Below are 265031 nucleotides of genomic sequence, written 5' to 3' on the forward strand. Positions count from 1 at the left end.
TGCCTCTCGACTCCCAGCTGATCGGGAGGAAATGGGGATTTTGCAGTAACCTTCCCCTGCCACGCCCACCAAGCCATCTCCACCAAGCCATCTCCACCAAGCCACACCCACCAAGCCATGCCCACCAAGCAGTGGTGGGTTTCAAAAATTGTTCGAACCTACTCTGTGGGTGTGGCCTCCTTTGTGGGAGTGGCTTGCTGCCCATGTGACTGGATATGAAGATGCCGACGACACTTGTCAGAACCACCTTAAATTACCTCACACACAGCACTGGCATGCATAAGAATATGATGTAAGCTTGTTTTTTAAAAGGCATCTTTGGTTTGCGTTAAAACAACTTCAACACACGCAATGTTCTGATTGCACCACAAACGCAGTAGTCATCCTTACCTTTCACAGAGGCACTGAGTTTTATAAATATGAGCATGATAGTGTAGAATAATCATATTCAAGGACCAGTGGTGGGTTTCAAAAAATTTTGGAACCTCTTCTGTAGGTGTGGCCTGCTTTCCGAGTCCACTGGTGGAACCTCTTTTAACCAGTTTGGTAGATTTGACGAACAGGTTCTACCGAATAGGTGCGAACTGGTAGGAACCCACCTCTGCCACCAAGCCACACACACCAAGCCACACCCACCAAGCTATGCCACACACACCAAGCCATGCCTATCGAACCAGTAGTAAAAATGTTTGAATCCCACCACTGGCCGAAACGTTCCACAATTTTAATTGTAAATAGTTGAGGTAGTCCTCAACTTACAACCATTTGTTAAGTGACCATTTGAAGTTGCCACAGCATTGAAGAGGCTGATGTCTGTTTTTCACACTTATAACCGTAGCAGCTCCATGATCCAGGGGTGGGTTTCTGCCAGCATTACTACCGGTTCTGTGCCTGAAAATTTTTGTGTGCACACACCAGATGCATGCTCTGCACGCATGCATATTTGCACTTCAAAAGGTCTGTGCATGTTCACACCATTAAAAAGGGGGAAATTGCATTTTTTTCTCCAATGAAGATTGTTCTGCACATGTGCTGAACCCAAAATAAAGATGGTGGCACCCAGTATAGAGCTGTGTCCAGCGGAGTTGCTATCTATTCAGCCAAACTGGTCCGAATAGATAGGAACCCACCTCTGCCCTGGCACCATGATCAAAATTTGGATGCTTGGCAGCTGGGATGAATTTATGAGGGTTGCAGTGTCCTGGGGTGATGTTATGACTTTTTGTGACCTTCTGACAAGTAAAGTCAATGGGGAAGCCAGATTCACTCAGCAACCGTGTTACTAACATAACAATTACAGTGATTCACTTAACAACCGTGGCAAGAAAGTTCACAAAATGGGGCAATAATACACAATAACTGTCTTGTTTAGCAATAGAAATTTTGGGCTCAGTTGTGGTCATAACTCAAAGACTGCTTACAGTTAAGAATTATTTGTATTTTTTTTTCCTTTTTAACCTCCTTAATTAAAGTGAAGAATTGAAGTCCTTCAGGGCCCTTACCGACTGGAGTGCAATTTAAATTCTAACAGGTTAAGCAAGCAAGCAATGTTCCAATAAAACAGGGTAATTCCCTTTAAATATAATATCCACCACACACAGCAATCTGAGTTCCTTATCTGACAGACTTTAGAATAGAATGAGGGGGGGACCTTGGAGGTCTTCTAGTCCAGCCCCCTGCTCATGCAGGAGAGCCTATACCATTTCAGATAAGTGTTTGTTTAGACTCTTCTTAAAAACATCCAGTGATGGAGCAGCCGCGGTATCTGGAGGCGAACTGTTCCACTGGTTAATTGTCCTCAACATAAGGAAGTTTCTCCTTAATTCCAGGCTGCTTCTCTGTTTGATTAGTTTCTACCCATTGCTTCTTGTCCTATCCTCTGGTGCTTTGGAGAATAATTTGACTCCCCCTTCTTTGTGGCAGTCCCTCAAATACTGGAATACTGCTATCATGTTATCCCTAATTCTTCTTTCTTTAGACCAGGCAAATTCAAATCTTGCAGCTGTTCTTCATATGTTTTAGTGTCCATGCCTTTGATCATCTTAGTTGCTCTTCTCTGAACTTTTTCCAAAGTCTCAAAATCTTTTTGTGTAGTATGGTGACCAAAATCAGTTGCAGTATTCCAGGTGTGGTCTTACTAAGGCTTTATAAAGCTGTACTAATACTTCACATGATCTGGATTATGTGCCTCTGTTTATACAACCCAGGATTGCATTAGATTTTTTGGCTGCTGCTGCACACTGCTGGCTCATATTCAATTGATCATCCAAAATCCCTATCACAGTTATTGTTTTTGAGCAAGGTCTTGCCATTAAATGAGGAAGATTAAGTCAACTGTTAAAAAGTAGGTAATTTCAACTCCATTGTCTTATTCCAAGGAAATATAGTTACCAGGTGGTGAGATGAGCGGCTAATAATTTTTTACAAATAATAAAAAAACCAACCTTGATACCTCATTTCCTTGAATTCAGCAGAGCAATGCTCCTTTCGTACAGAATGGAATCTGGTTACCTGTCATAAATTTCTAAAATTGTATTCTTAATTTTTTTTTCTGTTTTTGCAATTGGTGGATGATTTTGCTACAAGAACACCTTTCCTGCCTTTTTTTTAAAGGAACTTTTTTTTTTTTTAGAAAAATAACAATTCACCAGCATTCAGTCCGACTCAGTATTTGTCACAAACACAATGGATTACTCTTATGTCACCTGAACCGTGAGCTGGGTAGCAATTACATTTGATAAATAAATAAATGAACAAAAATAAAAGCAACTAATTAAAAAGAAGTGGTTCACCAAATGATTACTTATAACGATACTGAACACCTGCAGGTATCAATTCAGGTTATGTTTGCAAGAAGTTTCTACTGATTTCAACAGAATGTATATTGACGTAAAGACAAACTTCGACTTACAACCTTTTGTTTAGTTACTGTTCGAAGTTACAACAGTATTGACAAAATCACTTATGACCACTCCTCGCACTTATGGTTGTCTCAGCATGCCCATGGTCACATGATGAAAATTCAGGTGTTTGTCAACTGACAAGTATTTATAGCGGTTACAGTATCTTTGTGTGTGTGTGTGTGTGTTTCATTATTGCCATTTGCAAACTTCCCAACCAGAATCTGACAAGCAAAGCCAGATGTGCTTAACCCCTCTGTAATTCACTTAATAACTTCAGTGATTTACTTAACTAATGGTGGCAAAAAGGTCATAAAATTGGGTGCGACTCACTTAATGACTAACTTCCTTACCAATCGAAATTCTGGTACCAATTGCGGTCATATTTCAAGGACTACCTGAAAATGCACTTAAAGGCCATAGCTTCCAAGCTGCGTGGGGTCAGCCAGATGCTGCCATGTATGTGCTATTCTTTCCAGGATTTAATCATTATCACTAGCACCAAAGAAACATATCTTTTTTATCGCAATGTCTGAGGTGCCCTTCTCAGGCATTTCCAGGGGTGTCATTAAAAAAAAAAATCAAAATGGCAGCCATGATGATGCAATCGAGGCTCCGGCTTTTTGTGTGTGGTGGAGATCAAAGAAATGATGCGTGTGACGGCCATCTTGACTTTTTCACTCTGGGGATTTCTGTCATTTTTAGATGCGTATTTCTCCATCAAGGAAAATGCCATGTGGCAGAAGAATGATATTGCCTGTTAACTTTTTCTTTATTAATCACAAGGAAATTAGTACAGTAGTTTCTCATCTTTTCTCATCTTCCCATATTTCCTACTATCTTCTCCTATTGGTTTCAATTATTGATTGAAGCTGATGTTTAAGTAAGTATAATTTATGACCTATGACCTATTACTTGTTGTTTATAGGTACACAGAGCATATGCACCAAAGACAAATTCCTTGTGTGTCTAATCACACTTGGCCAACCAAGAATTCTATTCTGTTCTTGTTCTGTTCTGTTTAACACTGCCAGTTGCAGACTTATTCTGGACACCGTTTACATTCTTTCCAAAGGCAAAAGCTATAAGTACAGGTAGTCCTTACAAACATTAATTTAGTGATTATTCAAAGCCACAACCGCATTGCAATAAGGGACTCATCACAGCATTCCCACAATCACATGAACAAAATTTGGCGCTTGGCAACCAGCATATATTTATGGCAATTTTAGCAACCTGGGGTCTCGGATTGCCATTTTGCGATCTTCCCAACCAGCTTCTGACACATCAATGTGAAAAGCTGCATTTGTTTAACAACCATATGATTTACTGAACAACTGCAATAATTTGCTTAATCATGGCAATAACAAAAAAAAATGGGTCTTAAAATTGTGCATGATTCACAGCTAGCAGATCTAGACTGCAAAATCCAGATGACAACCAGATGGCAGCAGAGAGTTAGGACTTTCTGTACCTGCCAATAAGGGTTATCTTGATTTTCCAGCCCAGATTTGATAGCTCTGGATAAGGAATTTTGTTGAAATGCAATAATCTATAAATGCAATTAGATAATACTATAACATATATGTGTATTAGGGATCCATTTTTCCAGCAAGATTGGTCCAAAATGTCTGGATTGTTCAAATCTTGCCAAGCTACAGGCAAACAACTTTCAGATATGAACCCATTTAAGTTCTAAGATTTGTAGCTGCATCCCATGCACGATTCATGGGCAAACCAGACTGTAAATGGGTACATTAAGATGCATCCTATTCAATTCTCAATATAATATGGCTCAAAGCTAAGTCAGAACTACTTTTATTGAACTTCTGATTTGCCAATGAATCTTTGTAATCATTTATAAGGCTTGATGAAAGTCACCTGACGAGGCTCAAAAGTTGTCTGATAGTGCACAATAAAAATGACCTCAGACAACTCCCAATTTATCTTCTACTCCAGAGTTTCTGAACCTTGACAATTTAAAGATATCGGGACTTCCACTCCCTGAATTTCCCGAGCCAACAGTGGAAGCTCACATATCTTGAAGTTGCCAAGGTTGAGAACAATCTACTCCAATCAAAGCTGTGTGGAGATATCACGACAGGCTTAATGCCAAGGCAACAGGAACATCTGGTGATGCCGCAATCAAGAAAGCAAACCCAGGATTATCTTTTCATTAACAGGTGGCACACACGAACTCCACAACCCCCACCATTTATACAATAAACAAAGCAAAACGGAGCACTGAAGTGTTAAAAAATGTAAGGTTGTGGTTAGTAGTCACACAAACAGTTTTATAGATAGTCTTCAACCTATGGTGACAATTAAGCCCAAGAGACACAGTTGCTAAGTGAGTTGTGCTTCATTTTACAACCTTTTTGCCACAGTGGTTAAGAGAACCACTGCAATTATTAAGTGAAATATGCATTTGTTAAAAAAATATGGTTTCGCTCAAAGCCTGCTTATTGGAAGTTGGCTGGGAAGTTCAGAAATGATGATCACATGACACCAGGACAGTGCAACTGTCATAAGTACATGCCGGTTGCCAAGCACTCAAAACGTTGATCACATGATCGTGGGGATGCTGCAATAGTCTCAGTTGTGAAAACTGATCATTAGCCACTTTTGTCAATGCTATTGTAACTTCCAATGGTAACTAAACAAATAAGTATAATTTTTTTATTGTCATTGTACTTAAATACAACGAAATTGGTTGTAAGTTGAGGACGATCTGGTTGTAAGTTGAGGACAACCAAGTATTGATGACTTGGTTTTACAGAAAGCGGTAAATATACACATCACAGACATACCGGAATTGTTAGAATTCCCAGAAGAGGGGAAAAAGTGTTTCTAGCTGTTCAGATCCGCCTTTCCTATCTCGTTGCCCACCATAGAAGTCTTCAGGCCCCAGAATTTCCAGTCAACATGGATCTTACTATCCATATTTGTTAGGACATTTGGTTAGGACAGTGATGGTTAACCTTTTCGGCACCAAGTACCAAAACTGGAGAATGCCAGAGCACCAGAACCTGGAATAAAGCAGCTCTCCAGTGCACATCTGCATTATAGAACCTGGAAGAGCAGCTGACAATGGCATGTGTGCCCACAGAGAGGGCTCGGCGTGCCATAGGTTCGCCATCACAGGGTTAGGATAAGCTACTTTATTGCTTTGATTTATGTAATCTGACATCCAAGGGCATCTTCCTAGAATGGGGGATGAAATACTTCAAGATGACAGCTGTTACCAGAAGACTGATGGTCCACCTTTTTAGGAAGTGCATTGAGATCTACAAACAGGAGGGGCTTCGACTGTAGTGGCCCAACTGCTCTTTTGGCTGTTTTGAACCCCCACCCCACCACCTCCAGATGCTCCTGCCTTCATGCTATTTCCTTGGTTTTTCATGATATGTAGAATGTTGTTTGCAAGGAAAAGGTGATTTAAGAGTTCCACAAAGTACTTGCCGTTCTTGAATGAAAACAAGGTGATAACCTCAGAGGTTGATGGCTTTGGAATCATGGTGGTGCAGTGGTTAGAATGCAGTACTGCCGGCTAACCCACTGCTCATTCCTGGTGTTCGATTCTGACCAGATCCAGATTGACTCAACCTTTCATCCTTCCAAGGTTGATAAAATGAGATCCAGATTGTTGGGGGCTGACTCTGTAAACTACTTATATACTGCTCCACAGTGTGAAGCACTGTGGAGCAGTATATGTCTAAGTACTATTGCTATATAAATGTCCTTATGGATGCAGGCCTGGATATCTTCAAGACCACCTTCTTATCCCAAAAGATCCAGGAGAAAAGACTTCCTGATAGTCTTTTCCCCAAAAGAAATTCATTCTGTGGGTACCTTATAAACAACTCTATAGATAGATCCCACTTTTTGTGAAAAGGAACTTTCATAAACCTGGAACACTGTCTCTGTAATGAGCTTTCACAGGACTATTGAAACATAGATTATAATGAGTAATGGATGACATTAAGATTTGGCTTGCCTATGGCGGATGGTTTTGGAGTTAAAATGGTTGGAAGCAGGGGTGAAATTCAGCAGGTATTGGAGAACTGGTAGTGGAAATTTTGAGTAGTTCGGACAACCAGCAAATACCACCTTTGGCTGGCACCAGAGTGGTCTGGCATTAGGGTGAGATGAGAATGGAGATTTTGCAATATCCTTCCCCTTGGAGTGGGGAGGGAATGGGGATTTTACAGTATCCTTCCCCTGCCATGCCCACCAAGCCGCGCCCACAGAACAGTAGTAAAAAAAAATGAATTTCACCACTGGTTGGAAGTCTATGCTGTTTTATTTTTTTCCTTAATAACGTACAGTATATTTCTGAAAGCTGCAGGAACAGAGCAGCAAAGGAATTACACAAATACAGTGACAAATATATAGTGAGTGATTTGGGGTAACTTATTATTATTGCTCTAAAATCAATAGTATTCCATGAAAACCGAAGTAAACAATTTGACATTTTCCATTAAATGTTCTATGTATTAAGTAGGGACCAGACATCCAATCCTATTTGTCTAAAATGAACCCAACTAAAAATCCTTTTTGTTTCTTCTTCATATTTCTGTGCTATTGAAACCTACATTTCAAGTTAAAATTCAAGTCCTGAAGCAGACTAAAAGTTTTCATCTTTATTAATCAACAGAATCAAACACATATTTTGTAGTAAAAATGCATGGTTTTTAACAAAAGAAAGTCAACTCTTCAAGATGACAATAAAGAAATTTAATGATAACACATTTGAAAATATTGCCAATGCAAGTATATGTCTATATTTATATCAACAATATATGTCCAAACACATATATTCAGAAGAAAATCACAGAGATTTGATTAGGATTGTACTATAAAGCATTTAATTCTGAATTCATTGAGAAATGAAGGTCTTTGTTTGCATAAAAAAATCACTTTCCGTATTCAGTAATACATCCCACTAATTTAATATATTATATTTAAATATTAAAGCCATATAAATTAGAGCTCATTGCTGTAAACATGCAGCACACATTAAAATGAAGTTGGTGGAACTGAGTTTTAAGTCCATGTGTGTTATTTAGGGAACAAAAATATTACCCTGTTTCCTCAAAAATAAGACCTTCCCGGATAATAAGCCCAATCGAGCTTTTGAGCACATGCGCTAACATAAGCCCTCCCCCCAAAAATAAGCCGTCCTCCAAAATATTGCAACACAGCAGCAGCCATGAGGTGACCACGGTCACTGCCTCCTGCACCTCAAAAATAATAAGATCTCTCTGAAAATAAGGCCAAGCACTTATTTTGGGGGGTCAAAAGAAAATAATATCTTGTCTTATTTTCAGGGAAATATGGTGCCCAGACTTAAACATACTAGTTTTAAACTATCAATGGGGGGGGGGTTTCCTGTAGGGGGACAGTGTATTGTTCTTCATGTGAATAAGCCAAAGGTAATGTTAAAATCATTTGTTCTTGCCCACAATACAGCTAGTCTGTGACTTACGATCATTTGTTTAATAACTGGTTACCATATTCCCCGAAAATAAGACAGTGTCACATTTTCTTTTGACCCCCAAAATAAACTCTTGTCCTTATTTTTGGGGAGGTCTTATTATTTTTGAGGTACAGGAGGTGGCGAGTGTGGTCACTTCATGGCTGCTGCTGTGTTGCAATATTTTTGGGGAGGGCTTATTTCGGGGGAGGGCTTATTTTAGTGCATGCACTCAAAAACGTGATTGGGCTTATTATCCGGGGAGGTCTTATTTTCAGGGAAACAGGATACAATGGCACTGAAAAAGTGACTTATATTATGCCCATTTTTCACACTTAAGATCATTGCAGCCTGTGATCATGTGATCTAAATTTAGATGCGTTCCCTCTGGCATGCATTTATGATGGTTGCAGTGGTCCTAGGATCATGTGATCTCCTGTTGCAACCTTCTGACCAGCAAAGTGAATGAAGAAGCAAGATTCACTTAACAACTATGTTACTAATTTAACAACCGCAACAATTCATTGAACAACAGTGGCAGGAAAGATCGTAAAATGGGGTAAAATTTACTTAACAGCTGTCTCACTTAGCAATGGAAATTTGGGACTCAGTTGTGGTCATAAGTCAAGACACTACCTGTACAAATGTCCTTACTTTTAACATTTTAACTATCGAAACGAGTTTGCCAGGTTCCTAAGAATCTCACTGCCGGCCTAAATTTTGTAACTTTAAAAATATGTAACAGCTGCCATGAAAAGTTGATTCTATGGCTTTGCCTTTTTCAAAATACAGATTGAAAGTTCATATTGTGACTTTAAATAAATATCATCTTTCCCTCCCAAAAAGAATGTGGGAGTTTTCATGGGTGAATCATCTGTGATATACAATGGAAATCGCTCAAACATATTTTCCAATGGAAATAGTATAGACGAGGGTGTGTTTAAAATGCTAAACATACTGATCCATTAGTAAGAAGTTACTGCGAAGTGGGAAAAGGAATTGAAAGCCACAACCACTGAAATGAGGAAAATCTTTTTATTACGCAGTGTAAGAAATAATAAACAATTATATTCCTGAGTTAGTAATACCCTCCAACCAAACTATTAGACATGGTTTATTGATGCTGGAGTCATGTTTTCCTACCTGAGCTGCCTACTTACAAAATGATTTTTTTAAAAATAATAATAATAAGAAGGTACCATATGAACTGATTGGATTGTCCAGTTAAAACAGCCACATTGATCAATTATTTCATTTTCATTACTCATTCTTTCCCCAAATCCAGGGAGTAAAACCTGTTGGTGACCCTTTGCTCCATTGGTGGGTTCCGACCGGTTTGGCCGAACTGGTAGTGGTATAGCGGCCTGAGTCACTGGAACCGGAAGCGACCCAGGCCTGCCACGCTCTGGAACTGGTTCCCGGGTCTCTTCTGCCATCACAGGGATGTTTCTGTGCATCTGCAGAACAGTTTTCAGTCAGCTGCAGATGCGCAGCAACACATGGCGGCACATTCCCTTTGCGTGTAGTGAGCAGTGAGTAGCGCATGTGCAAAACGCCCTCTTGGCCACAATACAGATAGTCTGTGACTTACAATCATTTGTTTAATAACTGGTTACCATATTTCCCCGAATATAAGACAGAGTAAACTGGTTAGGAACCCACCACTGCTTTGCTCCTAAGTAAAACAATTTTATATAAGTGAGCAGTGAGTAGCGTATGTGCAAAACGCCCTCTTGGCCACAATACAGATAGTCTGTGACTTACGATCATTTGTTTAATAACTGGTTACCATATTTCCCCGAATATAAGACAGAGTAAACTGGTTAGGAACCCACCACTGCTTTGCTCCTAAGTAAAACAATTTTATATAAGGCACATCAAATTTTCTATGACAACTTGCCATGGCCAACTCACCGTGGGAGAAGAGTTACACTAATATGGAAAAAGCGATAGAATTATTAAAGAAAGGATGCCAAAGGAGGGACAAAATGAGGTGTGAATGATACATTTTTCCCCCCAAAACTATTTTAACTAATTAAATTGAATTGTTGAATTGTCCCACAGCAAATTCTCCTGTGGTGAGTTGACCATGGCAAGTTGTATTGCGTTGAGTTGGCCATGGCGAGTTGTCTCGTGTTGAGTTGGCTGTTGGTGAGTTGACCATGGCAAACTAGCCTAGAGAGTTGGCTGCAGCGAGGTGTCCCATTCTGGTTTAGAAAACTGCCCTAGCATTGATCTAAAGCTACAGAGAATAAGTCAGCAGGTTTTGGAAAAGTACAACTCACATAGATTTGAAATGGCATTTTTACTCATAATTAACACCTATGAAAAGCACAGGGTTTTTGAGTACAACTGACACAGCAGCTTTAAAAAGTGAAGAGTTTCCCCCACTAACTTAGTCCAATATCTGAAATAGACAAGACAAACAGGCATGTTAATGATCAGTCTATATAAAGGTTTGTTATGAAGATTAATGGAAGATAGAGAATGTAGAATTATTTTAGTTTATATTCTTCATCCATATAATAATAATAATAATAATAATAATAATAATAATAATAATAATAGTTGCCTTTTAAAGTTCAGTGTGCGTCTCAGCTTCTTGACAAAGACCTATCAAGAGAGGGCAAAATTAGACATCAATGGAAGATCAAACAATTAGATTATCTCACAATTACATGTTCATATTTATTCAGGTTTCAGATACCCTTGATCATGATAGTACAATAGATTATTCACCACTGTTCAAAAATCATAAATCATATCTTGATACACATTTTAAAAGAGAGAGTTACTGATGGGTTTTTAATATCATAGTAGGTTTTTTTATTTTATTTTAAGGCTGTTCCAATGTATTCAATGATTTGACACAGTATTTTAAAACAGTGCAAGATTTTTCCAGATTTTTCAATATAACTTCACACATAATTATAGGTGTGTTAAGATAAAAAAAAATATTGGGAGTGAGCAGTATCTGAAAGTCCATATTTTGGGCAAATGGCTGGCATTAAAACAATGAGCAAATTTGTGATGATTGAATCGCTATTTAACATGATTGTTCTCTTTCTTTATAAATTTGACAGAAGTGTCTATTCTTATACACAACACACAAGTTTTCATTCAGTATTTTGCTTTGTTTCAATTTAATAAACAAAGAACTTTGGCATAAAAATATTAAATGCTCTTTGTAGAAGATTCCTGCCCATTTATCTAAAAATCACAGCCCCAGTTTTTAACAAAATTATTGGGAAATAAATCCCCTTCTTGCGCTGCTTATTTCTGAATCAACAGAGTTAATACTGGCATCTAATCTCTGACAACATAAATAGTCTGAGCTTGAATTGATTCAGTATTTGGCAATAGGAATATGTTTCAGATACTTTAGCAAAACAAAATAAACAAGGTTTTTTTCCTATTGTGACATACTTGGGGTTTTCTTATTCTTTTAAAGAGGTCAAAGAGATATAAATAATAAGCTAAAATCAGAATTACAAAATAACATCAAAGAAAAAAAAATAAAAAGGGCTATCGGAAAGAGATTGTCCTCAGATGACTGCTGCGTTTATTCCTAGAAAGCTTGAATTTACACAACCCATCATAGGGGAAGATTAATAAAACTCTGTATTTACTAGAAATTTCTGGGCAGGAGGGAGAAGAAAAGATAATTATAAAACTGTAAAGGCTCATTAAAAATAGATCAGTGGAGAGTACATCTTTATCTTCAAATCCCAAAGAATGTTATTAGAATACAGTGAAAATGTTAGCATCATTTGTATATTAACACTGAGTTGCATTGTGTAGGACTTGGTCGCCTTGTCTTGGGCTGGCAACCCATTTCAAAGGGTAGTCTTAGCAAGTTGCCTATGAAGCACTGAATTTGAAAGCTTTTGGAGCAATAATAGATGTGCCAAACTGAGCAAGTGAAATGGAAGCAAAAACGCCAGGCTTTTATAGAATAATAGAAGCGTTTTTCTACCCTTGTGAGACTTAAAAATGCGTTAATGGCTTCTGTTCAAGCTTCCTACATAGATAAATAAATTCACCTTTGGGATGAGAATGAAAAATTTCATCCAAAGAGAATAATTTTTCAGAGTTATGAGCACGTGAAGCCGATTAGAATAATGGAAACCTCTATATTACCTTAATGATAATAATGGGTTGGGGACAGATGGACATAGAGGCAGTCTATTATGTTGTTGAACCAAATTAACTGATACAAATCCAAGAATACTACATTCTTGACCAATGTCTTAATCCTATTGCTTCTAAACAGCATAATTACAAAATAATAGTGGGACAATGAAAATTGTCCTTTAGGCAAATTATTGTCTACCCAATTTCACTGGCACAACAATAAATTCTGAGTTATGCATTTATATTATTGTCAATGATCCTACAGCAAATCTTAGTTTCCAACTAAGGACTAAAATGTCTATTAACTTCAGAAACAATTCCTTTAAGTAGAGGAGAAAACATCTTCGTAAGAATAGATAAAGGCTGTTTTACTCTTTTGAATCCTTCCAGGCAGAAAGAGAAATATAGAGATTTTAAGTGAGATCAAAGAAATCTTTTGACAGATAACTGATCCATGGTTGTCTGTATATATAAAAAAAACCAACAACCTTCATCTTTTTAACATAGCTTGTGAAAGAGTTTTTGGCTTTTTAAAAAAATGAAACACCAGATGCAATCATCATGTAAACATGGAAGAAACACCACATATTTTTCTAGCTAAAGGTTGCCTCAGTTTGACAGATTACAGGATAAGGAATTAAATTCATAGAGAATTTATCATATACTGCTTTTAATAAGATAATGATGCTCTGCGTTTCTACCTCCCCTGATGAAAGAGGTACATAAATCAGTAAGTGCTTTGCAAGCCATCTTTTTTGTACACTATCACAAATATGTCACAATGGCTAAAGTGTGCCTTGTAAAACATTCCACAAAGACTGTTTACCTTTTGTGTTGTGGAGAAATTCATACTGACACAAATAGTCACTTCAACTAGGTCATTTCCCCCCCACAAATTTCATATCATTATGTTATACATATATTGCCTGGTGGAAATAACTAATAGCATTTAAAGAAGTTTATAATCAAAGCTATAATATGATTTGCAGAGATGAGTTGGTTACATTCAGCTCCCTCAGGGTTTCCCTACATTTTGTTAGGCTCTTTCGTTTCTTATGGGGAAATTTCTGGAAAATGTGATTTTTTTCCCCTTCCTAGTTTTGAGGCAGACATCAGCTAGTAAACACAAGTGCTAAAAAGCTGAACATTTTTTATAATTGGAATGAGTATCTATAATTCCCCCTTTTTTCCTTTTTGGAAAACCCTCTCTGTGCTTCAGCACTTGGAAGGGGATCTTTTAAAAACTTTCTACCTACTGAAGCAATAGAAAGAATGTATGGTCGTTTACTTTTCTTTCTGAGTTTTCACTTTAGCATATTTATAATCCTGTGAGATTTTACAAGGTCAGACAGAACTGCTGATCTTTCCTGTCATTTGTTTTTCCTTGTTTCTTGTAAATAACCTGCGCAGGCGCTAATAGAAAACTACGACCTCCTCCTCTTCCTTCTCCTCCTCCTCCTCCTCCTCATCATCAATATTTCTCTTCAGTTCTTCAATAAGAAATGTTTATGGTTTCTATTGGTCTCCGGAGCCTTTCTAGTCATTGCAGGATTTTGCCACAATCCTAAACACACTTTAGACTAAGTAAATTGTCTTAGAGGAGCAATCTAGCTTCACAGTTCTAAATATTATTGGAGGGAAATAAGTCCCACAGCTTCTAATCAAAGGTCACCAACTTCTCAAACCCTATTAAATTGAAGGAAGCCACATTACCAAAATGAGAATACTGCAGTTGCCTTGAAGTTATGATCTATAGTCAGATAGATGGTAGCCATATGAGCAGACAGGCAGGCAGATAGATACCGATCTGACCAAAAGATCCATTATTTTCACTATTAACCGGGGTAAGACCACAACCTCTTAGACTCAGCGTGATTCTACCACATTTATTTTTAAATGAATCCTGTTTATTTAAGGTTGCCATCTGGATAAGTGTGCATACAGTGCATCTAAGAACCCAATATATCACACCTTACTTTGTCAAGAACAAGAGGAAGAAAGACAACTGAAAGGGTATAGACTGGAGAAATTGGTGCCTCAAAACAAAAGCAAATTTGAAAATGAGATTAACATGCTGGAGGGAATTGACTCATACTATTCTTTCCCTTTCTTCCTGCTTATTTCTACACTTTTCTCTTTACTTTCACATTGCCTGAAAACTTTGGAAGGAAAACTGTACATGAGTTTTAAAAGTGACCCTGTGGGACAATTTGTTTCTACTATATTAAGGACATCAATTATATTATGATCAAGTGATAGATGAAATGTAAATAATTTATCTTTTATTTGCATTATAATATTTTTTTAACAATTACAAATTTCTAGACTATGTAAATTATTAATTTCTCCCCTGTATTCTTATGAATTATTTTATTACCCACTAATTGGCCCTGTTAACATTTGCTAGCGTTAACATTAGATGTTATCTCTCTAAATCAGCTTTTTAAAACTCACCTATTTTTACAATCTGCTCATTCAGAGGGGATAGCAACTTCATCCCATGTACATTTCCTGCTAAGACCCAGTTTGTTTTGTGGTCTTACACAAGTAGCTGTCCATAGTATTTCAGTTTATGTTTATTTAGAATTTGACACAAGAGATTGGATAGGCCTAAAACAACCTTCTTGGTTTTAGAATCAACTATCTGAAACTGAAGCCAAAATGAATAGATGAAGAGATTCTGGCAGGAATACCATCTCTTAAATTCTATTTCCATTATTGTCTTCATAATCGTTAAAAATCAGATGTTAACTTAGTTAAAGGAATTTAGGCAGGGAATTTAGCCAGCATTAAAATATTCTACTGGAACTCCAGATCCTGAAGTAAACCTGTCTAAAATATCTATTTGCCTATTCATCCAAAAGAAAACAAATCTTGTTTTGAATATGATTTCTTTTGGATGAATAGGCAAATATATTTCTTCTTTCTTTAACCAACTTTCCTTGGCACGGCATTCCTTAGCAATGCCCATGCATCCTCTTCAATCTAGAAAATATTATTTTCCAAAGTGTTTTGCTGCATCCCAGCAACGCATAAATGGATTGGTGGGGGCGGGGGGGTGGGAGAAGGAGAAAGGGGGGGGGAGAGAATTGCTGTTGAGAAAGAAGCACATGTTACATCAGACACAGTACCTGATTTTTCAATGCACAGCTTGTCAGCCAGAGAGTGTGACTCCCGAGTGATAACTGAGAATATTTCATCTTCATACTGTTCTATGATAGTCTCACACTGTAAAGAGGGAAAAACAGCAGCAAAGAACTAAACAAGGCCATTTACACAGAGCAACCAAAGGATATTGTGTCAAGAAAGACAATTTGGGATTGTCGCTTTTTTATTTCTTGGGGTTTTTTTGTGTGTGCCGAGGCAGCGTGCCTGCCTGATCGGGTTGTACTGTAACAGTACACAGCATTAACAATATATATTGAGATTTCATTATAGGCTCATTCAAATTCTATCTGTTGAAAGCAAATGATGAATGATTCCGCTTAATACAGTTTATTCATACACAGTTGGTTGAAACGGTTCTAGGGATTGATGCTAATACTTTGAAATGGACGGAATGGATAAAACGTATACAGTATGTGCATAAGGAGAAAGAAACTATTTCACTATATCACCAAATGATTACTTATTTTTCAAAATGAAGAACGTATCAGTGACTTCATATAACATCAGTCATATTTCTGATTTGGTCAGCATTGGGCCTTCTCCCAATGCAGTTTTTCTTGGTCACTTGGCCTTAAGCATTGGCTATAAGCTCCTGTCCCCAAAATCTACAGGGAATCCCAGCAAAGGAGAAACATTCTGTAAGATGACCTCAAAAATAACCAAGAAGCCAACTTTTATCACAAAAAGACCCGATTCTACCATAAAATTCTACACCCTACCCCAAGAATCCAGTTTTTAGGTTCAAATCTCATATGTGGTGTGCATTCTTAAATAAATACTGCTTCAGCACATGAAGTAAGTCTCCACGGATTTTGTAATGCAAATAATGTCTCCGAAAAATGAAAATTTAAAAATTAGTTCCTTAACATGCTCTCTTTTATACATGCTCTCTTACGTTTATTTAGAATTTTGCAAAACATTTTGGATGATCCTAAAACAACCTTCTTGGTTTTAGAATCAAATAAAAGGTAAAATAAGTAGATAATGAGATTCCTGCAGGAATCCCATTGCCCAAATTCCTTATTTGATCATTGTGGTAATTGCTGAAGATCAGTTATTAATTTAGTTAAAGAAACCAACTCTTGTTGGCAAGGAATTTAACTGGCATTAAAATACTCCACAAGAGCTCCAGACCTATTAGAATCCCGAAGTAAATTTTTCTAAAAGAACAAGACTTGCTTTCTTTCCCATAGGTCTAATTTTGGATGAGTGGACAAATATATTTCCAGATTTCTTTCATTTTTTCCCACAGGCCCATGTTGAAAATATTATTTTTCATGAGCATTTGTTGATGTTTGAGGCACAGGCCAGCTCAAGAGCGACACTCTTGTGTCAACTTGCTCTAGGACTCCATTCTAGCTCTCAAACAAAGTCCAAAGAAAGAAAACTGGAAAAAGAAACAATAACTAAACTCTCTATCACTCCAATAACCATCAGCATTTGAATTAGCAATTTTAAAATCTGAATGCAAAACCTAGCGTCACAATTTGTTTTGTTGCAGAACAGAGAAGTGGTCTTTAGATTCATATTGCTGAAAATCATGGAGGGTAGATTTGTATTGCTTTTCTATCGTTTATTTTTAAATGCTTTTCTATCGTTTATTTTAAAATTATTTCAACTTAAATATTTGATAACCCAAAGTGAAAATAAAGTGGCATTACCCATGCATACTTGTTCTGAAGAATATTGAGATCTATGTTTCATGGTGTTTCGCTCGCTTTAACCCATCCCACCCCATTCATTATTATTTAAGGCAAATTAACCCAGGGCCTGAAAGATATCCAAATACTATAAAATCCCTAAATTTAGATTCAGGGAAGCAAATTAATCTACAATATCAAATGTGAGGGTCAAAACAGTTCATCTCCCAAAGTCATTAGTATATTCTGCTGTCTTACCGCATATTTCAAGGGTTTATAAGCATCAGAATAAAAGAAATATTGTTTATATATTGGATATATTTCCTCATCCTTCCTCGGAGCATATCTCTTGAATATCTTTTTCTTAGTTACAGGATCATCCTCAAGTTTGTAATCATTCATCCGATCGCATATATTTTCCAAAATGTCTGTTAAGAAGGTCTCTGACTTTGCAAAAGGAATCTAAAGAAAAAGATTTACAGAAACATACATTTTTCAGATTTTACCAAAGCAGAATCCTGCAGGCGTACATAAACACAGAATCCTTAACCTGGATTGACAGTACAGAACAATGCCTGCAGATCTCCGTATCTAAATAATTATTGTCTGATATCGTATTACATATATAATTAAAAATGTCAGCTAAATCTAGGATGAGCCTGGAAATAATTAAACATTTAAGGTGATAATAAAATATTCCTTTTAGGCTGAAATTATACGTGCCATTGTAAGCTGATTTTAAATGCAAGAAGTTCTTAATTTTTTTTAAAAAAAATTGCAGCAGAGGTATATTTTATGTTCAAAACTCATAAAGAGAGAAACTTTGCTTTCCGGGTCTCAGTGAAGTCTTAATAGATTCCTTGTTAGAATGTGCTTGGTTTCTTTAACCAAAGCAAAGTTTCCAAACATTCTACCCCCCCCCCCCCCAACACACCCACACACTCACACACGCACACCCACACACCCGTCCATCCTTCAGTTAGTCTGACTTTCTGTTCGTCAAGTCACTTGCAGCTGTTTAATGCCTCCCAAGGGTTTGGGCAAAGAAAATAATCACTTACAAAACTGTTCTTCTCCCAGAATCTACTATTTCAAACAGCTGGCCCATGTCTTCGCCCTTTCCTCTTCCTTCAGAATTAAGCAAGAATTCAGGGGGACACATTTAGACACACACTACCTACGTACTTAGCGAGGGTCTCAGCAGTCAATGCTACAAGGGTCAAAGAGCACCCCTTGCTCTTGGTAACAGAGACAAAAAAACCTTCTCTCCCGTCTAGACAGGTCAAGGTGCACGATTGCTCCCATCTCTGGAACTTCTTCCGGAAGAGGGCGTGAATTGAAGCCAAGTGCACAGTAAACAACAGAGCTGCATCTTTTGGGCCTTTAGGAGATTTCCCCTCTTCACCCTCTGCTGATCAAAGGAGGAAGTTATCATGACAACCAGAGTCAAAGAACCTGAATCACAAATGAACTCGATTTCTTCAGTGTTGATATATCCCGTCCCCATTGTCTCTTTTCACACGCAGTATGAACCCTTCCGGTCTCAACGATTACATTACAGAAGGACTTTCATATGTGTGCTCCATTTACACAAAGGGGAGACCCTTCCTTCACCACCATCTGGTCACAAATCAGGGAAATAAAGGCAGGAGAATTAAAATTAACGCTTAGAGTCCCTTCTCTCCAACCCCCCCATCTCTTGTGCATCTCAAAGTAGGCCTTTCTTTACAATAGGCCTCCCTCCTTTTTACCTTGTCCTACCTTGTAGTTAGAAACCTTATAGAAATAGGAAAGAACAGGAAAAGCTCAACATTAACTACTCCAAAAGAACATTTGGTGGTACTGATCCTATGCAGATATAAAATATGTACAGAATAATTGTAGAAAAAAGAGGCATACACTCTACCCACCCCAATATATTTCTGAGGGACTTGCTTGCTTTCACGACCATTTTCAATAGCCTATTTTTTTTTCATTGAACAAAGTAGCTGCAACAAATAAAGTCCCAATATTTCTTCCCTTCTCCCACCCCCAACTATTTAAAAGGACCATAACTAAATTTAACGCAAGGCATCCAGATGGTGTTCCTGTTTTACAAAACTCCTAAGCAGAAAAAACTCTCTGTTTGCAGAGTTTTGCGTACAAGGAGATGCTGCAGGTACAAAATCCATACCCTCACCAAAATACACACATTAATAGATGAGGTTCTTAACACCAATTCAAGACGGGAAATAGCAGTCCTGCTTTTGTATAATTTTCTCGGCTCCCAGAGTTAAGCCCTAGAAGGCCACCGCAATTTATATTTCCACTTGCGTAGAGTTTTGAGAAAGATATATCAAATAGCCACCCGTGCAAAACCATCCCTCCCAAAGTTAAGTATACTTTAAAATTGCTTTAATAATAAAATTGGAAAGGGAGGGGGGGATTTAGGTTGGACAAGGGGCAGAAACCAAAAGCAATTCTATGAAAGCCCTAAAAGATTCTGAATGGTCCTTCTCAATAGACAGCTCCTATTGTAATCACCCAGGAGATGTGGGGCCTCCACCCTGGAAAAACTGCCTTAGAGATTGTAACCTCATTAAAATATGAATAACAAGTCAGCCATCATTCAAAAGAAAGAAAGGCATCTTATTCTGCATCAAATTTCACCATCATTTCAAATAACCACAACAGAGCAACATGGAACAACACCCCCCCCCCCAAAAAAAAACAAACCCCCTTCCATTTCCCTAACTGGATGTTTGTCGCATGTGGAAACAATGTTAGCAGTGGAGTAGATTAAGCCTAAACGTTTTCAAAGAAATCACTTGTGTTGCCAAATCTTCCAGAGCATGCCGATCACATCTTTAAAAAAACGAAGAAGAAGAAAAAAAGGAAGACTCTCAAACCAGCGGTCAGATAGCCTTTCCAAGATCACAAAACCTAAAAGAAGAAGAAGGGAGGGGGAAGTTAAACATCAACACACCTCGCGGGTGGAAGAATGGAGACACACCACAATTCCAAGATATTTTAGCCAATTTTAAGCCCCAGGATGGAGAATTCATTACAAGCAACAATGACACCTTCATAACAGTCAATTACATGGAAGCTCATGATCCAGTTTATTACTGTGTCTCTGCTAATTTCATCATAAATTTCTGCCTTGATAGAGAACGCAACTCACCAAGAAAGCAATTGGGATGTGGAAAGAAAAATAAAAACGTAACTGCTACAAATGGACAGTTTCCAAAACCCAGATAGCCAATCAAATATTTCTGAACACTACTTAAGAATTTTCCCCCTCTCTTCTATCCAGGTTTCACAATATATGATTTATGCCTGCTTTTGTGTGTTTGTGTATGTGTGTGTATCTACAATCATCCATAAATATGCACATGTAGAAGTAGATCCATACAAAAGTGAATAGAAATATGCATCTCTTTAGACTTTTCCATGCCGAAAAAAATCACCAGCTTTCTCATTGGGAACAATATTCCAATTTTCAATATTTATTAAGGGTCAGTATTTAAAAATGAAAACTCAATCGTGTGTACACACACACACACGCACGCACACACATTTGCTTTAGGCTAGTGCAGGAGAAACATGAATGCTGAACCACTCAAAAGGCTGATGGGATATATAATTAGCTATTATGTTAATTGAATCCACTGTGAGTTTATTGTATGAGATTTCTTCATATAATATGCAAATGATCTCTAAGGTTTAGTTTTATTAGACAATATAATTAGAAATCCTTTTAAAAGAGAGAATTCTAATGAGGTACAATAAAGGTTAGGAAAATATGTTTGCTATGTTGAGTTACCACCTGGGCTTGCTTAATTAAAATGAAGGGAGAGAGAGAGAAAAACTTTACACACCAGTCAGACCACCTCCCATACATACACGTTACACAAATGCAAAGTTTAAAACCTTAATTGTTATACTTCAGAAATTTAATTTTTTTTAAAATCATTTATTTGTCCTTTACCATTGATTCATAGTCTAACAGAGTTTCATACATTCCCCATCTATATTCTCTAGCTTTCTTCTTAAGAATCCAAGTCACTAGAAAAACTTCTTGGTATTATCTCTTTTCCAATCCAGTCCAGTTAAGTAGATTCTGGGAGACACAGAATATATCAATTCTTCACATTGGATGGAAAACGTTTGACCTGTTTTAGTCTGGCATTGTTAATTTTCAAAATAAAACCACAGAACCATCTATACATGCAAGGATAATGGAATAGGGGATTCATCTATAAAGACCGTTATTGTGCTGTTGATTAAGAGATAGATCCAAGTAAAGGAAGATACTTGAGTATTTGTTCTGTAACCTTCATCATTTCATTTCGAATAACAAATGCTGGTGTTCTAAGAGCTGGAATTAAACATCTGCCTGAAAGTAAAAGTAAGTATGTCTTGGCTTAGAGTTTCTGGAGTAAAGTTTGTCTCATGTAAACCAATCATTAGTTTTAAAGTTGAAACTCTTTTGACTGTTTTCAATATTGCAGAAAAATTACACCAATAACATTAATACAGAAGACACAGGCAAAACACACAGTATTTTAATCTGGGCTTCCCGTAACAGCAACTACACTGAATTTTATGAATATGATTATATATATATATATATATATGAATGATGTAATCTGATATCCTTTATTTAATATAATATTGGCCATTTTTTGTTTTTAATAGGTACCTTCTGCAATAAACACCTGGCACACCTAGGAAGGAGTAGAAGACCAACTATTTTTTACTTTTGGATACAATATTTGAGCGGCTTACTTTTTGGTAAGAAGCAATAATCCTGTTAGCCTAAAATTCAATTATTGTTAGCCGTAAAATGAAGACTTTGTAGAAAAAGGAATCTCCACCCTAACAATTGTACCATATCATACAGTGACTCCATGCTCAAAAACAAAGTTGAACCAACATCCTACTGATGTGTGCTTCACATTTTAAAATTTGTATTTGACTTATTTTTGGGAGCATATAGTACTTATATCAAGTTGTTCTTTTAATATGATCCATGATCCAACCAATTAAAATAAAAGTTTAACCTACATTCTCAGCCCAGACTCAACCACGCTAATTCAGAGATCAATTCTACCGGCTTTTATTATATGTTATATACTATCCAGTAATAAAGATGTAGCACATTAAAGAAGAATTATTTCTTTGCGATCAAGTGGGCAAATAAATTTAATTGCCGGCATCATCAAATGTATATATTATTGGTTTGCAATAGAAAAGACTTCTACATTTCCAGGTTGGAAATTGAAGAGCAACAAATAGCAAAACACTGTTTTAGACAAGTCATGTGTTTAGATGACATGTCATTTAATTTGGCATAAGAAGACTATTTTGGCTTTGCCTGGAAGCTACATGTATTCCAATAATACAAAATTCTGCATTGTAGAAGTTGCTAGTTTAAAGAAAGGAGAACTCTTCATAGTAAGAAAGTTATGGTTTTCATTCTGTAACAAAAGACAACAGACATCACTGCACTACAACCTTTCTTCTCTTTGACGGAAGTTTAGAAGTTGCCAACAAACATCCCAATTTGTATATTTGAAGAGTAATAGGTAATATGTGCTCAATAATTCTAAAAGTCATGGGGTAAGAATTCCATCTAAGTTATTGAATTCCACCCTCTACATTCACAGAAGCTGTTTCATTCTTTAAAGAACCATATTTTATTATTGCATATTATGAGTCCCCCCCACCTTTACAGAGCTGATTCCATCCAACTAAATGAAGTGAACACCATACAAAGTTCCACCAATGATTCTATCTCTTTTCCCAGTCTTTAGGGGGCCTAATTTAGTATAGGGACAATAAGGGACAATAATGGTGTATCCTTATCAAAGGTAGATTCTGCAGTATCAGCTATAAATGGTTTCTTAGGGTGACCTATGGCCCCGGCTGACAATGTATAAGATTTCCAAGAACAAAAGGAGGCTATCTGATTAGATTATTGATTAGAATAAAATGGGATTGACTGGTGCTATCCAGCTACAGTGAATTGAGTTTCAGTTCCACTGATCGAACATGAGACAAATTAGGTTTCATATTGAAGTCAATGGGATATTAAGTTGGTTAACCTTGACTAGTTATGCTAGTGTATTGTCAATACATTTTAATAGGTGATAACATAAGTGTTATACTGTTAATTTAGTAATACACTTGAAAAGGAAGGGAAGGGAAGGGAAGGAAGGAAGGAAGGAAAGGAAAGGAAGGAAGGAAGGAAGGAAGGAAGGGAAGGGAGGGAGGGAGGGAGGGAGGGAAAGAAGGAAGAGTTCTTCAGCCCAATACAGGTAATCCTTGACTTACAACAGTTCATTTAACCTTGACTAGTTATGCTAGTGTATTGTCAATACATTTTAATAGGTGATAACATAAGAGTTATACTGTTAATTTAGTAATATACTTGAAAAGGTAGGGAAGGAAGGAGGGAAGGAAGGAAGGAAGGAAGGAAGGAAGAAAGGGAAGGGAAGGGAAGGGAGGAAGGAAGGAAGGAAGGAAGGAAGGAAGGAAGGAAGGAAGGAAGGAAGGAAGGAAGGAAGGAAGGAAGGAACCCAATACAGGTAATCCTTGACTTACAACAGTTCATTTACTGACTGTTCAAAGTTATAACAACACTGAAAAGAGTGAGTTATGATAGTTTTCCACAGTTTTGACCTTTCCAGCATCCCCATGATCATGTGATCAAAATTCAAATGCTTGGCAACTGGTTCATATTTATGACAGTCACACTGTTCTGGGGTCATGTGATCCCCTTTGCAACCTTCTTGCATGCAAAGTCAATGGAGAAGCCGATTCAGTTAACAACCTAGTTACTAAGTTTTCAACCGCAGTTAACAACTGAGGCAGGAAAGGTCATAAAATGGGGCAAAATTCACTTAACAAAATCTTCTCTCACTTAACAACAGAAATTTGGGGCTCAATTGTGGTCTTAAATTGAGGACTACCTGTATACAGGTACACATAGGACTGTCCGTTTCAGCTGAACTTTAGTTTATTCCTTTCCTGGGCCTTGTGCTTTGGTCAATTAACATACTATCTGTAATTGTAAGTTATCTAACATGTGAAAAATAACCAAATGAAAACCAAACCAAGGAAACCAAACGCAAACTATATTTTCTGCTTCAGCTTTCCTCTTCTGCAAATTTAACATCTGTGTTCCTTAAGAGATTTGCTGAAGAGGCCTGAAGTCATCTTTGAATACAAGTAAGCAGTTCTCAGTTTTGATGTCCTCAAAGTTTCTAAGCAGAAGGGCTTTGGGGAACATTACAGCGCTAAATAACTGGGATTCTGGGAGCCTAAAACCAGCAGACTCCGCGTATCCATCCCCATAAACAAGCCACTTACTTACTGCTAAAGAAAAAGAAAGGCCATGTAAATAAGCACCTGTTGCACCCTGCCAAATCCCCTTGTAATATTTTCCTTTGTCATAAGTTTCTTGTACTTCCAGCTAATGATGTTTATGTGGAGGCAGAACCATCTGAATGCACAAGAGAGGTAGGAAACCTTGCAGTGGGTGAATTTGTAGCAGGCTGGCCCTGAGATTAGAGAAGAGCTCCACAGTATATAAAAATGTTCTTATGTTAACCTTGATATTCTGAGATGACATCAACACATCCATGTGGTTTTCTGGCAATAATACAGCAGTGATCTTCTGCATTATTTATTTATTTAGTTATTTGTTTAGTTATTTGTTTAGTTATTTATTTAGTTATTTATTTAGTTATTTATTTAGTTATTTATTTAGTTATTTATTTAGTTATTTATTTAGTTATTTACTTAGTTATTTATTTAGTTATTTATTTAGTTATTATTTTTTACAACAGGGAATTCATTTTCCAGTCCAGTCCACAGTCTTGCAATTCCTTGGCTTATCTTCCTTCCTTCCTTCCTTCCTTCCTTCCTTCCTTCCTTCCTTCCTTCCTTCCTTCCTAACTAACTAACTAACTAACTAACTAACTAACTAACTAACTAACTAACTAACTAACCACTTAACTACATATCTACATATACCCACACTCTCTTTTCCTGATCTGTGAAAGCATCCATTAATCCCTGAACTTTTTGGCCCTACAGAGGAAAAGGTTCAGCATCCATTTTTTTTCCATATTCCAACAAATGACACGGCCATTTATATATAACCCATTTTACAGGAAGAAATTAATGAAACCTAAGTATAAAGTAACAGAATAGCAGAGTTGGAAGGGACCTCGGAGGTCTTCTAGTCCAACTCCCTGCTCAAGTAGGAAACCCTATACCCTTTCAGAGAACTCTTCTTAAAAACCTCCAGTGTTGGAGCAATCCACAATTTCTGGAGGGCAAGTTATTCCATTGATTAATTGTTCTCACTGCCAGGAAATTTCTCCTTGGTTCTAGGTTGCTTCTCTCCTTGAATAGTTTCCATCCATTGCTTCTTATCCTGCCCTCAGGTTCTTTGGAGAATAGGTTGGCCTCCCTTCTTCTTTTTGGCAACCCTTTAGATATTGGAAGACTGCTATCATGCCACGCTCTCATGTCCTTTCTCACAATGAGTGACCAGGGATCACTCCTGGGATGTCAAATTTCTACCAGATCTTGAATGTCTACCAAACCATTCGTTTCCACTCCCTTATTGCCAATTTATTGTGTTCCTAAAAAGGATTCATACTTACTTTTTGCAAGAAGCTAGCTCTGTTTCTTGCTGTTGTTTTTTTAAACCTTCATATTCTCAATATGCAGAATGGTGAGCTTGGATGTAGGAGATTCCTGGAATATTCTCTGTCTCTTTAATTCCAACCTTATGTCGACTCTTCTACTTGTTTCACATTTCTCCAGGGTGAAAATAATAGGTTTCTAGGTTTCCGCCACTCCAGTTATTTCTGCAGTTTCATCCTTTTGGTCGGTCCTAAAACATGGTTATCATATTGGGTTGTCCTATCTATCCTACCTACTTACCTACCCACCTAAAATATTTCATTTTAATGGAACTTCTGCGCAATCAGCTTCTCCCTTTGCAGCTACTTATTTCAATGGCCATAATGTTTTCTTAAGGGGAAGGATGATTTGGTAGCTTTATAACCCTCCTTCACAGGAAACACTTGGATTTTTCTAAATAGGACCAGAAAAAAAAAGCCTCTCATATGAAATTTTTAAAAAGGTTAAAACCTTTCTTTTATTTCCCTTTTGAAGGGAAGAGAAAATTTTTGTTACTCTGGGAATTGTAACACCTTAGAATGGAGCAATGACTACCGTAAATGGCATTCTTGTTTCTAATGTTTAGCATTCAGAGATTGGCAGAAAAGAAGATAATTACCAATAATCTTCAAACTGGTCTTGAAAGACTGGGAAGTGGAAATGGGTAACCATGCATAACGGACAGAGACTAGATATTTTAGATAGTATAACCTGGGATGTAACTGTAATCTATTGGCAAGTTTAAGAAAAATATTTCCTATATTCCAACTTCGACACTGAAGTGTCACCTGAGCATCTGAAAAGACTTCAGATTTCGCACAATGGTTGTTTTACACAACAGCAATATTTTTTCAACTCTGGCAACTTTGAAATATCTGGACTTCAACTCCCAGAATTCCCCCAGCCAGTATGCTGTGACCTTCACTAACAGCATATTTATTTCCGCAACAGCATATTTATTTCCGGGAGGCTAGGGAATTCTGGGAGTTGAATTGTGTAATTAGAGATACACATGATATTACAAACATAAACAACCCCAGCAATTACACAGTACTTAGGCTGTCCCCCCAACTCATCCTCAAAAAATGAACCTACAACTAGTACAGGTTTTTGAGATACACAAACGGCTGACCTGCCTAGTGGGAAAACAGCTTTAATATTTGCAAGAAGACAGAAAAAAAAAACACAAAGCAACAATAATATTTTCAAGAAGTTATGTGTCTGCGTGGCCTGCATTTGGCAGCTGCAATAGCCAAAGTGCTGAAAAGGGAAGGAAGAACAACACCTAAAGAAATAGATGCAAAAGGCAAGTACTGTGAAAAAAACGTAGATAGAAGAATATAAAATTGTGCCTGGTATGAAGAATGTAGGGAGAAAGAAAGCAATTTTTCTCTCTCTCTCCCTAAATATTAAAACTTGAGTTCATCTATTAAAACAAAGTGTCAGGAGTATGTATGTACACACACACACACACACACACAAACACTTACATACACATACACACACAGGCACATACATGCACACAAAGACACATGGGTTTTCTCACCAGTTCTGACCTATCCCAGTTCACATCTGGCCTGCGACGGCTCCACCTTCTGGCCTTCCTTACGAGGCACGCTAATTTTGAAATTAAATGTTCTCAGCACCCACCTTCCATGGGGGAGGCTGCAGGCCCCACTCCTTCCTTAAGAAATGGGGGGGGGGGGGAAAGGCCAATCCTACCTTGAGCACATTGTGATAAATATCTTCTGGCATTTCCCCTCTGCAAACGTAGAAAGCAAATGCCCACTCTTGCCCATTATGCAGAAGGAGCCAGCTGGCCATGGATGTGAAAACCCAACCCAGGATCTTTGTATGGCTTGTGGATAAGAACACAGACAGCTGAAAGGAAGAGGGATGAAAGGTTTGCTGACATTCCAGTCAACCTTAGCCATCCTTTATTCACCAAAAATAATGGTGAACTGCAGGGGACTTGGCGCATGACCTCATTCATCCATCCTCTTTTGCTAGCCAGAGAGGGAGATGGAGAGAGAGAGAGGGAGAGAGGAAAAAAATAATAATAAAGCCCACTGCAATGGACTCAACCATTCAATGTGATTCTGGTTGCCTGCAAACGTTCTTCCGGTGATCACGCATGAAAGAGGAGGAAAAGCAGTTCGCATCCCATATGCATTTGCAAAGCATTCGACAGGGTAGCCTGTTCAAAGGATTACACTCTTGTTCAAGGCTGAGCGTTGCAGACCCACACTGGAAATACATCATGAATGAGAGGAAGGCAGATCATTAATAACAAGACATTCGCCTAATCGCTACTTTGTTTCCACCAGAAGCTCATCTTCTGAAGGATTCTTATTGGGCCTGTCTTGCCATCAGAAACCCTTGGTAAAAATAGCAAAACATCATGGACTTTCGAATTTAGGTATTTAGAAAGACAGGATAAATCGCGCCTTTTGGAAGAAACGTGGCCCTTTTGGAGAATAAATTAATGAACTTGTGAAATTTGGCCATAATGGTTGATGAGATAAGGAACTGAAGAGAATAGTAAATTTTCAACAGCAGCATCCCAGGGACCCATATTCGGATCTTTTAGACAAATACTTCCTTGGCAAAAGTGACTGTGAAGTATTGGCTCAGTAGAAAAATTATATGTCGGTGTCTTTAAGTGCTGCTGCTAAGTTACAAATTTCTGATCATAAGCCATCAAAATCATTCTGGGTTATTTTGTTCCTTTTGATTTGTTTCTGTTTGGTTAACCTAAAGCTAAGAGACATCCAAAAGACATTCCATTTGGGGGAAAAAAATCATGATCTTAATCAGTCACCATTAAAAAAAAAAAGAATATGCTATAAATAAGAAATGGTGTGCAAAAGTCTGAAGCCAGGCATGGCAAAAGAATTTACTGTAATAAGGATTGTGGATTGAAATCTTTCAAAAGTCTTCTAAATTATATTAATTTTCTTTAGTTTTAATGTTTATTTTTTACTTTTACATGAGTTGTTATAATTAGTCCATGAGTTAAAAAACAAAATCATGATCTTTCAGTGTAGTACACATGTTGTTGAATATTTTAATATGGCAAGCTGCCTTGGGAAAAACACTGTCTTGAAAAACTAGTTAAAATATACATTTAACAAGAAAACCTACAGGGGGAGAAAAGAAGGAATGTTGGTGGAAAATAACTTTAAAAAACAACCTTTGTAAGGAACCAGAATATGAAAATCCTGGATGTGGCAATTCATAATGTATTTGTGTGTCGGTGTGCAGTCGATTAATTGTTACTTTTTTAATTATGGAAGAGCAAGGAAAAAAACATCCTATAAATAAAATTATCCTATTTTCTTCATTAAAACAGTCTTGGGATTTCTTCAGCTACTATTATCATTCTTTTTCTCAACGTTTTATCATTATGCCACGAATGTTTATAGCAAGTGTTATTTTCTTTAACTAGCTAAAATTTCCTTTTTTGTGGATGTGTATTGAACATATAAATGAGCTCCTGACAAACCATTTGTGTATCCCCTCTACCTGTGCTTTAAAAAAAAGTGTAAATATATAAATGGGAAGGGGAGAAGCCATCTACTTTTTTTTTGGTGAGCCTTGATTCCCTCTTCTGCAAAAACTTCCTATTCTAAATGTAATTTCATTTTAAGACTTCTTAAATTGTAATCTCGTTTTTAAAAATAGGCATCGGACTGCTTTAGGTTACCCCCCCTCTACTCTTTCAGCTTCTGCCAAATTGGATGGGAACGATTTTTCCACTCCTTTTTAGAATAAACATTTCAAACCCAACTTGCATTCCTTCGCATTCTCCCGGAGAGCAAAATACAGCCAACATTTCTGTACAGACTTATCAGCTATCACTTAAGAGAGACAAAGTGGATTATCACCCCAGCTGTCAAGGAAGGCAGGCATCTTACACAACATTTACAGGTAGCAAAGGTCATGTTCCTATGACAGCCTTGGGGACTGGACACATTTCTCCAAAGAATTATGTCCTTTGCCGAAATAAACAGAGACTAATGGTTGATTTAAGCACTGAAAACAACTTCATGAAGGAAGAGAGGGAAGGAAAAAGCCAGGCTGAAAGAGAAGGAACACCAGAAGAAGATGTCAATGCATACATTGATAGAGATTATTATGTTTGCCCAGATCACCATCTCGTCTTCTGAATTGTCCTCCTTGCCACAGGAACATTAGTTTTCCACAAATCATGCAGGTAAACAAGACATAAACTTCTCCAACCTTTGAAACACGCGTACAGGACTGTTACAAATACGGGAGTATTTGAGTGTTACTCTCACTTCTACAATTCGTGGTTTGTGAAGGTACAGCCTCTCATCGCCCACCAATCCTGCCAGAAAAGCTTTTGCCAAACTATAGCTAGTCCTCAACTAATGGCCACAATTGAGGCCAACATTTCCATTGCTGAGCAAGACCGTTAAGTGAACTTTGCCTCATTTTATGTTCTATCTTGCCACAGTTGTTAAGCAAATCACTGCAGTTGTTAAATTAGTAAAACAGTTGTTAAGTAAATCTGGCTTGCCAGAAAAGATGATCATATGACCCCGGGACACTCCAACCGTCATAAATATGAATCAGTTGCCAAGCATTTGAATTTTAATCACATCAGCACAAAGATACGGCATTGGTTGCAAGTGTGAAAAACGGTCATAAGTCATAATTTTTTCAGTGCTGTTGTAACTTGGAAGGATGAGTAAATGAACTGTTGTAAGTTGAGGACTACCTATATAATTTCCCAACAAGATAGAAGGGCCACTATTAAATAGTGGAAAATAGTTGTAACCATTGCTTTGGATTTATTGAATTTAACTTAGATTTGAAGATGACCAAATTCAGGTTTTTGTCTTGATCCTTTCCATCTTTGGGATTGCAGCTTTTGGCCCAGCAAATGAAAGTTAAAGATGATCCTTCTGTCCACTTCAAAGCTGATCACCCCAGATTTAATGGTTGATGGGAAAATTATTGGCATATCACCAGTTTTTGGTCTGGTTTATTTTTTTTTTTAAAAAAACCAGCTCTTATTACAAACATTTACACCAATTCCAGCTGAATTATTTCCCATTTAGAACTAATACATCACTGTGTATGTTACGGAAAAAAGAAACTTGTTGATTTTCTTTCTGACAACCTTTCCATATTCTGGGAAGGAGGGGGAATTTCTTTTCCAATGATGGACAAACTTGTAGCTGCCTGTTTACACAACTGACTCTTAAATCTTTATGAGTCTGGGAACCAACTGTCCCCATCCTGGGCTAGGAGAATTCCAAGTATCTGCCTCAAGTCCCTCAGAGGTTTTCAGAAGAAGCAGTGTCCTTACATTTGGTGAACCCAACAGGCCGAATGTATTCCAGATGGTAGCATCGTGGTTCTCATTTTCTTCTCCAAAGAACCTACTCTTGATGCCCACTCGTACGTATCCTCTGCATATCTTCAGCCACAGCGCTACCATCTGCAGGTAGCAGGAACTTAAAACTGCATGGATGTGTTCGGATGCAAAAAGTAAGGCCGAGGATGCCACGCTTCCATTCTGGCATTCAGTAAGATCCCAAGGAGATTGATAGGATCTCAAGATGCTTCTATGGTGCTTCTGTTCCCATGGGTTGTACCCATGTCTCAAGCATTATATCTAACACATCTAGCTGGAAAGCTGATTAAAACGTGAAGAGGTCAATTTTGATATGAGCAAGATGGATCAGTAGTCTCATATCTAGTTTAATATAAGGTAAAGATAAAGCTTTGGTGTTAAGGTGGTACTGAATGGAGTGACTAGGATCTACAATTCCCTTAGAGCACGGCTCTCCAACCTTGGCAACTTTAAGACTTGTGGACTTCAACTCCCAGAGTTCTTCAGAGCCCCTGCTCTAGAACACAGGGAACCACATCCTTTTTATGTCTTGTGGATTTCATTTGTTCCACAAGTTCCCCACATCAGTTCTAGAGCACGGGTCTCCAACCCTGGCAACTTTAAGACTTCTGGACTTCAAGTCCCAGAATTCCTCAGCCAGCTACTGGCTAAGGAATTCTGGGAGTTGAAGTCCAAAAGTCCACAAAAGTTGCCAAGGTTGGAGACCCCTGCCTTAGAAAAAGGGAAGTTGGGTGGGTGATTTTGGGGCCATTATTTTTCCCAGCCCTAGACTAGGGAGTTGAAAAACATCTAGTTACCAACCTGCACTGGGTCAGTGTTCATTATATTATATAATATGGCGGTGATGAAATTCTACTGGTTCTGTGGGCGTGGCTTGGTGAGCATGGTGTGACTTGGTGGGCGTGGCTTGGTGGGAGTGGCAGGGGAAGGATATTGCAAAATCTCCATTCCCTTCCCACTCTGGGGCCAGTTAGAAGTGCTGGTTCTCTGAACTACTCAAAATTTCCACTACTGGTTCTCCAGAACCTGTCAGAACCTGTTGGATTTCACCCCTGTAATACGGATCTCAAATCCAGCAATATATTCGAAGATAATTCGAAAAGATATCAAAAAATATATGCACTGTGTGAGGACATATTTATATTAGATTTCAAGAGTAAATTTCATCTCCAGGGGAGACTGGAATTCCATCAGATGGAGAAGGAGCTGGAGCTTGAAAATATTGGATGTTGCATCATCCAAGGGTTAAAAAAAATGCTGAAATATGAAATTTATACGAAAAATATGGATAATATGACTTTGAATGGCATATATCCCATCAGAACTAAAATGTCATTATCCTCCATAAACAATTGGATTCAGATGTATTTGCTCTGCAATTTTTTTTTTATCCCATGTGGGAATGGAGTTTACAAATTAGGAAAGCGAAATAACTTCTACTCTATTTCAGAATACAAGACATGCTGTTTGTTACAGTTCAGGTTGAATTAATCTGCATTGGTTTTGTCTGGTATCTCATTACAGTCAGATGTTGTCAGGTGTATCTGCTCTGCTTTTTGGGAGAGATTTAAAAACTCAGCATTTGGCTGTGATGAATCAGCAGCTGAGTGTTTCCCTATTGCTCGCCCTTAAAATATTAGAATGATTTAGATCATGCAAACAACTGAATATTCATAGGCAACTAAAACATATTGGCAGGCCATTCTGGACCATCAAATAATTTGAAGATAGGTGTCACCTAGTTTATTTTCAATTACTGTAATTGCATTTTCAAAATTTCTCTTTACGCAAAATGGCATGGCCTGGAGACACGGATTCTTCAAGCCACAGACCAGATGAATGCATGGATCCTGCAAATATCCATCAGTCTTAGCTCTTTCGACCAATCACCAAGCAACTGTGAGTTCTAGCCCCACCGTAGCAGTGGTGGGTTGCAAATATTTTTACTACTGGTGTGTGTGCATGTGCAATGCTTCTGTGCATGTGCAGAAGCTTCTGACCTTGCGCAGAAGCATCCAGGCGGGTGGGTGGGGACTCCCACCACCACTACTTCCGGTTTGGCTGAACTGGGCTGAACTGGGAGCAACCCACCACTGCACCATAGGCATGAAAACCAACTGGTATGTTTGAGCCAGTCACTTTCATTCAACCCAATCCACATTACAAGATTGTTATGGAGAAAATAGGAAAAGGAAGATTAGCTACATTCACTACTGTCCATTACTTATAAAGAAATAAAGGTGGAATAACAATCTAATGCAAGTAGTCCTTGACTTATAAGTTACAACTATCATTGAGCTCAACATTTATGTTGCTAAGCAAGGCAATTATTAAGTGAGTTTGGCCCCCATTTTATGACCGTTTTTGCCACAGTTGTTAAGAGAATCACTGCAATTGTCAATTGAATTATGTAGTTGTTATGCAAATCTGGCGTCTCCCATTGACTTTGCTTGTTGGAAGCCAGCTGGGAAGGTTACAGATGGTTGATTATGGGAAATCACAATTGTCATAAATATATGTCAGTTGCCAAGGGCTCGAATTTTGATTACTTGACCATGAATGGTTGTAAGTTGAGGACTTCCAATAAACAAATGAAGAAACAAACAAAACAAACGTGCAATAAATAAAATAAAGATGTGTACAAAATACATTTATTAAGTATGTTTCTCCTTTAATTTTGCTAAACCGATCCTTTCGTTTGGCCAGCATATAACAACAAACGTGAAAGTAGAGAGTTCCAGTCTTTAAAATAAAACAAAACAGAATTCAAGAAATCTGGTCAGAATGAAGTCCGCTCATGTCTCATTGACATGGATTGAGTTTTAGATCAATCCCCCATCTCCCTAATTATGAATTGGTTGAGTAGCCTGAATTTGGAGATAAAGAGATAAAAACAAACCATTTCCGCCACTAGTGGGAAGCAGCGGATGGTCCTTGACCTTGATGGCATTGTGATGCCCTCTGATTCTCTCAACATTTGAAGGCTCCTGAGAGCCTTGATCGTTAGCGCTGCTGGGCAAATTGCCACAGGTTTATATTAAGCAGGTGTTTGATGCACTTTGGCAAGAGAAGAAAAAAGAGAGAGGGATGAAAAAGATGTTAAAAACAAAAGGTACAACACAATATTTTACAGGAACATTTTACAAGGAAGGTACCTTTAAAAAAAAAACTGTCTGAAAAGAGGCCCTAATCTGCAATTTATAATAGACTGACAGATGTGGACGAAGTTTAAAAACTAAGAAATCTGGCTAGCACAAGGTAAAGCAGTAGTCAAAGGAATGGTCTATGACAGCAATGGCTAACCTTTTTGTCCTCGTGTGCTGAAATCTGTGTGTGTGTGTCCATGGCCGTGTGTGTCCACACCCACAATGCAATGCGGTCCCCCTATGTATGCATGCACGACCCCCCCCGTTCCCCCCCGTGCATGCACTTGACACCCCCCGCCAGTGGTGGGATTCAGCCAGTTCGCACCTATTCAGGAGAACCGGTTGTTAACTTTCTAAGCAGCTCAGAGAACCGGTTGCTGAAAGAAATCTCTTTTTGTTTTTTCCCACTTTACAGGGCTAATCCTGTAAGGAAGGCAGGAAGGAAACATTCTGGTGTTCTTTCTAGCCTAATCTTTATTGCCCTGCTTACAGAAACTGCCTCTCCGGTTAACCCTTATTACATTGTAACAGCTCAAGCGAAGCGCCCATCAACCTGAGTGATGTTGAATTGACCACGCCCACACAGGCACATGACCACCGAGCCACACCTACCCAGCTGGTCATTAGGGCAGAGAACCAGTTGTTAAATTATTTGAATCCCACCACTGCCCCCCGCACTCCCTCTGTGCATGGGTGCGATCCTCCCATGGCCTGTTTTGGGCCTAACAGGCCTCCCTGAAGCCTTCTGCGACCAAAACCGGGCTGCCGGGAGCAGTGGGGGCACTCTGGCAGAGACCTAAAAATGAGATGGCTGGTGAGAGGCATGCGCGCATGCACAGTGGAGCTGAGCTAGGCGATGACTCGCGTGCCCGCAGAAAGGGCTTTGTGTGCCGCTTGTGGCAGGTGTGCCATAGGTTTGCCATCACGGTTTTAATGATTGATACTCAGATCTATAGATTAGTTTTGGTTGGTATAGTTGAACCTGAACTTTGATTAGAGCAATAGGGGGGTGTCACACATTTGCCCTCAGCATTTCCCACGCCTTTCTTTCTCCTTTCTGTTCCTTTCTGATGCTCTTGCTAGACGGAAAGAGGAGAAGGAAAGCAGAGGGAGATCAGGAGACGCCTCTCAACACCAATCCCCAGCAAGGCTAATAGCAAACGAGTGAAGAGCTGTCACTCAATAACATCTGGTGAGCTGCAAACTCTCCAGCTGTGCAGGAGATGAAAATAGGCTTTGAATGCAGAAATATCTAAATTCAACCCTCAGGTTAACAGGTGAGAAGAAAGAAATGATATATGGAATCCTACGGAGTCACTGCCAGCCTCAAAAGATCAGATTTAAACAACATGGTGTCCAAGTGACACCCCCAACAGAAAGAAGACTCCAAGGCAGGCATCTTCCTCAAAGTTCCATTTTATTAGAGATGTCACATCTGGGAAAACCCGAATCTGAAAGTTTCCAGGTTTTCCACACACAACTGAAAGTTCAAGTCCCTGCCCAGCACCCACATGTCCATCACAAGGCCCAATCAGGCACTGTCCCAACTGGAGATGCCTCCCAGTCACACCCCTCCAGGTGCAGGGCAAGATGACCTTGACTCTCTGAGAAAGCAATGTTATTTTCACTATATATATCTCCCATACTCCATATAATCCCCCCTCCCAAAATGTGGCAGGTCAGAAGGCCCAATGCAAAAGGTGGCTTCCAGGTCTGACACGTGATGCCCTCCAAATGTGAAGGTCCACCTTCCATGCAACACAGCCAACTACAAGCTAACTGAGAGTTGCAGAAAACTCAGCCTAGGACCAGATTGGGAAAAAAAGTGGACCAACATGCTGAAGGTAGCAATCATCAATGGCCGATGATCTTAGATTTGTAGAAAGTAAGATTTGTCAACTGGCCACAGCACTTATCTCTCACTACATTTCTCATTTACCAAAATGACAATGGTGTCGAAAATAGTCACTTATAACTGGTCCTAATGATTCTTGCAGGTCATGTAATTCATGTACGTGGCAATTGGAATGTACTTATTACGGTGCAGCTTCCTGGAGACATGTGATCATCATTTGTGACCCTCCCAACTGGTTTCCAACAAGCAAACCGAATGACAGAAGCAAGTTTTGGGATCCCCTCCATATTTCACTCCTAGGTAGCCTCTGGGAGGGGCTACTCTCTGGGAGTGCTTAGCAGCTACTGCCGCTCGAGCCCCGGCCACCTGCCCTGCCCTGGTCCTGGTTGAACTCCCAGGGCTCCAAGGGCGGGTTCTGGGCTAGCTATGGCTTCAGCTCCCCCCTCTGCCTGCTCAGCCCCTCCAAACGTCAGTAAGATGTACCTTCCAGACGCTCTTGGGTCAGATTTGGGGTTCACTAATAACAACTACAATGATTTGCTTAACAACCCATGGTAAAATAGGTCATAAAATCAGGTGCGACCCACTTAACAACTGCCTGCTTAGCAATGTAAATTGGGTCTCAATTATGGTTGTAAATCAAGATTACCTGTAGAATAGCCTTTCTATTATGGCTTGAAGTTTAGGGCTGGAGGAGACTTGTGGTTCCATCACTGGCACAATAAGCTTCCTTGCCTGAATGAGCTGTAGCTTTACTAAAGCCCTAATTTGGGAACAGTTTAAAGAATAAATAGGACAATTATTTATTCTCAATTTAAAACCAGTTCATAGGACTAGAGATGTCTTGAGTCCATCTCTCTACCATCTATCGCCGTGATGCAGGGGTGAAATCAACTTACCTTTACTATTGGTTTGCAAATGCGAAGTGGCTTCGCTTGCATGCACTACCTCCGCACATGCGCAGGACCTTCCACACATGTACAGAGCATCAAAAACTGGACGTCATGATGTCCAGGTGGGTGGGCGGAGCCTTCCACTGCCACCGCTACTAGTTCGCCTCAACTGGATAGGACCGGCTTGAATCGCATCACTGCCGTGATGATGGACCTATAGCATGCATGCCACAAGTGGCATGCAGAACTCTCTCTATGGGCATGCCAGCCGTTGCCCCAGTCCTGCTCCCCTGCGGATGCGTGCATGCCTCCCACTGGCCGGCTGGTCTTTGGGTCTCTGCCGTGCATGCATGGGGGGACAGGGTACATGCGGGGGACATGTGCATTCATATGTGGGGCACAGGGCGCATGTGTCCAGGGTTCTCGCATTGCATTTTGGGACCTTGCACTGCTTCCCCTTGCCCCTTTTTGGCTTCCAGGTTGGTGCAGGAGGCCTTCTAGCGCATGAGCCCGTTTTGGGCCTGGAAGGACTCCTGAACCAACCTAGAAGCCAAAATGGGGCAAGAAGGCACCATGCGAGGGCCCCCCCTGTGCTCCGTTTTGGGCCTGAAAGGCTTCCTGCACAAACCTGGAAGCCAAAAATGTGGGGGGGGCAATGCACGGGGGAGCACAGGCGCTGGGGGAATTTGGGGGGGTCACACATGCATGCAGGATGGCAGGGCATACGTAGGGCTTGGCACGCACATGTGAGAAGGCATGGCACATGCAGGGGGTCACATGTCCATGTGTGGGGTGTGGTGCATGGGAGGATCACACGTGCATTGCATTACGGGTACGGGCATGCGTGGGTGCTGTGACGCAGGCAAGCACATGCTTTTGGCATGTGAGGACAAAAAGGTCACTGATCTATTGCCTGGCTGCCCCTCTGCCTTCCTATCTGCTGGCCTATTTATTTGCCTCCCTCTCTGCTTATCCATCTATGTTGACCCTGTTCCCTTGAAAAGGAAATGGAACAAAATGCCCCCAATCCAGCAGACTTAGTCACAGTGACGAGCAAGCAGAATTCGCAGAATTTGAACCCAAGCAGTGGGTTACTCTTTAACAGTCTTGAACTGAGATTCCTTTTTGGGTTGGAACCTTCATTTGTCAGAGGAGACTCCACACACAGAGTCAGATGCAATCATGGTTTCATTCTGATTCTGTACTCAGAGGAACATTTGCTGACCCAACCTCCAATGGAAAGAAATATCTCTGAACTAAGAGAGGGATGTGTATGCGCCCGAAGTTGGAAGAGAATCTGTGTGCGTCAAGGTTATTGGCAGTCAGAGATGAAACAAACTGAAGGCCAATTCAGGGTCAAAGGCACCCTCCGTAAAATAAGAAAATATTAAAATAATATCTTAAATTATATCAGCCTCTCAGAAACCTACTGTTCTTAGGAAACATCTTGCGCTCTGTGCTGACATTTGTAAATTGCCCATTAGCAATAATGTGGAAACAGACTTTCTTTGTGGTGGCCCCAATTGTCTAGAAAACCATCTCTTTCGTAATATAGTCTGCATAAAGCTGAAGTGCTTTCTACATCTTAAAAACATATGCTTTTACATTGGTTCTCCTGCATTATTTTAAATGATTGTTTTTACGTTGAACAGCTAGTCTTCGACTTATGACTTAGCTAAGCCTGAAATTAAGATCATAAATACAGTGTACAAGCACTTATTAAGCAGGTGGCCCTGTGTTGGTGCCTGGTTTTGATTATTATTTTTTAAATTGATCGTCAAGTGAGTGACATGGTTAAATAAACATGGCAGTCATTATGTGAAGTTATTATACCAAATGCATTTTGGTACACTATACCAAACCAGATTGTTGTTGTTAGTTGTGAAGTCGTGTCCAACCCATCGCAACCCCATGAACAATGTTCTTCCAGGCCTTCCTGTTAGATATTGCCCCCCCCCCCGCTGACAGACTGACAGAGGTTTCCACCAAGGTCCTCTGTTCTGGTAGGAACAGAGAATGAATCCCATTGGTCAAGAGGTCTGACAGATCCCTTTAAAAGGGGATGCTGCTAGACCATTCTGACTCCGGATGTTTACTTGACTTGCAATAAAGAGTTGTTGTTACGGAAGCCATTGTGTGCCTCCTTCACCCGATCTAACACTGATGACGAAGGTGGGATTGGAAGGCAACTAGGATAACAAAGAGAGCAAACGAAGCCTTGCAGGTACATCCAGCCCAGAGCATCCTGTGCGGCATTGAGCAAGCCATTGTGGAACAACCAGATAGAATCAGAATGGCTATGCATGCCCCACCAACTCTGTATGATCCAGCCACTGAACACTGGGAATCGTACATGCTACGATTCAAGTGTTTCCTGGAAGCGAACAATCTCACGGGCATTACAGCCCATAAAAAGAACATGTTCCTGGGTTACTGTAGCCGAGAAGTGTTCGAAACGGCAAAAAAATCTCTCCGAACCAACTCCACTTCAAGCGGTGTCCTGGTCTGCACTGCAACAAACACTGAAGACTCACTACGTGCCTAAGCCATCTAAATATGTTCGCCGGCATGAATTCAACATCAGGAACAAGAAGGAGGGAGAATCCATCAATGGGTATGTAGCAGCGCTCCGAAAAGCCACAGCCTACTATGAGTTCTGAGACCTGGACGAGCTGATTTTGGACCACATAATTTGCGGTGTGCAAGACATCACTCTGCAGAGGAGGCTACTTGCTAAGTCTAACCTCTCTCTGCAGATCACACTTGATGAGGCTAGGGCGTCCGAATCATCCGCCAAGTTGACAGAAACCCTACAGCACCAGAGCACACCTCAAAATGCACAGAAAAGTACCTGTGTACATCGTGAGACCACTGAGCCCGAGAGCTCCAAAAGCGGGGAGGATGACAGCTACCGCATGAGCAGAAGCTGCGCAAAGCTGGCGCGAAAATTCAACTCCCAAACTCCACTCTGCTCCAGCTGTGGAGGAGACCATGCCCGAGCACCCTGCCGTTTTCGCGAAGCAACTTGCCAGCGATGCGAGCGAAAGGGGCACATCGCCAAGGTGTGCTGCAGTGAATTCCCTACTGCCATCAGACATCCCAGAGGGTCGCAAAGCCACCAACAGCGGTCCAAACCAGGGGCTTGGCAAAAGTACTCACAACCATCAGAAAGTGATGACAGAGTCGCCAACCATACGTCGGTCACACAAATCCGCTTCAGGCACCTGAGGAAGCTGAATGTCAATGTCTCGGTTAGACAAATCTGTAGCAGGCACCCCAAAAAGCTGAAGGTCACTGTCTTCATCGAGGACTCCCCATGCGAAATGGAGATCGACACCGGATCGTCACTGACCATAATTCCATGGTCAGTCCTCAAGCAAGCGATCCCAAAGGTCCAGAAACGTCATCTCCGAAACCCTGACGTCCGCCTGCATGACTACCAGGGGAACCAAGTCCCCATCGTAGGCCAAGGCACCTTCCGGGTGAGCTACAAATGTTTCAGTGGAAATCTTCCTATGACTGTGGTCAGCGGAAACCTCCAAAGCCTCCTGGGGGTTTACTGGTTCCAAACTTTAGGAACGGAAGTGACCGGCATCAACTCTGTGAAGGACGAAGACGCTGAAGCAATCTTTAAAGAGTTTGAGGACGTTTTCAGCACTGGCACTGACCCCATCTTTAAGGAGTTCAAGGACATTTTTGGTACCGGTCCTGGTAAGTACAAAGGAACCCCTATTTCCTTTAACTTAGACCCCACAAAAGCCCCAATTGGACTAAAGCTCAGGAGAGTACTCTTCACTCTCCGCCCTAAAGTAGACAAAGAAATAGACAAGCTTGTGAGCCAGGACATCTTAGAACCAGTAGATCACGCACGCTGGGAAATGCCAATTGTGACACCTGTCAAGCCAGATAGGTGTGTCCGCATCTGTGCGGACTATAAATGTACAATTAATAAAGTGTTACAACAAAGCGCATACCCTGTACCCATTGTACAGCACCTCCTTCATTCGCTCGGCAACCTTTGTGTGCTTCCATTACTTGATCTAACACTTCCTGTCCTCTGGAGTCCATTTAAGCTCACACCTACTGCTTCAGTGACTCCATCCAGTCACCTCCTTCTCTGTTGTCCCCTTCTTCTTTTGCCCTCAGTCTTTCCCAGCATTAGGCTCTTCCCCAGTGAGTCCTTCCTTCTCATCACGTTGTATTTGAGTTTCCTCTTCAGGATCTGGCCTTCTAAAGAGCAGTCAGGGTTGATCTCCTCTAGGACTGACCAGTTTGATTGCCTTGCAGTCCAAGGGACTTGCAGGAGACTCAAAACCAGATATACAATAGTAAATGTCAGAAACCAGGAAAAAAATGTCAAAAATCATAGACAAGTGACCACAGGACACTGCAAATTGCCATAAATATGAGCTTCAGCCCAATTGCAATCACGTGATTGCTGAGAGTGGGTGCAGCTGTCAGAATTTCAAACTTGAGTCATAAGTACCTTTTGGAGGAGATCTAGCATAATTTTGATCAGTCACTAAGTGAACGGTCATTAAGTGAGGATATCGGTATGGATCAAATATATAGGGGACATGTACTTTCTTTATTTTTTAAAGAGCTGATTCAAATCTTGCTTTTGTATATATTTCTATTAGAACTTTAGGAATATTTTAAAATGAAAAATAGAACAGGTAGTCCTAATTTCAGAACAGAGGACAAAATTCCTGTTGGTAAGCAACTGTTTAAATGGGTTTTACCCCATTTTATAACTTTTCTTGACACCATTGTTAAGTGAATCTGAGTTTCCTGTTGACTTTGCTTTTCAAAAGGTCATAAAAGGTGACCTCGGGACACATGCCAGTTGCCAACAGTCTGAATTGTGAATCACGTGACCATGGAGATGCTGCAGTGGTAATCTGTGTGAAAAATGGCCACTTTTTTTAGTGCCATTGTAGGGGCAAAATCCAGCAGGTTTTGACAGGTTCTGGTGAACCGGTAGTGGAAATTTTGAATAGTTTGGACAACCAGCAAATACTACATCTGGCTGGCCCCAGAGTGGGGAGGGAATGGGGATTTTGCAGTTTTCTTCCCCCTGGATTGGGAGGGAATGGGGATTTTGCAGTATCCTTCCCCCCGAAGTAGGAAGGGAATGGAAATTTTGCAGAATCCTTCCCCTGGAGTGGGGTGTGAATGGGGATTTTGCAGTACCCTTCCACTGGAGGGGAATGGCATTTTGCAGTATCCTTCCCCCTGGAGTGGGGAGGGAATGGGGATTTTGCAGTATCCTTCCCCCTGGAGTGGGGAGGGAATGGGGATTTTGCAGTATCCTTCCCCCAGGAGTGGGGAGGGAATGGGGAATTTGCAGTTTTCTTCCCCTGGGAGTGGGGTGTGAATGGGGATTTTGCAGTATCCTTCCCCCTGAAGTAGAAGGGAGTGGAGATTTTGCAGTATCCTTCCCCTGGAGTGGGGAGGGAATGGGGATTTTGCAGTATCCTTCCCCCTGGAGTGGGGAGGGAATGGGGATTTTGCAGTATCCTTCCCCCAGGAGTGGGGAGGGAATGGGGAATGTGCAGTTTTCTTCCCCTGGGAGTGGGGTGTGAATGGGGATTTTGCAGTATCCTTCCCCCTGAAGTAGAAGGGAATGGAGATTTTGCAGTATCCTTCCTCTGGAGTGGGGAGGGAATGGAGATTTTGCAGTTTTCTTCCCCCTGGAGTGGGGTGTGAATGGGGATTTTGCAGTATCCTTCTCCCTGAAGTTGGAAGGGAGTGGAGATTTTGCAGTATCCTTCCCCTGCAGTGGGGTGTGAATGGGGATTTTGCAGTACACTTCCCCCTGGAATAGGGTGGGAATGGGAATTTTGCAGTATCTTCCCCCAGAAGTGGGGAGGGAATGGAGATTTTGCAGTATCCTTCCCCCTGGAGTGGGGAGGGAATGGGGATTTTGCAGTATCCTTCCCCCAGGAATGGGGAGGAAATGGGGAATTTGCAGTTTTCTTCCCCCTGGAGTGAGGTGTGAATGGGGATTTTGCAGTATCCTTCCCCCTGAAGTAGGAAGGGAGTGGAGATTTTGCAGTACCCTTCCCCTGCAGTGGGGAGGGAATGGGGATTTTGCAGTACACTTCCCCTGGAGTGGGGTGGGAATGGGGATTTTGCAATATCCTTCCCCCAGGAGTGGGGAGGGAATGGAGAGTTTGCAGTATCCTTCCTCCTGGAGTGGGGAGGGAATGGGGATTTTGCAGTATCCTTCCCCCAGGAGTGGGGAGAGAATCGGGATTTTGCAGTATCCTTCCCCCAGGAGTGGGGAGGAAATGGGGAATTTGCAGTTTTCTTCCCCCTGGAGTGGGGTGTGAATGGGGATTTTGCAGTATCCTTCCCCATGAAGTAGGAAGGGAGTGGAGATTTTGCAGTACCCTTCCCCTGCAGTGGGGGGGGGGATGGGGATTTTGCAGTACACTTCCCCTGGAGTGGGGTGGGAATGGGGATTTTGCAATATCCTTCCCCCAGGAGTGGGGAGGGAATGGAGAGTTTGCAGTTTTCTTCACCCTGGAGTAGGAAGGGAATGGAGATTTTGCAGTATCCTTCCCCTGCCACGCCCACCAAGCCACACCCACAGACCTAGTAGTAAAAAAATTGAATTTCATCACTGTGCCATTGTAACTTCGAGCTGTCACTAAATGAATGATTGTAAGTTGAGGGCTATCTGTACATAAATACTTGCAAATAAGGAAGTGATCGATATATATGTTGCTTGAAATAGATCTATACTAGTCTCCCTTTATTTATTTATCAGCACAAATGCAACACAAATGTAACAAGGCAACATAAAAAATGGCTTTCTGCCTGCATGGCTCCCAGAGTGAGTCGATAGACAGAAAAGGGAAGCAGTGTTTGGGCATACCAGGGATTGTGACACAATACATACCTGTTTCCCTGACTTAGCTGATAAAGGAAGAGAGCATGTGACTTAGAGGCTAATATAACTGCCTAATATGTAATACAGCCCAGGTTCGATTCCCAGTAAGGGTATGGCTAGCTGATGAGAGCTAAATAGCTTGAAATAGTTCTATACTAGTCTCCCTTTATTTATTTATCAGCACAAATGCAATGTATGTATGTATGTATGTATGTATGTATGTATGTATGTATGTGTGTGTGTATGATGGTATATACGTACATATATATATACACATATACATACATATACATACACACACACACACACACACACACACACACAGAGTGCTTTCAGAAGTTTAGAAGAAAGAGCCCAGGGGACAGAACCATTGGAAGATGATCGCTTATATCAGTTTAGACCTTTGCCTCTCCTGAGATTTTCTGCTCCAAACGCTCCTCCATTATTCTGTCTTTATATGTTTAGGCTGGGGCAAAGGTTGCCCAGTCATAATCTTCTGCTTCCTGTTTGTAACTGTGTGGGCTTGTACCCCAGGTCCTTTTTCTCTGGTTACTCACAGCTCCCCATTGGATGCCTAACTATTTCTCTGAATGGTTTGAAATGTTCAGATTCTGTAAGAGAACTATTTGGTTATTTTACTTCTGGTGCAATAGTTCATATGTTGACCTTGCAAGCATCTTAAAATGTCCTGTCTTAGGCATGAAAGCCATCTGGATGATTTTTAAAATTTAATTTACCATATTTTTCGGACTATAAGAATGAACCAGAGTATAAGACGCACAAAAAGGTCAATTAAAAAAGAAGTTTTTGCGTTCTGCAGGCCTCCCAAACCCTCTGCACATCTTCTTTTTTGCAAAAAGAAAAGGGAATGCAGAGGCTTTGGGAGGCTTGTAGAGTGCTCCTGGGGGCTGAGGGGGCCCAAAATGAGCAAAACAGTTCATCCCCAGCCCCTAGGAGCACTTTGCAAGCCTCCCAAACCCTCTGCACATCCATTTTTGCAAAGGGGACGGGGTTTCGGGAGGCCAAAAATGCTGTATTCAGTGTATAAGATACATTCAGATTCTCACCATCTTTTTTTGGGGGGGAGGTGCATTTTATACTCCGAAAAATATGGTAATCCTTCATTATTTTTATAAATAACTCAAGTCTGCAAACATATCCAACACACCTTCATCCTATGAATTTATGGTCTCCCACTTTCTAGCCTGGTGCTTTAACCACTGGGCTAAACTGGATCTCTAAATAAATTTGGACCCATCACCAGGAGAGTGTTATAGTCTCACCTTAGACACACGGTTGTGTAGGGTTTTTAAATTATGTTTTTCCTATCTTTATTATTTTTTTTATAATTGACTCGAGGTGGCAAACATAAACAACATATCTTCTTTCTCCTATGTTCCCCACAAAAACCCTATGAAGTGAGTTGGACTGAGAAAGAGTCACTGGCCCAAAGTCACCCAGCCGGCTTTCATGGCTAAGGCAGGACTTGAACCAGGGATGGGATTCAGCCGGTTCAAATTGGTTGGAGCGAACAGGATACTAATTTTGCATCTGGTTTGTCAAACCGTAGTTTGGAAGTATTGGCTGGCCTCGCCCACCCCTCCTCTCCCAGTAGTCTCCACACAGCCTGTTCATCATGCCATGTAATTGCAGGGCCCGCACGGGAGTGTGAATAATGAGTCTCCCGGAAGTTCCAGAAGTGGGCCTGTTTCTGGCCTCCAGAGGGCCTCCAGAGCCATGGGGAGGGCATTTTCACCCTTCTAGAGGCTTGAGGAAAGCCTCTGGAGCCTGGGGAGGGAAAAAACTCCTCCCCTCACCATGGTGCAGGAGGCCAAGTAGACCATGTCTCCCATGACCATGCCCACCACCAACCGGGCAGAGAACCAGTTGATAACATTTTTCAATCCCACCCCTGACTTGAACTCACGGTCTCTAGCTTGGTCCCTATCCTCAGGCACTTCTCTCTACCAGAATGTAGGGAGCTTCTCTCTACCATACTTTCTGTTGAGAGGGAAGTTATCCGAGAATGGACTCCAGCACAAATCCAAAAGCTCAGAAGACTAAATCTCTGGTCCCAGTAACTGACCCAGATTACATCCTGCAACATTATCCTGGGAGATGTATATTTGCCTTCATTCATGGACATTTTTGCTCCCTTGAGTTATTAATAAAAAAATATTAATGGTGGGATGAAAAAATGTAATAAATAAATAAAATTGTGCAACATTATTCATGTACAGATATTTCTATATTGCCAGTTCCTAGAAAATAACAGAGATGTCTGAAGATTTTCTTCTAAAGCAGGGGTGTCAAACTAGTGGCCTGTGGACCAGATGGGTCACATGCAGGCCACGCCCACCCCAACTTTTTTTTCCCACCAAGGGGAAAAATGATGTGATACATCATGTGATGGCAACGTGATATGGCGAGTTTGACACCTGTGTTCTAAAGCATACGTTTCTGAAAGTGTGTATGTTTGCTGAAGTATGTCTATGGAAATTCTCAGTCATCCAGGTGATTGTTGTCTAAAAGTGCTTTTTCAAGAGGCAACTGGACTTTCTGATTTTTCTTTGAAGATGTTTCGCTTCTCATCCAAGTAGCTTCTTCAGCTGAAGTATACTATCTTAAAATGCTTCTTTTTAAATGTGGATCCCACTTTTGAGTAGAGATCTGCATGTACAAAATTCAGACTCACAGAAATCTTGAAGGAGCTGTATGTCGGAAGTCACTTTTCATTAGAATGTGTAAGTTCTACCTTCTCATTCATTATTTTGCTTATGATTGGGGCAGATTTGCCTTCAGTCTCCTGTGGTTTTGCCTTAAGGCAGAACAGTCTCACAGCAGATGCCCAAACCCAACTCCATTCTTTGAGAACAGAGTAAACAAAAGAAATTATTGGGCAATATGAGACGCTATGCCCAGGGCAAGTAGATAACTCCCACGAGTGGAGAAGATAAAGTTATGTGAGAGATAGTAATAAGTGAAGTTCCTGCCTAATCAAGGAGAAAACTAACTTTGAACTAAGGAGAAATTTCTGACAGTTAGAACAATTAATCAGTGGAATGACTTGTCTTCAGAAGTTTTGGGTGTTTCATCAATGGAGGTTTTTAATGACAAGCATTTGCCTGGCATGGTATAGGGTTTCCTGCTAGAAGACCTCCAAGGTCCCTTCCAACTTGATTATTCTGATATATCTTCTTACCATTTGTTAGATACCTTTTTGGTTCTGATAGACCCATATTATGATGAGGGATAAAAGGTCTGGAGGCTAAATTCAGGGGCGAAATCCAACAGGTTCTGACAGGTTCTAACAGGTTCTGGAGAACTGGTAGTGGAAATTTTGAGTAGTTTGGAGAACCGGCAAATACCATCTCGGGCTGGCCCCAGAGTGGGGTGGGAATAGAGATTTTGCAATATCCTTCCCCCAGGAGAGGGGAGGGAATGGGGATTTTGCAGTATCCTTCCACTGTCACCCCCGCCAAGCCACGCCCACAGAACCGGTAGTAAAATAAATTGCATTTCACCACTGGATAAATTGTATGATGGCCAATTGAAGGAAGTAGGTATGTTTAGCCCAATGAAGAGAAGGATTGGGGTAACATGATAGCACTCTTCCAATATCGGAGGAGCTGCCACAGAGAACAGGGAGTCAACTTATTCTCCAAAGGACCAGAGGGTACAACAAATAGCAGTGGGTAAAAGCTCATTAAAGACAGATCTAACCTGGAACTAAAGAGAAATTTCCTGACAGAGAAAACAATTAGAAAAAGCGATCACTTGTGGGTACTCCATCCCTGGAAGTTCTCAAAAAAAGACTGGACAACCGACTGGGATGGTATAAAGAGTCCTGCCGTGAGCATAGGATTCGACTAGAATTTCTCCAAGGTTCCTTCCAGCCTTATAATTCTATGTTCTGATTCTGTAGTACAACTTGTCAATGCAACAAGACCCCATTCTCAACATTTTTTTAAAAAAGTCCCCATCCCCAATTTTTTTTTTAAAGGCCCCGGGAAAAAAAGGAAAGATTCCTCAATTTCAAGGTTAGAGATTATTTTAAACCACAGAGGAAAATGAAGCAATTTAGTGGCTGCTGGCCTAACGCAGGAAAGGTTAGAAGATTAAAAGACCAACTGCTGTTTGGGTAAGTGGTTGATAATTGCACACCCTAGCAATTACTGGGCTGGGTCTCCTGTCTGTCTTACCTTTTTTTTTCCTCGTGAGCCATCAGGGTTGATTCGAAATGTCCCCGAATTTACAGTCCTTCTTGGTCCAATTTTCTTGATCTCATACTCCAGCTCATCAGCAAGAGCCTTACACGCTGTAGAGTGCAAAGGAAAAGAAGTACGGAGATACATCCTCATTCCAAAAAATTCCCAATAGAAAATATGACAGAGAGAGAGGAGGGGGGCAGGGGTGAAATCAGCTTCCCTTTGCTACTGGTTTGCAAATGTGAGAGTGAACGCACCGTCGCAACACTCACATGCATCACCTTTGCGCATACGCAGGACCTTCCACACATGCGCAGAGCATCAAAATGCTCTGTGATGACGTCTAGGCGAGTGGGCGGAGGCTGCTACTGAGTGTGCCTGAAAAGTTAAGTAGCGAGGGGTGAGGAAATCTGCTGTGCCACGCGATTTACATTAGCTGGAAAGCAGGAAATCCTACGACACTAGCTAATATAAATTGTGCGTCACAGCTGATTGTCGGAAATAGTTTGTCCGAACTGGTAGCATTTTTTTACTACTGGTTCGGGCAAACCAGTCCGAACCGGTAGCATTTCACCCCTGCAGGGAGGGAAATAGATACGAATACTGAGAAAGCTGTTTGCCGCCAAAGTGTATTCCAAAACATGTGCTTACATAGCCATTCAAACATGTTGTCACCATGAAATATTAATACATAGCTGGGCCAGAACCTCACTGTAGTTTTCTTCTTCTGAGGATAATTCTTGGAAAGAAGATTTGGACACCAGAGTGTCATGTGTAATGTTGATGGCACAGATGACAACAGCTATTTTATTCAAGTGATAATTCTTGTACATTGATAGAAGCCACATTTTTAAGATTGGTTGTGCCTGAGATATGCGGCTGCAGCCAAACCGTATCCCCTTATGATTTATTCCCTCGCAAACAAAACAAATATGTGTCCCAAAGAAATAACATAATTTGCTAAATTCTGAAATGTCTGAGGCAAACCAGATTAGAGATTCAAAAAGGCAATGTAGAGAAGGGAAAGGGAAAATTATGGTGTTTTTTTATTTTAAAGAAAGGGAAGCAGAGCCAGAGCTGACAGGTCTTAAAAAGTTTGCAAGTGATGGTATTGGCAGTGTTTATTTCAGTGTTTCCCAAACTGGCTACTTTGAGATGTGTGAACTTCAGCTCCCAGGGTCATTATAAATGCCCGTGATGGTTATGCAATGCTGGGATTTGAAGTCTAAATATTTCAAAGCTGCCCTGGTTTATTTGCAAGTAGTCCTTGTTTGTTCTGTGATTGTTCAAAATGACAAATGGAGAGAGTTATAACCCCTTCCCACGGTCAGGTGAAGCAAAATCTAGGCAATTGATAATTCACATCAGAAGTGTTATTCAGCCGGTTTGGACTGGTTCACCTGAACCAGTAGTGAAAACAGTAGTTGAAATCATGAGTGGGTCTGCCCCCTGGCACTCCTCACCCCCCCTGCCCCAGCAATATGCCATCCTATTGAGGCACATTTTCAAGCGGAAGAACATAACCCATGTTTACTGTCAAAAACAAAAAGGTACTTGGGAATTATGGTGGCAAGGTTAGATAAAATATGTGTGCATCAGTGGTGGGTTCTGGATCCCGTTGCAACCAGTATGGTGCAACAGAGCTGGGTGTCCACCATGTGCACGCACACAGCACGCGCATGCGTACTTACCATCTGTGATGCTCCAGCCACTGGGCGGAGCGTTGTGCAGGCGCCGTATGCTCCGTGCGTGTGCGCAAATGCCCCAATTGGTTCAAATAGCAGTAAGGAGAGCAGGCGGGTGAGCAGGCCTCCAGAGCACCATACCGGAACAGTACCTGGTGCTCCCAGCAGGTACCGGTATACCGGTTGTATCCCACCACTGGTGTGCAGCACCAGGGCATACCGGTTGTATCCCACCACTGGTGTGCATCTATGTGTGTGTGTATACACATGGATATGTTCATTCTAGAAGCTGGCAAAGCATAGGAAGGACTACAGGGCTGGCCATCAAACAAACACTTCTTTTTTCTTTTTAACTCAAAACTCATTTACAGGTAGCCCTTGGCCTACAACAATTCATTTAGTGACCATTCAACGTTACAACGGCACTGAAAGAAGAGACATGGCCATTTTTCACCCTTATGACCATTGCAGCATCTTCATGATCATGTGATCAAAATTCAGGTGCTTGGCAACTGACTCACATTTATGACGGTTGCAGAGTCCCAGGGTCCAGTGTTCACGTTTTGCAACCTTCTCACCAAGCAAAGTCAACGGGGAAACAGATTCACTCAACAACCATGTTACCAGGTTAACAATTGCAGGGATTCATTTAATAACCATAGCAAGAAAAGTCATTAAATGGGGAGGGGGGAGATCACTTAACAAGTGTTTCACTTTGCAACAGAAATTTTGGGCTCAATTGTGGTTGTAAGTCAAGGACTACCTGTATCCCCTTGGTTGCTTCATTTACTGTTTGGGTTTTATGTTTGCTCAACTTCCGAAGACTTCAGCAATTGGCATTCTTAGCCAAATGGGACTGGTTGCGACAGTTTGAAAATACTTTCAATCTGGTTTGTTGGAGAATTAAACTGAGCTATTTTTTAAAGCATCTCTGATGTTTTGGAAGTAGACTTTTCATTGAAAAGCTGTAGTTTTGCAGAATACACTGATGGTCTATTTTTCATTGGGTGAAACTCACATCCCATGTCTGCCATCCTTCAAGCGTTGGCTGTAACCTACAAATGCCTACATGGCATAAGGCCTGGTTACTTGAGGGACTGCCTGTCTCTGGTAACATCTGTCCAGCAGATGTTTGATCCTGCACAGCTGGTACACTCTGGGTTCCTTTGATTAACAATCCTATCTATTGGGACCCTAGAAGCACGCCTCCTTTGAAGCAGCACCTGCCCTCTGGAATGAGGGCCCTCTGAGACTGAAAGGTCCCTGAAGACTTCCAAGGCCTTTGGTAAGGAAGAAGATCCTTCCCTTCTTTGCTCTTGTTTGTTTTTTTGTTTCTTTGTTTGCTTGTTTATTGATTTATATGCCGCCCTTCTCCCAAAGGACTCAGGGCGGAGTACAACATAAAAAAAAACATATTACAAAAGTTAAAAAGGAAATTAAATAAAGTATCCAAAAACAAACCCAATTAATATTAACAATAAAAATTTAAAAATTAGATTAAAATTAACAATTAAAATTAATAATTTATTTTATTCTTTTCAGGCCAGGCTGGCTTGCTGGAAAAGCGAACATTTTAGGGCGTGTCAGAAAGACTGGAGGTTGGGGATTATACAAAGCTCCGGGGACAGCTCATTCCAGAGGGAAGGCACTCCCACAGAGAGGGCTCTCCCCCTGGAGGTCACTAGCCAACACTGTCTGGCCAACAGCACCCTGGGGAGGCCAACTCTGTGTGATTGCACTGGACGGTGGGAGGCTACTGGTGGCAGTAGGTGGTCTCGCAGGTACCCTGGGCCTAAGCCATGGAGCGCTTTAAAGGTCGTAATTAGTACCTTGAATCTCACCCGGAAAATAACCAGCAACCAGTGCAGGCCGCCTAAAAGGGATGTAACATGGAATCACCTAGGTACCCTCATGATAACCTGCACGGCCGCCTTCTGGACCAGCTGAAGCCTCCAGGTGCTCTTCAAGGGCAGCCCCATGTAGAGAGCGTTGCAGTAGTCCAGGCGAGAAAGGATGAGGGCATGAGTGACTGTGCACAGAGCATCCCGATCCAGAAGGGGCACAACTGACGTACCAGGCTCTTGCCATCTTCTTTCATCTATTCTTTATTATTTTCGTTTATTTAATTTACATCATGCCTATTATTTTTTATAAACACTTCAAGGAGGTGAACATATCTAATGCACTTTCTTCCTTCTATTTTCTCAACAGCAACAATCTTGAGAGACGGATTGACTGAGAGAGAGAGATTGGCCCAAAGTCCCTCAGTTGGCTTTCATCCTTAAGGCAGGACTAGGACTCACACTAGCCTGTGATTGGTCTAAAGTCATTCAGTTGCTTTCATGTCTAAGGTGGGATCAGAACTCACACTATCCTAGTGATTGGTCTAAAGCTGTGATGGGGAACCTATGGACACATGCCATAGGTGTCACGCAGAGCCCTTTCTGAGGGCACATGAGCCGTCGCCCAGGTCAGCTCCACTGTGCATGTGCGCATGCCTGTTGGCCAGCTGATTTTCAAGTCACTGCTGGGAGACACATGTCCGTGTGGGAGGGGAGCACTCTCAATTTTTTGTGCCAGGACACTTTAGGGAGGGCCTCCAGAGCCCGGTGGAGACTGTTTTCGCCCTCCTGGAGGCTCAAAGCAAGCCCTTTAGAGCCTGGGGAGGGCGAAAAACAGACATCTGTAAATTCTGTAAGTCCAGAAGGGAGGCCATTTTCGCTCTACCGGAGGCTTGAGGAAAGCCTCCGGAGCTTGGGGAGGGTGAAAACACCCTCCCTGGCGTGGTGCAGGAGGCTGAGTAGACCGGGCAGAGAGGTTCACACGCACATGTGCAGGGGGTGTTTGCACATGCACGTGCAGGGGGAGCGCATTGCATTGTGATTGTGGGAACATGTGCACAATAGCACATGCACAATTTAGGCACACGAGAACAAAAAGGTTATCCATCACTGGTCTAAAGCATGGGTGTCAAACTCAATCACTTCACATGATGTGATGTGACATATCGTGATTTTTTTTGCCTTTGCAAGGCTGGAGTGGGTGTGAGAACTGTGCATGATGCACCTGGCCCAGTTTGACACCCCTGGTCTAAATTCACCCAGTTGGCTTTCTTACCTATGGCAGAATATAACTCACCATTGCCTAGAGATTGACCCAAAATCACCTAGCCAGCTTTTAGGACTAGAACTCACTGTCTCCCAGTTCATGTCCTGCTGTCTTAACCACTATTATTTATAATGATTATTGTATTGTGATTTCTATCTTCAATTGCTGTCAACTGAGCCGAGGTGGCGCAGTGGTTAGGGTGCAGTACTGAAGGCCACTACAGCTGACTGTTATCTGCAGTTCAGCGGTTCTAATCTCACTGGCTCAAGGGTAACTCAGCCTTCCATCCTTCCGAGGTAGGTGAAATGAGGACCCAGACTGTGGGGCAATTTGCTGACTCTGTAAACTGCTTAGAGAGGGCTGAAAGCCCTATGAAGCAGTATATAAGTCTAACTGCTATTGCTATTGCTAACTGCCCAGAGTTATTGAAAGTCAGATAGCATTGAAGTTTAAATCATCATCATCATCATCATCATACTGAAGGTATCATTTAGTCTCTTTCTGCATTTTCAACAGGGTTTTGCCAGCCATTCTTCTTACTTGCCAGGAGATATTACTTGCACAATAATTTCCTTCTTTTCCCGTTCCAGCCCCTACCAAACCATGACGCGATGATACAACTATTAGAAAATTATCCAGTTGCGAACATGTCTACAGATTATCATTCGACCTTCACTGCCTGCAAGATATAATTTTAATGAAACAATTGCATCATAGCTTGGCAGGCAGAAAGTTTTCCCTCGCAACCTCATTTAACGTTTTTGCAATTTAGCTGGCTTTTGAGGCCAAGGGGATTTTTTTCTTTTTTGCTCTGATACCAGTGTCAAGGCAATTTTGGTGTTCTTTCATTAATCAGTTGGACAAGACATTGATTAGTTGATAGTGTTTTTAGCATTTTGAGGTAGCCAGTCTAAGTTCACCAGACAAAAGAAACCAGAAATATGAATACTAACATTACGCTTATTGTAGAGTTACGGTAACGGAATCTTGGAAGTCTGAATATGCCTCCCTTCTCTCTGCCTTTATTTGATTTATTTATCAATCAAATTTATAGTTTAAGTTCAAAGGAGCTAAGGGCCGTCTTATCTGAGATGATTACCCAGGTTACAGTTCTGTTCCTTTCTCTTATCTAGCCCAGTGTTTTGGTTGAAGCTCTTCCTCCTTTTTTTCTCAAGGTTAACTCTCATTGCTGATTACAGGTAAGTTAAAATGAAAGCAATTGGTTTTCAGACTCTTGGCAAGTGTTGAGAATGACCTAAATGCCAGGTGTCTCCAACTCCCAGACCACAGTAGCGGCCAAGCAAGAAAAAATGAAACCATTCCACATACACCACACACACAGTTGGTGGAAAAATTGTCTCCCAAGAAACTGGTCCTTGGTGTCAAAAGAATTAGAGACTGTTGCCCTATATGTTAGTGTGAAGATATCAAGTGGAGAAGTATCATGAACTATTTGCTCATTCCTGTGTTCAAAAGTCTCTCAAATCCTTCCTTCCTTCCTTCCTTCCTTCCTTCCATCCATCCATCCATCCATCCATCAACCCACATGCATACACACTGCAACTATTTCCTTTGAAATAGTTTTTCAAACTATTTTTCTTTGAAACAGGAGTGGGCTTCAAAAATTTTAGCAAGAGGTTATCTGCCCAGTTGCTGGATGGATGTGGCCATGGTGGGCATGAACTAGCTGGCCTCCTGCACCATGGTGTGGGAGAGGGCTATTTGCCCTCCCTGAGATCCAGAGGCTTTGCTTGAGCCTCCAGGAGGGTGAAAACAGCCTCCCCAGGCTCCGGAAGCCCTCTGGAGACTGGAAACGGGCTCATTTCCGGCCTTCCCGAACTTCCAGTAGGCCTGTTTTTCACCCTCCCCGAGCCTCCGCGCATGCCCTGCACTTATCTGCATTCAAAACGTACCGAGTGGAGGTTCCTGGGAGGGGAGGGGCAGGGTGGGCAGGGCCAGCCAGGAGTGGGATTTGGGGGTTCTCCGAACTGCACAGAATCTTAGATAGCGGTTCTCCCGAACCCCTGCAAACCCCCTGCAGCCCACCCCTTCTTTTGCCCTGTGCATCAGACTTCTTCAGACAACTTCCTACCAAGGATGGACTTCTTAAAGATTGTACGTTGGTTCCTCCTTAGCAGGAAGTATGAGAGAAAAAGCTTCCTACTTCCACTGACCCTTCCTTAAATAAGTTCTACCTGTGTTTGGACACCTCTCTTTGTCCTGTCTCCTGTTCTGCTTTCTGATAATTGTTTTTATGCAGATCCTGACTTGGCCCAGATGGCTACCCTTATAGCCAGCTTGGTTTCCCACCCAGAAAAATATGAATATTTCAAGTACTTACCATATTTTTCAGACTGTAAGATGCACCGGAGTATAAGACACACCATGATTTTGAAGAGGTAAATTAAAAAAAAAAACATTTTGCACTCTGCAAGCCTCCCAAACTCTCTGCACACCTTGTTTTTTGAAAAAAAAAAAAAAGTATGCAGAGCTTTGGGAGGCTTCTAGAGTGCTCCTGGGAGCTGGGGGGGGGGGGCAAAACTGGCCGGTTTTTTGCTCTTTTTTACCCTCCCCAGCCCCCAGGAGCACTCTGGAAGCCTCCTAAAGGCTATGGACATCCACGTTTTTGCAAAGTGGGCGGGGTTTTGGTAGGCCAAAAATGCTGTATTCAGTGTATAAGACGCACCCAGATTTTCACCCTCTTTTGGAGGGGGGGAAAGGTGCGTTTTATACAGTACTTATATTTTATCCAAGAAACACTCTTAAGGGTTATGCAATTATTTTTCATTTCCTCTTCCTCTCTTAAACTTTCTGAAGGAACTTGATTATCAGGAAAAGAAAGTGTTTTATTCCCTATTTGGCCCTCAGGATAAAAGAAGCATTACAAATGTTAATTACTAGAGAAATAGCCCTCTTATGCTATTTCTCCCATTCTAGATACAGGCAGTCCTTGACTTACGACCCTAATTGACCCCAAAGTCTAAGTGAGAAAGTTGCTAAGTGAATTTTGCTCCTTCCTGTGATTTTTCTTGCCACAGTTGTCACAGCAGTTGTAGTTGTTAAGTTAGTAACAGAGTTGTTAGTGAATCTGGATTCCCCATTGATTTTGCTTGTCAGAAGATTGCAAAAGGTGATCACATGACCCCAGGACATTGCAACCGTCATAAATATGAACCAGTTGCCAAGCATCTGAATTTTGATCATATAACCATAGAGACGCTGCAACCGTAAGTGTAAAAAATATCACTTTTTTCTGTGCCATTGTAACTTTGGACAGTCACTAAATGAACTGCTGTAAGTTAAGAACTGTCTCTATGGTCATGGAGGACCCTTCCAAAACTCTACTTCTCCAACTCAGTCTGTTCTGTTCCGGGATATGATCCTGGCAAATTGTTATTTGATTTCTGATTTAATAAGAGTCCGATTTCAGACCATCCACTACTACCCATATCTGGCTAAAATAGGGAACTACAAGGGAACAGGAAATTTCCAAAGAATTGAGAAAATGTGGAGTGGAAATGTTGCGATAGAGTGAATCAGCACCTCTTCAAGAAAAACACAGACTTCAGAGGATAATTAGAACTGCAGAAAAAAACAATTGCTACCAACCTGCCTTTCATTGAGGACCTGTATACTGCACGAGTCAAAAAGAGGGCTGTGAAAATATTTACAGACCCCTCGCATCCTGGACATAAATTGCACTGCACACCAGAACAACAAGACACAAGAACAGTTTTTACCTGAATGCCACCACTCTGCTAAACAACTAATCCCCACAACACTGTCAATAATTTACTAAGACTGTATTACTATTCTTCTTCCCTTCCTTCCTAGTATCTATCTCTTTCCACTTATGACTAAAATCATGTTGCTTGTATCTTTACAATTTATATTGTTTTATTTGTTTCCTAGTACGATTTAATAACTTATTAGTAACCTTGACTATCACTAAGTGCTGCATCTTTTTACTCTTGATGAATATTTTTATCCTCCTTATGTACACTGAGAGCATATGCACGCAAATTCCTTGCGTGTCCAATCACACTTGGCCTCTATTCTATTCTATTCTATTCTATTCTATTCCATTCCATTCCATTCCATTCCTGATATAGTATGCACTATACAAAACAGGGTAGTTTCCTCCATATCATCTGCGCCTGAATGCTGTTAGGTTTGCAAGTATTAATCCTGCTGACTGCATTGGAAAGATGTTTCTGTAAGAAGAACAACATCTAATTTTGTTTCTTCTTTTTTGTAAAAAAAAAACGTAGCTGGTTTAAAAATAGAGTATAGAATCCTAGAGCTGGAAGGGACCTAGACCTAGTCTAACCCCCTAGCCAAGGCAGCCCTGGACAAATGGTGTCCAGCCTATCCTTGAAAACCTCCAGGGACGGAGCACCCACAAGTGTGGGAGGCAAGCTATTCCATTGATTAATTGCTCTTACTGTCAAGAAATGTCTCCCTAGTTCCAGGTTTAATTTAATGAGATTCCATCCACTGCTGGTTGCCCTGCCCTCAGTTGCTTTGGGGAATAGGTTAACCCCCTCTTCTCTGTGACTGTGCTGTCCCAACAGTATATAGCTAATGTAGGAATTAAGAGCTGTCTTCTTTAAGAAACTACCTCATGGGAAATGTAACTACCTTAGGGGAAATGTAGGCAGAAATGTAGTTCCATAACATGTGACCACATCTGTGTTCCCTGATTGGGCAGTGGGGTACTCTGCCCGGGAAAAGTGATTTATTACTGGCCACTCTCTGGATCGCTTTGTTCTACCAGAAGCAGCTTTGCGCCAGCAGCATGGGTTAACTATACGTGGAGCTAACTGCATGCCCTGAGCTATCTGGATCACTGGGGCAGAAGAGTGACATCCCCTCAAGTACTGGAAGACAGTTATCATGTCATTCCTAATCTTTTTCTTCAACAGACTAGAGATACCCAACTCCCTCAAACATCCATCATGCAATATAGCTTCCATAAAATACATAAGTACTGCTTCCTCTTCCTCCTCCTCCTCCCTCTTCATCCTCTTCTTCCTCCTTTTCCCCATCCTTCCCCCTCCATCTTCCTTCTCCCCTTCTCCTCCCTCCCTTCTCTATGTGTCTTGTCCTTGTTCCTACAGACCTCATGCAAATACAGGTAGTCTTAGACTTATGACCATAATTGAGTCCAAAATTAGAGCTGCTAAACAAGCCATTTGTAAGTGAATTTTGCCCAACTTTATATTTTTTTCAGTGCAGTTGTAACTTTAATATTGCAGCAACAGGTTCACCACCCTATTTCTGGGTGGGCATGGCCTAGTAGGCGTCCTGCACCATGGTGGGGGTGGCATATTTTTACCCTCCCCAGCCTCCGGAGGCTTTCCTTGAGCCTCTGGGAGGGTGAAAGCTGTTTCCCCTGGGCTCCAGAGGCCGTCTGAAGGCCAAAAATAGGCCCGTTTCTGGACTTCTGGAACCTCTGGTAGGCCCACTTTCCCCCCTCCCTGAGCCTCCGCACGGTCCCTGCACTTACCTGGCATGATGAACGGCCTATTTTTCTACTTGCATTTTTTACATGCTTTTGAACTGCTAAATTGGCAGAAGCTGGGACAAGTAACAGGAGCTCACTCCATTATGCGGCGCTAGGGATTCGAACTGCCGAACTGCCGATCTTTCTGATCGACAAGCTCAGCGTCTCAGACTCTGAGCCATCACGTTATGTAATAGTAATTGCTTAATAATTCAGAGAAGAACAGCCATAAACAGTTATTATCAACCATTTTAAAAAAAAACCCAATACAAATGTTGTCAGACTGTATGTGGAAAAACAGTTTAAAGATTTAGGAGATGTTTTTCAATCCTCTAGAACAAGGGTCTCCAACCTTGGCAACTTTAAGACTTGTGAACTTCAACTCCCAGAATTCCTCATCCATTTTTCTGCAAAAAACAACAACATCAGAACCACAGTAGGGAAGGATGGCCATCAGAACTTTGAATCCGGGTTGAAAGTACTTTTTGTTAGGTTCAGCGTAACTTCAAATGGTTGCTAAAATATTGGTCATAGTGGAGAATTACTTCTACTGTAAAGCTAACTGTAACACAACAGATCCATTGTATGTCCAACATATAACTGCATCGTGAAACCAGTCTTAAGATAGGCTCATTTTTCTTGCAACTTAAATACTGCTCCGTGTCTGCCTTAAAATTAATTAAACCAGGAGCAGACAGCCTAGAAAGACTGATAAAGCTGTGAAATTCTCAGTTCAAACCATCTTTCAACTCCTGCCAAAGACTGGTGTGGAGGCTGGGAATAATTTAGAAAGGTTGAGAGAAGGTCAAAGAGCTTGTAATTGAAAATAATTCAGCCCAGATAGCAAACTGAAGCAAAAGCAAAAAAAAAAAAATAGCATCCTGAGAAATAAGCATTAGATATGAAGCATGGAAATAAATATTGAAATACGTAACTGATATGGCTTTATGGTTAATCAATAAACATCATTATTGCTAAAATAACTGGGTTTCCCCCTCCTCTTGGGACAGAATGAATATTACTTCCCATCGATTTTCCCCCAAATAAGCTGTTTGTATGTTTCTTGTGTGCCTGATGATTTAAACATCTAGCAGAAAATTGGGGTCATTGTAATAAACATGTTCATGAAAGAAAGCAGAAGGTTGCAAAAATCTTGCATAAACTAAAGCACAGGACCAATACAGGTCAAAATTCAGCTAAATGGACATGAGGAACAATTTACGGATAATCCTCGATTTATAACCGTTTAGCAGTTGTTTGAAATTACAACAGCATTGAAAAAGTGGTTCACAACCAGTCCTTGCACTTACAACTTATACAGCATCCCCAAAGTCATGTGATCAAAATTCAGGTGCTTGGCAATCAGCATGTATTTATGATGGTTGCAGCATATTGGGGTCATGTGATCAACCAGATTCATATAATAATCACGTGATTTGGACTTCTGGTTGACGTTGTGGCAGGAACGGCTGGAAAATAACGGAGCGCCACCAGGCTCCTTGAAATGCAGCCAGCAACTGCTTGCCAGGAGACCCCATAAGCTGTAAAGTATGAGGAGCCGAGGTGGCGCAGTGGTTAGGATGCAGTACTGCAGGCCACTTTAGCTGACTGTGATCTGCAGTTCAGCGGTTCAAATCTCACCAGCTCAAGGTTGACTCAGCCTTCCATCCTTCTGAGGTGGGTGAAATGAGGACCCGGCCTGTGGGGGTAAGATGCTGACTCAATTTGCTAAAAAAAAAATGTAATCCGCTTAGAGAGGGCTGAAAGCCCTATGAAGCGGTATATAAGTCAAATAAATAAATAAATAAATAAATAAATAAATTTTTATAGTTTTTAAGGACTAGAAAGCTAATGGACTTTGAGGAACAATTCTGGGGTTGATAAAAGTAATTAACAATTGGCTTTTGGGGTTTTTTAAGATATTGGGATATAGGAATATTCGATATATATTGAGTAATTTTAATAGATTAATTTTGTACAAAACGACGCAGCAGGAGACAACGAAGTTCTGTGAAGAAATGTTAATGATGGCTTAAAAGGTTTTATGAAAATGTGACGAAAAATCGTAAGGAGATGATGGATTGTCCAAAGATAAAGAAGTGAAAATAAAAGGCCATCCACAAATGGTGGGGAAAGATGAACAAAATATTCAGAAAATAGATGAGAAATCAGAAGGAGTGGTGGATGAGACAATCAAAATAAGCTACAAGAAAAAAAAGCAACGAAAAAACAATAGCAATAAATACTAAGAATTGAATAGATTAAGAGCTTATAATAGCACAGAGAAAAAAAAGGAAGACTTCCCAAAAATAATGAAAGGGTTATGGATGGGCATCCAAATGATGTGGCAGAAGGAGATAAGGGGGGAAGGCAGAGGAGACATTCAGTCCATGTAAAAATATGAGAAAGAAATATAGGATCCCAAGAGAGAAATATAAAAGAATAACCAAAAAGTCAATAAATGATGAAATTCTAAAAAGGCTGAGTGATGAAGGATAGACACATAATATCTTGTAATACTGTGATTGTATTAAAAACTAATAGAAACAAATAGAAAGTATAAATTGGGGAAATACTAATACATATATAGATATATAATAGAATTTATTATAACCACAAATATATTAAGGTTAGGAGGTGTAAGGCTGTGATTAGGTGTATTTAAATATATTATTATGATTAACAGTGTGCAAAAAATATACTGGAATTTATAGCTTTTAAAAACTACAAATTCAGGGGACTTAGAAATATAATCCCGGGACCGATTAAATTTTATTAATAAATGGTTTTATTGGTGTTTATAGAAAACTGGGATATTGGAAATATGGTGGAACTTGAGTAATACTTAAAATAATAAAATATTGGTGACTAAACAAGGATCACAAACACATTGTATGAAGAAATATAATGGATGCTGAAGTGTATTTTTGGACAAAATGATAAAGAATCATAAAGAGAGAATAGTACTGTTTAAAGATAAAGAGGTGAATATGGAAGAACCCCAACAAGTGTGTGTGTGTGTGTGTGTGTGTGTGTGTGTGTGTGTGTGTGTGTGAAATAAGTACAAATTGGGAAAAAGTATTACACATATTGATGTATAAAAGAATATATTATAATTATAATGAGCATATTAAGGTTAGAAGTTGGAAGATAAAAATAAAAATGATGTATATGTAATTGTATTATTACTTTAGCGCTGTTTAAAAAATGTATTGACCTAGTCATTACACTGTCCACAAAATATGTTGGTTGTTAAAGAAAAACTGCAAATAAAACATATACAAAAATAATAATAATAATAACCTCATGATTTGTTTAACAACTGTGGCAAAACAATTGTAAAATTAAGTACAATTCCCTTAATGATCTCATAGCTTAGCGATAGATGTTCTGTTCCCAATTGTAATCATAAGCTAAAAACTACCTGTACTATGTCCTTACTTCCAACTCAAACACGGTTCATGCTTTCACCCATACGCAACATATCTTTATCATCTTTATTCACAATTGCTACAGTTTGCCCAGAACAAGCGCTACCCCTTACTGCCTGAAGCCAAATTATTTAGGTTATATTTATTTATTAAGCTGTTCTTTCACAGCTGGGTATTCATAGCTGACAGCAATAAAGTCTTATGAAGTCCACAGCTGAAGTTACAGAATGCCTCACTTGTTTTTTGGATTTACTTGCATAGTAAGTAAATCTGGATTGCACTGAACACTTTCAGTTTGAAAAACAGGTTGGTTGATTAATTAAGCTAATGCATTAATGGTGTATTTGCAAAGCTCCATTTTTCCTCAAGAGCTGAACGTTATTATAGAGATCTCTTAATTTTATCCCAACAATATCTCTGTTAGCTACGTTTGGCTAAGACATAATGCCTAGGTAGCAATAGCACTTAGACTTGTATACCACTTCACAGTGTTTTACAGCCGTCTCTAACTAGTTTACAGAGTCAGAATATTGCCCCCAACAATCTGGATCCTCATTTTACTGATCTTTGAAGGATGGAAGGCTAAGTCAATCTTGAGCCAGTCAGGATCGAACTGCCAAAAGCTGGCAGTCAGCAGAAGTAGCCTGCAGTATTGCATTCTAACCACTGCATCACCACGACTCATGGATGAAGGTCACTCAATCAGGTCTGTGCATTTGAGGAGTCAAATTGAAGCTGGGTTTTATCAGAACTTAACTGTAGTCTCCGTATCTACAAATCAGAGATGGTATTCAGCCAGTTCTGACAAGTTTTGGAGAACCAGTAATGGAAATTTTGAGTAGTTCGGAGAACTGGCAAATAGGCTGGCCCCGCCCCCGCTGCCTCCCAGCCTCCCAGCTGATCTTCTTTTGTTGCCCTGAACAGGAGAATGGAGCTGGGAAGCAGGTTAGTGGGGTGTGGAGGGAATGAGGATTTTCCAGTATCCTTCCCCTGCCATGCCCACAAAGCTACACCTACAAAGCTGAGTTACGCCCACATAGCCACGCCCACAGAACGAGTAGTAAAAATTTTTGAATCCCACCACTGCTACAAATGTCTTGTATGAACAGAATCTTGAGAATAAATTTCTCTAAGGTGGTGACATCTGATGGGACATAATCATCCCTATCTAGACATGATCCTCAAAGGTTTAATTGCTCCTGCAAGCTTTTTAAGCCCCACATACAGTGGTGGGTTTCAAAAATTTTTAGAACCTCTTTTGTAGGTGTGGCCTGCTTTGTGGGAGTGGCTTGCCAGCCATGTGACTGGGTGGGAGTGGCTTGCCAGTCATGTGACTGAGTGGGAGTGGCTTGGCAGCCATGTGACTGGGTGGGTGTGGCCAACTTGTAAAATGTGGTGAAACTCACTTAACAATGCTCTTGCTTAGCAACCAAAATGTTGGCTCAGAAACTCTGGCATTTGAAGCACGCAAGTCTTAAAGCTGTCAAGTTACAAGACCCTTGCACCCCTAACCCTTTAGAAAAAAAAGCCAGGGGTGTTCAAACTTGATAGCTTTAAGACTTGTGGACTTCAACTCCCAGAATTCCTCCTCCAGTCATGTTGGCTCAGGAACTCTGGCATTGAAGTGTGCAAGTCTTAAAGCTGTCAGGTTACAAGACCTATGCACCCCTAACCCTTTAGAAAAAAAACAGAGGGATGTTAAAACTTGACAGCTTTAAGACTTTAAGATTCAGATAGGACTCTTAGAAGTGGGCGGGGCGATTGGTGAGCCAGCCAATCAGTGGGCAGCAGGCAGGGGAAGCGTGGTGTGAATGGGCAGGGGAAGGGAGCTGGAACCGGTTCTAAATGGCACGGTAGATTTGTGGAACCTATAAAAGAGGTTAAAACTGGCAGGCACCCCTGCCCACAAAGATCCAATAGTCATCCTTAGAAAAAATTTAAAAATGTTTCAGCTCTCTGGTAGTTTTATAAGAATACTTGCTTGCTTCCTCTCACACCGCAAAAAAATAAAATAAAAATAAAAATAAGTTGTAGAAAGGAATTGGTCTGAGCTGATCTGGAGCATTGATTTAAGGGAGATGGGATTGCCTTAAAACTTTGAATAATTCTCAAAGATGATTTGAACTTAAAAGACTTTAAATGGCTCTGAAGCGACTGAAAAGTTGGAAAAATCAGTGGATTTTTACACATACCTACCCAATTCAAATTTCAGATCAGGTTCTACTGAATTGTGTTGCCTTAGGGTTTTGATGGCAAATGCAACCCTTTGACCCGTGTCTCTTAGATCACCTGAGGACAAGGAGGAGACAGCATACCTGATCAATGATAACTGAGCTCTGACAGCTGTGACAACCAGTTTGTGAGTAGTAAGTGTTGTGTCTGCATAACCTTTTTTTTAAAAAAAAGATGAGCCATTTTGAGAGTGTGTAGAACAAGTTCGGTCTAGTGATGAAAGCATCAGGGCGGAAACCAGGAGATGGCGAGTTCTAGTTCCATCTTAGGCATGAAAACTGGCGAGGTGGCCAATCGCCAGGAAACTGTGAGTTCTAGTGCTACCTCAGGCATGAATGCTGACTTTGGCCATTCACTTTCTCTCATTCCAGCCAACCTCACAAAGTTGTTATTGTGGGGAAAATAGGAGGGGGAAGGAATATTAGATATGTTCTCTAATAGAATATTAGGTATTTTATTTATTTATTTTATTATTTATTTTATTTATTTTATTTATTTTATTTATTTATTTATTTTATTTATTTTATTTATTTTATTTATTTTATTTATTTTTTTTATTTTTATTATTTTATTTATTTTATTTATTTTATTTATTTTATTTATTTTATTTATTTTATTTATTTATTTTATTTTTTTATTTTTTTATTTTTTTATTTTTTTATTTTTTTATTTTTTATTTTTTTTTATTATTTTATTATTATTTTGTTTGTTTTATTTGTTTTATTTGTTTTATTTATTTTATTTATTTTATTTATTATTTTATTTTATTATTTATTTTATTTATTTTATTTATTTTATTTATTTTATTTATTTTATTTATTTTATTTATTTTATTTATTTTATTTATTTTATTTATTTTATTTATTTTATTTATTTTATTTTATTATTTTATTATTTTATTTTTATTATTTTATTATTGTTTTATTGTTTTATTGTTTTATTTGTTTTATTTGTTTTATTTGTTTTATTTGTTTTATTTGTTTTATTTGTTTTATTTGCTTTATTTGTTTTATTTGCTTTATTTGTTTTATTTCATCAAGCATGAATTAGATAACAGATATATGTGTAAACATGATTATGAATACATGAAATGGATACAAATACAAGGGAATTGTAGGACAGGGACCGTAGGCACTCTGGTGCACTTATGCATGCCCCTTAAAGACCTCTTAGGAATGGGGTGAGGTCGATAGTAGACAGTCTAAGGTTAAAGTTTTGGGAGGTTGGGGAAGAAACCACATTGTCAGGTAGTGTATTCCAGGCAGTGACGTGCGGTGAGGTTCACCGCCGGTGAGGCAAGCAGGCAGGACCTCTATATTCTCCTCCCCCCACCCCTCCAATCTTGGCAGGGTCCAAGTCGCTCCGGAAAAAAAAACCCTGCCCGCCTCTTGCCTTTGAAGGAGAGGAGGAGGAGGAGGAGGAGGAGGAGGAAGAGGAGGAGGAGGAGGAGGAAGAGGAGGAGGAGGAGGAGGAGGAGGGCACACGCTTGGGGAGGGGGGTAGGACAAGCTGCGGGGTTCATCTCCCCACCGCATAAGGATCAGAGGGCTCACTTCAGAGCCCGCCTCTCCAAGCACGCGCTCGCTCACTATAGCTGGGTGAGGGGGGCAGCGGGGGGCTTTAAGCCAACCGTCTGAATGCAAGAAATGAATAATCTCCCCGAGCAGGCTCACACACCAGAAGCACCGAGGAGGGGCAGCAGCGGCTGGCGTTGGCAGAGCCCCCTGCCTCCGCCCACCCTCGTATGCCAGGATTTTCCCTGTGGCATTTTGCCTCCCCACCACCAGCCGGAATAGTGCGTGTGCATGCGCCTTCCACCCCCTCACCCCAGCTGCACCTGAGGAGAGGGGGGATAGCCAAGCAGAGCCCTCCTTCCCATGCAAAGTCCTTAAAGCAGAGAACAAGCCCACTCTATGGCGGACAGGTGCGCTGGCACTTTAAAGTGCATGCCGCCACCCCACTGTATGGCAGGTCCCACTGAATTGCCGGCCCGGAAGGCATGCCAGCACTTTAAAGTGCATGCTGCCTCGGCCCGCCATAGAGCGAAACATGTCCTGGTTTGTGGCCGGGAGGCACGCTGGCACTTTAAAGTGCATGCTGTCGCCCCGGCCATACAGCGGGGCAGCGGCATGCACTTTAAAGTGCTGGCATGCCTTCTGGCCACAAACCAGGACATGTTTCGTTCTATGGCGGGCTGAGGCGGCATGGCTTTAAAAAATTAAAAAATACACAATACAAAATAAAAATAAATGTGCCAGCCCGCACGCCAGCAGAGGCGGGTAAAAACACACACACACAACACACACACACACACACACAATAAAAACAAATTACAATTACTTACATTACAAATAATTTTGAATCCCCCCGCCCATCCGATCCACATACCTTTTTCAGCTGTGGATTTCAACTCTCCTCTTGTCCGCCCACCATGATGAAAATGTAAAAAATTAAATAAAAAAGCAACTTACTTAGGCAAGGCTGGCAAGGCATGATTTGCTGCTCCCAGATCAGGGGGCAGGAGAACCACGTGCCTCCTTTGCACAAGAAATTTTTCGCCTTTTAACCCTTGCTTAACTCTGAGCTAGGGTTAAAAGGCGAAAATTTCTTATGCAAAGGAGTCCCATAGTTTTCTCGCCTCCCCCTACAGTTAGCACTAAGCAGACTCAGAGTCACTGTGACTCTGGAGTCTGGCAGCAACTACCTTAGCCTTTTTAATTATTTTAAAAATTCTTTTCTTTTCCTCATGACACTGGTGAGGCCCCGCCTCCCCTGCCTCCCCTGACTGCACGTCTCTGATTCTAAGCATTGACAATTCTGTCAATTGTCCAACTGTCAACCCAGAGGTGGGCTGCTGGGGGTTCACAGAGGTTCGGGAGAACTTCTAGTTAAGATTCTGTGCAGTTCGGAGAACCCCCAAATCCCACTCCTGGATGTCCCCTCCCCCACTTCCAGGAGTCCCCACGTGGCCCATTTTGGATGCAGATAAGTGCAGGGCACGTGTAGAGGCTTGGAGAGGGTGAAAAACAGGCCTCCCGGAAGTTCAGGAAGGCTGGAAATGGGCCTGTTTCCGGCCTGCAGAGAACCTCAACATAACTGGAGGCTCGAGGAAAGCCTCTGCAGATGGAGGAGGGCAAAAGCGCCTTCCCACTAGGCCACACCCACCATGGCCATACCCACCCAGGAACCAGGCAGAGAACCCCTTGCTAAAATTTTTGAAGCCCAAAATATATCTAATTATATACAATATAATAATAAATGTGAGATATAAATAATATTTATACCATGCTCACAAATTGCAAATTAATCCAGGGCCACCAAAAGGTTGCCAGTCTTCCTTTGCTTCATGGTAACCCATTTCTATATTTCACATGTTTCATGGCTAATGTTAAGCTCTTCCTCATTATTAAGCAGCACAGAATGAGCTTTCAATTGAAACATTTTTAATGAAAATATATAATCTATTTCTAGCAACAGCTGGTCATTATATCAATGGGAGTTCAATGCATGAAAATCTGAGTTGCAAAACAAGATTGGGAACAGTAAGAGTACAAAAGTAGTCCTTGATTTACGACCATGGGAAGTCTGCCCATTGTGGTTATTAGTTGTGATGGTTGTAAAGCAGGTCACCCACGTGACCAATCCAATGTAATGATCTTTTTGTGGTGTTGATAAACAAACAACACAGTCATTAAGTAAACCAATTGTTCACTATGGGTTGGTTTTGTTGAAAACTAGACGTCAATGCCATTTTAAGCAAAAATGTCATAAAATGTGGTCATGTCACCGTGGGGCCCTGAAAATAGCCATAAATGCAGCCATCAGAACTTCAGAACTTCAGAACTAGGCAAAGGAGGAGCCAACATCGCAACAACACAACGTGCGGTCTCGACAGTCCAAGACCGTCATTGACACTTTTGCCACTGGACGGTCCACCAGTACCTAAACCATCCCGGAGAGACAGTGATCAGGAAGACAAAGCCTTGCTGGTCTCAGGGACACCGCAAAGTCCCTGATTGATCCAAGGGAAGCGCTTCAAGCCGGCAGCAAACAGGCAGCCCCCAAGCTGACAAAGTTGGAGACGGCTCCGGAAAGAAGGAAGTGATAGTGAGTCCATCAGGTGAGGGGTTTTTTTTACTCTGAGAAAGATTGCCCAAAGAAACTTTTTTTAAAAGATAAATTAGTCCTCTAAGTAAAAGAATAAAGCGGCAAATTTAATTCTTATTGGACTGCCTTGGATAGTTTTTGTTCTTTCTTGTAACAATACTTTGTGGATTGAAGTGTTGCTATACGCACATACACACACACACAAAAAGAAGCTTGGAAGGCTAGAGTGGCAGTGGCTATCAGACTCCTCCTTTCTTTTTTTCTACTTCATTTTTTTTTTGAAAAAATTGTATTGTATTTTTATTGTATTTTATTATTTGTATGCCGCCCTTCTCCGGGAGGACTCAGGGCGGCGAACAATTCAAGGGGGGGAAAAAAGGGGAACATAAAATGATCAATATCCAGATGAGGAAACCTTAAAATTTCAAAACATCCTGGCTGGAATTCAAAATATTTTAGAAGGATTTGGATAGACTATTGTTTATCACAGCAAAAGATGATGGGGTTGGAGCCCCAAAAATTAAAGAAGAGAATGAAAATATAGAAGATAAAGAAGATAAAGTACAATAGATGAACTTATTAATGGAGCAAATATGGGTGAAAGTGGAAAGAAGGGAAGATGGAAAAGTGAATTTGACAATTTGGAGCTTTATCCCAGATTTCAAGATATAGGAGAAAAAAAGGGTGATTATGATGGAGCTAAGAAGAGAAAGCTATTCAGAAATAAGTTTGACAACCAAAGACAAGCTAATGTTAATAACAATTCAAGGGCAACAAGACTATTTGAGAGATCTTTTAAGCAATCAAGTACGGAGAGGTTTATAAAAACTTTATAAAAGAGCTGAAAAGAGAATTGACACAACAATTGACAAGAGAGATAAGACTGTTTTGCCATTGGAAAGATATAGGTTGATAATGAAAGTGGATGATTAAAAGTTAGCTAATTTTGGTGATTAATAAGTAGGGATTTTAGTACTTTGTAGATTGTTTTAGATTATCACTGAATGTTTATTCGTTAACATATAATTAACTATGACAATAATAATGAAATGATAACCGTAATTAGTATAAGTAACTTGGTTATACATTCTAAATTGGGACTTGGTGAAAAGACCTATAAATTTTATTAATAAATTTTTGTTTAGATCTTGTTATAAAAGTATAATTACTTTGGGTCTGAAGAGAGGAAATGTAATATAAATACTAAATAATTTTTTCATTAACCACAATAATAACAAGGAAATGTTAATTGATATTTTTGGTGATTAATAAGAAGGAATGTTAGCATTTTGTAGATTGTTTTAGATTTTTATTAAATGTTCATTTGTTAAGATATAATTAACTATAATAATAATGAAATGATAACCTTAATTAGTAAAAATAACTTGGATATAAATTGTAATTTGGGACTTAGAGAAAAGACCTATAAATTTTATTAATAATTTTTTGTTTAGAGCATGCTATAAAGGTATAATTTCTTTTGGGCCTGATGAGAGGAGAGGTGATATAAATAGTAAATAATTTTTAGTTAACTACATGCTCTTGCGCATGTGTGAGAACGGGAATGGCTGCCGAGCCTCGTTGCTCCGATTGCTACAAGACAGAAAAAGACCAGTTCTGGCGGCCAGGACCCCTGATATGGTAATTGAGGGGTTCCTGTGGGGGGCGCCAATGTTCGGGGCTGTCCAGGGAGGTGGCTGTTTGAGGAGGGGGCTGCCTCTGAGCGGCTCCGAAACGGCGTTATCTCCTCCGGCGTGGTTTCCCTCGTCGGCCCTTTGGAACAGCTGGGAAGCGGCGGCGGCGGCTCTGTGCGAGAGGCGGCGGCTTCGGCCCCGCTGCTTTGAGAGGCGCCGAACTTTTTCGCTGATTAGGCAGCACCGAGGGGTTGGTTTGCACCCCGAAGAGGGGGTGGGAAGCCCAGGAGAGATGTTTAGACCGGACTGGGAGACAGAGGAACTAGTTTCCTGTCCCCACCGCAGCTTTGCTAACTCCCCCCCCCTGCATCCTGGTGCGGCGTTTTTCTTCCACCCCGCCGCTGTTCCTGTGGGGCTTCACATTGCTGGACTATTTGCCTGCTAGGACTGGGACTGGAACTTTAGAAACTCAACGACAGGCCCTCGGTGGCAGCCAGTACCATCAACTGCTACCACTGCCTCAGGAGTGCTGTGCTGACCAGTATTATTGCCTTTTACTGAGTCACCTTACATCAGGCACCATTACTCCGGAGAGGCAGCGTATTAGGAGCGTGGACTCCCCCCAGTGGCCACCACTGGTGCCTTTTTTACTTCTTTGTCGTTGCTGTGTCATCTTTACCATCTTCTTAATTGGCACTTATCCACCCAGCCTACAACTGCAGCCTTCAGAGTTCAACATCTACGAACAAACTATACCGGCTCAATCAGCATTACCTCTTTCTGCCCTAGTGACATCACTCCGGCCATCCAGACCCTACATTCTGCTACACATTTGGCAACCCGGATCCAACATCTTTGGCGATCCTTTTAACCATCTGGACTTTTGGGACTTTTCGACCTTACCAGAGGGGGGGAAACGCCACCCTCCCCCCCCTGTATACCCTCAATGGATTGGAGCTGGGCTCTCAACTATTTTATTAACTATTTTATCAACTAACTACCATAGGAAGGGAGAGGAGCGGAGTACCTCTCCCCCTCCCCCCTTCTCACTTTGTTCCATCTTAGACTGCACAACTTAGTCTCCGCATTTTATGAGTGAGGTGTGAATGATGTGACTGTTGGTGTATGTGCCCACTTTTAACTCCTATCATTGTTGTATTCTCTCTGTGTTTTTTAAATTGTTAGTGGGGAGTGAATGGTGTTGTGATTATGTATGTCTGAATAGGCTGGGGCCTCACCCAGGCACCCTCTATACTGAGTGCTCTGCAGAGGTACTAGAGGGGCCTGGGTCAATCCCAGCCGCAGAATGCTTGTTTCGGAGGACCTGCCGGAGCACGCAGGGGTTATGGGGGTGGATAGGGGGACCACGGACACGGGAGTGGGCTGGAGCATTACGGTCTTAACAGGGAGGGGCAGATACGGCGGGGACTTTAGGGCAGGCCATTACCGGGGAAGGAGGGCTCGCTATGTCACAGAGATCCCTCCTTCCGGCCCTATGAGTCCCACTCCAAGGCCAGGTGGTATGAGTAATCAGAACCCTGGCCTCAGGCTGCTGTCGCTAAATGCCAGGTCTGTAGTTCATAAAGCTCCTCTCGTTCGGGACTTAATTTTAGACGAGAGGGCAGACCTGGCATGTATTACTGAGACCTGGCTGGGCCCGGAGGGAGGAGTCCCCCTCGTAGAGATGTGCCCAGAGGGTTTTCAGGTGCTCCATCAGCCGAGAGCTAAGAGAAGGGGTGGGGGTGTGGCCATTGTTATCCGAGAGTCTCTAGCACCTCGTAGGATCCCTGCTCCAGAGCTTGTCGGGTGTGAGTCCCTGCTGGTGAAGTTGGACCTCAAGGGTCAAGTGGGTCTGCTGCTAACGTACCTGCCTCCTAACTGCGTTGCAGCAGCCCTCCCCTCGCTCCTCGAGTCGATAGCCGAGCTGGCAGTTGAGTTCCCCAGACTTATGGTTCTGGGGGATTTCAATTTGCCTTCGCTCGGTGAACACTCTGATGGAGCGCAGGAGTTCATGGCTTCCATGACAACCATGGGCTTGACCCAAGTAATCCGAGGACCAACCCACTCAGCGGGTCACACGCTTGACCTCGTATTCCTCTCGGAGCAGTGGAATTGTGATCTTGGTCTGAGGGGTAGCGAGATCTTGCCCCTGTCATGGTCAGACCACTACCTATTGAGGCTTGACTTTCGGAGACCAAACCCCCACTGTAGGGAGGAGGAACCGACCAGGTGGTTCCGCCCCAGGCGACTTATGGACCCTTTGGGGTTCCAGACGGAGCTTGGGGTTATTCCTGATACTCTCGCCCGCAGTCCGGCGGGGACTCTGGTTGCTGCCTGGAATTTGGCAGCGATGAAGTCTCTTAACCGGATTGCGCCTCTACGACCGCTCCGAGGCAGTGGATCCTGGAGGGTTCCTTGGTTTACTGAGGAACTCCGGGAGATGAAGCGCCAAAAGAGACGCCTAGAGCACTTATGGAGGTCCAGTAAATCCGAATCGAACTGAGCATTTTTTAAAAAAAATATATTTTATTCATTTTCACATTCCATTTTACAATCACTTATATACTGGGTATTTACTATAAGAAAAAAAAAAGAAAATAAAAAAAAAATTAAAAAAGAAAACACAACTCATCATTCACAACCCCACCTGACACTTCCATCCTCCATACACCCCATCTACCCCCTCCAACTTTCCTTTCCTCCCTCTAACGCTCCCCTCCTACTTCCCTTTCCCCTCAAACCTTCCTTCTCCCCTTACTCCCAACACGCCCTCCTTGCATTCCCCTTACTCCTTCCTTACTCCTCCCTCCTCTTTCCCTCTACCTCCCTCCTTGGTGTATTCCTTTATTCAAGTGTTGTTTATTATAATCTGATAAAAAGTAAAATAGACCAAGGAAAAAAAAAATTTAAAGAAAGAAAAGAGAAAAAAAAAGGGGGAAAAAAAGAACAACCGTATATAAGTGCATTCTTGTTCTTATTGAGACTATGTTAACACCCACCCACCCACCCCCCAAAAATCCCCATCCCTACTCCTCCCGACTTCCCAGGGCCCACACCTGGCACTGCCTTCTATCTAAAGTATCTTATATTCATATGGATTAAAAATAAAAGTAATATATTAAAGGAAAAAAAAAAGAAAAGAACAAAGAAAAAAGAAAAGAAAAAAAGAAAAAAAAGAAACTCTTTGTGATGCTTAAATAGTGTAAGTCATTCTATCTATATTTTATTCTCGTCTCTTGCTTCTTTGTTATTTACCCCGACCTCCTGTAGACTCTCCCATTCCTCTTCCTTAACCTTGTATTCAGATAAACATTTATCCAAATTTGTATAGACATCCATATACAATCTAACTCAAAAATAATCCCTTCTAGTAAAATTTAAGCAGCGTGGATCATTCCACATATTCAAATATTACTTTACAGAAGAATAATCAAACTTTCCCTTTCTTAACCTTAATTTCAAACAATAATTCAAAATAATCTGACCAAACTTTCCCTTCTTAGTAAAGTTTAAGCAGCGTGGATCAAGTATTACTTTACACAAAAATCAGTTTGCATTCTATCTTGAAATGATCCCGACCAGCTTTCCCTTCTAATAGGATTTAAACAACGTAAATCATTCCGCATGCATTTTGCCCTCATCCTTTGCTTCTCTGATATTTACCACTATCAAATTTATGCAGACATTAGTTTAAAATTTAGCTCAAAATAATTTCACCAAGCTTTCCCTTCTAATAAAAATTAAATAGCATAGATCATTCCACATATTCAAATAATACTTTCAACAAGAATCAGTTTACCTTCCGTTTTAAAATTATCTCATCCAGCTTTCCCTTCTAACAGAATTTAAACAACATAAATCATTCTGCATTCATTTTACATATATACATTCAGTATCACCCCACCCATATACGTAAATCATTCCGCATGCATTTTACCCTCATCCCTTGCTTCTCTAATCTTTGCCACTATCAAATTTATGCAAACATTAGTTTAAAATCTAGCTCAAAATAATTTCACCAAGCTTTCCCTTCTAATAAAAATTAAATAGCATAGATCATTCCACATATTCAAATAATAGTTTCAACAAGAATCAGTTTACCTTCTATTTTAAAATAATCTCTTCAAACTTTCCTTTCTAACAAAATTTAAACAGCGTAAATCATTCTGCATGCATTTTACATATATACATTCAGTATCACCCCACCAATAAATTCCGCTTTTTCTGCCGGAGAGAGGTCGCAAACCCGCATTCAGTCCACAACTTTGGTAAATATTTTAGAATGTCTAAATCCTCAAACTCCACTTTTCTGCTTTTCCGAGGGAGGGGGAGCTACCCCCTCCATCTTGCAGCCATGTGGTCTGTTGCTTGCCTTCTCCTTCGGCTTGTCTCTCCTCTTTTCCAAGTGGATCAGGAAGTCCCGCCTTCAAAGTCTTGTAATAGAAATCTCGAGCCTCCGAAACAGAATTGAGACGAAGTCTTTGATTCTCAAATGTGACTGTAATGCCGGCTGGGGCCTCCCATTTATATTGAATCTGATGATTTCTAAGCTCTTTAGTTAAAAAGGTATAGTCCCTTCTTGCCTTTAACATCTGGAAAGGTATTTCTTTGAAGACAATCAAGTCCTGGCCATCAACTCTCAAAGTATTATTGTAAAATTTTTGCATGATCGCGTTTCTGGATTCTTTTGTGGAGAAATATATGATTATGTCCCTCGGGAGCTGTCGCTGTTCCGCTACCAACGAGTTCTGGCGATAGATTTTCCGAATCTGCCAATCAAAGTTAAGTCCCGGGCTTCCCACCGCATGGCTGAGGGCTTCAACAAAGGTCTGTTTCAGATTCTCTTGCTCCTTTTCGCGGAATCCTCTGACTCTTATTACGAATGCCTTCTTATTAAAGTTTATCATAACGAGCTGTTCTTGAGTGTCTCTAATTTTTTGTTGTAATATTTGAATATTAGTAGTCAAATTAGAATTAGCCTCCTCCAAACTTTCCAATTTATTCTCTATTTCAGCGGTATAATCTGACAGGGCAGACACGGCTGCAAACGTATTCGCCTTCATTTGGTCAATTTCGAACTGAGCATTTTTGACATCCTACACCAGAGATTACGTTCGGGCAATTAGGACGGCTAAGAGAACACATATTGCCTCTCTGGTTGCGTCTGCTGAGTCGCGCCCAGCCGCCCTGTTTAGGATAACCCGTTCCCTCCTAAATAGGAGGGATACGGGCGATCCGCTGCAGGGCAGGGCTGAGGACTACGTCCAATTCCTTGCAGACAAGGTTGCTCGGTTTCAGGCGGACCTGGACTCCAATCCTGCAGAACCAGCCGAGGCACTAAGGGATGATCTGGTAAGCCATCGCTGGGTTGAGTTTCAAGCTGTTACCCCTGAGGATGTGGACAAGGCGATGAGAGCTGTAGGTGCCTCCACATGTGTGCTGGACCCGTGCCCCTCCTGGCTGGTTGTAAACAGCAGTGAGGTGACACGAGGCTGGATCCAGGCAGATGTTACCGCCTCTCTACGGGAGGGGGTCTTTCCCCCCGCTTTAAAGGCGGCGGTGGTGAGACCCCTCCTGAAGAAACCATCCTTGGATCCAGCTGTTTTAAATAACTATTGTCCAGTCTCCAACCTCCCCTTTGTGGGGAAGGTTGTTGAGAAGGTGGTGGCCTTTCAGCTCCAGCGGTCCTTGGAGGAAGCCAGTTATCTCGATCCATTCCAGTCTGGCTTCAGACCTGGCTGCAGCACAGAAACCGCTTTGGTCGCGTTGACCGATGATCTTTGGAGAGCCAGGGATGGAGGCCATGCCTCCATCCTGGTGCTCCTTGACCTCTCGGCGGCTTTCGATACCATCGACCATGGTATCCTTCTGCGACGACTGTGGGAGGTGGGGGTGGGAGGCGCTGTTTTACAGTGGTTCTCCTCTTACCGCTCAGACAGGTCGCAGTCGGTGTTAGTTGGGGAGCAGAGATCGACCCCTAGGCCCCTAACATATGGGGTGCCGCAGGGTTCGGTCCTGTCCCCCCTTCTTTTCAATATCTACATGAAACCGCTGGGTGAGATCATTCGACGGCACAGGATAAAATACCATCAATATGCGGACGATACTCAGTTGTATCTGTCCGCCTCGTGCCAACTCAATGAAGTGATGGATGTAATGAGCCAGGGTCTGGAGGCTGTTAAAGACTGGATGGGGGTTAACAAGCTTGTGCTCAATCCAGAAAAGACCGAGTGGCTGTTGTGTTTCCCTCCCGCGAATTGGCCAAGTGTTCCATCTCTCAGGCTGGGGGGGTCAAATTGTACGCCTCTCAGACAGGGTTCGCAACTTGGGAGTCCTCCTGGACCCACAGCTGACCTTCGAACATCATTTGTCAGCTGTGACCAGGGGGGCATTTGCCCAGGTTCGCCTGGTACACCAGTTGCGTCCCTACCTGAACCGGGAGGCCCTCACAACAGTCACTCGTGCCCTTGTGACCTCTAGGCTGGAATACTGCAATGTGCTCTACATGGAGCATTGAAGAGCATTCGGCGACTTCAGCTAGTCCAGAATGCGGCCGCGCGAGCGATTGTGGGTGCACCTCGCTTCACCCACGTAACACCTATCCTCCGCGAGCTGTACTGGCTACCTGTTGATCTCTGGGTGCGCTTCAAGGTGCTACTTATCACCTATAAAGCCCTTCATGGTAGTGGGCCTGGGTACTTGAGAGACCACCTACTGCCAATTACCTCCACTAGACCGATACGATCGCATCGATTAGGCCTCCTCCGAATTCCATCTTCCAGCCAGTGCAGACTGGCAACTACCCGGAGGAGAGCCTTCTCGGTGGCTGCTCCGACCCTTTGGAACGAACTCCCCATGGAGATTCGGACCCTCACCACCCTCCAGTCCTTCCGCGCCGCTTTAAAGATCTGGCTGTCCCGGCTGGCCTGGGGTTAAGATTGTAGCTGTTGTGACTGTTGTGCTCTTTTTTTTAACATGTTGTATTGTCTACTGTTTGTCTTCCCCCCCCCCCTTTTGAATTGTGAGCCGCCCTGAGTCCCCCCAGGGAAAAGGGCGGCATACAAATAAAGGAAACTAAACTAAACAATAATAACAAGGAAATGTTAATGGATAATGTTTAATGATATATATGTGTGTGTTATACTAGTAAAACCAAATTGGATATAAGCTTTATACTGTGAGTTGGGGGGGGGAAAGGGGGGAAATGCTTAGACATCTTACTAACTGAATTTGTTTCAGAATATGTCATAAAGGTGTAATGTTATTGGAGGTTTATTGAAACTGTGAATGAATGCCAGTAGGTGGTTGTGTCTTTAAATACAAATGATTTTAGATAAAAACATATTTAAATAATTGTAATTAAATGAGAATTGTGGTATAGTGATAGTAAAATACATAAATTTTCTTTTTTGATTTAAAATGTACAATTCAATTTGAATGAAGTATATGTAAGCATTGTGGAAGAAACGCACGGAATGTATTTGTAAACAATCAACATGCTTTCTACAAGATGTAACGAAAAATGATTCCTTTTTTGTGTTTTTGTTTAATTAAAACAATAAACCTTTTTTAAAAAAAAATAACTTCAGAACTAGATCATAAGTGGTGCGGTGGAAGACCATAATTTTGAACATTTGCTAAGCGACTGGTTGCAAGCAGGAGTGAAATCCAGCAGGTTCTAACAGGTTCTGGAGAACCGGTAGCAGAAATTTTGATTAGTTCGGAGAACCGGCAAATGACACCTCTGGCTGGCCCCGGAGTGGGGCGGGAATGGAGATTTTGCAATATCCTTCCCCTGCCACGCCCACCAAGCCATGGCCATGAAGCCACACCATGCCCACCAAGCCACGCCCACAGAACTGGTAGTTAAAAAAAAAGAATTTCGCCACTGGTTGCAAGTCAAAGACTATGGTATACAAAATAGAGCTTTCTGTTTCTTCAGAAAGAACCAAAATCTGCCCTAAAATATGAAAAGCCTTGAACATTGAATACTAATCCCAAGTCACCTAAAATGCCAAGATAGATCAAAAGAACTACCGGTAATATAAAATTAAGTTTTCCCTTATAAAAACCTTACAGCAGAGGTGGTATTCAGCCAGTTCTAACAGCTTCTGGAGAACTGGTAGCAGAAATTTTGAGTAGTTCGGAGAACCGGCAAATAGGCTGGCCCCGCCCTCGCTGCCTCCCAGCTGATCTTCTTTTGTTGCCCTGAACAGGAGAACGGAGCTGGAAATCAGGTTAGTGGGGTGGGAAGGGAATGGGAATTTTGCAGTATCCGTCCCCTGCCACGCCCACAAAGCCACTCCACAAAGCCATTCCACGCCCACAAAGCTACACCCACAGAACTGGTAGTAAAAATTTTTGAATCCCACTATTTCCTTACAGCAGGGATGGGTTCCGGACGGCACTACTGCTGGTTTGCTCATGCTTGCGTGCTGTGCGCACATGCGATTCCCCAATAGAATCAATAGAAATTGTTCTGCACACGGGCAGAACTGAAATCCAAGATGGCGGTGTTGATGGTGGCGACTGGGGAATCGGTTCAGGGGGTGTGGCAGGCCTGGTTCACTGCCAGTTCCAGCCACCCAGGCTGCCAAACCACTACTGGTTCGGCTGACCCGGTCCATACCAGTAGGAATCCACCACAACCATACAGGGTATATTATTTGACCAGAAAGGCCATACGTCCATATGTTGCCTTTTTCCAGCAAAGCAGTCCAGAGATTTAACTTTCCCATGTTTGACATCACCTAGAAATGTTTGGTTGACAAAACCCTCCAAATTCCGGAAGAATTACGATATGGAAATTTATCCTCTTAGTGTAACTGCTGAGCGACTCGTCATAAGTCAAGTACTACCTGTACTGAATTTATCCCAGAGATATTCTTGAAGCAGAATCAGGAGATTTACTAGGATAAGAAAAGAGATGCAAAACACCATGTCCTCCTATAGCAGAAAATACTCTTCTGTCTTAGCTGACGTCCTTCTGCCTGGAAGAGGCATCTTTGCTACAGCAATGTGCCTTTTTCAACCAAAGCACATCTGTCTTTGGCCAACCCTGCCTCCTTCTGTTCACTTTCCAGGAAGCACAAGGTGGCCTGTCTCTCAAAACCTCTGCACCCGAATCACCCCAACCAGACTTTTCATCAAGAGATCTTTGGATTGGAGATTCCGCAGCCCTGGCATACATCAAGGGAGGATTTATTTCAGTATGTTGTTTCAACTACTTTTGTCAGGTTATCCGTCTCGGGAGAGATGTTCATTTCTTACAGCTCATTGTGCCATCTGTTTAAAAAACCAACCCCTCGTCTCCGTGCTAGGAGACCACAGATGGAGATTTTCCCCCCTTGTGTGCACAACTGTCAATGGATGACAAAGCCTTGTTGTTTGCAGCCAGGTGGAGTTGCTGGGGGAGGAGGGGAGAGCAAGGTGGGTGCTCCTGCACGCATTGAAACTTCGCCTCTAGGTACTGAGCAATGCACAGCAAACAATGCCAGTCAATTCCCTTTCTAAGTCATTTTTAACCTATCAAGTGAGCATCAAACTACCTGTAGATAAAGCAAAAGTTTATTTCTCTCTCTCTCTAGGCATATTTCCTCAAGAGGCAATCCTTACCATACTGAGCTGAAGTAAACGTAGGGGAATACAGCTTTTAATGAAAGAAATAAAAGGAAAAGGGTCAGCTTTGGCTTAAGGCTGTAAGAGGAGCTTGCCCATTAGTAATATCATGAGGGTCGTAAAGCAAGTCACCCAGGTAATTGACACAATTTTATGACCTTTTTCTGGTAATTGTAAAGCTACCCTGTGGTTGTTAAGTAAACCAATTGTTGGCTCTGGGCCAGTTTTGCCCCAAAAAACGAATGTGCTGGTTTCCACCAATAATGTTCTAAAATGGACATTCAACCATGGACCCTGCAAGGGTTCATAAATGTGATTCCATTGCCAGGCGTCTGAAATGTGGACATGTGGCTGCAGGGCAGAGAGGCCATCCTAATGTAAGTACTCCTGGGGAGGTTTGTCATAACTTTGAAGAGTTGCTAAATGACTGGTCATAAATTGAGGACTATTTGTACGCTTACTTATTGAGTAAGGTTGTTCTGTTACGTTGCGAAAGTGACTGTCTGCAAAGGCTCCTGGATTGGGGCTGAAACAGTGGTGGGATTCAGCCGGTTCGCACCTATTCGGGAGAACCGGTTGTTAACTTTCCAAGCAGTTCAGAGAACCGGTTGTTGGAAGAAATCTCCTTTTGTTTTTCCCCACTTTCCAGGGCTAATCCTGTAAAGAAGGTAGGAAGGAAACATTCTGGTGCTGTTTCTAGCCTAATATTTATTGCCCTGCTTACAGAAACTGCCTCTCCGGTTAACCCTTATTACATTGTAACAGCCAACGCGAAGCGCCCATCGATGTGAGTGACATTTAATTGGCCACACCTACCCAGTCACATGACCACTGTGCCCCACCTACCCAGCTGGTCATTAGGACAGCAAACCGGTTATTAAATTATTTGGGCTGAAAGGCAAAAACAGAAGTAGTATACTCCATCCCATAATTGGATAGACCGGTCCCACTGGAGGGGGGGGGGGGGGAGATCAGATAGATACATTCTTTGCATTCAAGGCAGCAAAAATTCTATGGAGATTTTCAGTCATCCAGGTCATGGTTGACCAAAGGTGCTTTTTTTCCCCCAAGAGGCAACTGGACTTTCTGGTTTTTCTTCGAAGATGTTTCGCTTCTCATCCAAGAAGCTTCTTCAGCTCTGATTGGATGGTGAGGAACAGTTCCAAGAAAGCTCCACCCTCATTTGCACTACTCAGGTGACCCTGAAGACACAGATATACCTGCAGATGGCCTCAACGATTCTCTAAAAGAATGCAAATGACCAGCTGTCTGCAAAGAGCATAAAACTCTTCAATTTCCCACCATCTAGCTGGATGGAAAGCATGGGTTAGTTTGCAGTCCTGAGTTATTTTTCTGCTTTGGATTTGCACACAGACTCTAATCACTCAATGGAGGGAAACAATGGAGGAAAAGAGGGCAGGTAGTCCTTGACTTATAACTGTTCATTTAGCAACCATTCAAAATGACAATGGCATGGGGAAAAAAGTGCTCACACTTACGACAGTTACAGCATTCCCACAATCTCGTGATTAAAATTTGGGCACTTGGCAAGCGGCATAATTTACAACGGCTGCAGCATTCCGATGTCGTGTGACCCCCATTTGCAACCTTCCCAGCTGGCAAAGCCAACGGGGAAAGCTGGACTCATTTAACGACTGCATAATTCACTTAACAACCACAACAATTCATTCAACTACCATGGCAAAATAAAGGTTGTAAAATTGGATGTGGCTCACTTAACAACTGCCTTAGCTTAGCAATGGCAACTCTGGTTCCATTTGTGATCATAAATTGAAGACCACCTGTAAGGAAAGGATGGTGGGGATCTATTGATACATCTCTGACTTTCAGTCTCTGTAAAAAAAGCTGTGCTGTTAATGGGACAAAGTGAGAAGTTATTGGCTTATTTGTGCCGAATTAACAAACCTGTAAACCTCAAGTCCTTTGGGTGCATAGGGAAATACTCAACTGAGACACTAACCTCCACAGAATACCTCGGGGTTTCGCTGTGCTCTCCCAGTATTGCTGAACAGGCCCAGAAGCAGCAAGGAAAACAAGGCCTGGAGGAATGCAGCCATGCCTTAAGCCTTAATCTGGAAAAACAGAGGAGACAAAGGTAAACCAATATGCTTGCATGGCTAGCCCAACTCTTTGTAACCTGCTGTTCTTTAGTGACGCTACAACGCTATAATTGCAGCTTCTAAAATCTTTATCCAATTCACCAGACCATCCAACCAGAGGTGGTATTCAGCTGGTTCTGACCGGTTCTGGCAAACCGGTAGCAGAAATTTTGAGTAGTTCGGAGAAACGGCTGCCCCTGCCCCTGATCTATTTGCTGCCTCCCCAGTCCCAGCTGATTGGCTGGGTCTTCTTCTGTTGCCCTGCACAGGAGAAAGGCGCTGGAAAGCAGGTTGATGGGGTGGGGAGGGAACGGGGATTTTGCAGTATCCTTCCCCCAGGAGTTGGGCGGGAATGGGGATTTTGCAATATCCTTCCCCCAGGAGTTGGGAGGGAATGGGGATTTTGCAGTATCCTTCCCCCAGGAGTTGGGAGGAAACGGGGATTTTGCAGTATCCTTCCCCCAGGAGTTGGGCGGGAATGGGGATTTTGCAATATCCTTCCCCCAGGAGTTGGGAAGGAATGGGGATTTTGCAATATCCTTCCCCCAGGAGTTGAGAGGGAACGGGGATTTTGCAGTATCCTTCCCCTGCCATGCCCACCAAGCCACCCCCACCAAGCCACGTCATGCCTACCAAGCCACGCCTACAGAACTGGTAGTAATTTTTTTTGAATCCCACCGCTGATTACAACACATCAGAAGGGCTGAAGGTCAAGGAAGTATAGCCTAGATTTTATAGGTTCAATCCTGAGACACACACCAGTTTTATAACTATCCCATACACATCATATCTTCACCAACTATGCAAATCATTTAATTCGATAAGTTTTTTACTGTCCTATTATTTTTCTCTTCTTTAATAATAAATAATTCTCATTTATTCTCACGTTCTTCTTTATTGCAAAAGCTGATCAAAGACTGCAATGAAGATATTTGATTTTATAACCATTCCCAAAGTTTTGACATGGTTGTTTAGTTTTTTGTCTCTTTGATAAAGTGCCTTTCCCTCTTCAAATAGAAGTAGAAAGAGGTGATTCCTAATATAATACCAGTTCTGAAATAATTAATAGGTAACCATATATCACTAGTTTGAAAAGAAAATCTTTAACCCCTATAAATAATGCTAAATGATTAATGATGGACAAAAGTTAAACCAGGGTGATTTCATCCTACAAAGGGCATTCTGAAGCATGAACTTCATGTGTTTTAATTATATTGCAAAAAAAACAAAAAACCCTCTGCTCTTTAGGCATGGTTCTGTGTCACTGTAAAAATTGCTTTTCAAGGTACATTTGAAAAGTTTCAACACACGTTTCAGACGCTTGATTTGCCTGTCAGTTATTTCTCCGTACTGAACCTGGCCCGCATTTCTGCAAAACACACCAACAAACCCTTATTTGCTATTTAAATTCTCCTTAACTGCACCTGTGACTGAAGAAAGCAAATGAGAATTTCCCCAAGGACACCGCTGACTACATCACAGCTGTTTGAACCTGTGGACTTGCCCATCAGTTCAAAACTCAAACATTCTGTTGTTTTCAAAGGATGACAGACGGTTGAATGGCACCTAATGTACTCAACATCATGACACAGATCTCCAACCAAGTTGATTTCATTCCCGGAACTTGTATCTATAGCAAACTCATGCTGTATTGTTTTATGAATTCTTTCCCTTGTCTTGGCAACTGTACCAGGCTTATAGTGCTAAAGCAGTGGTGGCGAACCTTTTAGTTGTTTGGTGCCAAAAATGCAAGGGCACACACACCGTAGCATGCACAAGTGCAAGCACCCATAATGCAAAGAGCGCCCCCATATGTGCATGTGTGCACAACCTCCCCATGCTCAAAGAGCCGCACTGCTCGCTTCCAAGCTGAGCTTGGTATTTCCTCCCGGGGAGGGGGGCGGGGGAGGCCGTTTTCGCCCTCCCCAGTCTCCAGGAAGGCCTCTGGGGTCTTGGCTCTGAAGCCAACCAGTTGGCCTGTTTTGCCCGTTTTTTGCCCTCCGGGGGGGGGATTCTAAAGCTTGGAGAGGGCGAAAACAGCTTCTCCCAGCCCCCCCCCCCCACAAAGGCTGAAAATCAGCTGGCCAGCACGTCCATGTTGACTGGAGCTGCGGGCTTGGGTGCCGGCAGATATGGCTCTGAGTGCCACGTGTGGCACGCATGCCATAAGTTCGCCATCACAGTGCTAAGGTGTATTATTTTCTTCCTTTCTTTTGTCTCCATTCATAATTCCAAAGTGTAGCTATCAAAGATGTGGTATGGGACCACATCCATCTAAGAATCCCCCCACCACAATATATTCTTCTATCCTGTCAAGTGTCTAAATCGTGATTCCTAAATCATGAACAACAAAGTTTTTCCACTGTTAAGCCACAAAGTGCCATCCTGGTGTTAGATGAAAGGGAATTTTATTTCTGATTAGCTGATAACCTGGCGTTGCCCGGGTATTTATTTATCCTAATCCATACATTTGTCCCCCAAAATAATCTCAGACCAAACATAATTTCTAATGCTGGATTTTCCCCCTTACCAGAGAGAGCCCCCTTATGGGGTACTATGAAGCTGTTACCATGACAACTCCACTGCACTGTACAGTAGAAGCCATTTTACAGCAGTACGGTAGAAGCCATTTTAAGGCACAACAGGCTGTATCTTAACAAAACACACACACCAAGGGATGTTAGGGGTGTCATACCCTCCACAGTATTTGTTTCCAGAGAGTAAGTCACCTGTGTACCAAGTTTGGTTGAAATTGCTCAAGGCTTCCAGAGTTATGCTGGAACATACATACACTGACAACCATTTTATATATATAGAAGAAAGAAAGATTGAACAACTTGCAAGTATTTGCACATTGATAAAGTTAAACTTTTGACATATATAAATAATAGAGCCCTGGGATATCTTTTGCCTCTGTCTTATTCAAATTTTAGCTCTAAAGTATCCAGGCAACAGCTTTCTCTTCTAATCATCGTGTTTTAGCTAGTTCATCTGCTTCACTGAAATCAAGGTTTCGCTCAGGTCTCCAAAGTTAATGAGGCATGAACCCACTTATGGAAAAAAGCAAGTATTTTGCATGCTGGTCACAGCCAAGTTTCAAAACAACCAGACTGCTTTCACGTCCACAGCAACCAATATGCATTTTATTTCCCAAACTATCCTTCAATAATGTAGGCTTTTTCCCCCCAGGCAATGTCACTTAGCAAAACCCTTCCAGAAGTTTCATTTGATGGAATCGGAGTATCTCTGCCAAGTTGCCCACAGAAGGAAGGTGGATCTGTACACACTCAAATGGTGGCAAAATGACTAGCAGTAAACTTTGGACAGGACCAACTATGACGTTTTCTGATGTTTGTAGTGATAAAAGGCAGGAATTCATTAATATGGCAGATTCCCTGCCTCGTGTTCTCCAGCTATATTGGAGCAGAGTCTCTCAAACCTGCAGCAAGCTTAACCAACAGCAGGTATGCCTGGAATGTGTTCAGGTGGGAAAGACTGATTTAGCATGTCACACAGTGAATACCCTTCTTTGTCCCACTGTATTAGCTGCAGTGCCCGGGGTAGGGAACATGTGCCAACAATGGATGTTGGTGAACTACAATTACCAGCATTATTCCCCATAGACCATGCAGGTTGAAGGTGTTGAGAATCGTAGTTCAGTATCTAGAATGCTGCAAGTTGCTTGCCTCTATGTAAGGCAATATCATGGCATTTTATATTGGTAGAATTTATTGAATGCAGGTGCAGTCATGGACTGCTGGTTTTGATGGCTATGCCATGTATCATGCTATATCATGATGGAATATTTTTTGGTTTTGTTCCTTTACACCGGAGGGGGGGATGTCAAACTCAAGGCCGACGGGTTGATGTGGCCCATGGGGCTGCCCTGGAAACAGCGAAGAACTGGCCTGCAGTGTGTCTGCCAGCAAAAATGGAGTTCCATTTTCAGCTATGACAGCCTCCTGCACACTTCTGACAGTGAACATGGAGCTTGGGAGGGCTGTGCGTGGCCCTGAGTGCCATTTTCACTGGCAGTGTGCTCAGCTCCCCCCCCACCGCTGCATACATGAGTGACATCGTGCTGGCCACGCCCACCCTGGCCATGTCCACTCCCCCTCCTTCCGAGTTCAAACACAACCCTGATGCGGCTCTCAAAGAAATCGAGTTTGACACCCCACCTTTACACTAAAATTATTTATTCAATATGATTATGTGGGATGAACTAACACAAGTACATCAACTGCATAAAAGAGCTGGACTTTTGCTTAAGTTCTCATCAAGACCATCACTAGAAAGCAATGCAGGCTAATCATGTCACGTGTGGCTTAACCCATATGTGGATTGCTCTGTGTGCAGAAGCAAGTATTGAATAAAATAATAAACCAACCATAAGAATTACGTTGATGTAGAAATCTGGGAGAAGGTATGAGCTAAGGCCATGTTTCCAACTCTGAAAATATCTAAAATTGGAGGTGTTCCAGATGAAGGGGACTGAATATCCGTCTTCCCTATTTGAAGTTTTAGGTCAATAAGCCCGAGAAGTTAAATTCCCAAACTTCTGTATTCCAGTTATTACAAATCAAGGTAATCAAAGAACTACTATGAACGTTGATGATGTTACCTAGTTGGGTAATGAAACGTCTCCAAGAAAGTAGCCAAGCTCAAAGAGCATCAAGAACCCTCAGCTACTGCAAACATCTCCACTATGTAGCCATGTTATAGCTCAAGACTTCAAAGCCTACTTTAGCACTATTGTTTGCAAGGTCCCAATAGGTATCTCCTACTTTTTTCCTGATAAGATTCTAAAAAAATTCCTACTCTTACAAGCAGATCTCTTGCAGTTTTCTTGCAGCTTTGCCCAGCATAAAACTCAAGTCTAGCCGAGTAGAAAATAGTTAAGTTTCACACTCCATGTTGGCTTTGTTGCCACTCCCAAGTACTCTTCCTGACTACTATTTCTCCTTAGAGAAATTCCTTGTACCTGAGGTGGAGTTAATGTAGCTTTTTCATTTCAGTTTCTCTGATGCAAGGACCCTTTTACTCCCTTGGAGTATAATCATCAATTGTTCCTAGCAGGTGATGATCTGAACAGGTAAGGTGACTGCTCAATTGTGGTAAAATTTTGATCCTATTGTGCTTTCCTAGCGTTGGGTCTGTAATCTTTCTCAGCAAAAAAAACAAAACAAAACACCACCCCAAAAACCTGTGATTTTTACAAAACTTGGTGAATTTAAAATGCTGTTTGGAAGTATAAAAAGGAAGTTGTAAACGATCCAGAACTGGTGGGGAAAAAAAACCTCTGCAATTTCATATTCAATACTTCAACTCAGGGGCGGATGGAAAAATCTGATAGGCTTTCTATCTAAACTACAGTTCTTTTTATTTTCAGAAATTCAGTTATCACATATAAAATTTTAATTCATTACAAAGCTCAGCTTTTGACTTCTCAAAGAATTGGAAAACCACTATACCCCTAAAGGGAGAGAGGAATCTTTTCACCTGAGCTTGTCATCTAGCTTTTCCAACAGAACTATTTGTAGTTTTATTAGTAAATTTCATGTACATTTACTGATGTTTGAATAATCCTTTGCCTTGAAAACAAAATCAAACAATTCTACCACTCTTATTGTATTTTATTTTTTGTGCAGTTAGGACACCAGGGAATAAAGTTATTAAAAATGACTGGATCCAGCTGTACTCAGTACAGGTTGATACTGTATTAGAAATAAAGAAAAATAAACTATAAATAGGGGGAGGTATGGATTTATTTATTTTTATTTGTAAGTTATCAAATTTACACAGAGAAAATATCTCTAAAAGAAAAAGAAATCAGCCTATACTTTCAGCCTAAAGAATATTAGATCTAGGTTTTCTCCTTAAGTATATGAAAATGATTTCAAATTTCCCACGTTTACCTTTAAAATTTAATTTCAACAATTTCATTTTAAAGCGTACTTACTTGGCAAAGATTTCAGCTTCTGCTTAAGCAAGCTCACAGCTCTAAGTTTCAGCCAGGACAATGTTTTAAAACCTGATCTTCCTCCAGAGAAGGTAATTTTATCTCCCTCCTTCTTCAGCATCAGGATCTCCTCAGGTCTATTTCTCAGTGAGAAATCCTATTGCTGTTATGATCTAATGAAATAATTCATGGACGAGCCAGCCAATGAAAGAGCAACATGTGGGAAAAACAGAACCCAGGAGCCAACTGGATATTGCATAAAGCTCAGGTGCCTGGAGCAAGCAGTAGAAAGGAAGAAGGGGAAGGAATGCTGGTTGCTATGGAGAATAAAATCGCCTGTGTGACATGTGCTCTTATTTACTAGAAGTTCATTAGAGCTGCATTTTCCGATCTTTACTTCCCAAATCCATAGAAGAGTATTTCCTCTTATCTCAGCCACTTTATGATATGTGGACTTCAACTCCCCGAATTCCCTAACCAGCATCTGTGAACTTCAACCCCCAGAATTCCCTAACCAGCATCTGTGAACTTCAATTCCCAGAATTCCCCAACCAGCATCTGTGAACTTCAACCCCCAGAATTCCCTAACCAGCATCTGTGACTTCAACCCCCAGAATTCCCCAACCAGCATCTGTGAACTTCAACCCCCAGAATTCCCCAACCAACATCTGTGAACTTGAATTCCCAGAATTCCCAACTAGCATCTTTGAACTTCAACTCCCAGAATTCCCCAACCAACATCTGTGAACTTCAATTCCCAGAATTCCCCAACCAGCATCTGTGAACTTCAACCCCCAGAATTCCCCAACCAGCATCTGTGAACTTCAATTCCCAGAATTTCCCAACCAGCATCTGTGAACTTCAATTCCCAGAATTCCCCAACCAGCATCTGTGAACTTCAACCCCCAGAATTCCCTAACCAGCATCTGTGAACTTCAATTCCCAGAATTCCCCAACCAGCATCTGTGAACTTCAATTCCCAGAATTCCCCAACCAGCATCTGTGAACTTCAATTCCCAGAATTCCCCAACCAGCATCTGAGAACTTCAATTCCCAGAATTCCCCAACCAGCATCTGAGAACTTCAATTCCCAGAATTCCCCAACCAGCATCTGTGAACTTCAATTCCCAGAATTCCCCAACCAGCATCTGTGAACTTCAATTCCCAGAATTCCCCAACCAGCATCTGTGAACTTCAATTCCCAGAATTCCCCAACCAGCATCTGTGAACTTTAACCCCCAGAATTCCCAACCAGCATCTGAGAACTTCAACCCAGTCAGCCAGCATTTCTATGGTCTTCAACTCAGAATGCTAGCTGGAGAACTCTGGGAGTTGAAGTCCACACATTTTACAAGACCTGAAAAGGAGAAACACAGAATGGACTTAAATGTCTGCTGAATTATTTCCCCCTCTAAGCATAGGGGCATCTGCAGGATGGGTTGAGAATAAATAAATAAAAAATCAAGATGGTGACTTGATGGTTGTGGTTGCTACTATTCATTTTTTTAAGCTGCCTTCTTTTATAGATATCCAGTCCAGTGGCGGGTTCCGGATCCTGTTGAAACTGGTACGGTGCAACGGGGCCCGGTGTCCACCATATGAACTCACACAGCACATGCATGCATCCCCACCTCCATGACGCTGTGATGCCTCCGCGATGCCTCCGTGACGCTCCAGCTGCTTGGTGGAGTGTCATGCAGACGTTGTATGCTCCATGCGCTTGGGTGGTAGCACCGAAGAGCTCAACTGCAGGTAAGGACGGTGGGGGGCAGGTGGGCCCTCCAGAGCACCATACCGGAATGCTACCCGGAGCTCCCGGTAGGCACTGGTACACCCGTATTAACGCATACTGCCTGCACCCACCACTGATCCAGTTTGATCTGCTACACCTTGCAAATTTCAGAATACAGGTGGGTTACAAGTAGTCCTAGACTTACAACGATTTGTTTAGTGACTGTCTGAAGTTACAACCGCCCTGAAAAAAAGTGGCTTATGATTGTTTTTCATACTTGTGACCATTGCAGTATCCCCATAGTCTTATTATCAAAATCCATACACTTGGCAACTGTCTCGTATTTATGACGGTTGCAGTGTCTTGGGATCCTGTGATCACATTTTGTGACTTCTTATGAGGTGACCTTTTCATCCCCTTTTGTGACGAGTGAAGTCGATGGGGAAGCCAGATTCACTCAGCAACTGTGCTACTAACTTAACAAATGCCATGATTCGCTTAACACCTGTGGCCAGAAAGGTAATAAAAATTCATTTAACAACTGCCTTGCTTAGCAAAGGAAAGTTTGGGCTCAATGGTCATAAGTCGGGGACTACCTGTACTCGACTTACAACCCCAATTGAGCCTGGAGTTGCAAGTCATGATAGCTGTTGTTAAGTGGTCACTAACTGTCTGTGACTGATTTTACAATGTTTTTTGCAGCGGTCATTTAACAAACGCAGCAGTTATTAAACACATCCCTTACAACCAATAGGTTTTGGGTTTTGTTTTTTTGGGGGGCTGGAAACTGAAAGCAAATGTCAGTTTCCAGCAAAAAACAAAAACAAAAATTGCCATCATGTGACCACAGAATGTTGCAAAAGTTGCTAAGTGCTCAAAATGTGATTGTGTGACTGTGGTGTCTGTCTGTCTATGGGAACTTCAAAACCAGGTTCATAAGTACCGTATTTTTCGGAGTATAAAATGCTCCAAGATTTTGGTATTTGGTATTTATTCGATTTGTAAGCTGCCCTATTCCCCGAAGAGACTCAGGATGGCTGAACAAAAACCAGGGGAAGGGGAAAAACAAATACAGAAAGTAAGACAAACAGGACAGTGATAACAACAATTTAAAAAAGCACAGCAAGCACAGCAAATTCGAGTAGGGGGGTGGGGGAAACTCAACCCCAGGCTTGCTGGGACAGCCAGGCCTTAATGGCTGTCCGGAAGGCCTGAAGGGTGGCGAGGGTACCAAATCTCCAAGGGGAGCTCGTTCCAAAGGGCCAGAGCAGCCACAGAGAAGGCCCTCCTCCGGGTGGTCGACAGCCGGCATTGGCCGGCAGTTGGAATTCGGAGGAGGCCTAATCTGTGGTATCTAATGCGTCTATGGGAGGTAATTGGCAGGAGGCGGTCTCTCAAGAGGCAAATTTGCAAGAGGCAAATTAAAAAAAAAGGTTTTTTGCACTCTTCAGACCATCTAAAAACGGCCCGTTTTTCACGAAAATGGGTCCATTTTTTGTCAAAAAAGTATGCATAGCCTTTAGAAGGCTTATGGAGTGCTCCTGGGGACTAGGGGAGACAAAAATGAGCAAAAAATGATCTGTTTTCGCTCATTTTTGCTCTCCACATCCCCCAGGAGCACTCTGGAAGCCTCCTAAAGGCTATGCACAGCCATTTTGGTGAAGGGGGCAGGGTTTTGGGAGACCAAAAATGCTATTTCAGTGTATAAGATGCACCCAAATTTTCACCCTCTTTTTTGAGGGAAAAAGGTGCATCTTATACTCTGAAAAATACGGTAGCTTTTTTATTTGGTCTGGTTTCATTTATTTTATTTATTTATTTAGTAAACATGGACATGAACACAGGAAATGGGTACAAATAAATGGGGACAGTAGGACAGGGATGGTAGGCACGCTGGTGCACTTATGCACGCCCCCTTACAGAACTTGGTACATTGTTTGTCATAACTTGAAATGGTCACTAATCAACTAATCATAAATCGAGGATAACTGTAGTTGTTTCTTGAGATATTTAACTATCCTTCATGCAGCTTTCATTAAATGCAGCTTGGTTCCCGTTTTCAGACCCTCATGCCTTTTCCCACCCAAGTGGCAAAGCCAAGACTGATGTGCAATTGGTTGTGTGCTCAGTTTCATCTGTGAACTTGCCTCTTGTGTGGCACAAATCACACCCAACAGATTGTGCACTGCATATGAATCTACTTGAGTGTGATTTGTTAATTTTGCTAATGAAATAGAAGCCAGATACCAAGATGCCAGTGGTGGGTTTCAAAAATTGTTCGAACCTACTCTGTGGGTGTGGCCTCCTTTGTGGGAGTGGCTTGCTACCCATGTGACCGGAAGGGAGTGGCTTGCCGCCCATATGACTGGATATGAAGATGCCAACGACACTTGTCAGAACCACCTTAAATTACCTCACACAAAGCACTGGCATGCATAAGAATATGATGTAAACTTGTTTTTTAAAAGGCATCTTTGGTTTGCGTTAAAACAACTTCAACACACGAAATGTTCTGATTGCACCACAAACGCAGTAGTCATCCTTACCTTACAGAGGCACTGAGTTTTATAAATATGAGCATGATAGTGTAGAATAATCATATCCAAGGATTTCAAAAAAATTTGGAACCTCTTCTGTAGGTGTGGCCTGCTTTCCGGGTCCACCGGTGGAACCTCTTCTAACCGGTTTGGTAGATTTGACGAATCGGTTCTACCGAATAGGTGCGAACTGGTAGGAACCCATCTCTGCAAGATGCCCATATGTGTTCCAGCTTAGTATACTCCAAAACAGAGTTGATGTATTAGTAATATGCAGCATATATTATATTAGCACTTAGCTCTTTCATGTTAAAAGCTTGAGAGTTTTAGTCAGTGAATTTACTTAGGGCACCTAAAAAGAGTCAAGGAATTAAATTTACACAATATGGAATCCATCTTTATTTATTTATCTATGTTTTGACAGCCTTCCTGCTCTCCCCCCCACTCAGAATGTCCTTGCAAACAGCCTGAGTTCACTAATCTAAGAAATTATTTTGCCATATATTCTTCTTGTTTATAACCAATCCCACACACACACAGACACTATCATAGGCAAATCCCTTGCTGGGACACAGATGTACAAAGTTTGTTGTTATGCCATTATCAGCATTGCTAGGAGAGAGATGACAATTATCACATCAGCTGCATGTGAGCAGTCCATGAGTTGCTTTCCTTTACAGTGTTTGAATTAATCTGTATTTTTATAGCTATTATTGGAATAGCTAGATAGAGCTTGCTGTTGATCGCTTGCTTCAGGAGAGTAGCAAACATTTATTTGAAGTGTAAAATTCCCAAAAGGCTTGGGGGTAAGCCATACACAAATTCTGCCCATCAAGGAAACTCTTTATAATACTAGTTCCTGAAAAGTTAGAAAGCCGCCACACTCTTTATGATGCTGCTTTAGTATCTTATTTTGAGTGAATTTATTTTATTGTTAGGTACATGGTGGCTCAGTGGCTAAGATGGTGAGCAAGTAGATCAGAAAGGTCAGCAGTTCGGCAGTTCGTATCCCTAGCGCCATGCAATGGAGTGAGCTCCTGTTACTTGTCTCAGTTTCTGCCAACCTAGCAGTTCAAAAGCACATAAAAAATGCAAGTAGAAAAATAGGAACCACCTTTGGTGGGAAGATAACAGCGTTATGTGCATCTTCGGCGTTTAATCATGCCAGCCACATAACCACGGAGACATCTTTGGACAGCGCTGGCTCTTCAGCTTAGAAATGGAGATGAGCACCGCCCCTTAGAGTCAGGAATGAGTAGCATATATGTGCGAGGGGAACCTTTACCTATTTTATTGTTAATTTGTTTTATTTATTTGTATTTATTCCACCACCATTATTTTTACAAATAGCTCAAGGTGGCAAACATATCCAATATACCTTCCTCCTCCTATTGCCCCACAACAACAATCTTGTGAGGTGTGATGGAGTGAGAGATAGTGACTGGCTCAATGTTACCCAGCCAGCTTTCCTGCCTAAGGCAGGACTAGAACTCACTGCTCCTGATGATTGGCCCAAATTCACCCAGTTCACTTTCAGGACTTGAACTCATGATCTTCCACCCTCTTAATCACAGGACTATCAAATTGTTTTTATTGGTTTTGTTCCTAATCTCTTAGGATGATAACACTTTTAATTTTTGTATTTTAATACTTACATATATATTAAAATAATGATAATTTCATAACAAAAAATTCACCAAATCCTTGAACATTTAAAATTCACTGGATTTTGCACAAACAACCCCCAAAATTCCCCATTGTGCTTGGAACTTCAGGTCTCTACTGATTTGCTGTCTCTAGGCTAAATTCAGACAGGAATGGCAAGATTTTTAGTGTCTGCGATGGGAAAGTAGATTCATCTGTATAAATTCTGTTCCTCTTCTTTTGTCCAGAAAAACAGATACCTGATGACAGATAAGATATGCATTTCTTATCAGTGTTGGCTTCAAAGGACCATGGAAATCACATTCTACAAATATATTTTTAAAATATTAAAATTGTAAAGGTTACCCCCTCACACATATGTGCTAGTCGTTCCAGACTCTAGGGAGCAGTGCTCATCTCCGTTTCAAAGCCAAAGAGCCAGCATTGTCCGAAGACGTCCCCGTGGTCATGTGGCCAGCATGATTAAATGGCAAAGGCGCATGAAATGCTCTTACTTTCCCACCAAAGGTAGTTCCTTAGGGATACGGTGGCTCAGTGGCTAAGACACTGAGCTTGTCGATCAGAAAGGTCGGCAGTTCAGCAGTTCGAATCCCTAGTGCTGGGTAATGGAGTGAGCTCCCGTTACTTGTCCCAGCTCATGCCAACCTAGCAGTTTGAAAGCATGTAAAAATGCAAGTAGGAAAAAAAATTGTGAAATGCATCCATAAAATATATATTGCTTCTACAAAAGCAATAGAGATAGATCTATAACTACGGTAAATGGGTAAATGCTTTGGGCTGCAAATTCTATGTCTGGAGAATTATCAATATAGGTAATACTTGACCAGTGATTTAGTGACCATTCAAAATTCTGAAAGCTACCTAGGAGCTGGTTTCATAGTTACTTTTCCACCCCCCCTGGTGGACACATCACTGCATTTTGGGCAACCAGCAAACAGCTTATATTTATGCCATTCTGGCTTCCTCTCATTGATTTTGCTTATCAAATGCCAGCTGGGAAAGTTACAAGCAGTGATCATATGACCCCAAGACAGTGCAACTGTCATAAATACATGCCAGTTGCCAAGTGCCCCAAATTTTGACCACATGACCACGGGGATGTTACAACAGTCGTTATAGTGTGAAAAATGATGTGTCACTTTTTTCAATACCATTGTAACTTTCAAAGTTCACTAAACGAATGGTTGTAAGTTGAGGACCGCCTGTATGATATTTTGCAGCAGCCCACGTGACCTTGATTTATGAGAGTTTTTCTGAAAACTGTTTATTTCTTGTTTCCAGGAAAGACCTGCCTTTAGGAAACAATGGTTCGCCTCACAGCTGCTGCGTTCGCTTAATGACTGTTGTGTTAGCTTAACGGCCTTCATCAAAGGAAAGTTGTAAGTTCAGCTCAGTCATATGATGAACCACTTTATGACCATAATTGCCAGGCTCAATTACAGTCATAAATTGAAGACTGCCTATAGTCCTTTGAGGGACTCCACTGCACGCAGCATGCAGCTTGCATATCTTTTCGCTCCGAGCGACCTGAAGGCACTATCTGATCCTAAGTTGAAAGCATATTTGTGTCATGGAAAATTCAGAAGAACAATACACAATGCTGGGAAGAAACACCGTGTTTATTGCGATCATCATAGGATTCCTGTTTTACAAGAAAGAAGGATTCTAGATCAGGGGGTCTCCAAACTTGGCAGCTTTACAACTTGTGGACTTCAATTCTCAGTATTCCTCAGCCAGGGCATGCTGGCTGAGGAATGATACCACTCTATCATATCCATGATACCACACTAATGTCCTGCGAAAAAAATCAGGTGGAACAACGGCTGATGACCTCTTTCTATCGGTCCACCATAGAAAGTGCCCTCACATATTGTATTACAGTATGGTATGCTAGTTTAACAGCTGTGGACAGGAAGGCACTACAGAGAGTGATCAATTAGGCACAAGAAACCATTGGTTGCCCTCTGACACCACTAGATGACATCCCCAGGTCTCGCTGCTTTAGCAGGGTAAGGAAGATACTCAGAGATGATTCACACCCTGGTCAGCGTCTCTTCCCACTTCTACCATCAGGCAGAAGACATCAAAGTATAGCCAGCCAAATAAACAGGTTTAAAGATAGTTTCTATCCTTGGGCTGTGAGGCTTTTAAATACAACCACAATCACTCCATGCACACACTAGTTTTTTTTCTTTTTCTTTCTTTTTTCATTTCTGTTATAATTTTGCACCAGTGAGTTTAAAACCAATTTCGTTGTATTTCCGTACAATGACAATAAAGATTATACTTATACTTAGTATTTTTATACAATGCATGATACCACTCTATATCATATGCTTGATACCACTCTAATGCATGATACACTCTATTGGAAGAAAGTGAAGAGGAACTAAAGAGCCTCTTGATGCGGATGAAGAAGGAGAGTGCAAAAGTTGACTTGAAACTCAACATTAAGAAAACTAAAATCATGGCATCCGGCCCTCACAATTCCTGGCAAATAGATGGAGAAGAAATGGCGGTAGTGACATATTTTATTTTTCTGGGCTCCAAGATCACTGCAGATGGGGAATGCAGCCAAGAAATTAAAAGGTGCTTGCTCCTGGGGTGGAAAACTATGGCAAATCTAGACAGCATACTAAAAAGCAGAGACATCACCCTGCCAAAAAAAGTGTGTATAGTCAAGGCTATGGTTTTCCCAGTTGCAATGGATGGCTGTGAAAGTTGGACCATAAGAAAGGTTGAGCGCAAAAGAATGGAGGCCTTTGAATTCTGGTGCTGGAGAAGACTCCTGCAAGTCCCTTGGGCTGCAAGTTGATCCAACCAGTCAGTCCTAGAGGAGATCACACCTGACTGCTCTTTAGAAGGCCAGATCCTGAAGAGGAAACTCAAATGCTTTGGCCAGCTAATGAGAAGGAAGGACTCCCTGGAGAAGAGCCTCATGCTGGGAAAGATTGAGGGCAAAAGAAGAATGGGATGACAGAGAATGAGATGGCTGGATGGAGTCACCGAAGCAATAGGCGTGAGATTAAATGGACTCCAGAGGATGGTAGAGGACAGGAAGTCCTGGAGGAACATTGTCCAAGGGGTTGGACACAACTTTGCAACTAACAACAACAAAACTTGGCAACTTTACGACTTGTGGACTTCAACTCCCAGGATTCCTCAACTAGCACATGTAAAGTTGCCAAAGTAGGAGAGCCCTATTCTAGATAATGGGAAAGCCAAGATTTTTATAGAAGTTGAGAGTTACAAGATGGGGAGTCCTTAGGATCTTATTTACCTGCCAGTTTGGGAAAGCTAAAAGCAGGTCTTTATCCATGTACCTGGAATTATTTCATTGGTGGGATTCAGCCAGTTCGCACCACTTCGGGAGAACCAGTTGTTAATTTTCTGAGCAGTTTGGTGAACTGGTTGTTGGAAGAAATCATTATGGCAGAGAACCAGTTGTTAAATTATTTGAATCTCACCATTGGGTTATTTATATTGTTATACAAAGTCCTTTAAGGAACGCAACACATCTGATGACTCCCTCCGTGTTGCTATTTCCTTATAAGAGCTGGCTTTGGGCTTTAATGTGAGCTGGTGAGGTGGCTTTTATTATTTAATTTAAATTGGATTTTAGAGAGGGATTTGTTTGTGGGCAGGGAGAGTCAATTTGTATCCAATAGCATTAGGAATAGGAGTTGAATTTTGACCCTGGTCCTGCCAAAAAGTAGGGAATATAAAGCATCATACAATCTCCATTTCTTTTGTTAGATCTATTTTTTCGCTACGCTTGAAATCCCAATTATGATGTCAGCAACATTTAAGTTCACACTGGGCTTAATCACAACATTTTTGCTCCCAAGGCATGGAGCATTTGAACATGCATATGAAAATGTGTAAAAGCTCAAGTTGAGGAGGATTTCTACTTTCATATTAAGTATCATTCTGTGTGTGGCAAATGAATCAGATCTCATCTCAAAAAAGGTGATTTTTCTGAAGGAGCACTACTGACTCTCAAACCTGCTTTTCATTTACTTCTCAGCCACAAAGCTCAGTGGGCAATTGTCTAAATGGCATTCAAATTTACCCTCTTGGCTCCAGCAAGAAAACAAGAAAAAGAGATTTAATCCCAGGACAAATTGAAGAAATAAAGATCTCTATATTTGAAAGAGGCTGAGATGGATAGTGGGGGAGTAAAACTGTTGAGGTCGTGATGGAATTTGGTGAGAGATTCAGATCCATAGAAAAAGATGAAAATGTCATTGACAAGTCTCAAATAAAGGAGGAATTTCAGGGAGCAAAAGTTGAGAAAGTGTTGTTCTAGATCAGCCATGAGGAAATTGAAGTATTGTGTACAAAGTGTGTCTACATGGCTCTGCCACTCCTTTGTATGTTATGGAAAAGATAAAACCAGTCTTTGTCTAACTACAGAACAAATCCATTTCCTTGATGTCACACTCAGAAAAACTATATTGTTACAGTAAATACATTATACAGGAATCTATGGATTGTCCTACTACCTACATGCTTCCAGCTTCTATCCAGATCACACAGTTAAATCTATCATTCACAGATAAGTTGTGTACAGGTAGTATGGTACACATATGATGTCAGAGTTCCAAATAGCATCCAAAACTAAATCAGAGTCCGAGGCAAAAGCTTCCTCAAAGTTCCAATTTATTAAGCAAGCCATGTTGGCACGTCTGGGAAAACCCGAATCTGAAGGCTTCCAGGTTTTCCCCACCGAGTTGAAAATTCAAGATCCTGCCCCTACACCAACAAGCCCATCACATGGTCCAATCTTCCACTGTCACTTCCACCCATCCAGTTCCGGCCAGGTGCAGAGACAAAGGATGACCTTGAGTTTCTAAGAAGCATGTTATTATGGCTACATATCACCAACTCCATATAATCCCTCCTCCCATTTTCCCACAATAGAAAATGAATAGTAGAAAGTGTGGTAGGCCCCAAGTCCAAAAGAAAAGATGGCTTGCAGGCCTGACATATGACTTGTCACCAATGGTGGATAAAACTCACTGGTGCCCTAAGCACTGACAACTCTCGGTGCCCCCACTTCCTTTGTACATATTGTACAAATCTTCATTGGTTTTTTCTTTCTTTCTCAACTTTGTGCTGCCCCCTTTGGCCTGGTGCCCTAAGCAAGTGCTTAGTCTGCTTAATGGTTAATACACCACTGCTTGTCACTTAGCGATTGTTCGAAGTTACAACAGACCCTGAAAAAGAGACTTACTATGTAGATTTGAAGTTCCATTGCCTATCTCCCTGGTCACAGGACTGCATTTGGGGTGCTTAACAACTGGCCCACATATATGACCATTTGTAGTGTCCCATAAGTCCTGCGACCACAACTTACAAAGTTTTTTTTCTCTGGTATTTCTCCAGAAACTGGTATTTAGCAATAGCAATAGCACTTAGACTTATATAGCAATAACAATAGCAGTTAGACTTATATACCGCTTCATAGGGCTTTCAGCCCTCTCTAAGCGGTTTACAGAATCAGCATATCGCCCCCACAGTCTGGGTCCTCATTTCACCCACCTCGGAAGGATGGAAGGCTGAGTCAACCTTGTGCCGGTGAGATTAGAACCGCTGAACTGCAGATAACAGTCAGCTGAAGTGGCCTGCAGTACTGCACCCTAACCACTGCGCCACCTCGGCTTTACAGCTCTCTCCAAGCCAGAGGTGGTATTCAGTGGAAATTTTGAATAGTTTGGAGAACCGACAAATATGCCGACCAGTTCTTCCTCCCAGCTGATATTCTTTTGTTGCCCTGTGAACAGGAGAACGGAGCTGGAAAGCAGGTTAGTGGGTGGGGAGGGAATGGGGATTTTGCAGTATCTTTGCCCTGCCATGCCCACAAAGCCACACCCACAGAACTGATAATAAAAATTTTTGAATCCCACCACTGCTCCTAGTGGTTTACGGTTCCACCACAAAACCGCGGTAGACTAAAGCGCGCTCGACGAAAGCGCGTACGTGACGTCATCACAGCGTGATGAAAACAGCACGCTGTGAGCGGTAAACTTAAAATGAACACGTAAATCTAAACCTAACCCCCCCAAACCTAACCCTAAACCTAACCCTAAGCCTAACCCTTAACCTAACCCTAAACCTAACCCTAAACCTAACCCTTAACCTAACGCTAAACCTAACGCTAACCCTTAACCTAACCCTAAACCTAACCCTAACGCTTAACGTAACCCTAAACCTAACCCTAACCCTTAACCTAACCCTAACCCTAACCCTAAACCTAACCCTTACCTTTATGTGAATCAGCTTGCTTTAATTTTATTTTAATTTTAATTTAATTTATTTTTAATTTTTTTTGTTGCGCTGCTGATGACGTCACGTATGCGCTTTAATCGGGCGCGCTTTAGTGGACCGCGGTTTTGACGGGTCACGGTGGTTTACAAGTGTCAGCATATTGCCCCCAACAATCTGGACCCTCATTTTACCTACCTCAGGGAAGCAAGGCTGATTTAATCTTCAACCAATCAGAATCAAACTCCTGGCAGTAAGCAGAACTAGCTTTCAATACTGCATTCTATCCACTGCGCCACCACAATTCCGATTTTCAGCCAAGAATGCTTAATAGTGAACAATAAACTTAATGATTGCAGTGTTCGTTTAATGACTACCCAAGAAATAATATATAATAATAAAATCAGACACTCTTACCCTCTTTACAACTATCATAACTTGCAACTGAAATTGCAGCCTCAATTATGGTCCTAAGTCAGGGTAACCACATTTGTTCTGATGTGATTTGTTCTGATTTGTTGACATGAAGTGTTAGTATTGCTATATGCTGCTTTGGGAAAACTACATTTAGAGTACTGAATTCAATTTTGGTCACTGCAATACAAAAACAGATGTTGAGGCCTTAGAAAGAGTGGAGAGAAGAGCAAGAAAGATGATCAGGGGACAAGGCTAAAACAAATGAAGAACGGTTGCTGGAATTAGCTTAATGAAAAGAAATACTAGGGAACACATAATAACAGTGTTCCAATATCTCAGGAGTTGCCACCAAGAAGAGGGAGTCAAGCTATTCTACAAGCACCTAAGGGCAGGACCAATAGCAAATGGAAACTTAAGAAAGAGAGAATTAAAGAGAAATTTCCTGATAGTGAGAACAATTAATTACTCACGCCTGCAGCCATATTTTCTTTTGGGTCTTTGGCCTTCCATACTTTCTCTTATTCTGCTATGCATTCTCTATTGTGGGAAAATGGGAGGGGGGATTGTAAGGAGTCACATACTATGTCGCCACAACAAAATTCTTTCTAGACAGCCAAGGTCATCCTTTGTCTCTGCACCTGACCAAAATTAGATGGGTAGAACTGCCAGCATGGCAGTGGGAGACTGGGTCATGTAATGGACTTGTGAGTGTGGGGGCAAGATCTTCAACTTTCAACTGGGTGGGGAAAACTGGGAAGCTTTTAGATTTGGGTTTTCCCAGATGTGCCAACATGGCTCTCTTAATAAATTGAAACTTTGAGCAATACTTTGCCTTGGACTATGATTTACTTTTGGATGCTGTTTGGAACCCTGGCATTAACCCGGATCTGAAAGCTTCCCAGTTTTCCCCACCCAGTTGAAAGTTGAAGATCTTGCCTCCACACCCAAAAGTCCATCAGATGATCCAATCACACACTGCCATGCTGGCAGCTTCCACCCATTTAATTCCGATCAGGTGCAGAGACAAAGTGTAATGGTTTGTTTCCAGAAGTTGTGGGTGCTCTTATCACTGGAAGTTTTTAAGAGAGTGGACAGCCATTTATCTGGAATGGTATAAAGCAGTGATGGCAAACCTTTTTCTCATGGAGTGCCAAAATTGTGTGTGTGTGCGCGTGCTATTGTGTCCGCATGCGTGCCCACATCAATTCAACCCCCCCGCCCACCTGCTCATGCGCGCGTGACCCTCCCCCCCATATATGCACACATGATCCCTCCCCAGGCTCCAGGGGCTTTCCTGAAATCTGGGGAGGGTGAAAACATCCTCTCCTGGGCTGGCCCTCTGGAAGACCAAATATCAGCTGGCTGGCGTGTGCATGTGTGCCAGAGATGACTGCTGGTTTGCCAGCATATATGACTCCACGTGCCACCTGTGGCATGCGTGCTATAGGTTCGCCATCATGGGTGTAAGGTTTCCCACTTGCACAGGAGGTTGGACTAGATGGCCAAGGTCCCTTCCAACTCTGCTATTCTGTTTTCTATATTTGTATATTAACTGTGTCATCTTCTCTCACTTCCACCCTCCACTCACCCTCCTGCAATTTAAGTCATATATTGACTTAGCCTTAGCCATTCCATGAATTGATAACTGAGCTGTCTTTTCATAAAATATGTTAGTCCAAAAAGATATTGTCAGCCTGTTCCGATTACATGTTTCTTCTTGAACACCCTTGGCTGACCATACTGGCTTGGACAAGGTGGGCCACCATGTTGATCTAGTAAGCCCTTCCCACCAAATTGTAATAGTTTCAATAGGAAAGAATATATATAGCTCAGGGTTGTTGTTGGTCCCGGATAGTGATCCCTTTGGCGCTCTCTGAACTTGGTTGCTTGCTTGTAGATGTCTCATGGCCCAACTAGAGAATACATTAATATTGGGGATTTCATTGTGTCTTCTGACAGCAAATTGATGGTCATGGATATGCTCTGCAGGGCTTTTATGTCTGTCCTCAGTGGTGGGATGCTACCGGTTTAACAACTGATTTAGTGAGCGTGCATGTCTAAAGCGCTTCCGCACAGCGCTGGAAATTGAGTATTTAGAAGCTCAGCTGCTTATTTTCCAAGTCAGGAATGGTAAGCAAAACAGCGAAGGGGAGGGGAAAATCAGCTGTGCCGTGCAATTGAGATGAGCCAGAAAGCAGGAAATAAAGGACAGGATAGGAAGGGGCAGGTGGGTGGGGCCATCTGATCATTGGCGCTACCGGTTCGCCCGAACCAGTCCAAACTCCGTTCTATATAGTGGCTGTTAATACACTGTATGTTGTAGATGACTCTTGCTTTTATTTCTTGCGCTAGTGGTCTTTTGGTTTACCCCCAAGATGTTTTTAGAAGATTTTAGAGATGATTGGTGTGCTACAGTGATGCTATAAACTAGTCTTTTGATTTTTTTCTGAGATGAAATTGAATATGGTAGTGTTATTGTTTTCATAGCTTATGTTGGTTGTACTGTAATGAGTTCAGAGATCATACTAATCAGTTATAATTCTTTCCAGCGTTGGAAGCAGGAGTTATAGAATCTTATCACAGACCAGAAGAACACAGAAGCAGAACTAATTCAAATCAGAGGTCAGAGCAGATCTCAAAACCCAGAGAGACCAAAACATCACCAAACAACCTAAAATGACACCTAACATCAAAAATGTCATAACTGTTTCCTACATTGTTTCCTAGTATGATTTGATTGCTTACTGGTACCCTATGACTATTGTTAAGTTCTGTACCTTATGATTCATGATGAATATATCTTTTCTTTTATGTACAGAGAGCATATGCACCAAAGACAAATTCCAATCACACTTGGCCAATAAAGAATTCTATTCTATTCTATTCTATTCTATTCTGGCTGGAGAATTCTGGGAGTTGAAGTCCACAAGTCTTAAAGTTGCCAAGTTTGGGAACCACTGCCCTAACCCTAACCCATTCCTCTTCCGGGTTCTGTCATGCATGCACAAGCTCTATTCTGAAGATGCTTCTTGGATGAGAAGTGAAATGTCTTCAAAGAAAAATGAGAAAGTCCAGTTGCCTCCTGAAAAAGCACCTTTGGGACCACTATTCTGTATGTAAACAGGGAACAAACCCCCACACTCACTAGCACTGATGAAGTTCTCTAGTGAGGTATTGCAATGACTGCAAGCAAACAACCAAGTTTGAATAGCAATAGCAATAGCAGTTAGACTTATATACCGCTTCATAGGGCTTTCAGCCTTCTCTAAGTGGTTTACAGAGTCAGCATATTGCCCCCACAGTCTGGGTCCTCATTTTAGCCACCTTGGAAGGATGGAAGGCTGAGTCAACCTTGAGCCGGTGAGATTAGAACCGCTGAACTGCAGATAACAGTCAAATGAAGTGGCCTGCAGTACTGCACCCTAACCACTGCGCCACCTCGGCTCATATGAAGAGCCCCAAAGGATCCAACAGGTTTTGAATTTACCAAAATTCTTTTTATTCTCCTAAACTCAAAAGATGCTCATCTAGTTCAAGATATTAACCTGTTTTGTATCTCTCAAGCCTATGACTTTTATTTGGAGGTCCTTTAATTAAAGGATTTAAACTAACAAGTGGACACTGATGTACCTTTCCTTATCTTTCAGATAAAAACCTGCTGGGGTGGGTGGATATGTGATAAATCCTTATCTGAAAGATAAAAGCATTCACATGGAAGGCTTTATCGCTTAATTAAAACCTACTACAATGGACAATGAAGTCAATTGATTATTCAAGAAAGCTCTTCAAAAAATATTCTGTTTTACTGTTGGATGAGAATTTCTGTTGGGTCCCCTGTACTGTACCATATAATATAATGATGTAGATTATATGTATATTCTTTTGTGGAGATGAACTAATTAATTAAAAACCAGGCTATAACTTACTATTGGCTGATAAATTAATCTGATGGCATGGCACGATAATCAATAGGACCTAAAGATAGGATGATCTGAATCCATTAACACAACCCAAGGAGGCCAGGACCTTCCTTTCTCTGTTACTATAGAAAGAATAACAACTAACTCCACACATACAGTTCACAACAGTGAGGCAAAAACCAGACTACAATTGCAGTCATTTAAAACAAAAAATAATGCAATAACATAAAACATGGGTATGATTTTCTCATTGTGGTTTAGCAGATTCCACCACAGGTGTGAACAAATACATGCACCTTAGTTATCCTATATGGAAATCTTTTTTTTTTTTTGCTGTCTTATGGATCAGAAAAATGAAGTTGATTAATTAATATGCATCCTTAATTTCTTTTCTGAGAGACGCTGATAGCCTATGTCATTGATGTCTAACCTTTTTGTCGTCGTGTGCCAAAAGCGTGAATGCACCCATAAAGCAATGCGCATGTTTCCCCATGCATGCACGTGACCCCCCATGCTCCCCCTCCCCCGAAAACCAGCTGGCCAGTGGGAGGCGCATGCGCATGCGCGGTGGAGCTGAGCGGGGCAACGGCTGATGTACCCACAGAGAAGACTCTATGTGCCATCTGTGGCATGCATACCATAGGTTCACCATCACGGGCCTATGTACTTAGATCCCAATTAACTTCATTTGAAAGGACAGCAACAGATGAGGTTCAGATGACTCCGAAAATTTGTTTGAGATCACATTGTCAGGGTTTAAGTATAGCTATTGAATAAATCACAATCAGCGACATTTGCATAATATACTAGGCCTGAATGGCGAATCTATAGCATGTGTGCCACAGGTGGCACACGGAGCGGTTTGTTAGGGCACGCGAGGCGTTGCCCTGTCAGTTTCAGCATGCATGCATGTGCTGTCCAGCTTACTTTGGCCTTCATTTTTGGCCCTTTTGCTCCCTCCAGAAGCTTCAGGAAAGTCTCCTGAAGGCGAAAAACGGCCCTATGGGCAAACTGTAAGTCCGTTCCTGAACTTTTGGGTTGCCCGTAGGGCCGTTTTTTGCCCTCTGGAGGATTCAGGGAAGCCCCGGAGGGCCTTCGGGGGAGGGCATTTCCGCCCTCCCCAGGCTCCTAGAAAGCCTCTGGAGCCCAGAGAGGGCAAAAAACGGGTCCATTACGGACCAAAAGTGGGGGAAGAGTGGGGGTCATGCACGCATAGTGTCGCAAGCATATGCACGCAAGTGTGTGTGTTGTGCGCATAGAATTATGGGTGTGCTTCCCCCGCTTTTGGCACGCGATGGGAAAAAGCTTAGCCATCCCTGTACTAGGCCATAAATTGTGCTGTACATACCACGAAAATCAGTTTACAGCTTGTAATAATTATGATTACCAGATTGTATAGACCAGTGATATGTGACTTAGATACATCCCTTTCTTCAAAAATCCCTTTCTATATCTATCATCTGCTTAACTCGTCTCTAATCATGAGCTCAGGTATTGGTTTTATATGCGCCTCCATCATTTCATGCACCATTTTAATTTTTTTATAAAGGGCTAAAACCAGAGTCTTTCAAAGTTGGCAATTCTTCACACCTGCGGACTTAAAACTCTTTTAAGATATGTTTTGAATTTTAAAAAAAAACTGTTTTGGAATTGTTCATTCCACAGTCCCTTAGCCAGTATCTGACTGGGCAATTCTGGGATGAACCCACACGGCTTCCAGTTATCAAGGTCGAAAAACACTGGGGTAGACGTTTTTAGATAGAACATAGTTTTGTCTACGAGGTTAAAGCAGCCTTTGTGGCTGATAAAAAAAGTTTTCTTTATCATTCAATGTGCGTGCTATGTCGGTTGTTCAGCAACCTATGACCCTTTTCCATCCGAAGAACCACTTATCCATCCTTTCCCCTTTAGAGAAAAAGCCGCAGAGACAGAGCTCCAAAATATTTTCCCTCCGCTTCACTGGCAGAAAAACAAAACAAAATCCTCCTCCGGCAGTCCACGCATGCGCCACATTTATTGGCTTTCTCCGGCTTTATTCTGCTGCCTGGTCTCTTGACGCGCATGCGCCTCTTAGTCCAGTTTTTGCTTTTTTAAAATCCATAAAATAAAGTCACTAGATCATAAAGTCAAGGGCAAGAGAGGCCCGCTTTCCTCCGCTTAGGCTAGAAGGCGTGGCTTTTCCTCAGAGCCCGCCCTCTTCTCACCTCCCCCTTTTTGCCTCCAATGCGGCAGATTGGCCCAGCTGGCGGAGTCCACCATCTTCCGCTCCGCTACGGAACAGGCGGTCTTCCAATATCCCAGACTGCAACGCGGCACTCCTTAACGGCGCTCTGCACCCGTTTCCTCTGCGTTTCCCCTCAGCAGCCGGCCGCCATGTTGTTCTAGTTTTTTACGCTCCGCGGCGGGTGGATCGGTGCTTGGGCGAAGGGAGCTCCCGGCGTCGGGAGAAGGCAGGAAGGTTGCGGGCTCCTCGCGCCGCGACCTGGCGAGATCCGACGCCATGGCGGCCGCCTTGGGAGGAGCGGGAGCAGGTGCAGTATCCCTTTCCCGTTCTCCGGGGGGGGGAAGGGGAGGCAGGCAGGGAGGGCTTGCGGCTGATCCTCGGGGAAAGCTTCAGGGCCCCCAGGAAGAGAAGCAGCAGCTGATCTGGCAGGTTGCAGGAGGGAAAGGTGTTTGCGCCTGCGGATGGTGTTTACGGGCGACGAAGCCCGGCTGGGCAAGGCAGGCACGTCAGGCTTGTCTGAGGGCCGTCTGGTGGGAGGAAGCGGGGAAGAAGAAGAAGAAGAAGAAGGGGGTTCCTGGAAGTGGGCCCGATAACGGGGGTCGTTTCTAGCTCAGGGGTTGGCATGAGGGGGTCCTTGGTGCTCCCTGAGTTTGTATGTTTTCTTGTATTCATTACACAGGTGAGGTAACCTCCATCAGTGCTAGGAAGGGCTTTCTAGGGAGTGGGAAGGAAAAGGTGGGGTCCCCCGTTTGGTGGCAGTTCTTTTAAGGGCTTAGGATTGCAGGGGGTGTGGGTGCGGCGATCTTTTAATGTTGTTGTTAGTTGTGAAGTCGAGTCTGATCCACCCCATGGACAATGTTCCTCCAGGCCTTCCTGTCCTCTGCCATCCTCTGGAGTCTATTAGGTTCACACCTACTGCTTCAGTGACTCCCTCATTCTCTGTTGTCCCTTCTTCTTTTGCCCTCCAGCTTTCCCAGTATTGCAAGTTAGATAGATAGAGACAACTTGAGAGCAGGTCACAGGAACCCTGACAGGTAGGTCGGTACTAGATAGATAGATAGGGATGGATGGATACCTTGCAATATTTGTTTGCAAATATATTTCAGGTTCCTCTTTCCCCCACTGTCAAGTATAATTTTATTTAGAATTGTTATTGGTTGTGAAGACGTGTCTGACCCATCGTGATCCCATGGACAATGTTCCTCCAGGTCTTCCTGTCCTCTACCATACTCTGGATTCAAGCATTACAAGATAGATAGATAGTGGCAACTTGAGAGGAGGTGTGGAACCCTGACAGGTAGGTAGGTGGTAGGTAGGTAGATAGATAAATATAGAGGGATAGATGGATGGATACCTTGCAACATTTGTTTCAAATATATTTCAGGTTCCTATTTTCCCTACTATCAAGAATAATTTTATTTAGAGTTGTTGTTAGTTGCAAAGTTGTGTCCAACCCATTGTGATCCCATGGAGAACGTTCTTCCAGGCCTTCTTGTCTTCTACCATCCCCTGGAGTCCATTTAAGCGCACGCCTACTGCTTTGGTGACTCCATCCAGCCACCTCATTCTCTGTCGTCCCCTTCTTCTTTTGCCCTCCATCTTTCCCAGCATGAGGCTCTCCTCCAGTGAGTACTTCCTTCTCATTAGGTGGCCAAAGTATTTGAGTTTCATCTTCAGAATCTGGCCTTCTAAAGAGCAGTCGGGGTTGATCTCCTCTAGGAGTGACTGGTTTGATCACCTTGCAGCCCAAGGAACTTGGAATCTTCTCCAGCACCATAGTTCAAAGACCTTGATTCTTTGGCACCCAGCCTTCCTTATGGTCCAACATTGCAACTGGGAAAACCATAGCCACAGGAGAGATCTTAAGGGGTTATAAAAGCAAGATAGAGGCATAGGACTTTGGGGTTAGAATACAGTGCTTAGGAGGTGTTATTGTGGCTCGTTTTATTTTATTTTATTTCATTTCACATTTCCTTCCATTTGAACTCATTCTTTTGTGGGAATTGCTGTCTTCCCTCTCATTCTTATCCTTTTATTAGATACATATAGATATGATGGTTGACATCAGTGTATTCCGTTGCTGCAAAGGGCCTTGATTAGTAAAGGAGTGTAAATCATGAATCTGGCCTTATTGCAGAAGTCATTTCAATCCTGAATGACATGAACGTCTTATATTTTGAAAAAAGAAATATGAGTTTAACTTACTATGTTTATTGCTTGCTTTTAAAATACTCACATTCAGCCCATTCCTATTTTTTATGTTTGCCCCATCTCAGTCTTGGCTTGGGTTCTGGATATGTATCTTATGGGACTGTTAATGTCATGAATAAAAAAGCTTATATATTAAGTTTGAATTTATCATATGCTTTCTTGGATGTTTCTCTTCTCCCTAATTTCATAAGAATTTCTTTGTTATGTTTGGTCCCATATCCTGCAATTTAGTGCTTTTGTAAAGTTACCAAAGTTTAAATAACTTGCTAGTTGTGTGATTTCATTACTTACAGTATATATAAAAATTCCAAACTTTTGTAATAAAAGTGAAAAAGAAACTCAACTAAACATTTTGTATCTATAGGTAGTCCTCAACTTACAACAGGTCATTTAGTGACCATTCAAAGTTACAACAGCTCTGAAAATAGTGACTTATGACCACTTTTCACATTTAGCATCCTCATGAACATGTGATTTATATTTAGATGCTTGACAGCTGATTCACATTTATGACAATCGCAGTGTCCCAGAGTCATGTGATTATCTTATGCGACCTTCTGACAAGCAAAGTGAATGGAAGAGCCAGATTCACTTACAACTGTGTTATTAATTTAAGAACTACAGTGATTCACTTTACAAATGTGAGAAAAGTCATAAAATGGGGCAAAACTCACTTAACAAATTTCTCATTTAGCAACTTAAATTTTGGGCTCAATTGTAAGTTGAGGACTACCTGTATTTATTTACAAGCAAAACTGATCATGTGGCTGAAGATAGAGTGGCTGAAGTCTTTGACCTGAATCTCAGTTCAAATTTGCTGCAAAGTTTGTTTACTCATCTTGGATTGCCTCTATATCTGTTTGCATACTATTCTTTTTAGTGCATTGTTGATAATAAAGTATATATAGGGTAGGAGTGTGTTGCTGGTCTGAGCATATATAGAATCAATGCAATTCCTGTAAATAAAACACTTCCTTGTGAAACATGGTGTCTTGCAGAGAAAATACTTTGTTTGTTTACTTTTTGTTACTTATTGACATTATAGTCTAAAGTCACAGTGTTTGTGACAGTCTTGTTTTACGTGGATTTCTGAATCCAAATTGCTAGGCTGTTTTCTTTGCTTAACATCCCAGTTAAACAACTGGGGATTTTGGAGTGGCAAGAGTAAATTTATTTTTGGAAAAGAACTTTCCCCCATACCTTTAAACCTCATCTCCACAAACATTCATGCCATTATTTTTTGTTTCCCATTATGAATAAAGAGAAGGAAGATGATTGGTTTTGAAGAGGGTTGTCCTGTAGCAAAGATTTTTATTCAAGGCTTTATTGTAGTTATAACTTACTTAAGTCCCAATACAATATATACAGATTGTTAATTGTCAGCTGCCACTTCATGTTTGCTTGTGCTTCACTGACATGAGGTGACACCCTGCGATGAATTGTAGAGAAAGGGGACCAAAGGGGCATGCGTGGAAAAGTATAAGGCAATAGGGTAGGGATTTTGGCATGTAAATCTCAGTTCTGGCTTTGCATCATGTGCAATACACTTGATCTCTAGTAAAAATATACCTTTTTCAGCAAATGGTCAAGAATTGTTTTCTACTTCGAAGTTAAAGTTTGTGCCAGGTTTGACATTACCAGTATAAATTAGAAATTTTTTTAATAACATTAAATTGCAAATTAAAATAGTCACAATATTTTAAAAAATCTATAAACAACAAGGAAGGCAGATATCATAATAGATGTTATAGGTGCTATAATATGTAAACACAGCTAGGCTGCTTGGACTGTTAGTTTTACATTTCCTTTTAGGATGTAAAATTTAATTACTGCCTATAATTACTCTATAAGTGGAGAGTTCCTCCACTTATAGAATAGAATATTTTGTTGTCCAAGAATGATTAGACACACAAGGAATTTGTTTAGGTGCAGAAGCTCTCAGTGTACATGTACTACAACAATAGTAGTAATAATCATAATGATACTAATTATCATTAGAGGAGATAGTAGAGAAGATGAGAAGGATAATAATAATAATACAGCCATACAACACAGGGAAATATAGTTAGGCATTAGACAATACTTATGTTTACAATATTCTAAATAGAAAAGATATCTGTTACAGTGGACATACAGAAAACTACTTTTGTAAGAATATTGGTATCATATTGAGTGCTCTTGCAGTTACGTATTGTACAAGGAAAAAAGGGAACACATACTCAGAAAGACTTCTCTGAAAAGAGATCTATATATTTTTAGATGGCTGTTTTGAGCTGGTGATTTTGTGAATTCCAGATGTGCCTATGAAATTGAGAAAATGAACTGGCAGATATCCTTGCTACTGATGGAAGAGCCCAGGGAAGGTTTTTAATTCACATGCCAAGACTTTAAAGTATAATTCTGCCATGTAATTGTTAAAATATTGCTTGAACTTGAAAGGCCTATCTTCTACTAGTCTAAACCACTTCCTGATTAATTAATCCTAATTCTCAATTGATATAAGATGCTTTAGTATAAGTTACAATACTGCACAGCAGGTTATCTATAGTAATAAGGTAAGAGAAGATATTGGAAAATGCAAATATTTATTTCAAGTTTCTTGTAGTTTGAATTGTTCTTGTCATAGGTGATTTGGCTAGTTTTATTCCTTCTGTGCATTTGTATATCCATACTTGAGCCTTAAAAATGCAAAGTATGATGAAAATTGTTTTACAAAACTGTTCCAGTGTATATTAGTGGAAAATATTGTGAATGCAGGAGATACTTAGATGGTGGAAATCATTAGATATTAGACTATGATTTCCTTAGATGCTGCTAACTACAGTATTGTTTTGTCTATTTATTATCAGGTATCAGCTTTATTATTAGGTATCCTCTCCCCTTCAAACAAATTGTGCCATTTAAATTATTTTCTTCAACTAAACAGCTGTTGGACTTCCAATATACTGAGTTTGAATGTTTGGTAGTGTACTAAATTTTATCTTAGAGAACTTTTATTAAGTAGAATACAAGAAATGAATTTGGTTTGTTAGTTTGCAATACTATTTGCATATGATTTAGCTATTTAAAGTAGCCATCTGTGTCTGAGAGGTTCAGAAGTAAAATTTGAGGATGAATTAATATCTTTGGTTTATGGTCTTCAACAACTAATACTTATGACAATATTCTGTTCAAAACCGAAGATGATATATTACCATCAGGCTTAATAGCCATTAGTAGTTGTCAGTGACGTGCGGTCAGCTTTAGCCCCGGTGAGGCTGTTTTTAGACGTGGACTTCAACTCCCAGAATTCCACAGCCAGGCATGCTAAGTTCCGATTTAAAGCGACAGCATTTTTCCCCCTTGCAAAATAAGTTTTCCCATTCTTTTTCTTCTCCCTCCCCCTCCTTCCTCCCTCTCTCCTTCCCTCCCCCTCTCTCAAACAGACACACGCAGACAGAGAACTTCGATCCCTCTCTCATTCACTCATTCTCAAACACAAACACAGAAGTTGGATTGGATATATTTTCCAAAGGCTTGAAAGCAGCTCCTCTGCCATACCCCCCCCTTTCCCTGCTGCCTTCCGATCAAACTTTTTGAATTCCTCCCCCCCTCCCCACACACGGACCTTTTCCAGCTGTTTCAGAAATGATTTCAACTCTGCTTCTCCCTGCCCTACCCTGCCCTCTTGAAAAGCCAGAGCTCTGAAGTCAGATTTCAACTCTGCTTCTCCCTGCCCTACCCTGCCCTCTTGAAAAGCCAGAGCTCTGAAGTCAGACTGAGCTAGTCGCTCCTAGAAAACTCTAAAAAGCCTCTAAAAATGCCCTCTACAGGAGGGGAGAGAATACGTGCCTCATTTGCATAAGAAATTCTTCCCTTGTTAACCCTTGCTTAACTCTTAAAAGGCGAAAAAATCCTTATGCAAAAGAGGCCCCTAGTTCTCTGGCCTCCTCCTAGTTAATACTGAGAGCAGACACCAAGCCACTGTGACTTGAAATCTGGTAGCAACTACCCTGGCTTTAATTATTTTAAGAAAATTACCGTATTTATCGGCGTATAACACGCAGTTTTAAAACTAAAATTGGAAGCTTAAACCCTGCCTGCGTGTTATACGCCGATACTGCGTGTTATACGCCGGGTCCACTGTTCCCTCTAAGGCCGCGCACATGGCAAGAAACCCCCGCGCAGAGGTTTCTTTCAAAGCAAACGTGGGGAAGTCCTTTGCAGGCAGCTAGAACTGGCTGCCTGCAAAGGACCTCCCCAAACTTGTTTCAGCGGCAGCTCTCAGCCTGGCGGCAGCGTCACACAGACTGTGGAAGGAGGGGGAGGAGGAGGGAACCAAAGAGAGCTTTTACCGAGTCTGCGCCCCACAGCCAGGACCGTCCTGGCGCCTCCAGCCGCGTTTCTTCCTGCAAAGCCCTTCGGGCAACCCGAGAGTTCCGCTTGACGCCAGAAGGGCTTTGCAGGAAGAAACGCGGCGTTTCTTCCTGCAAAGCCCTTCTGGCGCCAAAAGGAACTCTCGGGTTGCCCGAAGGGCTTTGCGGGGAAGAAACGCGGCTTGAGGCGCAAGGACGGTCCTGGCTGTGGGGCGCAGACTCGGTAAAAGCCTCTCTTTGGTTCCCTCCTCCTCCCCCTCCTCCTCCTCCTCCTCCTCCTCCTCCTCCTTCTTTCTGGAGCCCCTTCCTCAAAGATTTGGTACCAAAGCAATGGCGGTGAGGAAGTTGTGTCTTTTGGATTTTGCACTGTTGTCTTTTCAATGGTTCTCAGACTGGTTGAACCTTTAGCAGCTGGGGTGATATTCTTTACTGTTAAGGTTACAATTGGATGTGTTGGACAAATCTTAAAAGATGAAACTTTTATTAAAACGTTTGACTTAACTAAAAACGTCTTCCTTTTTCTTCTTCTTCTTAAATATGATTTATTTATTTATTTTTACTTCAGAAGTTTGATGACCGTTGTACAAACTAATCCAACCTAAATGTAGAGGAGGAGAAGAAGGGGGGGGGATTTAAAAAGAGCAGAGGAAAAAGAAAAGAAAGCATGAAGAAAACATAAAGAAAGGGATGGGAGGGAGGGAAGGAAGGAAGGCACTTTATGTTGAGGAGTTAATGTTATAATTCATGTTCTAATGTTATAAATTTTAATCCAACATTAAGTTCCGAGCTTCCAAGTCATTTATTTTTAATGAAAAAAATTTTTACTCAAATTTTTGTGTTAAAATGGGGGATGCGTGTTATACGCCGGTGCGTGTTATACGCCGATAAATACGGTATTTAAAATCCTTTCCTTTCCCTGAGGAGACTGGTGAGGCCCCGCCTCCCTTGCCTCTAGTGACTGCACATCCCTGGTAGTTGTATTCTCTATGAATTTGCCCAGCCTGTTTTACATGTTTGTGGTCCCAACTTAAGGAAGTACATTCTGCAGTTAAACGCAAAACTTCCTTTTGCCTGTTGTCAATGTGCCACATTCAGTTTCTTTCAGAATTTTAAAGGTTTCAACATAACAGAGAACAGAACTCTTCATTCTATACATTTTCTTTTATTAAATTTTGAGAATTGTAGTACAGTATGTACGGAGGACATCAGGTTAAAAAAATCTGACATGTTATATTTCTCCACCTTCCTTTCTTTCTTTCTTTTTTTTAAAGTATGGAAAAGAAAGATTGCTAAGAGTCTTCATGAATCCTTAAATCTATTGGTTAAGTATTGGTTATGTTCCAATATTATAGACGACATTGCATAAATTCCATGTGCGTAAAATGAGTAATACAAGAAGTGACCTGAACTGTGCGTAACTTAGATTTCTGTAAACACGTTTATTTCACATAATTTGCATGTCACTCATTTCATTACATTTTGTGCAGCCTACAGCAGTAAGTCATAATTGCCTGACAATATAGGTAATAATTCTTATTACCTTTCCTTGAAGGCCCAAAGTATGTTATTCTCCTGCTTTTGGAATCCAATAAAGGAAGAAGCAGTTCTAATTTGCAAGAGTGGGAGAGAACGTGACAAAGCATTCCAAAAGAAACTTTTTTTGTGCTGCTCTCACCTAGAATCTTAGTGGGGAGAGTTAGTTTCGTTAATCACCAGCATCCTCACTTCAACAGAATCCACAGGCCAGAAAAATTCTACTTCAGGAACAGTCCTGAATACCCCAAGTCATAAAGGACTTCATAAGCAATGACCAGCATGTAGAATTGTACTCAGAAATGTAGTGATACCTAGTGCGGCTTCTGCAAGATGGAGAACATTTTGTTATTCTGACATTTGCCCCATCAACAGCTGGTCTGCTGCCTTTTGAATCATTTGGAATTTCTGAGTAGATTTCATAGGAATTAATTCATTAATTGTAATATAATGAGAGTATGAGTGATAGCAGAAGATCTCCCATGGCTCCACTAGCTCTGCAGTTGGAGTCATGAGTCCAGGAAAAAATCTACTCAGATCTAATAGCATAGCGCCCCCCAGTCTGGGGTACCAAGGTCTGTTTCCATGGAGAAATATTTTTCATAGACCAGAGTGGGTGTGGTTTCGTGTGCTGCCTGTATCCTATAGATAGGGCTTTTCTTGTTTCTGTGGCACAGTTTTTGGTATGCTGAGGCTAAGTCCCGATCCATGGACCAGAGGTTGGTGACCCTTTTTAGAAGTTTCTTCCAAGAGATTGTAACTGCATCTCTATTATGGAGCCTAAATATGGAATTATCTTGAGTTTAAGTGACTTCTGGATAAACAAAGTCTACATCTTGCTGTGATTTAATTTCATTTTATATATAGGATTGTAGTATAAAAGAGATTTTTGAACGATGGCTCCGCAAAGGCAAAAAAATTCTGATATGTCTCGATATGGTCCACACGATCAGGTTTGACAATAGATACTATAATTTTAAAAAGGAATTCCTACATGAGGGATAAGCAGCCTAGATTATTTTGGACTACAGTTCATATAATTTTTAATAATTGGCTATATGGGATGGACTTGTAGTCAGATTATCCAATTATTTACCTTCCCCTGAAGAGTCAGATCTGTCTGGAGTTACAGATAGTCAAAGCCTTGTAAGAATTACCTTGATTTTTTCAACTTTTTGTTTATGTTGCACATGCCAGTCTATAGCATTCGCTGTTCATTTCCATTAGTGCAACTTTCTTACAAGAGCAGGGATGTATTTATGATGGTGCCCAGCAGTAATTCTTAAAAAGGATTAAAAGCAATTTTAAAGTTGTTCACCTGCAAAGACAGTGCAGAAACCCAGCATTGCTTATTTTATTATTAAATTTGTATGCTGCCTAACTCTCCTGTAGGGTGACTCTAGCATGATTCTTCAAAATAATACAAGTACTGCTGTCTGAGAATCCAATCATTTGTTTCATGCTGTTAAAATTATCAAATATCTTTTGTTTATAGAGGATGACTTCGATTGTCATAAACCTGGTGCAGAAAGATCTTGGAGAAGGAGAACTGGAGATGATGATTGGGATAGGTAGGTCTCTTTTTCTTTTATGCAGAGATGTTTTCTACTATATGTCATTTGTTTCTCTCTTTTACTGTGTTAATTTACAGGATCTAGAAAACATTCAAATACAGACATCAATGTGTTTGTTTATCTGCCATATGCATAAATGTCGCTCAGTTGTAGAGATATGCATGCCAGCTATTAAGAGCAGGCAGCGGACATGGGCCACTTTCTTTAATGAGACTGGCATTTTGCTGTGGAATACATGGGGGAGGGGGGATTCATGGACCTAACAAAAATGAGCAATTTATTACATTTTTTCTATCTTTCTAAGTATGTGCCTATTTATACCTAATTGTATATAACTGTTCATACTTGTAGCTGTACTCCTTTATATAACGTGTGTTCACTAGCACCAATGAATAATATACATATTTAAGTTAACAACAAACAGGATAAAAAAGACCGATATATAAACTGGGAGCAGTTGGTCTGCTTGTGACTTCCAGAATGGAATATGCCCATTAGGGCCCCAAGCTAGTTGGCAGAAGTTTTCAGGCCCTTTTGGAAAGACAAGAATTGGTGGGGTGGGGGTGGGGGAGATTTCACCTTGTCAGGTATGATATTCCAGAGGCGGTAGCTGCAGCAGAAAAGGTTCTTCTGTTAATGAACATTTCATGGTATATTAAAATCTGTAGTTAATGGAATTTAATTTAGTGGAGACACCATCAAAGCTGACACCAATCAGAGCATTGAAAAACTTTTAAAAGTATTGCAAGATCAGAAGAAGTAAAGAGACTGGGCCTATAGAATTGCCAAGAGTTGAACATGACCGAATGGATAACATCTTCAATTTATTGGACAAATTGGATGCAGTAGACAAAATTTGAAATTTTGATGAAGTTGATTTAACAGATTTTGCTGTTGATTTAAAAGATCGCTGGGATAGGTAAGCCTTTGTGACAAAATGGAGAAGATCAGGGGCTCAATGAGGAAGGGGCTGATTGCATACTTTGAATCTATTTCCTTGTAGTTGTTGGGCTTTTATTGTAACTGGGCCAGAGCGAAGAAAACAGATTAGTATCTTTGGCAATGGGTGGAAGCAACACTGTGGGAACATATTATTCCTGCTGCAGCAAGTGGTGGAATTGAAAAAAATGATATTAAAATAAACGGACACTTTTATATGTACGCAAAAAGAATTTTACAGATTTAACAGGCCTTTAGATTTGCTAAACACCTCTTCCCCCCATTAAAATCAACATTTTATTATACTATGTTCAGCAACGCTTACTTTTGCAACTGGTTTTCATATATAAATATATATATATCTCCACTGGGGTCAAATAATTCTATTGAGAAATTCCATAATTTAAACTTAGTTAGGAATTCATCTCTTAACTTTGTTACATTCTTCTTTATGTTCAAATCTGCATTTGTCATTGCTATTCATGTAGTGATGGAAGGGATGAACAATACTCTTTTCTACACACACACACACACACACACACACACACACACACACACACAGAGAGAGAGAGAGAGAGAGAGAGAGAGAGAAACGTGTCTGTGTATGTAAATAAAATGAGGTACCTTATTTTGCAGACTATAAGATACTCCAGACTATAAGATGCACCTAGCTTTTGGTGAGGAAAACAAGAAAAAAAATCTACCTCTGCCTCCCAGCAATTTGCCTCCTTGCAGCAAACAGTCTGGTTGGCTTCAACAAGCCGGATTTAGCACAAGCAGCTGATTGGATCTGCTTCCTGGAATACCACTGATCAGTTGTTCCAGGCTATGGGGATCATCGCCACCTCTGCGTGCCTTATTTTTGGCCTCTGCACGTCCCGTTTTTGGCCTCTGCATGCCTCATTTTCAGCCTCCGCATGTCCTGTTTTCAGCCTGTTCCAGCTGGCGGGGATTACCTATCCTCACCGCTTGGAATGGGGCTGAAAACTGAATGCGTGGAGGTCAAAAATGGGCCGCACGGCAATGGCTGCATTGGGAGGTGGCTATCCCACAGCCTGGAACAGTTGATCGGTGGTATTCAAATCCAATCGCCAATCAGCTACTCATGCTAAATCAGGCTGTGCTGAAGCGGTTCTTGCTGTTTGCTACAAGGAGGCAAATTTCTGGGAGCAGAGGCCAAAGGGTGGGGACCGGTGGGTGGGCCGAGCTTCGGCAACATTTGCTTTATAACAAGCACAGACACTCACTTTTTTTTGGGGGGGGGGGAGAAGTGCATTTTATAGACCAAAAAATACAGTACTTTAAACTTCGTAAGCTTTTTTAATATACTAAAGATTCAAGCAGAGAAAAGCATTGATTTTTCCACCTCAGTGTTATCTTTAAATGAGATTACATTTTAAACTAATATGTATAATAAGCCTCTTAAAGTAACATTTACAGCATATTTTCTGTCACTTACTCTGCTTTGGTTTTATGCTTGTTTGTGAAATCAGAAACCAAGGACAATGTTTTAAAGCATCCTTCCCCAAAATATGATATTCTGCAGATGTTTTGGGTCTGTAGTTCCAAGAAGTGTTGATAGGGAGTGAGAAATCCAATACTTGGCCACTCTCCTATGGCATACCGCAGGACTCAGTACTCTCTCTACTCCTGTTCAATATCTACAAAGAGCTACTGGGTGAGATCATCCACAACAATGAGTTGAAATATCATCAATATGCTGATGGTACGCAACTTCACATGTCCTGAGTGATGCTATGCTCTCATAGTGATAACAGATCAAGATCCAGTTTTTGACATCTTTAGTTTTGGATGGTGTTGCACTGCCCTGTTCAGACTCACCTTGCAACTTCAGATACTTGTAACTTTTTCTCGAAGATCAGGTAGCAGTCATGTCTAGGAGAGCCATAGTACAGCTTCAGTTAGTGCACCAGCTTTAGCCTTTTCTATATCAGGACTCTATCAAGCATAGGAAATAAGGAGTCCAGGCAGTACAAATGAGTGTAGGTTTATTCTGTGCTAATACTCTCTATAAGAATCTGAACTACTAATGGTCAAAGCAGATTGGCAGTAAATAGGAGTCTGTGGCATGGGTGTCAAACTCAAGGCCCACGGGTTGCTTAGACCTGGCCCATGGGTCTACCCTGGAAACAGTGAAGGACCGGTTCACAGTGCATCTGCCAGAAAAAATGGAGTTTGGGAGGGCCATGCGTAGCTCTCCCCCTGTCGTTTTTGCTGGCAGAGAACTGTGGGAGGCCGTCGCAGCCGAATATGGAGCTTGGGGGGGGGGGCTGCACGCAGTTCCCCTGATCTCCAGTTTCTCTGGCAGAGGGCTGCAGGAGGCTGTCACAGAAGAAAATGGACATCGAGCTGACCACACCCATCCAGGTCACGCTCCCCTGGCCCCTTGTGGCCATCAATGAAATTGGGTTTGACACCTCTGGTCTATGGATTTCCAGTTGGGCTGATTTTAGATTTCTTGTGGGCGAGAAGGAAGACTGGTGATACATTTTATTTCTCCCTCGAGTTCAGCCTAGTCATTTATGGGGTCTCTGCACTCTTATCATTCTTGTTTGAACTACTGCAATGCGCTTTACCTGGGGCCACTCTTGAAATGCCTTTGGAAGTTTCAACTGGTAGAAGGTGTGGCGTGAGAAGCAATCTTTGGGCCCACAGAATGACCCATGTTACACCACTGCTTCACGAGCTGCACTGGTTGCTACCCCATTTTCCCGAAAATAAGACCTAGCTGGAAAATAAGTCCTAACATAATTTTTCAGGATGCTCGTAATACAAGCCCTATCCCCCAAATAAGCCCCAATTAATATTGTCAGCCAGAGGGATGCATTTAGTACCGTATTTCCCCCAAAATAAGACCTAACCAGAAAATAAGGCCTAACGCATCTTTTGGAGCAAAAATTAACATTAAGTCCAGTCTTATTTTCGGGGAAACCTGGTAGTTTGCTTCCGGGTGCAGTTCAAGATTTTGGCTATAGCCTTTACAACCCTGCATGGCATGGATTCAGAGTTCTTGATGAACCATATCATGCTGCTCAGACAAGCCCATCCTACTCGTGCTGGCAGAGAAGCCTGCTGAGGATCCCGTGGTCAAGGAACTCCAAGTATGGGATGCAACTGTAGAGCTGACCCTCTGGAACATCCTGATCCCCCCCCCCCCCCCGGGGAGAGATTTGCCTCTACCCTGCTATCCTTTTGCAAGGGCCTGAGGACCTGGCTCTGCTGATTGGCCTGGGGACCAAATGGTAGAGTGCATCACTGAAGGTGGTTGCTGAACTATGGACCCCACCCGCCCCTTGCACTTCCTGCTCCACCTCCCACTCATCTTTCCAATTTTGTATTATTGGGCTTCCATTGTTTCTATTTATTATTCCTTTAATATTGTTATTTTTACATTTTTAATCACTTCCTATTTTATTGTTGTAAGAACCGTATTTTTCGGAGTACAAGATACACTAAGGTTTTGAAGAGGTGAATTTTAAAAAAAAGTTTTTGCACTCTGCAGACCTCCCAAACCCTCTGCATGCCTCGTTTTTTTTGTAAAAAATGGGCAAGCAGAGAGTTTAAGAGGCCTGCAGAGTGCTCCCAGGGGCTGAGGAGGGGCAAAAAAGAGCAAAAGGGGCCCGTTTTTTGCAAAAACTGGCCTGTTTTTTTTTTTTTTAAAGGGGGCATGCATATGATTTGGGAGGTTTGTAGAGTGCTCCTGGAGGCTGGGAGGGGCAAAAATGGGCAAAAAACCTGGCCTGTTTCCACTTGTTTTTGCCCTCCCCAGTCCCCAAGAGCACTTTGCAGGCTTCCCTAACCATCTGCACATGCATTTTTGCGAAGGGGGAGCAGTTTCGGGAGGCCAAAAATGCCGTATTCAATGTATAAGAACGCACCCAGATTTCCCCCCTCTTTTGAGGGGGGAAAAGGTACATCTTATACTCGGAAAAATCTGGTAACTTAGTATAGCCCCATGACCAGATGGGTGGCAAATTTAACAAATGAAATTAAGTATAATAAATATGTATGTCTGTATAAGTGCAACCATTATAACCATTCATTTAGCGGCAGTTCAGAGTTAACACCCCATTGAAAATTTTTTCTCACACTTATGACCGTTGTAGCATCCCTGGGGTCATGTGATCAAAGTTTGGATGTTTGCAGTTGGTTCATATTTATGACGGTTGCAGAGTGTCGGGGTCACATTTTGCAACCTTCTGATATGCAAAGTCAATGGGGAAGCCAGATACACTTAACAACTGTAGTGATTCACTTAGCAAATGTAGTAAGAAAGGTCGTAAAATGGGGCAAAACTGTTTAGTAATATAAATTTTGGCTCAGTTGTGATAATAAATCAGGGACTACCTTTATCATTAAACATGGCTGAAATTCTGAGAATTGTAATTCTTATACATCTGGATGGCATCAAGTTGCCTTAATGCAGTGTTTTTCAACCTTTTTTGTGCAAAGACACACTTTTTTCATGAAAAAAATCACGAGGCACACCACCATTAGAAAATGTTAAAAAAATTTAACTCTGTGCCTATATTGACTATATATAAAGTGTTTTTCCCACGGCACACCTTACACTATGTCACGGCACACTAGTGTGCCACGGCACAGTGGTTGAAAAACACTGCCTTAATGAATTAATTTAGGCCACATCTAAGGGTACTGATTGCTCTCTTGGGACTCGATAGTAAGGAGCAATAGAACTTGATGCTAATCATTTTGTAGGCTATACCCTGCAATTCTGTTTTATTCTGCTGCCAATGGTTTTATTGAGGACCATGTCCGTTTCATCAGAATCCATAGATTCCTGCGATCCCAAATAAGTCATCCTAGTTTGATTTATTTGTGCTGTTCATTTCAAAGCAGTGATTCGGGGCAGGATATGAATTGCAATAACAGTTCTTCGGTGGTCCAAATGTCCAAGATTAAGATAGTGATTCCAATCTGTATAAAAAACAAATTTAATTCACAAGAGCTCATGGTCACCCAAATCCCTGGGAGAACAGCCGGGTCCTCAGAGAATTACAAAGGTTAAATTATTCATGGTGGCCCAGCTAAGAATCTTCCAGTTATCAGTTTTATAAGGAATTGAGTAGCTGTAAACAATGCTGCTGTGTGGTTTTCCATGGATGAAATAAAAGCAGAGAAGTAAGGCTTGTTTTTCTTTTCTTAGCATCACAGCGTAGGCTGAACATTGAGATCGTGCCTATGTTTGGTCACATTCATTCTTCATCTTATACCAAGTTTGTGTTAGAAGTCTCTTCTGTCATGTTCCAGTGGCTGCTCCACCCCCAGTCCCAACAGTGATTTTTCAAGAGGCAACTCTCATCTAAGAAGCTTCTTCAGCTCTGATCTAAAGAAGCTTCTTGGATGAGAAGCGAAATGTCTTCAAAAGAAAAAACCAGAAAGTCCAGTTGCCTTTGGGGCAACCATGACCTGGATGACTCAGAATCTCCATAGGCATCCACCCCAGTCATGTGATTGCATTTTAGGCACTGGAAAACCAGCCTGTATTTATGGCCATTTGAAGTGTCCTGCAGTCATGTCATTGTCTGTCTGTCTATCATTAAAATATGGCTTTTACTTCCAGTTTTTGGCAAGAATATTCCATAGGGAACAATAAATTCACTTAACTGTGGTGTTCGTTTATTTACTGGTGCAAAAAAATATAAACCTGTGGTGTTTGTTTAACTATGTGCAAAAACTCCATAAAATTGTTATGACCATCACAATTTTGAATTGTAATGAGCAGACCTCATTACAGTCATAAATTGAGGACGCTCTTTAGGCCCTTTCTCTATATGGATGTCCATGTTACTTGTTAATTCTGTGATAATTAGTGAGTAAACATGGCAAGGGAAATGTCCTGCACTCAGATCATGTGTCAAGCCTGCAGCCATATTTTTATGGCTCTTAGAGGTGCCACACTTTTCTATTATTCCACTATGCATTTTCTATTGTGGGGAAAATGGGAGGCAGGATTTACGGAGTTAGATGGTATGTAGCCGCAACAAAATTATTTCTAGAAAGCCAAGGTCATCCTTTGTCTCTGCACCTCTGCACCTGACCAGATCTGGATGGGTGGAATCTGCCAGCATGGCAGTGGAAGATTAGACCATTTGATGGACTTGTTGGTGTGGGGGCAGGATCTTGAACTTTCAACTGTGTGAGGAAAACTGGGAAGCTTTCAGATTTGGGTTTTCCCAGATGTGCCAACACGACTCTCTTAATAAATTGGAACTTTGAGCAATATTTTGCCTTGAACTCTGTTTTACTTTTAGATGCTATTTGGAACCCTGACATCATGTTTAACTTGGGTTAATTACAGTTTTACTGGTTGAGCTTGTTGACCAGACGTTTGGCAGTTCGAGACTCAAGCCCTATATTTCTCTTGCTCCCCTCTGGGAGGAGATTTTGAAATATTTCTAGCAGGACTTTCAGATTCTGTAACAGCTTTGTTCCCTATGCCATCCATCTGGTAAACTCACACGATTCATTTCTCTTGCCATGTACATCCAAACTAGACCCTGTTGTTTCTCTGTGTCATATAATATATGTGGTATATGCATAATTACGTATGTATATATTTACCCTGCTTCCCTGAAAATAAGCCCTCCCTGAAAATATTGCAACACAGGAGCAGCCATGAAGTGACCAAGCTCGCCGCCTCTTGCACCTCAAAAATAATAAGATCTCCCCAAAATAAGGCCAAGCGCTTATTTTGGGGGTCAAAAGACCCTCTCTTATTTTCAGGGAAACACGATATTTATTTATTTATTTATGTCATGTTTATTTGGTGTATATTGGAGATGGTAACTCTGTATGCAACAAAATTTCATTTTAATGTATGCTGATTAGTGTACATTCAAAGTGACAAAGTTATTCTAAGTCATGTGATGGGGTGAGCCTCCGTCCTTGCTCCAGCTTCTGCCAACCAAGCAGTTTGAAAGCATTTAAATGCAGACAGATAAATAGATTTCACTTCGATGGGAATGTAACTGGGTTTCATATATAGTTGGCATCTAGTTATGCTGACTACACAACCATGGAAGCATCTTTGGACAATGCTAGCTCCCTTGGCTCCCCCCTTTAGAGTCGGACATGACTGGACTGGTGAAACCTTTACCTTACACTTTTTAATCTTCCTTTGGCTGATGCTTGACTTATAATGAGCCATCAAGCCAGGGTAGACTCTTAGTGACCATATAAATATATTTTCTCCTTTACAGCCTCTTCCTAATTTGGTCTTTCAGATCTCCCAAGGGTGCCCCCATTGCCAAGTAACTGTCTGCTTTCCTGCTTGCATCTTCTTCTCTTTCCTTCTGCCTTTCCCAGCATTAGAACCGTATCCAAAGAACTAGATCTTTGCATAATGTGCCTGATGTAGGCTGATGTTTCCAATTACTTTTATGCAAAAAAAGTTTACATTTTTCTGTTAAGGAAGTTTATGCTGTAGAAACATCTTGTAAAGAATTAAAACAGGCCACCCATTTGAATTAAATTCTGTGAACTTAGTACACTTTAGTATCATTAAGTATTGGTGGGAGAAAATGTTTCTTTACGTAAAACACATTTTTTTTTTGTGCTTTTGAAACAGAAACTGCATTCCTTTGTAATTAACCAGAATTATAAGTTACATCTAGCAATTGTCTTTGTTCTCTACAAGTAATTCTTGACCATTGACCATAACAGTGCCTGCCGATTATGACTGTTGTAAAGCAGGCTATCACATGAAGATCCAATTTTACAACAGTAGCTAAATGAATGCAGCAATTTTAAAGTGACTGCTGTGGCCATTAAGTAAATTTGGTGGTGGTTAAGTGAATCATAGCTTTCCTGTGGGTACACTTTTGCCAATAACTGGATATAAATGCCATTTTTAACAAAACTTTGTCGTGAAAGTCAGCTTGGATGAACAGTTTTCTCTCGGCCTAACCCACAGGATTGTGATTGTAAGGAAAATAGGATGAGGAAGATGTGTTGGATATGTTTGCTGTCCTTTTTTGTAAAAAAGGTGAAATATAAACCAACAAAACTATAAAATGTGCTCACATGACTGCAGCACACTGCAAATAGCCATAAGTGTGGCTCAGTTGCAAGTACCCACAATCCAATGACATGACTATGGGGAAGTTCAACCTTCAGACTTCAAAAATGAATCCTAAGTAGCCCCCAGGTAGGTTCAATGGTCACTAACTGGTGTAAGTTGAGGACTACCAGGAATTGATTTTAGTATAGAAATGAGACCTTCTCACTTTCTAAAAAATGAGGTCACCCACTTTTTAGTCTGCCTTATTCCTGAGATCCACAGGTATATTTTGTGTAAAGTAGAATGACATTGATTTAAATAATGCAATTTTTACACTGTTTTGAAGTACTGACTGTATCTCTTTTCTTTTTCCTAGTGAATTGGATGATGACTTACTAGGAGAAGATTTGTTGACTGGCAAAAAGGTAAAAATCAGCCTCTTTAAAGTATATCTTAAGATAGTCATTCATTTAAAAAGTAATTTGACTACTTTACTTAAATCCATATCAGTGCAGCTCCTGATGGCTTAGAATATGGGTGTCAAACTGGACTTCTTTGAGGGTCGGATCAGCATTGTAGGTCTCCTCTGTGAGCTGGCAGGGAACGGGATGGATGCCTCCTACAGCATCCAAATTGGGGCGCAGAAGGGGCACGCTCTGCCCCATTTTCAGCCTTAACGGCCTCCAGCACTTTACCAGACAAAATGGGGTACATGGGCACCTCCTCCTACACACACGCAGGCACACCTCATTTTTACCTTCTATGGCCTCCAAGAGCACTCTGGGCCAAAAATGGGCCGCACGGGGCCTGCACACAGCCCATTTTGGCTGGCAGAGGCACTGTGGACTGGTCCTTTGATATTTCCAGGCTGGCCCCAAGGGGTGGATTTAAGCACCCGGCCTGCGGGCCTTGAGTTTGACTCCCCTGGATTAGAATCTTCTCTCTCTAGCTGTTCCAATAAAGAAATCCAAATGCTGTGCTGGAAGCTTGCCTCTTTATTTTATATCAATTCATTTCTTTCCCCACCAATTTTAGACCCAGTCTGATATGTCAGATGAAGAACTGAATGATGATCTCCTGCAGAGTGATAACGAAGATGATCAGCATTACAGGTTTGTGTTTTGTTTGAGCCAAGTATTGTAGCTTGCTTTCTATATCAGCACGTTCAGATTATTTGTTTGTATTTCTGCCCTAGAATAGCACAAAAATGTGCTGTTGTATGTAAGACGTATTATCCTTTGAGGCACCAAAGATGATACATGAACATCATTTCATCTGTGCAAGTATATGAATTCAACTCATTTTCGGCTGGATATTAAAGCAGAAAATAATGGTAGTATAGGACCGGATTTCCCAGATGCATTCTTTTCAGAATTGTGGTAACCTCCAAAAATTTAATTGCTTCTAGAGATTCCTTAGAAATAGCTATTCTAATGTGAATTTCTAATTACATAACTTTTCTTTGATGTATATACCATTAAGAATGTAATTATTACTAAATGTAACTGATTAAAAAATATAATTCTGTTAAATGCCTCAAAGAAAAAAGAGGATGCCTGGTTTGCTACATGTAGGCATAATCGTAGCTGCAAAAATGAATTAAGAACTGCTGTTTTATTCATTTGCATTAAGAGTACACTTGTGCAATGATGCCAGAGGCTTTCTTCGTTTTTCCTTGAAAATGTTTGGCTTCTCATCCAAGAAGCTTCTTCAGTTCTCACTATGATGAGAAACCGAACATCTTCAAGGAAAAACAAAAGTCCAGTTGCCTTTTGGGGAAAAAAAAAAAAAAAACCTGTGGGACAACATGACCTAGATGACTGAGAATCTCCATAGACATTTGTAAAATTATTCGGGTTTTGAATTGCTTAGGTACATTGTTGGTACATTTTATCTTTTCACCCTCTTATTTGTTTTTAATATATAGTACATCTTTCCCCATCTACTTGTTTTTTGTTTTTTGTTTGAAAAGTTTTATTGTTTTAATTAAACAAAAAAACACACACAAAAAGAATCATCTTTCGTTACTTCTTGTAGAAAGCGTGTCGATTGGTTACAAATACATTATAAATACATGAGTTTTTTCCACAATCATTACATATACTTCATTCAAATTGAATTGTACATTTTAAAATTTATGTATTTTACTATCACTGTACCACAAATCTCATTTGGATACAATTATTTAAACATGCTTTTATCTAAAATCATTTGTATTTAAAGACACAACCACCTACTGGCATACATTCGCAATCTCAATAAACTCCAATGACTTTATACCTTTATAACATATTCTAAGACAAAATCAGTTAGTAGGATATCTAAGCATTCCCTCCCCTTTCTCCCTCCCGCCCCCAATTCACAAATTTAAGCTTATGTCCAATTTGCTTTTACTAGTACAACACAGACATATATATCATTAAACATTATCCATTAACATTTCCTTATTATTATTGTAGTTAACTAAAAATTATTTACTATTAATATCACCTCTCCTCTCATTAGGCCCAAAAGAGATTATACCTTTATAGCAAGCTCTAAACAAGAATTTATTAATAAAATTTATAGGTCTTTCCCCTAAGTCCCAAATTACAATTTATATCCAAGTTATTTTTACTAATTAAGGTTATCATTTCATTATTGTTGTTGTTAATTATATGTTAATGAATAAACATTCAATGATAATCTAAAAGTCTACAAAATACTGAAATCCCTACTTATTAATCACCAAGAATTAGCTAGCTTTTTATCGTCAACTTTCATTATCAACCTGTATCTTTCCAGTAGCAGAACAGTCTCTCTTGCCAGTTGTTGTGTCAATTCTCTTTTCAGCTCCTTTCCAAAGTTTTTATGAACTTCTCTCCGCACTTTATTGCTTAGAAGATCTCTCAAATAGTCTTGTTGCCCTTGAATTGTTATTAACGTTAGCTTATCTTTGGTTGTCAAACTTATTTCTGAATAGGTTTCTCTTCTTAACTTCTTAACCATCCTTATCACTCTTTTTTTTCTCCTGTATCTTGAAATCTGGGATAAAGCTCCAAATTGTCAAATTCACTTTTCCATCTTCCCATCTTTCCGCTTTCACCCATATTTGCTCCATTAATAAGTTCATCTATTATTTTGTCTTTATCTTCTATATTTTCATTCTCTTCTTGAATTTTTGGGGCTCCAACCCCATCATCTTTTGCTGTGATAAACAATAATCTATCCAACTTCTTCTCAAATCTCCTAAATCCTTCTAAAATAGTTTGAATTCCAACCAGGATGTTTTGAAATTTTAAGGTTTCCTCATCTGAATATTGATCCATTTTTCCAAAAGAAAAGAAATAGAAAAAAAGAAAAAAGGAGTCTTAGCCACTCTAGCCTTCCAAACTTCTTTTGTGAATATATCTACATTTAAGTCTTAAGCACAAGTTCTTTTGTACTCTTCAAAGTAGAAGGGTTGTTATCTTTTTCTTTCCTTTTCCTTCTCTTGCCAAAATATTTTCCAAGAGCACCTGCAAAAAGCACTTCGTGTCCTTGAGTCTTTATCAGATTTTGTAAACAAGTTGCAAACCCTTCAGTTACGTGAGTCAGTGAGATCAAATAGGAGTGAACAAAGGATACATTGTTTCAAAGAAAAAAAAGCTTCAGACTCAGGCTTCTGAATGGCAGATTCCAATTTTATGGAAAACAAAAATCTTTAAATGTCTTTGGTGTAATTTTATAACAAATAGAAGGGAGAGTTTATTAAAATAGAAAAAGAGTTTTAATTTAAGCCAAAAAAATAAGATGATAAAAAATAAAGGGGAAAAAAATCAGTCCATTCACTTCAAGCAGAGAAACTGGAAACATTACAATCACTTCAATCCACAAAACATTGCTGCAATGTTTTTTTTAAGGCAGTCCAATAAGGATTAAATTTGTCGCTTTGTTCTTTACTTACAGGACTAATTTATCTTTTTTAAAAAGGTTTCTTTGGACAATCTTTTTCAAAGTAGAAAAAAAAACCTCACCTGATGGACTCACTTTCACTTCCTTTCTTCCGGAGCTGTCTCCGACTTTGTCAGCCTGGGGTCTGCCTGTTTGCCGCCGGTTTGAAGCGCTTCCTTTGGGACAGTCAGGGACTTTGCGGTGTCCCTGAGACCAGCAAGGCTTTGTCTTCCTGGTCACCTTCTCTCTGGGAGGGTTTAGGTCCTACTGGACCGTCCAGAGGCAAAAGTGTCAATGGCAGTCTTGGACAGCCGAATATGTACACTCATACAGAAAAATAATATAGATCAATGTGATTGTTCATATTAGAAGAATTAGAAGCCTTATTAGAAGAATTGCCTGATACATTAAGGAATTGTTCTCACTTTTTTCTCATTTGCATAATGATTCAACCATGATGTTTCACAAAATTTTTTGAGTTACAACCATTTTTAATTAATTCTGCCTTTGCTAAAAGTTTCTTGGCAAAGCAGAAGCACTAGCTAAAATATATCAAACACCATATAATATCTAGATCATATTTCTATTTCAGATCTCACACATAAAAACAGAATAATTCTGACTCTGAACTTTTTATTCAGGACTCAGCTTGACCAGAAGTGGCTTACATATAATTGTTATTGAGCTTAGGTTTTTAGACCCAGGACAGAGCTGCATCTTTCAAAGCATCACTGCCTTCTAATTTGTTCATTTCCGTGACTTTTGCATGCTGTGGATTTTGTGATTGACAACTTGGATCGGCATTGGGAAGATCCAAGTTTAGTTCAGCCATGGCAGCTCACTTGGTGACTTTGAACCAATCAATCTCTCATCCCACCTACTTTACAGGATGGCTGTGGGGAAAAAAATTGAAAGGAAGAGAGTCCATATGTCGCTTTGAATTCCCAAAGAGCCAACAGGATATAAACAGATAAATCATTGTGGGAGAGAGAGTAAAAAGAATCTTGCATATTATTATTACTTTATGTATTACAAGTTGGTATATTTTAATGAACAAAAACAGTTCTTTTTTAATTTGCTGAATTGATAGGGTTTTAGGGAAATTTTTATCAGAACACCTGTGATTCCTTCTCAGAATTTAGGTAGGAGCTATTGTCACAGTACAAATTGAACATTTGCTCCTGTTGATGCTTATAAAAATTAAATGCAAATTCTAGCAGGTTGAAGTATATTCAAGCACACCCTTTTAAAAATATTTCATTATAGTAACCTAAAATTCAAAAACATCGGTGCCCAGTAGTATTAATGTAGCTAGTATAGTAGCTAACTAATGTTGTACTAAGTCAGGGGTCAGCAACCTTAAACACTCAAATAGCCATAAAGGTCCTAACTGGAAGCCCCCCTTTCAATTCTGGAGCCAACCAGAAGTCTGGTTCCCCTCCGATGGTCTTAGGCGACCCCTGTGAAAGGGTCGTTCAACCCCCAAAGGGGTCCCAACCCACAGGTTGAGAACCACTGTCCTAGCACGTCATCCTGTTTCCTCTACCTGTCCTAACCGAAATCCCTATCAAATTGTGGAGCCAACCAGCAACAGGAAGCTGCAGTAGAGGGATGAAAGAGCCACTTGTGGTTCCAGAGCTGCAAGTTGCTGACCCCTGTGTTAAGTGGAAAACGGATGCTGATCTCCTGTGTATATTTGTTAACCCAGGATGCAAAACTGAATGCAACTTGCTCAGTAATCTCATACTTTATGCCAGGTTATCTGTTATAACATATAGTTCCGTGATGGCATGCGTGCCAGAGGTGGCACACAGAGCCCTCTCTGCTGGTACACGCACTGTCAGATCAGATCTTTGTGTTGTTTCTTTCATGAGCTTCTGTTTCCTTGCAAATAACGAAGCTGAAGTCCATGAAAGAAAAAGATCTTACCTCTTGCTGCGTTGCTGGTGTTGGGATGCCCCGCCTCCCACCGGTCAGCTGGTCTTCGGGTCTCTGCTGCGCATATCTACATGTCTGTGCATGCACATATCAGCATGCGTGTGTGCACACAGCTTTCGGTTTGGGCATGCATGCACGCACAATTTGGGGACTTGGTGTTTAAAAAGTTCGCCATCACTGATACAGTTGGTTCGATTTCCTTGGTCAAATAACCGACATTTGATGAAATAGTGATTGTATGTATGTATGTATGTATGAACACACACACACATATATGTGTGTGTATGTGTGTGTATGTGTTGTATTTGTGCTGATAAATAAATAAAGGCTATATATATATAGCAAAAATATATAACAAAAAAAGGCAACAGTAAAAAATATTGGGTTTCTGTCTGGATGGACTCTTGTGACGATCCTAATGACAGAGAGTGGAAGTGTGACCTTCCTCCCATACTTGGGCATACCAGGGGTTGTGACTTTAAGTATATACCTCCCACCCTGGCTGGCTGATAAAGGAGTCGTTCTCTGTAGCTCAAATGGTTAACTCCCTGCCTGGGAGGCAATAGAGCACAGGTTCGATTCCCAAAAACTTGGGTATGGCTAGCTGATGAGAGCTAAATAGCTTGAAATAGATCTATACTAGTCTCCCTTTATTTATTTATCAGCATAAATATAACAAATGTAACAAAAAAAGGCAACAGTAAAAAATATTGGGTTTCCGTCTGGATGGACTCTTGTGACGAGCCTAATGACAGAGAGTGGAAGTGTGACCTTCCTCCCATACTTGGGCATACCAGGGGTTGTGACTTTAAGTATATACCTCCCACCCTGGCTGGCTGATAAAGGAGTCGTTCTCTGTAGCTCAAATGGTTAACTCCCTGCCTGGGAGGCAATAGAGCACAGGTTCGATTCCCAAAAACTTGGGTATGGCTAGCTGATGAGAGCTAAATAGCTTGAAATAGATCTATACTAGTCTCCCTTTATTTATTTATCAGCATAAATATAACAAATGTAACAAAAAAAGGCAACAGTAAAAAAATATTGGGTTTCCGTCTGGATGGACTCTTGTGACGAGCCTAATGACAGAGAGTGGAAGTGTGACCTTCCTCCCATACTTGGGCATACCAGGGGTTGTGACTTTAAGTATGTGTGTGTGTATATATATATATATATATATATATATATATATATATATATATATATATATATATATATATATATATATATATGCATGCATGCATGCATGCATGCATGCATGCATGCATGTTATGAGTTAATGTCATGAAATCAGGTTGATGCATCCATTAATTTTTACTTACTGGGGATATTGTTGCATTCTATGCAGAAATACATGCACAGTAATAATGTATTGATTTAAACTAAAACCACTTTTATTTTTTGCTATATTTTAGTTCTCAAAATGTCACTGTGAGTCTTAATGCTGAACCTACCGTGGTGACAACCTTTGAGCTCACTGAGAATGCTAACGACGCATCTATTGAACAAGACTTAGAGTATGAACAAGGGGAAGATGAAATTGGTTATGACAAACCAGAGGTTCCTGAAGAGTATTCTGAGGAGTATCCCGAAGAACAGTATGAAGGCCAAGAGGCTGAGTTGCCAGAAGACCAAATAGAATATGTGGAAGATCAGGGTGAAGAAGAGAATTATAATGATGAAGTGCTGGATCTTGAAATCAATGAACCTCTAGATGAATTCCCGGTGAGTTTTATTTTCCCCTTCCCATTTTAGTTTTTGAGATAACATTGCTGCACATGCTTAGGTTTTTAGACTGATTTGAAATCTGTTTACTTCCCTTGGGACCAAAGCAAAATTAGACCTATTATCACTGTCTGCCAGTTTCTTTATCTAGGCTGTGACAAAGTTTGTGTTGACAGCTTGTTTGGCTGCAGGTAATGCTCTTTTGTCATTCTGGAAGGCAGTCGAGAATCATGACCTTGAAGATTGTATCCTTAAGGAAGAAAACAGCTTTGTGTGGTGGAGACACAGTGCCAATTGTTAGAAGTACTTAATGCAAAAGCTTTTATCCAGGCTTTAGACAAGATCTGATAAAGTCCTTCGAAGGTGAAAAGATTATTGACCTGCTAAAGACATCTTTAAGGTGCTAATATTCCAAAGTGATTGATGTTCTGCTCACTCATTTCCACCCTCCCTTTTTTTTGTAATTGAGAACTGTCTAAACCTGAATAAAGAGATTTGAGGTTGCTTTAGAACATGTCACATATATAATTTGTTTCAGTTTCAATGTTTTCTGTATACATTGCTCTGAGTTGAAATGAGAATAGATTTATTGCCATTTATTATAAGTATTTCTTAATTAAAAATACTAGCAAATGTAAAGGGATTTATCGATCCTTTAACTTTGCTTTAAAGCCTAAATCACATAATAAAATGCTGTATGTTATTCTTAGATGTATAAGATATAAATAACTAATGGGAAAGTACATTTCATGGAAAATAAAGGTATTGTATTACTCTCAAATTAGTTGAGTATTTAATTAAAGTCTGAAATCCTGCATTTTAAAGGAATTAATGTGAACTATCACATCATTGTGCCATGTAAGCTGCCTGGGAGCAATTAATTTTCATTTTATGTAGTAAGGTATATATGCTTTAAGTAAGTAGATGTAATTTTTCTTAGCTCACATGTTTTAAAAATTAATAATTATAGTAATAATGATGTTATGTTTTAAATTTTAAAAGGGTTCATCTTCTAAATTATTGATACAAAAAGTAAATAGCTACTGCATATGGACATTTAAATGTGATGTTGGTTTAATGGAGACCTATAAGAAAGTAGTCTTGTATTTCACCCTTTTTATAATTATGTAGATTCCAATTTCTCATCCTTTAAGTTTTAGTTGCAGCAAGGTATAAAGTTGTGATCATGGTTAGTATTAATTATAATTTCTCTTAAGCAGCATTCACCATTTAAATCTAATTCACTGATAAACTAATTTGCATAAATCAGTTTTACTTTTAAGATAGATTTAAGATGCTGGAGATAGAAAACGTACAGAAGTATGGAAATTTGTGACTTTTTTCCAGTCTATTAATCAGAGCAAACAAGTTGGGAAGATTGCATTTATACTAGACCCTTCTGAATAAATAAGCAGTGATATATTTAGAAAATAAAATTAGTTTAAATGAAAGGCCTTCCTTATGCATTTCTTTCAGGATGAAGATTATGTACAATCTTATAGTGGAGAACAAGTAATTGAGCAACAAGACTATGTAGCTGAAGAAGAGTTAGAAGAGGTTGCTGATTCCCAGTCACCTCCAAATGAGTCAGAAGAGGTACTGCAGAAAAGCTGGAACATTAAAAACAAGGCATATTTCAGATAGAATTTTCAATTTGGTATTAATCTTTGGCATTGCTTTTCTCAATATTCCTATTTCAAAAGTAGCTATAAAGAGAAATTATGAACCTACGCTAACTTTTAGCAGACTTATATACTAGGACGATCAACATTCCTGAATGCTCATTTTCAGGGAAAAACAAGATACGAAGGCAAGCGGTATACATGCTTCTTGTGTCACAGCTGCTTCTCCATTTGTTTCTCATTTTTGGCAGCCCTTACAAATAATGATGGTGTGATAGACCCACTCCAGTCATCAGCCAATATTTCCTTTTCATATCTGAATTTCTTTAACCCAGTCTGTAGCATTGCTTTTGGGACAAGAAAGAAATGCACAGTACTTTCTCTCTTCTTTACTCTTTGTGACCAGGAACTCAAAACTGCATAGCATTATACCGGAACTAACTGTTCTGCATTGAAGTATCTTCTGTTTGATATCAAATCCTTGATCATTTTTCACTTTGTTCTTTGTGGGAACCAAGTCACCCTTTTCTAGCATTCCTTCTATATAGTTGGAACAGTTTCATTCATCTGCTCACAATGTTGCCATGTATTATCTCTATTCCTTAGACATCATGGCCTATTTGCCAGCAAGTAGATGTAAAAAAAACCCTAATAACCCCAAATAACAACAGCTCAGTTGTGCTCGAGTGACATTTTAGTAAGCCAGTCTTCCACAGAGTTTTCTCTCGAGACCCCTCATTCCCTGTTCAATTTGATTTCCTTCTCCGTTGCATCAAAGGAAAAGCAGTCTTAGAAGCCAGTGATGAAACCTGAATCTTGGCCAGATATTTAATATGTGCTGTATACCGTATGCTCCATTCCAAAAGAATTCTGATCCTTGACATTTCAAAAAACTGGCAGATGAACAGATGCCTTGCTAGAAGATAGAGACAAGAAATTTAGAGTGACTTAAGGCAGCCGTCCTTGAGAATACCAGTTATTACCTGAGCAATAAGTTTATATTTCTGTGATGCATTTATTTTCTTTTCCTCTTCTACAAGAGGCTAGCTGCCACTCTTAGCTTTCACTCACTGACTGTATTTGAGGGATTATATTTGGATTTAAGGTTTTCCTCATCCCCAGTTTCTTTTGATGCCAGGAGTGGGAGCCTTAACTGGATTGTTTGACAGGCAGTTCATCCCCCCCCCCCCAAAATCACCTTAAAATAAGGGCTCACCATCCAGGTTAGTGTATTCCTTAGAGTCCTAGTTGGTTTACTTGGTATTTAAATTCTGTGATTTTCTTCTTTTAAGGATGTTGAGGCACTTCCTGCAACAGAAAACACAGTGCTCTGTAGATTAAATGTAGAATTATAGGGCTTGAAAAAAAAAATCTTACAGGCATATAACTAATACATAGTACTGATGCTTTTTAAAAAGAAAATTCAATCATTCCTAACATTAATTTCAGTAATTGAAGAATATAGCTTATAAGTATTAAAACACTAGCTTATACCATGCAAACAGTAAAAGAGTATTTTATGGCTTTCACTACACAGAGGAATTTTGCCAAAGTCATCCAGTTGAAAATGATATGATTGTCTTCCACTCAAATGTTATTTCTATTACACTTCCAAGAATTTTATTAACTCATTTTCTCTTTTGTCATGCTTTATGGGAGGTTATTCAGTTACAGGAAATGAGCAGCGAGAAAGATTTCCAAACTTCTGTTAAGAATTGTTCCTGTGATCCTAAATACATTAACTGTAATGATGTATGGGAAAAGTCTTGGGAGGTGGGAGAAGGGAAGAGATGCTGCCTCAGGAAGGGTTAGATGGGGTTGCAGGGTCAGCCTGCAACTGCATAACGGACAGGGAAGCGGACACTCCTAATTTCTCAGACTATAAAAGAGATGGTGGGACATTTGTATTTTCAGATTCTGCCTTACAATAAAATAGTAATAATTCATACCTGATCGTGTTTCCTGCCTGGTGAGCCTCGGAAGGCTGACATTCCTTAATGTTTTCTACTTAATTCGATGAACATTGCTAACACAGCAAAGAAGTAGCCATGCTAATGCACCATTCCCTTTTTATAGCTTTTAGCCTGGCAAAATTCTTAGACAGTGTAGACTTCCCCCAAGTTCTTTTTAAATATTGTAACCTTCTATTCATCCTTCTGAACTCATAGTAAGAAATGAAGCATTCTCCTTATCTTGACATGAAACACTGATTTTTAGTATAGACTTCTGTGGCGGTGATTAAAGAGATATATTTTGAAAACTTGTATAGTATAGTATAGTATAGTATAGTATAGTATAGTATAGTATAGTATAGTATAGTATAGTATAAGTTTATTTATAGGCCGCCCTTTTCCCTGAGGAGACTCAGGGCGGCTTACAACTTATGTAGGAGGGGATACATACAATGACGTATAGAACAACACATAATTAAAAAAATAGAGCAACATTCATCATTCGGGCGGGGACGGATTATAATCTTTAACCCCAGGCCTGACGGGATCTTGTGACAAGATCTGTAAGTGAAGAAGTGAAGAAGCTCCTTGGGTGAGAAGTGAAACGTCTTCAAGGAAAAACAAAGTCCAGATGTCTTTTGGAAAAAAGACCTTTGGGACAACCGTGATCTGGATGAGTGAGATCTCCATGGACAAGATAGAAAGATTGTAGTCTTGCCTGCTCCCCAATGAAATCCACTGCTCTGGATGTATGCCTTCTATAAATGTCATTTCTATAAGGGTATTTCAGAGTGTTAGCTCTTATGAGTAAAAAATATTGATTCGCAAATTGCAATTTTGGTGCCATTTCCCTCTCTCCTTGCCTCTCACTTTACAGCACTTTGTAAAGTGATTTAGCCATGATTACTATCAACCGAATTTAAACATGGGTTAATTTTTTGTATTCTTTTTAAATCACTGTTTTTTCACATTCCACATAGTGAAATCAGTTAAATTTCACTTAAGGCTATAATATAGAACAGTATGTTTATTATTGGGGTTTATTATTATTGCATGGTGAAATTAACATTCAATGGTCTTGATTTAGAGTTGCTTAGATACCATGTATGGACAACTGATACGATGTTATACACACTTGATTTAAAGTTTTCTTGATTTCAAACCTTGTATTATACATTAAGATCAGCATTTGACATTTTCCTCATCTGTTACAGGTGATTATTGAAAATCTGGAGTTTCAACAAGAACCCAAAGAAGAATCAGATGAAGAGGAGGAAGATAATGAAGAGTCTGGTCGGTTACGGTTCAAAACTGAACGGAAAGAAGGAACAATTATTAGGCTATCGGATATAACAAGGGAGCGAAGAAACATTCCAGAAACTTTGGGTAAGACTTTAGAGGAATGGTTAGAAAACTAGATTCTTAATTGGTTACAGCATACTAGCACATTACATGCGCAGTTGAGGAATAATACAAAAATATATAAATAATTGTGGTGATGGTGTGAATTATAAGCAGTGAGGCCGAAAAGGAAGTAAAATATATAAAGTAAAATAAAAACAATAACGTGCAGTTCAAGAGCCCTTTTATAATGTTAATCTGTATACAGAGAATCCTCCTCGGCTTATGTATAATTTATTAAGTGACCATTAAGGTGCTTGAGTTATGGCAGAGTTGAGAAAATGGAAGTACAGTTGATGTTCAGCTGTTCCACCTTTAACAACGTCATTGTAATCATGTACTTGTGGTACAGGTGGCCAGTTTGCATTTATGATGTTTCAGGGAGGGCATGATCATGTAAACAGCGACCTTCTCTGCCGGTTTTCCACAAGCAAAATCAATGAGAAAGTCAGAAGGGAGTGTCACAAGTTGTTCTGACTCTCTTGCTTCTTCTACCCACCTGTAGCACCAGGTGGCTGATGTTGGCCATTCCCTGATTCACACACAGTCTGCGCCAGCCCTCCTTCCTTGTGTATGACCATCCCCATGCTGCTTACCTAGAATCCTCACTGCTTCCCACTTAGCAAGCTGTAACAACAAAAACAACAGCAACAGCAGCAGCCAGGACTACTAGTATTGTCCTTGCTAAGCAGTGTGGCCAGGTGCTCTATGACCGCATCAAGTAATGACTGCAATATTGGTCCCAATTGCCATTGTAACTCCAGGACTGGCGTTGGCATTGGCATCCTTCAGTCTCAAAAGACTATGGTGTCATGCTCTGGAAAGAGGTAAAGCTGGAGTGACCTCTCCAGAGCATGAGGCCTGGGTAGATTAATATGGAGGATAGACTGTTACCCAAGCATCAGATCCCCCATCTCCACATCGCTGAAATAGTCCAATGGAACGACACAGCCGATACAATTGGTTCTAGCTGCTCGCAGGAGTTACCAGAACGTGGTTGTACATAGTCACGAACTGCTTCTGGGATTCCAGCTCTGGATTTTGCCTCAAGGTTGACTCCTGAAGCCTTTTCCAGTAGTGGATATAGCCACAAGGCAGTGGGGGTTTGTAATCAATTTCCCTTCTCCTAGACCTAGAAGATGGTTCTGCCGCTTTATCTGCCATTAGGACGTAAAGTCCTCTTCTGCCTTCAAAACCATTGACCGTCTTTTCCTGTAACCCTGGAAAGGGGCCCTTACGAAGCCCAGTAACTCCAGGACTATCTGTATTTATTCAGGATGGAAAGTTGTTAAATACCTTGTGGCAGTGTTGTATGTGTAATATAATATAATCTGGTAAATTTAGGTAGGTCTTGTCCTTCCTAATACGAGAACAAACATGTTAAGGTGTCACACAATGTCTGCTCAGCTTCAGGTCAAATCAGCTTTTCTGGAAGGACTGGCTAATTGAAGATGCTATTCTTGAAAGGAATCTCAGATTGATGTCATAGCAAGGTGGAATCAGGCAGGTTTAGTAATGAATTATTTAGAGTCTCAGTGTGACATCTTGTGAAACTACACACAAACAGGACTTCTTTTGAAGTGTCCTGGGCTACAAGTCCAATATGAAGATATGTTGTAATTTTTTAACAGAACACACTGCTATAAAACTATTGCAGGAGTACATTTCTTCTCTCATATTAGAGACATGGCCACATCCATTGATTGGCCTAATACCTCGTACAAAAGTAATATTTCATGTTTTGTAAGTTGCAAGCCTTTTGAAGAAATTCTGCTGTTTTACGGATTGACACAGTAATTGTGTGAACTATATGAAATGACGACATGGCGTAATATGTCATGCGTTGTTGCTCATCTGAGGTTGCCTTTACTTTTTTTTAAAGAACTGCTAAGGACCAGAAGATTTTTACTGTATCCTGTAACTTTCTTTTTCACTTGACTGTATGTGCTTCTCATCTTAATTCAGAAGTAATAAAATAATATATAATAGTAAATTATAAAAATAATTTGAAAATAATATGTGTCATATATTTCACACAGGTATTTAACATGTGAGGGCTAAATGAAGCTACCAGTTTGAATGTCTATGGAGATTCTCAGCCATCCAGGGTCATGGTTGTCCCAAAGGTGGTTTTTTCAAGAGGCAGCTGGCTTTTCTGGTATTTCTTTTGAAGACGTTTTGCTTCTCATCAAAGAAGTGTCTTGGATGAGAAGTGGAACATTTTCAAAGGGGAGACACCACCCCCCCCCCCAAAAAAAAGTCCATTTGCCTCTTGAAAAACCACCTTTGGGACTACCAGTTTGAAACATCTTTCATATTCATTGAATCTGAGCTACCCATTGCTGGGGATTATTGAGTTGTACCACATCAAATGCTACATGTCAAATAACAAAAGTAGTTGTGCATTGCTCAGAGAGGGCAGATATTTAAAAATGGTTTTTCGCTATCCAAATCATAAATTCTCCAACCTGCTACCCCCTACGTTAGTAACTGCACTTTTCATTTCCCCCAGATTTTATGTGGTTGGAATTGCTGGGGGTTGTAATTTACAGGTAATCCTGGATTTGTAGTTATTTCCAGAATTTCCATGACTAAGCAGGGCGCTTAAGTAAATTGTGCCCATTTCACAATCTTTTTGCTAAGGTTGTTAACTGAATCACTGCAGTTGTTAAACTAATCTGCCTTTCCTCGTTGATTCCGCTTGTTGGAAGCTTATTGGAAATGATAATCACATGATTCCCCCCCCTGATACTGCTACCATCTTAAATACCTGCCAGTTGCCAAGCATCCAAATTTGGATCACATGACCATCATATGAGTATGCTGTGATGGTCATAAGGGTGAGGACCAATTGGAAGCCACTTTTTTTCAGTGCCGTTGAAACTTTGAATGATTGCTAAATGAATGGCTGTAAGCTGAGGACTTCATACATATATGTCTCTGAGGGGCCTCATAGACAATTCTAAATCCATTTAGGGTAGTGGAAGAATCTGGAGCGGAAGTTAGGGGAGGAGTGGAAAGCTTGGCTAGCTAGCTGATGGGGAGGAAGAGCCTGAAGGAGATCCTCCCTAAAACTTTTCAGTGTTTTTCCAGTAGTTCTGTAGTGAGCGTGTGAGTCTGGGGAGATTCAAGGAACCAGAAATGAAACAAGGAGCAAACCAGAGTAGTATGTTTATCGCTGTTCACCTATAGGCAAACCCATTGGGTTAAGCCTGGAAAGATTGTTTATAATCGGGTGCTTTGGTAATGGAACACTAGGAAAGTATAGATTTAGCTAGGGGAAAAAATCAGCTGGATGATTTTAAGAAACCATGGGAGTAAAATGTATTCTGCTTAGTTTTTATTTTTATCTATTTTTTAAATTGTCAACAACTGAAAAGTATAAGATTAAGCTGTCTGTATGGAAGTATCTTTAAAAACTGTTCAGAAATACTGATGATTTATTTGATAGCTTGTTTCCTTGCTTTCATAAATAATGGTATCAAAATGCTGTAGCAATAAAAAATATCTCATTAGCAGTTTGCAAATATGCAAGTTTTGCAGTTTCTATTCAAATTTTTTCCTTCCTGTAAAAAGCCATTGTCAGCTGGAGCAGTTAAGCGATCTGCAATAATTGTTGTCTATTAGTGAAAAATGTAGTAAAAGTGGCGTAATAAATATTACTTTCTTTCAGGACTGATTGCTCTTAATAAGAATTATGGGTATAGAAATGGAATCCCATTGAGTAGTTACAATTTTTACTTTAACATGTAGACATAAATTGAGAAAACACTTAAATAGAAATTAATATTTTAGTTGAAATTCCAAACGTAATTTCCTTTCTGTCACTTTTTGGTGACCTTTCATGACAGGTTGTCTCTATTGGAGGAAAGCATCCTTACTTGCTGATTAAAGATGGCATTTGAAACCATTTTATTACCAAGGGTAGCCAAATTAATTTTGACACTTGGAAGGACTAGAGGAATAATTGCTGATTCACTGCATTAGCGGTGTATGAAAGAATTCCGCAGTAAAGATTGGATATGTGTTGGTAAAAATATGTTAAACATTTTTTTTCTTATGAATGCAGCAGAACCGTATCTTAAATGCTGCTCTTTTTAAATTAAAAGGAAAATCCTTTGAATTACAAGCATTTTAAAGCAGGTTTAAGTGTGAACATGAAATAGGTTCTTTAGGGACAACATTTCAAAGAATCACATACAAAGAAGAACAGAATAACAGAGTTGGAAGGGACCTTGGAGGTCTTCTGGTGCAACTCCCTGCTCGAAGCAGGTATAACCCTATAACAGTGATGGCAAACCTTTTCGGCACTGAGTGCCCAAACCGGACCGATTGTCCATGTGCAAATGCGTGTGCCAGAGCATCAGAAACCTGAAGACCAGCTGGCCAATGTCTGTGCGCATGCCAGCTAGCTGATCTCCAGGTTTCTGGCACACACATGCGCCAGCCAGCTGGTCTTTGCATGTGCCGTAGCCCTGGAAACCCAAAGATCAGCTGGCTGGCACAAACATGGCTGTGTTTTGGGCATTTGGGGACCATTTTCAGGCCCCAAAAATGGCCTGAAAAGGGGTCTGGTTTTTTGGCTGTGGTTTTTTAGCCATTTTCAGGCTGTTTTCTGGTGCTCCAGCACCCACGAAAACCAGCTGGTGATAGCACATGTGCCCACAGAGAGGGCTCTCCGTGCCACCCCTGGCATAGGTTCGCCATCACGGCCCTATAACATTTCAAACAAATGGTTATCCAATCTCTTTTTTAAAATCTCCGGTGTTGGAGTACAGGAAACTGCAGTTTCTGGAGGCAAACCATTTTCTTGTGCTTATACAATACTTTTGAAATGAGTCCCATATTACAAAATAAAGATAGTTCTCCTTCCCCCTGCAGCCATGTAATGGTGTTTTGGACTCTCAGCAACTGGCCTGGCATATAAGAGCTGTTTTCAGCATCCCACGGCCACACTATCAATATTTCTGATGTTTTGTACTGGAAATTGATGTTTGCTTCCAGTTTTGGCAAAGAAAAAAATATCACTTAACATATGTCTGGAATTTGGGCTCTGTTATAATCATAAGTCAAGGACTATCTGATGTTTAGGATTTATGTTCTGAAATTGAGGGTCAGAAAAGGTCTCTGTGTATAAGAGAACACATGGTTTTTTGAATGCTGAATACTGATTTTGCTTGAATGCAATTAAAAAAAAACAGATATCAAGGCGGAGTTGTTTTATAGACACCTCTTTTCAAGTTATGAGTTTGCTGAAGTAGTCAAAAATTGGAATAAATATTTTTGTATGAAGGTGAAAAGACAAATTACTTGCCCTGAATCCAAACTCATCTTCCTTCCTTTATCACCCCCTCCCCCGTTTTTAAATCTAAATGAGACCTAATTGTACTATTGTTAAAGCTGTAATTATTTTGATGGCATCAATTATGTGGGCGTAACATTCCCTAAGGAGGATTCTGGTCCATCCTTTTTCTCTGGTTTTTTATTCTTCAGTACCATCCTACTTTGAATGCTGATATCTAAGGCAGAATTGTACAAACTACTGGTAAATGGGTTGGAGTTGTTGTTTCCATTACCTGGAGAATAAAGTTCTGTTTTAACAGTGGAAGTAACTTCTGTGACCCCTTTCAGTTCACCTTTCTAGGCCTGATACTCTGTGCTCTGAATATGTGCTGAGTAAAGATGGCCAGCAGCAACAAGATGAACTTTTAAACTCAATTACTTACTCTCCTTAAAATTGGACATCCTCCTGCATGGGTTTTAGCCTGATTTAGCTATTCTTCAGAAAATTTTGTGCCTTTGTTTTCAAGATTGTAGTCGAGGGATAGAGTGGACTACATGGTTCTGAGTGAGCCAGTGAAGAAAGATTTAGAAGCAATGCTCCAATTACCAGATTTCATCTTACCAATGTAATAAGCATCTTTCCTTTTTCCATAACATGAAGACTTCCAAGTAAAAAGCACAGCATAGTTACTTCATAGTTTCCCATTACTTAAAGGCATGCTATATATTTTTGTAAGAAGGGAGAAAGGAAGAAATGAGGTGTGTTTAGAATGGAATATTGCTCAGAGTTTGCTTTAATAGGCTACCATCAATATATCCTAGAATATTTTTGAATCTGCTGCTTTTATGAAGACTTACTTGATTATGTTAGGAACACTAGTGAAAGAGTGCTTTTTTTCAAAGCGATTTCATAGAAGGATGATATTGATATGGCTAGGAAGCATGTTCTGAAGATATAAAGGCACCAAATATGTCTTACTATAATATGTCATCTTATTTTACATTTTGTTTGTTGCTGTTTTGAATTTAGAAATGGTCCATATGAAACAGCATGGAAACTTAAGAGGTAGTCAGATATAATACCTAATTAAATTAATTTTAGCAATCAGGGTACTGTATTACATGTATATATATATTTCTATTAACTACTGAATTTTTGCAAGTTATTGTAGGAGAAAGAAAGGTTGAAACAAAACTATTTAAAGTAAATTAATAACAACTATAATAAACAAAAACAAAGTAAACTTATTTTAAAATATCAGTTATGAAACTATTCTTGAGAGAATAAAGAATTTTAGCTTGAGTGTAAATATGTATTTCCATCTGCAAATTAAAAGAATACAATCAGATTAATTCTTTAATTGTTAGTTGTCTTGATGTACGTGCCATGCTAATTGAATATGTTTACCTGCATGGAGTCGTTACTATTGTAATGAGACTGTTATCAGCTCAAAGCTCTTAATTCTTCTGGCAAACAGTAAATTATATTTTCTTTCATCGGATAGAACTTTCTGCAGAAGCCAAAGCAGCATTACTTGAATTTGAAGAACGGGAAAGACAGCTAAAACAAGGGCGGTATGGGTCCCGAAGAGGAGGAAGGCGAGGAGGGTTATTGATGTGTCATGGGCTGGGAGATCTAAGAAGAGACATCAATGAAAGAGGAAGAATGAAGGATCACCGGCCTGGTTTATTGCCAACCCAGACAGCTGTGATGGTACCCTAAATACAATAATGATGGTTGGGTGGGTGGAGGAATTCAAATGGTGGAAGGCCTGCTTAAATTTAACTGCTTAAATGGGAATGCTTAATTCAGAAGAATTGGTATTTACAATCTGAAGTTTTGTTTTATTCTGTTTATTTATGTATTTATTTTTATTACTAATAATGAGTAACTCATGGGGGCAAGCATGCATAATATTCCTTCCTTCCTCCTATTTTTTCCCCCACAAAAGCAACCCTATGAGGTCTGTAGGGCTGAGAGAAAGTGACTAGCCCAAAATCATCCAGCCAGCTTTCAGGCTTAAGGTGGGACTAGAACTCATAGTCTCCTGGTTTCTAGCCTTAACCACTACGCAAACTGGCTCTCTGGTTTTAGGATTTGTGAAGTTTTCCCATTCTTGATACTTCCTATAGTTCTGCAAAGCATGTGCAGCCCCAGAGACTTCTCTTGATCCTATCTCTATGGGTATGCTTGACATGGTATATATTTTGATATAAATAAGGGGGAAAATTTTCATGTCCTAATTCCATCATGACAACAAAGGAATCTTGTTGATAAACCTGTGTTTGGAATGCTGAATTGTAGTAGCTTCATGTGTGTGAGAAAATACTGCTAAGTTGTACCCTGGAATGAACTTACGTTCATTCCATCCATAGTCAAAGAATTAGGATGTCTCCACTTTCATCTGTCCATTCCCCAAGAAAAACTGAAATTTCTAGACAACCTATAAAAATGGAAGCGTTATCAGTAGCTACGAATCTGCTTAACCCCATAAAAAAAACCCTCTCTTGTATTTTTTCTGGAGCAGTAATGGAAATGTTATTTTTTGTTTTTAATTTCAGACACATTCAGACAGGATATTTCATCATCCCATGCGGAATCTTTTCCAGCAGCAGCAACAATCACAGCAACAGCTACAGGGTCTGCTCCCTCTCCCCACTCCGCTTCGCACGCCGCCCCCTCCCCCTCCAGGAATGCATATGCCATCCCAAGTAGACAACCCAAGATTACTGATGACTTCTCCTTCAGTGGCATCCCAACAGCCAAAAAACATACATATAAACCCACACTTCAAAGGAGCTGTAGTAACACCTGTTCAAGGTAGGAATCTTTTCGAAGAAAGTCTAGGTAGACCACAGTCATTACTGCAAAATGTAATGGAAAACGCTTATTGCTTAGAAGTAAAGCACATAATTGGATATAAATGTTTCTCATTTTTTAGAATCTTTTTAGAGGTACCACTGAGAAATAGATAGAAGCCAAGAGAGCTGCTATGTTGATTATCATCAACCGTGCTAACCAATGTAGATAAACGGTTTTCCTTGGCATAAGTTGGGTTTTGGTGTTATCGTTATTTTTATAGCACTAGGTATTTCTGTGCAGAATTCCTTAGATTCATCTCCTGAAATTAGATGGTGGGAAACTGGAACTGTAGGAAAAAAAAAAATGAAACAGATGAAACATAAATGTATATACATTTAAACCAGGATTTCTATTTTTTCTTCTGACATTATAAGACAACATGTTCCAAAGGTGCTTTTTTTTTTTTTTTTTGCAGAAGACAACTGGACATTGTCTGGTGTTTTTTAAAGAACGTTTTGCTTTTCATCCAAGAAGCTTCTTCAGTTGTTCTTGGATGAGAAGCAAAGTGTTTTCAAAGAAAAAAAAACAAAGTCCAGCTGTCTTTTGGAAAAAGCAACCTTGAACAACTTTAACTTGGATGATTGAGAATCTCCAGTTGTTTTCATTGTTGATTAATAAAATAAACTACATATTTTCTTTACAAAGAGTTCACATTGACATGCTGAACGCCAGACAAAACTAGCAGAATAGGTGAAAAGTTTAAGGGAGGAATTGTTTTTGAAACAGAAAAAAATGTGTAATCTTTAGGGTAGGATTCATAAATTATAATCAAACAAAACATTAAGTAGCACCAATTTAAGGTCTCTTAAGGACTCTTGCAGGATAATTCTGGTGCGGAAAAATTAATGTGTTTTTGTAACTTAAGTGAGCAACAGTAAAAGCAATGTATGTGTATATGTGTTCGAATCCCAGTAATGGTATGGCTAGCTGATGAGAGCTAAATAGCTTGAAATAGATCTATACTAGTCTCCCTTTATTTATTTTATCAGCACAAACACAACATACATACATACATACACACACGCACACACACACACACACAGTATATGTGTGTGGGGGGGGGTCTTTATTTCTTAGTAACCATATTAGTACTATGATGCATAGAATTAATGTGAATTAACTCACGGAATTGGTATAATATTTGGAATTTTGGAAAATCATGACATGCCTCTGATTCTGTGCTGCAAAGATCCCTCACTCAGTAATGTGTGAAACAAAACAAATATTTCAAATTGCCTGTGCCTTGTTTAATTTTGTAGCCTATGCCATCAGCATCCTAATTGCCCTGTTGCATGGTGTTAACACATTTTGTCTGCATGCAGCTGTTGGGGAGAATGGGGCGGCAGCTGCCTGTGAATGTGGTTGTATATGAAAATGGCCCGAAGTCTTGGCTAAAACAAATTGATTTAAAAGGTGTGCTCCTTGTTTTTAGTGCCCTTGCTGCCAGTCCCAACCCAGCCAAGACCTGCTTTAGGACCCCAGAGATTTCCTGTGAGTAGCAGCTGTTCCTTCTTCTCTGATATGGATAAGCATACATTTGTAAAGAAATATTAATATGGCAAATAAAAGTGGTGCCAGTGAAATATAATTTTAAGGATTTGCAAATATTGACAGTGATCTGTGAGCTAGAAAATTGTTTGTTAAAAGCTTAAAGGTCAATGAATTTTTCAGGCCTGAATTAATTTTGTTTTAATTGTAAAAACTTCCAGTGGGGAGTTAAAAAAAAAACACCACATACTGGCTGGGTTTAAAATAATAATAAGGACTCCATCCATCCATTAGAGTCCTTCCAGAATAAATAGAACTGGTTTTATTTAATAAAAAAGGCATCAAACATTGTGTATTTCTAATGTAAATGTAAATATTTTTATTATTTTTCTTTTGTTGTATCTTTAATGCCAGAAACTGATTTACTACTGGTGTCTATTACCTCCTTATCTTCTTTTTTGTCCCAAACACAGTGACCAGGTGTTTCCCCTATCAAAGCTACTACACTTGGTTGATTTGCCTCTCAGTGTCGCTGAATATATTCCTACTTCTTTTCCCTTTTATATTTTTGCAGTATGTAAATTTTCCAGATTCCCCTCCCCCCAAATTCTTGTGGTGTTATAAGCAAAAAGTCTGCTGTATTTTATTGCTTCTTTTTACTGTATACCTTTTTTTAAAATTTCAAAAATAATTAAACTAATGCGATGAGGTGATTTGTGTTTTAAATGCCTGAAAATCATCTCCTTGGTAATTCGTTATTTTGCAGGAGTAACTCGGAATAACGAAAAATTCTAGTCTGGGAATGCACAGTGTGGTAGTATAGATTGTTTAATTGTTCTTTGTAGGTTATTAATGCAGAAGGATGGCAAATTCATGGCTCTCCATGATTTTCTTAGCACCTGTGATCTGGGAAATAACTTGTTAGAAGAAACCAAGTCCTCTTTTCCAGTTCATACATAGTACTAAATGAATCTCAGATGGAGCCTGATAGTATTTTTGTTCATGTACTGCAAAAAGCATAAGAAATTGGAACATTTATTAGTTATCATATAAATTGTGAATTTTTGATAGAATTAATCTCCTTTTGGACCCATAATTATTAGATACTGGTCTTCATTTTTCATAGAGAATGTGCATATTTGAGACACAGGTCCTGAAAAAGCCTTTTAAAAGTGTGTTTCTCATAACTAGAGACATTTGACATTGCTTTTAATTAATCATCCTGAGGATAAGGTATGACCAAACCAAAAAATTTTAGGTGCTGCTTTGTTTTCTAGACATGTCTGCAGTGAATATCGATGGTGAGTTTGACTAATATTGTAGGTTTCACAATATTCAGATAATGTAAATTTTAAAGGCACGTTGCTATCAGGATGTTTCTGTAGAACGGTATTGACGAAACATTTTGGCACCAAGTGCCGAAACTGGAGCGGGCATAGGGGAGCACCGGAAACTTGGCATGCACATGAGCGAGCACCCAAAACCAGAAGAGCAGTTCCCTGGCACATATGCGTGAGCTGGGAAGCTAAGCTTCTGCTTTACGGCATGCGCATGTGCACCGGTCACCTGTTCTTCTGGTTTCTGGTGTGCATGCACATGCGAAGACCAGCTGGCCAGCACGCATCCTCCCACATGCACCGTCTAACTGGTCTTTGTGCACACGGGAACGCTGGAAACTGGAAGAGCAGCTCCTCGGCGCACATGCACGCACTGGGGAGCTGAGCTTCTGCTTTCCGGCGTGCGCATGTGCACTGTTCACCTGGTCTTCCAGTTTCTGGCAACGGATGATGGCTGGCGTTCCCGGGGAGAATGCTCTGCGTGCCACTTCCAGCATGTGTGTCATAGGTTCGCCATCATGGGTATAGAAGAATGAATTGAATCTTTCAATGGCCAATTTATAAACCAATAAAACGTGTACAAAATGAACATTATTAAAGTGAGACTTAACAAACATGAGGATTTGACCATATTCTCATTAATATTTAATGGATATTCTCATTAATATTAATGAATAATATTTAGTATCGTCACTCCTGCTTCGAACAGTGCTAGTCTATGAGAAACCAGCTTGATGTTTTCGCTCTGCACTATTTATATAAATTGGATACATGAGAATAAATAGAATCACCACTAAATCTGAACTTGAGGGAAAGGCTACTCTTGCTCCTTTTTAACTCAGTCAAGGGTGAATATCATGGTAACAGGTAGATTTTGATATTTGAAAGTGAATCACAGAAAGTGCTTTTCCTCTCAAACTTTTTGTTTGATAGCTCAATTTGTTACCTAATTTTGGAAAGGATAAATCACCGTTCCTTGAATCCATCGATGAGATTTTTATTTTACAGTGTTCCATGTATAAATTGAAAGAAAATTAGAAGAACCAAACAAGTCAGAGATTCTCTGGATCATTTTTAAACACCTGGTGGAGGGAGCGCTTCATTCTTTCTTTCATTCATTCGACAAGCCACTGCAGTCTGAATTATCATATTTTTTGGATTATAAGACGCACCTGACTATATGCACCCAAATTTAGAAGAAGAAAACAAAACAAAACAAAAAGTTTTTGCCTCTGTGTGCCTCATTTTCGGCCCTTTTTGGGGCCCTTTTCCAGCCTTTTTTCTACTCATTTTTGAGGCTTTTCTTGGCCTGTTTTCCAGGCTTTTTCTGGCCTGTTTTTGAAGCTTTTTCTGTCTTATTTTTTCAGCTTCTTTCAACCCATTTTGTTTTGCCTGAAAAAGGGGCGTGTAGAGGCAAAAAAATGGCTGATGGGTGGACGGGGCTTCAGCAATATTCAGTCTATAAGATGCACAGACATTTTCATCCCCATCTGGGAGACAAAAAGGTACGTCTTATAGTTTGAAAAATATGTTTAGTCTGGTTAGGGTACAATTCCCATTGCTTTAAGTCAGGATAAACATCAGTGTTGAGGGTTTGTAGCATGGAAAACAGTAATGGAATTGTCTTCTGCAGGTATAATTACCTAAATTTGAATTTGTTTGCATTAGGTGCACAAATTGTTTCTTGTTGAGGAAGATATGCTTGCTGATTTATGCAGATAATGGTTGATTAGCATTTTTTTTCTCCTCAGTTTAGCTGGTAGATCACAAGCTATCTTAAATCTTCTGTTGCTTATCAAAATGGGAACAGAATGTGGCCGAGGAGTCATTTTCATGTGTTAGGAAAGCTAAATCATTTGACCCAACTCAGGGCACCGGTCCTGACTCCAAGCTGAATATTTTTGTGAGATACAGCAGATAATGCATATTTATCTTCTAAAACGAAACACGTTAACCATTTATAGTCATTGTGAATATGTATTAAAAGTATCCTATCATCAGTTTCACCAGTTGATAAAGAATATAGTTGCTTACACACTTGCGCTGTCATTTGTTTAAATGTGAGACATCAAGTGCAAAGAGGGTGGGAGGAAAAAAACTCTACCCGGCTGCATGGCTGCCATAGCAATTGTGTTTTCGTTATGGCGGTGCTGTTAGAACAGCAGCAGTAAATGAAATTTTCACTCTATTACTGTGCAGCCGCGCTGGCAAATTCCACCTGGTCTGGAAAGCATTTTCCTTTCTTTTTAACATGATACAAGGTATCAGGTGGTCATGATTGACATTTCTTGGATAGAGCTTTATACAGCATTTCATGCAAATCATGTTCGAATGAGACTGCTGAATCAAATTACATTTCCCCCCCTCCTATTACAGCCCCTGCAGATGTGCAACTGAGCTTTCCTGAGCATCTCTGGCAAGTTCTCTTCACGAGGACCTGCCATTTTCACAACTTATCTACCTAGTCCTATTATTAGTATCTTCACAATAGAGCTGATCTGTAAAGTACACAGAAGATCAATTGCTGTGGCTCCACCCCTTCTGCCTATGGCTTCAGTGTCAGACTGGGAGAAGGGAAAATGCAATTTACAGTGCAGGTGACACAATAACAAACATCCTCCATTTGCTGGGGAGCTTCTAATTAATCACTAATTCCATACATTATCACACTATCAAATTTAATCATATCAGTGCATTCCCATCTGCAGGAGGAGCTGCAGAAGCTAAACACAATGATAATACTTATTAAGCTAGGGGAGAGGGGCAGGATCTAAAATGAACTATCCTTTTCTGATCCTTCTCCCTCATGGCGCTTTCATAAATGGTAAAATCAAGCTGATGCCATGATTGCTCACATTTTGATTTGATTTGAATAGTCATAGCAAATAAGCTTTTTCTGAAACATAACAGATTTTTTAATTTGTTTTTTTAAAAAAAACATATAGATCCTCAAACATTGATGTATAAGATGCTTGCTTAAAAATTCAGGTGGATAATAGTAGGATCGAGTTTAGTGTGACTGTTTTACTTTGTAATATATCTGAAGTAGAATTTTTTTTTGTTGGGGACCTTTTCCTTTAATCTGCAGAGCAAGAACCTTCTGGCCGTAAGAAAGAGGCAGAATGAATTTCAGTACATACAGCTTGATTAAGAAAAGGGGACCAGTATAGGTATCACTCAAGCAGACAGATCTTATGCATTGAAGTCAGTGATCTGTGAATAAATTATAATCCAATAGAGCATCACTTCTCAAAAGTACTTTAAAGAAGAAAGCTTCAATGAACGATCAGTGTCAATATTTTTTCCATTATTGCTGAATATTTGCTTGCTTGATTTTTATGCTGTCAGATCTTAAAATATGTGGCAGTTTTCAACTGTGAACATACACAGAAAATAAAATTAAATATAATAAAAATGAGGGGAAGTACAAGTGTAGAAATTAGTTAAATTAAAAAAAAAAGCGGGATTAGCTTTTGGCCTCCTTTAAGTTGCTCAGTTCTAACTGCTTTACGAAACTCCGCCAAAGTCAGCAGTAATCTAACCTTGAAGAAACTACCCCGTAAACTGGAAGTCATAACGGAAAGATTCCCTGATTCCTCCCGCCCCAAAACATGCTTCATACACACTGAAGATGGAGATAGTAACCTCCCTAGTTGAGGTGAGTGCATCAGATAGAATGGCTCCAAAGGTCTTCCAGAGGGAAGCCTGAATGAAAACAGTACTTTGAATCATAAACAGGAATGGTGCCTCTAGTCACAACTTTTGGAAGCAATCTCTGGTATGCTGTGTTTGATGATACTGAATGCAACTAAATGATCAAATACGGCCGGGAGCAGGGTCACTCTGCTCCCCAAATAAGTCGTCCTCTACTGTGTTTTTGACCGATAATGCTTGATGAGTGTTAAATGCTGATGAACAAGAATATAGCGGTTCTTTGTGTCGAGAAATCCTGCAAAAGTCACAAAGTCCTCTGCCTTCCATTGTCCAAATATCCTTAGTTTCAAATTCTTAACATCAAACATTCTGATTATTGATTTTTTTTAACAACTCAGCTAGTTACTGCTTTTTCTACTTCCCATCTTTCCAAAGGAATAATTCTCTTCAATCCACAAAGAACAATCTACAACTGGCGTAGATGTGAATTCATCTACTATAGCTCTCTTTGGGAAGTCACAGGATGAAGTCAGCTTATTCTGCTGACTGGACTGATTCCATCCATCCAAGAAGAAAATTATTTCCCTGGTTGCAGTATCCACCATCCCCACTTAAAATGGGCACTGGATAGTTTGGACACTTGAGCAGCTTTGAGTGGATGGGATGGAGCAAGCAGCTCCACTAATCTACAATTAGCTCACCATAGATCCATTATTTATCCTTGGCCTTGCCATAGCAGCCATTGGAGTCCCTCCCCCCACAAAATTTAGAATTATATTAAGAGTCTGAAGTTCTTTTATTTCATAAGGGGTAGCTTAAAGGTCTGCTCTGGCACTGATGATGTTACCTACCATGTTTCCCCGAAAATAAGACAGGATCTTATTTTCTTTTGACCCCCGAAATAAGCGCTTGGTCTTATTTTTTGGGGAGGTCTTATTATTTTTGAGGTGCAGGAGATGGTGAGCATGGTCACTTCATGACTGCTGCTGTGTTGCGTTTTGCTGGGGGTGCCACTCTTTTTCTAGCAACCATTAGAGTGACAAGGAGCGCGGTGGCTAGGGTTGCGGGAGTGGCTGTTAGGAAGGGCGTATGGGGTGCATGGGAAAGTTCCCCCCCCCCTTTCCCCTCCTCCGGCCTTGCCTTCTCATCTAGTGTTGTTTGTGTGGCAAGCAACCAGAGGAAATGGTCGGGAACTGCTGCGCATGCGGTTAAATATTTTTGGAGAGGGCTTATTTTTAGGGGAGGGCTTATTTTAGTGCATGCGCTCAAAAGCCCAATTGGGCTTATTATCCAGGGAGGTCTTATTTTCGGGAAAACAGGGTAGTTGAGTAATGAAACATTCGCAAGGTAACAATCAAGCTCAGAGATCAAGGACCCTTCATTTCAACCCTGAACTACAATATTCTCCTTTAAATCCATGGTACTTCCAGACCATGGATCACACCTATCTCTCTTTTCCACCATTGCACCAAACACAATTTACGTGTTTATTTTTTTCATTAGATTTGAATCTCACCAATAAGAGGTAAAGTAGCTTATGTGGGGTTTCATACCCACAACCTATGATCTAGTTTGGGTTGAGACACTGGCCCAAAGTCATCCAGGGACTTTCCATGATGGTGGGTGGACTTGAGGTACAACAGTTTTGTCTTTAACACCATAGTGGCTCTCTAATTTTGTGGTGGGCTCCATCATGGGGTTAATTCAAGACTACCATGTTGGAAATAATTTGCTGAGAATATTTGCAGAGGACTGGAAAAGAGCTGATGTGGTTCCCATCTTCAAAAAAGGGAAAAAAATAGATCCAGGAAACCACAGACCTATCAGCCTGATCTCTACCAGGAAATATTCAGGAAACGGTATAGGGTTTCCTGCCTAGGCAGAGGGTTGGACTAGAAGACCTCCAAGGTGCCTTCCAACTCTGCTGTTGTATTGTATTGTATTGTATTAATATGATGGCAGTGAAACAAGACTTATTTTGAAAACATTTGCACAATCCATTTTTGCATACTTACCCTATTTTAATTGAATTGAACCAGGGTTATTTCCTGAGATGACTGTAATGTTCACTGGCTTCTAAAGTAAGAGGATTAACATTTGTGACAAATAGATATAGTCTTAAGTAGTGTCATAGGTTACTGTAGTCCTTGATTCTTTGCATTTATGCCATTTTAATAAGAATTAACAAAGTATCCATACCTAGATGTCAATGACATTCCTCATCTCTTTGTACTTTAAGTGAGATTAATACATGAAAATATGTGGAAACAAGAGTATAATTTATTGAAAAATTCAGTGACATTGTTAAAGTATTTAATTAGTCTAGTTGAAAAAATACATAGAGTGACCCTTTAGAAGAGCTGATAAGTGTTATAATAACTGCTAGATCCTCTTTATGCTTTAATTTATAATATTACTGTAACACTAAGCAATTTATGCTAAGTTTTCTCTTTTATTGGTAGCCAAAGTTCTGTCAGGTTCATGAATAGATTATAAGAGATAATATCATGTAATTAACAAGAGATGCCAAAAGTAAAAGTAGAATTTGTATGAGAATTGTGTGTGAGAGAATGTTAATTTTTTTAAACTAGGGATTATATTTGAGAGGATCAAAGGAAAGCAAAATAGTTTAATATTTTGACAGGATTAAAAGTAACCTTATCTCATATTCTTTCAGACAGTTGCATTGTTGTCTATGATGAATGCTGAACAAGCTAATCAGATTCCCCGACCAACCGTAGGTAGAAGTTAGAGCAGATGCTTGCAAAAGTAATTGGTAACACCTATGTTATTCCTTTACTTTGACGCATAACTGAAATATCTATGCTAAATAATAATAATTATTATAGCATTGGTTAATCATATTTCTCTTAATTTGTGAGGCCTATGTTGGGTGACAGCATTTAGCCAATTTTGGCTGACCTCAGAAATGAAGCAGATTCAGCTTGGCTGATATATGGGTAAGAGATTACCAGAAATCAGAGCACCGCACTAGGAGGTTAAAAAAAAAAACACCACTTGGAGACTATGAAATCACCATCAGCTGAGTTTGAGTTGAGGATTACATTAGCCTTATAAAAGAAGTTGATAATCTGTGTTGCATGTTTTCATAACAGAGCTCAAAAAATTAAGGCAAATTACTACTAGAAAATGTAGCTTTTATATTGTAATTTCTGAAAACTATAGTTATTGAGGGAGAGTTTACATTTTAAAAAAATTGCTGTTGATAAATAACACAGAAGTTATCATAGCATGGTCCATGTCCTTTCCCCATTGCAAGCGAAGTGATAAGCTTTTCTAGGATGTTGCCTGTTGCAAAACATATATGTATCAGACGGTTTCTTTGGTGAAAACGGTTCTTATATAGATTTAAACTATTTAAAACTTGCAACAACTCATCTAACATTTCTTTAATAAAGGTGACAGAAGTAATTTCACAACTTCAGGGTTTGAATGTAAAAGCTGTCACACGCAGACTTTGAAGAGTTTCTGGCAAAGAGACAGCTAAGAGACTGAAAATGTCTCCAGTGTTATCTTGCCACTGCCATAAATTTACTAAGCCTAAGGCACACCTCTATATCTTGTCTTAGCTGTCCCACATGCAATGGGGAGGGGGTTAATACTATTGTTGCTGAGATGGTACGAGCAAAGCTCTTTGAACACTTTAATATGTTGTATAAATGTTCATGCTATAGAATGTCAGGCACCATGAAAGGAGCGTCTGTTTTAATAGGCAAAAGACACTTGTGGCCCGGGGCTCTGAACTTCTTTAAATGAAGTTTAGGGGTGGGTTTACCATTCTGAAACTTCAGCTCTAGCACACCTGGCCTGTGGGGGGTCTTTCAAACTTTTCTCATCCCTCTTGTTATCCTTGGCTGATAAAATCATGCGAGGGTAACACAAACTGCATCTCTCAAAAATAAGCTTTTCCCTTCAAAGCCAGCAATACCTCTTCAGCCCCCAAAGTTTAAAAAAAGCATAGCCCTAAAATGTTGTCGTTTCAGATTTATTAACTGTTTTGATTTAATTTTATTACTCTTATTTGAAATTTGCTACATTAAAATCATTAAAAAAGAGAAACAACTATTTTATCGAACATACTGATTCTTTTCATCTATTGTACAGCAGTGATTGTGAGTGTGAAAACACATCTTTGGTGGTGTCCCCTGCAGTATTAAAGAGTGTTGTTGAATGCAGTCTTAACTACAGTTCATCAGAAAAAAGAAAATATTTTTATTTCACTTAATGTATCTGTCAGCCTAACAGATTAGAATATATTGTGTTTCTTGTTAGAGCATATTGTGCGACTATTTTTTCTCTTCCTAGTTTGCAATCATGGGAGAATTCCTGGTTGTGTATTTCAGATGTTTTGCTAGAATTTTCAAAACTTAATTTCTGTTTTTTTTTAAAAGGCCATAAGCTCCTGAATTTTAAACTTAATTAAATTAAGGTATCTCATTCAACAATTTCAATATTTTAATTGAGCAAATCTAACTAATTCCTACAGTAGCATAGTCAAGATCCACAAAGAAATTTATATAACATCATCAAGGCATCCATGGGGAAAAAAAGTAATTAGAGGAATCATAATAGCATTGTGTAGTCATGGTGTGAAAGCAGGTAAAATAATAATAAAGAGCCAGCAATACTAATGCCATGAAATCACAGAGGTAAATGTCTTGTGTAAGGGACTTTGTTAAATCTAAAATATTGCTAGTGTAAATACTGTGTGATATTTAGAAAGAGAGAGCAAATTGAGGCACTATGGAAAGGTGTTGAGCGGTAGAGCTGATTTCCTATAATTATAATGGATGAAATTGTGCTTATTTCATTCTGATATTTCATATCTAAAACCCTTTGCTTAAGAACTGATTGTGCTTGTTCATATCCCAAGGGAAATAATCTCTTAAGGAGTACTAGGTTTAAGCATAATCTTTTGTCTGCAGTCCCCTTCCAGTTAGGTGGATATCTGTTGACTAAAGTAAGAGGAGCAAGTTCCTTGGGACTAAAATGAACTTCAAACAGAAGTTAGAGGTGGAAATCCATCTAAGGCCAAATTCTATTTGAAAGGCAACATGGCAAACATATTAGATCATCTTGAATGCTTCCCTCAAAAGTTAAAAGTTGCACTAAGTGAGGAAAACCTTTATCGTCCGTCACATTATTTTTAAAATTAAAAGGATGTAAAGCTAATAAAATAGTTTATAGTTAACATTATCTCGTGTGTGTGTCTGAGTGTGAGAGTAATAGTAGTAGTGGTGGTGATGGTGGTGGTGGTGGTGTTGTAGTAAAACTGGAAAGCATAGAGCAGCCTGGGCAACTTTGAAATATCTGGTCTTCAACTCCCAAAATTCCTGGGGAAATCATGGGGAGTTCTGGGAGTTGAAATCCAGATATCTTAAAGTTGTCCAGATTGAGGAAAAACTGGTATACAAGTCTCATCCCTAAAAATAATATATGCAAAACTTTTTGTGTCTTTTAAAAATGTTTTAAGCAGGATAGTTAATGTTTACGACTAAAGAATATAATACAGCTTCTGTAATTTATTTATTGATCAGGTACTCATTCTCATTAAAGCAAAAGCAGCATAGTAAACATTGGCTAGTATATTTGAAAACAAATTGTAGGTTAATAAATTTATCATTCAGCAAAAAAACTGTGTTTTCTCCTCTGCTTTGTAAAATTGCTGGAGATAAACTGGAACCTTTAGAGGTAGTTCCCAAATGCTAGAAAAAGATGGTTATTTTACAGAGAGGTAGGTAGAAGCTATATTTATAATCCTGTACTCTCTTAATGCATTTTTGTAACATTCTAAAAAAAATGAAAAGGGGAAGTGAAACATGTAATAAATGGATACACAGAATATGATATAGAACATGTGTAATATCTACAGAAATTACTTTGAAGGAAAAATCTGCTGCATTAACAGTAATGCCATTGAACTGAGGGATTAGACTCAGATATAGCAGGTTCTGGGAGGGAGTATATCAACTTTGAAAAAATCCTGAACAATGTATGATCTTCACAGACTGCTAAATTCCTTTAAGTTAGGATTAGACGAGTTCATGAAGGCATGAATAGTTACGGGTACTTAATGTATCCAGTATGAATTTCGTATCCACTATGGGGAATAGCTTGGCCAATGATTCTGCTTGGTGTATATTGCAAAACAATACAGAATAAATATGTATGGTTGTGGAATAAAACTATTGGTATAGATGTTAATATAATCAAGAAATGGGGCCCTTAACACATTTGGAGCCCCAAGCTATATTGAAAAAACATAGCTCCTCTTACATACTTAAGTATGCCTGGTTAATATATTAACAAGATATCATATCTTTAATATATTAATCAAAGCATTCACATTTACCCGCAAAGAAAGCAATCATTAACACAAGACTATATTATCCAGGGTGTGGCATTACAATAGCAAGTGTGCAAGTTAGCTGGACAACTGTTCTGTTCAGATTTGGTACTTGAATGATGATAGTGATAATGTGCGTCTTAAAGGGTCAATTGCAATACAAATAGGCAAAGAGTTTTTATTTTGGGAAGAATTCTCATACAATATTGTCACTTCCTGTTAGTGTTTGGGCTTCAAAAAGCTTATTCCTTTTTAAGTACATTCTGTACGTGTTGGTACAGAGGTGAAAATTAATTACAGAGTTAAATTTTAAAGTTTCTCCCCTTGCTGATAATGAAATAGCTAAATATCTGTCTGTAGCCCATTTATTTAGAACAAAGAGTAGGATATCTGTGTTAATTGTTTATATCCTTTTTTATAATAAATGTCTCAGTTGCTTTGGTATTTAGTATAATGTAGGTGTCAAATGTTTTCTTCTTTATTCTTGAATTTATTTTATTTTTTTCCTGCAGGGCACATATGTGCATGTGTGTATGAAGAGGGCTACAGATCATTGTTTGACACCAGAAAATTAAACTAACCTGTTTCCCCCAAAATAAGAGCTCCCCAGATATTAAGCCCAATCGGGGTTTTGAGACCTAAAATAATCCCTCCCCTGAAAATAAGCCTTCCCCCAAAATTTTGCAACACAGCAGCAGCCATGTACCTCATAAATAATAAGACCTCGCTGAAAATAAGACCAAGTGCTTATTTTGGGGGGGGGGGGGGTCAAAAGAAAATAAGACCCTGTCTTATTTTGGGGAAAACACAGTAGCTTCATTTTTAGTTGTTTAGGCTGTATTAAATAGATAGCAAGGAATATGGTTTTAAAAGATTAAATGTCGGGAGCATAAAATAGACCTTCAGACTTTTGGATTAATGGGATAGAAGTTCAATAATTGTAAGGATTTCAGTAAGCTTGAAAAGGAACGGTATTCCTACAGGCCTGTTGTGGTTATTAAAACATTTTGAGTTTTCTGTAAACATGTTGTCCTTAGATTCTGTGTTCACAGGCGCAACAAAAGATGGAAACTTGCAAGACGGCAAGTTGTGCAGATTATAGAACAGATATTTTGTATGTATTTGTTACACATTTTCTTCTAAAAGTAATGGACTAGTGAAGAAATGTTACAAGGGTAATTGTGCCTCATTTCTCTCTCTTCTCTCTTTTTTTAAATCATGCAGGGCCCTCCAGATTTTCAACCAAATGCTCCTGGACCCGTTCCTAGTAATTTCAACCAAGCCCCACGACTTTCTCTCCAAGATCAGTGGCGAGGACCTCCACCCCCTCTTCCGCCCCCACCTCCACAGGAAAGAGAACCTTTCTTCATGGGAGGTACGGCCATTGTCTTACCATGTGGGAAGATACATTTCCCCCAGGGATAGGATTGGACATGAACAACGAAGCCAGAATCTTCTCTATCTTGTCATTTGGCCAATCTCAAAATCGTCCCATTATTCCTTTGTTTGTATTTAGCAGTTATGTACGTACTCTTGAAACAGAGTGGCTTGTAGCCCGGACCTTTTTCCTACACATTTTTTACCTTGTTGATGCATTCTTAACCACAGAAAATTTTCAGGAAGTGAGGCACCAACTACAGGATTATTTGTCTACAAAATTGGTGACTTCTAGTTGGAGTAGAGTATACTGGGCCCGTGATGGCGAACCTATAGCACGTGTGCCAAAAGTAGCACGCGGAGCCATGTTGCCTGGCATGTATGGTGTCGCCCATTCCTCTTCTATTTTCTGGCGCACACGACGATCAGCTCGTCTTCGTGTGTGCGGCAGTGCCGGAAACAGGAAGAGCAGGTCTTTCATTTTCTGCCATGCACATGCACGCTGGCCTGCTGATTGTTGGGTGCACATGCACTCCAGTAACTGGAATAGCATGTGCACCAGAAACCAGAAGTTCATTTTGCAGCACACAAATGCCCCCTGGGCAGCTCCTCTTCCTGGTTGCAGCCCAGAAGAGCGTGTGTGCGCTCCCTTTTCAGCATTTGGTTAATGGAAGAAATTGTTGGCCATCCTCCTAGCAACTCTCTGTTAGACTTTTATTTCCAGTGGGGTTGGTCCAAAACTGGTGTTTTGCTTGGCAGATGAGTTAGTTTCATGCTATCTCCATTTTTTATCTTTCTGACAGAGCCGAGATTTCCCGGCCATCACTTGTTTGAACAGCGGAGCCCGCCGCCACCACCGCCCCCCCTTCTTAACAGCACACACTCTGTGCCTAGCCAAAATCAGCTCCCATTCAGTCCATCTGGGCCTGGTTTCAGCCAGCAAGGGCAGCAACCCCTGTTTCCAAGAGAAAGGCTGGTAAGACCCAGTCTGCAACCTCAGGGTCCAGTGGGAATCCTTCACTTCGGCCAGCCTGGAGCAGCCAACGCACGGCCTTTTCTTCCCCCACGGCAGTCCTTCCTGCAGCTCCCAGGACAGCCTTTCCTCAACCCCCTCGCCCAGGCCGGCATGCAGGTATGTAACGATTAGGAAAACCCTTCTCATCACTGTTGAGTCTCATCTCCACGACCATTGTAACCTGAACTCTCCCGTGTAAGTCCTCCAGTGTCCTTGTTCTTCCCCATTGTTCCTTACTTGTCTTTCTGCAAGAATACAACTTTAGAGAATAGTATAGATCTGCTATCTGCAGTCACATAAAAAAAAAAGATGGCAACTCTCTTGTCTGGTACTTGGGAGAATATAGCCAGCTTTTACTGAGCCGTTTTTTGGCCCTTTCTTCAAACCCTCCTATATGTAAAGCAGTCACTTCCTTCATATTTCAGGCTAAGTGGTGAATATTGATCTGCCTAGCATACTCGTGCTGTCATAGGGATTCTGGGAGTTGTAGTCCAAACTTATGTCGAGTGTGCCATTTTTTCTGGAGGGCGAGTGGGGGAAGCTGTTATGTAATAACATTTAGTCTTAGTTCAGACCATACATTGCTGAAGTAGAATGCTGAGAATAGCTTCCTTATAAACAGAGCTTAAATACTTAATGTTCGAAGCAATTTAAACTTGCCTTTGTATTGCTGTGCCAAGCATGAAAGCATTACTCTCCCTACCATCACCTCCACCACTGGTGGCCAGCTCTAATTGTAACATAAGGGCTAACTGCAACTATATCATGAGAATGTTTCAAAGTGAAGACATTAAAAAGTTGATTTTTGTGAAGCTGTTCACAGAGATATTGAGATTAAAGAAGTATGTAATATGACATTGTTACATATTCCATGATTTCCTAAAATTGATTTACTCCAGAAGAAACACCAAAGTCTATTTCCTGAAAACAAGTTTCTGTAGTATGTCTGTTACGCACTCATTTAAAAAACATCAAATCCGGAACACTACAAGACTTAGAGCTCCCTCTTCTGGTGTTCCATTTTCTTCCATGAGCGCTCAGAAAAAAAAAACAATGGCTTCTAGTAGTTCATTCGCTGAAGCATTAAAAAAAAATGATTCTGTGTTTTATTAAAATTGAAAATGTCCAAGATTTAAGCTGTGATCTTCACCTTCATCCCAAAAAAGGAAGTTACAATTCAGGAGAGATCTTAGATTAATCTGAATTGATCTGATTAAAATTGAGTGGTATTTAATTGGACTATTCAACTCTTTGGATTTGAAGTTTGAAAGCTGGTCAGAGTAAACAGAGATTGAAACTTTAAAGCAGACAATACAAGAAGTCAGAATGATAGAATAACGAAGTTGGAAGGGACCTTGGAGGTCTTCTAGTCCAACCCCCTGCTTCAGCATGAGACCCTTTGCTATTTCAGACAAATGGCTGTCCAGTCTCCTCTTAAAAATCTCCTGTGATGGAGCACCTAGAACTTCTAGACGTAAGCCATTCCGCTGATTAATTGCTCTTAATGTCAGCAAGTGTCTGTTCAGTTCTAAGTTGGATCCTCTCCTTGATAGGTTTCCATTTGTTACTTCGGGTCCTAGCTTTGGATCCTATGGAAAATGGGTTGTAGTCCTCGACTTACAACCACAAATGGGACCAAACTTCCCATTGCCCAGCAAGGCGGTTGTTAAGCGAGTCATACCTGATATTGCCGGTGTTTTTGCCACAGTTGTTAAGTGTATTGCTGTAGATTTTACATGAATCATGCAGTCGTTAAGCTAATCCAGCTTCCTCCATTGACTTCGCTTGACAGAAGCCGGCTGGGAAGGTCACAAATGGCAATCACATTGACCCCAGGATGTTGCAACTGTCATAAACACATGCCGGTTGCCAAGCACCTGAATTCTGATCACATGGCCGTGGAGATGCTGTGACGGTTGTAAGTGTGGGAACCAGTCATAAGTCACCTTTTTTTTCCAGTGTCTTCGAATGGTCACTAAACAAGTGGTTGTAAGTCAAGGACTATCTGTAGTATCTCCCCCCCCCCCTCGATTACGCAGCTTCTGCTGCTGTGTAATCCTAGGGATATATATATATATATATATATATATATATATATATATATATATATATATATATATATATATATATATGTTATATTTATGCTGATAAATAAATAAAGGGAGACTAGTATAGATCTATTTCAAGCTATTTAGCTCTCATCAGCTAGCCACACCCTTGTTGGGAATAGCTTGAAATAGATCTATACTAGTCTCCCTTTATTTATTTATCAGCATAAATATAACAAATGTAACAAAAAGGCAACAGTAAAAAAATATTGGGTTTCTGTCTGGATGGTCTCTTGTGACGAGCCGAAGACAGAGAGTGGAAGTGTGACCTTCCTCCCATATTTGGGCATACCAGGGGTTGTGACTTTATATATATATATATAAATATATACATTTAGTGTCACAACCCCTGGTAAGCCCCAATTATGGGAGGAAGCTAACTGCTTCCATCATCTGTCAATCGGCTCGTCACAAGAGTCCATCACGACAGAAACCCAATATTTTTACTGTTGCCTTTGTTATATTTGTGTGTTTTTATTTGTGCTGATAAATAAATAAAGGGAGACTAGTATAGATCTATTTCAAGCTATTTAGCTCTCATCAGCTAGCTAAATATATAATCATATATTTGATTCAAAAAGTCTCAGTCAGACGGTACTTTCCACTGGAGCCTAAGATGAAGAAAAAACCTTAGTTTTTGTTAAGAGCTTTTTCCTTGTTAAGTGATGATTATAAGTTGCTTAGCAATCAGGGAGCAAATGTGACTTCATACCTGCCATGTTTTCAAATGTACAGGGCCCTTTGCACCCTCCTTTGCAGCCACAGCCACCACCACAGCATCCACAGCCGTCCCAACCATCCCAGACTCACCACCAGCCGCACCAGTCTAACCAGCAGCAGCAGCAGCACTTGCTGCCTATGCCTCCCCAGCCTCTGATTCCGGTGGCCCCATCCCAGTTCAGGCCACGCCTACAGACTTCACAGCCAAGCAGTAATCGGATGCCATACCAGCAACGGCAAAGTCTGGTAAAGGCCAGGCATGTAAGTGTCCTTTCCATATAGAAACAAACACGGGCTCTTATTGGGCAGGGGCAAGACCTGAACCATCACCTTGGAAAAAGGTGTGAGTTCTTAGCACCCCTGCTGATGGCCCCTGACCGGTCCCCTGTGCCTGCATTCTATTAGTTCTGCCCTCAACAGATGATAGGTGGCTGGAATCTGAAACATTTTTATTTGGAACATTTATATCCAGCTTTTCTTCTGGGAGGTTGTGGGAATACGTGACCTGACAAAAGCGCGAATGTCATAAGCACGCCGACAAAACCGCGGTGTTAAAACTGCGATGTCAAAAGCGCGCCGACAACAGCGCGCCGATAGAAGCGCAATTTAAGGTAAGGTAAGGTTTAGGGTTAGGTTTAGGGTTAGGTTTAGGGTTAGGGTTAGGGTTAGGGTTAGGTTTAGGGTTACATTACAGCGCGCTTCTGTCGGAGCCCTTTTGTTGGCGCGCTTTAGGGCTAATTCGTTGCACGGTTTTGTCGGCGCGGTTTTATCACCGCGGTTTAGTCAGGCGCGGTTTTGTTGTTCGCGCATTTGTGGTGGAACCGTGGGAATAGGGGCTGTCCAACAGTTTTATTCATTTATTTAAATTTATTGGCCACCCAGCTTTAATGTGTTATGGATGTAGGGGGGGGGGGTAAAACAATAAAAATATCCTTAAAAAACCCCATCAAATTGCATGGACAGCCCAGGCTAAAATAAACGAACAAACAGCAAAACAAAACAGGGGCCTTAGACAAATAAACCTGCCATGATGGTTTCAATAAACATAAACCTTGGTTTTGAGAACAAACTCAGATTTTCAAAGCTTTCCAGAAGCCCAGGAGAGGGGGCTATCCTTATCTTTGGGGGAGATGTTGTTCCAGAGGATGAGGACCACAGTACAGAAGGTATGCTTCCTTATCCCCACACAATGACAAGGTTTAATAGAGGGAACCTGGAGAGCACTTTTGATCTCTCAGATACCCAGACTATGCAATATAGAAGTTATAGTGATACCTGATAAATTATTTCACTCAAAATTAGGCTGAAAGAGTTGTCCAGTTATTCCTATAGATCAGGAAAGAACCAAGAAGGCCCATTGGCTCATGCCCTCTCTCTTAACCTCTAGAAAGTGCTCTGGAGGTAATTGCATCCCATCTGTTTTCCTTTCTCCCCTCATTCCACACCCCCTTCTACATCCCCTGTGAAGTGTACTTTAATATGACTCCATTCTCTCATCTGTTGACATAGTAGATTAGATGGAGTCAAGCTACCACCATATAGGTAAGCACTTGTCTTTGAGTTGATTGGACTCCCAAGTGTAAGGTGCCAGGAGCTGGGGATAAATACTGTGTTTCCCCCCAAAATAAGACCCAACCAGAAAATAAGCCCTACCATAATTTTTCCAGGATGCTTATAATATAAACCCTACCCCAAAAATAAGCCCCGGTTAAGCTAATCAGCCAGATGGACATATTTAGTACTTTATTTCTCTGAAAATAAGACCTAACTAGAAAATAAGCACTAATGTGTCTTTTGGAGTAAAAATTAATAGAAGACCCGGTCTTATTTTTGGGGAAGCACAGTAGTTTGTAAAGGGCTATAAATTGTCTGCCATTATCATGGATTATAAGCTCAATATCAGGAGGCGTAAAGAGTTTCCTCATTTATCCCACCACTGGGCCTGTGCCACCCAACTACGGATAGCCTGGAGTGAATGGTATTTATTATAGCCCCATCCCCCAGGGAGCCACGAATAAGGCTGAAAGAAAGAAAACATCTTTTTCTTCCTAATAATAAAAGAAAATAAAAAGGCACTCTAAAACTATCACCTTGCAATTTACAAAGCTGTTAGTCCATCTGAAGGGGCTTGTACCACATTATAATTCCCAAGACACAAATTGGCACCCAGATACTTACAGTATTATTAGAGAATACATGGTAGCAAAGAGAAGTAGGGTTGAACATCAGAAAACAATAGTACGGGTTAACAAAATAATAGTAAGGCAAGCTCATCTGAAATGAAGACTGAGCTTATTGGAATTACAGGTAGTCCTCGACTTACAACCACAACTCAGCCCACAGTTTATGTTGCTACGTGAGAGAGTTGTTGAGTGAGTTTTGCCCTGTGTTACGACCTTTCTTGTTACGTTTGCTAAATGAATCACTGCAGTTGTTCAGTTAGTAACATAGGTCGTTAAGTGAATCTGGGTTCCTCATTGACTTTGCTTGTCAGAAGATGTCAAAAGGTGATCATGACATGACCTCAGGACACTGTCATAAACAGGAACCAATTACGAAGCAATTGAATTTTGATCACGTGACCATGAAGATGCTGCAATGGCTGTAAGTGTGGAAAACAATTATAAGTCACTTTTTCCAGTGCCGTTCTAACTTTGAATAGTCACTAAACAAACTGTTGTAAGTCGAGGGCTACCTGTATGGTTGTGAAACTAACAAGACTAGGATTCGGGCACACTGAAACTAAAACCAAAACTTGTAACCCAATCCAACTTGTTACTTACAACAAATTCTGGAATTCTTCATGCCATTGATTATTTTCTGAGTTCTAGAAGCTTCTTGTTCCATATTACTTGGAGCAGGGCAGTCTTTTCTTTCCTCCAGACAGACCTTGAAATGAAATGCCTCTAACGAAGTCCTTTCTGGCTAGTTAATCTCAGGGTAGGAGAGGGGTGTTGTTGTTAGGAGAGCTGTGTTTAATAGGACCTCTCAGCTTTTCTTGCTAGAGGGAGAAGGTTATATCATCTGTTCATCAGTTCTTCTCCATTGAAGAACCCTGAAATTTGACTTGGTAGAGGACAAGACCTTTACATCTTTACAGGATAAGATTTTTTTTTTTTTTTGGTTTCAGAACACACCAACACAAAGCATTGTGAAACGCCCGAACCAGCAGGCCCAATCATCTGCCTCAAGGAATAGTAATTTGCGTGAATTACCAATAGCACCTTTGCCTGCGATTGAGACTGCTAACAATAACCGACGAACTCCAGCTCCCTCTGTCCCAGTGAAAGCGGTTTCTAGTGCTACCGTTGCTATGAGACCGCCTACAGGTGTCAAGAACCAACCGGAAAAGATGGAGTCCAAGCCTAAAACAGTTACTCCTGCGACTCAGCCCAAAGTGGAGGTCAAATCTGAACCAGAGGTAAGACTCCCCCTCTAGCAGAGGCTTAGGTGCATTGGGTGCCCATTTTTGTTTCAACAACGATTTTGACCAAAAGAATATTTGCGTTTCAGTACTCTACTCATGTTCCAGTTTTATTCTGCCGAAATGCATTCTTTTTTTATCTTCAAAAACTAAATTTTGATTTAACAGACCACTCAGACAGAAGAGATGTTCGTTAATCCCCAATGTCTATTAAATCTGAAAGGTCACTGCGGTGGCGTAGTGGTTAGAGTGTAGTATTGCAAGCTACTTCTGCTGCCTGTTGGCTGCCTGCAATTTGGCAGTTTGAATCTCACCAGGCTCAAGGTTGACTCAGCCTTCCATCCTTCCGAGGTGGGTAAAAAATGAGGGCCCAGATTGTTGAGGGCAATATGCTGATTATGTAAACCGCTTATGACTGTCAAGCACAGTGAAGCGGTATATAAGTCTAAGTGATACTGCTGTTGCTCCTGCATTAAAAAAACCTGATTGCTGTTTTGCACATGTCTAAAAATATGCAGCCTGGAGTGCCCTGTTGCATTGCAAATGGAAGCGAAGGAAAACTCCTTCTACCAGTCTTTCCAGTGGCATACTGCTCCATTCTTTCCATCTTTTGCTTGATGGACCAATAGCCATGACTCTTGGTGGTGTACAGTCCTATCACAGCAGTGCAAAGCATTAGAACAATCAAAGTGGTATAAACCCATGTCTCAATTACAAACCTGGAAATCAGAATCGTATCCCCAACACCATCTAATCTCATCTGATTACTTCACCCTTCCCTAAAACCTGGATGAACAGCCAGGTCTTCAGAACTCTACAAAAAACAGCTAGCAGGTTTGGGGGCATCAGAATCTGTGATGGGTACATTTCCACAGGGCAGGTGCAGCCACAAAGGAGGCTGACCTAATCTCAGTTTTTCCACTACAAATTTCTGTGGCTATGAAAGACAGTTGTTAAGTGAATTTTGCCCCATTTTATGATCCCTTGGCCTCAGTTGTTAAGTGAATGCTGTGGTCGTTAACCAAATCTGGCTTCCCCCATTGTTTTTGCTTGTCGGAAGCTGGCTGGGAAAATTACAAATGGGAGGGTCACATGACCTCGGGACAGTTCACACAGCTCTTCGTAAATTCATGCCAGTTTGCCAAGCACCTGAATTTTGATTTCATGATGATGGGGATGCTACGATGGTCGTAAGTGTGAAAGCTGATCATAAGTCACTTTTTTCAGTGTCCCTAAACTAATGATTGTAAGATGAAGTCTATCTGTATTTCAATTCAATAGATGCACTAGCGAAACAGTTTCTGTGGAGCTTTCCATTTTGGGTGTGTGTGTTTGAGTTTCTAAATAAAAATATCCTCTAAGTCACATGACAGGGAAAATAAATCCCACTTAACCTAAAAGCAGACATTCTTGCTAATACATAAAAGTGAGCAGATATCAGAAAGTAACAGCTGTTGATATTTCACTATATTGTAGCTGCACTGAAATATTTAGCTCTGAGGTGATTGCTTTGTTTTTTTTTGTAATATGGAGTATTTAAATGTAATATAATGGAGTGGAATAGATTACTTCCTGATTTAATCTTTTCAGCAGGAAAGATGTTCTTCTATTTAGTGGTCTTTGCAGCTTTAAGACCTGTAGACTTCAACTCCCAGAATTCCCTAGGTATTCATACAAGGGAGATATAAGCCTTACTATGGAAGCAGGGGACACTCGTGTTTAAGCAGCTATGTCTTTCCAGATTATTACATTTTCCCTTGAGCAGTAAGCTGGGGAGTGGATTGAGTGAGGTAAGAGCAAGAAGCAAGCCTGCTTTTATTGAACATTTCATTAAAATTATTACAGGTAGTCCTCAAGTTACGACTACAATTGAGCCCAAAGTTAATGTTGCTCAGTGAAACATTTATTAAGTGAGTTTTGCCCCATTTTATGACCTTTCTTGCCACTGTTGTTCAATGAATCACTGAAATGGTTAAGTTAGTAACACTGTTAAGTGAATCTGCCTTTCCCATTGACTTTGCTTGTCAGAAGGTGATCACATGACCCCGGCATACTGCAACTGTCATAAATATGAGTCAGTTGCCAAGTATCTGAATTTTGATCATGGGGATGCTGCAACAGTTTTAAATGTAAAAAACCCAGAGTCATGGAATCATGAACCCAGGCTGTTGGCTTTCCAGATAACAAGCCCAACATCTTTACCGCTGAGCCACTCTAGTAAAGGGTAGAACCCAGGTGTGAAATCCAGCAGGTTCTGGAGAACCGACAGCGGAAATTTTGAGTAGTTCGGAGAACCAGCAAATGTTACTTCTGGCTGGCCCCAGAGTGAGGTGGGAATGGATATTTTGCAGTATCCTTCCCCTGTCACGCCCACCAAGCCACGCCACACCTACCAAGCCACGCCCACAGAACTGATAGTAAAAAAAAATTGAATTTCACCACTGGCGGAACCTTTCAAATTGGATTTTTTCCGGAGCGAGGGACAGGAGGCTCCAGTGGATGGTATTAACACGCTCAATTGGCCACAAGACTGGGATGAAGCTGAAGCCACACATCTATGCTCCACCCTTTACTTCTAGTTTCATCTCAGTCCAGCCAAAAAACGAGACCTATTTTTTTGTCCTGTATTTTTACCATTCCTGGACCCTCCTTGCAATTGCAGTCCCCTTTGGAATCGCTCTTTCCTTCTGCCAGTAAGTTGCCTGGCTGGGGCATTCTATTTCTGGCCTCCAGGGGCACTATTTGTCTTGCTAAAGGCTGGGAAGGCTCGGTTGCCATTGCTAGGGCCATTTATTGAGAGGGCCATTTCCTCTGGCATTGCTGTTGGCCTACAGTAGCAGGCTGCCTGGTTCTTAGCATCGGATCAGGGCAAGGGCCCCAGGCCCAGCTCCTCTCAGGCACATCCTCCCTCTGCTCCAGTAAGCAGCCCTGTGTCTCCCTCCCTAGTTAGCAAAGGATCAGTGTCCGGGGATGAGGCCCAACTGGAACCTGATTTATCTGAAGATGAGGATGATTCCAAGCCTAATCCTCCAGCCTTCACTGGCCTTTTTCTGCCAAATTTATCCCGATCCCTCCTGCGCAAGGCGCATGCCACTGCATAGGTTGAGGAGGGTGAAGGGTCTAAGGAAGGAGCTAAGGACAGAACTAAAGAGGGTGCCAAGGAGGGGGGGGTGCAGCAAAGAAGCCTAGAGGCCCAGTCTTCTCTGAACCCAAGATGGTTAAGAAGGAGATCCCTGCCCCATACCTATTCTGGAGGTGGTAAAGAAACAATGGAAGAAGCCTACTGCCTTTCCCAACCCTGGTAGTAATGATAGGCACTCTTATAATATTGAGCCAGGCATTGCAGCTACCCACCGTGGACCCACCTGTGGTCGCCTTAGAATCACCTACCTCTCTGGTGGCCAAAGATGTGGCTGACAACCTTAAGGCAGATGACAGGAAAGCGGAGATGACTCTGAGGAAGACATTCCAGTTGGCGGCCTGGACCATCAAGTCTGCCTCGTTCTTCAATCGTACGCTATCCTGTGGATGGAGAAGATCCAGGAACGCATCCCCCAGAAGATATGCGGCTCCACCAAGACCTAAACAAGTTAGTGCCGGTGGTGCAGTTTTCCGCTGATACCATGTTGAATGACATGAAGTTTGCTTCCAGGGCAATGATGTCGTCCGTTACCTCTTGTCGCCTTCTTTGGCTCCGGAGTTGGCAAATGGACAACAAGTCAAAGTGGCAGCTGACATCAGCTGACTACACAGGGGGCTCTCTCTTCAGAGCTGCCCCTGACCCGCTCCTCGTGAAGGACAAGAATAAGAAGAAGGTGCTGCCCACTTTGGCAAAAAAGATGGAGCAGAAGTCTACGTCGTTCTACCGCAGGCCCTCATATCACCCTCAGGAGCAGGAGGGTCAACACAGCAGATACTATTCCCCTAGGTGGGAGAGGCAGCCTGAGAGAAGTTACAACAGAGATAGGCTCCGTTTCCAACAAGAGAGTAAGTGGCCCCTTTTGAGGGAGAGGTGGTCGTTCTTACCGCCGGGGCAAATAGGTAGTCTCCGACCCCACCCATTGGTGGTTGCCTGGCTCTCTTCCCTGAGGCCTGGGTGGAGATTTCCTCAGATGCTTGAGTGCTCAGCATGGTTACACATGGGCTTCAGCTAGAGTTCCTCTCCATTCCCCCAAACAACTTCTGCACATTTCCCCCCACTCAAAACATAGACAAGCGCAAGGGGATGCGTCAGGCTATTAAGCATCTGACATTGCTGCAATAGAACCGGTCCCTTCGGATCAGGTGGGTCAGGGATTCTATTCAAATGGTTAGGTTTTTCTGTTAACTTTGAAAAGAGGTCTCTCATCCCATCCACTAGGATCCTTTATTTGGGGGCTGTTAGAGATTCTCGTTCAGGGAACATTTTTCTCTCCCTGGACCATAAGTCCAGTTTGATTAAAATGGTTAAGCAGGTCCGCAGGGACCGTTAGGTTCCATAGCCCTTCTCTCCAGCTTGTTGGGAAAGCGCATATCCTGCATTGAGGTAGTACCGTGGGCACGATTGCATACCAGGACCCTGCAGTGCCGCCTCCTGCCATTCCAGAGGGCCAACACCAGCAGTTCGCTGGCCAAGGCCAAGGCCACCCCTCAGGTACTGATCTCCTTAAAGTGGTGGCTGTCCCCAGCCTTGCTCAAGGGGTGTGAGTTCAGGGACCAGGAGCGCCTCGTGCTCACCACGGACGTCAATCTTTTTGGCTGGGGGGGGGCGACCCTGGGATATCAGTTAGCCCAGGGTCGGTTGTCCTGGCAGGAGCTCCGACACAATATCAACTGGTTGGAGCTCCGGGTGATCCATCTGGTGCTTCGACACTTTCGGAGCTCCATCGGGGGCATCACATTCTGGTCCTCACCGACATTGTGGCGGCCAAGGCCTACATCAGTAGGCAGGCAGCACACATTACAAGGCACTGCAGGCCAAGGCAATGTCACTGGGCAGCTGGGCGGAGAGAGACACTTATTTTATTTTATTTATTTTATTATTAAAATTTATATGCCGCCCAATCCCGAAGGACTCCAGGCGGCTTACAAAAAAGAAAGAAGAGAAAGAAAAAGAGAATAATAAAAAGGACAATTTAAAATCACCAAACACATGCATTCGTTCTAATCGGGGCTGGACCTCAACAATGAGGTCAACAGCCCCAGGCCTGCTGGAACAGCCAGGTTTTAACAGCTTTCCTGTTTAACAGCAAGCTTTGACTTGCGGTCAATCCGGGCGGAGCACATCATGGGGATCTACAACTATCAGGCTGACTGGTTGAGTCGAGAAACGGTGGACAATGGAGAGTGGAGCTTCTCCATGGAGCTGTTTCAGAGCATCTGCCAGAGGTTCGGACAACCGGTGGTGGACCTCTTCGCCACTCCTGCCAACGCCCAGCTTCCCTGGTTCTTTTCTTGGTTCCCAACTCAGGGAATCGAGGAGGTCGACGCCCTTTGCACAAGGTGGCTGGGTGGGCTACTGTACGCTTTTCCTCCCCTCCCCCTCATTCCCAGGGTAATTCAGAAGCTAGTCAGGGAACAGGCGGAGCTGATCCTGGTGGCACCTCACTGGTCGAGGAGGGCCTGGTTTGCGCATCTCATGACCCTGTCGGTCCGGCCTCAATGGAGGATCCTGGAGGGGGAGATAGCGTTGCACCAGGGGAAGCTAGTGCATCCGGAGCCACACTGGCTGCAACTAGCTGTGTGGAGATTAAGCGGGAGTGCCTGAGGGAGGCTCACTTGTCTCTGCGGGTGATTAGAACCACAGAGGCCTCGTGCAGACAATCTACTATGAGGATCTAAGACTCCACCTTCGTGGCCTGGTGTAAGGTGAACCAGGAGGTGTTGAGGTTAGATCCGGTTTTTATGCCAAAGGTAAATTCCATTTTTCATCGTTCCCAGGAGGTTGTACTTCCGGATTTTTGTACGGATCCGGTTAGGGAACGTGAACAGCAATGGCACTGGTTGGAGGTCCTGCGTATTTATTTGAAGCGGACAGCCTCCTTCCGGAGGTTGGAGGCATTCTTATCTTTCCAACCTTCACCGCTGGGTAAGAAGGTGATGTTTTCCACCATTAGCCGGTGGGTCCACTTAGCTATTACCCTGGCATATGAGTCCCAGAGGTTGCCTGTGCTGGCCGGTATTATGGCACATTCGACGAGGAGCACTGCCACTTCGGTGGTTTGGGCTTCCCAGGCACCGATAGGTGACATTTGCAGAGCGGCTACGTGGGCTTCCCCATTGCTGTTTATTCGGCATTACAGGTTGGAGGTTCCACCACAAAACCGCGAAGCCCTTATCCGCGCCGACGTAAGTGCGGAGGCAAATCCGCGCCGTCCGAAGCGCTAAGAAAAAAATGACCCTACCGCGGTGACATAACCGCGGAGGGCAAATCCACGCCTACCATCCTAAACCTAACCCTAAACCTAACCCTAAACCTAACCCTAAACCTAACCCTAAACCTAAACCTAACCCTAAACCTAACCCTAAACCTAGGGGCTCGCAAGCGGGGCAGCGATGCGCGGCAGAGGCAGGCCGCCCTCTTCTTCCTCAACAACATCTCCTTGGACGGCCGGAGGAAGAGGCAGGGCAGGTGGCGTTGGCGGAGCCCGCGCCCCGCCTGCTGCTGCTGGCCTCGCTTGGCCCCCCCGCAGGCTTCCTGCTGCCCCCCCGCGGCTGAGCTGGACCCTTCCCGCAGGCTGGGCGCGGCCGCTGCCCTCCTGCCCCAGCTGCTGCTGGGCAGCCCGCTTTGCCCCGTGCCCGCTGTCGCTGTCAGCCCAGCTGCCCTGGCGGGGGTCTTGGTGGGCACCCCCAAGACGGGCATTGCGCCCCCCTAAACCTAATCCTAACACTTACCTTAATTTAAATCGGCCCTTTTGTCACCGCACTGTTGTCGCGGTGGTGATGACGTCGCGGCTTTAGCAACGCGGTTTAATCACCGCTATTTTGACGAGCGCGGGTTTGTCGTGCCACGGAGATTGGACACGTTCACATCAGCTGATGCAGCGTTTGGGCACAGGGTGCTACAGCAGATCATTGCAGATTGTTAGTTCCCTGCCCATGGGATTTAGCTTTGGTAGATCCCATCCGCTGGAGCCTCCTGTCCCTCGCTCTGGAAAATGGCTATAGGTCTTACCTGAACTGCTATTTTCGGGGCTGGGACAGGAGGCTCCAGTTCCCGCTCTAAGATAGTTAGTCTAGCTGGGGTGGTGGGAGTTCTCTCTGGTGCCTTGTTTTCATGTCTCCGGGGAGCTTGCTTCGATTAAACTGGAAGTAAAGGGTGGAGCACAGAGGCGTGTCTTCAGCTTCATCCCAGTTTCGTGGCCAATTGGGCGTGTTAATATCATCCACTGGAGCCTCCTGTCCCAGCCCCGAAAATAGCAGTTCAGGTAAGACCAACTGCCATTCTGCTCAGGGTGTTTACTTATTTAATTATTCTAAAACTGTATCGGAGTTTCCCAAGTAGGCAAGAGAAATGGGTGGAATGGTTAAGCATATGCAGGGTGGGAGAATTTGGTACAGATAGTCTTCAACTCATGGCCAGTTGGCACTAGAATTTCTGTTGTTAAGCAAAGCAGTTGTTAAGTCAGTTGCACCCAATTTTATCACCTTTTTTGCCATGGTTGTTAAGCAAATCACTGTAATTGGTAAGTGAATCAGATGGTTGTTAAGTGAATCCAGGTTTCCCCCATTGACTTCGATGGCTAGGAAGATTGCAAATGTCAATCATGTGACCCCGGAATGTTGCAGCCTTCGTAAATACATGCCAATTGCCTGAATTTTGATCATGTGATTATGGGGATACTGCGGTGGTTGTAAGTGTTCGGAGGTATTGTAACTTTGAAAGGTAACTACACAAAATTAAGGATTATTTATAGGAAGCAGTGAACTTTTAAGATTTTTTATACGCTCGAAAAAAATAGTCACAATTTCAGTTGGTGATTATTACATTAATTCTATTAATATTAATATGGTATCATTCTTCTCAGGTTTTTTTTCATTTTCTTGTAACTGCTTTCAGAACACATAATTTTCTTAACAGACTTTAGTATCAATATTTTTTTATTGGAAATGTTATATAGACAATAAATCTAAGCAGCTAAATCTATTATCAAAGAATAGTAAATTTATTGTACATTGTACATGGTTTGTAGCTTTCTGTAGGAGTAAAGTCTGCTGGTCCATTTGAAAAGCAGCAATTCACATTATTAAAGTATGTTGAAACTGCAAATTAAAAAAACAACAAAAAGATTTTTTTTTACTGTTAATTTCCCAGTAGCTTTGAATAAGGATATATATCCTGCTGGAGTTTTAAGGTTAGTGGAGAGATTATTAGGCACACAAAGGCTGCAATACTTTCTAAAAAGCTTAAGGCTGGAATATTAAAGCCATTCCTGATATTCCATTAATATTCCAACATTGCGTTTGGCAACATTTTAATTCTGAAGAGAGTGCATGAGTTCAAGGTCAGAGAGATTGACTTGCGCTGTTCATTATAACCAATTATTGTGTGACAAATGAGTTTCAGATCAGGCTGAAAATTCTGTAAGAAAAATCAATAGTTCTAATCAGGGCCTTTCAGGTCATTTACCATCCTACCTTTTGTTAGTTTGTCAGAAAAGAGCAAGATAAAAACTGTGTGACACAGTGGGCTGCCTCTTATTGTTACTGCTCCCATTTGAAACAATATTTGAGTTCTTGAATTATATTAATAGTTTAATTAGTTTTAGCAACTTCTAAATGAGTTCCGATTTAGAAGGCTTCAGTTTCAGCTTTCTGATTTACTGTATTTAAAAAATCCAAAGTAAGAGTAAAATCCTCCTCGTTGCTTGTTTGATTAATTGCTCATTAGCCTTTGTTAGCAGCTTTGTTATTAAACAGAGGGCATTTCAGTTAATTTAAGAATACCACTGGGAAAGCCATATATATATATATATATATATATTTGCCAGACGTAACTTTATTTTTGTGGCTATCCTGCAGTTTCCTGATGAAGATGAGGAAACCAGGCAGTACCGCTTGAAGATTGAAGAGCAGAAACGCCTGAGAGAAGAGATCTTGAAACAAAAGGAGCTCAGGCGGCAGCTTCAAGCTGGGGCCCGAAAAAGAGAACTGCTGGAAAGGCTGGCACAGCAGCAGCAACCACAAGGCTCTGCAGGCCAACAGGAGGAAGAGGACCCTCCACAGCTGCCCACCAATGGAAACCCATTGCTTTCTCTTCCTGGTGCTCAGCCCCGCCAAAATGTGAAATATAGACTCATGGTTAAAAAACAAGAGGTGGCCATTCCAGGCTCCCTGACTGTTCTACCTAAGCCTGCGAACGTTCTCCAGGCTGGAGACGGCGCACAATTTCAAGGACAGCAAATAAAAACCATAAAGCAACTACGGCAGGCTAGGACAGTACCTGAAAGCGAGCTCCAGCCGCCCTATAAAGCTTTGCAAGTGAAGTCTCCTGCTGCTGCTCAGGTGAACCTGCCTCCGATTAGTCGGGTGGCACTGGCGCAAGGCCAGCCTCAGGAGGTGAAGCCTGGGATGAAAAGGACTGTCATGCAGCGGGCAAACAGTGGGAGTGGCGATGGGCCCCATATCGGCACCAAAGTCAGGGTGATAAAATTATCAGGAGGGGTAAGTTACCAGGCATGTCTCTCTTACTGTTGTGATCTGTCCTGTCGGTGTCATCCTCGGAAGCTCAGCTACAGAATTGTCTTTCCAACACCCATTTGTAGCTTTTCCCCGACTAACTTCGAGGGGAAAGCTAAGCACAAAGATATATGCCACTAATGATATGACTCTCTCCCCTCCCTACACATCACAGCATGGGTGGACATTAACCTTTATTATGATCTTAAATGGCCACATTGAACTGATGGAGCTACAAAATGCAGGCTCAAATGTTAAGTAGTGTAAAAGCACACTCCTTGGGGTAATTATTTAGTAGAAATAGTGAACATTTGATATTTAACTGTAATTACAAAAGAAAGTAGCAGTGAATATCAGGTAAGTAATTGCATATGGTTAAGGGCCAGAAGAGCAATGCCATATTTTTTTTTTTTTGGCTCCTTTGGCAAAAACATAAACATGCTCACCACCTAGACCTAGAAAAGCTCAGAATTCTAGACTTAAGATATACTGTAATTTCCATTGAATGTATATTGTATTATTTTTACAACAGGAAATGCGATGTAACAGGGGTCCCCTGGGCTGCAGGGGACCACAGCCAGTACAGAACTGGGAATGTGGGAGCGGTGGATGAGCGCACATGTACGCGTAGCTCTGCTTCCATGCACAGCGGGAGAGCGCGCACGCCCACCACTTGTGCAAATGGAGTGGTGCATTGTCCTGCCGCTTATGCAGAACCATCCCTCTCTCCCCCGCCCACCCCCTGCCGGTCCGCAAAGCTGGAATGGTTGGAGACAGCTGTGATATAAATCAAAAGAGTGGGAGAGAATAGGAAGCAAAAACAGTACAGTTTATACGTACGTTGCATGGAGCTGGAAAAAAGGGGCGATTGTTTTTCTGATTAAAATGTGCAATTGGTCTTCTGGAATGTTCACATATAAAAGTGTGCAAGACAAACCTGAAAAGAGGGTGGGGCTTCCTAAATGCATCTAGTGACAGATCATATCAATAGAATCTTTTTTCCTTCGATCTTAATATTAGAATTCAAAGTTATGAAATTAAATGTAGAGAGATTCAGTACCGACAAAAAGAAGAAAAAAAACATTCTGAAATTGGGGAAGTCGCTGCTAGTAATTATAGTAATAGGAGCCCATTTAAAAATGAACACCAGTGATTCATTGCATTGATTAGGTTATACTGGTATTGATGGTCGTTTAGAAGCTTCTGAACTATAGCTGGGAAATAGTGATGGAAAGGGACGTCATTATCACTGTCATTATGTACTGTATATACACAACAATGTGAAATCACAGTTGCCATTTTTAGCTGGTGCACATCAAAATTATTCTCAAGAACCTAGGATGTCGCAATATCGCTGCAGAGCCAAGCAGTATGGCCTTTTGTAATTGGCAGATGAAAATTTTGTTAATGTGCATGTTTTCTTAGGGCCAGCCAGGATTTCTGGTATGGCAGCCAAGGTAGCAATAGCCACTGGGACCATCAGGCAGGCTTATCCTATAGTCTTTCAATTTGCATTTTCATATCTAATATGTTGCATTTATTATTATTTAAATGTATATGCCAACTTCCAGCCATTGCTGGGTAGTTTACCAGTGATTTAAACATAAAAACCAATAAAGTCAAGGGAGGAAAAAAAAGAGTTAGAGATGACAGAATAACAAACAGGGAAGAAATGAAAGAGAATGGCCTAAATTAAGAGATGTCAGTCATCGCCAGTAAAGTCCTGAGTGTTTAGGTCCCTTCGAAACATCAGGACGGGGGTCATTCAGATCTCCAAGGGATCTTATTCCATAAGATAGGTGCTGCAGATGGCATTCCTTAAATGAAGGAACCAGGAGTATGCCAACCTTGCCATATTGATTGGGCAGAGAGTATGTGAAATGCAGTAGGTAGCTCTTCAAATAACTAAGCCTTATGCCTATCTACATAGTCCAGGTATATGAGCTTGCCAAATGCACCCATTAGGCCACTGGATAGTTGGGTTATTTTTACATTCTAATCTCTATTCTACTTTAACTTTACTTTAGAGCCGAGGTGGCGCAGTGGTTAAATGCAGCACTGCAGGCTACTTCAGCTGACTGCAGTTCTGCAGTTCAGCTGTTCAAATCTCACTGGCTCAGGGTTGACTCAGCCTTCCATCCTTCCGAGGTGGGTAAAATGAGGACCCGAATTGTTGTTGGGGGCAATATGCTGACTCTGTAAACTGCTTAGAGAGGGCTGAAAGCCCTATGAAGCGGTATATAAGTCTAACTGCTATTGCTATTAACCATTTTATATTCAGGTTATATCAATCATTAGAAAACTTTCAAATTATTTTAAACCTAATTATACACTTGAAAATACTATTATGTCATTTGTTATCCCTCCCCCCCCTTATGTACATATTTAAACATACACATACTTAACTTCAATTGGAAGGGAAACCAATTGATTGGATTGGTTTTTATTAATTTTTAAAACTACACAGTAATCTTGCTTACTGTTATTTACCACAATATTCAAAAATCTCCCCTTTTTAGTGTTGCCACAAACCTGTGTCTTGACATTTTGGGGGGCGAGGGGGGTGGCTTTTTGCCTCTAAAGTACAGTGTCTCTTTATACTTTGGTCTCTCTTGCAGAAAACAGGAAGAAACCTGCTTTGGATAGTTCCACCACTGACTGCAATTCAGACATTAGAAAATGGGAAGAAGTGGCTGATTGTACTTCTTTCCCAAAAAATTAAAATGTGGTATAATTGCAAATCTGTTATCTACATAAGAGTATTGGTGCCGTAAGGTAAAATGGTAACTTATTACCACTTAAATATGGCAGCAGACTCTCCGTATATACCCCCAATATCCCTGTATCTTTGGGTTCTGCAAGCCACACATATCTGGTCATTTTCTATCTCTGCTTTAAAAATAATAGACAGCTATTACATTCAAAATGTGATAGATTTTAAGCTGAAGGGTAAATGGTTCCCTTCCTCTTATTTTCCAGGTATAAGAATAGCAAGACTTTTTAAAATGGAAAATGTTGTGGTACACAGATACTAATGTAATATGTGCATTCAAACACATACATTTTCATATTCTGCAGTTGCAACTATATATTATTCTGTCAAAAATCTTCAGCCCGAAGTGCATATAAACAGTACCGGAGGGTGTCCCAAAGAAGCTCCCCCACCCCCAAAGGCAATTTTTGTGTTTTTTCTTTTGAGAACATTTTATTTCTCATTCAAGAAGCATCTTCAGTTCTAATTAACTGGTAGGGAATGGAATAATGTATATTCTTTGTAGTAATCCAGTCATTACCATTCTGAGGGTTGGTCCTTAGCTCTCTGAGAATTGTTGTGGCCACTTGGGGGTTTATCTGTATCCTCAGAGTCACCTAAACGAGAATGTAAACGGATATGGAACCTTCTTGGAACTGCTGAAAGAACTGCATTGTAAATAGGAGATAGGTGGTCTCACATCTCTCCCCCTCTGTTGAGGGAGGGCTATTCAATTTTGACATAGATTGACTCTTTGACTCCTGTTTCAAACCATTGATCCTCTCTGTCCAAAATGTGAACTTTGATGTCTTCAAAAGAGTGAACTTTGTCTTTCAGATGCAGATGGACTCCTGAATCCTGTCATGTGTTTGTTCTCCTATGTTGTGCCATGGGTTTGTGAAGTGGTTGTTTTGTTTCCCCAATGCACAAGACTGCACATAAGTCACTGTGTTGCACTACATATATCACATTGCTCTGTTTGTGTCAGGCTGTTTTGCTCTTTGAGTGAACAAGCTTCTGTCTTAATGTATTCCTGGGTTTAAAGTGTGTATGTATGTTGTGTTGGTTGTAAATCCCCAGTAAAAGGAAGAACAGAAACACAAGGAAGCCTTCAGAACTTATAATTACCCTAATTGGACCTTCAACAAATCTACAAAAAGATCCAGCAGGACTTCCTTTGTAACAGACAAAGAAGAAAACAACAAACGGAACATCATCATTTCATAAGTTGCAGGAATATTGCAAAAGCTTAGGAGGATTTTTAGCCACTACAACATACATGCACACTGTAAACCCAGGAAAACATTAAGACAGTAGCTGGTTCACCCCAAGGACAAAACATTTAGACACAAATAGAGCAATTGTGATATATGTGGTGCAGTGCAGTGAGATGTGCAATCTGTACATTGGGGAAACAAAACAACCACTTCGCAAGCCCATGGCACAACAAAGGAGAACAAATTTATCAGGACAAGATTCAGCAGTCCATCTGCATCTGAAAGGCAAAGGTCACTCTTGAAGATAACCAAGTTCCCATTCTGGACAGAGAGGAGCACTGGTTTGAAAGAGGAATCAATGTAGCCATCTATATGACTGTATCTTATGTTGTATCTTATGATTTATGGTGAACATATTTTATGATTATGGTCATGATTCATCATTTGTTGCTTGTATGTACACTGAGATCTTATGCATTGCAGTCAAATACCTTGTGTGCCCAATCAGACTTGGCCAATAAAGAATTCTATTCTGTAGCAAAATTGATATAGCTCTCTCTCAACAGAGAGAGAGGGATATGACATCACATATCCCCTGTTTACAAGCCATCCATTCAACAATCCTAAGAAGATTCCACATACATTTGCACTCTGATTCAGATGACTCTGAGCATATAGCCAACTGGGAAGATCGCAAATGGCAATCAGGTAATCCCGGGACATTGCAACTGTAGTAAGTGAATGTTGGTTGCCAAGTGCCCAAATTTTTGTCATGTGAATAAAGGATGCTGCAACAGTTGTAAGTATGAGGAGTGGCCACAAGCCACTTTCTTCAGTGCCACTGTAAGTTTGAACAGTTACTAAACTAATTGTAAGTTGAGGACTACCTGTATTCAAAAGGTTTCTGGGGAAGGTGAAAGAACCATAGTATTCTTCTTTTAATGACAAACAGCTAGTTCTATGCAGTTGTATATGACATTACTTTGAAATTCTTTCTAAATGTCAGATACTATGTTTACTTGTAAATGTGAGCAGCCTTGCAAATAACTCAAGTAATTAACTCATTTATTTTAGGAGTCGTACTTTCTTAGAAAAAGGGACTTCCATTATGTTTTACAATTTTGTAATTAATGCCTGCAATGAGATTGAGAGGATTTTGGCTCTAAAAATTACTCAAAGTGCATCAAACCCCCACTGTGTTCACTTTAATGTAGCAGCTGTTCTGCAGGTAAGTAAGAAGACACTGAGGTCATGGAATCTCTCTTTTTGCATTTTGTCACCAAAAGAGCAGAGTGGCATTTAATGCATGATAGCTAAAATTGATGAAAATTGCTCCAGCAGAATTTCTCAATGCTAAAGAAACCAACTGACTTTAAGTTGCCTTGATAGTTCTTATTCCTAATAGGACATGCAGTATTTTGGCAAGAAGATCATCTTTCCAGCAAATCCTCTGGTTCTAGTCTTTATGCTTGTAGAATTGTTCTGTACTAAGAGTAGAATGTTCTCCTTTCAGTATGGAGCAGGAATATCTTGCAGCTCAGAACGCTATTGTAGTCATCTGAAATTCTCTTTCTGATTTTGACAGACCTGTTTTCTTCAGAGCCTTTTGGATTGTGTCCCAATCCAAACCCAATCCAAGGTGTGGGATTTTTCCTCCGCTTCTCTGAAAGGCAACTGGATTTCCTTGGTGTTTTCTTTGAAAATGTTTTGTTTCTCATCCAAGAAGCTTCTTCAGATTTTCTTCAAAGAAAACGCCAAGAAAGTTTGGTTGCCTTTTGGAGAAGAAAAAACCCAACAACTTTGGAACAACCATGATTGAGAATCTCCATAGACCTATGATGGAGAACCTATGGCATGCATGCCACAGGTGACATGCAGAGCCCTCTCTGCAGGCAGGCCAGCCATCGCTACAGCCCAGCTCCACTGTGCATTTGTGCTCACCTCCCGCTAGCCAGCTGATCTTCGTGTCTCTGCTGAGCATTCGTGGGAGGCGGGATGCATACGCAAGGGGGCACTCACATTGCATTTTGGGGCCTCGCATAGCACCCCTGTTCCCTGTTTCGGTTTCCAGTTTGGTGCAGGAGGCCTTCCAGGCCCAAAACAGGGCACGGGGGGGGGGATGCCCACCCCGTTTTGGGCCTGGAAATCCTCCCGCACCAACCTGGATGCCAAAAGTGGGTGGAGGGTCAAGTGCTGGGGGTGGGGTAGCAGGAGGGTTGCACTCATTTTGGGTGGGGACGTGCGTAGACACTTTCAGCACACGATGACCAAAAGGTTAGCTATCACTGTCCTTTTGAACTGCACATCACTCTGGAAATGAAGGTGGTGGGGAAGCATCTTGCTACCAGGAGTGAATGTGGGGGTTGGCTCACATGGCAGCAGTTCTTATAATAAGGGCAACTTTTCCCGAGATTCTGCAGCTGCCTTCCACAACTGCTCTGCACCTGTAGAAAAAGGTAGGGTTATTGAAGAAAATTATAACCATGTGACCTTGTTTTCAAATGCTTGACAGAAAAAGGGAGAATTATGATGCAAAGACAAACCTAAACATTTAGCACAAATAAAATGTAGTTACACTATGCACATAAATATATAATTATACCTCATAAATACAGTACATTTACAAACATTTGTAAATAAAGGTACTCCTGCAAGTAGCAGCACCTCACTGATTTTTGCTGATTTCATAAAGTTCAGAAGGATACAACTGCATCAGGTAGAAACAAATCAGAACAAAATGACCAACCATTTTTCTGTCATTGACAAGAAAGGATGTTGATATTTCTGTGTCAGTCTTAAGCACTAATTGAGCTTGAGTGGAGAGGAACTTTGAATCTGTGATTACGTATTGCATATTCACATTCCAAGGTCAAGAAAATAATGCATTTAAGAAATTGCCTGGTTTCATTTCTGGAGGGAGCACTTACGTATTATAACATTAATGTGCCATTTTGGACATTTTCAAGGCTATCTGTACAATATACAAGATCCTTCTCTGCTTACTAACATACTGAAATAACAGCTGAATTTAAGTTGCACTTAAAACATTTATCTCTGGTCCAAATATTCCTCTCCTGGCTTCTGCATTGCCTCAGCATTTTCGGTGTGCGTGTAGATGCGTTGTGATTATTCCTGAAATATTTTCCTGCTTTATTCTTAACCTGGCATTGCCTGAGTCCTGTGTAAATGTGAAATTTGATTGAGTAACAATGAAAGTTCTCCTCTGTGTCCCAATGTGTGTGAGGAGTATTTGCGACTTTTGGAAGTATACACGTAATAGTAGGAGATTCACCAGCAATTGGAAAGATTTTGAAGAGGAAGTCGTGATCTTTTGCTAAATGAATATTTGCAGTTTCTGTTACCTGGCTTTATTTTCCTTTGTGTTGTCTCTAAATGTTTTTGTGTCCTCAGTGTGAGAATTCTTGGGGAAAATTTTTCCAATAGGACCCATTTTACTCTGACAGAATTTTCTTGCTTTAGATGATGGGAGCATTTTAAAGGGGTCCTTTGGCAGTATTTTATCCCTGGTAAATGTCTGGTGTTGCTGTTCTCTTTCGTTTACATTGGAATTTTGATTGTCTTTCCTTTTTGGTCCAGAATAAATGCCTTTTTCCTGTTTTATCATAGGCTATTGTTTCTGTCTGACTGTCGAGCTGAGTGAAATACGTTAATTGCATTGCTTGCTTAGGCTTAACTTCTTTTTGATAGATGCTTAGCTTAGCTCCTGATTCTAACTGACTACTTTTCTTCACCACTTACTGCTGTTCGTTATCTGTAGCCTAATACTCTACCTATATTATTCTACATCTGGCCTCAAAAAAATTTAATTGTGATTTAAACTTTGTCTGTAGTTTGGATAACTAAGATGGAAGGAACATTTGACAGTGCATTATAAGTTCAAATCATTGCAAACTGCCTGTGTGCAAAAGTATCAATGTTCTCCTATATACTACTTAATATAAGTAGGATTGTTATTCAGTAGGGCAACCACCAAGTGTCATGTTAGTTTACTTGTAGGAATGGTTCTATGATGGTGGATATTCTGTAATAATAGTAGAAAGTTTAGAGTTGCTATTAAATCACATAATTGTCACGGAAGCTAGTTTAAACACATTTTATCTTCTAAAGCCTTCACTGTTCAAAATCCTAACGCTTACATATATTGCATTAATTTGTCTTTGCTTGGCTTTGCATTACATATCATAACCTTCCTCTCTAAACCGTATTTTTCCTCCACACACAGCTGTATGGTGTTCCCCTTACGGCTTCTATAATCTGTTTTGTTGAAAACAAAATAGCGGGGAAGGGTTTTCAAGATTCACAGGCAGCAAAATGGCAATCATTTTAAAGCTCATCATAATCTTATTAATAAACCTATTATACTGTTTTTTCATAGGACTCTGGGAAATGTATATCGTAGTTGCCTTATTCATTCATTTTTATCTTCTCCTGGCTATTGTGATACTCTGAGCTTTATAGTTCAGGGATTTCAGCTTCACTCTCCATTGTTCTTGTCCAACAGTTTAAATCTCTACATCACACCGGATTTCAAATAATCTTGTCACTGAAATGTTTTCTCCGTATGCCTGCAGATATTCTCTGTGCTCTGCCATCTTCCCCCTTGCATTCTAAAGGCCCCAAACCAATAAAATCTAATGTCTTCATTCTCAACCTCAGATTATAATTACTTTATAGGCCAGGTATGCCTAAAATCTGAGTCATTCTCATGTTCCTTTTCTTTAGTGACCTCTGAGGTAGCACACAAAAATTTAGATTAAAAGAACTGGAGGAATGTGTATAAAGTAACAAATTATAATAATCTTGACGGTCTAATGGAACCAGGTTTTTAAATCATATTCCTGTATTCCCTTTGGCGGAGTACTGGAAGCTCTTTATATTGGACACTGTCTGTTGACTGCTGTGAAATAACTTAGAGCTTAAATAATTTATTGTATTATGCAGCCATCTTACATTATTATTGGATCATTTCTCCTTAGCCAACGACTCTTCTTCCTTGCTCAGAGTGACGTGACTAAGTCCTCTGTCGTCTGAAAATGCTGAGTCTAATCCTGGACCAAGAACATACTTCTTTATCTCTCTGAAGAACTGCCCTAGTGGGGTTTTTTTTTTTAATATGAAAAAACAGCTTTGTGTTGTGTGCTGGTGCTACTGAATGTGTCTAGCACAATCTTTTTCTACTAATTATTCCAACTAGTTTGCACTACTGGTATGATGAAATGAATGGAAGAGTGGAAGAATGGAATGGACTACAAACTATGTTGCAAGTGGCTAAACCAACATTGATCTCACAATGAGAACTATTCCTAAGCTGATCTCATCTCACTTGACACAAAACATTATATACAAAGTTTGCTTCTTGTTTGCTCTCTGTTTTTGCATCTGTATTTCTCATCTCATACAATAAAAACATTTGAATAATTTTTACTTTTATAGCCCCTTTATTGTGATGTCATAGATAAAAAATCAATTCCTTTGTACAAAAGACATTAATTATATTGGTGGAAATTCCCCCCCCCTCGCCAGACAATTTTTGTTAGTTAAAATAAATGGAGAAGACATCTGACACGAGTTTGCCATGAATCTTAAGGATGATCAGGTAATCTGTTCAAAATGCGATCAGATTTAGAACAACAAAAATAAAAATATCCTCGTCTGTTCTCTTCTGAGAAGAGAAAATCAATTCTATTCTCTAAAGCACCCAAGAAGTAATGGATGGAAACATATCAAGGAGAGATCCAACTTAAAACTACGGTGAAATTTCCTAACAAAACAATTAACCAGTGGAATAGCTTGCCTCCAGAAGCTATGTGTGCTCCATTTCATTAAAAAAAGATTCAGCAGACATTTGTCCAGAATGATATAGATTCTCCTAATCAAGCAGAGGATTCTCCTCTCTCAAGGAAGAGACCTCCAAGATCTCTTCCAACTCTGTTATTCTATATTCTGTTTCTTTCTGTAAAGTGCATATGTGCCCAACTGACAAGGGATGTTCTGCGAATATACTTCTATTCAATAAACTGAAGCCTGACTTGAGATACTATGAATTCTGCAAATTGAAGAACACTATGATAATGAACATTTTGTGTCTTTTATTTTAAAATCTTAAAAGTACATAAAACTCTTTTACTTTTAGAAGTTATGGAATATAGTCAAACCATGTTTTGGAGATTAAGTGAGCATTGCCCAATCGCCACAAACTAGCCACATATATACATCAATGGGAACCACAGCACATAAAAAACCTGTAACTTGTAAATCCAATAAGCACTTGACTTCCAGCAGTAACAGTAAAGCTCAACTTGGCTAAGACAGATCATCTTCTAATACTTTGCATCTGTATTTCTCATCTCATACAATAAAAACATTTGAAGTTAAATTGAAAACCACAGTAGTGGTGGGACTCAATGCATGGACCCCAGCAGGAAATGAATTACTTACATCAATGCAGAAAAAGTGATATATCTGCATAAATGTATCTACATCTCCTTCCCTCTTCATGTGTATGTATATGTCTGTGTGTGTGTGTGTATTTATTGTGTTTATATATGTACCACATGCACACATACCTACAAACCCTTCACATCCTGGCCATAAATGTTTTATCTTCTCCCCTTAGGACACCGCTACAGGGCATTGCATGCCAAAGCAACTAGATACAGAGGGAGGTCCCCCGCCCCACCCCATGCCATTCTACTAAAATACCTAATTCCCACAGCATTGTCTTACGGATGAAGATATTTACCTATGTAGTAGGGCTACTTTGCTATTCTCATCTTTCCTACTACCTTCTCCTAATGGTATCTTACGATTTTATCACTTGTTTGTATCTTATGATTGTATCTTTCGATTTATGATCTATGACAACATTTTGTTATTTGTATGTACACTGAAAGCTTACACACCGGAGACAATTTTTGTGTTTGTCCAATCACACTTAACCAATAAAGAATATTCCTATTTATCTCTTCCAACATTGCTGCTGCAGAGGTAGATAGATGCATCTATAAATAAAGGAGAATATTTGTAGCTTATGGTTGAAATGAGGGGTCCTTGAACAACCTCTCTGAACTTGGTTGTATTCTTGAAGACACAAAGTAGATAAATATCAGATGTTATCCAAGCTAGATAACACCATTTTGCTCTCAATTTATATTCTGGTAGTTTGTATTGTCAGTGTTGGGAATTGTCTTGGAGGTACTTTGGGGTGTTTATTGTTAACTTGTTTGGCAGTTCTTTGATTGAAGTTTTGTTTACTTCTTGAATGTTGGTCTGATGTTAATCTTGGAATTAATCTATGTTCGTTTGAGTGCTGAGGTGTTTCCCTTTTTGGTTTGTTGATTGTTTCTTTTGCACAGTATGTAGATATTGTTTATGTCTATGTGTCTCTGTTGGTTAATTTGTCGGAGTTCCAGACTTCTTGAAATTCCCTAGCGTTTTTGGACTTGGCTTGTTTTAGGACGGTCCCAGTTTCCCAGCTAAAACTATGATTATGTCTGTCTATATGTTGTGAAATCAAAAGATTTTTGTTCATGTCTTCTGACTGCTAGAAGCTAACAGTAAACAGCCCAACCAAAGAACCTCCAAGACCACTCCCACCAACTCTTTGATAGGACAAGCCACTAGAATATAAACTGAGAGCAAACCCTCCTCGTTACTAGCACTGATGGTGTTACCAAGTTGGGTAATGAAACACCTGCAAGAAAACAAGCAAGCTCAGAGAGTATCAGGGCCTCTGAAATTGTTTCTCTGTCAGTCTGTCTGCTTGCCTACCTGCCTATCTATATACTCTAATTTATCTTCTATCAATATAGCTCAAATCATGTCAGGTGAAGTAGGAAGATGCATCCTCAAATAGATTTCAATTGCCAGCTCAAGTCAGCCTGGCTAATAATCACTAGGGAACAAATTTATCTATTTTTTAGAATATAATCTTATTTAATATATATATATATATATATATATATATATATATATATATATATATATATATATATATATATATATATATATATATATATATATATATATATATATATATCAAGGAAAGAGCTAAATGTGCAAAAGTAAAGAAAGAAAATACATAGAAGTTCCTTCTGTTTTTCTTTACAGCAGTGATAAATACAATTATACATTTATTATTTGCTGTATGATTACAGCATAACTCAATTGTTCTATATTGTCTAATCTTTTTCTTATCCTGTCTAATTTTCAAAACCATAAACCATAAGTTCATTTTCTTTTGCATGCAAAGCATCTTTAAGAGGCTTCCAGACAGCAATAAACATAGATACTGTCTTTCCTCAAGTCAGAGAAGTCAATTTGACCATTTCCATAAGTTCCATCATCTTCATCAACCATTCCTCCACTGTGGGCAGTTCCAGATTTTTTTCATCATTGCCTCTACAATTATATTGCTGCAGTTGTCATGCAGAAAAGCAGTATTCCATCACTTCTTTCCAGCTGTTTATCAGTCCCCCACCCAAAAAGCCTATAGTTTTAACCGTGTATTAACGGTTTAAATCCTTTGAATTAGTGCATATATTTGAATCCAGAACTTTCTGGCTTTTTAAAAAGTCTACCGGGCATGTTAAAGCATCCCTTCTTCGTGTTTGCATTTCCAACACAAATTGGAGTCGTCTCAGTATCTTAGAGTGACAGATACACAGCTGCAAATAGCCTGCAATTCTGAAAGAGTGAGCAGGTCCTGTCTGCTCCATTTGAGTAACATTTTAGAATATAAGCAAATTTGCCTGTATTTACCAGTTACCCATTCCTACTTTAGAAAATATGGGGAGTATTTGGAGAAAGCCTGATGGAGGGAATATGGGAAAGGATGATAAAAGGGCATCCACTGCATTTCAGTAGCATGGGGATATTGTGGTGTAAAGTTAGCTTACTACTTATACAAGTAGCCCTCATTTTATAACCAGTCCACTTAGCAACCGTTTGAAGTTATTATGTATTTCCCTGGGGGTATTTATAACCCAGATTCAAATAGTTCCAGTAGTTCCACTACCCCCTTGCTTACCTGACCATACTTTGACTGTGAGCCATCCAGTCTGCACTTATGGCTGCTTGCAGCATCCAACAGTCACATTACAGCAGGGGTGTCAAACTTTACTTCATTGGGGTCCGCATCAGGGTTGTGCTTGATCTCAGGGGGCCAGGGTGGGCGTGGCCAGCTTGATGTCACTCGTGTCGGGGGCACTTGCAGTGGCCCGAGTGCTCTGCCAGCAAAAACAGGCTCCCGAGCTCTGTTTTCGGCTGCAATGGCATCCTGCAACAAAGCTTGGGAGGGCTGCACACATTTTCTCTGGCAGAGGCACTGTGGCTGAGTCCGCTGTTTCCAGGGTGTCCCTATAGGCCAGATCTAAGCATCCTGCAAACAGATCCAGCTCACAGCCGTTGAGTTTGATATCCCTGCATTACAGCATTTTAGGACCATTTTGCCAAAACCCAGCATTTTACTTTGTTTTCTTTTTCTAAAACTGGCCCATAGTGAACCATTTATTCATTTAATGACTGCATCTTTTGCTTAATGACCATCACAAAAAGACTAAAAAACCAGATCAGTCACCAACCCATCACAGCCTACAACCATAATGGGCAGGCTCCATTATAGTCGTAACATGAGGACTGCCTATGGTCAAACATCTCCTGTAATCTTTGCAAGGAATGTCTTTTGAATGCAAAGCCCCCAATGTTCATGTTTTCTCAATGGCTTGGCTTTTAAAATTATTTATTAGAAAATAGCTACTAGTATTTGCTCCATATTTTAGTGCATTTGTTATAATTAGAAATATTTATTAACTCTTTCAAATAACAATTATGTGCCTTTCACTTTACTTTCTACATAATATAGTATTTTTGCTTAACTGAAAAAAAAATAGATCTCGTATTGGAATTTCTGAAGTATTGCAAGTCACATATTTTATCTTGCTTCCTATAATTTCATGTGATGAAAATAAATTGATTGAGCAAGGGGCAGGAAGAATGTTTACATAATCATCATCAGTTTCAAGGAGCAGCTATATAAAATTTAACATTTTAAAAAATACAATTTTTTATGACTACAATGGTAGAGACCATACATGTTTCTGCAGTCATAGTGATCAGCAAATACACAGCAGTACATCTCTATTAACAAGCCATTTATTGGATAATACTAAAGACATTTACTATCTTCAGCTGATCGTAAAAAATGTAAGGAAAGTGTTGAAGTACGTCTTAATTATACCCTGATTATATATGGGAATGTATTGTGGAAATAACAGAAATGCATTTTGTACATTTTCCAGAGTGAGTTTGCAGGATGGTCCAGAGGTGGTATTATCACAGCCAATTGGCCTCTAGACTGGGTTGAAGCTGAAGCCACGCCTCTGGGCTCCTCTCCTCTGACTCCAGTTTAATCCAGTCTGGCCAAAGAGGGGTTGCAAATTCTTGATTCCTGATCTGATTCAACTTTTCTGGACCATCCTCGACTCAGCTTGTTTCTTTCTCACAAGGAGACTCTTCCTTCACTTCCCAGTAAGTCCCTGCTGATAGCTGTGGTTTTTTCCAGCTACTCGAGGGTTAAATCTCAAGGCTTGGAGGCTCCGGTGGCTGGGTGGCTGTCCCAGTGGCCATTTTGGCCGGCAACCACGTGGAGCCTTGAGAGGGCAGATTGGCACCGGTGGGGCCTAAAGGGCTCTGGTTTCCAGCCCGACAGCCCAGAGCCTAAAAGAGAGCATGCCTCGCTGCAGAAGCATTAAAAGAGGGCGCAGAAGAGTGCGTAGGCCACGCATAGGCTGCGGAAGCCCCAGGAGCGGCAGAGGCGGCTGGGAAACAGCGCCGCAGCAACAGACTCCCTGAGAAGCCGCAGCAAGCACGAAACGCACCCTGGCGGTGTTTTAAAATTTTGGGCGCGCGACAAAAGGAGTGAGGACCTTGCCATTCTAGCTGCAAAAGTGGGGGTGAGGAGCGAATCGCAGGAAGCACGCGGAGTGGTCGTAAGTAGTTCCGTGATGGCGGGTAGATCCCCTTCCCCCCATGTCTCCTGGGGAGGGGACTTTCACCAGGCAGTGTCCCACTGCCTCTTCCAGGAGGCTTAAAGCCTCGGCTGACACTCGCCTTTCCGTGCCAGCCAAAGAGACGAAGCTAGGAGGCACAGGGCCTTGGTGAGAACTTTCTCCAGGGCAGAGAGGTTGAGGGCTCTGCAGGGCAGGATCAGTCCCTCCCACTCCAGGTCCAGGTTACCCCTAGGGGACCCTTCCAGGCAGGATTCTCCAGATTCTCTACCAGATTCCTTGAGGGAGTGCAGTGAGGGGGAGGTTGCCCATTCCCCTCCCTTTTCCATGGAGGATTTTGACCAGGTAATTAACCAGCCTGGGTTTCTATCCCTAGAGACTTACCTGGGAGGTAGAGATCCATCCAGGCCAACCCTGGCACCTACCCCCAGCCATAGTCAGGTGCCTGGGGCATCCATCTGGGACTCCTTGATATGGAGGACCTGCCTGTGGGTCTTCAGAACCTCATTGAAAGAGCCATTGCATCTGGTGTCGCTGCAAGCATGCAGTGCCAGGGGCCTCGCTCTGCCTCTCAGGGCAAGGTCACGGTCCCCAGCTCTTCATCAGCCCAGCCATGGGGCCCTTCCCAGCCAGTCCACCTCCGTGGATCCCCATCTTTAGCAAATGAGGGTCTATCCTGGGGGACAAGGCGCAGCGTGACCCAGATATCTCTGAGAATGAGGAGGAACTGGAGCCTGAACCTCCAGCCTTCACAGGATTGTTCCCTCCTAACTTGTTCCGGTCCCTCCTATGCAAGGTGCGTGCCATTGCTCAGCTGGGGGGTGGGGGGGGCAAGGAAGGTGAGCCAGCAAGGAAGCCCCAGGGCACGGTCTATTCCGAGCCCAAAGTGGTTAAGGAGGAGATTCCTGCTCCCGACCTATTCCTGGAAGTCATTAAGAAACAGTGGGAGACCCCTGGGGCCTTCCCCACCCCAGGCAGCAATGACATATGGTTCTACAACATCAAACTAGATTTCTCCCAAGCATTGCAGATGCCCTCGGTGAATCCGCTGGTGGTGGCCTTGATTGCCTCAGCATCGCTGGTACCCAAGGATGTGGCAGAGGACAGAAAGGCGGAGATGATCCTCAGGAAGACCTTCCAATCTTTAGCTTGAGCCATTAAGGCGTCAGCCTCCACCTCGTTTTTCAACCGTACGGCCATCCTTTGGATGGAGCAGATTCAGGCATGCATTCCACCAGAGGACGTACACCTACACCAGGAACATCAACAAGTTAGTGGTGGTTGCTCAGTTCTCAGCTGACGCTACCTTAAACGCCATGAAGTTTGCTTCCAGGGCTATGGCATCATCCGTCGCATTGCCTCCCATGACTCCGTGGCTGGCAGGCGGACAACAAGGAGAAGTAGCAACTAGCGACAGCTGCCTACACCCGGGGGGGGGGGGGTCCCTCTTCGGGACTTCTGTTGTCCCCATCCTGGTGAAGGATAAGAAAAAGAAGGCGCTTCCAACATCAACCAAGAAGGTGGAGCAGAGGTCCATGCCCTATTATCGCAGGTCAGCATAGCGACCACAGGAACAGGACACCAACCAGAACAGGTACGCGGGGGCAGGGCAGATAGGCCATCCGACAGGGGATTCAATAGGGACAGACCCCGCTTCCAGCCTCAGGGCAAACAGCCCTTTCGAGGAGGGGGTGGTTGCCCCTTCCACTGGGGCAAGTAGGTTGCCCACGACCCCACCCATTGGCGGCCGCCTAGCTCTTTTGTAGACGCCTGGGCGGAGATATCCATGGATGCCTGGGTCCTCAGTATGGTGACCCATGGTCTCCGCCTGGAATTCCTTTCCCTTCCACCCAATTGTTTCCGGGTGTTCCCCCCATCCTCCCCGAGCATAGGCATTTTCTCCGTTTCTCCTTCTTAGGGCTTCACTACCAGTACAGGGCTCTACCGTTTGGATTGACTTTGGCCCCCAGGACCTTTACCAAGGTGTTAGCGAGCGGCCCCCCCCATCTGAGGGAGATTCCCATCAGGCTTTTCTGCTACCTGGAGACATCCTTGTCCAGGGGGTGTCTCCTGCTCAGGCTAGATCAGACCTCCAGCAGGTCATTGACACCCTCCAGGGCTTAGGGTTCTCAATTAATTTCGAGAAGAGTACTCTCTCCTCATCCACCCAAATCCTACTCCTGGGGGTGGTGATTGATTCCTGGTTGGGTCAAGTGTTTCTTTCCCCGGATCGCAGGTCCAGCTTGTTGAAGTTAATTAACCAGATCCGGAAAGATCGTTGTGTTCCTGTAGCCCTTCTTTCCAGCTTGCTGGGAAAGTTCATCTCATGCATCGAAGTGGTTCCGTGGGTACGACTACATGCCAGGACGCTCCAATGGAGGCTGCTGCCATATCAGAGGGCCAATTCCAGCAACTTGACGCTCAAGGTACCAGCGACGCTGCAGGTGCTGATGTCTCTCAAGTGGTTGCCGCTCAAGGGCTGCAAATTCAGGGAACAAGAGCGCCTCATACTGACAACGGATGCCAGCCTGTTCGGTTGGGGGGCAACCCTAGGCTTCCAGCTGGCACAAGGCCGGTGGTCAAAGAACGACCTTCAACACAACATATATTGGCTGGAGCTTTAGGCAGTCCACCTTGCCCTACGACGGCTCCAAACCTTAGTAAAAGGTCATCACATCCTCGTCTTAACAGACAACATTGCAGCAAAGGGGCACATCAATCAACCGGGGGGGGGGGTACATGATCCAGAGCATTGCACACTGAGGCGATATCACTGGGATACTGGGCGGAGAAACACCTGCACTCCATCCAAGCAGAACACATCACCGGTGTCGACAACCATCAGGCGGATTGGCTGAGCTGGGAGATGGTAGACAACGGAGAGTGGAGTCTGTCCAAGGAACTCTTCCAGAGTATCTGCCAGAGGTTCGGGAGACTGGTGGTGGACCTGTTTGCCACTCCATCCAATGCTCAGCTGCTGTGGTTCTTCTCTCGGTTCCCAGCTCGGGGAACGGAGGGGGTCAACGCCCTTCGCTCCAAGTGGCCGGTCAGGCTGCTGTACGCTTCCCCCCCCCCACCTCTCCTTCCCAGGGTCATCCAGAAGGTAGTCAGAGAGCAGGCCGAAGTAATCCTAGTGGCCCCCTACTGGCCCAGGAGGGCTTGGTTCGCGGACCTGCTGAGTCTGTCGGCAGGGAGACCATGGAGAATTCCCCGGGGGGAGGTGATATTGCTACAGGGTCCATCCAGATCCACAGTGGCTCCAACTGGCCATGTGGAAATTGAGCGGGAGTGCCTGAGAGGCGCCCTCCTGTCCCAAAAGGTGATCAGAACCATTGAGGCCTCCCGCAGACAGTCAACCAACAGGATTTACGATTCCACTTGGGAGACGTTTGTCTCCTGGTGCCAGGCCGCCCACGTGACCCCCTCCAGGGCCACGGTCCCTTAAGTCCTGGATTTCCTCCAGGAGGGTCTGGACAAGGGCCTGTCCCTAGTCACGGTTAGGAGACAGTTGGTGGCACTGGCCACGGTGCTACCTGGGGAGGGGCCTACTCCGCTACCTCATTTGCCCTTAGTTAAGAGGTTCCTCAAGGGGGCAGCCCACCTTCGTCCATTACCAGTTCACAGGTTTCCTATGTGGCACCTTCCCACGGTGCTACGAGCCCTTATGGCCAAGCCTTTTGAACCACTTTGGACCGTTATCCGGAAGCTCCTCACTTGTAAGGTTGTGTTCCTGGTGGCTATCACCTCGGCTAGGTGAGTCTCAGAGCTGGGGGCTCTCTCCTCCAGGGAGGATCTATGCACGTTTCACAATAACAGGGTAGTGCTACGCCTGGACCCGGCTTTCCTGCCAAAGGTAAACACGGTCTTCCACCGGGCGCAGGAGGTGGTTCTTCCGGACTTCAGCCCAGACCCGACTAGGGAGTGGGAGCACAGTTGGCACAGTTTAGATGTAAGAAGGGCCTTAAGGATTTACCTAAGGTGGAGGGCGGTTTCGTAGGTCTGAGGCTCTGTTTGTATCCTTCCAACCCTCGTCACTAGGGAAGAGGGTCTCCCCGTCCACCATTAGCCAGTGGATCTGTCTGGCCATTGCCCTCACCTATGAGGCGCAGAACTTGCCAGTTCCAGCCGGCATCACGGCCCACTCCACTAGGAGTACGGCCACCTCGGCGCCCTGGGCCTCCCAGGCCCCCATAAAAGACATCTGCAGGGCCGCGATGTGGGCATCCTCATTGCCCTTATTCCGGCACTACAGGCTGGATGCCTTCGCATCTTCTGACGCGGCGTTCGGCCGCAGGGTCCTGCAACATGTCCTGTCGGATCAGTGAGGGCCCACCCTTGGGACGAAACTTGGGTATGTCCCATCTCTGCACCATCCTGCAAACTCACTCTGAAAAATGACAGTTGGTCTTACCTGATGGGCCAGTTCCCACCCTAGGTTAGATAGACAGTATTGGTGGGTAGAGGTGTCTCCTTTGTGACTTGTTTTCAGGCTCTCGGGAGCGCATACTGCATTGAAACTGGAGTCAGAAGAGAGGAGCCCAGAGGCATGGCTTCAGCTTCAACCCAGTCTCAAAGCCAATTGGCTATGATAATACCATCTCTGGCCCATCCTGCAAACACCTCTTAAAATAACAGTTCAGGTAAGGCCAACTGTCATTAGTAAAACTTCCTTTCTGTATCTTTATTCAAATGCTGAAAATCATATGAGTTTAATATGCATGGTTCTCCTACACAAAACAAGCTCTCCTGTTTTCCAGCAACATGTTTAAGGCAAAAACTAATTTGTGCCCCCTCAGAAAGTGTGGACAGAAGAAAAGGAAATTGGAATATTCTTTCATTCTACACTAATATATGAAACCATAATTTTGAGTGTCATAAATATGGCACTATATTTCCGAAGGATGTCAGTGGGGAAAGGTTTGTATAAGTCTGAATCTGTACTTTGAATGCTAACCCAAATGAATTCATTTCTTCTCACCTTTACTTTAAAAGCAATTAGAAGAATATCCCTTTATTTAAGTCTCAGGTCGCAAAAGTGTTTGAACGGGAAGACTTCTTCAATTTACTTGTCATGAAATTGATTTTGGTGAGTTCATTAATACAAGTTTTCAGATGTCTATGGAGATTCTTAGTCATCCAGGTTAGGTTGTTCCCCAAATACTTTCCCCAAAAGCAACTGGACTTACTTGGTGTTTTTTCCCCCCTTTGAAAACGTTTCTCATTCAAGAAACTTCTTCACTTCTAACTAACTGAATTCCCCCCCTGTCAGTTAAAACTGAAGAAGCTTCTTGGATGAGAAGTAAAACATTTTCAAAGGAAAAAAAAGAGCAAAGAAAGTCCAGTTACCCTTTAGAAAAAAAACACCTTTTGGACATGTGTTCAAATGTGACCAAATAGTTGCTAGCTTTGCAGTGACCTTACACCCTTTGGTTTTAAACTTACTTACTTTTTTGAATGTTGACTTCATGTTACTATTTGAAATTTGAAATTTAATAAAATTTGTATGCCGCCCAATCCCGTAGGACTCTGGGCAGCTTACAGAAACGAGATAAAAAAATTAAAAAATAAAAAATAAAAATACAGTTATTAAAATTACATGCCATCCATTCTGTCTAGGTGGGGCTGGACATTGATCAACAGCCCCAGGTCTGCTGGAACAGCCATGTTTTGGTGGCTTTTTGGAAGGCCGAGAGAGTGGAAAGGGTCCGGATCTCGACGGGTATATCGTTCCACAGGGCCGGCGCAGCTACAGAGAAGGCCCTCCCCCGAGGGGCCGCCAGCCGGCATTGTCCGGCCGACGGCACCCGGAGGAGGCCCAAGCAACACTTGCACAGTAGTTTCTTTCTCATCTGGCTTTCATTTTAAAAAAGCAGTGATTGTTGAGGAAAGCAAGCCATTTATTAAAACTTGTAAAGTGACTTAATGGGAATATGGTTGTGGTACAGCTTGTTGTGGCCCCCAGTATAGAAACTAAAATGTAACTTTCCTTTTTTAGACTGTAACTCATTTCGCTAGGATAGGAGTGCAGAGTTGTGTTTGCAATATTTCTCAAATCAGGCCTAGCTTATTTTCTTTAAATGCTTTAGCCAGCATGTACATCCCTCTCACTGTTAGGGTGATTATTTGAATTCGCTTTAGCAAAGATTACGTGGATAAACACAGCATTGTCACAGCTAATAGAAACCTGTGCAGTGAGGTCTGAGGTTGCAAGATCGGTAACAGTGTCAATGACAGTGAAGTATGGCCTTATCAAAAGGAGAATTCATAAGAGGCTGCCCTGGGACACTCCACCACTGTCCTTCTGTGTATCCTGACAATGTTATCTGTCCTCTCAGTGCTGAGTATCAAATGTCTATCACAAGTATAGAAATTAATTTAATGTCACCTGAAGACATGCAATTAATCTTTTAGAGGTTTTCATAATACCTTTACAGAAAGAGTTGCCAGTTTGGCGGATTTGGATTTTGGGGTTTAGTTGAAGATAAGGAAAATTAATTTTTCATCAGGGTTAATACAAGCTAGCAGGGGTACAAAGGCTGAGAGAGATGGTTAGGGAATTTGTCAAGTGTTGTCACTTGGAATAATGGTGCTTAACGTCTGATAGGTGTAATCAAGAGTTGAGATTTCTATAGAAAGGGATTAATCAATTTGCTCACTACAGAATGCACACGAGTGATACCGTTTATTTGTGCGGTTTTAAGAATTAGAATAAGATTTGATCTGTCAAATTGCAAGAAGCTCTGACAGTATCAATGGGGCAGTATTTTATCAGGACATCCTCAAAGCGTTTGTTATAAATAAAATTGTCCAGCTAATATTGATAGCCAACTGACTTCATCTTCATTGTGAAACTGTCAAGGTATTTGTGAGAAAAGTACAGCTTACAAAATTCTGGTGCTCCTTCGTTGCTCTTATTTATTAACGTCCTTCCTAATACAGCATGATCAGAGCTTACCTTTCTAAAAATAAATAATGGAATTGGAAGCTTCTGAATCTTATTTAATTTCTTGCCTTTTCAACTAAAATTAATAAAAATGGTTAAAAACAACCTTAGTTTTTAGACCATATAATGAGATGTTAGCCTATAGAAAAGTTGTATTGTACCTTTGAAAAAGGTTTATGTCCACTTGAATATGATATATGAATATAATAACCATACTGAAGGGAAAATATGCCATATCTTGAATTTTCATTTTTTTAACACTCTAGATTTGCAGAATCTTTTATTTGCAGATCAACAGTTCAAGACATGCTATGATAAGGGATCTCCTGCTGAGCTTTACTTCTGATAGATCAGTTTGCCTAATCCTACTCTTGGCTTGTCATTCAAAAATAATACAAATATGAGTTTCTGAGGGAGATTTAATGTTTTCAGTTCAAAGTAGGAAAGTGTGTTTATTTACCAGTAGGGACATATTACATTTCTCTGCTGCTGTATACATGCAGTTTGAAAGTTTTGCAGATTTATAACCATTGTAGAAATATTTCACTGTGGATACTTCAACTTCAATTAAGATATTTTAAGATATAGAATAAAATATTAGAAAAGGAAACTCTCCTGGAATATACTTGGTTCTTATCTTCAGTTTATCATGTCTGTTTAAAACACATAGGTCTTTACAGAGTTTACAGCCTTTCTAGAATTGTGTTGGTTTTAATTTATCCTCAGAGTTTGGGATGGAATATTTCATTCAAGAATAACAAGGTGCCATTTCCACAAATGTTTATTTTTAAGGACTACATCACATAATCATAGGTTGACTTGATTTTCTTTGAACAATCATAATTAGAAAAGGACTGCCAAGTACAAAAAGACAGTAACCTGGTTGGATCAGACCAAAATCACAACTCTTCTTAATCTAGCATCCTTACATTTCCCCTTAGGGATGTGCAAAACATTCTGTTATTTTGGGTGGTCAATATCCATACTGGAATTATTAAGACATTATTAAACTTATTATTATTAAACTTATCTTGGCACAGATCTTGAAGGCATGTGCACTGACAAAATGCTCCAGGTTAAGAGGCAGTGGCTAAAACAGGGAGGAATAAAAAACTAAGTAAGATTCTGGGAAGATCAGGGAAAGGTCATAAGGTCCAGATAGAAATTAAGATGGGAAGGGAGTGTGGTCCAATCTGAACCTGAGTTGAGAAGAGGAGTAAAAAGGCTGCCTATTCTTGAATAGATAATGAGGTGGAAGCAATGAAAATGAGGCCTCTAAAACTTTGCAGTATTTATCTAGCATGAATCTGGTGAGATTCTTGTCAACAGATGAATAGCAATAAACATTGTGTTCAGCTGATTTCTTGCCCCTGACAGAAAATTACCATAGGATATGGACATGTATGTATTTATTTATTTATTTATTTATTTATTTATTTATTTATTTATTTATTTATTTATTTATTTATATTTATGTTAAAGCACCTGGTATGCCCAAATATGGGAGGGAGCATACTGCTTCCCTTTTGCCTTTCAGCGCTACCCTAGGAGCCTTCCAGGCAGAAAACCATTGTTGTATTGCATTTGTGCTGATAAATAAAGGGAGACTAGTATAGATCTATTTCAAGCTATTGAGCTCTCATCAGCTGGCCATACCCTTACTGGGATTCGAACCTGGGCTGTTTTTACATTTCTGTTGCAGTAGTGGGTAAAGGAAAGGATGCGGGAAATACTGATGAGCTGGCTGGTACACAGACCATGCAGAGATGGGGTGGAGAGCTGTCAACCTTCCTCTAGTTTGCCTGTTATCTAGGGGTGGGCTTCAAAAGTTTCAGCAACGGGTTCTTTTCCCGGTTCCTGGGTGGGCATGGCCATGGTAGACATAGTCTAGTCGGGCTCCTGCACCATGGGGTGGGGGAGGCGTTTTCGCCTTCCCCAGGCTCCGGAGGCTTTCCTCAAGCCTCTGGGAGAGCGAAAACTGCCTCCCGTTTCCGGCTTCCGGAACTTCAAGGAGGCCCATTTATCCCCTTACTGAGCCTCTGCACGGGGCCTGCACTTACCTTGCATCCAAAACGGGCCACATGGAGACTCGTGGGAGGGGAAGAGTGGGATGAGTAGGGCCAGCCAGGGGTGGGATTTGGAGGTTCTCTGAACCAACCATAATGTTAGCTAAGGGTTTTCCCGAAATTGGCCGAACCCATAGCAGCCCACTTTTGGAGCCATCTGAGAGGAATAGGGAAACAGGAAAGAGAAATTTGCTATTTGGGTTTAGTTTGGACAGGTTTTGATTTCCTGAAAAGGTGCGCATGAGCCAGAATGTGTTTGATTCATACTTGAATCAAAACATGTTTTCTATTTTGTGTACAATATATCTCCAAATGTTGTTAGTCACCAATATGACTTGCCTTCATGCCATAAGCGGTGCCTGAAGGCAACAGGTTCCCCAGCATTTTGTTATATAATTACATTGACTGAAAATTCTGAGAGTTAAGAGCCCCAGAACTAGAAGGATTCCACATTGGGCAAAATTGTACAAGCATTTGATTCACATATACATCTATTGGAGGGAAGAAACCTCTGTAATTTCTAACTCTAAGGAATAAATCACGCAGGTGCTACTAAATGCCTTCTCTTCTTAACCCTCTCTCAATTTTAGGAAGCCATGTACATTCTCTTTTGAATGAAGCATTATCTTAATACTTCTTAATCTGTTATCCAAGCTCCATTCCATAGTATAGTTGCCAAAAGCACATAGCAGATTTTTCTTTTTGTTTATGTTTTAAGCAAAATGTTTTACATTTCTTACAGGGTGGTGAGAATGTTGGCTTTTCTCATTTGGAAGAATCGGCTAACCGGCTTCCGCAGCTCTCGGAGCAGAGACATCCGCCGATGCGGAAGGTCACACTGACAAAGGGGACAGTGCAGCAACCACATCAGCCTCATCAGCACCTTCTGTCACAGATCCATTCTACGTTTCCTCAAGGACTAAAAAATATCCCAGGGATACATCAAGTGAAAAAGGTATTGATTCTGGTTTGTCCTGATATCTTCATTAGTTGCCTGAAGAAATAACTTTTCAGGGTTATTGAGACGCTGAATTTGTTAACTACATTAGCTGTTGAGGTAGCAGAAAGATAATTTCTCTCGGTGGTATAGATTTGTGATTGTTGTTTTGACTTCTGGTAAAAGCTATGGATGATGAAAACATTCCCATGTGAGTTTTGGTCCTCAGGTAATATTCTGGTATCTGATAGTTCCCAGATAAGATGGATTCCAATATTTAACATGGGAAGCACCAAACAGAATTGATGGGAAATATATTTTAACACTGCAGATAACTGTATTGGGAGCCCTTGAGCTCAAATCCTTTTCTAAGATCTTTGCTACTGTGTAATTTTGTATAATAAAAAACTGTTTAGAAGCCTGTTTTTTCTAACCCAAGTATGTTTATTGCTTCAATATACAGCAGTGTGCAAAAGTATTAGGCATTTGTACAAAAATGCCATAAATTAAGAATGCTTCCAGAAATAGAAGTGTTAATAATTTGTATTTTATCAATTAACAAAATGGAAAGTAAATGAACAGAAGAGAAATGCAAATCAAATTAATATTCGTTGTCATCACTTTTTACCTTCAAAGCAGAATCAATTCCACAAAATCAAGGATTTTGTAGAACTAGTGCCAGATGTATTATACCAATTATGCCAAGCAGGTACCAATGAACGTCAATTTCCTAACTGGGTTGAAACTCAGTCATTAACTGAAATAGTAGGAAGCTTAAATCTGGGTAAGGAACAGCCAAACTTTCCTACTAAAATGAGGTTGTGGAAGACAGTTGCATGTCTCAAGTCAAGCATCTGAGCACAGGAACAAAAGGCATCAGCAAAGTCTCTCCTAGGTAAAGCAGTGGTCCTCAAACTTTTTAAACAGCGGGCCAATTCATGTTCCCTCAGACTTTTGGGGGGCTGGACCGGGCGTGGCCAGGTGATCATGTGACTGGATGGGTGTGGCTAGGTGGTCATGCGACTGGGTAGCCATGGCCAATTTAGCAGTCCATTAAACAATACACACAAATTAAAGTTTAATTTGTTATGCTCCTGGGGTGGAAAGCAAGTTAGTGAAAGGATGTGACTGCCTTGGGGTGTGTGTGTGTGTGTGAGGAACCTCTGTTTGTGTGTCTCTCTCCCTCTCTCCCTCCCTTCCTCTCTCTCTCTCTCTCTCTGGAGGCTGGGGAGGCCAAAACCAGACCTGGTTTTGGACTTGGTTTTGGCCTCCTCGACCTGTAGAACCACTCTGCTGCCCCAAAACAGGAACATTTTTGCACTCCTGAGGCCTGCGCTCATCCCATTTTTGGCCTCCACGAAAACTCTGCCACCCAAAAATGGACATATTTTTGGCCTACTGAGGCCTCCATGTGTCTCCTTTTTGGCCTCCTCGGCCTCCAGAAGGTGGGTGGGGGCTAGTGGGTAGGTGGGGCAATATGGGCGGGGGAGCCTCGTGATCCTGCACGGGCCAAGATTAATGGCTTTGGTGGGTCATATCCAGCCCACAAGCCATAGTTTGAGGACTCCTCCTTTCAAACCAGACAACTCAGCATCATCGAATCTGTTTAGGATTACATGAAGAGACAAAAGGCAGCCTACATCCACAGAAGATCTGAGGGTTAGTTCTCCAAGATGTTTGGAACGTCCTTGAAGGAATCTTGCCGAGTTCTTTCAAAAACTCTGCACAAGTGTACCTGGAAGAATTGATACTGTTTGATAGGGGTAGTCATACCAAATATTGATTTGATTTGGATTTCTCTTCTGTTCATTTACTTCCCTTTTCGCTAATGGATAAAAAAGTAAATTATTAACACTTCTGTTTCTGAAAGCATTCTTAATTTATAGCATTTTTGCACAACTGCAGGATACTTTTACACAGAACTGTATGTCAGAGTTTCGGGGAACTTATGGAGTGGTTGTAAAGAGGGAAGAGTTCATTTGAGTTGAGTACACTGCTGGAAATAAAGAGTTCATGAAGGACTTGGATGTTGCTTTGGCAAGCCTCGGTGTTTTAGGACTGTCTTCTCCTAGGGATGGAACTTCTTGTTACATTGGAGCTTCGATATGATTTCCAATTGATGCACGGTGAAAGCTCTCATGTCTGTCATTGATTGTAACCTTCAGTTAGATGAAACAGTTTATCAGAGACCAACAATTTTTAAAATGGCATACCTCAAAAGGACTAACTTACAGAAAGCATCCACAGTTTAGGGCCCAAGATTCCCGTGGGACTCAAATTCGGGCAAAGTTGTGGCTGCTTCAGTGCTGCCACAATCACATGAGCCTCATTTTCAGAGTTCCCCTTCCAGCTTCCTGCAAGAAAACTCAATGGCGGGAAGCTGGACATCTCCCACTAAGGGGTGGCTTTTTGTTTTTTCTTTGGTTCATTCTGTTTCTCTCTTTACATAGGGAAGTTTTCTATTCAGAAGGTGGGTAATGACTGAGGGGAGACAGAGGGAATTTAACTCTGTTTAATTAACAACAGCTAACAGGCAACGACAGAAGTAAGCACCGGCAGCAATAATATTCAGTCAGGCTGCTATTTATACCTAGCAGCTGTCAGCAGCTTAGCTAATGATGCGGGGTTGTTTTTCCCGCCGGCTGAGCTGTCAACGGCTCAGCCAATGGGCAGAGAGTCTGCATGTGTGCCCATGAGGCAATGCTTCCTCAGGGATGTAACAGAGTATCTCTGAAAGGATGATACCAATGGATCATAGGTTTCCTGGTCCATGATTTCAATGAAAGTGAGCTGAGAGAACTATGACTGTCTGGCCATCAGCTCTGTTTACAGATGGAACTTCAGTCATTTGCCCTCCAGACCTTCTAAGAGAATAGATAACTTTCGTGTTAAATCTGTCGGATGACGAAAGCAGAAGCAGGAAATCAAATTCTTTTTCTCTCACCAGGGAATTCTGCATGGGAGAGGCAGGGGGATCGTGAGCCAGATGGGCCGAGGCCGCTTAATGTCAAGTAAGCCAAATCTGCGGGTGGTGGAATGCAAACCTCAGCCCAGTGTGGTGTCAGTGGAAGGGCTTTCTTCATCCACCACGGACATTCAGCTGAAGAACCTGCTCATGTCAGTAGGACCCATCCAGGTAGATCATCTCCCGCCTTCGTTATTTTTGCCAGAAATCTTCAATCTTTGCAAAGCTCTAGATCAGTGTTTCTCAACCTTGGCAGTATTAAGATGTTTGTGTCATGTTGCGGTGTTCATCAAGAACACAGAGAAGCAGGGTGTTGCAAATGCTTTACCTGTATTGTTGCAAAATACTAGCCAACACTAGATGACGAACAGCACAAATAAGCAAGGTCAGCTCTAACCTGATTAACCACACCATTGTAATATATACTCTTGACCCCACCCTAATTACCCATACACCACAACTCCTCCCTGTTCCCTAGTGATGACGCCACCTATCAATCATCCCCCCCCCCCGAGAATGTCCATGCAAAGAACACCCCCACTCCCACCCAAGATGCTAGATGGGTGATGTCATTCAAATGGAGCTAACCAGCTAGGGAACAGTAGAGTCCATCCAGGTGATCTGCAGCTAGCCGAAGCCCCATCTGCTACAGGCTGATGATGTCACCACCAGAGCTGGCTGGACAAGAGGAATAAGGAGCATGCAGGACAAATCTGGGAGAGCTGGGATCGCAGGGAAACAGATTGTCAGGGTGTTGGGGTAGACATGCTGGACCCATCCGCGCGAATGGCAGCCCAAGGGCTGACAGTTTGGACTTTAATTCCCAGAATCCCGCAGCCAACATAGCTGACTGGGGGGATTCTTAAGAGTTGAAGTCCAGCCATCTTAAAATCGCCATGGTTGAGAAACACTGCTCTATACATTTGAAAGAAGTGGCACAATTGGAGGTGCTTGGCTGTTAACTACGTACATTTAAATATATGTAACCGCTATTATCTGAAATAGGGTAAAAAACAAACAAACCCTTTGAATCAGTAAAAGGTATTCCACCTGCAACCCACTGAATGTGTTTGCAAGCTTGATCTGGTCACAGATTGAACCCATTTTCTGAGTTACACATTAAATATAAATAAACCAAATGGACTGGATTTGCATAGCAGCAATAAGCCCCAAGAGAAATTAGCTAAAAACTAGACCGTGCTTAAACAGGTTGTGCAACTGCAGCCACCAAATCTTTAATTTGGTTAAAAAAATTGGCAGGGTGAAGTGCTGTTTTGCATTTTGTACCTAAATGTACTTCTCTTGGTTTTTATAGCGCTCTTTTGGAAAAATTCCATTCAATGCTAACAGGGAAACCTAATAGCAATAGCACTTAGACTTACCACTTCACAGTGTTTTTACAGCCCTCTAGGCTGTTTACAGAGTCAGCCTATTGCCCTCAACAATCTGGGTGCTCATTTTACCCACCTTGGAAAGTTGGAAGGCTGAGTCAACCTTGAGCTGGTCAGGATCAAACTGCCAATCCGCTGGTGGTTGGCATCCGGCAGTCAGCAGAAGTAACCTGAAGTAATGCACTCTTAACCACTGCGCCACCCCAGGGCTCATGATGAGAATAACCTCTTAAGCAAATATTTTGATAGATGTCCATTTAAGACTGAGCTCCTACAGGCCTGTTTCTCATGGAATTGCCTCCACATGCTCTCACATCCAGATAGATCAAAAGTGATGCCCATGGTTAGGTTCTTCATCATCATGTAGAAAAAAAAATTAAATATTAGAGGATCCTGTTTTCATTTGATTGTAGCATGTCTCCTAAATTATGAAGTAGCTGCAAAAAGGAGGACAGGGACTTATTCTGCAACCAAGTAATGTAGGGGGCTCTTATTAAAGTGATATTTATCACCTGTGAAGGAAGAAGGTAAGTGTAGAGCCTGCTGTATAGGGTGAAAATTGAAATCCCCTTTGCTGAACAATATCTATCTCTGTCTGTCTGTCCGTCTGTCAGTCCGTCCATCCATCCATCCATCCATCTACTTACCTATCCATGATATATCTCTCTCCATCTACTTATCCATCCATCATCTGTCTATCATGTATCCATCAATCCATCCATCCACCTATCTTATCTTATCTATCCATCCAGCCATTCCCCTCCCTCCCCTACCTGAATTTTAATTAAAACCTCCAAATTGAATTTGAATACTAACTAACCCTAACCTTAACCTAGGACTAAACAGGGCCTAATTTTTTCAGATCATCTAAATTTGGCTAGGTGCTGACACATAATGGCTCAGGAATTACAGAACTATAGTTTAAAATGGTAGCAATTGAGTTAGGATTAAGCATGTATAATTTAAATAAATTGGCACAGAGACCCATCTGTCTGTTGCTCTTGATGCAAATATTTGAGATTAGCAGTATCGGCGTTCTCTGAGCCAGCTGGGAAAAAATGTTCCTTGCCAAGTCCATCTGTCTCTAGGTGAAAATGTCAACCAAAGTACATTTCCAGTTTCAAGGGGACACTAGTACAGAATATCCATGAATGTTCTTTTCACTAATAACTTGCCATCTGTCTTCAAATTGATTTTGATGTTATTTCTTAAATATTCATTTGCTATGCTTTTTGGTTCTTCTGTTGGGCCCATATGGAAATATTATTTAACTAGATATTTTCTGCAAGAATGAAGAAAGAAAAGAACTCTTGCTATTACTATTGTTTCTGGATCTTAGGACATTACATGGTCATAGTTGGTTGGGAGTTTCCCATTTGCAGGATCTCAAGGCACAATAATCATCATGTGTACAGGTTGTCTTAATTCAGTGAGGAAACTGTACAATAAGAAAAACACATACAGATGAGTGGGCAAGAGTTGGAAACAATTAAAGCACAATCACTTTCTTAAAGAGCAGCAAAAGATAAAAGAAAACTGCTGTCATCACTTGAGAGCAAACCGGGGCATTTTACAGTCCGGAGGCCACATCTGGCCCTTTGACTATCCCTGTCCAGCTCACGGCATTAGCGGTGCTTCAATGGGGTGGGAGTGGGGGAGGGCCTCCACAACAGTCCCAGTTTTTCATGTTGTTCTTTGGAAAAAGTAATTTCCCACCTCTGCTCCAGAGAGAGATCAGAGATGACCATGCACCCTTGTTGTCATCCTTTTTGTGAAGAGCGTGGTTGCCTGCATTGGAGGATCTTCTATCTCTGTGGAGCCTATAAAACTAGGGTCTTAAAGGCTGTTGGTGGACAGAAGAGGCTCTCCATTGCAAACCCTCTTTTTATAGATGTGGAAGGGATAAAAAAAAGCTGGATTTTAGCAGGTGGTTAAATTTATCCACTAAAATTCTGAGCAAGCAGGTAGTCCTTCACTGAACAACCACAATTGGGACCAGAATTTCTGTTACTAAGCAGGATGGCTGTTAAATAAGACATCCATGATTCTACAGCCTGTTTTATCACGGTTGTTAAGCGCATCACTACAATTATTAAATTAATCACATGGTGTTAAGTAAATCTAGCTTTCCCCATTGACTTTGCTTGTCAGAAACTGGTTGGGAGGCCACAAACTGCAATCAAAATATCTGGAGATTCTTTAACTGGTCTAATACATGCTGGTTACCCGTGCCCAAGTTTTGATCATGTGACCATGAGGATTCTGCTATAGTCAGAAGTGCAAGGACCGATCATAATACACTTTGTTCCATGCTGTTGTAACTTCAAATAGTTACTAAATGAATTGCTCAAAGACTACTATTACTTAACTAAGAGGACGGATTTTTGAATTGAGGGACCTATTGCAGAATAAGCATGCATGTCTTTGAGTTTGAAGCCTGACACAAATGCTTTTATTAATCTACTAGCTGATAATCCAGCATTGCTCGGGTATTTATTTATTGGGAGAAAATATCAGGACCAAACGTGATTTCTAATGTTGGATTGTCCGCCTTACCAGAGGGAGCCCCCTCCTGGAGTACTGTGAAGCCATTACCATGGCAACTCCACTGCACTGTACAGTAGAAGTCAGCAGTACGGCATAACAGGCTATATCTTAACAGAAGACATCCACCAAGGGGTGTTAGGGTTTCTTACCCCCACAGTATTTTTCTCCAGAAAGTAAGTTATCTGTGTACCATGTTTGGTTGAAATTGCTCGAGGCGTTCCAGAGTTATGCTGGAACATACACACACACAGCCATTTATATGTATTCCCCCCAATTGTTACTCAAAATTCTGGAAATAAGCTGGGATAAATGGAGAGCTATCCCAGCATAAAAATGGCATACTTTTCTTGCCACATTTGTTAAGTAAATCATTGCAGTTGTTAAGTTAGTAACAGGGTTAAATAAATCTGGATTCTCCATTGACTTTGCTTAGCAGAAGGTCACAAAAGGTGATCCCATGACTTAGAGGCACAGCAATGGGAACCAGTTGTCAAGCATCCGAATGTAAATCACATGACCATGGGGATGCTGTATTGGCCGTAAGTCACTTTTTTCAATGCTGTTGTAACTTTAAACGGTCACTAATTGAACTGTTGTAAGTCAAGAACTACCATACCTTTACTTCTGAGCGCTTCCGGTTCTGGCCCTACTAACCTTTGGCTTCCCTTTCATTGCTACCGTTGTTGCCTTTGGCCTCCACAGATCATCTCTGGTGGCTTAATGGTGATCCTTAATGAGTCCTCTCCCCATCTCTAATAGTACTGTTAAGTTCACTGCCCCATGAAGACAGCTTGAGCATCTTCTACCAATAGTCGTATAGAAAGAAGCCTATTCTATTCGAACAATTTTCAAACAGCTCTGGCAAAATCAGTTCTTGCAGCCGTTCCTTTTTTTTTTTGTAAGATACAGTATTGAATCATTGGAGAGCTCATTATAGTTAAAGAGAATAATTGCACATAATATTTTTGCACTCCTAGAATATATTAAAGGGGAAGTGTTAGAACAATTCAATTTAATCAGCAAAGGATGTGATCTGTATGGTAGTAGCAACATGACATAAGATAATCTTTTAACATATATTTATAACATCGAAGCCTGTGATGGTGAACCTACAGCACGCGTGTCAGAGGTGGCACCCAGAGCCCTTTCTGATAGCACGCGCTTCATCGCAGCTGTGCTTCTGGTTTCCAGCATGCGCATCCCTGCCGACCAGCTGATCTTCATGCATGCCAGAGTCCCGGAAACCCAAAGACTAGCTGTCCGGTGCGCATGGGTGTGCCAGCCACCTAGTTTTCGGGTTCCTGGGGCTCTGGCGCAAGCACATGTACACACACACTGATTCCGGTTTGGGTACTCGGTGCCGAAAAGGTTCGTCATCACTGATCTAGGCTGTTGTAGTACTTTTTGGGGAAAGTAGCACCTTGCTTGGCCTTGTACTCTTAAACTGCACCTTCCAGTTTCTTCACATTTGTGTATCTGTGCCCTTATAAAAATCCAGTAATGTTTTCAGTATGGACTTTAAGATAATACACCCTATAATGCTAAAAAGAGGAGGGGGGAGATGCTGTCCTCCCCCCCCCCCAATCACCATGTGTCTTCTGCTTGACATTCGCAGAGTTATGGCACAACCTAGTGCTCACTAAGAGTAACTGCAACATTTTTCAGTGAACTCATTTTATTTAGAAAATGACTATACAGGTGTATTACAAGCTTGAAATCCAGATTTAAAATGAAATACACCCTGATTTGACATGTCGTTCAACTAATTTGAGGATTATATTAAAGATAAAGTTTATTTTTTATTATGGACTGAATGAGTTTAGACTGTAATTTTTGTAAAGTCATGGAAAAATCTTATTTGTGAATCTGTTTCCTAACTGGTTTTGAAAACTGGGGAATTCTGGGAGGTGAAGTCCATACAAGTTGCCAAGATTGAGAAACACTGCTCTAGCCTGTATCATATGTACTTGTATGTAGGAGCTATTCCCTAAATCCATTATGTATACTTTGCAGGGAAATTATCATGATGTTAATGTTGCAGCAGCTCCTCATCTCTGCTGCTCTCTTTCCCTTTGCTGCCTCTCTCTCTCTCTCCCTCTCCCTGCATAGTCATCCCTTGTTTCCAATATACAAATAAGTAGCTATTTATCTATAGGTGGTTGTGATGGATAGTATACAGTATGAAATCTGATCAGTTTATTTACAGGATACCACTTAAGCTGATTTTATCTTTTGCAGTGATGTGGTTGATGCTGCTTTGATGATTATTTTGGTGACTCTGGTAAAGTGTGTATTCTCAATGCACTTAAAACAAATTGTATGCACAAGTTGCTAGTAGCCCACCTCATTTTTCACTGTCAATGGCATAGAGGTCTCCGTGGATATTATGCTTTTCTGCTGGGAACCAAGTAGCTGCTATTTTGGTCTATTTTAGTTTAATGCCACCCATCTCACTATTCAAAATGGTGGGCAGCTTGCAATACAATAAAAACACAAATATGAAAATATTAACATTAACATGGATAAAACTATGCATCAAGTCCACAGGATTGGTTGCTCTGCCTTTAATGCAGTGTTGGTCATATTAGAGTAAGCAAACTTTCCCCAGTAGGTGTTCAAAAGGGCTGTAGCTGTGATAAAATGAACATATTTTCTGGAGGAATTTTGCAGGATTAGCCAGGATTTGGTATTGTGATGTCTAATTGGTCTCGAGACAGAGTTAATTTGAAGCCACGCCTCTGTGCTCCTTGCTTCTGGATCCCAGTTTCAACTCTGTCTGGCCGAAGAAAGAAAGGTTGTTTTGGATTCCTGATTCTTCCAAAAACAATCCAGTGCCATCCTGCAAATTCCTTCTCTCTGCCTTCTTCCCCTTGCCTCCCCTGTGGCTTGCTCCCAGCCGCCGGTAAGGGATTTAAAAGTTGCTTCTTGGGTCTTTAGAGGCAGGATGTCATTATGGTGGCCATTTGGGGGCCTCAATTCCAGCAGGCCGCATGGGCTGGGACAGAGGCTTTATGAAGCCTCATTTTCATCCCTGCCTTCCTGGGTGGCCATCCTTTCTACAGCGGTGGCAGCGACAAGGCCCTGCAGGCCTACATTGAAGCCAGTAGGCCCAGAGCCATGCAGTTTGCAAAAGGGGCAGGAAAGGTCTACAGAGGCTGATTTCGTCGCATGGAGGCCGTGAGTGATTGGGGGAAGCTTTTTTTGGTCGCTGCTATTTCTGGTGAGCTGAGTCTGATGGACTCCTGACCTGGTGCCATGGCAGATACAGAGGAGAGGCCGGATTCCCCCCCATTGTCCCCTGGGGAGGGGACCTCCAGTGGGGCACGAGTGAGGCCCACAGCCTCCGTGAGACTGTGAAAAACTGCAGCAGCTGGAAAATCCTCCAAGGCCTTGCAGAAGGATGAAGAAAGGAGGCACAGGGCCCCGGAAAAGCAGGTGTCCAGGGCTGAACAGAGGGGTAAGACTAGTTCTCCCTTGAGGTCTAGATCGCCCATTAGATCTAGGTCTAGGTCTCCTCACAGGGGGATTCCCCAGTGTATCTCAGGGACATTTCACCTTCCCCCTCACTCTCCATGGTGGAACAGGGCCCCTATCTAAGGGATCCTTTTCAGTGCAAGGGGGTCAGGGGGGATAGTCCCATCAGGCCATCATTGGCTCCACAGTCTGAAGGCTCTGCACAAGAGAAGGAGAAGGATTCCTTCATTAGAGACATGGAGCAGCTTCCAGCAAGCATTCAGAGGTTTATCTCCTCTGCAATTTCACATGGAATTTCTGCTGGGTTCCAGAAGGGGTCTGTGCGACCCGCAATGGTGGTAAAGGTCCCTGGGGGGGATGTGCCACTGCTCAGGCCAGGCCGAGGCCTTCCCCCTTGAAGGCCTGTTTCTCCTTCTCTGGCTAGGGAGGGTTCCATAGCCGGGATTAGGTTCAGAGAGAGGTAGATATGTCTGATGATGAGGATCCCTCAAAACCTGAGGCATCAGCATTCTCTGGTCTGTTTCCTATGGATTTGTTCAAGTCACTGTTGCGCAAGGCCAGGGCCACAGCGCAACTGGGTGAGACGGAGAGCGCCAAGGGGGGTGGTCCAGAGAAAAAGCCAGAGGATCTAGTTCACTTAGCCTCCTCCAGTGAAGGAAGACATCCCTGCCTCTAAGTTGTTCCTAGAGGTAGTTAAAAAGCAGTGGGAAAAGCCAGGAACATTCCCCAACCCCAGCAGCAGTGATAGGAGGTTCTTTAACATGGAACCTAGTTTCTCTGAGGCATTGCAGGTTCCCACAGTGGACCTTCCAGTGGTGGCATTGGCGTCCACATCAACAGTGGTGTCCGGTGATGTGGCTAATTACTTGAAGCCGAGAACAAGAAGGCGGAGCTGACACTTCGTAAAACATTCCAGTCTTCCATGTGGGCCATCAAGGCAATTGCCTCTGCGTCGTTCTTCATCCGCACGGCTATCCTTTGGCTACAACAAATGCAGGAAAGGATTCCGCCTGAGGAGGTGCATACTCATCAAGATCTCAACAAGCTGGTTGCTGTTGCTTAATTCTCTGCGACGCCACTCTGCATGCCATGAAGTACGGCTCAGGGGCAATGGCGACCTCGGTGACCTCCCAACGTCTCCTGTGGCTGTCCCTACTGCCGGGGCAGATAGGTCAATAGCAACCCCACCCATAGGTGGCAGACTGCTTCTGTTTGCCAACACCTGGGCTAAGATTACCACTGACACCTGGGTTCTGAATACCATCAGATTTGGCGTGCACCTAGAGTTTCTCTCCATTCTGCCGAACCACTTTCGGACGTTTTCGGTCACCAAGAATAAAGATAAACGCTCTCATGAGCCAGGTGATCTGACACTTCCTAGAGATTAGGGCGGTGGAACCGGTTCCACCGGACCAAGTGAGGTCAGGTTTCTATTCCAACCTCTTTGTCGTTCCGAAGAGTTTGGAGAGATGGAAGGTGATTCTGGATCTTAAACTGCTAAATTTTCACTTAGTCTATAGAAGATTCAAGATGGCATCACTTAAATCCATCTTGGCGGGGGTCAGGCACAATGACTTCATTGCCTCCATCGACCTGACATAGGCTTACCTCCATATCCCCATCTTCCCTGGCCATCGTAAGTATCTCAGGTTCTTCTATTTAGGTAGCCACTACCTGTATAGCCACTACCGTTTGGCTTGGCATCGGTGCCTCGGATCTTCACTAAGATCCTAGCCGCAGCGGCGGCTTACCTCCGTGAGCGCTCTGTCAGGGGCCGATGGCATCTTAGTCCAAGCAGCATCATTTGAGCAGGCTAGGGAGGATCTTTCATTGGTGATATCCACACTACAGCAGTTAGATTTTTTGGTTAACCTAGATAAGAGTTCCCTCATTCCCGCCACCAGGATTCCTCACCTGGGGACCATCATAGACTCTAAGCTGGGGAAGGTGTTCCTGTCCCATGACCGTAAAGTTAGTTTGTTAGCCTTAGTTAGATAAGTTAGAAGTCAACGTTTTGTTCCTGTAGTAGTGCTCTCCAGCTTGCTAGGGAAATTCATTTCTTACATAGACATGGTGCCTTGGGCTCGTCTATATGCAAGACTGCTCCAGTGGCGTCTCCTGCCACATCAGAGGTCAAACTCCAGCAATTCCGAGGAAAAAGTTCCAGTGACACCACGGGTGCAGCTGTCATTGAGGTGGTGGCTCTCCCCAGTGCTACACGAGGGCTGCGAGTTCAGGGAGCTGGAGTGCCTCATCCTGACAACAGAAACCAGCTTGTTCGGGTGGGAAGCTCTCTTGGAGTCCCGGATGGCACAGGGGCATTTGACCTGGTTGGATCTCCAACACAATATAAATTGGCTGGAAGTGCAGGTGATTCACTTGGCATTGTTTTGAGGTGTTTTGCAGTGATCTTGACTCGTTGAAACTGGGAACCAGAATCGAGATATCTTGTGCTGACTGACAACTGGGCGGCAAAGGCCCACGTCAACCAACGGGGTGGCACACACTCCAGGGCTCTTCGGTCCGAGGCAGTGGCACTCAGTGCCTGGGCGGCGAGTCATCTTCGATCGCTCAGGGCAGAGCACATCACAGGAGTTAAAAACCATAAACCCGACTGGCTCAGTCGGGCCATGGTCGACCACGGGGAGTGGAGCCTTTCTCTGAAACTGTTCCAGGCTATCTGCTCCAGGTTCGGCCATCTGGAGGTGGATCTGTTTGCCACACCGCAGAATGCTCAGGTGGATCGGTTCTTCTCTCAGTTCTCGGCTCGGGGGATGGAGAGAGTCGACACGCTTTGGATTCCGTGGCCAGAGGGCATGGTCTACGCCTTCCCTCCCTTTCCCCTTCTCCCTGGGGTAGTTCGGAAAGTGATATCAGAGAAGGCGGAGCTCACCTTAGTGGCGCCCTACTGGTCGTGCCGGGCGTGGTTCGCGGACCTAATGTGCCCATCAGTGTCACACCTGTGGAGGATCCCGGGGAGGGATGTGGACCTCAGACAGGGGAACCTGGTGCATCCCGAGCCACAGTGGCTGCAGCTAGTCGTGTGGAGATTGAGCGGGAGCGCCTAAGGGCAGTCCAGCTTTCACAGAGGGTGATCTCCACAGTTGAGGCTTCACGCAAGGGTTCCACCACTAGGATTTATGATTCCACCTGGCGGGTCTTTGCAGAGTGGTGCCGGGTCTCGGGAGTGAATCCTCGCGAGGCTTCGGTACCGCACGTCTTGGAATTCCTCCAAGTTGGATTGGATAGGGGGCTCTCACATGGCACTCTCAGGAGACAGGTGGCGGCCCTCTCCACAATTATTCGGGGAGAGGGGCTCCTTCCACTTTCCCAGGCCCCATTAATTAAGAGGTTTTTGAAGGGTGCAGGGAATCTCCGTCCCCCAGTAATCCACAGGTTTCCGACATGGAGCCTCACTATGGTTCTCCAAGCATTGACAGAAGCACCATTCAAACCTCTGAGGACGGTTGACCTGAAGTTCATAACCCTTAAGATAGTGTACCTTGTGGCAGTCACCTCAGCCCGTCGCATCTCCGAACTGGGAGCGTTGTCCTCCAGGTCGGATCTTTGTACATTCCACAATAATTGGGTCGTCCTGATTTTTGTTCCCAAGGTTAACTCCCTTTTCTACAGATCACATGAGGTGGTATTACTGGATTTTTGTCCAGACCCCACTCATGATAGGGAGTGCCTTTGGCACTGGCTGGATGTCAGGCGTGCCTTACGCATTTACTTGAGGCGCACGGAGGGTCTCAGGAAGTCTGAGGCGCTCTTTGTTTCCTTTTATCCATCTTCCCTGGGGAAGAGGGTGTCCTCCTTGGCTATAGGGAGATGGATTAACTGGCCATCACATTAGCCTATGAGGTTCAGCACCTTCCGGTGCCCCAGGATATCACAGCACACTCCACCAGGAGTGCGGCTACCTCGGCGGCCTGGGCCACACAGGTGCCTATCGTGGAGATTTGCAGGACGGCTACATGGGCATCCCCATCTCCCTTTATCAGGCACTACAGGTTAGACGCGTTTGCATCGGCTGATGTGGCATTTGATCGTAGGGTGTTACAACAGGTGGTAGCACATGAGGGGCCCAGGACCAATAGTGCCCCCCCTGAGGGACGCTAACTTGGATATGTCCCAATCCTGGCTAATCCTACAAAATTCCTCCGGAAAATGACAGTTGGTCCTACCTGAACTGTTGTTTTAGGAGGTTTTGCAGGATTAGCCAGGTTCCTGCCCTAGCATTGGTCCAGGGGTTGGGCGAGTTCAGGGGGTAGGGTGTGTTCCTTTATGACTTGTTTTGAGGTGTTTTGCAGTGGTCTTGACTCGTTGAAACTGGGAACCAGAAACAAGGAGTACAGAGGTGTGGCTTCAAATTAACTCTGTCTCGAGGCCAATTGGACATCACAATACCCAATCTTGGCTAATCCTGCAAAACCTCCTAAAACAACAGTTCAGGTAGGACCAACTGTCATTCGAAGGGAAGACTAAAATATATTGCCATCCTTGCAGAAATTATTGAATTAGGTTTGCAAAATCCACCATTAAGCCAATAACTTGATAACATTTTCCACTGAGATTACATTTTTCACAGAGAAGGTCACAGTTGAATCATTTGCATTTTCAGGTAGGTCTAGAAATTCTGGGGACCACTGCCTACAGTTAGAGGGCCCAGTAGTCCAACTTGGTATGAGGCAGATTTGGACTTTGAAATTTTTAGAGATTTAGAGATTTTCCTTTATTTGTATGCCGCCCTTTTCCCTGGGGGGACTCAGGGCGGCTCACAATTCAAAAGGGGGGGGGGAGACAAACAGTAGACAATACAACATGTTAAAAAAAAAAGAGCACAACAGTCACACAGTTCGGGTGGGGCTACAATCTTAACCCCAGGCCAACCGGGACAGCCAGATCTTTAAAGCGGCGCGGAAGGACTGGAGGGTGGTGAGGGTCCGAATCTCCACGGGGAGTTCGTTCCAAAGGGTCGGAGCAGCCACCGAGAAGGCTCTCCTCCGGGTAGTTGCCAGTCTGCACTGGCTGGAAGATGGAATTCGGAGGAGGCCTAATCGATGCGATTGTATCGGTCTGGTGGAGGTAATTGGCAGTAGGCGGTCTCTCAAGTACCCAGGCCCACTACCATGAAGGGCTTTATAGGTGATAAGTAGCACCTTGAAGCGCACCCGGAGATCAACAGGTAGCCAGTGCAGCTCGCGGAGGATAGATGTTACGTGGGTGAAGCGAGGTGCACCCACAATCGCTCGCGCGGCCGCATTCTGGACTAGCTGAAGTCGCCAAATGCCCTTCAAGGGCAGCCCCATGTAGAGCACATTGCAGTACTCCAGCCTAGAGGTCACAAGGGCACGAGTGACTGTTGTGAGGGCCTCCCGGTTCAGGTAGGGACGCAACTGGCGTACCAGGCGAACCTGGGCAAATGCCCCCCTGGTCACAGCTGACAAATGATGTTCGAAGGTCATCTGTGGGTCCAGGAGGACTCCCAAGTTGCGAACCCTGTCTGAGGGGCGTATAATTTGACCCCCCAGCCTGAGAGATGGAGCACTTGGCCAATTCGCGGGAGGGAAACACAACAGCCACTCGGTCTTTTCTGGGTTGAGCACAAGCTTGTTGACCCCCATCCAGTCTTTAACAGCTTCCAGACCCCGGCTCATCACATCCATCGCTTCGTTGAGTTGGCACGGGGCGGACAGATACAACTGAGTATCGTCCGCAAATTGATGGTATTTTATCCCGTGCCGTCGAATGATCTCACCCAGCGGTTTCATGTAGATGTTGAAAAGAAGGGGGGACAGGACCGAACCCTGCGGCACCCCATACGTTAGGGGCCTAGGGGTCGATCTCTGCTCCCCAACTAACACCAACATAATGCCATTATGAATAGATGAATTTATATGTATATAAGCATATATACAGTATGTATGTGTGTATATGTATACCATCTTTCCCTGAAAATAAGACCAGGTCTTATATTAATTTTTGCTCCAAAAGATGCATTAGGGCCTATTTTCTGGTTAGATCTTATTTTGAAGGAAATATGGTACTAATTGCGCCCATCTGACCGATCTGAACTGGGGCTTATTTTGGGGGTAGGGCTTTTATTACGAGCATCCTGAAAAATCATGCTAGGGTTTATTCTCTTATTTTTGGTGGCTCTGTGTGTGTGTTTGTGTGTGTTTGTGTGTGTGTGTGTGTGTGTTTTCTCAAAATGTTCTGGCTGTGAAATTTTGGGGCTTGAAGTCAGACATCTGATTTTTTTTTTGTCCTATGGAGATTCTCAGTCATCCAGCTGGTAGTTGTCCAAAGGTGTTTTTTCAAGAGGCAACTGGACTTTCTGGTTTTTCTTTGAAGACGTTTCACTTCTCATCCAAGAAGCTTCTTCAGCCCTAATGAGAAGCAAAATGTCTTCAAGAAAAACCAAAAAGTCTGGTTGCCTCTTCAGAAAGCACCTTTGAGACAGATACCTAAATGTTACTGAGGTTGAGAAACACTGTTCTAAGAGTTAGTATATTTCTTTTCTTTATACAAGATAGAAGATTGGCTTTAGGATTTTGACTGGGATTTGTGGAATCACTCTCCCTGCTGCCTCTACAGCAGGCGACAGTCAAGTTGGTCTCTGAATATTGATTGTGTCCGTAAGATTCCCTTGACTGATTGGGATATATGTCTGAGAATGAGGTTTGCCTACAGGTGGTCCTCTATTAATTACTGTAATTGAGCCAGGAATTACAGTCATACATTATTTCAGTTGTATGTTGAGGCATCCATATGACCAGAAGTAAATTTCCAGATTTTTTTGTGGTGATTGCTAAGCAAGTGCTAAATGAATGATGCTTGCGGTTAAGCAAACCCATTAATTTAAAAGTGTTATCTGGGACACCTCAATGGATTGTAAAGAAGGTCTGCTGACATGCAATCATGTGATTGCACAGGTGGACGAATGCACCCATTTATGATGGCGGGGTGTGTGTGCTTTATAGGCTATATAGCATCCATTCCATGGCCACGAACTTTGAACACTGGTAAAAGGACTGATTGTAAAGCAAGGTAATCTATAAATTTATAACTGAAGAGACCCTTCAATAAAAAGCAACTAAATCTATACTAAGAAAATGGAAACTGACTTTTAATCCAGAATACCTCTTACAAATTGTGTATTTATTTATTTATTTGTTAAATCTATTTGTCATTTATTTTGCCATAGAGCTCCTGTAGGAGACTTACAACAATTGTTGAAATAGTAGCTACACATAGGGAATACTTTACCTGAAATCTAGGAAGTTTCCGGAAAGGAAACACAAAGACCACAACAACTCCACACCAGCAATCAACGCCCAGATTTAATGCAGAGATTAAAAACAAAGGTTAATGTTAGATCAGTCAAGTAGTAAACAACACCCCAATCAAGGAACTACCAACTCAGATGGACAACCCACAGTAAACAATAAACTAATCAAGGAATTACCAAGACCACTCCCACCAACACTGACAAGGCATGCCACTTGTATATAGACAGAGAGCAAATCCCACTCCCTACCCACAATGAAGATGTTACCTAGTTGGGTAATGAAATATCTGCAATAAAACAACCAAGCTCAGAGAGCACCCAAGACCCCACAGTTCAACCCTGAGCTACAAATATTATCTTATATTGGTATCTAGGAAGTGTTAGTAAAAGTAAATTTTCCTTTGATTCAAATGCTGTTTAGTGTTTTCTTAAACTTATCTGTGTACATTTCTTAATGGCAGTGTGATTTTCCGCGGCCACTTTCTATTTACTACTGTATATTACCTCTGTCTCTAGTCTACAGCTCGATTTCTGATCCAAGTACTCACCTTTGTAGCTTTTTGAGATCAGCCAATGTTGAAAAACAAATTAATGTAATTCAGATATGCAGATACACGTAATATAGTGTAATTCAGATGCACATGTAATTCAGAAATGCAGATTTAACTCCATTTTATGTTTTCCTAGCACCTGTATTTGGAATCCCCAAAGCAGAACCTGGTAAAGTAAGTTAATAAATAGTAGTAACCTCACTGTAATAGTATAAATATTTTCACTGCATATGATTATCACATCGAAGTCCTATATTCTGAAAATATTTATTTGAATGTCGAGTATTGGTTAAAAAAACACACCCTGTTTACAGGTAGTCCTTGACTTTCAACCAGTTGCTTAATGACCATTCAAAGTTATGATGGATCCCCCCCCCTCCCCAAAAGGTCTTTATGACCTGTTTTCAGTGGTCCCATTTGGTTGCTTGGCAACTATTCCGCATTTACAGCCCTCTGCGATCTGATGATCGTGATATTTGACATTTTTGCTGAAAATCAGCATTTACTTTCAGTTTTCAGCAAAAATGCCCCATAGCGAACAATATTTAAAGATTCCTGGAAAAGAAATAATAAAAATCAGATCAGACATGTAGGTGGCCTGCTTTATGACCATCATGACTTTTGACTGTAATCAGTAAGTTCAATTACAGTCGTAAGTCAACAACTACCTGTATTCTAAAACTTCCTTAATGGTTGTTAATCCTTTTAGAAAACTCCATCCTTAGTCTGGCATGGTGAAATGCCTTGGACTACCTCTCCCATCATATCTTGCCACCATGTTGAATAGAAATTGCAGTCCAAAATCTCCTGTTTGAGCAGGAGGAGACTTCCAAGGTCCCTTCCAATCCTATTATTCTATGTTGTAAACCAGACCTGTCAAACTGGCGACCAATGGGGAGGATACGTCACGCCACCCCGGCTCCACAAAGGCAAAAAAAAAGTCCCGATATGTCACGATCTGGCCCATGACACGATCAAGTTTCACACCCGTTTTCTAAAGCATCTGGAGGGCAGGAAGTTGGGGGAGGAAGTTCTGAAACTTGACAAATTATTAACTTCTGTGGACACCCTAGTACAGGACTGTCAAACTCAAAGCCTGCGGGCCATATCTGGTCCAGGATGTGGTTAAATCTGGCCCTTGGGGCTGCCTTGGAAACAGCAAAGGGCCGGCGCCTTAGCCCCATCCCAGGACAGCTGGTCACTGATTTACAGCTTGGCCATCCGTGGGGCCACACTGGAGCCAGCGAGTGACTGCCCCGCTTCCTGGGTGCATGCTGAACACAGCGGATAGTCCAGCCCCGCCCAGGCCACCACAAGCACCCCCGACGTGAGCGACATGGAGCTGGCCACGCTCACCCAGACCATGCCCACCCAGTCGACTGCGACCACCCAGCCATGCCCACCCACCTCCCCAAGGTCAACCACAACCCTAATGCGGCCCTCAATGAAATTGAGTTTGACAACCCTGCCATAGAACGAGGACCACAAGTTGGAACAGGCATTGGCCAAAAATTAAAATTGTGACGGCTTTCTTTAATTGTTTACAATTATTTACTAAGAAAGGCTGTGATTTTAGCTGTGTGTCCTCAATGAATTTTATAGACTGCTATCCTAAGAACTGATATAGTAGCTAAATACAGCTTCTTCTTCTCTTCCCTCCTTAATTGGCTGTTGCAGGAAGCTGGAAGCTAAAGCATTGGGAGCATATTCTGCAATAGTTGAGAGAGAAGCCCCTAACTTGATTGTGAGAATCAATTATTAGCAAGAGGGCTGAAGAAGGTTCAGGAGAGGGGAGACTGCCAGTTGACAGAGGAGAAAGTACTGCATTGCCGCTGCTGGGGACATTCCCCTTCCATGGTCATTTGTCCTTCCGTTGACTTAACTGGACATTTAAGGATATTATTCCTCTCAGGCAATAGAGGACCCCTTTATTCAGGGGAAAAGTTTTGGTTTTTGTGTTTCTAAAAAGATATTGTAACTTAGTTTAACGTTGTAAGTTGATTTTGTAACAAAATCAGTCCAAATTTAATGGCCAAGGAACAACCTAGCAGATTTAAGAATATGCATGGTAAATATGGAGCAGCAAATGTTCCCTAATTTCTCCAAACATTACTTTACCTTCATTAACAGTTGGAAATCCAAAATAGGACTCTTTATACAGTTGGTGTTGAATGCTATGTCTGCCCAGTTTTCAGTTCTGAAAGGTTAAACAATGGCAACTGTAAAATTACAAGAAATTGAAGTTATTTAGTTTTTCAATTTAAAATAAAATTTAAGAAAATTATGTTCTCTATTATAACAATATCAAGTTGCAGAAGTTTTCATTAAAAACAAACTGCTAAACCAATTCCATTGACTTCTGTTAATTTTTTTGTAAAGATTAGATAATCCATAGGCCTGAGCTGATAAATTAATGTGTGAGTTATTAAAAATCAGAAATACAGTCGAGTTAATTGGATTGTGTGTCATCATAAAATAGCAGCTTTCTGAAACTTCAAATATATTCATCTGAAATCTCAGTAGATTAGCACTATTACTTAAGATGTTTAAATGAAATGCACTTTCATTCATACTCATCTACATTTAATTTGTATATATGTACTTTAAATTGGCTTCTGAGTCAAATTAAAAGTTGTTTCTTGTTTTTTCTATAATTCTGGTTTACATGGATATACTTGAACAACGATTCTTGAGGTAGAAAATCGATGTTGATGCCTGAGTTCATAAGCTAATTATCTATGGTGTACAAAATGTTAAGATAGAAATAGAACTTATTGTTGGTGAAAAATATAGCATGCAAACTTAACTTTGGGAACCAATCGTCATGGCACCAATAATGGAAACTATTATATCTCTTGGCTGCTTGACAAAGTAAAGTTAAATTCTCAACCAACACCAGAAAAATCTGTTAGAGCTATTTGTAAAGAACTCGAGGGATGATACTCTGATTTGTTCAGAAGTGTTGAATATTATTTGGTCACTCTGGGATACGAACTGCTCCAAAATAGGCATCCCTGTCATAATGATGGGCAAGATACCCTTTTATCATGAGCTCATAGCTTTATCAGATGCAGCCTTTTAGACATAATGTAGCCCAACATGGTTTCATTCTATGAATAAATCTTTTTGATTCCATAGTATTGTCACAATTAAAGTTGCACATTGCAATATAAGAAAGTTGTCAAAATACACATTATGTACCACAGAGGCATTTGGACAAAACATTCAACTGTAATTTCATTTGGGCTCATGTACTCCCCTCTCTGCTTCTTGGTTTGTCATTGAAGAGATGATTGGAAGCGTTTTTATTTTTTTGTAACTAGCCAGAGTTTTTTGTTATAATCTTACAGTTCGTATCTGGTTTCTCTGGGTAAAGCCAACTTTAAATTGTAATCTACAATTCTGAACTTTTGAGATAAAAGTTACATTTAGAATTAATTAAAAATCTTAGTTATTCAAAAACAATGATGGCTTTAAACCACTTTTGATCTTTATGTGACTATCAAGGAAAGCAGCCAAGCTCATGTACAGACTAGTCATTATGATTAGCAGGGTATCTGAAAAAGAAATTATTTTTTCTGTTGACATACAACTTTAGAATATCTTTTAAAGGCAGCAGCTTTCACTGTACAAATTAGCTGTTTTGAACTTTTGAAACCACAGATCTAAACAAATGCAAGAAATTCAATTCCTGTGGATTCACTGTTTGTCTTCCATTATTTGATAGTACATTCTGATACAATTCCATTACATTCCCCATGATACGAAAACTGGACTGATATTTCACAAATCTTCCAATTCACCCACAAAGGTATTACATACCATCTTGTGCCTTATTGATAGAAACCTGCCATTACTGGATGAGTAAAATGTTTGCAACTAGTATTAGGATGGAAGAATGTACAGTATGTTTATTCTGAATGGTATTATGTTTGATCCCACTGTTAAAAGGTTAATGAAAGTTGGAAGTTTCATTAGGCTCGCATTCCTATTCTTGAGAGTTTTGCACAGTGATTCATAGCTTTGTTTAAAAAGGTTTTGTACAGAATTGTTTTCTACTCCTGTAAATCCCAAGGGAACCTTAAGATATTCTTTATATATGGAAAAAATTGTGTAATGTTTTTTATCCTGTTATTTTCTGAGCAAAAATTTACTTCTTCAGTAAGCAAATACTGTAATAAAATCATTCTTTTTTGGCAACTTTTCATCTATGTTGATCTTCATTTAAAGGTGGCTATCTAAACAAGCATATTAAGGTTTTCTTCATGTAACTGATTGCAGTGCTATTTTGGTTGTTATCTAATATTGGTAGTCCTTGACTTACAACCATAATTGGGACCAGAATTTCTGTTGCCAAGCAAATTGGTTGTCAAGTGAGCTGTGCCTGGTTTTACAACCTTTTTTCTCATGGTTGTTAAGAAAATCACTGCAGTTAAGTGAATCATACTATCATTAAACAAATCTAGCTTTGCCTATTGATTTTCCTTGTCAGAAGTCATTTGGGAAATGTTGCAAATACATGCCGGTTGCCTCATAATCATGGGGATATAGTGATGGTCGTAAAGACTGTTCAGAAGTTATTTTTTTCAATATCTTTATTTTGAATGATACTGAGTGAATGGTTAAAAGGATGCGGTGGCTCAGTGGCTAAGATGCTGAGTTTGTCGATCAGAAAGGTCAGCAGTTCTACGGTTTGAATCCCTAGCACTATATAATGGAGTGAGCTCCCATTACTTGTCTCAGCTTCTGCCAACCTAGCAGTTCGAAAGCATCTAAAAAATGGCAAATAGAAAAATAAGGACTACTTTGATGGGAAGGTAACAACTCTCTGTGAGCCTTTGGCATTTAGTCTTACCTGCCACATGACCACAGAGATGTCTTCGGACAGCACTGCCTCTTCAGCTTTGAAACGGAGATGAGCACCGCCCCCTAGAGCCGGAAATGACTAACACATATGTGCAGGGGAACCTTTACCTTTACCTTAAATGAATGGATGTAAGTGGAGGGCTATCTCTGTGGTCTGAGTTTTCTTGAGTAAAGAAATAATAGAGCTAACAATTTGGGGTTCATTTTATACAACCATCCCTGACATGATGAGTTGTGAATCCAGCTTCTGAAATTCCAATTGCATGGCTGAATATCACAGTTAGAAACCTTAAGACTTGCAATTCCAATGATGCTGAAGGAATGGGGACTACTGATTTAGCAGATCAATGTCTTAAAAGAGATGCTAACTTTCCTATCAATGCTTACCATTTTTTTTAAATGGTATTGGACCGGATCATATTTATAAAAATCTCAAAGGAAGTATTAATTAATTAGCAAGTTAGTCAGCAGTAACAGAAATCTTGTTGATTTTGGTGGCTTTATCCTGTTGGCTTCATTGAAACATAACAAAATCCCTACCCAACCCTTTGTATTCCTAGGAATGTTGATTAGGAAACGAGGATATTGAATAATAGATTCAACATCTCATAAACATACATACTAAATGCTAATATAAACAGTGGCTGATTTTTTAATTAAGATTATTTATTTGAACTAGAGATTATATGAAGTACCAATAAAGGAGAATATATATATATATATATATATATATATATATATATATATATATATATATATATATATATATATATATATATATATATATATATATATATATATATATATATATATATATATATATAATTTATTTATATAATTATTTATTATTTATATATATATTATTTATCAGCACAAATACAACAAAATGTAACAAAAAGGCAACAGTAAAAATATTGGGTTTCTGCCTGGATGGTCTCTTGTGACGAGCCGAAGGACAGAATGGAAGTAGTGATCTTCCTCCCATATTTGGGCATACCGGGGGTTGTAAAAAAATAAATAAATAAATCTATATATATAAATATATATATATATATAGAAAGTTATCAGATGAGAACAGGTACACTATACCATGCATACCAGCAGAATTTAGGCAATAGTATTTTTTTCTTTATTGAACAAAGGGATCAATGACGGAATATTGACTTAGAGTATTAATAATCAAGTTAATTATAGGATTCTCTATTTCATTTTGGCTCCTTTTTCCTACCCACTCATTCTTTACCTGAAGGAGATGAATAGTTATATTCTTCATATGCTTAAAATTTATTTAAATCATCCATTCACAGATTGTATTAAACCTGAAATCTTGCTTTTCACTAAATCCATTTAACTGAAATATTTAAGTTCAATATAAATACAATAATACAATATAAATACAAAGATACAATTTTTTTATATCCATGAAGAAAACAATCCATTTGGGGGATTGTAAAACTATCCTAATTCGTGCATCCATCTATCATAAAACACATAAATCCTTAAAATGAAATCCAAATAGCATTACTTTCAAGTTACCTTAACAAATGACTCTAGAACAGGGGTTTCAAACTTGCAGCGTCACAGTTTGCTTGCGGGTGCACAGTTCAATGTAAACTGTTCTCCACGCATGCGAAGCAGACCAATTTACAGTGAACTGAGCCCATGCAGTTACTACAAAACAACATGGCGGCAACACCAGCCATTTCCTGCATGAAAAACAGAGAAGAGGAGTAAATATTGTTCAAATCATTAATTCAACTTTCGTTTTTCATTTGAAAAGAATTTGAGAATGATTTGCAGGCATTTCAAGCTGCTTCTGTTAGCCCTACTTTGAATCCATATAAAAATGTCTGCTTGCTTTATTTATTTATTTATTTATTTATTTATTTATTTATTTATTTATTTATTTATTTCAAAGAAAATTCTGTCCTATGGCAGAATTGTGTGTGTGGGTGTGTATGGGAGAGAAAAGGAGAGGGAGAGGGAGGGAGAAGGGGAGATAGAGAGAGGGAGGGAGGGAGAGAGAGAGAGAGAGAGAGAGAGAGAGAGAGAAGTCAAAATAGTCAAGATGCAACATTCAAAGCAACTATGCAATCAAAATTTGATCACTTTGTACCTGTTGCTTTGTCTTTTGACAACACATTCAAAAGAGATGGGGGCTTCAGCCACGTGACATAGTCCACTACTTGACCGTTTTCATTCCTTCCTATGGATGCTCTGATAACACACCAAACTAACAACTCTTGGTACTGTACAAAGCACTATCCACCATATACCCATCTGGTTCAGTTAGAAGCTGGGAGAAAAACACTGGAAACAACATGGAGGCTAATTGAAAAGTAAGGTTTATTGATGAAGCAGAATCACCAGGGCTTGTGGAGTTGAGAGTGGGTGGGTTTTTATACCTTCTTTGGGCTTTTTATTTGAGCTTCCTGTTCCAGTGCAAGAACATGTCCTTTAATATTCTATTGGCTGTTAGATTCCTATGGGATTATGTAGGAGTCATAGTTGACTCCAAAGGCCAAAGAGGAAATTGAAATCCTAGGTGCTTGTCTGAGCTAATCTGGTCAACCTCTGGCTTATTGTTTATCTGAGCTCCCAGGTTTATGTGACTTTGAAGTTTGAACTGCTCTAGGGGTGGTGCAGTGGTGGGTTATAGGTGGTACGCTCCGGTATGGGCATACCGGAGCCTGCCAAAGCATGTGATACTATTCTGGCATGGTGCTCCGGAGGGCCCACTTGTCTGGCCACGCTCCTTTGTCCTTTGGCGCTTATGCGCATGGCACGTACGACACCTGCGCAATGCTCCGCCAAGCAGCTGGATTTAGATTTTAGATTTAGATTTATTAACATTTGTATGCCGCCCACTCGCTTGGGACTAGAGCGTCACAGAGGCTTGCGGAAGCGTCGCAGGCAAGTATGAAGCATGTGCACGATGCGCACGTCCATGTGGGTGACACCAGGCCCGTTCCAACCGTACCGGTTGGAATGGGATCCGGAACCCATCACTGGGGTGGTGCAATGAAAGGGCTTGTGTTCTGAAATTATCTTAATGGTAATTCCTATTGTGGCTAATGGCTTTTGTCCTGTGTTGGATCTTGGATGGGGGGCTGCTTTCAAATCCTACCATTCTGCCAAGGAGTTTCAAAATATCCTGCCTTGAATAAATTACCAAATCTGCATTTCTAAAAGCTGGTCTCCTCAGTTTCTGCTTGGGGCAGGGAGACCGGGGCTGCTTCCTTTAAGGCTTGGTCCTTCCCTCCCACTTGCTTTGTTTCCCTTTTAACTTGTATAAGGAGGTTAATGGAAATATAGAAAGGTAAAGTGTCAGAAATCAAGATGATATTTCCAACAGATTAACACCCTCCTAGCCCTCTTCAGGAGCTCTCTTAACAAGAATACAGCCTCAGAATGAATTTTAATTATTTTTTAAAAGATCATCTTATAGTTGCTATAATGATGTAGCAGAGAAAGATGCTTCCACTTTAGCTCATTTTTTGCAACAGCTATTAAGAGAAAATTTATCTAAACTCTGATGTTCTTTTCCTTTTTTTTTTGTCTTCAATAGAGTTTACAGATGCTGCCTCAACAACGAAAGGCCATTGCAAAATTTAAAGAGCCCGCTGATGCTTTAAAATTTCAGCAGAAGTTTCACAGGTGAGTAGCATCCATAGGTTTTAATCTTATATACATTATTTTGCATTTCTCAGTGTAAGATGAATTGTATTACAATCTCATTATCCCCAACCAACCTGATAAAAAAGGCAGTTGTTGCTTAACACAGCAATAGGGAAAAAATAAATTTAATGTTAATATATACTAAAGTACAGTATTAAAAATTGTTTTTTTCAACCAATATATAAAGACCTATAAGATTGGTGACGTGTTTAATTTAGACCTGATTCATCATAATGATGATCATACTGAAAGTTAGCCTTGGGTCTCTGTGTTCAATTCTTTGTTTCTTTATGTCTCACTACACATTTTTTAACAGTGACATCTGTCTTTAAGCCACAGTTTTCCATGGCATCATTTTATATACAGTGTACAAATCAGGATTTCAGATAATGTTTTGTGTTAGGGAGTCTCCAAACTTGGCAGCATTAAAGCTTATGTTCAGTTCTCAGAATTCCTTAGCCAACTATGCTCAGTCAGCATAGCTATCTGGCTGAGAAATTCTAGGAGCTGGAGTCCATGAATTTTAAATTACCAAGTTTGGAGACCCGTGTTTTGTGTCATGATTTGTAAGCAGAATATAAAGTGGATTCAAATTCTGAAAACTATAGTTTAACAAGCCAATGTCTTCGTGAAAAGGTTTGGTGCTTGACAAAACTAGGTCCAGAATATCTGAAGAACTGTCTTGCCCCAATGGGTTGTGTTCTGGCATAAGAGGCCAACTGCAGATTCTGACAGCCAAGGAATCTTGGCTGATGGGCTCTAGGAAAATAGGCTTTTCCGTTGTGGCCCCCACACTTTGGAAAATCCTGTCACCAGAGGTAAGATCCACCCACCCTCTTTTTTGGTCTTCCAAAGGGGCCTTAATATCTGATTCTGGTGGTAGGTGTGGAGAAACTATAGGGTGGAGTTGTGCAGCTGTAGAAGAAGACACCAATTCTGTCCTGTGTGAGCCTTTGGGGTTTTTACTCTATTTACTCTTGATGCTCTGAGCTTGCTTGTTTTTTTCTAGACATTTCATTACCCAAACTAGGTAACATCATCAGCGCTAGCAAGGAGTGCTGTTTGCTGTCAGTTTATACCCTAGTGACTTGCTTGCTTATGAGAGTGGGGGATGGTCTTAGGATCCTTTGTTTGGGCTCTTTGGCAATTCATTGATTGGGGTATTGTTTACTTGACTGTGGTCTGAAGTTAACCTTTGAGTTACTGAATTTTTCAGAGTATAAGATGCACCAGAGTGTAAGATGCACCAAGATTTTGAAGAGGCAAATTAAAAAGGGGGGGTGGGGGTTGCACTTTAAAGACCTGTATTAAATGCTGTATTCAGTGTATAAGACGCACCCAGATTTTCACCCTTCTTTTTGGAGGGAAAAAGGTGCATCTTATACTCTGAAAAATATGGTAATCTATGCTGATCTGAGTGCTGATTACTACTGGAGAGGTTCTGGTGCCTTTTTGTTCTCTTTTGGGCTGGTTGGTTGTCTCAACCAGCAACATCTCTTTTGCATAGTCTGTAGATGTTGTTAAGGTCTATGTGTCTGTTGATAGTTGATTTGTCAGAGTGACATGCTTCTAGAAATTCCCTGGCATTTTTGGATTTGGCCTGGTCTAGGATTGTTACATTTTCCCAATTGAAACTATGGTTAAGTCTGTCTATATGTTGTGAAATAAAAGAATTTCTGTCATGTCTTCTGACTTCCAGTTGGTCTTCATGGATGTGTTCAGCCAGTCTTCTGCCTGTTTGTCCTACATAGTAAGTGATTGTTGCAGTTCTTACATTGTATGTTGTAGATGACTTCTGTTTTTCTTCTGGGGTTGCTGAGTCTTTTGGTTGGCTTAGGATGTTATGAAGGGCTTTAGTTGGCTTGTATGCTGTGCTGATTCCATGTGGTTGTAGTAGTCTGTTAGTGGTTCTAAGATATTCTTGATGTATGGCAGTGTAACTCTTTTTAGGGTGTGTGTAGGTTGTGCTGTATTGGTTTGAATGATCAGGGACTTTCTGATAAAGTTGTGTGGGTATCCATTGGTTGAAATGTGTTGAATAGTAATGAAAATCTGCAAGAAAACAAGCAATCTCAGAGAGCATTAAAGACCCCCACATTTCAACTCTGAGCTACAAATATTCTCCTTTATTGGTATTTAATTTTTGTAATTTTAACTATTCCTACATTTATAGTTGCTGTTATATTTCTATTTTTATTGCATTGTAAATCTGTCCAGAGCTGACATCGGCAGCATACCAATCAATCAATCAATCAATCAATCTGACAATGAAACAACCCAATGTTTTTATAGTTTGAGGAATATTGGCTTAGAAAACTTGGAGGGGTGGAGAGGAGAAAGGAGAGGAATAGGAAAGGCAGAAGAAGGGGGGAAGAAAGAGGAGGAAGAGAAAGAAGAGAAGGGAAAGAAGGTGGGAAGAAAGAAGGAGAGAAGAAAGAGAAGAAACTGGGGGAGGAAGGAGGGAGGGAAGAAGAGAGGGTAGTAAAGAGGGAAAGAGGGAGGGAAAGAGAGAAGGAGAGTTGAAAGGAAGGAGGGAAGGAGGGAGGAAAGGAGGGAGATTAAGAGAAAAGGAAGGAGGAGGGAAAGAGGCAGGGAAGGAGGGAAGGTATGTGTGAAGGAGGGGGGGAGCGAGGGAGGGAAAGGAGGGGGAAGGAAAGGAGAAAAGGAGAAAAGAAAGGAGGGAAGGCAGGGGAGAAGGAAGTAAGGGGGGAGGGAAGAAAAGAGGGAGGGAAAGATACCTAACCTTTGATGTTTATAATGATTTGATAGTATGGGAATATCTCGAAATGTAGTTGTATTGTTTGTTACAAGTTATGGATGTTGTATTTTCTTTTTACCAATAAAATCTTAAAAAAAAAAAAAAAAAAAAAAGAAAACTTGGCTATCTCTGAACTATGCCTAAAATGGGAAGAAAGTCTGTAACTAAATAAGTTCCTTCATCCATTCAAAAAAAATACATCTGCCTTAAGTCATTATGAATTCATCTTTTTCCAGGCACATGATAGATCTTTCCCATATCAACGTGGCGCTGATAGTGGAGTGACCCACTGGGCCTAAGTTGTCTTAAAATACAGCAGGTTACGGAGGAAGTCAGAAGGGTAGAATCTCCCTGTAATTTCCGGTGCCAGCTTTGCAGACTCCTTCTGAAAATTCAAAATTACTCTGTGACAGCTGCTGACCACAACAACAACAACAACAACAACAACATCAGCCACCTTGCTACAAATGGAAGGATGACAAGAGTGAAAACTATCTGTATGGAACCTACAGAACTACAGATCTCCCGTGTGAATAGTATACATGGATATTTTAGGCTATATGCTATGTGATCACAATGTCTTGGATCAAAAGAACTTTGACTCTTGAAAATAACTTTTATAATATTTTTTCTTAGAAAAGAATATTTGATAATGGTTGCCCTTATCTTCAGTGTGGGATGTTGAAATCAGAATGCACCCATAATCTACTGTTTGTAGCTAAGCATACAGATGCCTATAGTACACAATAAACACTGAGCCATATAATTTAATGGATTTTCTTTCTTTCTTTTTTTTTGCCCAGAGGCTTTGAAGCTCATTCTTGAAAGATCTTATTCCTAGTAAAGTGAATATAATTGTTGCACATAAAGTATACCTCTCAGTATTCCTAATATTTCTTACTAACCCTATTTTGGACAAATTGTCTGACCAGATGATGTCATTACCTAGGAAGGATGGTCGTGTTGAGGTTCCAAAGTCTTAGAACAACCTGTCTTTCAGCCTTCTCTTCTGCTTTCTTACAGGACCTGTATGGCCAGGAAATAACTGGGGGTTGCTAGTATGAGGAAGTTACATATTCAGGAAGAGGGGATCCATTTTGCTTAGGCTTTTGGGGAAGTAAGTTACTGGTGTTGAGCTTCATATTTTAATTATTTTTTCTTTCTGTTTAATAATTGGCAGTAATACTTGATAACAGTAGAGTCTTCCAAATCATACTCTAGTACTATTCCCACACCACCTGGTGAATTATGAAGACATTCCCTCTCGTGAGATTTTATTTTACACTAAATAAACTCTTTCCTTCAAAAAAAAGATGTGAGAAGAGAGAATTCCTTTTACTACTCTTAGAAATCTATTCAATGTTTATACATTTCAGGCCAATAAACATAGAGCAAGTAAAGATTATAAGTTCCTTTGAGGGTATAGAAAAATAGTTAAGGGATGTTCTTTCAGGACTGCAGGTTACGCAAGTAGTGATGTTCCTTTTCTAATTATTCAGAATCATATTCTGTAAAAACTAGAAGGCTTTTAAAACTGTGTTCCTGCTTAAGAACAGGAGGGAATCAGCAATAAAGATATGAAAATATATCATGTCTTTTAAAGACAAAGCTGTTTTTCCCCCCTAGAGGTAATAATTACAGCTATAGCATTTTGGTATAGTGTAGGGTGTGAAGATAATGTTAGGGCTTTTAATGATAGTTAGTGAAAACCATCTTCATCTTTGCGAAGTAAAGCTTGAATTTGACTATACCAGAGAGGCCTTTATTATTTACAGCTCTTAATTTGAGTTTGTTAAAAAAAACCTGGGATTTTAGTTGAAGGTGCATTTTAGGCTAGCTTTTCAGTGCTTAGAATTGTGTTAAAAACAGAACAGACCCTCAGAGTCGAGAGAGAACGTATTATATCTTTGTCCATCCCGGGATATGATATAGTCTTTCCACAAAGTTAAGATTGCTATTTAGGAATTAACATTTAAAGTTACTGGGGTTTTTTTTTTAGAAAGTCTTCACCACATAGCTCAGGTACAACTTAAATGCAACAATGCCTGCCAGAGAGGGGAGTTTTATAGTGCCCAACCTCTACATCACATTTGAGGTCCGAGGAAACTTTTATTTCTTATGTCAACAGATCTTTGATTAGGCTGGATAACCTTCTAAATAGTTTAAGGTATTTTGAGGACAGTGTTAATTAATGCTTTTAAGGCTTATAGCTTGGGGAAATCTTCTGTGGTATAGCATTTAAAATAATGGGGTGGACTTTAGTATGCTTTGTCTGAGGCCCATCCCATACACATGATAGGAAGGGTCTAATGTGTGTATAACACGCTCACCATCTTAATAGAAGGGATTTTCTGAGATAGGGAAAAGAGGAAGAAGTGAATATTTTTTTCTCTTTCTTCGTAATAAGCAGAAGAAAACTTGCCCTATCATTGATGGGCATCAAATCTCTCACTTGAATTGTCTATAGATACTACAATACCTCAACTGATTAATATCAACTGACATGATCACAGTAACATTGGTCCCTAATTTTGAGATGCCTTCCACAAAAGCTAATCACCGTAAAAATACGAGAGCCTGTTCTTTCCACAATGCTTCCTAAACTATCTCCACATCTTTGGTAGAAGATCTGTTGCAACCATTATCTTGTTCTTTCCTTATCATGTGTTATTTTAAAAATGCAAAAATGCAATCATTGCATTTAATATATTGTGTAAATACAAGACTTTAAAACAAATTTAAATGAAGCTGTTCACATATTACTAATTTAGTTACACAAAAGCTTGTTTGGTGGGATGGGGAGGAGGGCAGTTGTGCTGTTTTATCAGAGTTGAATGAAAATGGTTCCATGTTGCTGTTATTATTGCTATTATTATTGGTGTAACACTTCTGTTTTTATAAAGATGCCAGTTAAGTCAATACATGTATCTTGACCTGTGTATTATTTGTTCTGAAACTTCGAAAGCATACATTTGGTACAGATGTTTAGCCAGTGACCACTGTATGTGGAAACTTTTTTCTCTTATAGAGATAATTTTCATTTAATTTGGCAACATTTTCCAAGTTAGTTTAGTTTTTCTACTCATATCAATGATAAGTGCAGTCAAGTTAAGTGTGATGCTGAATATTTAATAATTTTGTAGTTCAAAGCTAAATGGCCACTATCATATTCATTAATTCATGCACTTTTAACATTCATTTTGGACAAGGTTGGATAATTTCAAAAGAAATTAAAGATAATCCTGTAATGATGTTTTTGTCCAGGCTAAAAATGAGGGTGATTTTCTCTTGGTTTAGTGCTCATGGGAAGATTACAGAATATCATCTCTATATAACTATTTGTGTTTTACACTTCTTCAGATTTTTAAAAGTTGTTCTGAAATGTTGGTCATAAGGGAGGGATGTTCAGCAGAAGTCAAATTTATAATTATTAAAAATACATTTACAGGGCTAACACCCTAAAACATGCAGGGAGAGCCAGACTGTATAGAGATGAATGCATCAACTATTTGTAGATTGTATCAAACTAGGTTGTTTGAACAATTGAACCACTGTTGACCAAGTATTGTCCTTGAGATAGCAGCATCTAAGTGCTGGTACAAATTATGTGGCAAGAATATAGTCCATTGTTGAAGAGACCTAGTATGAGTTACATAACAACAAAACCTTCTACAACAATTTATTTATTTATTTGTTTGTTTATTTATTTATTTATTTCATGCTTCATATTTCTAGATCACCCATCTCCCTTAAAGAGTGAGGTTAAAGTGAGCTGATCAGCTTTGTAGGAAAATGCCAGCATAACATGACATTTCTCCTTCATTCTTCTCTGGTTTCTTGTTTTTCCCCAAGTGGCCCAAATGGTGAAACTAAGGGATTGCTGTATTTCTTGTCAGCAACTGACTTTAAATGGTATAAATGAATATTTCATCACCAAGAGGGCTCAAAGAACCAAAACATAGCAATCACAGAAGAATTGAAAACATAATGTTACCTTGGACACTTTTCAGAATAATAAGTGATGCTGGAAACTTTTCATAGTTGATCCAAAGGAATTTTGGCAGCTATTAAACCCTTTAGAAACATTTACTTGAACCAGGAAGTCAAGTTAATTACACTATCTCAGAGATACACTTTAGATGTTAGTTTACTTATTCTATTTATCTGATATACCCAGTTTCAGTTTTCATGATTTTATTCATGAAATATATTTTATTTGCTGGCACTTTTTAGATCTTTTTATGGGCACTCCTTAGTACTAGGAAAACAAATAAGGCAGGCTTCCTATCCACAACTTTCTAGTGTAGGTTCTTAATATCTTTTCATTAACTACTGGTAGGTTGGCAGTATAACATACATATGAATGGGCTTCTTCCTTTCTCTCCCCATTTCCACCCCCTTTGAATGCCTTTCTCACTGTCTTCTGAGCTTTATTTTGCAGCAGCCATATTGGACAAAAAGAAGGGTTGGAGAATTCTTTTAATGGCATCCAAAGTAGCGCAGTTGGCTTTTAAAGCCATAACATATTTCCGAATAGCATGGTTGAGGTGTATCTGAATTAAGGTCACCACGAAATAGCAAAAGACCCATACTGTTTACCAAAGTATTGCATTTGTGAAGTATTGCAAACTATTTTAAATCCTAAGGATTTGTGTGTAAGGTTTATTGTAACCTATTATTTATTTATTTATTCATTTATTTATTCATTTATTTATTTATATATATTTAATAACTTATTTCTGGTATGGGCCTTGGGCCCTAATGTATGGAACATTGATTCATATTGGATCTCATGTATGCCAGCGTTTGGTATAAATCTGGTTGGGAAGGATCATTTTTAATTGTGACATTCAAAGGATATATTATCATCTTTGGTAGTGCTGCTTCTTTTTCTGTTATGTGAGATGTTTGGTTCAGAATGTTAAAAAAAAAAAAAGAGAGATAAAACTCAGTGTTTCTCTTTGCCGTTGGTTTAAAAACATTTAAAGAAGAGAATGGGAGAAAGTTCTTAATGAAAAATCTTTAATGCACTCTGGTAAGCAGGATCCCCAAAGCCAGTGATTTTAACTAGATCATCCAGCTGAAATAGTTTTTCCTTAGTTTAGTAATGCAGAAAATGTGCTGATTTATTGAAATTATTGTTGAGAGTAAAATTGTACAGTTAATCTGTTTGACTTACATGCATAATGCTGGTCTGTTCTGTGAAGCATGTTTTGTTTCCTTTCCCATTTTATGTAGCTAAAAATGAAGATTTATTTTTATGTAATGTTTTTCTTTCAGGTATAGGGGAAATAATTCATTCCTGACTCCTCCAGAGCTTAACTTTGAAATCAATTTTTTTTTAAACAGGTGGAACTACTGCATCAGACCCATTCCTTTATAGGAGACCTTCAAGTTGTTTGTTTGTTTGTTTGTTTGTTTGTTTATACTGAATCTATCTAGCTCAGCAGTTGCCTTAGTTTTACATCATGCTTATGGCATTTTTCCAATCATGATTTTTCATTCATTGGGCCTTTGCACCTTCCTTCCTTCCTTCCTTCCTTCCTTCCTTCCTTCCTTCCTCTTTCTCTCTCTTTCTCTTTCTGTCTTCCTTCCTCCCTCCCTCCCTTCCCCTCCCCCACTCCCGCCTTTCTCTCTTTAAAAATATCTTTTCTCTCTTTAAATATATTCAGACTAAAGCTGAATTGAGTGTTCAATCTTTATTAAGGGAATTACTTAGGAACTTGGGTCCAAATTTTTTGTATGTGACTAGCGTGGCATAAAGCAGGAACATATCCCATTTCAAGGGCATTTCTAGGCTTTGCATACTTAGTTGAGGGATTGGACCTATTTGGAGAGCACAGTTTCAGAATTGTCAGAAGGAAAATGTGCACATTGAGCTTTTGCAAACCCTTCTCCTAAAAAATACAAAAAAGAGGGATATTTATCTTAACATTTTTAGATGCTAAAATGAGGTCTATATGACTTAATGAGTGGTAAGTGTATCCCTTCTTTCCCTTATATAACTGTTTTAATTGTCACTGGTGATCTGAAGTGCCATATTGCAGGCCAGCCGTTGAGTTTAGTTCCAGAACAGAGTTTCTTAACCTTAGCAACTTTAAGATGGGTGAACTTCAATTCCCAGAATAATGGGAGTTGAAGTCCATACATCTTAGTTTTATTTGACAAATTCTAAAGTGTCTTGTGCCTCATGTTAAAATAGTCCATTGATTTATTTCCCCTTCGCTTCCTGGTTCTTAAGCCCCATTAGTGTTTCACTTTGTGGCATTTTTGCACTCAAGTAAACTATGGCTCAGTAGCTAAGATTCTGAGCTTGTCTATCAGAAAGGTTGGCAGTTTGGAGGTTTGAATCCCTAGTGCCATGTAATGGAGCTCCGGTTACTTGTCCCAGCTTCTGCCAACCTAGCAGTTCGAAAGCATGTACCTAAAAATGCAAGTAGAAAAATAGGAACCACCTTTGGTGGGAAGATAACAGCATTCCGTGCACCTTCAGACAACTATGGAGACGTCTTCGGACAGTGGTGGCTCTTCAGCTTTGAAACGGAGATGAGCACCACCCCCTAGAGTCAGGAATGACTGGCACATATGTGTGAGGGGAACCTTTACCTTAAATTATTTTCTTACACCATTGTATTGTATCAGATCCGCATTCTTGAATTCTGTTTTTTCAGCAAATCATAAAGTTACAATTAGAAAGATTAGTGGTTTATATCTAGCATCCAATCCAGAAATGTTAGGATTATAACATTTCAGAACTGTAGTCCAGACATACCTCAGAGACCTCAGGTTGAGAAAGGCGATTCTCAGAGATCCATCTTTTTACAACAAACCCATCAAATTGTGTGACTGCTACCTTTAATATCAGTGACCAGCAAGTTGGGTGATTACAGAATAATAAAATAATAAAAGAGTTAGAAGGAGCCTTAGAAGTCTTCTAGTCCAACCACCTCCTCAAGCAGGACACCCTATGCCGTTCCAGACATATGGCTGCCCAATCTTTTCTTAAAAATCTCCAGTGTTGGAACAATTTTCTCCTTTTGAGTCTCTCCTTAACGATTCGCTTCTTGTTAATCTTTCCTTTAGAAATCCATTAGCTAGTTTCATTAATGGATCACTATAAACCAATATAGGCATTTGCAAATTTCATCACATTTAGACTATTCCAGAGAATTCCAGAATATTCCTTTTCCCTCCAGATCATTCCACACATCTGGATCATAACGTTTCTGTTTCTTTTGGAACATAGTGGTTGGAACCCCTTGAACAACTTCTGGTGAAGTAGATATATATCTGAAAACCACTGAACTGCTCCCAGGATTGTTATGGTTTAGGGGGAAACAACATTTTGGATTCTCTGGAATGACCTATTCCAGATAATGATTTTTACATATATTAAACAGAAGATGTTTCTGCTTTCTTGATGTATGGACTTGTAGCTTCTTAACCTACACTAATATATTTTTTCCATTACAGGCTTTCTTCTTTTTTAGGAAAGATTTATATTTTGGACAACTGGATAATCTATTTAATAAGAGTTTATTTATGTTATTTTTCCTTCTCTCTAAAGGGAGGTGGTACCCAGGAGCTGTTCCAACAGAACCCCTTGTTACTAATCTTTTTTTCTTTTTCCAGGCTCTTCTAGTTTTCTCTGAGTAGTAGTGATAGCTTGGTGATAGTTGTCGTGTAGTAATAGTGTCAGACTTGTGAAGCCTTGCTTACTGTTACTGAGTGTGATCCTTCCTAACCTGTAATGTTGTGAAATACTGGATACGCCTATATAGAACCAGAAATGCTGTTCCAATGTATTCTGCTTTAATCTGGACTGATATGTTTTCTGGGACAAATGCAGTAAGATCTGTCGTGCTACTGACTCATTGGTGGGGTGGGGGGGTAGGGGTGTGTGATTATGGCCTCATGTTTTGACAGCATTCGCTAGCCAAATCACTTTACAACTCATGTTGTGAGATGTAATCGTTGTGCATTTTATATGCCATTTCTTTTCTTGCTTTCTTGAACCATTGTCTACAGAGTTTGTTGTTACACTGTGGAAACTGCTTTACAAATCTGTGATTCATGACTTTCATGCTTATAAACTGATTCAATTAACTGTGATTTTCAACCTACACACTGTAATTGAAATGTGTAAATAAAAAGGATTTCTTTTTAATCTCTTGTGTTGTGGAATTTTATTGAAAACTTTCTCAAATGTGCTTTGTACTGATGTAAATATAAGTATTCCAAAGCTGTTCCAGTATATTCCTAAAGCACTGAGCACTAAGTTATAAACTGCTATATCCTAAAAGCTATGAGAATACACTTTAATCAAATTAATTTTATCGGAACTAAGATATTTTTTCCTTAGCTTCCTATCTGCTTTATTTAGAAAAATCATACTCTCAACTGAAGTACTCCAAGATAAATTATAGGTAGTCCTCAATTTACAATTATTAATTTAGTGACCAAAGTGACAACAAAACTGAAAAAGTGATTTATGGCTAATTTTCACATGATGGTTGCAGCATCCTTGTGGTCATGTGATCCAAATTTTAATGCTAGGAACTGGCATATACTTATGACGGTTGGAATGTCCCAAGGTCAGGTGATCATATTTTTTTATCTTTTTGACAAGCAAAGTCAATGGGGAGTCCAGATTCACTTAACAACTGTGTTAGTAGCTCAACAACTGCATTGACTCACTTAACAACCGTGTAAAATGGGGCAAAACTCAGCCAACTGTCTTGCTTAGCAGTGGAAATTTGGAGCTCAATTGTGGTCATAGATTAAAATATACTATGAATTGGATTTAAGAAAACTTGAATAGGGCCAAAATAGAAAATAGAAAATAACAGAATAACTCAGCAGTCTAAAAACTCATACAGAAAACAGCATCATTCATAACAAGCTAACTTAAACCCATCCACCAATAATATACAATACAGCTATTGAAGTCTGTCGTGTATAATGGATGGATGGGCTAACTGTTAGAAAGCGAGTAGAAAAGAACAGGAAAGATGATTAGGGGACCAGAGGTCAAAATATGAAGAATGGTTGCAGGAATTGGATATGTCTAATGAAAAGGACTAGTGGTGACATGATATCAGCCTTCCAATATCTAGGGGGCTGCCACAAAGAAGAAGTGGCCAACCTATTCTTCAAGGTACCAGAAAGCAAGATTCCAATATATGGAAATTACTCAAGAAGAGAACCAACCTAGAACTAAGGAGGACTAAACTGATAGTACAGCCAGTGGAACAACGTGTCTCCTGAAGTTGTGGTGCTCCATCACTAGATATTTTTAAAGAAGAAATTGGACCAACCACTCATCTGAAATGGTGTAGGTTTTCCTACACCAGGTCAAGGTAATGTGACACTAGCTTAATGGCTGTGCTGTTTAGCAACAGTTGCCAGTTCCAAATGTCATCCCTAAGCAAGGACTACTTGTGCTTCCATTGCATGAGTCCTAGTTAGGGATGGTCAGGCATGATGGGATTTGCTATCACTTGTAGGGCTGCTGGTTGCCTGTCTCTGTCCTAGATCTCTCTCATTAGTGTGAAATAGGAAAGGTCAGAACACATGGGAAAGGAGGTGATTGAAAGCTCTGGTATCTAGGGGAGAGGGGAGAAGAATATCTAGATTGAACGTCCAAGAAGCAAGCGTAGGCAGAGATAAAGATCTAAGAGAGGAATTTGTAGGGCAAGTTAAAAAAGGCATAGCAATTAAAGTATTGAAATGGGGAAGAGACGATGGATAGATGATGATGATTATTATTTTAAATCATTTTGATTTGCTTTTTCTCCCTCTCTTTCTCTTAAAGCATAGCAATTAAAAGTATTGAAGCGGGCAAGAGACCATGGATGGATGATTTCTTTTATGTTATTCTGATTTGCTTCTCCCTTTCTCTTTTCCTTTTTCTTTTTTAAGGTAGGTGACATGATTAGAAGTTAGAAAGAAAAGAAAGGAAAAGATTTTTTTAATAAAGGGTGATATGATTAAAAGCAAGAATAGGTGATAGAAATAAGAGAAGGGAGGATATCAGTGGATACATTTTTATATAATAAAATGAAAGCAATACAAGAAAACATGGAAATGATAGATTGCAATCTAAAACATGCATATTATTTACTAGAAATAAGTTGATTGAATGTAATAATTATGATTAACTTTGTTAGTTTTATTTGTATTAGAATGACACCCAGATGTCACACTGTTCACACATTGATTTGATACATTTATGTAAAAAAAACTTGATAAAAGAAAGAGAAAGCTCTGCTATCTAGGCCTACAAGTGTCCTGTCTTCAAATTGTCATTTTATTCCACCTCTCAGGCTGGGGGGTGAAATTATATGCCCCTCAGAGAGGGTCCGCAATTTGGGAGTCCTTCTGGATCCACAGCTGACTTTAGAACACCATTTGTCGGCTGTCACCAGGGGGACCTTTGCCCAGGTTCGCCTGGTGCACCAATTGCGACCCTACCTGGATCAGGAGACCCTTCAGACAGTCACTCACGCCCTTGTGACTTCAAGACAGGATTACTGTAACGCGCTCTACATGGGGCTGCCCTTGAAGAGTGTTCAAAAACTTCAGTTAGTCCAGAACGCAGCTGCGCGAGCGATTGTGGGTGCACCCAGGTACACCCACGTCACACCTATCCTCCGCGAGCTGCACTGGCTACCCATTAGTCTCCGGACCCGCTTCAAGGTGCTGGTCGTCACCTATAAAGCCCTACATGGCATTGGACCTGGGTACCTGAGAGACCGCCTCCTGCCGATTACCTCCCATAGACCGATTAGATCTCACAGGTTAGGTCTCCTCCGGATTCCATCTGCCAGCCAATGTCGGATGGCGACTCCCCGGGGGAGAGCCTTCTCTGTTGCAGCTCCAGCCCTTTGGAACGACCTCCCCGTGGAGATCCAGACCCTTACTACCCTCCCGGCCTTCCGCAAAGCCACCAAGTTCTGGCTGCTCCAGCAGGCCGGGGGGCTTTCGAAATATCCAGCCCCACGGTAACTGTGAATGTTGTGTATTTTAAAGTGTTGTTTTGTTTATTTATCCCCTTCCCTTGTTTATTGTAAGCCGCCCGGAGTCCTTCCCTTGTTTATTGTAAGCCGCCCGGAGTCAACTCAATCTGCAAAAACTCTGGATTATAGACTCATTGGCCTGGAAGGGACTTTGGACTCCTCTAATTCAACTTCACGTACAAGATAGGAGAAGTTATTATATCCTGGACAAATGACTTTTTTGGGGGGGGTGCAGTAAATTACATAATACAATTGTAACCTCAGCTTTTTACTTGTATAGAAATAGTAAATGCTATCCATTTTTATAACAGCAATCTACTTAATCATCAAAACCCAAAAACTGAAGTTTCATTTTTATCTCTTTCAAGCAGACTACCCAGAAATAAAGCTAGCTACATTCTTTTCCCTAATGAGCATAGTTATCGTATTTTTCCGACAATAAGATGCACCGGGTTATAAGACGCACCAAGATTTTGAAGAGGTAAGTAAGAAAAAATGTTTTTATCCTCCCCGGCCCCCAGGAGCACTTTGCAGACTTCTGCAGGGCTGGGGGAAGGCAAAAATGCCTCCATTTTTGCAAAAATGGGATGCAGGGGCAGGGCTTCGGGAGGCCAAAAGTGACTATTCAGTGTATAAGACTCATCAACATTTCCACGCTCTTAGCCCTTGTGGGTCCTCTGCCAAATTTTCCATCCCTTTCCTTCAAACCTCTTTAACATTTGTTTTTGGTGCCCTTCGTTTCCTAATTTATCTCTCCCATCTTTCCCCTCCCTCTGTCTCTCTCTCTCTCTCTCTCTCTCTCGGCTTCCTGCCCCCTTCCTCCTGCATTGATGATTTTCCTTCTTTCCAACTGATGATGCAAATGGACCTGAGCAGCAGAAAATTAGCACATCGAAAAGGCCATCGTGTTTGTAAATGAGGCTTCGGGATGACAGATAGCCAGCTGCTCTGAGGTGCCCTGATTGAACCTAATTGCCAAGTAATAATTGCCTCCTCTGGAAAAGAGGAACCGGACTGAATGCAGCTGATGAAGGCCGCCTGAGATGGAGAGGCTTGGAGTGGTTCGCAGTATGGATTGTGTTTGCAGCTCTTCTGGCTTAAGCTGGTGCCTGGTTTTAGTTCATTGTGATTAGAAAGCTGATGGTGTAACGAACTCTTATCAAGTGTTATGAGCAGGGGTGGGCTGCTACGGGTTTGCCCGGGTTGGGAGAACCCATAGCTAATGATAAGGCAGTTCAGAGGACCTCCAAATCCCACCCCTGGCTTGTCCCGCTCATCCTACCCTGCCCCTCCCCGGCCCATCCCAGGAGTCTCCATCTGGCCCATTTTGGATGCGAGGCAAGTGCAAGGCCCGCATGGAGGCTCGGGGAGGGGGGGAAACGCACCTCCAAAAAAGCCAACATAGTTCTAGGCTGCATAAACAGAGGGATAGAATCCAGATCACGAGAAGTGTTAATACCACTTTATAAGGCCTTGGTAAGGCCACACTTGGAATCCTGCATTCAGTTTTGGTCACCACAATGTAGAAAAGATATGGAGACTCTAGAAAGAGTGTAGAGAAGAGCAACAAAGATGATTAGGGGACTGGAGACTAAAACATATGAAGAACGGTTGCATGAACTGGGTATGTCTAGTTTAATAGAAAGAAAGACTAGGGGAGACATGATAGCAGTGTTCCAATATCTCAGGGATTGCCACAAAGAAGAGGGAGTCAAGTTATTCTCCAAGGCACCTGAGGGTAGAACAAGAAGCACTGGGTGGAAACTAATCAAGGAGAGAAGCAATTTAGAACTGAGGAGAAATTTCCTGACAGTTAGAACAATGAATCAGTGGAACAACTTGCCTCCAGAAGTTGTGAATGCCCCAACACTAAGAAGACGTTGGATAGCCATTTGTCTGAAATAGTATAGGGTTTCCTGCTAGGCAGGGAGTTGGACTAGAAGACCTCCAAGGTGGCGCAGTGGTTAAATGCAGCACTGCAGGCTACTGCTAGATCAGCAGGTCAGCGGTTCAAATCTCACCGGCTCAGGGTTGACTCAGCCTTCCATCCTTCCGAGGTGGGTAAAATGAGGACCCAGATTGTTGGGGGCAATATGCTGACTCTCTGTAAACCGCTTAGAGAGGCCTGAAAGGCCTATGAAGCGGTATATAAGTCTACTGCTATTGCTATTGCTATTGCTATTGCTCCAAGGTCCCTTCCAACTCTGCTATTGTATTTGTATTAAGATGTTGAAGAGTACTGGGCCTAAAACAAAGCCTTGGAGTACTCCACTGCATACCCCCCTCCATCTATGGAGATTCTCAGCTGTCTAGGTCATGGTTGTCCCAAAAGTGCTTTATTCAAGCGGCAGCTGGACTTTCTGTTTTTTCATTGAAGAGATTTCACTTCTCAGCCAGAAGAAAGTCCAGTTGCCTCTTGATAAAAGCATCTTTGGGATTTCTGACAGATAGAAAGCATCATGTGAAGCTAAATAAAATCACACTGAATACCCATTCATTTAGCACACATGCACCCCAGAACTGTGTATTCTCTCCATTATTCTTTTCTCTCTATACCACAGGTGTCAAACTTGCAATGTCACATCACGTGACATATTGCAACTCCCCTCCCCCCTTTGTTAAACTGGGTGTGGATGTAACCAGTGCGTGACTTTTGACACACTATATCTGTGATGGCAAACCTGTGGCACGCATGCCACAGGTGGCACGAGGAGCCATTTGCTGGGGCACGCGAGGCATTGCCCTGTTAGTGCCATAGCGCTGGCCAGTTGACTTCGGCCTTCATTTTCGGACCATTTTTCACTCTCTGGAGGCTTCCCTGAAATCAAAAAACAACCCAAGCACAAAATGGAAGTTCAGGAATGGAAAATGGCCGAAAATGAAGGCCAAAGTCTCCGGAGGGCTTTCAGGGAGCGGGGGAGGCTGTTTTCGCTCCTCCCCAGGTTCCTAGAAAGCCTCTAGGCCCTGGGGAGGACAAAAAAGGGTCCATCACGTGCCACAAGTGGGGGGGGGAGGCCAGGGGGGGTCATGCATATAGAATTATGGGCATGGTCATGCCCATGAATGACCCCCCCCCCGCGCTCTCCCTGCTTTTGACACGCAATGGGAAAAGGGTTAGCAATCACTGCTCTATACCAATGACTGCATTTTGAAGAATTCTTGGTTATAGTACTAAAGTTTGCAGATGATACAACAGTCTTATTATTCAAAATGGTGATGAGTCTGCTCCTCCCCCTCCCTCCCCACCCTCTCTCTATCTCTCTCTTCCTCCCCCCTCCTCCTAAAATGGCTTCTAAAAAGCTGGAATTGTCTGTAAGGTAGAACTTTTAAGTGGTCTGGAAAATTATTACGTATGTAATAATTTCATAGTAATTTTCATAGTAATTCATAGCCACCAAAGCTATCTGGTGATTCACAGGTTTTTTTTGTGATCCCTGATAGGATCAAACACCCAGTTTATATGCCATCTCAACAGTATATATGTAGGTTCTCAAATCATCTAGGTCATGGATGTCCCAAAGGTGCTTTTGGAATTTTTCTGGCTGAAGAATTGAAACCAGAACTTCTTGGATGAGAAGCTACACATTTTCAAGGGGGAAAACCCCCAAGAAACTCCAGTTGCCTTTTTAAAAGCATCTTTGGGACATCTCAACAGGAGCTTCTGCGAGACGCAGAGGCAATAAAAGATTTGAAAAGTAATGTCTCTTTCTGGCTTCAAACGGGTTATCTTTTGTTTCAGATCTTGCTCTGATTTTGAGGCAAAGTGTTATTCTGAAGGAATTCGCCTGGATGATTGAATCAAACATTCACTTCCAATCCAGATTTCTTGCTTAAGCCACCATTAAGACAGCTGCCCCTATCCTCTTAATATGATTTATTGTGATCTGTAATCAGCTACAAGGACTGGGCTTCCTATGCCCACCATGCACAGGTTAATCTGGATACGTTCAACTCTGCATTGCATTAGATCCTAGTCAGGGGTGGGTTTCAATTTTTTTTTACTACCAGTTCAGTGGGTGTGGCCAGAGGGGGGCCTGTGACTGAGTGGGTGTGGCCAACTTGACATCACTCATGCACACTCAGTCACATGACCCCCTCACCAAGCCATGCCCTCCGAAATGGTGGCAACGGAATGGAGCTAAGGCAGCGCGTGCAAACTATCCAGTAAGAAAAAAAGGTTTTTGCCTTCCTCCGCCCCCAGAAGCACTCTGCAGGCTTCAGCAGGGCTGGGGGAAGGCAAAAATGCCCCTGTTTATGTGAAAAACAGCCCATGTTTTGCAAAAACGGTGGCATTTTTCCCTTCCCCCAGCCCTGCTGAAGCCTGCAGAGTGCTTCTCTGGGCTGAGGAAGGCAAAAAAAAACCTCCATTTTTGTGAAAAACAGCCCATCTCTGAGATTGGCACGCACATACCAATAAAAAGAAGGGGGGGAGGATTACATTTTTTCAATGAAGATTGTTCTGCGCATGTGCTTCTTTGGAACACTTTATTTATTTAGTTAGTTTATTTAGTTTGTCACTCATGGACAAGATAACATGAATAAGAATAAACATGAATAACGACACAGGAAATGGGTACAAATAAATGGGGATGGTAGGCATGCTGGTGCACTTATGAATGCCCGCTTTACGGGCCTCTTAGGAATGGAGTGAGGTCAACAGTAGATAGTTTAAGGTTAAAGTTATAAGGGTTAGAGGAAGTAACAACAGAGCCAGGTAGAGCACTCCAGGCATTGAGCACTCTGTTGCTGAAGTCTTATTCTCTGCAATCGAGTTTGGTGCGGTTCACCTTGAGTTTGTATCTATTGTATGGGCCACTGATGGTACAAGAGAATATTTTGGTGGTCCGCATATTGCACTAAATATATTGCACTAAATACTATTTATCATTTTTAAAAAATCATATTAGTGGTCCACGGGATTTAAAATTGTAAATGTAGTGGTCCCTGAGGTCCGAAAGGTTGGTGATCCCTGCTGTGGAACATCTGCCAGATAAAGGTGGCTGATGTTTTCTAACCAGGAAATAGGAAATTAATGCCGAAGAACAGTCATTCTTGCCAATACAAAGGTGGAGAATTACCGATAGTTTGGAGTGTAACCTCAATTTATCCACCTATTGACTTAGCATCAAGGCTGGTTTAAGAGTCTAACCACAGACCCGCTATGGTGTCCCTCAAGGAAAGAAAAACTCTCGTGCCATGAGACGGAAATGGGGATGATGATCTCTGGCACACCTTCAAACCAAACTTTGAAACTTTAGTTATTCATCATGCCAAAGAAAACAGTTTTTTTTAACAATGCAGATGAAAGTTAAACACGGCAGAAAAAAGTAATTACAGAATAAATTGACTGAAATTGAGTCTGAAATGAAAGAATGAAAGGCATGAGAAAACTCTGGGGTGGGTCCCCATTTATCTGGTGTCCCAAACTTAATTATGCTTAGTGGTTAATTCTGCAATACCTGCTACAGGTAGTCCTCAACTTACAACCAAATGGCCATCATAGCATCCCCACTGTCATGTCATCAAAATTCAGGTGCAATCCACTTAAGAACCGCTTTGCTTAGCCTTGGAATTTCTGGTCTCAATTCTGGTCATACGTTGAGGACTGCCTGTATTAATATTTGTCTATATCAAATCTTAAACTGGGGGTATTACCTTCAAGGGGATGATTTGGGCATATCCTGAGGATGATTAAACAAATGGCTTATTGGTGACTCAAAGATCCAGTTTGGGAGCTACCACAGCTGTGATGCATGTAAAACAACATTGTGTGTAGGGAGGCAGTGGTGAGATTCAATTTTTTTACTGCTGGTTCTGTGGTCGTGGCTTGGTGGGCATGGTATAGCTTGGTAGGCGTGGCAGGAGAAGGATACTGCAAAATCCCCATTTCCTCCCCACTAAAGGGGAAAGTTTCTGCAAAATCTCCATTTCCTCCCAATCAACTGGGACTCAGGAAGCAGAGAATAAACTGGGGTGGGGCCAGTCAGAGATGATATTTACTGGTTCGCTGAACTACTCAAAATTTCCGCTACCGGTTCTCAAAACTGGTCAGAACCTGCTGAATACCACCTCGGGGGGGGGGGGGGGGAAGAATGTCTGTGTGTAAGGGGGGTATTAGCCTAAAACTCCATCTCTTATTTTTCCCCTCAAATCATTTCCCTATGAGGTGGGTTGGGTTGTCTAACAGTATAACACAATTGGATGGGATCTTGGAGGTCTTCTAGTCCATCCCCTTGCTCACACATGAGACTCTATACCAGTGAAGGCTAACCTTCTAAGTCGCCATGTGCCAACCTACGTGCTGGAAATGGCACACAAAACCATCCCGCTTGGAACACACGGCCTTGCTGGCCTTCGCGCACGTGGGAGTGTCAAAATTTGGAAGAGCCGCGTTCCATCATGCATGTGTGTACCGGCACATGAAGTTCCAGTTTCCGGTGCATGCGCATGCTCAACAACAGTTGGCTGTTGTGCATACATGTGCTGGAAACCTGGAAGTTTGGGTCCCAGTGCCCGCATGCACGACAAAATGCTGCTTTTCTGGGTTTTGGCACTCCTGTGCACGACAAGGCCGGCTGAGCAGCACACACAGGGACATAGGGACATGGCAGAGGAGCCAACAAGGCTGTGCACAGCATGCATTTCATAGGTTCGCCACCACGACTCTATACCATCTCTGACAAATGGCTGTCCAGTTTCTTCTTGAAAACCTCCAGGGTTGGAGCACCCACAACTTACCTGCAAGCTGTATCCACTAATTCATTGTTCTGTCAGGAAATTTCTCCTTATTTCTAGTTACCTGAGGACTAGAAATCACATTTTTCTCCTTTGTAGCCCAGCACCTTCCCCACTACCCCAATTAGCTCTCTTTGTGCATATTTGTTTTTGTAAGGATGAATGTTACTGAGCTTTCAACAACCCGCTTTGAGGCCTGTTGATGGAGTAGGTTTTTGGACTTCTGTAAAATTCACTGTCCCACAGACTAGAGATCTATTGTTGGACGTGGGTGTATATTGGTGTGGAGAGAAGGGGACAATCAGCAGCAGAGATGCTGAAAATACATGAAAAGATGCTGAAAGTGGTGAAATTCATTTTTTGATTTTTGCAAAATCTCCATTCCCACCCCACTCCAGGTGAAGGATACTGCAAAATCTCCATTCCCTCCCCACTCCAGGGGAAGGATACTGCAAATTCTCCATTCCCACCCTACTCCAGGGGAAGGATACTGCAAAATCTCCATTCCCACCCCAGTCCAGGGGAAGGATACTGCAAAATCTCCATTCCCTCCTCACTCCAAGGGAAGGATACTGCAAAATCTCCATTCCCACCCCACTTCAGGGGAAGGATACGGCAAAATCTCCATTCCCTCCCCACTCCAAGGGAAGGATACTGCAAAATCTCCATTCCCACCCCACTCCAGGGGAAGGATACTGCAAAATCTCCATTCCCACCCTACTCCAGGGGAAGGATACTGCAAATCTCCATTCCCACCCTACTCCAGGAGAAGGATACTGCAAAATCTCCATTCCCTCCCCACTCCAGGAGAAGGATACTGCAAAATCTCCATTCCCACCCCACTCCAGGGGAAGGATACTGCAAATCTCCATTCCCACCCCACTCCAGGGGAAGGATACTGCAAAATCTCCATTCCCACCCCACTCCAGGGGAAAGATACTGCAAAATCTCCATTCCCAACTCACTCCAGGGGAAGGATACTGCAAAATCTCCATTCCCACCCCACTCTCGAGCCAGCCAGAGGTGGTATTTGCCAGTTCTTCAAACTGCTCAAAATTTCTGATACAGCTTCTCCAGAACCTGTGAGAACCTGCTGAATTTCACCCCTGGCTGAAATGCATTTCAACACCAAGCCACCCCATTTTTACTGTTCACAGTGTGGCTGATCAGCGATTTGCTGACTGAAGCAGATTTGTGCAGACATGCTCTGAAGCCACTAGAGGTCTCCTCTGTTCCACTGATAAAGGCCATTCTTGTTCTTGTTTGCTTTTAGAAAGGCCAAGGAAGACCTCCTGTGTCCCACAACATCAAAATCCCCTCCCCTTTTCTTTTTACCATCTGCCCCCTGAGGAGAAATGCAGGCAACTCAAGTTTTCACCTGATGTGGTTGGTCTTTAGAAAAAGAATGGTGGCTGTTGATTTTGGCAGTTGTACAGGAAGGAGCTACAGAAGGACACTCAATTGCTTAGATCTCAAGTGCACCTGCCCCAGAAATCTCTCCTTTGCATTCAGATTTCTGGGCATTAGGCTCTTTGTTTTTTAAAGTCAACTTAGGGATACACTGGGGGGCGGGATTCTAAAATGCATGGCAAAGGACGACTCTGAAACAAATTTTTAACACCATCCACCTTGTGAAAAGGGGATAGAAGTTATTTCTCTCTCTCTCTTACACACATACACCAAACCAAGTATTGGGAAATTAGGTTCAGCCACTAAATATAAAGATGCATTACAAGTGCACATTGTTAGCAACCCAGAATTGAAATGGGAAGCCTTATAGGAGAGAGAGAGAGAGAGAGGGAGGGAGGGAGGGAGAGAGAGGGAGGGAGGGAGAGAGAGAGAGAGATAGGATAGGTGGGTGGATGGATGGATGGATGGATGGATGGATGGATGGATAGATAGATAGATAGATAGATAGATAGATAGATAGATAGATACATACATACATACATACATACATACATACATACATACATACATACATACATACATACATAGATTTGTGGATGATGGATGGATGGATGGATGGATGGATGGATAGATAGATAGATAGATAGATAGATACATACATACATACATACATACATACATACATACATACATACATAGATTTGTGGATGATGGATGGATGGATGGATGGATGGATGGATGGATGGATAGATAGATAGATAGATAGATAGATAGATAGATAGATAGATAGATAGATAGATAGATAGATAGATACATACATACATACATACATACATACATACATACATACATACATACATAGATTTGTGGATGATGGATGGATGGATGGATGGATGGATGGATGGATGGATGGATGGATGGATGGATGGATAGATAGATAGATAGATAGATAGATAGATAGATAGATAGATAGATAGATAGATAGATAGATAGACATGTATTTTTTATACCACTATACATTATGGAATTCTCTGGCATTAGACAGGATGATGGCTTACAAAGTGGGACAACTGACCATAGTCATCTAATCGTGGTTAACCGGGTGTGATCATCTCTTCCTGGACATCTTGGTGTGGCCAACGTGCCTCAGGACAATCCCACATGGGATAATCAACAGGATAAATGTTATCCATCAGTTTTTCTTCTACATTATGTCCATTGACAAAAATCGAAATAACGTAGGAGGTCCATTGGTGGATAACATACATTTCATTGAGTTATCCTATTGCAGTGAGTTGCACCGCTGTTAGCTGACTGTGGCAAAATCGGCTTTGGCAAGGTGGCCATGGCTAGTTGGTCTAGATGGTCTAAGCGCCACTATGATGCTTATTAAAAGAGGGCTGGTCACATTCAGAGAATGCTACTCAGTGGTTACTCATTATGAGGACTATCTTATATATCAAAAGCATCAACAATAAAAGAAGCCTATGCCCTATTTGTGAAATGCATGGGTCTTCATAGCAACTCCTCTTCGATTCTTATGCCATTTGTCCTCCACATCCACAATAGTTCCTTAAGTGTCATCAAGAATCCCTTTCATCATTTCCTGATTTTACTGCTTCTTTCTCTGAGGTTTCTGTTTCACCCTGCCTGACACTAGAGCTAGCTGCCAGCTGGAGAATTTCTTCAAGAGCCAAGAGCTCCTGCTCAGTGTCCCACTTAGCCAGCCTGCCTCTATTTATGAATCTGGCATGGCGGCTCAGTGACTTGAAGATGCTGGATTTGGCCCCAAAAGATCAACTCTCCACTACTCCACTGCTCCAGCAGTTCAAGCCTTAGCACTACATGACAGTGAGTTCACTCACCTCAACTTCTGCCAACTTAGCGCTCCAAAAGCATGCATTTTCTTCTTTTTATGACCCCGTGAGTGTGATTTGTTTATTTGGGTGGAGACAGGGAAACTGGGTATAGCTGAGCATTTACTGGCTGGATGTCCTTCCAGACACCAATGTGGAGTTCACAGCAGATATTTTCTCTTTGTGCCCTGATGAAGAAACATCTGCCTAGGATTGAATCTCGGCCTTCTGAATTTCACCCATTAGACCACCATGCCGCTCTCCAAAAGCATGCAGCTGCAAGTAGATAAATAGGTCCCACTCCAGTACGAACCTAACATCACTTTGTGCAATAGCAAGAAACCAGATGGCATCAGAGTTGCCCAAATGCAAGGTGAAATCAATGGAGAAAAGCCCTAGCTGACACCGACACTCCTATAAAACATTGCTAGCCACTCTGTGTGTGTGGAACTAATTTGCCCCCAGTGGTGCACCCTGGATAGCCTGCAATACAATACAATACAATAGCAGAGTTGGAAGGGACCTTGGAGGTCTTCTAGTCCAACCCCCTGCCTAGGTAGGAAACCCTATACCATTTCAGACAAATGGCTATCCAACATCTTCTTAAAGACTTCCAATGTTGAGGCATTCACAACTTCTGGAGGCAACTTCTGTTCCACTGATTCATTGTTCTAACTGTCAGGAAATTTCTCCTCAGTTCTAAGTTGCTTCTCTCCTTGATTAGTTTCCACCCACTGCTTCTTGTTCTACCCTCAGGTGCCTTGGAGAATAACTTGACTCCCTCTTCTTTGTGGCAACCCCTAAGATATTGGAAGACTGCTATCATGTCTCCCCTAGTCCTTCTTTTCATTAAACTAGACATACCCAGTTCCTGCAACCGTTCTTCATATGTTTTAGTCTCCAGTCCCCTGATCATCTTTGTTGCTCTTCTCTGCACTCTTTCTAGAGTCTCCACATCTTTTTACATTGTGGTGACCAAAACTGAATGCAATATTCCAAGTGTGCCCTTACCAAGACATTATAAAGTGGTATTAACACTTCACATGATCTTGATTCTATCCCTCTGTTTATGCAGCCTAGAACTGTGTTGGCTTTTTTGGCAGCTGCTGCTCATGGCTGGCTCCTATTCAAATGGTTGTCCACTAGGACTCCAAGATCCCTTTCACAGTTACTATTGTTGAGCAAGGTACCACCTATACTATACTTGTGCATTTCATTTTTCTTGCTTAAATGTAGAACCTTACTCTTTTCACCATTGAATTTCATTTTATTAGATAGTGCCCAATGTTCAAGTTTGTCAAGATCCTTCTGTATCTTAAGCCTGTCTTCTGGAGTGTTGGCTATTCCTGCCAGCTTGGTGTCATCTGCAAATTTGGTGTGTTCGCCATTTATTTCCTCATCCAAATCATTGATGAAGATGTTGAAGAGTACTGAGCCTAAAACGGGGTACTCCACTCCATACTTCCCTCCATGTAGATGCAGTTCCATTGAGAACCACATGTTGAGTTACGGCCAGTTATGGATCCATCTGGTGGTGATGCTGTCTAGCCCACATTTTTCTACTTTATCTAGTAGTAGGTTATGGTCTACTTTATCAAACGCCTTACAAAAGTCCAAGTAAATTATATCAACGGCATTCCTCTGGTTCACTAATTTTGTCACTTTGTCAAAGAATGCAATAAGATTAGTCTGGCATGATCTGTTTTTGGCAAACCCACGTTGGCTTTTGGCTATTACTTTGTTTACTTCTAGGTATTCACTAATTCATTGCTTGATTTAAGCAAACATCTAGAAGTAAACAAAGTAATAGTAATGCGAGTGTGAATTAAATAAACTAGTGATCTTAGGCAGCTATACCATTCTGTAATAACAAAATGGTTTAGTTGCCTAAATGATTTAGCTGGCTCTTGATGTACAAATGCCATATGCTGAATGAATGAATGAATGAATGAATGAATGAATGAATGAATGAATGAATGAGGCCTTCATTCAGACACCGCCAAATGGCCTCAGTGAAGGAGATGAGTGTTGCACATGCCATCCATCTCTGAAATGCAGAGTTGTGATCCCAATGGTTGGTGACATTCACTGCAAGAAACTCATGAATGCCATTAATTTCCACTGATGAATTAGAAACTAGATGGCCTTAAAATGGATCCATGGATCTAAGGGAAAAAAAGTACAATGGGGAACTCTTGTGTGGAACAATCTCTAGTTTGCCCAGTGACCACTGCAACTTTTCTCACTTGGATCCCCTCCATACAGCTGAGGCTTCAAATTCCTTGCCAACTTTGGGTGAGGCTACCCTACAGCATAACCCACACCCACCTTATCAACAAAATGTCATTTGAAATATCCAGCTTTACTCTTAGAAGTTTGGAAAAATGGCACCTGGGCGGATTTTACCACTAGCATGACTGATAATGAGAGAACTTTATGATGTCTATGTGGACAGTAGAGAAGGTGTTATCAATCACTCAAGGGTTCCTATAGGTCACAGCAACCACACCCCTGAATGTACATAGTGTAAAGAGAGTTTATAACTGCAGATGTATTAACAACATTCCGGACCCAGAGGTTTTAAAACCTTAATGATATTGACTTAGTACTGGGAGAACAAGGAAGAGCTTTAATAGGCTCAAAGACCATCGCTTTGAACGTAGAAAAGTCCCCCGAGAGATCCCCCCTTGAAGATAGATTGTGAGCCCTAAAATTCTTGACACATTCTGGAAGAAGAAGCAGAGAGATATGGAATTTTCCTTCCTCCCTTCCCTCCTTCCTATCTCCCTACCTCCCTTCCTTCTTTTGCCCTATCCTTTCTTCCTTTCTATCTACCTACCTTCCTTCACCCTGTTCTTCCTTCCTTTACCTAACCTTCCTTCCTTCACTCTGTCCTTCTTCCTTTCCCTCCTTTATTTGCCCTGTCCTTCCTTCCTTCCTACCTTCCTTCCTTCCTTCCTTCCTACCTACCTACCTACCTACCTACCCACCTACCAACCATCCTTCATCCTATCCTTCCTTCCTTTGCCCTATCCTTCATTCCTTCCATCCTTCATACCTACCTATCTACCTTCCATCACACTGTCCTTCCTCCTTTTGCCCTGTCCTTCCTTCCTTCACCCTACCCTTCCTTCCTTCCCTCTGTCCTTCCATTCTTCCTGCTTTCCTTCGCCCTATTCTTCCTTCCTTCCTACCTTCTTTCTTTCCTTTGCCCTATCTCTCCTTCCTTCCTTTGCTCTGTCCTTTATTACTTTCTACCTTCCTTCCTATCTACCTACCCTCCTTCCTTTGCACGGTCATTCCTTCCTTCTTTCCTTCCTTCCATCGCCCTATTCTTTCTTTGCCCTCTCCTTTATTCCTTTATAGCTTCCTTCCTTCCCACCTCCCTCCTTCCTTTGCACTGTCCTTCCTTCCTTCCTTCCTTCCATCCATCCTTCCTTCACCCTATTCTCCCTTCCTTCCTTTGCCCTGTATTTCCTTCCTTCCTTCCTATCTACCTTCCTTCCTGTCCTTCATATCCTCCTTCACCCTATCCTCCCTTCCTTCACCCTATCCTCCCTTCCTTTGCCCTGCCCTTCCTTCCTTCGCTCCTTCCTTCGTACCCACCTACCTTCCTTCAGCCTATCCTTCCTTCCTTTGCCCTGTCCTCCCTTCCTCCGTCCCTCTTCCTACATTCCTTCACCCTGTCCTTCCTTCCTTTCCATGTGCTTCTTTGCCCTATCTATCATTCCTTCCTTCCTTTGTACCTACCTATTCACCTTCCTTCACTCTGCCCTTCCTTCCTTCGCCCTAACCTTCCTTCCTTCTCTCTGTCCTTCCTTCCTTCCTTCCTTCCTTCCTTGCTAGCTAGCTAGTTACCTACCTATCTACCTACCTTCCTTCATCCTATCCTTCCTTCCTTTGCCCTGCCCTTCCTTCCTTCACTCCCTCCTTCCTTCGTACCTATCTACCTTCCTTCAGCCTATCCTTCCTTCCTTTGCCCTGTCCTCCCTTCCTCCCTCCCTCTTCCTACATTCCTTCACCCTGTCTTTCCTTCCTTTCCATGTGCTTCTTTGCCCTATCTATTGTTCCTTCCTTCTTTCGTACCTACCTATTCACCTTCCTTCACTCTGCACTTCCTTCCTTCGCCCTAACCTTCCTTCCTTCTCTCTGTCCTTCCTTCCTTCCTTCTTTCCTTCACCCCATCTTTCCTTCCTTTGCCCTGTCCTTCATTCCTTTCTACCTTCCTTCCTACCTACCTACCCTCTCTCCTTTGCCCTGTCCTTCCTTCCTTCTTCCTTCCTTCCTTCCTCTCTGTCCTTCAATCCTTCCTTCCTTCTTTCCTTCACCCTATCCTTCCTTCCTTTGCCCTGTCCTTCCTACCTTCTTTCTTTCTTCCCTTCCTACCTATTCACCTACCTACCTATTCACCTTCCTTCACTCTGCCCTTCCTTCCTTCGCCCTAACCTTCCTTCCTTCTCTCTGTCCTTCCATCCTTCCTTCTCTCTGTCCTTCCATCCTTCCTTCCTTCTTTCCTTCACCCTGTCCTTCCTTCCTTTCTATGTGCTTCTTTGCCCTATCTATCATTCCTTTCTTCCTTGGTAGCTACCTATTCACCTTCCTTCACTCTGCCCTTCCTTCCTTCGCCCTAACCTTCCTTCTCTCTGTCCTTCCATCCTTCCTTCTTTCCTTCACCCTATCCTTCCTTCCTTTGCCCTGTCCTTCATTCCTTTCTACCTTCCTTCCTACCTACCTACCCTCTCTCCTTTGCACTGCCCTTCCTTCCTTCCCCCTATCCTTCCTTCCTCCCTTCCTTCGTACATACCCATTCACCTTCCTTCACTCTGCCCTTCCTTCCTTCGCCCTAACCTTCCTTCCTTCTCTCTGTCCTTCAATCCTTCCTTCCTTCTTCCCTTCATCCTATCCTTCCTTCCTTTGCCCTGTCCTTCCTACCTTCTTTCTTTCTTTCTTTCTTTCCTTCCTTCATATCTTCCTTCGCCCTATCCTCCCTTCCTTTGCCCTGTACTTCCTTCCTTCCTTCCTTCCTTCCTAGCTAGCTAGCTAGCTAGCTAGCTACCTATCTACCTACCTTCCTTCATCCTATCCTTCCTTCCTTTGCCCCATCCTTCATTCCTTTCTACCTTCCTTTCTACCCACCTACCCTCTCTCCTTTGCACTGTTCTTCCTTCCTTCCTTCCTTCTCTCTGTCCTTCAATCCTTCCTTCCTTCCTTCCTTCTTTCCTTTGCCCTATGCTTCCTTCCTTTGCCCTGTCCTTTCTTCGCTCTATCCTTCCTTCCTTCCTTCCTTCCTTCCTTCCTTCCTTCCTTCCTACCTACCTTCACCCTGTCCTTCCTTCCGTCGCCCTGCCCTCCCTCCCTCCCTCCCTCCCTTCCTTCCTTTACCTGTTGTTCTTTGCCCTATCCTTCCTTCCTTTGCACTGTCCTTCCTACCTTCTTTGTTTCTTGCCTTCCTTCCTTCATATCTTCCTTCGCCCTATCCTCCCTTCCTTTGCCCTGTCCTTCCTTCCTTCCTTCCTTCCTTGCTAGCTAGCTAGCTAGCTAGCTACCTACCTACCTACCTACCTACCTACCTTCCTTCATCCTATCCTTCCTTCCTTTGCCCTGCCCTTCTTTCCTTCGCTCCCTCCTTCCTTCGTACCTACCTACCTTCCTTCAGCCTATCCTTCCTTCCTTTGCCCTGTCCTCCCTTCCTCCCTCCCTCTTCCTACATTCCTTCACACTGTCCTTCCTTCCTTTCCATGTGCTTCTTTGCCCTATCTATCATTCCTTCCTTCCTTCGTACCTACCTACTCACCTTCCTTCACTCTGCCCTTCCTTCCTTCGCCCTAACCTTCCTTCCTTCTCTCTGTCCTTTCTTCCTTCCTTCCTACTTTCCTTCACCCTATCCTTCCTTCCTTTGCCCTGTCCTTCATTCCTTTCTACCTTCCTTCCTACCTACCTACCCTCTCTCCTTTGCACTGTCCTTCCTTCCTTCCTTCCTTCCTTCCCCCTATCCTTCCTTCCTCTCTGTCCTTCCATCCTACCTTCCTTCTTTCCTTCACACTATCCTTTCTTCCTTTGCCCCATCCTTCATTCCTTTCTACATTCCTTTCTTCTTACCTACCCTCTCTCCTTTGCACTGTCCTTTCTTCCTCCCTTCTTTCTTTCCTTCCTTCCCTCCTTCCTTCACCCTATCCTTCCTTCCTTCCTTTGCCCTGTATTTCCTTCCTTCCTTTCTATCTAACTTCCTTCCTGTCCTTCCTTCCTTTGCCCTGTATTTCCTTCCTTCCTTCATACCTATCTACCTACCTACCTTTTTTCCCTCCCCTGTCCTTCCTTCGCCTTATCTGTCCTTCCTTTGCCCTATCTGTCCTTCTGTTGGCCTGTCCTTCCTTCCTTCCTTCCTTCCTTCCTTCCTTCATACCTACCTTCCTTCACCCTATCCTTCCTTCCTTCGCCCTGTCCTTCCTTCCTTTCCCTGCCCTTCCTTCACCCTATCATTCCTTCTTCCTTCCATCCTCCCTCCCTCCCTTCACCCTGTCCTTTCTTCCTTTGCCCTGTCCTTCCTTCCTTCCCTCCTTCCTTCCTACCTTCCTTCCTTCACCCTATCCTTCTTTCACCCTATCCTTCCTTCCTTCCTTCCTTCCTTCCTACCTACCTACCTACCTATCTACCTACCTCCCTTCACCCTGTCCTTCCTTCCTTTGCTCTGTCCTTCCTTCCTTCCTCCCTCCCTCCCTCCCTCCCTTCCTTCCTTCCTTCCTTCCTCCCCCTTCCTTCCTTCCATCCTACTTACCTGCCTATCTCTCTCCCTTCACCTTGTCCTTCCTTCCTTTGCCCATTCCTTCCTTCCTACGTCCCTACCTCCCTGTCCTTCTTTCCTTTGCCTTGTCCTTCCTTCGCCCTATCCTTCCTTCCTTTCTTCTTTCCTTCCTTCCTTCCTACCTACCTACCTATCTTCACCCTGTCCTTCCTTCCTTGCTTCCTTCCTCTTCCCAGTCCTTCCTTCCTTCTTTCCTCCTTCCTTGTTTTCTTTTATTTTCCTTTCTTTTCTTTTTTAAATTCTTAGATGGACTTCCTCTTCAGGTTGAATCATAAAATGTCCCACCTGTGCTTGGCATGACTGAGCACCAGTGGCACATTGCTTTATTTATATATTTTCATATTTATATTTGAGTTTTGGGGTCCCAGGCCAGGTGGCAAAGCCAGGTCTTCTAGCCTTTATGGAAAGTCAGCAGGGAGGATGCAGATCTCACCTCGGGGGGACATAGTGTTCCAAAGGGCAGGAGCCACAATTTTACTGGGTCCTTTTACTGGATCCTATCAATTAAAATTTCTTCTCAGATGGGCTCTGCTCCCCATCACAGGTGCCCATCTGCACCTGTGATGCCCTTTCTGCCATCACAGGCCAATCCTATCCCATTTTGACATCTTAAAACTATGATGTGCTTGGTTTGTTTGCTTTAGCTTTAGCATTAGGAAGTCATTGATCGATTCACCTGTAATTTACTATCAACACTGTTTCAAGTAGGTGTCTACTGTTGCAATGTTTTCCCAACCAATCAACATACTTCATTGATGTCACAGAATCAATTAGAAAAGAGCTGTAATGCATGTTAGATGATAGAGCGAAATTCCAATAGATAAATCACTGTTCTTTTTTTTTTTTTTTTTCAAAATTGTGTCTGACAAATGGGACTTCTTCTGATCTTTTTTAGATTTAGATGGATTATAAGACGGAATTCTTTTGGAGCGTTTATAAATATCCTCAATCATAGTTCATTTTAGCAAGATTAAAGAAGTAAATCTAAGTCCTTGCAAGTTATCTGAATCTATAATGTGGTTCATTAGGTTGCTTAGATAACAGAGTAAGAGAGTTGGAAGGAACCATGCAAGTCTTCTAGTCCAACCCCCTACTCCAGCAGGAAAACCTATATCAATTCAGATGAATGGTTGTTCAATCTGTTCTTAAAAACTCCATTGTTGGGGCATTCACAACTTCTAGAGCCAAGCTGTTCCCCTGATTAATTGTTCTGTCTTGAAATTTCTCCTTTGTTCTAGCTTGGTTCTCTCCTTGATTAGTCTCTACCCATTGCTTCGTGTCCTGCCTTCTGGTGTTTGGGATAATTGGTTGACCTCTTCTTTGCAGATTAAAATTTGTAAAAAACTGCCCTAAAACTTGGCCTCTGAGCACTGTGGAATACACCCGCAGCAACCTGTTTTAGGAGTCTTTGAAGAATAACAAACTGTCAGCCATTGAGGTTATTTTACTGTTGCTACCATAGAAGACCTTGCATTTTATATACACATTAAAAGGAGTGTGTTGAACATAAAATAATTGAGTTGGAAGGGATCTTGGAGGTCTTCTACTCCAAGGCCCTGCTCAAGCAGGAGACTCTATACCAGTGATGGCTAATCTTTTTGTCATTGCATGCCAAAAGCACATGCGTGTGCAACAGCACACATGTGCACCAGCACCTATAATGCAATGTGTGCACGATCCCTCCCTGTGCATGCATACATGACCCCATCGCGCTCCCCTTGCATGCGTCTGCTCCCACGCCCCACACTACATTTTAGGCGTAGTACGCTTCCCTGCAGCCTCCTGGGAACAAAACTGGACCGTGAGGGGCCTACACTACACCTACATGGCCCCCACACATGGACACATGCCCCCCCCTAAGCATGCAGACCTCCCGCATGCACCCCGCCCGTTGTGCATGTGCAACAAACACCCAAAATCAGCTTGCTGGTGGGAGGTACATGCCCATGCGCGGTGGAGCTGAGCGGGGGCGACAGCTCGCATGCCCGCAAAAAGCGCTCTGCATGTCACATTTTCACCATCATAGCTGAATATCATTCTGGGCAAATGACTGTCCAATTTCTTCTTGAAAACATCCTGTGATGGAGCACCCACAGCTTATGGAGGTAAGCTGTTCCATTGGTGGTTCTTAGAATCAGGAATTTTTTTCCCCTTAGTTCTAGGTTTAATGTCACTTTAATGGTCTTTCGCCTAACACTTTTTCTCCTACCCTTCAGATGCTTTGGAGAATAGGTTAACCCCTTCTTCTCTGCGGCAGACCCTCAAGTACTGGAAGGCCTTTATTGCATCACTCCTAATCCTTCCCTTTGTTAGACTAGATATGCCAAATTCACCCAATTGTTTATCATATGGTTTCGCCTCCAGACCCCTTATCACCTTTGTTACTCTTCCCTGCCCTCTTTCTATGGTCGTAACATCTTTTTTGTGACCTTGGTAGTCATAAATGGACACACATGTAGTTCCATTAAGTTCCATTAACTACACACATGTGGTTCCATGTCGCTGGATATGATTGGTCAGTCAGTACAAATCAGTGGTGGGATTCAAATAATTTAACAACCGGTTCTCTGCCTTAATGACCAGCTGAATAGGCGTGGTTTGGTGGTCATGTGACTGGGTGGGTGTGGCCAACTCAACGTCACTCTCGTCGATGGACGCTTCGCCTTAACTGTTACAATGTAATAAGGGTTTATGGGAGAAGCAGTTTCTGTAAGCAGGGCAATAAAGATGAGGCTAGAAACAACACCAGAATGTTTCCTTCCTGCCTTCCTTACAGGATTAGCCCGGCAAAGTGGGGAAAAACAAAAGGAGAACCACCGGTTCTCCCAACTGCTTAGAAAGTTAACAACCGGTTATCCCGAATAGGGGCGAACTGGCTGAATCCCACCACTGGTACAAATCCATCTGACGGTGCTACTGTCCATCCTGCGTTGTTTTATCTTAACAGTGTGAAAAAGCAAAAACAAAAAAAAAGTAAAAGAAGAAGTACAACTCCAATGGTTGTAGATGCATCTTGGCTGTTTTTGAAAGCCCCTTGTTTGCTCACGCAGCCCTGCCCAAAGTAGAAAAACACATTAGGGAAATATGTAAAAAGAGGCTTAGATTTTGATTTCCTAGAATCCAAATAGATTTATGTCACCAAATGTAGGGAAAAATATTTCACTGGTTAAGAGATGATCCCATATATCGGTTGTCCTTGACTTGTGGCTACAATTGCAACCAGAATTTCAGTTGCTAAGCGAGGCAGTTATTAAGAAAGTGACATCCAGTTTTGCAAACTTTTTTGGCGGGGAGGGTGGGCACAGTTAAACAAGTCACTGCAGTTGTAAGTTGAATCTAGCTGTCCCCATTGTTTGATGGAAGTGAACTTGGGTGGTTGTAAGTGATCACATGACCATGGGATGATGCAACTGGCAAGTTAAATACTTGCCAGTTGCCGAACATCCGAATTTTGATCACTGAGGCTGTGGGAATGCTGCAAGAGCTGTAAAGGGCAAGAACCAGTTGTTACGTCGCTTTTGCCAGTGCTATTGTAACTTCTAACTGTCGCTAAACAAATGTCTGTAAATCAAGGACCATTGGTATTTCCCCTCTGCTAATTGCTCATAGTGGGGAAATTTAGTTTTGGAAGGAGTCTGAAAAAGCCCCTTTTAGGGAGAAGATAGAGCGGGGGAAAGGGGGACTAAGGAGGAAGATACAACCACATTTTTTTTTGAATTCTGTTTTATCCCATAACCAAGCTATTAAGAAGCACAGAATAACTTTGGATGGATTTAGCTATGTAATATTTTCAGTAGATCAATAGTCAATGCAACTTAGTCATTTTAACCAACTCCAGTCCCATTGATTTAATTGGGTCATTTTAAAATATAGGTAAAGGTTCCCTCGCACATGGGTATTAATTGCTTCCGGCTCTAGGGGGCGGTGCTCATCTCCGTTACAAAGCTGAAGAGCCAGTGCTGTCCGAAGACGTGGTCATGTGGCCGGCATGACTAAATGCCAAAGGCAACAGAATGCTGTTACCTTCCCACCAAAGGTGGCCCCTATTTTTCTACTTGCATTTTTATGTGCTTTCGAACTGCTAGGTTGGCAGAAGCTGGGACAAATAGCAGGACCTCACTCCGTTACTCGGTGCTAGGGATTCGAACCACTGAATTGTCAACCTTCTGATTGACAAGCTCAGCATCTTAGGCACTCAGCCACTGTGTCCCTTGAGACATGTTGGTTGTAAGTCAAGGACCATTTTAAATATTCAAAAACCGTTTTAAATATACAAGCAAGGTAAAATGGCTGGGAAAGTCCTCATTTTTTCTTGAGCTTGCTGCTATTACTTATTTCAGAGTACTTGCAGAGGAAATTATATTAGAATATTGCTCCCAGCTTCATAGGATTATTGATGAAATCAGTGGAAAACAATTCATACAAATTTGTTTGCATGTCAGATAATATCAAATTCATCCACTATCATTGAAACTCTACATTTTTTAAATATCATGCACACAATGCATGGAAAGTAATTTTATTTTTATTTTTTGGCCCACATTACGGACACAAACATACCTACTAACTCTGAGCTCGGAGAAATAAATCAGAGAGGTTTAACAACTTAAGAATATCAGGCTTCATTTATTTAATTGCAAAGGCAATGAGCTAATATGACTCTCCTATTGCTTCCTTTAAACATTCTTGCTTTAATTTTTTCTAAATATGCCCTCAAAGCAAAATTAAATATAAATTGAGACTGGATATTCATATTTTCTATCTGAATAGCCTTTAAAAAAAAAAAAAAAAAGATGTGATGAACCAGAAAAGCTTTGTTATTATATACTAACCAGACTGTGCATGGCACATTTTATTTCTATAAAACTATTACAAAATATTCAAAAAATACATTTTAGTAAATTGACAGCAGTTATTTATCAGTTTATTAATGCAAAACATCCTTTCCCTGCCTGTACAAACTATTCTCCATTCTCACCATAATAGTCAACCTGTGCACATTTTAAAAAATATTTTCTCATAAATTTCTTCTTGATTTTGAAGACAAAAATAAGAATTTCTTCCACCTCCCCACTGAATAAAAGATGTGTAACAGTCTTGAGTATGAAGAATGTGGATGAAAGCGTGCTATTATTTTTATACAAAACAAAATATTTCAGAGGCAATAGAAACATATAGAGGATGACATTACATTTCATATTATTTAAATTAAAATAATATATTCTCATATCTTACATTATTTCAAAAAAAAATTGAAATGTGACTGTTAGGTATTGTTCTCTCTTTCTTTCTCTTTCTCAAAAACAAAAACAGAAAAACCACGAATTTACAATTCTGTGTATAAAAATATAATTTACGGATTCCCCCTCCCCCTTCGTTGTGTCTTTTGTTCTGAGTCTGGCTATTGGGAAAGATCAAATCCAGAGGGGGGGAGGGGAGGTCTGCAGGGTCTGTCAAAAAAGTCAAAATGGCGGCCATTAAGGTATGATCAAAACTCTACCTAGTTTTTGTTTTGTAAAAAGTAGGCGGAGCTTCAATCACATCCTCTCATCCGCCATCTTGATTTGTGTTCACTGCTCACTGCGGACATCCCTGAGCAAATCCATGGATAGTTGGAAGAAGGAGAGGCATTTTGCTTTTCGAAATTCTGGACATACATAGAAAAATAGAACTCTGTGCAGTTTTGCTAGGCAGCGCAAAA

General features: G+C 41.3%; 2 protein-coding genes across 8 annotated transcripts; one reads left to right on the forward strand and one right to left on the reverse strand.

The window, feature by feature from the left end:
- Positions 1-10951: 10951 nt before the first annotated feature.
- On the reverse strand, positions 10952-81784 carry CNPY1 (canopy FGF signaling regulator 1). The gene is made up of 5 exons (XM_032234575.1): positions 81688-81784; positions 48381-48496; positions 17577-17780; positions 15642-15738; positions 10952-10989 (listed from the first exon to the last, which is right to left on the reverse strand). The coding sequence occupies exons 1-5, from the start codon at positions 81782-81784 to the stop codon at positions 10952-10954; spliced, it is 552 nt and encodes a 183-aa protein (XP_032090466.1).
- A 24875-nt stretch (positions 81785-106659) lies between these two features.
- On the forward strand, positions 106660-236078 carry RBM33 (RNA binding motif protein 33). Of its 7 annotated transcripts, none has more exons than XM_032237273.1 (19): positions 106660-106854; positions 116142-116217; positions 125580-125628; positions 126239-126315; positions 132466-132775; positions 134252-134371; positions 137564-137735; positions 144539-144747; positions 145596-145854; positions 147329-147387; positions 159967-160117; positions 160923-161251; positions 163978-164223; positions 167093-167383; positions 176387-177028; positions 201791-202003; positions 204933-205121; positions 228642-228730; positions 231746-236078. In XM_032237273.1, exons 1-19 carry the CDS (start codon positions 106824-106826, stop codon positions 231792-231794), a joined length of 3561 nt encoding a protein of 1186 aa, XP_032093164.1. In that variant the 5' UTR covers positions 106660-106823; the 3' UTR covers positions 231795-236078. The 7 variants fall into 7 exon arrangements, 6 of the variants coding, with proteins under 6 accessions (XP_032093164.1, XP_032093165.1, XP_032093167.1 ...); XM_032237274.1 differs by lacking the exons at positions 228642-228730; positions 231746-236078 and adding exons at positions 220344-220381; positions 221885-224778; XM_032237276.1 differs by lacking the exon at positions 163978-164223.
- The last annotated feature ends 28953 nt before the right edge of the window (positions 236079-265031 follow it).

Source organism: Thamnophis elegans, chromosome Z, assembly GCF_009769535.1.
Source record: "Thamnophis elegans isolate rThaEle1 chromosome Z, rThaEle1.pri, whole genome shotgun sequence".
In the NCBI taxonomy this organism is placed as follows: Eukaryota; Metazoa; Chordata; class Lepidosauria; order Squamata; family Colubridae; genus Thamnophis; species Thamnophis elegans.

What these genes read in the sequence shown, in the direction of transcription:
- CNPY1 (XM_032234575.1), bottom strand. Translation starts at nt 81,784, where the DNA reads ATGGCTGCATTCCTCCAGGCCTTGTTTTCCTTGCTGCTTCTGGGCCTG. An exon ending in ATAAACCCTTGAAATATGCG is followed by an intron (nt 15,739 to 17,576) that starts GTAAGACAGCAG and finishes CCCTCTTTACAG; the next exon opens with TGTGAGACTATCATAGAACA. An exon ending in GCTGTGCATTGAAAAATCAG is followed by an intron (nt 10,990 to 15,641) that starts GTACTGTGTCTG and finishes CTCTCTTGATAG; the next exon opens with GTCTTTGTCAAGAAGCTGAG.
- RBM33 (XM_032237273.1), top strand. Translation starts at nt 106,824, where the DNA reads ATGGCGGCCGCCTTGGGAGGAGCGGGAGCAG. An exon ending in ATTTGTTGACTGGCAAAAAG is followed by an intron (nt 125,629 to 126,238) that starts GTAAAAATCAGC and finishes CACCAATTTTAG; the next exon opens with ACCCAGTCTGATATGTCAGA. An exon ending in TCGCCCAGGCCGGCATGCAG is followed by an intron (nt 161,252 to 163,977) that starts GTATGTAACGAT and finishes TCAAATGTACAG; the next exon opens with GGCCCTTTGCACCCTCCTTT.